Below are 278,959 nucleotides of genomic sequence, written 5' to 3'. Positions count from 1 at the left end.
GGTCTAGAATGGAAATATGTAATTTTACTCCTATAATGTAAACAATGAAAAGCATTTAAATAATATAATAGTTCATTATTTTTCATCCACATCTCTTACCTGATATTCCATTCTCTTTATGTTAGGAACATCCATGTTGTGGGTAGAAGGGCAAATATCTTCATATTTTTTTCCGGAGAAGATGTCAATGCCAACCAGATGCACCTGCAAAGTACATGGTCACAACAATGGTCTATTATTCAAACCAAATGCATATTTGCATATTTGCAGTTGTATATTTTTTGGGTAAATATTAATGTACCTTAGCGTGGCCGTGCTTTCCAGTTTTGGAGGTGGACATCTCAACAATCTTGCATGCTCTCCCTTTCAGCACTACAAAGCCATTCTTGCGCAGAGCAGAACACTGCATGGGATAAGTGGCAGATGCCCCAGCATCCCCTGTATTAAAGTCCAGGTCTCCATCTGCCATGGCTACTGGAGATAATAAAACAGTGACAGAAGTTTTCATTTCAGTTTTGCAGTTGAACTGAGAGGGTTATCAGTGTAACATGCAGTTACAGTTACTGTAGCCCACAAGAGTAAAAGGCAAGGGGAGAAATGTGTTTATAGACCGTGCCTACCATGATGACAGCTTTGTTAGAGAAAGTAGTCGACCGAAAATGTCCGATGGGGAAATCTGCGCAAACTAAATAGCCTTCTGATTAGAATAAATACATAAAAATGCACATGCGCAGCAGCGGGGAGCGCACGACCAGAGAGCGCGTTTGGGTATCCATGCGCACTCTCTGTATCGAGAGGCCTCCCAATAAGAAACAGCAAAGGCTCATCAAAATAATGTAGCTCTCGTTCATCGTTTCGTAACATTCTTCATTTTTGTTGACAACCAATCTTATAACTTTACCCGCGCAGTGAAAGTTTAAGTCGTCATAGGACACACTGTTAGCCTGTTTCTTTTGCCCGCTAGTTAACAGTAATGACTAAGCTAATACTCGTGATGGCTATGGCTTGTTGCAGCAACCAGGCCATAGATTAGGCTATATGAAACTTTAAATGTATTCTATCCTTAGCTCAGGTCTTTACATTGGATACGCTTGACATAGTTTCACATATAGCCAACGTCAGTTCAACGCGCACTGCTGCAAATTGACCTGTCTCTTTTCACCTCTTATCTTGTCTTTTAAGTTGTTTTAATGGGCTATAGCAGCATATATCCAAAACATTTATTAATGGGCGCTATTTAGGCGCTCTGGGCAGACGTGCGTCTCCGCTCAGGCGCACTACACGCCCATGGCCCATTTGATAAGGAACTTACCCTAATGATAAGGATCTCCTTTAATGGTTGGCTGCTTGACAGCTTCAGTCCTGGGTCGTTCTCTCTGAGTCCTTGTATCGGAGTTAAGAGGACGCTAATTCGGGCTTTTGTAGGGGAATGCCTCTTTTATTCTGTCCGCTTTTCCTTACGCTTGTATCATTTCTGTGTCCCGTCGCCTTCCCCTGCGGTGAGACCCGCTTCGCAGTTCACGTCTTGTGCAGAGGCACCACTTTCAGTGTCAGCCACAGGGCCGAAAAGGGCCTGGTCCACTCACCGCTATGTTATGTATGTTCCGTCTATAGCCCACTCCACCTTTTCTGTCTCCCTCCACAGCTCCTGCATGTGCCGCTGTCAGGTCACAGTATAGACTGAAGGCACTTCCCAGCGTTACTGTCACAATAAAACCTGGCCTTAAAACACAAGTCGGTGCTTTGCCTGTTTCAGACAGGCTCCTTTAAAAAATCCTCTACCTGCTTTTTACAGGAGCCTATAAGGGTGCGAGGCTATAGCCGGTATATCATTACGATGCCCACAGGCTCATATCTCTTTAAGATGCAATATTTGACACGGTAATTGCCGGTGTTTCTTGTCTATTCTATGTTGAAGGCTGTTTTTGATGTGTTCCGGTTGTTCTTTGGCTAAATAACTCTGATTATTATTATTTTTTTATCTTCCCAGTTCGTGAAAGAAACCTCAGCACCTGGGTAAATCTGCGCATGCGTAATTCTTCATTCTTGCGCAGTATCTTCCTATTCATAAAAAAAAGTGTGTGAACTTGTGTGCGTGGCCCTAAAGTTTCCGTTGGCTATAATGAATGCATAGGCTAATAAAATATGAAGCCTTTCAGCATTTTATCGCAGTTTGAACCCGACCCCATATTTATTGAAGCCTGCCCTGAATAATAATCTGCCCTGAATAATAATCTGCATGCTTATTTTAGGTGTGCAGTGGATTTATGTTCACGCTGCACATTATTTTATCTTTTGTTCATTTAGGAATCTGGGCTTTTCTGGCCAGACGTGGTCAAACTTATAATTATTCTTAAAGCCAACTATAGCCTATTTGCATGAACTGGATATTTGACTTTATTGTGTTGATTTCGTGCGTTTCCGGTGCAGTGGGCAGTAAATTTGAACCTGGCAGTTCTTAGAGTTGCAGGGTTAAATATAGCTGTGTGGTAGCAAAGGTAGACTGGAGTCATATGACCTGTGTTTCAGTTTAAAGCAAAGTGGCCTCATAAAATGCATTTCTTAGTGAATCAAGTTTTATATCGAGCTTTGATCAGAAAGGTGGGCCTATATTGAATCATTGATACAGACAAATTAACAAACAATTGTCTGGTCTTGTGTTCCCAATTAGAATTTTGCAAAAGAAGTTGGAATCGATTTTCTTTTACAATGTGATTTTGACCTTAAAAAAATAACTGCCTCCTAAACCCTCAGATTTCCACCAGCCAGTCGTTCTATGTTGGAAACTTCAATCACAACTTCACACAGACAATAGTGGAGCAACATTGGTTAACAATGTCTACTGGGTTATTGTCCTGATGGGCAATGGAAGAACTGCTTTGCAATTTGCTGAATTCTGTGAATTTCAAATCTAGCTGTACCCAGAAGAAGTACAGACAAAATGTGACAGCTCCCTTCTAGACATGATAAAGCAGGATGTATGCATTGACTTTAGGAAAAATTAAATAAAAAGGCTAGATGTAAATATATAGGATTGGTGCCAAATCGCTACCATAAAAGAAAGAAAGAAAGAACTTCAGTGACAATGTGTGACACTGTTGAAAGGTTTTGCTTTTACCTTGAGTTCAGCTGATTAAAGAGAATAAAGAATAAAAGAGCTGGTTAACTTGGAATGAAATGAATATGCAAACACTTTATGGACAAATGTCTTCTTTTTTTACCCCAAAACAAAACCAAACATTTATCAATGAAGCTTACATAAAGTCTTTAACATTGGTCAACACCCAAAATGCCTCCCATCTGGTTTCTATGGGCAAACTCAGCTGTGTGGTAAATGCTGGATCCCACTTTAGATTTTATGTACAGGTATAGGTTTATATGAGGTGTGTCTGTATTGAGATGCAAGCAATGTGTTTGTAATTGTGCAGATGAAGTTTGACCTGGTGACTCATGCCGAGGACATACGATTATGATGAGATGACACTGTAATGACTCCACATTATAAGACTGAATTTAACTTTAGGATATATTTATCTAAATGCAAAAAGGGCTCATACTTCCATGTAAATGCTGTGGTTTGTTTGTATATAGTTAACAAGCCGACACCTTTAATAAGGCTGAGGTTTTCTGTCATGTAGGTCATTGTTGTAGATTCTCCTGGTGTAGGCCTAGTGCTTGACCCTCTCACTGCTTCTCTCCGTAGTACCTGACTGTGCTTCACCTGTCGTTTTTTCCCCCTCCCAATTGCGCAGGACGCACAGCCAATCGGCACCGGCTTCTGGGCTCGTGCAGCCAAAAGGGCGGGCCTTCCTTGCGGCACCCGAAGGGGATACTGGGATAAAAACTTACCCACTCGCGCTGAAAACTTTCGGGAAGAGTCAGAGGGAGGGTTAAACGAGAGTGAGAGTGCAGTGGCTTAGTTGAACAGCGAGCATGACCGACGCCGAGGCGCAGAGTCCTCCAGCGGCACCGGTGGATGATGAGCCACAGCCGGAGAGAAAAGTCATAGGTGGGTGGTGCAGGTGGACACGCGGGATAGAGTCAGCCTGTGAACACTAAGTGACGGCGTGTCCACAAAACCCATGTCTGCTGTCACGGTCGTACTTGTTACCATATTCATTTATTTTTGCGCTGATGTTTAGTTTTGCGATGAAACACCTGTTCTGTGCCACTTGAAGACTTTTTTTTTTTTTTTTGCTTTGTATCATCTGTTGCGAGCGTCAGGACGTGGTCACAGGTGGAAATGATTGGAGTTCATGGTAGATTTGTCAATTAAACTTGGCGTGATTTATTTAAAGGCCCCCATTTTTTGGTCAATGTTTCATTAGAGCTCTACTGACAATCACTGACTTTTTACTGAGTGGTTTTATTGCTCAGATCAGTACCTCTCACTGCTGACCTGGTTTCAAAGTGTTATGTTAATGATTGACATATTGAGCTTTCTTTCCGTGTTGTAAAATAGAAAAGCTATTCTCTAACATGGATAAGTGAACATCTTTTGTTAATCTGAGTCAATGTATGTGATGTGGAGTGCTCTACACTCTTATTTTTACTTTTCCCCCTTTCACTCTTAGCATCATTGGTCCAAGGCACAGTTAAATGGTTCAATGTGCGAAATGGATATGGATTTATAAACCGGTAAAAATACTATTTTATACTTTATGACTTTGTCAGGCTTGATGTCATGACATGCCTTATTTCTATTGTAGGAATGATACCAAAGAGGATGTATTTGTTCATCAGGTTCGTTCAACATTAACTGACTTGACTTGTTTCACTTTCATTTCTCAACTAAAGATTACCTTTCTCTCCAGACGGCAATAAAGAAGAATAATCCTAGAAAATTCCTCCGCAGTGTGGGCGATGGAGAGATTGTAGAGTTTGATGTTATAGAAGCTGCAAAGGTGGGGACTAAGCTTTAATCTGTTTTGATGCATTTTCGTCTAACATTTGACTTTGTTCTGTGGCAGGGTTCAGAAGCAGCCAATGTGACTGGTCCAGGCGGTGTACCTGTGAAAGGCAGTCGCTATGCACCAAACAAAAGGCGCTTCCGGCGACGGTTCTTCCCCCGCAGCCCTCGTCCCGGTGATCAGCCCCAGGCTGATGGGACAGAGGGTGAGGGCACAGTAGAGGAAGATGCTAGGCCTCCGCCTCGTCGCCAAAGACCACGCAGACCAAGGCCACAGGATGTAAGCAACGTCGAGAGGTTTTATTGGGAATGATTTTAATGTTGTCTTCTTAGTGAAATGAAAACTGAACATGTGTGTGTGTGTCAGGGCGAATCTGGGGAGCAAGATGGAGTAGCTGAAGATGATCAGCAGAGACCACCCAGACGAAGGTTCTGGCGGCCATATCGGAGGTGTGCGCTAGCACGCCATTTTGCTTTCAAATGTCACAAAGGCCTGCTATTTTGAGACGTTATTTCCCTTTCTTCCCAGGCCATTCCGACCACGTCAGCCTGCGGATCAGGCCGCGGACCAGCCCGCTTCAGACCAGGGTGCGCCTCAGGACAGTCTGGCGCAGGAACCCAAAGGGGAGGAGTCAAAAGAGTCAATAGAAGCAGAGGTTCCACAGACCAACGGCGAGGCAGCGGACGGTCAGAAACCACGACGCCAGTCCAGACGCCGTAGACAGAGAAACTCTGAGTCCTCTACATCCAAAGTAGGCTCTGACCTTTGTGACGGACACTTGCTGTTAGCCAACATTGGCAGTGACATATGTACTCTGATCTTTGCATTAGAATGATACAGAGAAATCTGCTTCTGAACCTGAAACGCCGCCACAGACCTCAAAACCATCTGACCTTAATGCAGGATCACAGTCACCAAAGACCTCTCCCAAAACCACTAAATCGCCTACAGTAAGGAGCGCTTTCTGTTTTTTAACACCTCTTTTAGCCGTCTGTCTTGAGTTGTCAACATGTCTTTTCTCACAGCAGACTACTACCACCACAGAGTGACCATCAGAGGAGTCGCGCGGCCCTTGACAGAAGGTGAGGTGGCTCTGGTCGGGCTGGGCCATATTCACGAGTCGAGGATTACTGACATTGTAGTGCTGTGTTGCATTTGACAGTCATAGCGGGGTTTGTTTGGCTGTATTGGGCGGTTAATGTATTACTCTCTCATGTATATATATATTTGCTCTTTTGTAGGTCCGTGGGTTGGAGATCGATCAAATGTATTTATGAAACCCTGCACTGCTCTCCCCTCCCTGCGCTCTCCCCCCTCCTCCAATTCAGTGCCCCGCTGTCGTCACACTATAGCCCCACTCCACTCTGGTCTAGACACGGACTACAGCAGGTGCGAAGTGGGTGCATATTAAGGGCAAAACAATCATTTTATTTTAAAATTTCTGCCTGGTAGCTCAGTTGTTTGAACCACCTTAAACTTTCTTTAATTGACGAGATGGAAACCTAGTTGGGGAGCCCTGCCTTGATTTTCATTTAACTGCTTTAATTTGGTTGAAGCGGGGATAAGCCAAGCAGGTGTGCGGTTGGTGGTGCATTATCAAGTCAATTTAGTTCTGTTGTCACCTCAAATGGTATGTCCCAATCCTCAGTTTGAGGGGGGGATTAATGAAAACATTTTGTTTTAAGTTTGACTTGTGTGCTTTTTCTTTGGAGGGGATTATGTGCAATGCTTAAGTATAATAAATCATGTTTAGCAATCTTGCATCATAGTTCTGTTCTGTTCAAATTTAAATAGAATATTTTATTTTTTTTATAAATTAAACACATAGTTTGTAATCACAAAATTGGGAATATTTTAAAGGTTGAGCATACATTGTCAACACTCCAAACAGCAATTTTAAAAAGGATTTGCAACCATGCATATATATACAAATTACACTAAAACTGTTGTGCAATAAATTCACAGAAGTCTGTTAAAATGAAAATACCAACTAAACTAATGAGAACTATTGAAATATTTATGTCCCACAAATCATGGCTTTTAAAAATCCACTGTTCCCATCGTTGTACATATCTTGTGAATCATTGGTATATGCCTCTGTGTTTAACCTAAAGGTGTTGTAGATAAAGTGCAGGAATCAAAACCACCTTGGAATATCTGATAGATACCTCAGCAGTTAACAGCACATGCCCCTGTTGTATAGTTTGTTTTGAGCACTGCTTTGGCATTACAACTTCTACAACCTACAGTTACAAAATGCAATCATAAGACAGTCTCGATCTTTCCTCTGCGGTCTTCAGTGGTGGCTGGTGTCTCCCAAATAATCTAGCTCAGTGCTGTCCTTCTCCATTTCCCCATCAGTGTCCAAGTCCATGTCCAGTCCGATGTCCAGACTGATTCTTCTGTTGGATGAGTGGAAGTTTGATGCGATTTGGTCAAAGGTCTTGCCCCTTGTTTCAGGCACACGGAAAAATGTGAAGATGAGGAAGAAAAGAAGAAGCACTGCAAAAATAAGAAAAACGTAGGGCCCTGCAGCATTCTGCAAAAGGCAAAGAATACAGTTTTATAAAGTCATTGCCACAAAACCCTAATCGATTCCTTTGAACGATGGTAAGTGTACTCACTGCCACATATTGGAATCCCATGCCAATGATAAAGTTTGCTGTCCAGTTGGAGCAGCCCGCTACGGCCATGGCAGCCGGCCTGGGACCCTGCGAGAAGAGCTCTGCCACAAAGAACCAGGGGATTGGGCCTGGACCCACCTCAAAGAATGCCACAAAACCAAAGATGGCCAGCATACAGATGTAGCTCATCCAGGGAACATTTTCCTGTAGGGTACAACACAAAAATTTAACCTACACCATATAAATTATACTTAAAAGGCACACTGTGTACAATTTTGGATCCTACTGTTTGATTCTACATGCTCTAAATAACCAGCTCGACACAGAAAATGCTCTTTTTGCAGTGGGTAATCAGACAATGGATTAGGATGAGAACCTAAACTAAAATGTCTCATTTGGCTCCCTTTAGTCAACATCTCCATGGAGACGAGCTGGAGACGTCCGCTCCCAGTAAAGTTAGTCAGGTCTGAGGAGAGGTGAGCATTTGTTTGTTCATTTATTAGGTATTTTTCAACAATAAACACATCTGTAATGAGATGAATGCTTGTATTTTATTCTTTTTACTAAGTGAAATGTTACACGATGTGACTTTAAGGCTACATGAAGGATTCTTACCAGTAAAGCTAGAGCTATGGTCATCACAATGGCGCAGATGCACATGCCGGCCAACCCTAGCATGTGCAATGTTCTGCGGCCCATCCGCTCAACCAGGAAGAGCTGTGGGTTCAACAAACATTAGAAAAAATATTACTTGGTCCTTTTTGTCCATGTTTTTTTCCCTGTCCAACTATCCCTGTGTCCAGATTGTTACTGACTTTGCACAAACAGTACAAGTGATGCAAGGACCCTCCATTTCCTTGACTTGGCAACGGCATAAGGTATATTTAATCATGCTAATCAATGTTGATGGATTTTAAATAACTTGACCTACCAAACCAAACTTGCTTGCCAACTTGCCAAGCTGACGAAAATGCTGCTATCTCGTTTGCTCTGTGATAGCTGTGTTAAACAGTAACGGAATCGCACTTTGATACACATTCTATCTTTACTCTTACCAGTAAAAATAGATAATAATGTATGTCTTTCCTCAAACGTGTCTCAGGTAAATCTGTGCTTGTTCTGGTTACTGACCGAGACCACTGTGAAGGCACAGTTGACCACGCCCGCTCCTATTGTAGCGTAGACCGGACTCTGGACTCCTGCCTTGATGAAGATACTGGTGGAGTAGTAGAATATCTGGGCACAAAGGTTTCCATTAGACAGATCTTAAAACACTTATTACACTTAACACTCAGGACATACTGTGGCAGGAAGTATTCGTATCCCTGTATTTACTTCAATGATATGAGGAGGTCTGGTATTACAGCCTTTATAAGAAATCTGCCTTCTGCATTGAGAACTATATGGAAAGGATCTGCAGTGGATGTATAGGGACTGATTACTATCGCACAGTTTTATTTTATTTTTCAAACTTCTATTTAGTGGCATTTATATGTACTTATAATCATTGCTCAAGAAGATAAAAGTAAAAACACGGCCCCAAAGAATACATGTGAAGAAACCAGTGAGTCGGTGTTTAAGATGCTACCTGTTAGCATTTAGCTTCAACAGCTCAGCTCTCACCTCTCCAAGAGAAATCCCTGAACCACACTCCAAACCTTGGCTACAACATGTGACAGGTCAGAGCTGAGCTGTTACTGTAGTATTTCCTGAGTGTTCATAGATGTGAGCCACACATGTGTTGAAGCCATTGACAGTTGATCGAATCAACTGTCAATGGTTGACAGTTGCTAACCAGTAGCCTGCTAACCAGTAGCATGCTAGCATCTTGAGCAGCACTGACTCAGACTGAGACTCTGTTGACATGACAAACTGTATAAATCACAGTGAAAGGTTTTCTGTTTCCTCATTGATGTGTTAATTTAGTCTGAATAGTGAAGCAGATCTTTAGTAAATCCAGCTGTAGCTCAACAGACAGCGCTGCTACTTGTGCCACATTTGCAGGTTATATCACATAAATATGCGTCTCTGGGGTTGTGTTTTAACTGTTATCTTCTTGAGCAATGATTATGAGTACATAAAAATGCCACTGTCGATCAGTTGTCTTTCATTTTCATCCTGAGTAGAGATATTGTTACAGGTTGTTGTACTGCATAATGCTACTTCGGTTTTCAAAATGGCTGCCGGAACTGTGTGTGATGTCATTGTGATGTATATGATTTTTTTTTGTACCAGACTTGATCTAAACCTTTCTGAAGCAGCCGTATGTTGACAAATCTGTATAAACTGGACTGACTTACAGCGTTGACTCCCGACAGTTGCTGTGAGAGCTGCAGCATGATGGCGATGATCATCGGCTGCCGGTATGAGGGAGATCGAAACAGCTCCGGAATGGACACCTTTCTCTCCATGTCCATCCTGCGCTTCTCTTCCTTCATCTCAGCCAACATGTCCCCCACCTCCTGCCTCCCCGTCAACCTTCTCAGGCCTACACAAAAAGCAACATTAGTAAGGTAATACACAGGCAGCAACATTTTACTTACAAGATTATGATTTAGTAAAGCTTACCACTCTTAGCATGGTGTTCCTGAGAGCGCACAATGTAGAGGAATCTTGGGCTCTCAGGACAAAAAGGCAGCAGAGACATTTGTAGCACAGTTGGCACAACAGTTAGACCCAGTAGGACCGGCCACAAGTCAGCACTCCCCAATAACGATTCCAGACCTAGGACCTGTGCATTAAAGAGTTTCCATTGAAAGGAAACATGTATAATCTGCATCCAAAAGTGACATGAAAATAGGGGATGAAGTCATACCTGTGCTATTAGTATACCCGTGACTATAGCCAGCTGGTGTAAAGTGCCCAGTGCCCCTCGCAAACTTGTGGGAGCGATCTCACCAACGTACATAGGCGTCAACCCAGAAGACAATCCTACAGACAAACAGATCTGTTTGTGAATGATGGTAAAAAATTAGGTCTTATTCTAAAGTAAACAGAACTCACCACAAAAGGCACCAATGATAAAACGGCCCATTATCATCATTTCAAAGGAACGACACAATTTAGACAGCCCCATCAGACTTCCACCAATAAATGCAAATAAGTTGTTTATGAGCATGGCTTTCCTCCTGAAAAACAAACACAAAGCCATAAGTGTTGATTGTGTCAGTCTGAGGTCTACAATCGTTGTGTGGACATTTGACCACTAGATGGCCTCATCATGTAACCTGGGTATGACTGTTAAGCAGACTCAAAGGGAGAAAAGATGTCCATGCCTTTGTATAATTATAGCTTGAAATCACGAGTTGTGTCATGTTCTATTCAGTAACATACAATTGTACGACATGTGGCATTGGACATATGTCGGGGTCACGGTGTCACCCTGTCCTCAATCTCCCTCGCACACGTCCTGACCTAGTGCTCCACGTAGATCCACTTTCACGCAGTGGCGAATGTCCAGGACGAGACCATACTCTGGTTACTGTGAGTAAGGGGTCGTCAAGGAACAGCCCATTAAGACTTTCATGAGTCAAGAGAGATGATTGTGTAAAACACAGCCCGAGACTTAACTTGAACTAAAATAGCACAAAATCTGGGACCCATTACTTAAACATTAAACAATTGTGAATAAACCAAACCATTACAAGTAAGTCATGTCTTTCCCTATTACGTTCATTTCTATATTACATTTACAAGTATGTAAAATGTATGGCTATAAAAGATACATTTAAATATTTCCAATCAGTGGTCAATCAGTGGTTCTCAACTGCTGGGTTGCGCCCAAAATTGATCACAAAAACATTCTCAGCTAGATTAAATAATTGGGCGTGCCAGTGCCTCCCAGTAGGCATCCTTTGACTCTCAACATGATTTTGAGAAGTATTCAATTTCTGCAATTCCTTTCAAAAAGTCCTGACCCCCGTACATTTATGATGTGTAACACTGTTATTTGTACTGTATCTGTACTTGTACCAGAGTTATTAACACAGTCTGGGTTTTTACCTGCCCAGCCACTCGGAAACAAAGCCCACACAGAATGAGGAAAGCATTCCCCCGATGGAGAAGATGGCGACAGACAGGGACCACAGAGAGGTGAGTGTCCCTGTGGGGATCGGCTCTCCATAACGATGTATCCATGTGGCATTATAATCTGCCTCTATGATCTGGACAGAATATACACATAATGATACAATTTGTATGTCTGTAATGTACAGTGTTGTTACATCCTACAGTGAGAACCATAAACTTACATACACAATATAAAAAGACACATTTGCATTTTTTTCTCAGTGAGAGAGTTTTCTACACGTTTTTTATATTATTTTTTACAAAGCCAAAAGTATACATACATTTCATTAATATTTGGTAGTATTGCCTTTAAACTGTATAACTTGGGTCAAACGTTTTGGATTCCTTCCACAAGCTTCTCACAATGGTTAGCAGGAGTTTTAGTCCATTCCCCCAAATAGAACTGTTGTCACTGAGCCAAATTTGTAGGCCATGTTGCGTGCACATGCCTGTTCAGCTCTGCCCATAAATTTACAGCTGGATCCAGGTCAGCACTTTGTGACGACCACTTCAAAACATAGACATTGTTATCCTTAAGCCACTTTGTACCCAGTTTGGCAGCATGCTTTGGGAATTGTCAATTTGGAAGACCCATCTGTGCCCAAGCTTTAACTTCCTGGCTGATGTTGCTCCAATATTTCCACATAGTGTTCTTTCTTCATGATGTTCATGATCTATCTTGTTGAGTGCACCAGTCCCTCCCACAGCAAAACAACCCCACAGCATGATGCTGCCACCCCTGTATTTCACAGTTGGGATGGTGTTCTCAGGCTTGCAAGATTCCCCCTTTTTCCTCCAAACATGACGATGGCCGAACAATTACATTTTTTGTCCGTCAGACCACAGGATATGTCTCTCCAAAAATTTAAGTCTCTATCCTTTTTTTTATTTGCAAAATATGGTACAGTAGGAGAAGAGTTTTATTTCTATAGCGCCTTTAACAGACATGGTCACAAAGTGCTTTACATTAGACAATTTACATTCACTCTACACTCGATGGTGGTAAGCTATGTATGTAGCTACAATTTCCCCTTGGGGTGACTGACTTCTGTCAGCGCTGTCGTGACTGCACACATCTGCACCAACGGTCCCTCTGACCAGCATCATTCATTCACGCACACATCATTCATCCTGGCCTATTGTACATGTTTTTATTGGTAGGGGAAACCCGAGTACCCAGAGGAAACCTACGCAGACATGAGGAGAACATGCAAACTCCACACAAGAAAGGCTCCGTCCAGGTGGGAATCGAACCCGGGACCTTCTTGCTGTGAAGCGAGACCGTGCCGCCAGTACTTGTTTCACTGTGGATAATGACAAACTCTAACCAGTTTCATTAGCATCTTCACCAGGTCTTTTGCATTTGTTCTTGGGTTGATATTCACATTTCAGGCCACAGCACGTTCATCTCTGCAACACAGAGCCTTCTTTCTGATCTGTATGATGGCTGGACATTTCCATCTTTTTTATACTTGCGTATTATTGTTTGAACCAATGAACGTGGCACTTTCAGTTATCTTGAAATTGCACCCAAGGATGAACCAGACTTGTGTCCAAGGACATCTGGGCTTTCCCAAATTGTTTAAAGGTATAGTTATCTTAACTTCTGACTTTGTAGAAAGCAACAAAAAAATCTAACTCTCATTCTCCTGGCATTTAGCGAATAGAAATAATTTAGAAAATTCTAATTGACCTAAAAATAGGAAAGGTTAATTCTGGTTTCATGAAAAAAAAATGCATAGTGTATGTAAACATCTGGTTCTCACTGTATCTGCCAAATGTATGAATGAATGAATGAATGAATGAATGAATGAATGAATGAAGGTAGGTTTATTTTGGATACGAACATGGGACAAATTATATACAGTATATTCTTTGCAAATAAGCAGTAACTTAAAAGCTGTAGGTTTATGCCTGCCCTAGTTACAGCACAAAATCTACCCATCAAAGATGAAACAAAAATCAAGACACTTTAGCCACTCTACCTGACATTTACCACCTCTAATATACTGTACATATCATTGTTTTGCAATGTTTGATAAATGTTTGCTTGTTTTTGTGTAGATCAGCCATTCCCAAAGTTCAGCATGTCATTCAAACTTCATTTAATGTTAATTAAGATTAGATAAATATGTATATATAGTGGGACAAGTAAAGGTTTGCTTATCTTATCTTAATATTCAATACAACACCAAAGTAAAGGCAACCTCCCGTTACCTCCTGTGTTGTAATGTGTCTAGCAATGTCCACTATGAGTGTCGAGACATGCCATGTTACCCGCAGACGCCTGAATGCCTCAAGGCCAGTCAACTGAAGCTCACCTGACGTTGATGTGACCAAAACAAATATTCACCCTAAACATTTACCAGAGGTGTCATAAAAGTATGTCATTCACTCAGACGTCTTTTTGTAGATTTGTATAAGTTTCTTTTCATTTGCAGTATTTCACTTGCAGGTGGTTTAAGTTATTTCACCCAGAACAGCCAAAACTTTCTGTAAATGTATGTAATATTGCAATTGCAAACTTAAAGAAAAAAGTGCTTTCTGTGAGTGGGCCAAGAACTATGTCCTTTTTCAGCTGGATGCACTTCCAAATAAAGTGCTTTCTAACTGTCCAGGCTTGAACATGCCAACTGCTTCAGTGTTGACTAACTATGCAAGTTTATTTTCTAAACACAGCCACACGCAGAATGTGATGTCAAATCCAGGAATCACTGTGGGGATGGGGTAAATGTCATTGTGAAGTGTAAGCAATGTGACACGAGCAGGATTTGTGTTCATGAGGACTGAACTGTGATGCAGTAGCACATTATACCTTCTGGGGGGCGTTGATGACTCCAATGTTGTATCCAAACTCCAGAGATCCCAGGACAGCCGTGAAGACTGACAGAGCAAGAGTTCCAGTCACTGTCTGAGCACATAAGACAATTTATTTTGTGGTTTAACACCATTGCACTTCATTGTATGACCTAAATATAACTCGCATATAATTCCGCAGACCACTCATCCATATAACACTGTCCGTCTGAACTTTAACTTCCCTCGACTTTCCTGTCAGGCCCTGGCACCTGTCTCTACGATGACGGACAAAGTGACCTCTGGGAGATTAGGTCCTTTCTCCTGGCATCATATAGACCCATTACATAACATTAGTCGCCAGGCAATAGTATAGTCAGACTGCTGTGCATGCTATAATTGTAATATTGACAGAAATGTAGCACTATCAATGTTTATTTCATGTGAATTGGTTTGACTGTGTGGAAACAGACTATTAAATGTGGCTGTTTTTCCCATTTGTCTATTGTCCTGTAATTTACATTTTAATCACTCCTTAGTAACAATGTAAATGAATCTAGTACTTGTAGTGTCTGCCTTCAAAATTACACATTGCATTAATCTGTTAAATATAATATATTCACCCATATTACTATAATAGCATAACAGTGCAATGGCTTGTTTCCATTTTTTTTAATTTTTCAAATTTCCACAATCTATCGTTGCAGGTATAACCTGAAATGACATTTGGAGGACAAACATTGTTTATGTTGGAGCAAATGGAACCAGTCAAACAACTGTAGGCTGTAAAAAGCTGACCTAGCTTTGATATTTAGTTGGTCAAGGTCAGTGGAGAGCTCCAAGGCCATTATTGTGCGTGACAAAATGCTGAGATAAATACAAATGTAGATGTTGCTCGGGACAACCAAGTATTTGGCCTAATCGTGGAAATGTGTAATGCGTAAATGCATAAACTTGTCTATTTGATTGCCCATATGTTGTCATAATCCGTAAACAAATAGATGAAAAACAAAAACTAAGTTCACAGTTTTCTTAAATCACAATTACCTCCCCTCCGAGTTGCTGAAAGCCGGCCGGCATGACGTTACAGCGGCTTCCTTCAGCCACAGACAGAGACGCACTCCACCAAAAGTAGTCCCGGTTAACGCGATGCGGATTTCACCATCCAAAAAACAACTGTGAAAATGTCCCGTGTGTCTTTTCTCTTACAAAGTGTCGGTGCCTGTTTAAAGTTTGAGTTGTACGTCCAGCTGATAGAGCGCAACACCCCCACGTGCGTAAAGGACAGGTTTGTAGAGGGGGTAGAGGGTGACAGAGTGGGCTGATCTTAAGATCAGGTTACAGAGGTATAGGCCTCAGTGTATGCATACAGTACAGCTGAGCAGAGTTGTCAAGAAAAAATAAATAAATGCATGTTCAATTTTGAAGATTAAAATTCAGATGGAAACTTTGAGAGTATCAAGCGTGATCAACTTTATACAATCCCATCTAACACTGAATAAGCATATATATATATATATATATATATATATATATATATATGTATATATATATATATATATATGATATACTGAATGATACCATGGTCCTCAATTGAACCCTAAACAGGCCCTGTATGACTCACCATTTCTCATGTGCTGCTTTTGTGTGTCCCCCACCAGCCCCTCTTCTATATTAGATCACATACCACTGGGGTCACAATGCTGACTTCCTCATTGCACACAACAAAGCCTGTCTTCCAGAGGCAACAGGTGTGTTCCATATCTGGAACATAGCACCTTGGTTAGCAGTGTAAAGTGGGTTTGGCTTTTGCCGTTCATTTGGGACGTCTGAGATCTAGGGGCTGCGTTGGAGGCGTCAAAGGTACAAAAATAGCCAGTGGAAAAATACATACTTGTGATCCATGATGAATATATTTGATTATCATTCCCTCCCCTCAGAGACACACCCCCAGCTTTCACCCCATCGCATATCCGTATGCCTTTTGGGACAGGGGCAAAGAACGGGACAGGGGGAACTTGACACCCATAATTTTTAAGCCAAGGCCCCACAGCCAAGTCATGTGTGAGCGTAGGACTAAATGGAGACGAAACCTTATGCCATTAGAACAGTGGTGAGTAGCCCCGCCAACATATTTTCAAAGGTTCATGTTTAAAAAGAAAAAGAAAAAGTTATATAAACGATGTCAGGAGTTGAATGTTATCAATGAACGTCACGATTCCTAAATAGAAATAGTTATGGTGTTGTAAACGCTAGCAGCTTATATCAAATTCATTTTGGACCATATTCAAAGTTATCTTTCTCTTCACAGTTTGGCCATCTTTACACATAGCCTAAATGCCTAATTTTGATGTGAAAACATTAAATGAAATAATACTTAATAAGCCTACTCATCTTAGTCATTATTGTGTTGTCTTATTTCTCACTAACTGTTATAAAATACAGATTTAGCAGTGCTGGTATAGCCTTGGAAGAAACAAATAAACACAGGCTTTATTAGACTATAATATATTATTAATTAGTTTTGGATTCTTAATTAGTTTTTAGCTTTTCCTATTGCTGTTCACAAATGTAAAAGACATAATATAGACAACATAAGTCTTTTTTGTAGTGTGCTCTGCCCCACATAATGGCCAAAATTTTACAGTGTTTTGATGCAGGACTAAAACACAGTATCAGGTTGTGGTTGTTGCCTGTCACATGCATGATGTCCTTGACCACTCCCATAACGACCCAGACCACTTTACCCTTAAGGCACTTGAAGCACAAACGTAGGGGCTGCTCCTCCCACAATGAACCGGTCTCAAGTGAACTGAACTGGGCCGCTCCTATGGAAAGGGGGCGCTGTGTTATTGGGGCAGGCCAGGTGCTGAACTGGGTGACCCACACTATAAAAGAATTAAAGTTAAAGGTTAAATTATAGCCAACAGTGGAAATGAACAGTAGTCAAAGTGTCCGATGGTTAAAGTGCATGGTAAAACAGAAAAGAAAAGAAATTTGGTGGACCCTGGGTAAAAGGGTTTGACATGGGCCCCCATCCCCCCCATTTCCAAGGCCCACTCATGTACCCCTAATCATTTAGGAAACTTGATATTTGCAGGCCATGTTGTCTACCCAGCTCTTCAATGATTACGATATACTTAGTCCTAAATCTCTACATAACCACACTGCACATAGGAACTTTAAATGGATTATGCTGACGGCAATAAAACCATAATCTGTAGACCTAATGTCAGTATCAGGCATTTTATCCATATTTGACTGACATATTTTTATTTTATGGAGGTGGGTGATGGCGAGGGGCTGTTGGCGCAGATTAGCCGCCTCACTTCTGTCAGTCTTCCCCAGGGCAGCTGTGGCTACCCCCCAAAAGTATAGAGTGAATGAAAAATTACGGCAGGGCTTTGACAAACTTGTGACACAGGCCTGTAAAACGCAATACAAGTGTAGGCCAGTATTGTTATTGTTATTAGACCTATTGCTATTTTTTTATTATATTGTATTGTGTTTTTCCTTCTTCTATTTAATATTGTCCATCATTTTATATGTTGCCTAACATACACCAATGTTTGATGGTGCAATGAAACGCAACATTTACTTACTTACTTACTTACTTACTTACTTACTTACTTACTTACTTACTTACTTACTTACTTACTGTCCTCCACTCTTCTTCTTTTTAAATGATTATTATTAACGTTCATACACATAAGTACAATATCAAAGAGAGAAATAGTGCCAGGGTATACAACGTTACAACAACAACACCCAAACAAAAAGTGGGACATACATTTTTACCTGCCATGATATGTTTAATTTAATTAATAATAGGAATATAGGTTAATGTCTGCAAGAAAAGCATTTAAGGTTTTTTGTTTTTGTTTTTTGTCAGCCCATTTCACTTTGTAAGTGATACTTTCCTATTAAAATCTCTATCTCTATCCATGTTTTTTTTTCTTTTCTTTTTTTTTTTAGTAGATCCTCTTTCCAGTAATGATTCTGATGATGAGTTTCGTCAGTGGTGCTTTAAATGTCTGTAGTATTCAGCATGCATCACGTATGTGTTTATGTTTTCCTGTTCGTTGAGGGTAGTTTGTCTCAGAGTAAAACGCCCCTGCGTGTGGTTTAGTGTTAGATCAGCAGTTTTCTTCATGTTATTCAAAATGACATCAAACGCTGCAAAGCAAAAACACGAATCTCCTCCCCATTCCCTCTATCAAGCGTTGCTATCAAGGTACAGTAAATTCCCTGTGTTTTGAGTGCATCGCTCGTGCGCCGCGCTGACAGAGGACAGAGCGTGTGTTTTGATTGGCTGGCTGAGATTGTTAAAGCGCTGCACTTCCCCCTTTATTTGTGGGAATCCCCAAACAGCGTGGTCGGCCCGCGCCTCCAAATATTTTGGTTTTGGAAGGACAGACCGATTTTTCCTTGATTTTCACCACATCCGCAGCAGTGTTAGGTACAGAGACATGACCGATTGTTAATGACTAGCACATGACTCATTTAGTCGAGCGGTAACTTCGGATCATTCATTTTGCGCTTGCGGAAAAGTTTTCGCGATGTGTTTGCGTGAAAACGTCGAGTGATCGTTTTGTCGTCTGGCCGCTGTCTTAACTGAGATGTTATTCGAGAAATATTGCTTCCTAATGCGTAGGTTTGGATAAATGTCTTGTTAAATCGGCAATAAATGTAAGTAGTTTAAAATCGAATCGATGGCAACTTTAAATTGAATGAAACTCGTGATAGCGCTAGTTTAGGCCCGAAAGAAAATGGACGGCAGATGTTAGCATCACAATAGCATTAGCAAGAGGAGATATTTGGGGTGTTTACTATTATTTTTGCATAATCGTTTACGGTTTATGTTGCTGAGGTTTTTGTGTAATGTGGTGTTACTTCTAATGCCAAAAATAAAAATCAGTATTTGATGTTCGAGTAAATTGGCCTATTTACTACACTTCCGGTTTCTTTAGTTCATTCAAAGTGCGATTCTATGGTCGGATTGCTCGATTTGAAGGACTTTAGAATGATCGTATGTTTTTAAAAACCACTTAAGCATCTAAAGGCAAATCGCTGTTGTCCACGTGGTTAAAATGGAAAATGAAGGCTTGTTTGAAAGTTTTCTTGAAGATGTACAGGTGCTCGTCGTATGATTAGAATATCATGAAAAAGTGCATTCACTTCTGTTATTCAACTTAAAATGTGAAACTAATATATGATGGACTCATTATATGCAAAGTAAGATGTGAAGCCTTTATTTGTTGCCTTGATTATTATGGCTCACAGCTTGTTTAAAAAAAATACAAGAAAATCTCAGAAAGTAAAATTAGGCCATAATCATCAAATTTATAATAAAGGCTTGACATGTGTCGCTTTGCATGTGATGAATCCATGTCATATATTAATTTCACATTTTAAGTTGAACAGCAGAAGTAAATGCACCTTTTCATGATATTCTAATTATATGACGAGCACCTGTATATGGTTTATATATTTCCTGATGTCATTATGAAATAAAAATGGTCCAAAGTTGAACTTTTTTCTTCAGCTCAAATGATTTAAGAATTGCACTTCAGTAGGAAAAAACAGAATTATCTGACGTTCATCGATCCAAAATGTATGAGCTCTATTTTGCTATTATTTAATTGAACAGGGCGAACTCTACTTTAAAAAGTTGCTAATACATTTTCATTTCATTTGCACTTATTTGCAGATTTCAAGCAATGGATGAACTCCCTCGGAGTCAAGACTCTTTTGAGGTCCTCTGGGCGAATATGTAAGTAAAGCTTTTTTATTTTTTATCTTTTTTACAAATCAAAGCATCTTGGATTACGGAAATTAATTGGCTTGTTTTTTCTGTTCTTTTAGAAACACGCCCTCAATCTCCACCATTACCCCAGACCAAGACCCAAACGCATGGACCACGGTGGTAGGGCTCCTTTTCCTGAAAAGATACATCTTACACTAATATAAACAATACTGTTATGATAATTGTCTGATTCATATTAAGTCTTTACAGGATCTCGGTGACTTCACAGAGAGGTTCGATGAAAACATTTTTAATATGGACGTAGAGCCCCCCCAAAACGTGCCTCCCTCTGGCTCTACTGTCCCAGAGACCGGCGACTATCCAGGGGAATATGAGTTTACTCTTCGGTTCCAGAAATCCGGGACCGCAAAGAGTGTAACATCTACGGTTAGTAAAAAGTCTATTTGAGGGAATTTGACTAGAAAAAAAAAACCCTCCCCCTTCACGTGAGCCTAATCGGCTGTAGATGAGCATGACTTTGCAGACAGAGAATTTTAGCTTGAACATTTACGTTGTTTGTACAGACAGGGTAGTTTTCAAACTATTTAATGGAGGCAAATCTGCCAACAAGAGTGTGTTTAGAATTAATTACACAAGTCTTAAAAATGTAGCTGTAATGTTTTCCACATGTGGCAAAAATATTTTTAGCAACTTGTACATGAAGAAAGGATATTTCTTACCTTTTTTAAAACCGCATTCATTCATCCCTTGGAATCTTCACATTCATTCGTGGAGTTTTCATTGTGCCGATTTGCTAAATTTGCAGATCTGTAGTTGGTCGCTACTTTTGAAGAGCCAATGGCAACAGAACTTCCCCTGTGACTCAGCCCGCAGCCCAGCTGCTGTTGGTCACTGTAGCTGAGGTTAGGGTGGTCTGCATTGAGTGCCCGCCTTCCGTGTCCTGGGCTGTGCAGAGCGGAGTGTGGTTGTAGAGCATTGCCCCGACATGACGGGACATGTTCCTACTGACTAACTCCAGCACCAAAATGGTTAAAACCAGTTAAAGGAAGGTAAACCAGCCATTAAATGTACTCATTAGTAGAGTGCGGTGTTGTTTTTGTGTCTGTTACCATTTTATTCTTTTATATTTAGTTGCTGACATGGTATCAATTTAACTTTTTTTTCTATGGGTACATTTGAACCATTTTCCTTTGTTGCATTGCTAAAAATATGTTTCCTGTCCTTTTTCTTTGTCAGTATTCGGAGGCATTAAACAAGCTTTACTGCCAGTTGTCAAAAACGAGCCCTGTGGAGGTGTTGGTCACTAAGGAGCCCCCTCAGGACTCCGTGTTGAGGGCGACCGCCGTTTACAAAAAGACTGAGCACGTCGCCGAAGTGGTGCGGAGATGTCCTCATCACCAGAATGAAGATCGTAAGAAACTGGCCTACACTTAATGATTTTTTCTCATTATGGTGGCTAAATATTTTTTTGATTATGATCTCCAGCTGCCGAATATAAGACTCACCTGATTAGGATGGAGGGGAGCCAGCTCGTCCAGTATTACGAAGACCCTCGGACAAAACGTCACAGTGTGACTGTGCCGTACGAGCCACCGCAGGTATAACCCTCTTGTACTTTTATAGCAGCCAATTACTGTGGTGCTGGTGGGTTTTCTTAAAACTGAAAGGTCTGCCTCTTTGTAATTCAGTTGGGCGCTGAGAGGACGACAATTCTGCTCAGCTTCATGTGCAACAGTAGCTGCATGGGGGGCATGAACCGACGGCCCATACTAACCATCCTGACCCTCGAGACTCCTTGGTAAGTTTTCTTATGCTATGACAGTTTTGATTCTCCTTACCAAGTGTTTTGTTGTAGTCTTTTTTTAAAATGTTTTTTGCAATATTACTTTTTTAGTGGTGAGGTCCTGGGTCGGCGGAGCTTTGAGGTTCGTGTCTGCGCATGTCCCGGGAGAGACCGCAAAACTGAGGAGGAGAACCGCAAGAAGTCCCAGAGTGACTCGAAAGAAACTAAAAAGCGAAGTAAGTCAGAAGTGTCATTAATAAGGGTTTTGTTATTCCTCATGTTCTCTGCCAATTTAAAGTTGCATATTGATAATTATTTTTACTTTGTTCAGAGAGTACCCCTGCTGTGCCCCTGCCCTCTCTTAAACGGACAAAATCTGGCTCCAGTGAGGACGAGGAAGTGTTTGTTTTGCAAGTGAGTAAACGACTTCGGACTTCACTGTCTGTATCGTCATTCTTTCTGAGTACTTAATTTCATTTTTATATCCAAGGTCCGGGGTCGTGAGCGCTTTGAGATGCTGAGAAAAATAAACGATGGTTTGGAGCTTCTGGATAAGTAAGACGGCTGTTACTCATTGCAACATTACCAGTGTATTAGAGGCAGGTCGTGCTCAGTCACATTTATTGAAGTATGTGTACTTGAGTGGCTTTATCAAGTAACTGATTTATTTGGAGATATATCATTAATGACTTTTTCTGCTTCAGTATTATTGCTTTGAGTAAGTAAAACATTTGGTTGCTTTATTCTTAGAGTAAATCTGCATTTAATGGAAGCTCCCTTTTTCACATGTGAAAATAAATGTTCTTATTTTTTTAGTTCATTCATTTTTATTTGTATAGTGTATTCAACAGAAACGATACCATTGCAACATTATTTTATGTTTATCTGCACTTTTACATCAACAAATCAGATGCTCAGTTACTTGGTGCTCAAGTAGTATTTTCATCAAGTACTTTTTTGCTTTTACTTGTAAGCCTTTGAATCAATACTTTTCTTCTTCTTCTAGGGCAAAATAATTTTAACACTTGGCTTATTTAAGTAACTTGGCTACTCTACCCAGCTCTGCACAGTATACCAGATGATGTAAACAATTGCAAATCATTCGGTGTCATTTCATCGTGGTTTCCACTAGATGGCACCAAGTGTACATGCATTTACTCTAGTGTTTTCTGAATATTTAAAAGTTCCCGTGTTTCTGGTTTCTTTCCACAGTAAACAAAAGAAGCCCAAAGCGACGATCCCTGTGCCTCCCAGTGGGAAGAGGTTGCTGAAAGGCGAGAGGAGCGACAGCGACTAGAGCTTTCGAACAATTATGCTGCAATTATTAACAGCCACTGCCTGCAGTTGCGACACTGATGACCCCTATTATGAAAGGCCAGTGTTACCTAGTTTCAAGGTGCTGACTGCTTTATGAAAAAGTTGATCAAGTCCAAAACTTTGACCACCGTGATTACATCATTTCAAAGATTTTTTTTTTTTTTAGGAACAGTTTTTTAAATAAAAATAAACGATGTTCCGGTTAGAGCGATGATGTTTTGAATTATGTAGCGCGAGGCGTCGCGATGGGTTGGCTGGGACACCCCAAAAGTATTAGAGTCAAATTGTCCTGCACTCATCTTCTTTCTTACAGTAAGCTGCCACGTATAATTTAAAGGCATTCCTTTTTTTATTTTAGATTTTATCCGGGGAGTTAGTTTTGTATAAGAGCTTTATTTCTATATTTTTTTCTTTTGTCTCATGGATGTTTTGTATTGACTATGATTTTACTACTGGTGCTGTATGGTAAAATAAAGTTTAAATGTCATTTACATTACATTTTCCTGGTTTTTGTATTAGTTCTAATAAGCTTGACTACAGTTCTCGGCGTGTTTTCTGAAAATGTTTGTGCTGTTAATTATATTTTATGTCATATGTTAGTATTAATATCTAGATTGCAGATTTTGGGTGGGTACGTTTAAAAACTGGTGATTAAATTAAAGTAGGTAATGAAGGTAATGGGATCACTTGGACAAGAAATACATTTTATTGAGCTAGCTGCCCTTAAATTTTAAGCCTGTAAGAATATATAGAGACATGGTGTATTGTACATATTTGCTGTTTTTTTGGTCTCCTCAGTTCAAAAAGAGGAATGTCAGCGGTTGAACTTTACCCGATAGCTTTGAGAGATGAGGGGAAATAGTGTTGGAACGCAGATAATGAATTTTATGCTTTAATTTATTCAGCTCTCTGTCGTACAGGAGTTGTCCATCTTCATTGAAGGTTCTTCAGTCATCTTCTGTACTCTTGAAGCGTCAAACGTTTCGCCTCTCATCCAAAAAGCTTCGTCAGCGTACTAAGGTTCAGCCCGCAGCCTAGATAAAGACCACAGGGAGGCGTTTTGCTTGGCTCAGTCCCTCTCTATTTACAGCTACTCTCACCTGTAGGTAAACATCTTTGTAGTTTTAGAGTCTTTGTAGTTCTAAGCCCTAACGACCCACCTGACACCCGAGTTTCAGTCTGAATGGTCCTCATCTCAGCTGATCACTGCTAATTACCTGCCTATTGATCTGTCCTGGGCTGAGTTTCAGCCTCTTTTTCCCTCTTCGCAAAAATTGCTTATTTTACTCATTCAAATCAACGTTTTTCTTTAGATAAAATCTTGACCTCTCTGTCCTCAAAGGAGTCGAGGTGAACAGCGGACTGAGGGCAGCTTGTGCTTTCCCTGCGGTGTTGAAAAAGCCTCCTCTGTGACACTTGTTTAGTTTCTCCAATAATGTTCTTTGCATTCTTCCTCTTTGCAACCAATAGAATAAACCACATGACTTTGTTTGTGGCTTGGGATTTTGTCTTTGCTGATTGCTTCAATTACTTAGCTGATTTATTCAATTATTATTAAAAATTATAATTGTACATATCTGTTTCTATTTTTGTTTTTATGACTGTTGCTTCAAACCCAACACCGAGTCCTTTGTTTTTCTCTTTGCCTTCAGAACTTTGCATGTTGGACTGACAAACATGCAAAGCGAGTCTATGAATGTGTCATTTATCATTTATTTACTCTTGTTTCCGCGATGTGCTGTCTGTCTATGTGTATATGATGCAGCGCTGACAGATCATTTCATTTAGGCTGGAGAATGAGGGAGAGGTAGGATAGCATAGGCTTTGAAAAAGATTTGTCTGCACAGAGCACCCAACATGGCAAGATTATCTACCCTGGATTTCTGTGTTTTGGCTGTATGGAGTAAGTTGAATTTTTTTTAGTTTGCACATTGTGTTTCTAATCTTAAGATAACTGCTCTTTCCTTTCAGGTTTGGTGTTGTCATGCAGCACAGCAGAAAGAGAGTACTTTCCTCAAAACGCTACAAAATCGTGGGTTGAGGCGAGGAAACTCTGCCAGGTACAACCACTTTAATGATTATTGTCAGTACTGAACCCAAAATATTAACTCAAGCAAGAGTTACTTTTGAATTATTGTCTCATGCAAGTACAAAGGAAAGAGTGAAAAACATATTTGGTATAGTTAAACTATTACTTTGGTTCAAGGTTTCTACAGGAAGTCAAATTTAATGCCTTTTAATACCACAAATGCAAAAAAATAAATAAATCTTGGCACATTTCATTATGCAAGATTTGTAAACATTGTCCTCAAACATTCACCGGAAAATGTTTTTGGTATGTTTTTGACAAATAGTAAAAAGTGTTGAGCAATGTCATTGATGTGGGTTGTGTCTCTAAGGAAAAATTATATTTGGCATAATTCATTTAATGATTTTAAATGCTTTTTAATGCCCCATGGAAAACCTGCTGGTTATAGAATATCCCATTGAAGCGCTCACTCTTCCCCTGCATTTACTACTCGAGTACTGTTTCAGGGTCTGAAATATATGTTAGTAATGACATGATCCATCAGCCCAAACAAAAATATGTAAATATAAAAAATAAAAAAAATCCAGAGAATGTGCCATTGTTAGACTACAGTATAAAATCTTAAGCCGAGTTGCTTGAACCTCATGATGTGTTCATTTAGAAATATCAGGATTTTCACATTATTTTATGCATTATATGTTGGATTTCATCTATAGGGCTGATCTCCTTTTCAGTGCATATGTTTGGGGACTAATTTTAATGATGATGACTTTTATTATAGCTTTTTTGCCTTTATTAATTAACTATTTGTATTACCTTGTCACTGTTTGTACGGCCACTTACAAAAGCTGAGTTTTACTTGATTTGTTAGCAACAACCTGATCAATTTCAGATCACCATATCCCCAAATTTTAGAACATAACCTTTTGAAATGCTGAAGTTTTGCCATTGATTCATTGTTTTATTGAATTTACTTTTTCAGCTCTGCTTTAAGGAGCTTGTGACCTTAACTCCATCGAACATCCAGGACATTGCGATGGACCTGACCAGAGAACACTGGATCGGCCTGCGCAAGAGACCGTTGAACGCCTCTGACAACTCCAATCTCTACCCCTACAACGACACCACCACATTCTGGTCTCGCTGGGCCAACGAGGATCCGCTCGCCTTTCAAAACTGGTACCCGGGATACCCAGTTTTCAAATCCCCCTATCCCAGAAAGGACTGCTGCAGCTGCTCGTGCACATGCCCTGCGAAGCCAACCACTGGCCCTACGACTCCCTATCCTGCCACCACCGGTATTTCAGACATGCGAAAATTCGCATTTGGAAATAGCACCACTAACAGCACTAGCCAGTGGTCGACTCCCTCAGTCACAAACAGTAGCGGAGGGGCAACCGTTTCAATTCTAAACTCCACCACTAACAGCACTAGCCAGTGGTCGACTCCCTCAGTCACAAACAGTAGCGGAGGGGCAACCGTTTCAATTCTAAACTCCACCACTAACAGCACTAGCCAGTGGTCGAATCACTCTGCCTTAAGCAGAAGGGCCACCACATTCAGCACAGCAGCACCACTGTTTGAGTCTGAGTGTGTAAAAAAGCCAATGCTGTTCAAAGACGTGCATGACCCTGATGAGAACTACATTGAAGACCCCTGCGTGGCCATGCTGAGCTTTGGGACCTGGGTCGAAAAAGAATGCTCAGAGCTCCTGCCCTTTATTTGCTATGAAGGTAATAAAAGTATGAGGTTGAGGGCGGGAGACAGGAAATATCCAAATTGAAAATCTACATGCAGTATATTGAACACTATTCTTTAGAAACTGGATCTTCCAGTCCTTTCAAACAACTACAGTGGGACGAAAAAGTGAGTACATTATTTGGAATTTCTCATATTTCTGCCTAAATTGGTCATAAAATGTGGTCTGATCTTCATCAAAATCGTAAGAATGATTAAACAGTGTCTGCTTAAACTAATACCACCCAAACAGTTACATTTTATCATATTTTTATTGGTCAGAACATGTAAACATTCACAGGACAGCGCGGAATAAGTAAGTACACCGCCTGAATCTCACTGATCTCCAGCTATTTAATACAAGGGTTCACTTACTTATTCCTCACCAGTTGCACCAGTTGAGATTAGACGCTCACAACGATCTGGATGAATCTTGGACCATTCCTCTATACAAAACTGCTGCAGTTCAGTGAGATTCAGGCGGTGTACTTACTTATTCCACGCTGTCCTGCGAATGTTTACCAATAAAAATATGAGAAAATGGAAATGCTTGGGTGGTGTTAGTTGAAGCAGACACTGTTTATGATTTTGATGATTTTGATGAAGATCAGACCACATTTTAAGAGCAATTTAAGCAGAAATGTGAGAGTGTGGCAGTTTTTCTTCCCACTGTGTGTATTGGCCCAGTAATTACAGAGACATTGATTCATAAACCAGGTCAAAACATTTGCATTTTCGCAGTTAAAAGTCAAACTCTAACACAGCATCCTGACCCGTCCTCCTCTTCAAAAATAAACCAAACCGTTTATTGTCAGAAATACGCATAATTCACTGCAACACAAATGTTCTCTGTCCTGAATTACAGATAGGTTTAATGGCACAGTAAACGTGACGGACATAACGTCTACCAGTGCCAGTATCTCATGGGAAAAGGGTCCAGGTGACATAGATCATTACCGTGTGGTGGTCAATGAATCGGTTTATGAAGAGAATCACACTGGATCTAGCTTGACCTATGCTATCAGCAACCTGACCGCAGGGACTCGCTACACGGTCCAAGTGTTTCCCGTGAAGTGTAGACGAAAACTCAACCCAGAGACCGAGACGTTCTACACAGGTACAGTGACAGTCTACTTAGGCCATAATAGGCTTTTCACTTTGTCATGTCGCAACTGTGTGTGTTTCTCTTTAAAGGTGCACTATGCAACCTTTTAGGTGAAAAGAAAAAAAAAATCTTAATATTTGCGTGCATTTGACCTTTTAATGACGCGGTGGTGTTATGGGTGCAGCAGGGACCTTTGTTTTCCCTCACAGTGGCCTCTATGACACTCCAGGATCAATTGTTTTTAGGGGTTCATACCAGAAACACGCCAGAAACCCAAAAACATTTCATTCTAGAGCATCATAAAGGCCACTGTGAGGGAAAGCAAAGCCACTGAGTCACTAAACGGTTAACTACACGCAAATATCAAGGCTTTTTTTTTTTTCACATAAAAAGTTACATAGTGCACCTTTAAAGTTCAATCTCATATTATCTTTCTCACAGTTCCCAACAAAGTAACAGCCCTCAAGATAATAAACCAAACCGAACAGTGTGTGTTCCTGACCTGGACCAGACCAGTCGGTGAAGTGGACTTGTATGTTGTTCAAACAAGGGAGGGCAAAGCTCCCATTGAAATCAGAACTGAAGAGGCGGAGGTTTGCCAGTTGATGCCCGGAAGTCTGCACACCTTCAGCGTCCGTGCCAGAGTTAATGACCGGTCCCAACAAAGCGAAGAATCCACCGTCCGGGCTTACACCAGTGAGAGGAACAGAACTGTCCATGCACTTGACGGCATAGTCACAGTCATTTTTGTGTAATTATTGTTGTTTGATTTTCTCGCCAGAGCCCGCGCAAGTGTCCACCCTGAACATATCAAACATTGAACATTCCTCTCTGGAACTTTCCTGGGATAAACCACATGGCGACGCCACAGGTTATCGCGTCGAAATTTCTTGGGAAGGGTAAGTGTCTTCCGTGGTGTTTTTCACATTATTTCCTTCAAATATATGTTGCACACAATTTCAGAAAAAATCGAATGTCATACACAAACGAGACTGTGGAGGATGGAGGAGAAAACAAACTGTCTGTCAAGGATCTGCCCAGTGGGACCAGCATCACCGTGAGCATCTCAGCACTGGCCAACTACACACTGGTTGGAAAAAGCTTGACCGTGCACCAAGTCACAAGTGAGTGAGGCCAGCAAGTAGTAAAGATCCCATATTATGTACTTTTCAGGCTTTGAAATATCACTGTGTATGTTTGTACTGAAAACATACACAAGAATGAGTCTGCTGTAGCTGCTTGGACAGAAGAGCCCCATAACATGATGACCTCAACAGTTGGAGGGCATGTGTTTTGAGCTCTATTGAGTGTATTTTAACGGACGCCAAAAATGTCTGATTAACGTTGCATCTTCCCTTTAAACCAAAGAATGGCTTGTTATTAATCTGTCATTAAAACTTTGTCCTACAGAACCAGAGGCCATTACAAACCTAACGCTGACATCAACAAATGACACAGTCACTGCTGTGTGGGACTTTGCCAGAGGGTCTCCTCGCTTCACTGTGAGGCTTGAGCTTGAAGGGGTTGTGAAACAAACCTTCACAAAAATCAACACAACCACTGTGACGTTTAACAGCGTGAAGTCTTCAGCCAACTACACTGTCAAAGTCTCTAGCGTCACTGGAGAGATGGAAAGCAAACCATTCAACAAGTCTATCTTCACCCGTGAGTATCTGTCGATTCATGGATTTCAGTCAGTCACTCTTCCCTGTTGTTTTTGACCTCATTTGTTGGACTTTTGATTACAGAGATAAGATAAGTTTAAAGGCAATAGAAGCAGCTCTCTTTTCAGCACTGGAGAAATGTCATTGATCCTTAGTAGGATCAATGACATTTGTACCTGCACAGTCAAACACCAATACCTCAAATGGATGGACATTAAATTCAGACATACTACACACTTTTCCTCTTCTTTACAACATGTATTATCTCTGTATGGGCTTTTAAGAACATTATAAGGCCACATTCTGCGCCTGTTTTGTCTATGCTTCTTTAAACACTATTTCTTTTAAATGTATTTATCTATGTTGTCTTTTATGTTTTTCAGTACCAAACCCTCCACGTAATCCCGAGCTCAGTGGTCGTAGTAAAAAACACCTCACCTTCACTTGGACGCGCCCCATAAACACAAACAAGGCTGAATATTTGGTGACTCTGAATTCGAGCTTCTGGAACCATAGTTGTGAAGTGACTGTGGAAGTTGAAACGCACACTTTTAACAACTTGAAGTCAGGCACCAATTACACATTTAAGGTGAAGACGATGGCCGACGGTCAAGAGAGTGGCGCTGTAGGACTGATTGCTGACACAGGTGAGAGATGCTGAACGAGGGACAGCGGGTTCTGTCTTTTTTCTGTTTTATGTTACTTTACTTTTTTTTACTACTACTACTAGATTATTTCTTTAGTATTAGGCATGTACGGTTGTTATGTGTCACTTGATTGGAGGAACTGATGAACATTTACAAAATACAAATGAGTAAGACAGAAGAGACCTTACACAATATGACTTGTGTTGAATCAGATAAAAACATGCAAATGAGCTGAACTTTATGGCTGTGTTACTAAGCAAACATTTCCTTGACAACATGCAAAATCAAAGTTTTATATGGACTGACGAGGAAACGCAGGGACTGGGAATTTACACCTGAAAATGACTTCCTTATTCATGGATGTATTTCTGACCTTCCTCTTTAGAGTCAGCCGAAAAGGAAATCATCCTGTCCATGGTTTGCTCCTCCCAAACTTCTCTGCACTGTGAAGACAAGGACACGAGGCGCAATGCATTTGAGAAGGTACTGTCCTCTAGGCTATGACTTTAAATTTACGCCTATTACCTCTCACTTTCATTGTGTCGCTTTGTGTTTTGCTGCAGTTGCATTCCCACTTCGACAGGTTGCTCGGGCACCATGTTTTCTGGAAACTTGAACAACGTGAACTGGAAGATAATCTTTGATATTCTTTTACACTTAAAGCCAAATTGAAATATGTAACGTGTGTGCTTTGCCTATATTACTCATGCTGTGCCATTACTTGCCTTCCATTTATCATATTCACATGTTTTCTAACAGCAATCTTTATATGAGATTTACATTTAAATATTATATAAGACAATCATGCATTTTTTTTTAGGTCTCAATAAAAGGTGATTTCCAAAGTTGTTGTTTTTTTTCGCCTGGTTTTACTGAGAGCTCAAAGATAAAGATAGTTCAGATCGTTCATGATGAAATGGTTTAGCAGAGAAACAATAGCTCATCGTTGTTCATTTTAAGCTGTCCATTGATAAAATGTCATTGTAGTGGCATGGTTGCACTATCACCCACTATTTCTCTGTATGCCTCCTTATAATACTTCAGCCAGGAGAGAATAAAAAGCTAAATATAAATATTATATTCTGAATATATTGATTTAGAGAAAGACTCGGTATATCACCCATTTTCACCTTTATTTTAAATATTACAATATTCACACACTACAATTAGACGCACAAATAATATCACAAGTTTGAAGCATAGTTCATACAGTTAAATACAATTTCAGGTAATACTCTGGGCCTGAGGAAGCAACTGCGCTGCTCAACATTTCAGGCTACTTTCATGTTAAATATTAACAATATGTAGAGAGGTTTAGGTAGGCTGTAAAGTACAAAAGTGCATCAATGTATTTAGAATCTAAGCGGATATCAGGAACTTTCAATTTACACTCGATTCTCAAGGTCACTCTCGATTCTCACGTTTTAGATCAAGAATATCTGATCAGTAAACTAAATTCAGCACAGAGGTTTTTTTCTCACATTATATTGAGTGTTCATTATAAACTCCATCCATTGATTTTTAAAAGAGTGAACTGTCCCAAAGTCATTATAGATGTAGACTACTTTATTTTTTTCACAGTCTTACAGCTTTTTTTGAACGGATCTGTGGACTCGAACTCAAAGCCTGTCCCACGATCCAGTGAAAGAGCCCGTTTTACTGAGGCTTTGGGGCACAATTCTCATGACCGTGTATCCATCCATCGGCGCAAGCAGCGGGTACAGCTTCCCCCCGAAGCTCCCGTTATTGAAGGTGTAGATGTGCGATTTGGTCTCTGCGTTGTAGAAGGAGATCTGCCCCTCGTTGTAGTCTAAGTAAATCCCAACTCGCCGCGGGATGAGCCTGACTGGCAGCTCGGTCTCCGGTTTGGTGCAGGCGTAGAACTGCTTAGCACTGCGCCACAGCACCCAGTAGCCCTCTTTGGGACTCATGGAGAAGCGCCCTTGTCTCTTGGAGGTGGCGGTAGTCAGACCCACCCGCCACGCGCCCTTTCTGCCCGTGTCCACCTCCCAGTAATGCCGTCCGTAGCTGTAGCCCTCCCAGGCCAGGACGCAGGGAAGGGTCTCGAAGCGCTGGGAGTTGTAGGAGACGTCAGACATAGACTGACCCTCTTGGACTGTGCGCTGGTCGTCTGACAGCTGCAGCCAGGGATTGTGGGTAAGAGGGTCCAAAACCACATCGGCTGGAAGGGCAGAGGTGATGATTAGTTTATTCCTACACATTTTTTTAATGTTTTGACAAATATCTTACTGGGTCTTACCTGCTGCACTGCAAATCCAGCTCCACACTGCAAACATATACACATTTATTAGCAAAAAAAAGAAAAAGCTAATGGAATATCACTGATGGGTAAAGGAAAAGACATACCTGAGTTGGGAATGTATCTCGGTATCCCTGCTTCCCAGGTCTTTTGCTTTGCCTGTAGCCACAGCTGAGGGATCATCTTCTGAAACCAGCAGAGAGCAAGTTGTAGTACAAGTAGAAGTATTCAAAAGGGCTATTAAACATGACACTGCACTTGATGTTAAAAGTGAAAGCTACAGCAGATTTACAACTGAACTTTGCGCCGATAAACCACACATTTTGCATCCGCCTATGAGGTGCCATGAGTAAGCACATACACAGACACAAGTCATATAAGATTACTGGGCAAGGTTCACTTTGATGATCTTTATTGGGTCAAATGATGAATCAGAAGAAAGGTTATGCTTTTGCTATGGATTTCAGACACGCATTTCCATATTGCTCACCACATTGTCTTCTCTGAGCAAGGACCATGTGATAAACTCCATCAGGGGCAGCATGTTTCCCAAACGTTTCTTTTTGAGGCCTAAAAGACGAAGAACTCGGCCCAGCTCCTCATGCGGCACGCCACAACTCTGCAAAAAACAAGCCGAGACAAAGAAAACTTAAGATGCTGAACTGTGTTGCTCGCTGGCCTGGTGGTAAGGCTGAAAGCAGCAGAACATGTCTGACATATATGTTGTGCTTGTTACCTCTGTTGCCTCTTGGAGATCCTTTGCCCAGGCCATGATCCTCGTCTGAGCCTCCTCTTTAGGGTCAGCCTCCTTATCTTTCTCCTCCAGACCTTCACATGGTTTTGAGTTCTCTTTAAGAAGCTTGAGGATAAAAAAAAAACGTTCAGAAATTGCACCTATGTATTCACTTGATGTGTGCATGAACACTTACATCATCCACGTGGCGAAGCTCGTCTGCCCACTCCAGGATCATCTTCCTGCTCTCCCCCAGACTTCTCTCCGTTCGTGGGGAGGATGGCTCATCTGTTTTACTCATCGCACCCTGCACAGCCATAAAGTCAACTCTTATTAATTTCCCACTTATTTGAGATACTTCACTGCAGCAGACATGTGTCATGCTGAGGGCTCTAAACGTAACGCTGCGCCGTAAGTGTGTGAAAGGTTATGAGCAGTAAAATGGCAATAAAATCATATCAGATTCGCCCTGTCACGCACACCGTATATTTCCCCTGACAACACTTATCTAAATCGAGTGAGAGGTTATTAAGAGTTGTAGAATCAGCTCCTCAGGCCAATATCCCACCGAATAGGCCTAAGAGTCTGGTTTTTGGGCCTTTTTAATAAATTGTCAGAGGATTATATCTTGATATAGGTCTAAACTGAAGAGAAAATACAGGAGAAGAACAAGGAGTTCAATTGATTTGGCTCTGAATTAAACTAGTGACTGAAATGAGCACTTTAATAGAGAAATGGACATCTAGTGAAGCATAGAGCTATCAAAATCATGCCATAAAATCAGGCTACAATATTTTGGTGAAAGGTCATGTGTCAAGCCAAGCAAATGTAATCAAATATTACCTTGCAGACTTGGTCCACCTGCTCCTTCCAGTGCTCGATGAAGAGCACACACTCCTGGAGACTACGCAGGTCCCGCAGACCCTGCTGTCGCTGTGACACAACCACAAGGACATGATTTCACTCAACTATTTTAAACAGACCTCGGTCATATTGATGACAGGCTGTACTTTACCTGTGTAGACCTGGAGGATGTGCTGAGTTTAGACGGTCCGCTGGGGGCAGAGCTGTGAGCGGGAGCACTGTCCTCGTGAAGAGTCCACCGGACGGCGCCGATGGAGCTGTGTGCCGTGGCCCCATCCTCCCCCTTAAGCTGAGCCTGGAGGCCTGTGCAGGAAACATGATCAATCACAGCTCATGGAGGTGCAACACAGGAGTAAGTCACCACTAAACAACAGATTTTAGATATGGGATGATAGAAACAAAACACCTACGTTTGCCAGGTTTCAAAATGCCCTTTAGTGCCATGTCCAAATTTTAGCTAAAAAAAAGAAAAAGAAAAAGAAGTCTTTATAAATACATCATAGTCGTCAAAACAGCCAAACTGTGCTGCACCAATAAAATCTCTCTCTCAGCAAAAGCGAAATTAGACACATAAAAATGGTCAAACACCTCAGTTTCAGCAGCTTTCAACAAGATGGCAGGTACTATGTGACACAGCCTATAGGCCAGGGGTTCTCAAACTTCTCCCTTTGAATAACCAACCACCAAAGAATGACGTCTCTGAAAACTACCAGAATGAAACCACAGCAGGACTAAAGGGCTTATTATGGCCTTAGGAATTAATTAATCACAATTATGTAGGGGTTGTATTTATTATTTAGAGGTATATTTTAGATGCTTCTTTGTATTTTCCTACATCTAAACGTATTTGAAGTGGAGATGCGAGACCTGTGTGATCATTTCAAACACTTAATGGTAAAATAAAGACATATAATAATAAAGTAATAAAATAATATAATAAAGACAATAGCAGTTGGATTTAATTAATTGTTTTTGGCTTCACGCAGCGTTCGTCCCATCTTGGAGGAAAAAGGAAACTGAAAAGGTGTCTGTGCCGCTAAAGTAACGTGTGATTAATTTCTATTGATATCTATAATCACACTTAACCCTATGTAATTAACTAATCGTAATTAATCGCCCTACAGGCAACATTAAATTTAATCAAAATCAAACAAAGGCAAAGCATGCGGGACCCCATAGTGGTATCCTCCATACCACAGTTTGAGAGACACTTATAAACATGTTGTTCAATTACAGCCTTATTTTACAATGCAGGCCAAATATAATAATAATATAATAACATTGGAAAACAATGACTGTTAAACAAAACTAGACAACCATGAAAAATCAATTACAATATATAAACATATAAGCACAAGATGTGAACAAGTAGTTAAAATGTGTTTACAAATGATCATGTTATAAATCAAGACTCAATTAACAGCAGCCTAGTTTCAGTGTCTTTGGGTCGTACCTGATGTTGGAGCAGGAGGTGCAGCTCTGGTGGCCCTTCAGAACTGACAGCAGCTTGAGCCTCTCGAAGCCTTTTGTTCATCTCCCTCTCTCTCTCTCTCTGTGAACTCTGGACTCTTTTATGACGGATCTATCTGAGCTGAGCTGAAGCGTCTTGGGCAGCCACTGGCACGTTCACAGTGAGGGAAGAGGTGGAGGATAAATCCCTAGTTTCCTGAAGTTACACAACGGCTTTTACTGTAAAGCGTAACTGCAGGAGTTCACCTGGAATCTTATATAAACAACGGGCTTTCTTTACCACACACTGAAAATACAAGAAACATTGATTTAATAGTTTAAATATCACTTTATATTAATTAAAGTAAGTAGCCTAAATGAATCCCAAATAGATAAAAATGAATTGAAATGTCTACTAGGTGTTTTACCTGGGGGTCACTGCACTTGCATGAACTTGAGATGAGTCAGGCAAAGCATTCATTATATAATAGTGTGGACACGACTTCACCGTTTGCAGAGCCTTTTGTCATTTTTATAACACTTGTGTAAAACATAGCAATAAAGCCCCAAGTCAGTGTATTTGTGAATAATTCAAAGCGTATTTCATAAATAAGAAGGAACAGCTCTGACATAGTCCGGCAAAAGGAAGCACAAAACACAAGTTGATCCAGTTTCTATGACGTTTATTTGAAACTGATACTATTCCACTGAAGTAATAAAAAAATTCAAACCATTTACTCTCTATGTCTCATTGATTAAAGCTCAGAGGAAACTCATATTACAAAAGTGGCATTGAATCCCAGTCTAGACCAAAAGCAGCCACAGTAACGTACAAATATTTACATACAAGTATAAAAAAAATGAAATGTATTTTAGTTTGTAATTTCCTTCTCCAGTTTGTAACGTCTCACAGCCCCTTAGTTCCAGCTTTTGAAAAACTGCTTGAATATAATTGTCTCCTTTCCTTGTGGCAGCATCTCGACCTATAAAGAAAAACAAAACATTAACTGTTATTGCTTTTTGTGTGCACCCAGCTTCCCAGCTCTATAAAACACATTATGACATCTATGATTGCGGTAAAGTCAACAGAATGCAATACAGAAGCTTAAATTCTTCTCCGTAATATTATGCAACGGTGTCATGCAAAAAACAAATACACATCTTAAATAATAAAACTATACTGTTTGAAAATTGCCATTACGGACATTAATCTATAATAAAATGGGGATAAACAGCGGGGTAGGAAAACGCACCTGTGTTTTCATCCGTGGATAATCCATCTGTTTGATGAAGTTGTCAGCGATTTGTAGAGCAGAACTCTTCTCCTCCGCATTTGCACCCTTGCCTGCGAGCCAAGTTTCAAACAGTAAAACATCGGGTCATTAATCGCATCAGCGCTGCCATCTCATATGCACGTGCTGTGTAGTTTTACCTTTCCAAACAAAGATTTTTCCATTGGCGCCGTTGTCCAGGATGAAGCAGTCGTCCCGCACCAGCAGCTCCTTGGCGAATGGGCTCTTCTCCGACACTTTGGTTGTCGTCATTGATCCCGTTGCATCTGACACCTATGAACAAAAGGCATACAGGGTTTTTTTTGTACAAAATTCAGATCATTTTGAAGTAGAGCTGCCACAATTTTGGATAAAGAATTGCATTATTATTCGGCAGACTTAGTTCACAGTGAAACATCTAAGAGTTTCCCAAGCCGGGTATGGTGACATCTTTATGTAAGCACTGATACTTGGAATTTTCTCAGATTAAAAAGAAGGTAAACTCAATACTTAAATGTATAAATAAAGTATTATAGCTTTAATGAACACTAATTGACTTTTTACAAATTTTTAAATAAACCCCTTTTTAAAATAAACTCTCGAGTTTGGAGACACTCAAGAAATAAATCCTGTCCATGGGTTTTTTGAGGCAAATTTCTTTAGGAACCACTGACTTAGAAAATTGCAGTCTTTCATATTCCTTCATATATTATAGAGACTTAAAGGGACTATACAGAGTTTAAAAATGTTAAAACTAAGTATTTTCCTCCCCTACATGTTCCAGCAATGTCCTAATGTGTAGAATGAGCTCAGAACTATCCACCACAACTGCCTCTAAAATCCTGCACTGTCACTCAAAAGGATATTCGAGTCCGAAGTGCTTCATGATTCCATTAGTGCGCCTCCGACCTGGTGCAGGGAAAGCTGCAATTGTGGTTTTCTGGCCAGAGACACCAGGGGGAGGTGAAAGACCCCCCAATTATCCCATGAACACTTGTATTACCCCCAGAGGAAGTACGGAAAGGATTTATTAAAGAGACTAGATTCAAGTTGGCCATTTTAGACTCACTACTGCCACCTCAGGTCTTACGCGTAACTGCAGTCTCTATATTAAGCTCGTGCATGACGGCACTTCGGACCCGAAGTAACAACTTTTTGAGTGACAGTGCAGGATTTTAGAGGCAGTTGTGGTGAACAGGTCAGGGCTCGATCTACACATTAGGACATGGCTGGAACATGTAGGGGAGGAAAATACTTAGTTTTAACATTTTTAAACTCTGTATAGTCCCTTTAAGGTAAACAAGTTATTTAGTTCTTCTTTGAATTTTATTGTGATTAATTGTGCAGCGTTATTTCTGAGGTTATGCATGGGCTGGTGTTGAGCTTTGTTGGTTTTGTTGATAAGATTTTTGATGATATTCTATGGAGGGATTTTTTTGAATACGGCTTTGATTTGTTTTGCTATTTTAATAAGAGTAAAAGATTTTTAAAAAAAATTATGTATATTCTATAACAGCTCAAGTCAAGATAAGCTTGTAACAATAGAGATCGATTCCTTGTGAAAGGTGCTGGCACCTTGTAGAGAGAGGCAGAGTTGGAGGAGGCGTCTGCTTTGCTGTCCTCCTCGGGTGTGCTCTCTGCCAGCGGTGGCACCTTCCCCAGCACCTACGAAACAAAGCAACACGCTTCAGTAAACACGACTGCGCGACCGCAACATAGACATCTCGCTTTGGGGGGTGTTTTATTTCTACCTGGAGCATCTCCTCTGGCTCCTCCCCTTCCTCGCTGTCCACAATTTTGGCTTTGCCGTGTCGATCTGTGTCACGGATGAGCGACGCAATTTCACGCACTTTCTGCTTTTCGAAGATGTTGGCCTGTGAGCCGATCCAGGAGATAATGGTCTGGGGGCACATCATATACGTCACCATTTTTTATAAATACATAGACACAATATCCAAAATGCAATGTACATTTACACTAAACTATCTGTATCTTAGACTCCATCCTCACAACATGAAGGCCATGAGTTTGTGACCTTCATGTTCTTCTGATGCTCAAAAATATTTCTACACGGACAGAAATCCAACTGAACTATTTGATCGTCATGACCTAACTCACGACTGTTTACTTCTCTGTACTCACACATATTTAAACACATTATGAAGGCACTACCTAACATCCTCCTAACACTTCTTTTTTCATAACATCTCAGTCAATGTTGGTTCAGTTTTTTAAATTTAAACCATGTCACTCTCATCCACCCTGTCACTATCTGCCCTCTTCCTCTTCAGCCACAACCAGAGGCTATCTTCTCAATATTCTCACTATGTATCACACAATCCTGTGATATTTTTGAACATTATGAGAAGTAGCACCTCATTCATTCATTTGCTCACTTCTGCTATGAATGTACAATAAATGCATGCAGCTATCCCTTGACATCATAAAGGTTTAAACTGGACATTGTGTGTACTGACATCTCCCAGGTCGAGGATGAAGCAGTCCCCCTTGTTGAAGCTGTTCCAGGACAGCTCCACTTCTGTGGCACGAACGTTGCGTTTCCCTTTGATCTGGTACAACCTGCGCACCGGCCCGGAGCCCTGGGTCCTCCTGAAGCCTGACTCCACGCCCCCCTCCTGTGAAACAAACACACGCAGGGTTAATAAAGGTTTCTCCTCTTGGCGCTTCATTCACCCAGTTTTAAATGCACTTTGGCACCAGGGTGGTGTAAAGTAATAAAGGGATAATATCATTGATTGAAGATCAGATTAGTGTGTTTATTAACTATGGACATCATAACTGAGCATAAAGGACTGATGAGACGCTGACCTGTGGTAGAGCTGGGCGATACGGCAAAACCCTCAATCATATTATTTTCTTCTAATTATATGATTTTTTTGTTAAAAATATGTGGCTTTAACTTATCATGATGCACATTTCAAACTAAACACTAACTTAAACAACAAATGAATGCTTTCTACTACAGCACAATTTAACACAAAAATGTTTCTATTATGTTCCTGTAAGTCCAAACTTAAAAAATGAGCCGCCATAAAAGACCTGTCCATTAAAAACCAACATGGCCAGAGATTAAATCCACTGAACTGCACTGTGCTTACCTTGTAGCTGACTCCTCGGGGAAACAGTTTCATGAACTCTGGGGACTCATAGCCCTGGATCTGCCTGTGCTGCACCGGGTCTCCTCCCAGATAATTGTCCAGCTGAGTGGCCAGCATGGCACAGGCCACCTGCTCGTCCCGGGACGACTTCTCACCTGTAAGGGTTCACAAAATCAGGAGTGTCCCTAGGCAATAATAACATTTGTTTAAATAACGCATGTACTACAAATAGAGTAACAGCACTGACCATGGCAATTCTTGGGTTTTCTATCATCTTGTTTTACCATACAATATCGCAAATTACTTTTTAATTTTTCATTTAGCCATATTCATCAGAGCTTTGTACCTCCTAGTGTTAGTGTGTCCATAAATTAATTTCTGGCACCAGTAGTTAAAGTGTGAACAATTGATCTGACCGATGGTGTTTTAATATGAATAAAGAGGGCAGTGAGGGGCAGCGAGGTCAATGTATCAGTCACAGACCACACAAAGACACAGACAAAAGTGAAGGGGTTTGGAAAGGCATAAACCAGTGGTTCAATGGGACATGCACTTGGCCAAAACCACCCCTCTACAAGCTGTGACAATCAGTTTAGTGTTACCTAAGCACCGGATAGGCTACATGCTGGAAACAACAGGCCTATTTGAGTACTGTAACAGGGTTCATGCATGTTTGATGGCTGCCGCATCCCTTGGGAGATCTGCACCACTGTCATCGGGCCGTCATCCCTCTCCCTGGAGCTAAGGGTCAGCTTTGTGTCTCATGTGTCATCTGTGTTAATGTGACTCTCATTACAGCTCAGCTGAGGACTGAGGCCACGCAATAAAGACCACTGAGCCATGAACTTTTATCTACAGTCTATGAACATTTTAAGTTTCTAAAGATTAATATGTGATTAAAAGAAAGCATAAATTATTCAGTTTTCTTCCTTAGACAGGACAGTTCAGAGTGAAAGGGTGTGCTGAGAAACAAACATATTATTCATATATCATTATATTCCTTAAGTAGCATTTGAGGTGACCGTTCCCCTTCAACCTTTCATTCAGGACATTTTGTCCATCTGTCTCAACCGCAAAGCCCTCAGACTCACGGGTGATCCCACACACCCATCACATAGACCCCTCCACCCTCCTTAAGGACACGTCAACTTGACCTTGAATGCTACAAGAAACTTTTTTGAAAATATTGAGCAGAAAGTGTATGAGTTTGAGAGTGTTCAGCTTTGTTTCTTTGTTTCTTTTTAGCACTGAAATCATGTACACAGTGCTCAATGACTTAATTCTCAAAGCCAGATGCCCTTCCCACACAACTCTCTTCATTCATGTGTGTGTGGAACCAGCTTAAAGAGGTTGATTTGCTGGTAGCAGTGGGAGTACTGCTGACCAAAAGTGGTTTGGTAAAATGTTCTTGCTCTCATGAACAATATTTTATAAGCCATGTGCCGATCTTACCAATCCACATGTGCAGGTCGGCCCCTTCATCGCCACGGTTTTGCAGCACCAGATACGAGTCTCCGTTAAAAAAAGCTCCGATCTCTGTGGGGTCCAGCAGCACGGCCTTCATCTTCTCCACCCGCCACACCCAAAGGCCCGGCGTCCGGACCTCAGGACCAAACTGACCCGGGACAGCCTGGAATGGCAGCATTCTGCACAGAGACGAACATAGGTTTATGTTACTCAAATACCACAGAAAGGGATGAATAAGGAAGTGTGAGTAAAGTGAGTTTGTTTGTGAAAACCGTGAATAATATGTGGTGGCAAATTTAGGAAGCAAGTCGGGGTTGTCACAATAAGCAGACAATAAAAATAACTATTTCGCAGTATTTGTGCAACTCAATCTATAAAACATCAACATGAAAATGTATTAATTACAAATAAAATACTTGTAGTTGTCATGTGCATGGGTAAAAAGAGCTGTTTTCAGCCTGGATTTGAACATTGTCAGTACAACATAGACAGTAGTCTAACCTGCTGGAGACAAACATATGGATAAGTCTCTCTAAGTCTGGTTTTGACACTATTCCTCTGATCATAGCAATGTTTTTCAGATGGTAAAAAGCTGCTGATGTTATTGCTTTTATGTGGCTGTTCAGGTCTGAGTCCATGATTACTCCTAGATTTCTAACCTGATTTTTTGGTTTTCGAGAGAGAGACTCAAGGGGACGGATAACACTTCCTCTTTGTGTCTTGTAGGCCAAAAACAATGATCTCAGCTGATCTGTTCGATGCAGTGACAGAGTGTATCTACAGGCCCATGTTCACCTGCCGTCAGTGACACATAGATCTGAGTGTCATCTGCATACTTGTGGTAGGACATATTATTGACGTTTATTAGCCACCAATGGAGGCATGTACAAGTTGAATAAGAGGGATCCCAAGATTGACCCCTGGGGGACTCCACAGCAGATTCAAAGGTAAATGGTACTTTACAAAGCTTTGCGTAATGCATAATTATGTCTTTAAATCACTATCTGTTTGTGGCTATGGGGTTGAGCATCAATACGACAAGCCTTGACACAAAATGCCGTTCAGTGTTGCAGGGTTGGATCACTTTTACGTAACAGGAAACCAAAATGTAAACGATTCCAGGAGTTATTACAAAAAAAGGAGTGGCCGTGTATGCAAACTGTATCACACTGCAAATATAGAAGCCTAAAAAGAGCACCAAGTCTTTATTCACAGGAGGAAAATGTAAAACTTATTGTTTTACTGTGTGTGACCAAGTTTTCAAGAAGGCACTGAGGGCAACACTGGACAGTTTATGTAAAGGTTTATGTCCTATCATAGAGATCTACTGTCCTGATTACAGATTTAGATAATAGACAGGGTTATCTTTGCGATACCTCCATAGGCGCCAGTATGTAACCGCACCCAATGAACGAATGCTGGATAAACAGCCCCACATTACCATGATTAGCTGCTCAAGTGCTACTTACCCCAAAGTACCCAAAAGTTCTGTAAAAAAAAAAAAAGTCAGTAAATATAGATAACTGTCAGCCCTTCAGTGAATGTGGCTCCTCTTGTACTTTTCCTGAAAGGTTTTCCTGTTCGAAAACTTTATGAGTGTTGTTATCTGATAAGCTTGGAATCTATCTAAATCACTCATCAATGTTTGTTTGCTAGGAAGATGGGCAATGAGGAAAAGTATTTATAGTAGCGCTGCAAGTCATCTATCAAATCTCAAAGGCCACAGTTATTTAGGCAAAACAATATCCTTGGTAAACAACAAAATAACCTGTCCTGGTTTAGTTCTTATCTAGACTAGACCCAATTTTGTCTTGGTTCAGCCCTCCCATTCACACGAAACGTACCAATTAAATCTACTGCTGCTCTTTAATAAGAAAGAGATAAGAAATGAGTATTTATGGCACAAAAGACCTGTTTGGAATCAAACAGTTGCAGATGAATCTATACGTATGGCCATTGAAAATGCTTATATATGAAAGCTTACAACATGCCTTTTCTTGCTAAGCACATTGTGGAAGAGGAGGTATCAAAGGAAGGACCAATAAGGTTAGAGTTACAATGCTTGGACAGGCAGGGTAAGAGTAAGTAAAGAGTAGCTGAAAAAGCTCTGGTCCACTTAACTGCAATATCTCGTCTGGTGCCTGCGGTAAACTCCATTCTGACTCCATTCTGCGTGCCCTCTGATCTGTTTTGACGTTTGTGTTGTCGTGAGCGTGTAGGGACCACAGAAAGGACCACAGAAAGGCTCACCTGGCCTGGTTAGCTTATATGCGGCAGGTAACAGGAGCTGGTGTGATGAAAGCCAACCTGCGGCCCGTGGATAGGAGGAAGGCAGGCATCGGGGGGTGGGTAGAGTCAGGTTCCTGGTTCCTGGCTAAAGCTAAACACCAGGCTGATAATTAGGAGGAGAGCGAGCCGCTGGCACATCCATCTTTCCACTGACTTGCACTGACTAGCTCCAACTTTGGCCCATACTTGTTTAAAACATTATTTGACTATCCCCTTTACACGGTAATGTACAATATTTTGCCAAAACTAACAAACGGAAAACCTCATTATTGAAAATAGGGAGTGATTGTTATTGTGTTGCAACCTTGTATTACTAAACACTTAAATTATTCATGCAGTAAAGGCCTTGTACTTTTGTTGTAGTGGAATGAAATTAGTTCTGAGCTCCTTGAATATTTGTGGACAGTTTAAACTTGAATTATGAAGCGGTTTTAACAATCGTGAACAAGCAGGCTGGTCAATGCTCGTTTTTACTCCCTAAAAGTTCCTGGACAAATCAGAATAAAAGAAATCGACGGAATTCTGCAATAAAGTGGCGCGGAGAGACATTCACACTGATGAGGGCCAGCACACGACCCAACATGTTGCAGCCTGATTATGACAAACATATCTGCCATACATAAGAAAAATCCACATGAAACAAAAACTGGCACAAATTTCCTTGTCTTCTCTGTCTACACACATTAACTAAGGTCCAATCATTTTCTCATAAAAGTGGTGATCAGTTATAAGGATGACGTTTGGCAGGTTTGTGAATCCAATCTCAACTCAATAATGATCAGGTACAACATTAGTCAATTTTCCTTTTGGAGATTTCTTTCCAAAAGGTTGTATTGGCCCCTGACACCATCATGAACATCACAGTTGTATTTATGTTTTTGTCCCCTTTTGAGCGAGTCTGTGCTGAGAGCTTCTTGAATCATGATGTCATGTTTAGATATGGAGGTGCTCAGTGATGCCACATATTTTCAAAAGGCTCTATAGTGAGTCACGTGATCAGTGGAGCTCCAGACCTCCACAGGAAATGACATTCACTTTTTTCATACACTATACTATCCTTAAAGGGGCTAGATGCAAGTTGGTCATTCTTACACTCACTACTGCCACCTCAGGTCTTACACATAACTGCAGGTTCTATATTAAGCTCGTGCATGACAGCACTCAGAGGCAGTTGTGGTGAATAGGTCTGGGCTCATTCTACACATGGACATTGCTGAAACATGTAGGGAGAGGAAAATACTTATTTTTAACATTTTCAAACTCCGTATAGTCCCTTTAAGGTTAGGATTAGGGTTAGTTTAGATTAGTTTAAGAGAGCGTTGTCCTGCAGAGGTGACGTCCTTTCCTGTGGAAAAGTGGAGCTCCACTGCTCACGTGCCCCCCCCATCCGCTGTGTTCAAACCTTTCTCAGTATTTTGGGTTGTGCTTGTTGTGAAAGGTTTCAGAAATACAGAAGTGAGTATTTTTACCTAAATTACAACACTGACTTTTTTCATTTACATACCCTACATTTTTATATTACAACTCTTTGTATACATCTGCTGAATAAATAAATCATTATCTTACTACTTTCACACCTGTAAACACCCCTTAAAAGAAATATTTTTGTGCAGACGGACCTACAGCACATGAGGCTGACTCAGTGCCTCCGCCCTGAGATTAAGGAAGTCTCATCTTCTTACTAAACAGTAATTTAGGATGCTTAGGAGGGTTGCAGAGACAGATTATACATTTCATAAAATAAACAATAAGAATAAGGATCAATTACATTATTCTGAGTTTTCTATGTTCAAACCGGAGCTAGAGTTGCATAAATGACAACCTCCATTGTGCTGCTGCCGCATTCTTTCACTGAATTCAAGAGGAATGTGGCAAAAAAAACAATAAAAGATAGAATGGCAGCATGGCTTTGAGCAGAACTTTTAGGCTGAACTAAGGATAAAAGAAGGCAAAGTTTTAGTCTTACTTGGTAGGTCGCAGTAGACGAAAGTGGCAGCGGTGAGCAGCTGAGAGGAGAGCAACTCTTGCAGGAAGCAACTTGTTGTACTGTGGGCGAAATCTGCCTTTTTCACAGACACCACCACACGACTGTTTCCTGCCCCTGTCTGGGTTTGGCCCTCCCCTCTGAGTCACAACACAAAATGGAAAAAATGAAGAAATGTGACTGAATCAGCTGACTATTTCTTTAGAGTTTAGACATTGACATGGGAATAGTAGGACACTAGCCAGGTTCATTGTGTTTTGGCTCTACTAAATCACACAGCAATCAAAACAAATGTATGTTTAGGTAAATACCTACATACACACTTCATAAATAAAGTAGTCTATTAAGTTAAGAATTGTGATAAATATGCCAATAGTTAGTAGGATTGCTCATTAGATAACCTTTTTGGTGTGTGCAAAATACACTGATTACACAATGTTATAACCTACAATAAATGCACTAATGGTGATGATGCCACACAGTGTTGAGGATCGTCAGGGCAACCGTCCATAAACACAGTCATCGCTGCGGCTTCCCCCAGTCACACCTGCCTATGTAAACCTGCAATAATGCTTTCAGAGAAACCTGTGATTCATCTTTTCCACAGATTAGGGTTTTGTGCTGCTTGCACAAGCCGTGATGCATTGTGGGTATGTTGACTCTGCTAATACAGAGCTGTCTCAACACGTAGAAAGATATAGGTTAAATGTAGGCTATGTTTTACATTTCTGTAGCCTATTTAAACAAGAAAGAAAGAAAGAAAAAGATTTGTCCAAGAACATGGGGTCGGTCTGTGACAGCATAATAGTACATTTAAATAAGAAACCCTTTGATATAACACTAACTAAAAACCCCAATCCAAACAATGGTGATTTCCCACTACCCATTGGGCAGACTACTTCTATATTGGTTTTGAGCCTTGACGGGGAAATATAAGTCTTCATGAACGATAAAAAATGTAAACTAAGATAAAGTAAACACAACAAAGTAATGATCATGCAATATTCTAAGATATGCAATTTAATTTTGGTTGCTGGCTGATAAGTGGAGAGTAAAACTTGTCAGCCACAATGATCAGTGAGCAAAAATGTCAAGCCCTGCCCGTTACCCATTTAGGTTTACCTCTTCCTCATCTCACCACTTATTCTTCTGAGCGAAGTCTAAAGTCTTCTGTCTCTGTGGAAGTCTCTTGTGTGTGAAGTCTGTGCAGCTGCTGCATCGAGGAGGGCCGCCCAGGGCAGCACAGCCCGATATGGGAGAGGTGTGGTGTAGATGCTTTTTGATGTGAAAGAGCCCCCTAGAGGACACTGTGCGTCATTCCCACAGGTGCCTACAGGTGCTTTTGCTCAGAGCTGCAAATAGTAATACAGAAACAGACGGATACTTTTTAGTGTAATGCTTAACATGCCCAGGATAGACTTGTTAAGATGTAAATGCGTTGTTAAAGCATAGATTTATCGGATCCAAACTAATATATTCAAATTTGATGACCTTGACACGGACCACAGTTCAAGAACCACTATGGGATCCTACTGTATTTATGTCAGGGAATGTTAAGACTGCTACAGCGTGGAATTAGTCTGGATTTTAGAATACATCCACAGACAAACAGCGACATCTTGTGGGTAAAGTCCACATCCACAATAGTAAAACAAAAAACAAAAAAACACCCAAAGTAGAACAAATATGTAGTAAAAGTTTTTATTAATTTTCCAAGTCCAAAAACGAACAGAACAAAGACACAGAATGAGAATGAGCTGATTTCTATACAGTGGCAATTAAGTTAAACCTTCGCTTTTGCCTCGACATATCAAGTCTCACTTGAACCCTGTCTCGCCTCACACACGCAAACATTCACTCTGCCAGGAGTCCTGATGTCCCAAACTCACTAAACCGCGCACAGTAGCCGTGGGTGCGACTGGGGGAGACTATGGAAAGCATCAGCCCGCCATATTTATTAAGTGCAGTGACCGAACCAAGCTGTCAATTTAAGGCAGTCTAACTCAAATTAAAAGGCTATTAAGAATCGGGTGCTACAGGACTCCCAGAAACATCAGAAACAATCACCCACCCCAAGATTGCCCTGGCCACAGGTACAAACATTTGTAGAAAAAAAACAAAAACACTGATTTCAGAAATTAGGACCTCTTGTGGATGAAGGGGAAGAGAATCGGCTAATACTTCATAAATATAAAATAAACATGTCAGCTTTTTCAGCAGCTCAGCATTCCCCCAGAATCAGCCACCCACATCCAAGAAGTTCACACTAATGTAGTGAGTATTTCTATACAGAGGCCTCAGAGACAATGTTTTATGATAGACACCTATAAACCTCTAGCTGTGATGGGCTTTAGCATCCTGTAAATGGAAGGTGAAATGAAATTGGAAAAGTAGTAAAGAATCGATAATGTGGTCCTCTGCCCCTGCATCCACGTACAAGAACACAAGTCTCTTGCCAACAGCTTTACAAGTCACCAAAAGCAAACAAGAAAAAACAAATTCTTATTTTTGCTCTATTTGTATGCACACAGAATAGTATTTTTTCTTAAATAAACTGAATTTCCCAAATAAAACAAAACATAATAAATGTTTACTATCAGAAATGGGGTAACAATTATAAAGCACAAGGATTTTTAAAAATATCAACCTAAAGCTTGATTAAAATGTATTAACATTTGCTACTCATGCAAACAGCAACAGAAGCAGCAACGTTGTAATAAATCCTCGAGCCCCATTTCATCTAAATTCAAAATCAAAGACAGAACGATCATTCTGACATTTTTATATAAACGTTTTAAATCCCGAAGGAAGAAATATCTGGAAAATGGTTTTGTTTTTGCTTTTGATGCAAGACAAGAGGATGCTGGTAGATGTTTTGTGACATCTTTTAGGTTTTTTCAGTGGTGCGAAGGAGGAAGAGTAATGCCTACATACATGTATGTAGTTTGCATGGTCAGTAAATGCAAATCAGTCTCTCTCCAGTTACTCCTAAATTTGTTATTTTGTTCATCACTGAATTTGAAGTATAAGACGGTCATTTTCCAAAGCAACAGCATACCTTTGATACACTCACGCCCTGATCTTCAATCATTTTGCTTTTGCACTGAACATTATTTACTTGTAAATGGTGGATTTTGGCAACAAACTGCATTGCATGAGAACAGGAGAGAAACTGACTGCAGTAAACCATAAAGTTACAGAGGGACATTTTCAGCCTGAAAGTCTTGCATCTTCCTCTGCATTTCATACCCTCCAGGGTCTGTTGTTTAGAACTTCAACACCCCACGTGAAAATTGAAAAAAACTAGTTTCAAAAGGCAGCCTTTCTCCTTCAGGCATAGCAGTTCAAGTCTTTTACATAATAGTTTTGACTACATTTTCTTCAGACTGGACTCATCTTCCCGCAGCAGGCTGGCAGTCGCTGTCCGCCTGTTGTGACCGCGAGGAGGAAGGGGTCCAATCACCCGCCCGCGTTCCTGCGCCGCTCAGTTGTTCTCCTCATCGCTGTCGTCGGGACTGATGGCCGGGCTGTAGGTGGGCGACGTGGGGCTGTACCCGGGGGAGGTGGGGCTGTAGGTGGAGCCTTTTGGACTAGTGGGCGAGTAGGTGGGGGAAGTGGGGGAATATTTCGGGGAGGTCGGGGAGTAGGTGGGGGACGTGGGGGAGTATTTGGGGCTCGTCGGGGTGTAGGTGGGAGAAGTGGGCGAGTAGGTGGGCGAGGTAGGGCTGTATTTGGGGGTCGTCGGCGAATACGTGGGAGAGGTCGGGGAGTACTTGGGTGATGTGGGGGAGTACTTTGGCGACGTGGGGGAGTACTTCGGGGAGGTGGGGGTGTACTCTGGAGAGCTGGGGCTGTACGACGGCGACGTAGGGGTGTATTTGGGCGACGTGGGCGAGTAGGACGGGGAGCTCGGGCTGTACGAGGGGGAGCTGGGCGTGTAGGTCGGCGACTGGGGCGTGTAGCGCGGGCTGGAGGGCGAGTAGGAGGGAGAGGTGGGGGAGTAACTGGGGGAAGTGGGTGAGTAGTTCGGGCTCGTCGGGGTGTAGTTCGGAGACGTGGGGGAATACGATGGGGAGGTGGGGGAGTAGGAGGGCGACGTGGGCGAGTAACTGGGGGAGGTGGGCGTGTAGTTGGGGGACGTGGGGCTGTAGCTGGGGCTGGTGGGGGAATAAGACGGGGAGGTGGGCGAGTAGGAGGGCGACGTCGGAGAGTAAGACGGCGACGTGGGGGAGTAGGATGGGGAGGTGGGGGAGTAACTGGGAGAGGTGGGGCTGTAACTGGGAGAGGTGGGGCTGTAACTGGGTGACGTGGGGGAGTAGGAGGGGCTGGTGGGGGAGTAAGATGGGGACGTGGGCGAGTAGGACGGCGACGTGGGGGAGTAGGATGGAGAGGTCGGCGAGTAGGATGGGGATGTGGGAGAGTACGAGGGAGAGGTGGGGGAGTAACTGGGAGAAGTAGGGGAGTAGGAAGGGGATGTGGGACTGTAGTTGGGGCTGGTGGGGGAGTAAGAGGGGGAGGTGGGGGAGTAAGATGGGGACGTCGGAGAATAGCCTGGGCTCTGAGGAGTATATCCGCCTGGAGAACGGGGCTCGTAGGCGGGAGACGTGGGAGAGTAATTGGGTGACATGGCACCTCCTGGAAAAGACAGATTTGTTTAAAACATATTTACGTAGAAACATTAGTTGTGGTTGTTCATGTAACTTGAGCCTAACCTGGTGAAGGGATGTATGGACTTGCAGGGCCTGGTGATCCTGGGGAACCAGGAGTGGGCGACCAGGCCGGGGAATAACCAGGAGAGAATCCACTTGCATCAGACGCTGCACTGGGTGAGAAGCCGGCGGCTCCAGGAGTCATGCCGCTGCCTGTAACAGCACAAAGGGGACAGTGCTGAGTGGATGAAGCTGATCACAGGATTAGCGCCAAGCTGAAGATCAACTTACCAACACTGGGAGACCAGGCACCATAGGCTGGAGTGGCTACTGTGTTCCAGGGGGTCATGGCAGGTGACATGCCGCTCATCGGACTAGGCACTGAGCCAAAGAACATTCCAGTGGCTGCAAATAGGACTGCCGTTAGTACACATATACACGTGCATCCGCATGTTCTAAAGCACACAATACAAGTTCAAATATTGTACACACATATGATCAAGTGTACATTGTTTTACTTACGTCCAGCCACACTGATGCCAGGGATATTTGTGGGGATTTCCATGCCATATTTGCACTTCTCAGCATCCAACAGCAGGTCGAAGCAGCCAGTTCCCGCAGGAGCGAGCTGTCCAAGCATGATGTTCTCAGACACACCCTTCATAGGATCACTTTCACCGTGAGATGAGGCCTCCATCAAAACATCCACCTGAACAGCAAAGCAGAAGACCGGCGTTACATCAATGTCAAAATGTGTGATTTGTGGTAGTCATTTAAAACATGACGTATTTGACTCACAGTCTCCTCAAAGGAACACTTCATGAGGGGCCCCGTGTCCTGTCGGTTGATGCCGTGACGTGTGATAGCCATTAAATGTCCTCTGCACGTCATGGTGTCACAGAGCAAAGCCAAATGGCGGTAGTTGACGTATGAACCGTCAAAAGAGATGACGTGGTACAACTCCCTTTCCAGGGCCTTTCGCACAGCCTCAATTCCCAAGACCTAAAAGAATCACAATAATCATTTCATTATCTAAACCGTTTTGGTTCATTATCTAAAAATAACGTTGACATATTTCACGTTCATACCGTGAAGATCTCCACGATGTCGTTGGAAGTTGTCCTGACAGGATCCACGTCTTTCTCACTGAGAACTCTCATCAGACTGACACCGTCTGTCTCCAAGATCCACTCCTGCAGGGCCTTGAACTCTCCATCCTCGGTGATGATAATCTTCTTCTTGTTGTCCGTTTGAGGCAGATGCATGTACACCTTGCTGATCTGTTCAATGCCCTGAAGAGTCATGTCCGTCAGCATGTTGGACTCGATGCATCGCAGAAACACATCATCATCCATTTTATCCACCACCTCTTCATCCTACAATGACAAATATTGGGTTACATTCAGTATTGATTACAGCGTTTCCTTTCCAACTTTTTAATTGTTTTTTACCTCTTGGAATTTGTTCTCATCACTGTTCATGATTCTGATTCGCAGCACCAACTTTTCAGCATTGTCATCATTAAAGATACAATTCAGGTCATCTCCAAAACCTTTTTGGGAAACAATCATTAATCAATCTTCGCCAATACAAGTAATTATTGGTTTCTGTGCAGAGACCCACCTGCATTAATCTTCTCTGCAATCTGCTCCATAGTTAGCTTGCGGTCAGTCATGTGTTTACGATCAAGCTCAATGCGCAGCAGCCAAGGGGAAATACGAGTAACATCAAAGTCGGGCATTTCATAGTACACATTCACCCACTCCTGGTCCTCTGCCACCACAGTGTTCTGAGGGTTGGGGTCGTAGTAGATGGCGGTGTTTGCCGTCACCTGGAAAATAGCAACTTTTAGCTTCAAAATCGAAGCGCGTTATAACAATAAGGGGCTTACTGTTATAAGACAGAACTTACCTTTCTGAGGGTTGTGTGTTCTAGACGACAGAGAATGTCCTTGGCTCGCTCAGCGTCTCGCGCAGCCTGCCCCAGTAGGAACACGGTCAGAGACGGGGTCTTGGGCCTCTTGGAGATGTTGATCAATTCTTTCAGACGTGGTACACCCAGCGTTACGTTCTTGGCTGACACACCGGCATAATGGAAAGTGTTGAGTGTCATCTGAGTGGCTGGCTCTCCCAGCGACTGAGCAGCAAGAGCACCCACCATCTCACCGGGATGAGCCTGAAAATGGAGTTTAAATCATCGTAGTGTAATAGTAGCGGAGGAAACTTCATACAACCAAGATTACAGCGTTGCCATCTTACAATTGATTGATTGAACTTGGTCTCGATCTCTCCTAGCAGCCAGTCATACGCCTCGGTGGAAAGGCGAAACTCTTCTGTCATGCGTTTGGAGCAGAGTGTAGACCGCAGGTGGATGTTGAAAAGCAAAGTGGCATTTTCTTGAGCCTGTCTGCTCAGCGGGTCTTCGCCATTTACAATAACGAGCTTCTTGCTAAGATCCTTAAGCCCTGAGAACATAAAAAAAGGATTTCCATTAAGTAAAATCATTAATAACAAAGGTGAGACAGTACAAAGCAGTATCTCACCGTCAACAACTCTCAAAGGGTGGAGGTCTGTTGGGGTTCGAGCGTTGATACGGAAGATTTTCTGGGCATTCCAGATCATTCTGGCTAAATTGCATGGAAGAACAACCTGTGCAAATAATTGAAAATCAAAAACATTGGCTATACTCATCAAGTTGTTGGTCAACACAATTGGGAAGATAATGATACAAACCTTGCTGTCACCAGTAGGAAAAATGGCTCTGAGGACGTCTCTGTCTTCCCTCATTTTTTCAAATTCCCTTTCCAAGGCACTTTGCACGTGGGCATTGGTCAACACGTCTTTCACGACATCCTCCTGTAGTGTGCGCCTCAGTGCCCGTTCATTGGTACAATCGAATTTAAACCTTTATACACACAGAACACAGTTAAGTAAAATACGTAGTAGCAGTTTCTTGATGATTTGTGTGTATAGAAATTTACTTCTTTTCAAAGGCTTTGTGTGAAGGCTTGACTGTTGCCAGGTTCTGAAACTCAACGTTCTCTCCAGCCAAGCCGTCTTCACCGTAACGCAGCTGCACCACTTGGTTGATGGAGTTTCGGACTGTGCCGTCATACTTCACCATGACAGACTCCATAGATTTGATCAGACGACGCTGGATGTAGCCTGTTTAAAATAATCACATCTTTAAAATATCTTCTTTTGGCAATAATTTGTTTTAACACAAGTATCTGGACTCACCGGTCTCAGCTGTTTTGACAGCTGTATCAATGAGACCCTCTCTTCCTCCCATGGCGTGGAAGAAAAACTCTGTTGGTGTGAGGCCGGCCAGGTACGAGTTCTCCACAAAGCCTCTGCTCTCAGGACCGTAATCATCCTTGATAAAGTGTGGCAGTGTTCGGTGTTTGAAACCAAAGGGGATTCGTTTACCCTCAACGTTCTGTTGTCCTACCACAGCAATAACCTGGAGAAGAAGGAATTGTGTTCATCTGGAGGGAAACAAATGGTACCAAACTTCTAGTGCACTGGGCATTTACCTGTGAAATGTTGATTTTGGAGCCTTTTGAACCTGCGACCACCATAGACTTGAAGTTGTTATACTCAGACAAAGACTTCTGGGCAGAAGATCCTGTTTTGTCACGAGCATCGTTGAGAATACGATTCACCTGATTCTCAAAAGTCTGCCTCAGAGTGTTACCAGGAGTCGGCTCCAATTCGTTATTGTGGGCTTTCTCAATAACCTGGAAAAAGAAACTTAAATTTTAAACTCTGGATGTAAATATTAACCAGCAAATGTGCAACGTGTTAAATTTACCTCTATCACATCTTGTTTAGCTTTCTTGATTGTATTCTGAATGTCAAGGTATGTCTTTGCATCAGCAATGGAGTCACCAATACCAATTGAATGACCTGGAGGGAAACATAAAATCAATATTATTAGTAGTAGTAGTGGTAGCAGGAGTTTGCAGAAACACTAACAGCAAATCATTTCCCATGGCTACCCTTACCCTCAATAAGAAGCCAGTTGTTGACCACTGTCTGAATGTTGGAGTAGAAGAGTCTAGTGATATCGTGGCCCATTTCCAGATAGGAGATGTGGACGAGGGATCCAGCTGAAGTTCCCAGGGATTTCTTACACAGAATGCCCATGATCAACTCGCCATTTTCCACGATAACCTACGAGACAGATTCATTATAAACTCACCTATATTAAGTTTCAGTTCAAAAAATGAAATATTTGAGTCAAATACCTTGGTGTCACCCGGCGAGATGTGCTTATATGGCCCGCTGTCTTCTTCATCTGGATGTGTGCTATGTGTGCGGATGACATTGATGTGTCCAGGAATGATAAGACTGAAGATCTGCTTGCCTGTCCACAAAGGACGGGGTTTAAGAATGGCCGGTTGAGGCATTTTCCCGTCCCATGTGGATAAGAACATGAGAAGATTCATCACTTCACCCTGATGAAAGAAATACCAGAAATGAACATCATGTTGGTTTTCGTGAGGAAATGAGACACACGGTTCACTCCTTACCCTCTCTAAAAAGACGTCTCTCTTTGTGAATTTGCGCACTGCTGTGAGAGTGTCCTGCACAATACCCATGACTGGTCTGTTGGACTGAGGCGTCACAATCATACGTGGCACCATGGCGAGCTCCTGAATCTCCGCTCTTGTCTCAAGCGACTGAGGCAAGTGCAAGTTCATCTCATCACCATCAAAGTCAGCATTGTACGGGGTTGTGACACTAGAGGAAGTAAAATTATTATATTGCCCCTTTACAACAAGTTACGCAATGAGGGCTTTCATTTAGTACCTGAGGTTGAGTCGAAAAGTGGACCAGGGCAGAATTCGTACTCTGTGCCCCATCATAGACATTTTATGCAGTGTAGGCTGACGGTTAAAGATGACAATGTCACCATCGCACATGTGTCTTTCAACCTGTTGAAAAAGAAAAATGAGGTAAGACATGATTGTACTTTAATCCACAATCAAACGGCTTCCACGGAATTATTTATTACCTTGTAGCCAATCTGCAGATGAAGGTCACTTGGTTTTGGGTGAAACCGCAGGTCAATTCTATCTCCATTGTCTCGAATGATGTATTTGGCTCCTGGATACTGGCTGTTCCCTCTTCGCACCAGCTCTTGTAATCTTTTGAAGGCATGAGAATAAGTGAGCATGAAAAAGTATATTGACCCAATTGCATTATGACAACTGCTGCCTTACCTGTCGATGTTGAAAGGAGTGACAATTTCAGGGAAGGTCATATTGGCTGCAATGGACCTTGGGACACCGACTTGGTCAATTTGCAGGTTGGGATCAGGTGTAATGACAGTTCTCGCGGAGAAGTCCACACGCTTGCCCATGAGATTTCCTCGAACTCTTCCTTCCTTTCCCTTTAAACGCTGCTTAAGTGATTTTAGAGGGCGACCGGATTTTTGCATTGCCTAAAATAAAATGCAGGAGGCAAGCCATTACTTTCAATTTTTCCAATTTTTTCTTTCTTCCATTGAGTTTGATACACATGTGCACATACCCTGGGCAGTCCTGGAAGTTCATTGTCCACCATTGTAGCAACATGAAACTGAAGGAGTTTTACGTCCTCAGCAATGACGTGAGCTGCAGCGCCACTCTGCTCGTTTCTTCTGAGCTGGTTATTAATTTTGACTATGTCAGCCAATTTATGGGTCAAATCATCCTATTAAACAGATTGACATTTAAGTATTAGGTGTAATAGCAATCGTAACAGAAATGAAAATTGGAAATATAAAAAATCTCAAAGGTTCTCTACCTGGTTCCGCGCAGATCCCTGCATGACCACAGCCGGCCGCACAGCCAGAGGAGGCACAGGCAACACTGTTACAATCATCCATTCCGGACGAGCAAACTTGGGGTCCATGCCTAAGATGACATCCTCTTCATCTGAAATGCGCTTGAAAATCTCATGCACTCGCTCTGGACTAAGAAGGATTTTCTTTTCCTGTGAATCTTCATTGACATGCTTCCACTCCGCATACAGCTCCAGACCGGAACGCCTGATGCGTGGCTGATACCGCCCACAGCCTCCATGGCCCTATTAAAAAAATTAAAACGTCAGATAAAATCTCACAATGGATGAGCTTAAGTCACACTTGAGTACAGCATTTACCTTTTCCTTAGTTATGTCCTCCTCAGTCTCCTGCTGCTCCATCCCAAACTTGTTGTCCATTTCCTCTCCTCCTTCACAAATATTTTTGCCTTTGCAGAGCTCATAAACGTGTGTCAGTCGTTTTCTGGGTTGGCCTTTAGACTTGATGAGAATGTCTTTGATCTTGGGATTGTTCTGGTGAAGTGACACAAGACAGATCAGTACAAAGCCTGACAAATGTTAACTTGCCCGAAAATAGAGGGAAAACTTACGGAATCCACCAGCAGCTTTGAGCAAAAGAAACAAACACAGCGTAGGACCTTCATTATCTTTGTGACGAAGCCAACATGGAAAACTGGCTTGGCTAGCTCTATGTGTCCAAAGTGGCCAGGACATTCTGTCATGTTGCCTGCAAAATAAATAATAATGTGCAGTTTTCTCAAAGCAGAACAAAAACCCATAAGCAGAAACTGTACCGCACCTGCACAAGTCTGACATCTCCCACTCCGTTCAATAACACCTTGCCTGGGGTCCATAAGGCCACCAAGTTTCGGGCGCCCTCCTTCTGTTGTTTCGGGGTATTTAATTCCCCCTTCTGTAACTGACATCCGTTTCTAGAAAGACGTAAAAATGCCTCGTCAAATCACGCGCACATCTCTAATAACCATTACTGAGCCGAGCTATACAGCAAAAAGGCCATTTAAGTATCAAAAACACGTACACCAAACTTAACTGTTTCAATTGTTTATTTATTGGCTACAGCATACACCACCTACGTAAATACGACCCGACTCCTTGATTTTATTTCGGATAAGTGAATAACTTGAGCACAAGTAAAGGTAACCTGCATTAGACCGTAGATCGATATGCATGTTCAATTTATACTCCCAGTTATTGTACGGCATAAAAAAAAGGGAGTTTAATTCATGGGTTAGCGAGATTTGTATTCTTGTTGTGCTTAAAGTTTACAAACTCCTAGCCTCATGCTAGTTTCCCACATTAGAAACCGCTAGCACGCTAGGCTAGGCTAACACAGTTTGCATAATAAACAAACAAAGTAAAAGTACGTTTAGCCTCTATAGAACTAAAATGTACAACGTAATGTGTGATCAGCAAAATAATTAAAGAAAATCCCATTGATCCCATAAAAACCTACAAGCTCATCGGGGCTGATGATGCCGAATTGAACCCTCTTGATCGTGCGCAATGGGCATGCGCTGTCGCCGGAGGGCGGTCCGTGCATCCTGTCTATTCAAAGAGACGCGTCGTTCGTCGGCACGCCGCTTTGTGAGCAGAAACAGCCTCTGAATTGTTGCCACGACTCTGATCAGGCCGCCAACGGTGACCGGAAAGTCTCCGGAAGCGATATCCCGGGACCCTTTGACTTTGTGATCTATTTAATTTTCTTTACTCCTAAGTTAAACGGCCACCGACCGTTCTCCTCCCCTTTCCTGATCTACACCGTGGAGCGCTCTAAGCGCTTCTGAGAGCTGAACTGGCCAACGCTTATTTATATAGAGTGAGTGGCTGCAACGGGGTGACACAGCCGTGAAACCAGGGGCTGCCTCCTCGGAAGGTGGGACATGTTGCTCTGTAGTAAAACGCTCATTGGCCATTCAGGACCACAACATGAATAAATAATTTTATCAAACGTATGACCAATCCATAGGCACGTTTGGCATATGTGCCCAGTGAGAGTAGAAGGCGGGCTTTAGCTAAACTTAAACCGATTTGTATTGGCTTCCACAAATACAGGAGGCTGTGCTATCTATATTTGCATATATAAAATGAATATTCATTAAAGGTTGTCGGGATTGGCCGCTTTTCTCATCAATATTGAGTGAAAAACAGTGCGCAGCCAATGCCTACACAGATCAGCGCTCATTTTGAATAATTTTAACAAAATCCGCCCAGTTTCCGACAATTGCCGATGTTTACCGAGGCGATTTTCTTCCCTCTGAGCAAAAATAAAAAAAATCTCTGTTCTGCCCTTCGTCTCGCGCTACATCAGCCTGGGCTCTAAGAAAAGAGGCTCAGGACTGAGGCCTATCACGTTCTCAGACAAAACATCAAATGTTTGTTAAAATATACGTAAGGATGAGCTAAAAACACTTCTTAGTGGAATATCTTTGTAGCCTTTTGCGATATACGTCGAGGTCTTGAGACAGCAGTTTTTGTATTTTTGCATCCCTGGGATTTTGTCGCAAGCCTCGGACTCGCCTGCAACCTTCGCCCGGACAATGAAGCGGAGTTTCCCTACGCGCCAATAGGAAAGTCCCGAGAAAGCCTGATGTCAAGATATTGCGTATAATTTTATACTTTCCTTTTGGCTTCTTTTCAGATGTGTTATTTATATGATTTGCTTGATGTCGTATATTTACGAATATCCATATTTTAAACGTTTTTTTTATTAACAAGTTGTACATTTTAAGGCCACGTTGGTTTAGCTTGTTAACAGTTAGCTAACGACAACTTCCTAAATCGACATTGTAACTGCCGCTAACTTAAAAAAGGATCTATTTACCCTGTAGTCATTTTTGTACTCAATTCTCAAAGGTTATAGTTATTTTTGTTAGCATGAAATATTTACGTTTTATGTTTTTACTATATAATGATATGGTAACTTCACAATTTCTTTATCTTTTGCGATTGATATTTAACATTGGTTTACAAGGATTTTGTTCGTTGAAAAGACAACGTGTGTTTAACGTTTGATTATAAACGAGTCTCTTCTCAAAACGTATGGCGTTCATGATGTTAGCCCAAAGCTAATGTGCCAATATCTCAAGCTAATACGCTTGCACACGCATGCAGTTAGTTTTATCATCACTGACTTATAGCGTTAGGTTTTATTATGAACTAAATGGGGTTAGTGCCGTGTTATTTAATCACTCATTGGTTTACGGCTACTCTAAAAGCTGTTCGAGCCATCACAACTGTTTGGTAAGCTTTCAACATGGCGGCGTATGGCGATGTGCTTCTTGTTGTAGACAAGAAAGATGGAGTCTGGTAATATTCCTGCCAGGTTTTCCCTTTCTAGTCCCTTGACTACTACTTTGTAATTTACATTGTAATGTAACTTGAACTGGGCCAATGCGTTTATTCAACTGTTATGAGCCCATGGTTGGGGCTAGTAGTAATCGACCGAAGTTAATGCAGCTGTAAGCTTTGAGACTGTTTGAGATACCCATGCCATTGACCAAAATTCAGCCATTTCAAATAATCCTATTGGTATGATTTAAGGCGTTTAGCTCGTTTGATGTATAAACCATTTAGGCTTCAGGAAATTTGATTGGCGTAAACAAAGGCGTTTAATTTCTGTCTCACGTCCTCCCTTACTAATGGCCACCTTAGTCCTTTTGCCCAAGGACTTAAAATAAATGAGAGTGTGAATGGGTGAGTGGATCCTTGCTGTACAGCGCTTTGAGTGCCTAATGTAGGTGGAAAAGCGCTATATAAGTTGAGACCATTTACCATTTACCATTAAAAATGTTATATAAATCTATCCCATTGCCCTCGCTGGATACTATGCAATATTTAGTTACCACAGTAGAAACATTCACATTATGTGTAGTATATGTTATAGGATCCTTCTCTTGTACTATTGCGTTTATTTGATCCACAGTTGATGTTCTGAAGTCTGGACATGTTGCCTTTTGTGTATGTGAGTTGTACAACATTGCACGACTTATAGTTTGTATGATAATATAATTTGTCTGTGGCTGAAAACCATTTATAAAAAGCATTTTCCACAAATAAAGTACAACTATAATTGTACATTGTGTGTCGTTTCTTTTTTTGAGTTGTGTAGAGTTGAAAGTTGTAAAAAACGTCAGTCTGAAAGTTTTATGTGGATATTTTGCAGTTTTTCTTAAGCAGTAATCTCAACTTTCGGTCATTGTAACCAAGCACAGAAGAAAATCCTTAATCAGACAAATACGAGTTTCTTAAAATGTCGTTAATGCAAGGTTTGCCACGGAAAGATGACATGACCCATGATTCTACACAGTACCCATTATGGATAGATGGCGCCCTCTTCTGGTTATGTTGATAATTCTCTGAAAACATTGCGCAACTGCCCAGCGAATGTGCGGAAGTCCAGCATGACAGGCCAGCACGCTGCTGCTCCCGGAGTCAGGCCTATGGTCAGTCCAGAGGCCGCAGTTTTGGAGCCAGTAAGTATTTGCCAGTAAATATGAAAAATATGCTTTGTGTCTTTTGCCCACATTGCACTCATGCAACTCAATTAATATGGAAACTAGTCACCGAGGTAACCAAACTATTATGCTACATAGAGCTAACTCAGATGTCGAAAGAAAATGGCATTGCTCAGACCACATTTGTCCTGTTAATAACTAGTTATTTTGTGTACTAGGGGGAGCTCTTGTCTGGTGATGTCAGGGCATGACGTTGACTGTTGTTGTGTGCTGCACACAGGCGCATGGTGGGAGCTGCACACGGAACGGCTCAGAAAGAAGAGAGAAGTATACGGTACACACACACTACCCGTGTACTTATTCAAATGACATAAAACACTGATTTTACATTCACATGGGATATGTAGCTCTCTCTAGATAAGAGTTGGAGAATAGCCTATACTTTCGCCCACTTGCATTCTGAACTTGGAATACGTTCACATTGATTTCCAATATATATCCAGTTGCTAGAAAACAGGTAGACTACCACTGTTGGAATGCCTGTTCTGAACTTTTCCCCCACTAAGTAGGAACATAAAAAAGCACTTTGAAAATGGACCAGGATCACAGCAGATCACAGCTCATCACATGACGCATGGTGCACATGTGCATTTTTGGATGAAGCTGAAATTTAATCATTGAGTGCTCCAATGCGTTCCTTTGATTATAGGAATGTAACTGTAATCTGTTATCTCAAATGAAAAGTAACTACTGGAATACAGTTACTCAAAAGGAGTATTCTAAATACATGTTCCGTTACCTCCTTACCAATGGTAAAGTATGAGGATCTTATGAAATAGCATAGTACAGCTTAATAGTTATTTTAGCATCCGTTTTCTGCCTCAATTAACCAAGTTGCTTTGTAATAAAATGTGCATGAGGCCGAAGCATGCGGTCTATGAAAGCATAGTGGAAAAGCCGTCCCATTTCTTTCAGCCAGAGAATGTCCTGTTCTTCATGTTCTCTAAGGCGCATTGTGTACTTTCATACACAAGTTGCCTTGTGTACGAAATGCAATAAACGTAAAATAAACATGCCTTGCCTTGCTTATGTGTTTGTATTGGCAAACATCTGTTTCTGCATAGCTCTTTGCTCATTCACACCCATTTGTAGTCTGTAAATTCTGTCTTTCATTGTTTTGCCCAAAGCAGCGGACACTGGGCACATGTCAAACAGACATTTTCCGTCACTCAACATTTCATCTGTAGGTCCAAAAGAAATTATCAATGTGCTCTATGAATTACTCTTAATGTCACTTCTTGTTAAAAAACACTAACACATTGGGACAACAGTCACTCATCAAAAGGTCGGCGGTTCGAATCCAGCTCCAACCAGTTGTGTCCTTGTGTAAAACACTTCACCCACCTTGCCTATGTATGAATGTGGGGTTTGGGTGAGTGAGTGGTGACCGTAGATCTGTTGGCGCATATTGGCTGCTGTGCTTCCATCAGTCCCCATACCCCCCTGTGACTACACGTAGCTCGCCACCACCAAGTGTGAAGTGAATGAAAAATGGTCCACGGGGGGAGTCCTTTGTGACCATGTGAAAAGCGCTACACAGAATAAATGTCCTTCTCCGTCCTTCTTGTAAGAGCTAATCTGTGGTCTTGAGAGCATCGTGGTTCTGGCCTGGGCAGCACTGCCACACTGAGCTCACTTCCTGCTTTGGAACCCACTGTTGCAGCTACTCTTACCTAAATGTTTGCATATTACGTTAGGCCTTTGTTCAGCCCCTTTTTGCCAAGTTTATCCAATGCTTACGCCGTTTCCCAACCCAGTCCTTTATTTCTGTCGTGCTTTCTTTTTGACCAGTTTCCATTTGACCTTCTGCCTGACTGATGCTGCAGTTGATTTTGGTGTGTTTTGTGGTTTTGCTGTTCACTATTAGGAGACATTGTTTGCTTTGTCTATTTGACCTAAATATCTGCATGCTATTTAAAGTGGCAGGCTAAAAAGAGGACATGCTTACAGCGCTTTAAACTACAGCTCGAAGCAGGAAGCACTGACGACCCGAAAGGCAGCAGCACACAACCTACATGCAGCCACTTCCTCCTCCCCACAGCCGAGAGGCTCCAACAAAACAAGCCCCATGCTTATCACAGAATTATGCACCCTCCCCTGTTCGGGCCGTCCTGCTGAATGGCGCACATACACAGCAGGCTTTTCACCCCTCCGCCATGTCCTATCTCGCGTTCCCCTATTCTTTTATGCCCACACCCCCCCACACACACACTGTCTCCCTTTGCCAGTACAGCATGCCTGAGTAGCTGCCTGGAGATGAAGGAGCTAATTAATTTGATTTAGCCCTTCTCTCCAGTTCTCTGGCAGTGGAAAAACCAGCCGCCTGTCCTCTGCTTTGCCCCCACCTCTACACCATATCAAGCACCCCTCCCACAAGATTTTCCACCTATCCTTTCCAGTCTGTTTTGGCAGAATGCACTCTCTAAAATCCCCATATCTACCATTGCTCTATAATACGGCCAGTGCATCGTATAGACATCCTCGCTTTAAGTTTTATGTCGCTCGTCTCTTTCCTCTACTTCCTTTTGCATAGCTTTTATCTCCTATATGTGCCGTGGGACTGTATGTGTGACTCAGCAAAGCTCCTCTGCCGCTCAAACAAACATGCCTGTTATGGTCCAGTGCGCCAGTTTCATATCAGCCGTGTCCAGAGCAGCAGACCTGTCAAATGCCGCATGGTTAAACCCACCTCGACCATGTGATACTTTGTTTAATTTATCCAGTGTGAGAGGCAAAAAGGTCCATAATAGTGGTTGAGTCACACTCATCCTTGTGCAAGTGATGGTTACAGCAACAGACTGGACAAAATAGGAATAGGAATTAGCAAAAATACAGTTAAAGCCCCACCCCTTTTTTAGCATTTCATAACAAGACTATTACAACTCACGTGTTTTAATAGCCCCTTGATGTTTGTTGTAAGAAACAAAAAATGGAAGAAACAGGGAGATTAAAAGCCTAGAATAATTATGCTTAAAATAGTTATCCTTATTTTCTCTTTTAAGTTAATCGTTGAATTATATTTATTATAATAAAATGTATGCTTATCTAAGATTTCTTGAAACAGCAAAAAAGCGTAGGTAGTGTACTAGTGTTCAAGTATTAATATCAGTTTTTATGATGCTTTTGGGGTATTTCTACAGGGGTGCACCTAAATTACTTCCTGGTGCAACTAAGTTAAACACTTTGGTGCATCTGGAGCCCTGCTTAACTACTTCACACATTTAAAATGTAATAGTAATTTGTGGCTATATGTGTCTATTCAAACTATGTAGTTTTGGGCAACACTCTCTAAAAATAAGCTCAAGACATGTCTGTGCATGCTCATCTTTCCTAAGAGGTGTCACTGTATTGACTGGGCCCTTTAAGATAGCACTGTAAAGTCTATCTCTGAATGTAAACATTTGTCATGCTTATCTATACTTGTGCTTTCAGAAATGCCTGTGCTTTGGTTTCGTTTTACCACTCTGTCCTCACATTTCAGCGCGCAGGCCGCAGAAACAGGAACTGCTGCGTCGTCGCTGAGCAGCCGCCGCTTCCTCTTTAAGAAACCACTGACATTTGACCTCCGCCACTCCCCGCTTTGATGTGCGGCCAAGTCAGCTGGAGAGCAGGTTAGTCAGCCCTCCAGAGATCACTGGGGTGTTTACAGACACAGAGGCATAACTTCGAGTGTGTTCACCAGCCGTTACTTTACCGCCGAGGCATTCGTCACGTTGTTTTGAAACGTTATACTTTTACTTCAATGTCTTATTTTGACAATATACAATGTGAATATATGATAAATAATGAATCGTCATCTATTGAACTGGGAACTTTCCTGCTTTACTTGGAGTACAAATGGCATTCAACTGGCGTGGCTACAGGAATCACCTTTAATCATTCACGACAAGCTGTGACCCAAATAAGAATATTAACATCCAACTCATAATAAAAGCTTTTCGTAGTTTGACCCCATTAAAATACATAAAATTGCATAAATTCTTCATAGAGTTCTGTTAATTGATCATTAAGCTATAAAAACTATTAAACCGCCATTGTTTAAATCCAGTAAAAATGGTCCCACAACCCACATTTAGGTCCTGAGTCCCCAGTTGGGAACCACTGGTCTAAGTTATTGTATGTGACTGTTGCATGTACTGCCATACAAAGCATTTGCAACATATAAAATGCATCACATAGACAAAGTTCTTTGCAGGACAACCACAACGTGTGAAGCTGTCAACCGCACGGTACAAGTGCACCAGTCACATGCATGCAGAGTCTGTTTGTGTTTATTAGGCTCTTGATACCTCCATCTACTAAGTTTTCCATAACTAAAGCTAAAATGTATGATTTTATTACAAATTCTAGTACATTCGGTTCTGTTTGTTACATTCAAGTTCATTTGTAGTATTTTACACCACATTTGATCAAATTGTTCATAGTTTTGCCTTTACTCGACTTCACCCGTTCACTCTCTCACACCAGCACGCCTCAAAAACACGCCGGGCTGCATGAGAGTGGAGCACAAGGAGGAGAAGGAATCGCAGGGGGAAAAAAAAAAAAGTTTGGCCAACTCCGAGAACCACCAGAGGGGTCACAGGAGCAGCGCCCAATCCCAGACCGGTTCCCATGGAGACAAGTGTGGCAGCGCACAATGAGGGTGAGAGAGACGTGAATGAGGGAGAAGGCCAGGACGGGGGGCGGGAAGCTGGCGTCAAGGTTCAGTTGGTGGGTCTAACGGGTGGAGGAGGAAGAAGGGGGGGCAGGCTCTGTGCTCAAAGGGACAGTGGGACTTATGAGGGTGTAGTAAACCTGCGTTACAACCTCCAACTAGGGCTGCGCGATATATGGGTATTATGGGTAATATCAACTAAGTCAGTCTTTTACTTTTTTTTGTAATACGTTGTAATTATTAGCATTCTGTGTCTATTAGATTTAGTTCAACTCAAATTTTTACTTGAAGTGGACTGAAATGTGTTTTGTTTTTGTGTTTTGTTCAGTGTAGAAACTGAATTTTGGGGGGAAAAGACATTTGTGTGCTGTGCATCTTATTATAAAGTATTTATAATATGAACCAGCAGTTTAGTGGTTGTTGTTTACATTCGCTTTAAGTTTCATCCCTGTGAAAAATTAGGAGTTAGGAATGAGCATAGACCACAGCTCACAGTTTTGTACTTAACACACTATTGTTGTAACGCCAAAACATCAGGTAGTTATTATAACATTGTGCCTGTATAATGGTCTAGATAAACGCAATGAGGTACAGGATGGCAAATGCTGTAAAATGGTTATTATTATGGTTATATTATGCTTGTTATATTTCAGAGCATCACTTCCAATTTTGTAGAGTTGTATCCGTTTTGTTGCCTGAACTATTGTCGTGTCATGTGTAGTGTCGTTGTTGCTGTATTGTTTCGCTGTGATAGTGAAAGTGTAGCACTACCTTTTTTACCTGGAAGGAAACCCTATATGGTGCTTTGGACCAAAGTGTCGCATACCTAAGAGGGTGTACTAGACTCTCGAGCCATTACAAAAAGTGTCCGGTGAAGCATTTTTGCAACTTGAGCCAGTCTTCGGCACAGAATATCTCAGCCTTGGCATCATCTGAATCATTCCTGCTGCCAGGCCCCTTACTTTGCTGAAGTGCACTATTCAACCCAGTCAAAGTCCCCTGTAATTTTTTCCTCAGCTGCACTTGCTCCGCTCTGTTCTCAGCCGCCATTTGACTCCAGCTGTTTACCACTTTGTCTTACTTTCCTGCACTCGTCCCAGCTCACTTGTTACTCATGTCTGTGTGTCCCCCCCCCCCGTCCATCCCCTCACACAGACTTTGAGAGTTGGCGTTCTTGTTCCTGTTTGTTTTCAGCCATTTTGGGGACTTGCAGTGCTGGTAACAAACTGCTTAAATGGCGTCCTCTTGCCTGCCTGCCTGTCGGCTCTCCCACACTCTCCCTCCCTCTCCCTATCACTGGGCTTTGTGTATATAAAGTACTGTGTGTATGTGTCCAGAGAGAGGGAACAACACTTCCAAATAAAAGGAAGATTGGATTCAGCAGCAGAGGGGTTGGAGAGAGAGGGGGGGGGGGTAAAAAAGAAAGAAAAAAAAAATGCCAAGAATCGTGTGTCAGAGGCAGAAAGTAGAGAGTGTGAGAGAGCAAGCAAGTTGGAGTGTGAGAAACGCTCCTGCCCTCTGTCTTCACACACTGCTGGCTGCATGTGTGTGCCTGTGTATGTGTGCACCCGCCTCTCCTTGTGCTCTCTCTCTCTCCCCGACACACTCGGACGTGCGCATACACAGAGCGCGAGGGGGAGAGAGGGAGTGTGAGGGGAGCGAACACATCGCAGCAGAGATGCAGCAGGAGGTTTTCAGAGGTACGTTCTCGCGTATGCTTGCCTTCCTGAGAGAGACAGACAGACAGAATAAGAGGAGTAGGGGCAGCTTTCCTTAGTTTCCCTGCTTGTTTTTTTTTTTTTTTTTCTCTCCTCGCTGCTGTGGCGCTGTTTGCTGTGCGGGCCCGTGTTATAGAGTGCGTATGCTTGGGGTTTGTTGGTGGGTGTGCGTTTTTATGCCCTGCGTGTTTGTGGAAGGCCTTTCTGTGCGTGTTTATGCCGACGCTGGATGTGCCGTGACTCTGCGCGTGTGCCAATAACAGGCCTCTTCTGCCTCATCCTCCCCTCTGTCGCACCACGCAGTTCTTTTTCAGAAGCGATGACTCGTTTAAAGATTGTAATGAAACTTTTGATTCATCGAAAGCCCTTGCGCCTGTGTGATTCACCGCAATGATTGATCAGTCACGTTAGAACAAAAATCAAACTAATTACTAGCCTTTGTTGTTAGTGGGCCATCTCCCGTACCCACGTCCATCAACTCACAAACAGCAGTCCCTCGATTGTCGGCAGAAAGTTGTAGATCATAGTTAACATCTCACAGAGTGTTTTCACGCTGAAGGGCTGCTCCACGTCCCCTCCATCTTTACCAGCGTGCTCTTTTGCTGCTGCTGGTCTCTTGTACAGCGGCAGAGGGCATATTGATGTCACCAACTCCTTGTTCCTGCCCAAAGCCTTACTTTTTTTCTTTCCAAAACAACAGAGCATCTGCTGCCAGCTACTCCACATTCCTGGTCGCCATGGATGCCATGCCGGGCCGCTGCGTTTAATGTATGGAAAATATGATCCATGGGTGCCAAAGGGGTCATAGGTCAGACAATAGGAAGCGTAGGTTCTCGCCTCGGGTCATAACAAGGTGAGCAGTTAAGAGCATTAGTTTAGTGTAGAGAAAGGAATACTATGGCATGTTTTTGTCGTTTTTTCCCCTAACTTAGACAAACTACATCACGGATTACGAGAGCAGTCAGGCTGACAACAGGGCAAAACTCTGTGCAGATTTTCACAGTCATAACTATAAAGTAATTTAGAGATATTAACCCCAAAAGGTCAATACTAGTGTTGTATTATTCTCCCCAAATATTTCCATTTGTGCTTTTCTCCCATGACATTTTTTCAGCAAGCCAAATTATGGGAAATATGTGCTGGGCAGGGAAGTAACAGACCGTGGAGAGTGTGGCGTTTTAGACATGGCAGGTTCTCGGGAGTGTGCAGTGGCGTGCGAAAACACCATGATACGAGCGTTTACATGTGAGGAGAGGGGAGTCCTGGGTAGTCACGCTGAAAGACAAGGGTTGTATTAATCCTGAAAACTTTTGTAATCTCATCCCGGTGAAGAACTTGTGAATTTGTGAGGAATGAGTTTGGACTAGCTAACGATTTAAAATGTAAGCTCTTCCTCCTTCATTTTTTGTAAACAGTGGAAAAAAAATCAGGTACAGAGTCTTTAAGTTCCTCACTCCTACAGTACCACGACCCTGTCCACCAAACCGAGGATGTGTCCAAGCTCTGCATTTTTTCCCTGCTCCCTCTCGCCCATCTGTCTGGCTCTCCTACGCCCCTCTGGCCGGGGGGTGGTGGAGAGTTCACTGGCTTTTTCTTACTAACGATGCCCACCCCACACACACACACACACACACACACACACGCACTCACACACACACACACACACACGCACACACACACACACACACACACACACACCCACGCACAAATGCACTCTCGTGGTACGGACCAACTGCTGTTGCCGTTGTTGTGGCCCCTCTGGCTGCCCCTCTCTGGGCCTAGACCCAACACCTTCCATTTCCCGTCATGCCTCTCGCAACTGGCTCAGCGGGTGTCAGACAATGACCCCCCCACCCCCCCACCCCAATGTTCAGCTCACAGACGCTCCCCAGTATCAAGAACTCCATCCACAATGTATTTGAAATAAATTACCATGGTCATATCGCAGTATTAATAAGTATTACATTTAAAGATGATACAAAATTATGATTATTAAACATTTAATTTGTAATAACTTAAAAAGGAAACTTTTTTTTAAAATTGTTAAACTTTTAAAACCCATACAACAGATAATGTGAGAAAAGCACAATCTTCTATAAATGTCTTGAATATTTCAAATATTTCAAAAATATTATTGTCATATTTTACTTAAACTTTTCACACAGTACTTTCCATTGAGTTTAAACAACTCATCATCAGTTTGTTTTTTGTTTTTTTATTTTCAAATTATGACCAAAACAAAAAGTAAATTAAGGACAATCATGGCAAAACGTTTTTTGATTTATTTTAGGTTGTGTCAATGTGATATATTGTGGCTTATTGGGATAATGATATTGTGTAGCTTAAAATTGCAAAGACGCTAATTTGGCGATATATTGTGTAGGCCAATAGCATGTAATATTCAACACATTTTCAGTGAGTGTCAGTCAGGAAAACAAACTGGCCTAAAGCGTGGAAACGCACTCCTAATTGTTATTTGTCAGACGGCACCAGCACCAGCCTCAGTGACAAACAAACAGATTGCTCAAACGGCTGGTTCAAGGCCTCGTGCTGCTGCGCCAGCCAACTCTGTGTTGTACAAGGCAACTTTAGCTGTGATGTTGCTACTAATGATCAAAATACTGTATTAGTCATGCAAAAAAAAAGATATATATATATATCCTTTATTCAACCAGGAAAGCTTAGGAATCTCATTTCTCAAGGCAGTCCTGGCCCCAGAGGAAAATCTATTGTACATGTTTTAGTGGGAGGGGAAACTGGAGTTCCCGGAAGAAACCCACGCACGTGGAGGACATGCAAACTCCCAATACTGAGAAAACTCCTAATACTGAAATGAAGTCTTGTTTATACAAATTTGGTACGCTTGAGTCTTTAGCACTTTTAGACCCTGTGCTTGTGTTCGCCGTATATCCTGATTCACAGAGCAGTAGAACCACGGCTGCTGCTGCATATGTTTTACCCTTTGCTTTGGGATTTAGCTACCTACCACTATAGTCAGTTTGACTGTGCAGATTTCAGTGTATTCTGTTTTAGCAGCCTATTGCGCTTGGCCATAGACCAAAGCATTTATTAAAAGAGGCATAATGTTTCTGAGGAGATCAACATAACCTGCTTGGACTCATAATTTTTATTCGTGTGCACTGCAGTGCACCTGTATGGGTAACTTTTTCAAAACTTGCTTCTAATTAGTCTCAAGAATGGTCTGTATAGATTTTTTTCCTCATTGAGAATTTAGGGTTTTTAAATCTTTACTTCAGCGTACCTTGTTAAATAAGCAAATAGGAACTTAAGTTGTTTGTTTTTATTGGAATACATTGTTTTTATCCAGAGAAAATGTCAAACATTTAACTTGTGCATTATAATAAGTGTTTTCCACAGGCAGTTCACGGCTCAAGCACATTTACATAGCCTTTAATGTTGTTAATGGCCATCACATTTAGACAATGTGTCGTGCTGCCTCTGTAGCGTGTGTGCGTCACTGGGAGATAAAGAACAACACTGAGGGGGCGTCATACGCACTTCCCCGTCCACAGCACAGGCATCAGCTGAGATGGTGAAATTTTTAGCCTTAGTGCTGTCTATCAGTGTGTCCGCCCACTTGTAGCAGAGTGTGGCTCTCTGTAAGGGATTTCCTGCAAATATTTCGCTCAGCAAATGCAACTGACAATGGCTTCATTTCAGAGCAATAGAACAGCACAAGGCTCCAACAGGATTGGTTGTATTCAGTCAGAGATAGATCTCTAGCTCTTTCAGTTTCCACCTGGACATTATGTTCAACGACGTCTTGCAGTTCCAGTTGCCTTTAGGCTTTGAATGTGATTTACAAGTAAAATGACTTCCTGGCTCAATGGTCAGGGCACCACAAAGAGAACATAAGCATTAAATATGACTTTTTCTGGGCTCCTATGTGTCTGACACCCTCATAGTCTTCCTCACTTACACACTTTCTATTTCGCTCGTTCACTATCTATCACTCTCTTCCTCACCCTTTTCCTCCCTCCTCTTCTCTCTGCAATAACAGTGCTGACCTAGTTTCTGCCTGTTCAGGGCCGCCTGTGGAATTTTACAGCGGCCTGCCTTCCTGGCTGCGTTGCTGCTTGAAAACGTAGGCAGAAAAGCATGACTGAGGATTTTTCTTTTCATCGCATCATTATGGCCTTTTACTGTGTCTACTTTATGGCAGAACCCAACAGAAGTATCAGACAAAATATCTTTCTAAACCAGCTCTGTGCTCCCGGCTTCTTTGCCTTCACAGATACATGGTCAGTCATGGCTGTCAGGTACATGCCAGTGCCAGTAATGGCTAATAAGACATGCACAAATGACAAGCTCCTCAGAGTCCGATTATTTCAACAGTATTGACACCATAGGTGGGAAAGAAATCTTGATTATGTTGACATGATTTTTAATTAGCAATAAAGAATGTTATGGATGAGGGAGAGATAGATCTCTGGAATGTCATTCTGGAGACTTGGCTGTGGCACTGAAATCTAAACCAGCTCTGCCGCAGATTCATTCCTCCCCCTTCCCTCCCCCTTCTCTCTCCTTCTCTCTCCTCCTCTCTCACCATTCCTGACTGCAAGAGCCGCAAGAGTTCAGCCTTCTTGAGGGCATTCAGTTCATTTGCTCCCTATGTTCCATGATTGTCACTACAGGAAAAACCCTTATTGCATTTTTTCTTAACTGTTGATTTATCTGTATTCTTGTCTTTCAGATTATGACGGCTGGTCATGGTGTCCAGTGAGAAGGTGTTGGACCCCATCCATGTGGGCCTTCTTCAGTCTTATGTAAGCCACCACCTCCTAGCTGCCGGCCTAAAGCCCCTCTGCAACATACGACACTGTGAAACAGAGGACGCTGCGTGCCACAAGAGCCGGCAGTTGACTCTGTTGTCTCCCCTGAAGCAGTCCCCTGTGAGTTTGAATACCGGTCGGCCTACTCAAGCCTTAAAGCTCCATCCAATCAAAAATACAATCTGTTACCAGGAAGAGGAACAAGGAGGTGCCACTCTGTCAGAGATGAAGGCTAAAAGACATGGCGGTCGGGGAGAGGTTGTCATGGAGGACAGATTGGAGGACGTACCTGATGGACCTAAAAATGCAAAAATTACTCTCAGCTTCCCACTTAGTGCTGCTCCTGTCCCCCTTTCTTTGACATCTCCCAACCACTGTCGTAGTTCGTCCTCTTCCTCTTCTCCTTCTCCACAACGGCGCCGCCAAACCTCTAAATGTTCAGACGAGGGGGCGCTATGGAAACTGGATTCTACTACAGACGTAAAGCACAGGCCTTTTAAGCCTCCCAGGCCTGACAGCTCTCCGTCCTCCTCTCCTTCCTCCTCTTCTTCTCCAATGACTGTTCACACACTCAAATCCCCGCCTCCACTCAAGTGCTCTAAAGTCAGCCCAGACACTCAGTTTCATAGATCACCTCCAAGATCTTCCAGTGGGGCTTTGGAGGGCTGTTATGGAGGGGATGTATGGGATGAGAGACACAAGCTGGCCAATGGGGCAGCCTCTCAGACAGCTCAGATCCTCTTCAGTTTGGGCTCAGCTTATAACAGGCCCGGGGACACGGAGAGGAGAGAGAAAGTAACAAGACGACCAGCTGGCAAACTAGGCAGCCCTCATGGACCAAGTCTTCACCCACCACCCTTGCATCTCCCTCCTCCTATACCACCACCTCCCCCCACTGAGGGTCTCATTGCACCATCCCACCCGTCCTCCTATTCTCCCTCAGAAAGTCTAAAGCCCGAGCTCATATGCGGCGTGTGCCACCGGCTCTTCAGCTCCGCCGCTTCTCTCACGGTCCACATGCGGCTACACCGCGGCAGCCGCAGCCTCAGCTGTCGCTACTGTGGCAAAGGGTTCATCCACAGCAAGAGGCTGCACTCCCACGAGGCCTCCTGCCGAGTACCAGAGCTGCCCTCCAATCTGGGACCTCCATCCCTTACCATGCAGCCCAAAGAGGAGCCACTGGAGGAGGGCGAGGTGAGAGTGGAAGGCGGAGTGATTGTTGGCCCCGTGGACATCACTAAGGCGCGATCAGGAAAGAAAGCACAGAGCCTCCTGGCTCAAATCCAAAGCGATGATGCAGCAGCTGCAGAGCTACTGGCGGGTGATGAGCACCATTTTGTAAAGGTTGTAGATGGCAATGTCATCTACTTCTGCTCTGTCTGCGAGCGCTCCTACATGACCCTGTCCAGCCTCAAACGCCACTCCAATGTACATTCATGGCGGCGCAAATACCCGTGTCATTACTGTGATAAGGTCTTTGCCTTAGCCGAGTACCGCACTAAACATGAGGTGTGGCACACAGGGGAGAGACGCTACCAGTGCATTTTCTGTTGGGACGCCTTTGCTACATACTACAATCTGAAAACACACCAGAAAACCATACACGGGATTAACCCAAGCCTCATCTCCAGTGAAAAGACAGCTAATGGAGGCTATAAGCAGAAGGCAAATGCCCTGAAGCTTTACCGTCTTCTCCCTATGCGCTCCCAAAAGAGACCATATAAGACCTACAGTGACAGTTTGCATAATGGGCTGCTACTGCCACCGGCTGATGCAGCCTCTCTTCCTGTGCCTGGCCTGGACTGTGCTCTGGGCCCTGGAGATCTGCAGAGTCTCATGAGTGGGACCCATCCTCACACTGTTAAGCCTGACCCAGATGACTTCCCCAACAGCTTCTGTGTTACTGTGCCCGCGGAGCTACCACAGCTCCCCGAGACAGACACAAGAAAACATGACGCAGAGGCAACAGAGACAGAGCAGGGTAGGGCTAGTGGGAGCTTTAAACTGTCTAACAGCAGTAAAACCAAAATGTCTAAGTCAGGTAGATGCCCAGACACAGTCATGCCTTCTGTGATAACATATGGTCATACAAAACCCTCTGTTATAGTGCATGGGGCATCTGTGTCCTCCTCTGTTATCGTGCACAGCAATCAGGTTACATCTGGAAATGACAAAACAAACAGCTCAGCCCCTTTAAGTAGCAGCCAGGCATTACACAAAAGTGGCCCCAAGTCGATGAAAAAGCAAAGAGACAATTTAGAACACCACAGAAAAAGATCCAGAGACAGTTCAGACGTGACTGACGATGGCTCAAAAGGCAAACGAGACACAGACACAGGGACAAAATCGTTACACAAATCACGGAAGTCACACAGTAAGAGTGAAATTTGCACCACAGACCAGCAGCCCCCAACCATAGACTCACAGGGCAAAGACGCAGGGCCACTTTGCCAGATAACCGTACGCATTGGAGAGGAGGCTATAGTGAAGCGCAGCATTTCCGAGACAGATCTGAGGAGAGACAAAAGCCTCTCACCCCCAAAAAACAAACGCAGCGAGACACTATCTGGGAAAGAAGTCAAAGATTCCCGTCACTCACACTCCCACCATCACCACAAACACCGCAGGGCCAGCGTAGACACACAGGACGATAGGACGGCAGAGGGAAATCACAATGAAGGGGAGGCGATAAAGCAGTACAGCCCAGATGCAGTCCGGGAGTACTATTTCCGTCAAGAGGTGCGCGAGCAGCCAGACAGTGATCACGACATGGAGGACGATTTATGGAGGCCGTACTACTCTTACAAGCCTAAAAGAAAGGCACAGGCACATCTGCAGAGAGTGAAGACTTGGCAAAGAAAACTTAAATTTAAGCGCTCTTTGCGGCTCAAACGGAGGGCAGACAGACTCAAGAATCTCGCAGATAAAGATTCAGAAAAATCGAAGTATGTGGAAGAGGAGGAAGCAAGTGACGGGGCGGATATAATATCAAAAAGTGACACAGGAAGGGCGAAAAAGAAAAGGCGTGATAGTTTAGTTTCAAAGGACAAACACATGCGTAAAGAAAGTAAGTTAGTTGAGGAAGTCCATTCTAAAACACCTCCCCCTCCTCTAAGCCCTCCCAAGTCCCCTCAGTCTACCTCAGCTGCCCCCACAGCAATCAAAAGGCGACCCTGGACTAATGACAATGCGGCAGAGTGCGGTACGTGTGGCCGCTGGTTTTCAAGCGCCAGGAAGAGAGACAAACACGAGCTGAGCCATCTGCTGGAGTTTGTCTGCCTCTTCTGTAGGGCCACTTTTCCCTCCACGGAAAAGCTGGAAGACCACCAGAAAGCCCAGCATCCCAAGCCTGCAGAGTCCCCCTCCCAGTTAGCAGCCCCTAAAGTAGCACTTACTGATCCAACTGAGGGAGCCAGGCTAAAACAAGCGCCAGCTATCACAAAATATGATGAGGATAAAAGCTCTGGCACAGTAGATATTATTTCCAGTCGGAGTCGGCTTAGTAGGAGGGCGTTATCTCGACACACTTGCCCACAGTGTCACAAAGTGTGCAAGACATCGTCAGCTTTAAACAGGCATATCCGGCGCCATGACTTGAGTAGTTCCCCAGAGAGAGAGGACAAAGAAGAGAAAGATGCAGAGCCAAAAATACAAGTTGTTAGCAGGGAATTACAGAGTGAGAATGAGCAGGTACCATTAGCCCCCACTGTTTCGGTGATCAACTATTCACCCACAGAGTTACATAGTACAAATGAGCATGCATTTGAGAATGATTTGAGCAAACAGCCAAGAGAGCATCAAATTATTGAGGACAGTGTAATTACAGAGCCCACACTCTCACAACGAGAACCTACCCCTCAATATGACCCTAAATTAGACAACCCCATTAACCTTACACCCAGCAAACTTGAGCTACCCGCTGTTACGCAAAGTGTCCTGATCATGAATGGACCGGAATGCCTAGATTACCGCACGCCGAGTAAGAAAAACTTAGACATACACAGCCATGTACAAAGTCCCACCAACACCAGAATCACCACTGCTGCTCCGCCGCCTGTTTCCATGGCAACGGCTCCCCGCTCGGAGGCAGGGTACAGGCAACGGGATGGGGTCATTATAGGCAGAGACAGACAGAATGGGAGTGGGAGGTATCTGCACTCAAGTTTTGAGGAGCCACCTTTGGCGCACGATCTCAGAGTCCAGCCCCAGGCCAGGTGTCACTCGCCCGATGAAGCACAAGACCTGACTATGTCGTCCTTACGCGCCAAAGAAAGAGAGGAGCTGCAAAAAGAAAAGGAGAGAGAGAAGCAGAGAGTGCAGCAGATGAGGAAGCAAGTTCTGGATAACCACAATGCTTTACTGGCGCCTAAAGAAGAGCCTATAAGCCCTGTGCCGTCCCCGCTACACATGCCCACTCCTGCCACAGTGAATGGCAACTCTGCACACAGACACACGCCCAAGTCTCCCTGCCGACCTCCCTCCGCTGTGGGACAACCAGCTGAGCGCACCCGACAGGCCCACAGCACACGTGAGCTTGAGCGGGCCTCTCAGCCAGATGGGGCCGCTGTGACTGCTGAGCGCCCCTCTGCCCATGCTCTGCCCCTCCCCAGGGCTTCGCAAGCCCCATCTGAGACTGACACTTCCTTAGACCGCCAACAGGTGGAGGACTATACTGCCCAGGAGTATCCTCTACCACTCACGGTACAGGACAGCTACCGTACCCATAAGCAGCAGAGTGATACCCTGCTCATGTCCTCCTATCCTGCTGGGACACTTCCCTTTGGTTCTTTGGGGAAAGTGGTGGTTCCTAATGGAGGAGACTTGAGCAAACTGCCCTTCTACCCAGATCCCTACCCGCTGCTGTATGGACCCCAGCTCCTGGCCTACCCCTACAACCTGGCTGCTCTTCCTGTTGCTCTCAACATGGTGGCTCCGGGTGGAGACAAAGTAGAACCACTGCCTTTCCTCCCCGCCATCTTTAACTACGCCACTGGGCCCTATATGAGTGCAGCACCACACCCCCTTGTGGCCAACACTAGTCTCTACAGCAACGGCAGCAGCGGAGGCAAGAAACAACGGGACAGCAACAGCAAACCTTAGGACAAGCGCTGGACAGTCATAGGCTGTTTGGGAGGGAAATGGCAGGGGAGTGTACTCACTGCAGCGGGACCCACCCCCCTCCTCTCTTGTATTCAGTAGACATCTGAACGAGGCACTTATTCAAGAATGGGATGAGAAGGAGCAAAGAAGCACTGAAGAAAACTTTTCTCCTGCTCGGTCTTCTCCCAATTTCTCCTGTCATTCTGTAGTGTGTCATAGTCCTAGAGCTTGATCAATCTTCTTCCCTCGTCGTATTATCTATATTATACCAATATGAACAGGGTGTGTGTGGTGTGAACTATTAGTTCCCTTTATAGTCACCACATAACGAGGATAAGCTCTTCTGGGGAGGCATGCGTGGGCACAAATAGACAAAACAGAAATCAAAGTGAGGCTTTAAAGCAATGACAACATTTGTAAGTTGTATATGGACAAGTACAAGCGGATCTTTGCATACAAAGGTGGGGCAGGTCTTTGTGTATGAAAGTGTGCCTTGCTGTAAATGAAGGGGAATTTACGTGAATGGCTTCATCATTCCATGTGGTTTGAAGGCTCATACAAGTTCCTCCTTCAGTCAGAGCAGCTTCTGTGAATGCACAGTGCATCTAAATGTTAGCCGTGTCCACATCTGAAAGGCTGTGGCTGAGTGCATATGACAATGACTGATCATCTGCACTTCTGATGTCTCAGTGGAACTGGACAGATGAGAGCATCTTTTTGAGAGCATTTAGTTTGTCATGTGCACCAAATAGTTAAAGTTCTCACTTAAATGAGACAATTGTAGCTGCTTTAGATATGTAGCTGGTCACTGGGTTAGAAATACGGCTGACCATTGCACTTCCTTTTCTATCATCTCATTTCTATCACTTAAAATTATATTTACCAGTCAGCCTTCATTTTGTGAGTAGCTTTTAGTTTGCTGAAACAGCAAACACTTTCCCTTAATGATGACAAGAAAGAAGGAGAAAAAAGGATTCAGGGTATTGAGGTATTTCTGGAAAGGAATTGACGAATAAGGGCACAAAACTGTTGGAGATAATACGTTTGGGACAAACCGCTCTCATGACGGGAGACTAGGATGAGGCGGAGCTCTGCAGCCAAAGTGGTGACCGAAACTGCCCAATGTCCTACTGTCGTGGGCCTTTTTGTTTCATGTTTTGTTTGTATTTTTTCTGTCAAACTGTTTTTTTTTTGCCCTCTGACCCGGTGGAAAGAGGATGTACCTAAAATGATGAATGTAAATCTTGTCATGAGGTTAATGAAGTACAGCTGCATTAATGCTAGAGTCAGTCTTTTATTTGATACAATAACCAGTTAAAGCTGTATAATATCTGGTATGCCTATAACAGTAGTCCTAGAAACTTGGCTTCTGTATCCACAACGCATGAGCACCACTTGCTTCCTAAACATCTATATCTTCACCAAGGTTGACATTGTACGCTTTTGTTTCACATATTTTATAGCTTCATATCTAAGTTTATTTACCGTTATTTCATAAGTGTACTGACTGACGCGTGACGGTACTGCTGGGATGGCTTTGGGATTGAAAATGAATTAAGCACAGAGTGACTGACTGCAAGGGTGCACAAAGGCCCCCTTGGGAATGGTTCAAAGCTTATTGTGTCTAAGTGTTAAAATTGGCATTTGATTCAGAAAACCAAAACAAATCTAAGCAGCATATCCCTCAAGTAAATGGTCCACCTGTGTTGTTCAGTTTGGGCGTTAGTTTCAATGTATAAAGCCTTGCTGTCTAATACAATATCTCAAGCCATTCCTGTAGATGCACATGCTGTATTTTTGGACCATTTCTTATGCCAGTTTGTCTCGGTTATCATACAGACCAAAAGCATGCAAAATGATGTATTGTAGTGACTGGATTGAAATCTGGTGGTCATATAAACTATTTACTGTATGTTTTAGTTGAGATGAATGTGCCTCTGCTTTGATATTTAATTAACTATCTATAGTGAGACGTGGATCTGCCAGATTTCAACTGTTAAGGTGCCTTGATGTGGCATAAGAAATTTGATCTGTAAATTAACGTTTTCTTGATAATGGAAATTATAATATGGAGATAGATTTTATGGCTTTGCTCTGAAGCTGTAGACGTAGGGGTGTGGCTAAAAAGTTTTGGTATTGTGTACATGTCTAGGGTAATACAGTGCCATATAGAGCTCACAGAGTATGTTAATGTTATTTTTAAAGATGTTTAATGTTGCCTGATGATGACTTTGTCTTTAGATTTGATACGAAGGCTTGTAGCCACAGCTCCCCAACGTCTGTAGTCTCCTTTTCTGACATACTCGTTATCTATCTCCCTCCTCGTTTCTGTCTACTGTTTCAACTTGCTGCAATCAAACAAAATAAAGTATTAACCTGATGACCAAGCAAGAAGAGCCTCTGTTTGAAATGGGATCACAAAATGTTATGTAGGCCTACTACTGTGACATATTCTGTAATAGAGAGATCTGTAGTCGTTGAGTAGGCAGAATATGCAAATAATGTGTTTTATTAGTGACATCTAGTATTTTTTCCTTTTTAAGTCCTTAAAAGTACAATTCTGGCTTTGAATAGACCAGTGTGATTAATTTGTCTTGGCCACACAAAAAATGCGGCTTGTGGTATGTATGAGGACAAACACACATTTTACTCCTTTATGTGACCATGACATTACATCAGATCTCAGTCTTTACTACTGAAGGGCTGCATTAATATTAATTGGATGTAAGGACTTAGTTGGGGACAGGTGCTGGAATTGTGCAAGTCAAAGTCATTGTGATTTCCAAACTGGCTGTGATCCTTATTCTGTTCTCTGATTTTCAAAGAGAAGATTCAGAATTCATTTAGCATTTTTGGAGGAGTCCGTTGCAAACATAAAACAAATACAAGGACATTAACACATAGCAAAAAATAACATTAGAGAAATAGAACAAAACACCCACAGTGACTGGTCACATTCATGTCAGTATATACATAAGCAACAACAACATAAGCAACTTTTACATGCTCTGAAATGTTTTTGTAATTGTGAATTAATTAACATTAGACTTGTCACCAAAATCAATATTTGACTTGAACATGCTTACCTCATATTATGGCGTTCACATAAAAAGATAATGTTTATGAAATACTTACTAAAAAATTGAACATACCTTATATCTTCAAGTGTCTTGAGTTTCTTTGGGGGGGATTGCTATTTATAAAAGTTAAAATCTATATTTTGTGCTCGACTTCAATAGTTAGACCAAAGGCTAACTTCAAACAGGCCACGCAGGCGGTCAATCAAGGTTTCTATGGAGTGAGTAAACACAAGTGCTGTGACCTTAGTTCACTCACCCATCCTGATGTTGTTTTCAGCCAAGTAAATGATCGAGGCTACATACATGAGTGTCAGTAGGCCTAAATGTAGCATATACAGTACATATAATATATATGTAGCCTACCTAATGGATACTACTCAGATATGGCATTTTAAAATGTGTTGCACTAATCCAGTACACAGTGGTCATCTTGCTTCTCCACCCACACATTATAAACACTGCTGCAATCAAATATCAAAAGCATGTGTCAATCCAGTGATCGATAATATGCACTGACCATGCACTCTGTACTCCAGGACAGTGTAACGAGTCACATGCAGGGCTGCCTTACATTTAGCAGCAAAGCAACCGAGAGCTAAGCTCTGATTCTAGGAGTCAAACTAGGTGTGGAAGGACAGGCACAAGCATGTCATGGACTTTGAAGGGAATGCTGCTTACTGTGGGGCTCTCTATATTGGGAGCAGAGGGACAAGGGAATGGACGGGATAAGGTATGTTGAAATTTGACAAAGAAAGTGACGAGGTGCATGTTTTAAATCTCTAAAATATAAAACAACATCCGTGCAAAAAGCCTCCCTATATAAGCTGTAAACTTTGTGAGATGCAAAAGTGATGGACAGACATTTTTAACCATGTCAAATCTGTTACAGAAAGAAGTCTCAGGAGCAGACGTTTTCTACCTGGGCCAAGACAGGGACGATTGGAGACCATTGGTACAAACCGCAGTAAACATGAGTGAGCTCAGGAGGTATGTTTATATCCGCATAGTTTAAGTTTGATGACTACATGGAGAAAAAGAAGACAGTCACTATTACTACAAAGACACTGCTCAAATACAATATTGTGACTAAATAAAATGGTTTCTTTCAGTATTAAGTCAACGTTTCAGCTGCGTACATTTGACCCAGAAGGGTCTGTTTTCTATGGAGACACCAAGAGTGGTGCAGACTGGTGTGTTCTGGGCTTAAAAGATGGGTTTCCGTTGATGCAGATCCATAGAGAAGGCATGCTGATGAGTGTGACAGGTGGCCCCAAACTCAATGATGGCAAATGGCATACTGTGAGTTAATGGAGCAACTCAGCCAAGACTGGACTCAACATTTGAGTTTTGTTTCTGACTTCTTCTTTTGTTCCCTTTACTAAGCTGGAATTAAGAAACCAAGACAAGTTTGTGGTTTTAATAGTGGATGGGACACAACCACTGATAGCCGGTTTACAGCCCCAAAAGGAAGCAGAGATCTTCGGTGGTGCACTTCGGCTGGCCCTTGGTGGGATTCTAATTAACCCAGGAAAATTGCTTGTCCCGGTACATAGTTTAAAACACAGTGACCTGTATTATAATCCATTATTCTTAGTGGCATTTGTCTTGTTGCAGTTCAAGCCACAGTTGGATGGCTGTTTACGGGAGGGAAGCTGGCTGAATCTGAGTGTGCCCTGGAGGACAGAAGAAGATGAGATGTGGCAATGCCTTGAAAACATTAAACCAGGCAGCTACTTTCCTGGCAAAGGCTTTGTTGTTTTTAACACCTCAGGTGAGTGCGTACTATTGCTTTGGACTTTTATAGGTATTATCCTTCAAAAAACTAGGTACTGAAATATGTACATTTTCTAATTTTTTATGGTATGTTTTCCCAGTTTTTTCCACACAAGCTGAAGAAGAAATGAACATTGAATTTTGGGGGGATTTTAATGAGATGGATGGGACCATCTGTAGCTTCAAAAACCCAGGGCAAGAGCCATTCTTGTCTTTAGTGGCTGATAAAAGTACAAAGGTATGTTTTGTGTACATGTTTTATCAGGGCAGTATACTGCATCGTGAAACTATTAATGAATGATAATTAATGAATTCTTTTTTACAACATAGGAGATCGCTCTCTCCTTTGGTGTTGGTAAAGTCTACTTAAAACAAGCTTTCAGGAGGCTGAAGCTAAACTTAAAGAGTGAAGAACTGTCGGTGTGTCTGGATGGATCAGCAACTGAGAGGCTTTCAATGAGCTCCCCTGGATATTCAAACATGTGGACAGAAGGTTCCCTGACCATTGGAGGCCTCCTGGGTGAGATTTTTGTTAAAAAAAAAAACAATTCATGGATGAGCAAATAAGTCACATATTCTTTTGTGTTTAAAGGTGAAGATGGTGCTGTAACACAGTTCTTGACTGGCTGTCTCGAAAAGATAGAGATTCAAGGGAAGAATTTGGATATGAATTTAGCTGTCAAGGAGATGTCAGTCTACTCCTACAGTTGTCCTGCTTAGCTATGTCTATTTTAGTTGGGGATTTCAACATCAAAGTTGTTTAATTTTTCATTCCTTTTTCTTTTATTGTTTTTGGATAAATCCCTGTGGATTTATCCAATTAAACATTTTATTTTACCCACTTTGCTTCAAGTACGTTTTTGTTAAACGAAACGAAACAACGCATTGGGCAGTCTTTGGTGCCCTCTAGTGGATAAAAGAGTAGAAGGTCATTTCATTTCCCGTTATTTTTCTGTGACAATGTAGGCCTATGTATGTTTGTGTGCAGTTGTCGTTTTTTATACAGCCTATATAATTTGTAATTCACAATATTGTTCCTCTATGTCCAGAGGGAATTGTAACAAACAGTAAGTACACTAGTGTGTACGTTCTTACGCGTTTATGACAAGAGACGACTTGTGCGATCATGTAAATATGTTTTCCATGGTGCTCTGGCCAGTGTGTCTGTCTCTGGAACATAGTTGGTGTGTGTCCCCCCCCCCCCCCCCCATAATAAAACTATTATAGATCTGTGGTGCTGTGCACATATGTGTAGGCTGTCTGTATATACAGTCTACGGTCTGTAAAAGTGCAGTGCACATATGTGTAGGCTGTCTGTACATGTGCAGTGCTGTATGTAGATGTGCAGTGCACATATGCGCAGGCTGTCTGTACATGTGCAGTGCTGTATGTTGATGTGCAGTGCACATATGTGCAGGCTGTACATGTGCAGTGCTGTATGTAAATTGCATAAACCTGCCGGATGACTACTCTACTGTCGTAAACACAAAGTGTCGTGAAACTGGCCGTCCACTGAAGATGGCGGCGGAGCTGCATCCGCGGAGCGGAAAGCTGATCGGCCTGTCCAACTCGAACCGAACCGCCCGGCGCAACAAGCCAGTCCAGGAGTTCAACCATGGCCTGGTGCTCAGCAAGGAGCCCCTGAGGGACCGCGATGTCTTCACTGTCCGCATTGACAAAAAGGTAAACAAGGCAGAGGCCGCGACAACTGTCGCTGTCCGAGCAGAGATGAGGGCAGCGGGAGCAGGGCTACTGGGCCGGGCAGGGGTTTGCCCATCTGTCTGTTCAAGGGGGACATAGACTTCTGTAGCTGATCATAGAAGTCCTAAGTACTGGCATGTTGGACACACGTCTTGAGAGACTGAGGGTAGTGCTGGTGTAGAGAGAGGTCATTATTGACACAAATACAAAGCTCGTAAAATGATTTAAGGTTAGCAGATGATAACAGTGCTCTGGTGCCGCTTGTTAGCCGCTAATGAGCCGCCCCTTCAGTATGAGGCCCGATGACCCCACCTCTGTGGTCTTATCATGGCTTTCTGTATTTACTAGCCCCGGAGTTGTTCAGTGAATCGGTGCCTCCCAGTCTGCAGTGGATCATTATAGATTTTAGATTGTCACTGGTGAAGAGTAACACGAAAGGACCACTCCAGCCTCTCTCGACTGTTCAATGTGTAATATAATATTGCTGGTACCAATAAACCTAATGCACATATACATTTTAAATATTGTCTTATGTTGATTGTGTGTGTGGTAACCTTCACCTGCAATGCTATTGTTATTCCCTTGGGAACTAATACTATTTTTAGTTATTACTTTTGCTATTATATATTATATGTGTGCGTGTGTTGTTTGTCGAGGGAGAATAGGAATGAACCACACAAACTTCAAACATGACATGCATACACAGAAGCCTTTGCAAAAGCATATTAGGGAAGCTGCTAAAAAAATCAATACGATTCCATCAAAGAGTATAGTAAAGATAATCACCAAGCAGGTCAGCCTAGGAAATGGATGCAAGAGAGTGCAAGTGAATAAAAACATTTATTAGAAATTAGCCTGACATAAAAGCCTGATGTAAGATTCACAGGACTGGTTCAATGACGTGGGAAAGATGCAGAGGTCCAGTCATTGGAGCAAGAGAGGGGAAAGAGATGCCTGTCTGCTCATCCGAGTCAGTACTAGCTCATATTGAACCAGTCAGCCTAAAGTCTTCTATGTAGATAAATTCTCTGATATTGTGATTTCTGTGTTGTCTTAAATTTTGAGAACAGACTTTGGTTTAGATCAGTGGTTCCTAAATCTATTTGAAAATATTCTAATAGAATATATTCTGAATTAAAAACAATAATAATGTAGCAAATCGATGACGCGTCACATTATTGTAAAGTTATGAAGAGTTCAGTATTTCGAGGAAGAAATTGATATGGTTTGTTATGTGATATCCGTTCAATGTCATCCAGAGGCAAGGTTTTCTGTAAGAAGCTGTGGCATAAAAATGTGGCATTGTTTGGTAAATGAATATGAAAATGTACTGTGTTGGGTCAAGAATGTACAGTGAAGCAGCTTTATAAACATCCCTTAAACAATATCATAACCTCTACGCCTCACTATCAAAAATTGAAACTAGCTAGAATACTGTGGTTTTGTCTTGTGCATTCAGTCCTGTTTTTAGTATCAAAGAGCTTTCTGAAGAGGAGTAAAAATAACCCGATCTTTCACGAGACGAGGCAAATGTGTGTAGTTTATAACCCACACGTGACAGAGAAGATCAATACCAGCTACATACAATCTTCTCTTTGTAATTCTAATCTCTTTAAAGTTGCTTTATGATTGTCAGTTTTCTTTACCCCGTGTGTTGTGTTGTAATTGTTATTTTTGTTTGATAAAACATGTTTTTTGTTATCTTTGATAGGTGAACTCATGGAGTGGTTCTATTGAAATTGGTGTGACAGCTCTGGACCCAGCTGCGCTGGACTTTCCAAGCAGTGCCACAGGACTGAAGGGCGGCTCATGGATCGTGTCTGGCTGCTCAGTGGTACGGGACGGGCGCTTGGTTTTGGAGGAATATGGACGGGACCTGGATCAGTTAGCTGAGGGTGACCGCGTGGGCATCCAGCGCAGCTCTCGGGGAGAACTCCACCTCTGGGTGAACGGGCAGGACTGTGGCGCAGCAGCCAGTGGACTACCGCCCAAATTGTGGGCTGTGGTGGACTTGTATGGAAAGTGCACCCAAGTGACTGTGGTGAGCTGTGAGCCACCCCCGGCCTGCGCCGATAGGGAGTCTGAGGAGCTGGACGAGGAGGATGGGGAGGAGGAAGAGGAGGTGGTTGTGTGTGGTACTCGAGAAGACCCTGGGATAACGGCACTGATGAATGTGGCAGCAATGAATGGATTAATGCATGGAGATGAAGGTATAAATACTTGCAGTTGTAGAAGTGTGTCTTCTATGTTACATTTTAACATTTTTACTGCTTTTGTTTTGTATTTAGTGCCTGAGCTTAGCTGCAGTCACAGCAGACCAGACAAGTTTCCTAACAACCTTGAGCCAGAAACAGGTGAGGTCTTGAATTTGTCTTGCACTGTAAAGCTGTGCTTGTGTGATTTATTTTACTTTAAGACTTGCAAGACTTTTGAGTCTTGCAAGTTGCAGTTTGTAGTTCATCGTGAGCAGCGGTGAAGCTGAAATTTGGCCTGACTTAAAAATTGTCAGCCCTGCTTAGACCATTCGTTGGATTCATCTGGGTCAATATAACCTTTTGTGCAGGTCGATAATGTAGATATTAGCTCTGTAATATCCGCTTTAGTTTCAATGCTTCCTGTTCCTGTTTGTCTTTCAGTTTTAACGGAACACCAGCTTTTTGACGTGTTCAACAATGCCATAGTATCTTTTTACCGCTCAGAGGATGAGGGCGGTGGGGAGGATGGCGGCGGTGGAGGAGGTGTTGATGGGGGAAATGGCCGAGCAGGACACACAGGTAGTGAGTTGTCCTCCCGAAACGACCGAGGGAGCAGCAGCGGGGGAACCACAGCCAACAGTGACAGTGGCTCCACAGGAGGTGGAGTAGGGGGAGACGGAGGGAGCACTAATAACAGTCCTGCTGGGAATGGAGGGCCAGGACCTGGCGCTCTGACAGGGGGCATGACCACCAATGATGCACTGCTGTTCCACGAAAAGTGTGGTACTCTGATCAAACTGAGCAACAACAACAAAACAGCAGAGCGGAGGAGGCCACTGGATGAGTTCAACAATGGGGTTGTTATGACCAACCGGCCACTCAGACACAACGAGATGTTTGAGGTTTGTATTTTTAACTTATTAGAATTATTTCTTGTCATAGCACACAATGTAATCTATAATGTGTGAGTAGATACGTATTGATAAACTGGTGGACAAATGGTCAGGATCAATAGAGATTGGAGTGACCACACACAACCCAAATAATCTGGACTATCCTGCTACTATGACTAATCTACGCTCAGGTAATGTATCAGGACTGACATTTAAGTTAGGCAAGACTTTGTGTTATAATCAAAGTTTATTTTTATCAGGAACAATCATGATGAGTGGCTGTGGGATACTAACAAATGGGAAAGGAACACGTAGGGAATATTGTGAATTTAGCCTCGATGAACTTCAGGTTGGTGACAACTTTCTCAGAAGAAGCCTTAAAGCTCTGTCATTTCTTTCTAACTAAAACAATATGAACTGATAATCATTTTTCATGTCATTAGGAAGGAGATCATATTGGCTTAATGCGGAAGGCCAGTGGAGCACTGCATTTTTATATCAATGGCATAGATCAAGGTAAGATAAACACTCTCATTTTAAGCGAGACATTTGAACACAGATGTGAGGAGTGAAATGTGGCTGTGGGATATTTGTCTCAGGGGTTGCAGCGGCTCAAACGCCGGGTGTGGTCTATGGTGTGGTGGACCTCTATGGTATGGCTGTCAAAGTCACCATTGTCCACAACCACAACCACAGTGACCGCCTGCGTCGCAACAATGCCATTATGAGAGCTTTATCACCCGATGTGGGCCGACCAAGACCTGCCCTGTCCCTCACTCCAGACGCTGAAGCACCTGACCGCTTGCTGTTTCACCCAAACTGTGGCCAAAAAGCTGCTATCATTGGTGACGGCAGGACAGCTTTAAGACCATAGTGAGTCCTCTGCCATGTCTGCAGGTCTTGCATGTTAATGGTCTGGTTCTCCCCTGAAATCTAACGTGTTTGCAATACGTTGGGGTTTTAGTGCAATTGATGACTTCAACCATGGTGTGGTACTAAGCAACAGGCCGCTGCGATCCAATGAGGTTTTTCAAGTACGTATTGATAAGATGGTCGACAAGTGGGCAGGATCAATTGAAATTGGAGTCACAACACACAATCCCGCCTACCTTCAGCTGCCCTCCACCATGACTAATTTACGTTCAGGTAAGTTATCAATTGCATCTTAAAATAAAGTTGAATCTTAATTCTTATATAAGTGCAAAATAATGTTTTATTTGTGCTACTTTCTTCAGGGACATGGATGATGACAGGGAATGGAGTGATGCACAATGGAACAACCATTTTGGATGAGTATGGGCACAACTTGGACAGGCTAAAAGTGAGCAATTTGTGTCCATTATTATGTATAACATCAGCGGAACTATATTATAATGTGTCCTTTTATGCTCAATTCTCTCAGGCAGGTGATACAGTCGGTGTAGTGCGTAAAGAAGATGGCAGCCTTCACTTCTTTGTAAATGGAGTGCCTCAAGGCCCAGCAGCCTGGAATGTACCCCCTAGTGTGTATGCTGTGGTCGACCTGTATGGTCAGGCAGCTCAGGCCACTATTATGGATGACATGGGTGAGGAAGTGGTTTTGTCATCTATTGAAAGACACGGTCGGTTATATTTATATATTATATTAAAGCTTGTTGCCTTCTCTCCCTCAGTTGACCTCCCTCCTCTCCCAGAGGACTGCTCAGAAGGACCCACAGCCTTGTCTCCTGGAAGCCCCTGCTCCATCGCTGGAGCCATCACCACCAGTGACCTGCGTTTCCACATGCTTCATGGAAATAATGCTGTAATCACCAACGGGGGGCGCACTGCTCTCCGTCAGAACAGTCGAAGCGAGTTTAATGACGCTATTGTCATTTCCAACAGGTAATGCGCTGACAACATGCTTATAGATGTATTGACTCAAAATCTGACGTTATTAATATTTTTTGCAGGTGCCTTCGCGATGGAGAGCTTTTTGAAATTGTTATTCAAAAGATGGTGGACCGCTGGTCGGGATCAATCGAAGCTGGTACATAAAGGACTGTGTGACATAAGTGTCATATTTATTTTAGACAACATTAATGATTTCCTCTGTTTACTGTTTGTGTTTACAGGAGTGACCGCTATCAGGCCTGAGGAGCTGGAGTTTCCAAACACAATGACTGATATTGATTATGATACTTGGATGCTAAGGTACAGAAACATTGAATGAACTGAGACTAGGTTATACGGTATTTTAAGTAGTTTTTTTGTATTAAACTGTGTTGATTACAGTGGGACTGCCATTATGCAAGATGGTAACACAATGCGCAACAACTATGGATGTGATCTGGACTCCCTCACCTCAGCGTCTCGTATTGGGATGATGCGCACAGCCACTGGAGACCTTCACTATTACATTAATGGAGTGGATCAGGGAGTTGCCTGTACTGGTCTTCCATCAGGTGAACACAAAACCCAACAGAAAACAAAATGAGCCTTTCATACCCTAATGTAGTATTGAAACATTGTGTTTTTCTTCCCTCAGAGGTGTTTGCAGTGATTGACTTGTATGGTCAGTGTGTTCAGGTGTCTATTACCAGCTCCTCAGGTCCACTGGATAATAGTCTGTGTACAAGTAATGTCACAGAGAACAGCTTCCCCATTCACTACCCAGGTCAGCTCTGAATAGCCAATACTACTTCTTACAACAAAGAGACGAAGCCTTCTGTGTTTAACCTCATTATTGTTTTTAGCAGCAGGTGTTGCTCACCGGTTTCACAGCAAACATGGTAAAAATGTAGTGCTGCTCGGTGAAGGTTGGCAAGCCATTAGAGTTGGAGGCTATTCACATGCAATTGTGTTCAGTGCAAAGGAACTAAAGAACGATGAACTCTTTGAGGTAGGGTTTGACAAAAGTAGAAGAATATGTTGTAGTAATTACTATGTATAAAATCTCTGATGCAACACTTTATTTCCTGGTGTTTTCTCAGGTGAGGATCGATGTTGTGGACGAGCAGTGGAGTGGTTCACTGCACATAGGACTGACCACTCTGGCGCCTCCAGAGCTGCCCTCCTGCCCCATGTCTGGCCTCTCCCCCTCACTCCCACAACTTCGGACCAAAGTCACCTGGCTCCTGAGTGGCAATGAAGTCCGACGCAATGGAGTCTTACTGCGGCAGAACTATGGCTGTTCACTGGACCGACTAATTGTAAGCTGCTCTTCTTTTTGTGTCGTCTATTAATGATAACATACAAAGTACAACATACATTTATTTATTGATCTAAAAACACAATGGGTTTTAATTCGTTTTTGAACCACAGCTACACATTTACAGCCTTGTGTTTGTTTTTCAGGTTGGAAACCGTGTTGGAGTGAAGAGGTGCAGTGATGACACAATGCATATTTTCATTGATGGAGAGGACATGGGCCCAGCTGCCACTGCAGTAGCTAAGGTAAGATCATTAGCACACGCAGTTCAGTGGTGGTTGTCCTAATGAAGATACTGTATTTATGCATTTATGTCTTTATGGCTCGTGCAGAATGTATATGCAGTGTTGGACCTGTATGGGAAGATCACTGCTGCGTGCATCGTCAGTTCGTCTCTCTCAGAGGACGTGGAGAGCGTGAAGGCACCCTCTCTGACGTCGGACAGCTGCAGTGAAGGGGAAGAGGACAGCAGTCCTGTGAGAGAGGTCTGAACAAATATAATTTCAGTACAATTGTTGAATGGACATTTTCTAGACATGGTTGGTTTGTTGTAGGTGGAGTGTGAGCCTGGACCATTGGTGCCCACTGTCATGACCTTTTTAGAAAATCATGGCAAAAACATCCAACTGTCCAACCAGAGCCTGTCTGCCTCCAGAGTGTCCAGCTACAACCAGGGCCTCCTCGTCACTGCGCAGCCTCTGTCACGGCAGCAGCTCTTCCAGGTAACTCTGAATGTAGCTGCCCTTCTCAGATATATCAGAGCTTTAAGATTTCACAAACTACTCCTTCAAATAAAATAGCAATAATATGTCAGACAAATTCCAACATGACAGCGTGACTTAGCAGCCTTTATTATGCAAACACTTTTAATGATGCAAACATAGAAACAGAAAATACATTAAGCTGTGTTGTCCATACATGTTTGTTGAGTAAAACTGTTCTGAGGTGGGGTGGTGCCCTTCACATAGTGTTATTACCCCCACATACCCCCTTTTGATTTAAACTGTACCCTATGCCGGTGAGGCGGAAATACCTTTAGGTGTTTTACCTTCATGTTCAGCACATAAAATAAACATGTTAATGTCCTTATTTTAAAAGATGATAGAATGATGTGCAATATAAATATAAAGGTTTATCTTATCTTATCTTAATATAAGTCCATTTAAGCCTGTGCTTGAACTATACAGCTCTTAGTCACAATATGTTTTCCCTACTAGTTTCAGATTGATCGCCTGAACCCATCGTGGACATCTTCACTTTCATTAGGGGTCATAGGCCACGCCCCTGACCGGCTGAACTTCCCCTCCACTGCCTGCTGTTTAAAACGCTCCACATGGCTTTTGCAGAGAGACTCTGTCTTCCACAACTCATTAAAGGTGCAGAATTTGTTTCATGTAAAACAGTTTACATTTTTGGGGTAGATCAACATCACACAACTTTTCTTAAATGCTTGTCTAACCACCATCCACAGATCTGTGAGAACTACGGTCCTAACCTGGACACCTGCCCGGAGGGGACGGTGTTGGGCCTGTTAGTGGATGCTAACAGTTGTCTCCACCTTTATGTCAATGGTATGGACCAAGGAGTGGCCGCTCAGGACATACCTTCACCCTGTTACCCTATCATTGACCTCTACGGCCAGTGTGAACAGGTCAGTGACAGTTTAGGCTCTACTTTCAGAGAGTTGCCCTCTCTAATGCAAATCCATCCATATAGGTCACCATAGTAACAAACAATGTGCCGGCTGTTGCTGGAGAAAGCACTGAGCCTCGTTGCCAAGGGGATATGGAAAAGGCTGACATGGTTGATGGTAAAAGAACTGACTTTTTATACATATATAACTGTGTAATATCTGTGTTTTTATAATACTTTTTACTTGATGACTTGATGACTAGGAATCAAAGAGAGTGTGTGCTGGACACCACCTCCAGAGGTCAACCCCAATAAGACGTGTGAATACCAGGCACTGTGCTCTCGCTTCAAGGAGCTGCTCACTCTCCCAGGTGAATGACTGACTTTGTCCTGAATTTTGACTAATACCCACATTAACATCTTTGTCTTTCAGATGGGTACTTCAGTGAAGACGCCAAGTACAATCTCTGCTACTGTGAGTCGTGTCACAAGCTTCGAGGGGATGAGGCGTATTACAAGAGAGGAGAGCCTCCGCGGGACTATGCCCTGCCCTTTGGGTGGTGCCGCTTTGCCCTCAGGTAACAAGACTACCATTTATTGATAACAGTTTTTCTACAGCAAATCCTAGTCATGAATTAGTTTTCAACACTTTGCTGTGCCTGTGCCATGTGTTCAGGATAAAGGCAAACTGTGAGGTTTCAAATGCCATGAAAAAGTGGCATATTGCATACCATGGCACCAGTGTTGGAGCTTTACGGCGAACACTGGATCATAACCAGCTGCTGTCTGGTAAGTCGCAGAATGTCTTGTTCAAACAAATATCATCAGAAAGAGTAAAACATTAACAGGAAATAACTTGTTGCAGGAGCATCATCTGTGTTCTCAGTGTCCCCTGTTAAAACAGAGGGCCCTAATGACTACAGTGAAGCAGACGAGTATAGCGCCCCGGGCAGAGAAGTCCCCAGAGTGCACCTCTCTCCCACAATGCGTTACTCCGGCTTAGAAACCTTTGCTCCCAAAGTGCAGTAAGTGTCACCTGCAAATATAAATTCAAAAGTGATATGATGTCGTAGTGTAACTCGCTGTCCTCTGTTGCAGATTTCAAGATCCTCGCTCTCACCGCTGCCACCAGGCGCAGGTGGGCTTCCAGGTCTGTGTGCGTCCCGGGTCCTACAAAGCGGGGCCCCAGACGGTGAGCCAGAGCGAGTCCCTTGACCCACGCTTCAGCAGCTCAGAGATCGAGTGGATCACTAAAGAGCAAGGCGGGACGATGCTCTATGGACTGCTCGTACGAGTCGAATGAACACAACAACCAAGAGGGGACATTTTGGAAACGGAACAACCAAATCCAAGCCCAGCCTTTTGAGCCAGAGACATCGTGCTGAGGAACAAGCATTCGTTTTTTCTTACTTTTGGCTGTTTACTCTCGGACTCTTGCACAGGCGGGGGCTCTGGCGGTTTCAAGACACTGCCTGCACTTTATGTTAATGAACATTTGTGGGCAATTTTTTTAAAACGTAAACTCATCGACACAACACGTTTGTTATTTCGCTACATTTTTATTTTTTTTATTTTTTTCATTTCACTGGTCACGGATTTTGGCACTTAATTACAACTTCTCACTTCCAGACAGTGTTACTACTTTCAATCCCCATTTAGAAGCTTTCCCTGCCAACGTGCACACAAACACCGTCTGATCTATAGAAAAAAACTGACCTAATACAATCTAGGAGGGTTTACAATTTGAGGAGAATTGTTTACAGTGGAATACTTTGAAGACCTCCTGTTTTGTGTGTTTTCTGGCTACTAAAGGGTACAACTGGAGAAAGAAAATGCACCTTTTGGGAAAGCGAACATAGGTCTAAGTTTCAGACTAGGCTACAAATATCACCTTTAAATGTATTTACAAATAAATGTTCTAAAAGAGGTTTTTTTCAAAGGCATCTAACCAGGTTTTTCAAAAATCAGTTATCAAGCTATCGCCGCCATCTGCTGTTTACAAGTGAATGTTATTTAATTAGGGCTGTTTTTTTCCCTCCCCCTGAGCATTGGTTTACATTTGTCAAAGGTTTATTTCTTCGCATCTTCGCATTGACTGATTGTAAAAGGTTTTCAAAGTGCATTTCCCCCACACTTTTGTTGCCAATTTATAAATATACTTCTAATGTATAAACATTTTTAACAGCACAGTATTGATTAGCTGTGATCTAAATGATAAATCTTTGGGGTTTGACAGAGAAAAACTTTCATTCAAAAAAAAAAAGAAAAATGTGAAGACTATATGGGTCATTTCTGCCCAGTGCTGCTTTGTATAATTTAATTTGTATTGTTTTCTGTATGTTGTGTTGTACAGGCTGTTACATAAATCATATCTTCCTGATTTATATAAAAAAAATAAACCGTATGCAAAGAAGGACATTTATGCTGAAGAGGCGAACAGAACAGACAAGTGGTGTTTCTTTGTTTTGAGGTTTTATTTAAGAAAAACTGGTCACTGACATGTTATTGCAGCGTTGCATACTCGACTCACTCACACCGTTTCCAAAATGCTGTCGACACAATAAGGCCAATAGTTTCGTTTTCACACAACTATTTCTGTCCTGACGTTTGGAAAAAAACAAAACAAAAACAAAAAACAAGCGCACAAATGTAGCAGCTTTCAACTTTAACTATGGAAAATGAGATGTATTGAACAATCCTGTTGCATAGCAGTCTCTGTTGTCAGGTTGGTTCGAATTATAAAGGTTTTTAGGTTATTTCAGCAGTGTCAATTTTGATTATGTTTTAGCTAAGATTTGATTCATGGACTGCTTCTCCCACACGGACAAAGCATCTGTTCCTCGGGCATTAAATATAAATTATATGGGGCTCTTTCAAACTGTCATTGAAGGTTTAGACAGTGTTTCTGTGAGGCATTAAAAAGTCAATTCCAGCAGGCATTAAATATATATGTGGAAAATAATGACCTTGCTTCATTTTATTATTCATGAGCTCATCAAAATTCACAAGTGATAGGCCAAACTTATTCAATTATATTTGTTGAAAGTTTCAGCAAACTTTGTCAGCTTCCAATTGACGTGTCCAATATTCAAAAGTCCTTTCATTCCCTCTAGAGAACTTTCAAATGCATAGATGTGTTGCATTTGTGCCATTAAAACATATCCGAGTGCTGCTACCTGCATAAACCCTGTAACAAGTCAGCGAAAATGACTTTGATTAAATCTGTCAAAGTATTTCAATCACCTAAATGAACACTGCAGGGGTTTATATGTTCATAACTGCTTTGAATTAAAGCAAAAGTTGCTTTAAAGATTTTATTTGTTAGCCGCATAATTGACTCTGTGCATAACTTGAAATCATAACAACGCCGCCCAAGAAGTGGCTTCCTGTATCGATCCAGCACGCCAAAATAAAAGCACCATTTTATTCAATAGTTCAGCAGTTCATTAGTTTAACTTTCTTTCTGCCTAACGATTAACAGACAAAACACTTAAAATGCGTGTATTTAATTATATTCTTGTAATGTTGCAAGTACCTGCTGAACTAATCAATGAGACGAGCTGTGTGCTTTTATTTTGGTGTGCTGGATCGAAACAGGAAGTCACTTATTGGGCGGCGTTGTTATGATTTGTAGTTATGCACAGAGTCAATTTTACTAAGTAGCAGCAAATAGAGGACATACAAATATAGCTATTGATCTTATCCTATTTCCGGCAGCAGAGTGTCTACTGCAAAAGTAATCATGAGCTAAGAAAACAGCATCGAAGAGAGAGACGGACCAAATGTAAAAGTTTGGTTCAGCTTCATTCACAGATATACATACAGTAGTAACGCACACATACGCTCAGTCTTCCAGGTATGCCAGGAACCAACATAACCCCCACACAAGTTTAAAAAAATAGCGAAAAGTTCTTTGTACACTTGCACATTAACCACATGTTCCTCGGACCCTGATGTACTGCATTCACTCTCAACTTAAGCGTCAAGCTACAGTGAGTGCTTTTATCAAAATGCATGATCACAGTTAAGTTCAAATAAAAATATCTCCTTTTGGGAATAAATAAATAGTGCAGACACAGAACGAACTTCAGTCAAAAACGATTTCAAGACAAATCCCAAATCTTTTTCAGTGCGCAAATAAGAAACAAACAAAAAACTTGAAAAAAGTGGTTTGCTGTAGAGCTGCACAATATAGCGGCAAATTATGTTACTTATTAGTATCACAACATTATGGGACGCAATATCCATATATAAACGTATTGCAAGAAACTACAAAATATTGTGCAATCGCAGAGGTCTTCCCCATTTCAGGGAGATTGACCATGTTTTGTTCGTGTTCAGTTTTAGCTTTTATTTTCTAATTTACTTGTTTTGGTCCTAATTTTGTCATGACACAATTTTCTGATAAATCTAAATGCTTAAGATTTTAGTTTAAATTGTGTAAATGTGTTTAAATGGCTTGGTATAAATATCACAGTAATATCGTCATCATGAAAGACAGTTATCAAATATCACAATTTGTTTCTCATATCGTGCAGCCCTGGTTTGCAGAATCCAGCTTGGTCCTAAATAAATACAACTGTAAGAGGAAATTTCCTGTGGACACACAAACACACAAACAAAAGTGCTTTGTCTGCTGATGTAGTTCGTGAAAAAGAAAATACATGTAAAAGCATTGTACACTGTAAAACAGGAAATACCGACTTAAAATTAAATCAATGAATAAAAATGTTATAAAATAAACTCCCATTGTCCAAGAACAAATTCCTTGGACCCTCCTTCACATTTTACTGATATAAAAGTTTCAAGAGCAGTAGGGCGGGACATTATTGGCAGTCAGCAGAATTAGACAGCTTTAGAAAGGTCGCCAATGCAGTGCAACTGAGTCAGAGCTTAACAGCAAAACAGCACAAAGTGAGAGTTCCCAAAGTCCTCCTCATCTCACTGAAAAACCAAACTGCACGTACAAAGTCGCATGGAAAAAACATGAAGGAGAAGATCTCCCGGAAAAGTCTTTGCGGCTGGTTTTTTAGAGGTTGGTAAATGAGGGACGACGTACAAACGGACAAAAAGGAGGTCGCTAACGAGGAAGAAGGAAGGAAGGCGAGCAGCATTCGAGTTTTCGAATAAACAAGACAGGTTTGTTGATGATTTCAGAACTTCTTCGGACCCCAGGCTGAGGTTTGCTTCGGGGCAACGCCAGTGCCGAACGTGGGGAAGTCCTCTGCACTGCTCATGTCGGGAGCCTGCGAAAGATTTACAAAGCTAGTTATGGACAGTGGTAAGTGTGTGGAAGATGCCTTGAAGAAACCGCAAGGGTCTTAGTCATGGCGGGGCAATGGCGTGCTCAGATCAGGCACGTATGAGGCTGAGCTTTGGGCTGAGAAAAGCCAGTGGTACAGTATGCATATTTTATACTCACTCCTAGTCGAATATGATTAAAAAAAAAGGAAATTATAATGTACTTTGTTTTTACATGTTCAAATAAATTATAATCATAAGTAAAATCTATGACAAAAAAACAAATCAGTCTTTGTGCTGTCAAACCTTGTTCCCTGCTGCGTTCCATGGGGCGTCCCGGACCACGAAGCCCTTTGCCGGACCGCCATCATCCCCTCCCCCTGCTCCTCCTGGGCCTCCCCCATATCGGGACGGGGGTTTCATGTAAGCTGCCAACGTCTCGGTTTCAGTCACACTCAGCATCTGCAAGGACAAATTAAATGTTTTTTTTTTTGTTTCCTGTCCCATCATCCGTAGGCAAAAGTAACTGGGCACTCACATATTCCTCCTCCAGATTGAGCAGGTGGTCAATGGCGTTGTCCACAGTCTCAGGAAGTCCCGTCACTGTCACTTTGTCCGGTTCATCCGAGCCAGGCTGAGGAAACCGAATATCCACCTGAGCAAAAACAGAGAAAAACAAGAGTCGAGATGTGTCCCAAAGCAGATTTGAAATACAAAAGCCCAGTGCCAGTGTGTAACCTGACCTTAAACTCCTCCATGAGCTTGCGGATGGCTTTGCCGCGCGCCCCGATGATGCGCGCGTGGGTCCGGGGGTCGAGGTGCACGTCTTGACTCACCATGTCCTGGAGCTCGGAGACCAGCTGCTGGATGGCCTGCCGAGCCTCCTCTACGTTACGCTCGTAGCCTGAGATCACAATCAGGTCCTGAAGAAAACAGAGGAAGATAGTTTTAGATCTTTAGAGTAAACAGCGAGTGGTTATTAATAGAATAGTTGTAATTGATCATTTTCAGACCTGCTGCTCGTCCCCTTTGTCTGGAAACTGGATGCTGACGTCATGGTCTTTTCTTATCTGAGAAATGACTGCTCCTTTGCGACCGATGATCTTTGGATGAAACTTTGGATCGACTGACATAGTGACCTTGAAACTGCGCAAGGCCTACAGGAAGACAGACAGCCAACAGTTGTTGAAAAGCCAATATTTATGTGACAGAAAATACTGTATAATCAGAGGCTTCATTTAACTGTCCGTACCCTGTCCTCCTGTTCGGCTTGTAGTTCTTTGACTCTTTCCAGTAATCCAACTTTAGCTCGCTCCACATTAGCTGCCAGACCGGTCACCTTGATCACATCAAGCTGCCTTTCGGGCTGTGGCACCCAGATGTTCACCTGCACATTAGAAGTGACAATCATAATCCTAGGTTTTAGTATCAATTAATCTACTTAGTTTAGTTTTTTAGTGAACAAACCTCATATTCCTCCATCATTTTTCTGATGCCACTTCCCTTTTGACCAATTATATAGCGATGCAGATCATAGGACACCTGGACGTCCTCCGTGATAGGAACCAAAGCCTGAAAGAAAATTAAAATAGTAACAAAACCCCCGTCTTGAATGTTTCGCAGTTAGCTAAAGTGGTACAGGCCATACCAACAAAGCCACTTTAGCGACTTCACACTTCTCTGCCCGTCCAGAGATGGTGATGATGTCACACTTTCGGGGGATGAACTCAGCCTCAGGACTGATGTCACCATTTTCTTGAAGTAAAGCATCCTGGCCTAAAAGCAGACAACACATATATATATATATATATATAAATATATATATATATATATATATAAATAAGTCAGAAAAATGGTAACACAAGTACAAGTAATTTAAGCCGTTCGAGAGTGTTGACAGACCTGCAGTGCTTTCTTCTCTCTCAGGGAACTTTATTTGGACCTCGTGCTCCCTGGTGATGTTCTGAATCCGGCTGCCCTTGGGGCCCATGATGGCTCTGTGGTAGCGCTGAGGGATTGCCACTTCTACACTCACCTGGGACTCCTGTTATCCAAACAAGTTGTTGATCAGAAACATACTGTGTAATTTTGTTGATAGATGTTAGACTTGTTATTACCAGGTCCTCAATAATCTCCTGAATGCGTCTCTTTGCAGCGTCCACACAGTCTTTTGCCCCTTTAAGGGTGACTTTCTGACTATTGGATCCTGTGCGAGGAAAGCTCACAGCTACGCCTCCGTACTCCTCTGCCAGCTCCCTCAGAACCTGCCCCCTCCGGCACACAAAGTGTCTGTGGTGTCGAATGTCCACGTCCATGGTGTCTTCCACAACATCGTCCTACACAACAGAGGAGGAGCCTGTAAGGTTTTGATTGTCTATTCTATTCTAACCACAGTGAAAACATTTACCAGATTTTTGAGCAAACACTCCAGCTCTTTCTGTGCATGACGAACAGCTTCCTCTTTGCCCACAATGGTGATCAGCTCCTGCTCTGCATCATCTGCTGAGGGAAAGATGATACGCGCCCCTGTCTTGTCTCGTACTCTGCGAATATTGACCCCTCCTCGACCAATAAGGAACTTGTGGTACTCTGGCTTTGCCTGAAGCTCAGCAGTGAAGTTGTTCACTTGCTGTGGATCAGAAAGGAAAAAGGGAAAATTGATTAATTATTTTTAGGCATACAATGGGAATTACTTGATATCAGCAAAAGTATTCAGTGTATTTATCTTTACTTTCTCCTCAGCCAGTTGCAGCAGCTGTCTCTTGGCCTTTTCCACCTCACCAGCTGGTCCCCGGATGGTGACCTTGTCTGAGCCCGAGCCTTCTGATGGGAAATGAATATGAACGCCCCCGCAGTCCTCCATGATGGAGCGCACCAGGCAGCCTTTGGAGCCAATCAGAGAATTGTGCAACTTGGCTGGAATAGTGACTTCTGTCTCCTTAATGTTGGCCTGGAAAAGAAAAGCACAGGTTAAAATAATGTTTGACAGTTTTCAAAGCCCTAATACCTAGCATAGGATCTAAATATAATTCCTCTCACCAGCTCTCTTTGTATTGCCAAGATGCGCTCCCGGGCAGCCTCACAGTTGCTTTTCTTCCCTGTGATTACTATCATCTCCGAGTTACTATTTTCTGTCGGAAGGTCAATCTTTGTGTTGGTTTCCTCACGAATCTGCCGAGGAAGATTTGCATATTTGAAAGGATTCCGTAATTGATGTTTCAATCAGTAGCTCAAGAAACAAACATATGTTACCTTTTTTATGTTAGCGCCGCCTTTGCCAATGATATTTTTGTGAAACTGCTTGAAGATGGGAACAGAGAGCGAGAAGCTGTTTTCGATCTGCAAAAAGCACAGAGTTAAAACATTGACAGTGGCTGCACAACTGAGGCCAATCTGTGGCTGTGGGTTATACCAAGTCTGCAATAATTTTCTGGAGAAACTTGGCACATTTCTCCACCTCATTCTTCGGTCCTCTCAACTGGACAATATCACTCTTCTGCGATGGGTCAGGGAAATTAATAATGACCTGAAACATTTGGAAAGAAATATGAATGTTATGTTATAAATGTCTATGAAGTAAAACATGCTACACAGTATTTTACCTCAGGGAACTTGTCTCGAACCTCCTTGATCTTTTCCCCTTTCTGGCCGATGATTGTTCGATGGTATTTCTGGTCTACAATCATGTCTTTGGTTCTTTCGTTTTCCTGAAAAATGAAGAAATGCTTTTATAAGTAACCTTTCGTGCAAACGGTTTGTGACGTATGTGCTCCTCATCTCTCACCATTCTTTGAACCATCTCGATGAGTTCCCTTCGTGCCATCTGGACTCCTTTGGGGTCTCCCTCAATCCGAACCAGACCACTTCGCTCCGAGTCCTGGGGGATTCTGACAGACACTTTGTACTGCTCTTTGATCCTGTTAACTAAAGTGGCAAGAATTATGGAATTTAGAAATCCTGTCCAATAACAGTTTAATACTAATAACTGGGGACATTTCCTCAGATTACATAGAACACTCTACTCACTGTTCACTCCATTCTTCCCAATAAGATGTCTGTGAAAACGCTGATCAATGAAGACTTCAGTGTAGTCCATTCTCACCAACTAAAAACATAAAAAGCATGACACGTGAGGTTTACTAGCATTATTCATGGTGAACAGTATTGTGTGTACCGACCAAGTCCTTAATGATCTCTTGTATTTGAGCCTGCGCCTGCTCCACCTCCTCTGTGGGTCCCTCCAGACTGATGCGCTCCTCTCCGTCTGTGAACTCGATGTGCACCTACACACAAATCAATGCCAAGCTATAACAGATTTGAAAGGAAAACAAAAGTGCTATCGATGCGGTGTTTACAATTGCAGTGGGAGGGAAATGTATGTGAACGCTTTGGAATTTCTCACATTTCTGCCTAACTTGGTCACTAGATATGGTCTGATCTTCATCTCAATCATAACAATGAATAAACAGTGTTGGCTTAAACTAATACCACTCAAACATTTACATTTGATCATACTTTTAATGGCCATAACATGGAAACATTCACATGACAGGGAAAAATGAATTCACAAGTTTATCATTTACGCCACTGTTTCATTTTACATGCATTTTCTATATACTTCTAAAACAATTATTATCTTACCCGCGGCAGCTGCTGTGTGATTCGCCCAATGTTCTGTCCTTTCTTGCCAATGATGAAGCGGTGGAGCCAGGCAGGAGCAGTCACCTCCACCACCATCACACTCTTTGCCTGCACACAAACACATGGTACAAAATATGCATGAAATTTAATCTATAGTTTCTCACAAAACAGTACCCTGCCATCTTGTTAACAGCAAAACAACCAACTACAGCAAATGACTGATCGTATTTTTGTGACAAATCAACTAAAATATAATGAACAAATCATTTATTTTCATCACTTTACCTTTGCATACACCTGTGTCAGAGCAGGGCCCAACTTGTCAGGTTCCCCTCGCAAAATGATGGTTTCAGAAGCCGAGTCCAGCGGCGGCATCTCTACCGACACCCCCGTGGTTTCCAGTATCTCCTGCAGCGTGTTGCCTTTCGGTCCGATGATGTATTTGTGCTGCGACTTCTTCACTTCCACCGAGATCGTCGTGGTCTTCCTCTTCTGTGAATGAGATTACAGAGCGATTTAGACAGAGAGGAACAGGAAGTCATTGACTGGGTGATTGAGGAGCTTGTTGAGCGATGGATGCAAGTGCAACAGGAGGCGGCAAATGACAGGAACGGCAGGAAACAGACCACACGAGGAAGATAAGGTTTAAAAGAGGAAAAGGGTAAACACAAAAAGGTGAGTCAAGACTCAGGGAAGTAATAAAGCAAGACCACAAGTAAACAGGAATTGAAGGAAAAACACTTGACCTAAATATACATGCTGCAAATAAAAGTGAATTTTTCCTTTTTGTTCTTAACACAAATCGAAATGCTCTCTCAACATGATGAATTCTCTCAATCAATACATTGCTTTTGGCCAAATTGCACAACTTTTTGCACTTAACATGTACATCAAAGCAACATCCCTTGGAATCTGCATAAACAGGTCAGACTGAATGTGCACATCTGTCACCATGTGTCAGTGTGAAAGCACCTTGTCTTCGTAAATGGCCCGGATACGGCTGAGCGCCAGTGCCACAGCTTCCTTCTCTCCTGTGATGACAATCTCATCTTTGGGCAGGCTCGGCGGCGGGATGCTGATGCGCGCCCCCGTCTCCTGGCTCAACTCCTGCACCATGCGGTTGTGGGCACCGGCGATGAACGGGTGGAAGGCCTTTTCCAAAGGTAAACGCTCCACAGCACGCTTGTCCTGGTGAAGTGGAAAACAGAAAAGAAAATTTAAATATTAATAGGCTAATAAAATGCACATTTCGACTTTGCACAAACCTGTTCAGCAGAAATGAGAAGAATCTCGTGGCGAGCTTTCTCAATTCCCTCCTTCGTTCCAGTGATGCGAATATTAGCACTGGGATCATCAGGTCGAGGAATTGCAATCTTAGTGGCGGTCTTCAGTTCCAGCTCCTGCAGTTTCTCTCCATTTTTACCGATGACAAAGCGATGGTGCTCCTTCGGGATGGCGACAGTAGCAGATGCCTAGAATATTAGACAGATGTTATTACTGTTCTATGTATTAAACTCGTAATAATTTATGGTTATGGTTTTGAGCATACTTGTGTTTGCAGACGAGCAACTATTTCTTTCCGAGCTTTCATGACAGAATCCAGTTTTCCAGTAACCATGATGGACAGGCCTTGGTCTTTAGCCAGGGACAGTTCGATGTGAGCTCCAGTTCGCTGCATGATGTCTAAGCAAACCTTTGCCTCCTCTCCCTCCCCAAACTGGCTGTTGTCCTTGTATCGACGCTCCTCCAGGGGGACATGGAAGACCTAGACACAGACAGAAAGAGGGTTCATGTCCTGTTTGTGCACATCCTTTATTTGACATCAGATGGTTCACAGGAAAAGGGGAAAGAAGGGAATGACAAAGAAAATTCAAGCTAGTTTGTCGCATGCACTCTACATGGTTCAGTCATCAAGGCCGATTGCTAAAAATAGACTGAAGCTTTATCTTTACAATAAATAAACCTCAGCTTGGTGATGCAAAATGATTACCTGAGTGATTACAGAGGCTTTGATGGGTCTGATCTTGCCGCCCCATGCTGATGGAGGTTCTCCAGTTTTTTCCCCTGGTGTGCCTTTGTCTGGGAGAGGAGGGAAGGCCTCAAGGTAGGTTGGGATATAGGCTTCATCCTCTGGGACGCAGCCTGCACAAGAGACACATTGGGGATAATGACAACATTCAAAGGAACAGCACCATCCTTATGCTTTGACAGACAATTACACAATGATTGCTAGAAACAATATGAATAATCCAAATTACCTGAAATCCCCTGATCCTTGAGGCCACTGCGGTGCTCCGCAAAGCTCTCCGGGGTCAACACTGCCACTGAGCTCATGGTTTAAGACTTGTTCCGCTGTTCCACTATGACAAAAACACAACTGTAATCTAAGATTGTAGGTATTTAACTCCATTTAGTATTAACATGAATTTTGAAGAATTTCTGTATATTAAAAAGATAACTACATTGCTTGAACTGAGATATCCCTGTAACAACTTTAAAATCACAAACACGAAGTGGGATTGTGTCTCTCAAGATTAAAAGGCAGAAAGAAAATCATAATGATAAAGCTGTGATTATAGATCAATCAAACAATATAATATCAATGAATATGCATAACAAAGGCTCAAAGCTTACCTGCAAAAGGTCAATTGCCAGAGAGTCCGTCCAGTTTGCGTTTACCGTAAGCGCTTCAGTCTGATTGTGTTTTTCAGCTCCTAGGTGCACAGTATGAAAAACACAAGGCTAATAATATCCAATAACACCTGTTACTAACTAGCACTAAGCAGCAACCTTATTTATCCCACATGCATCACAGCTTGTTCATGATGCAGATCAGAGAACCACAACTTGCAACAATGATTCATATGGCACTCAATAGACTTGAGAGGTTAAGACATTTTTGTAGCATAATTCATGAATTGGTGAAAAGAGTTTAGGCAAAATCCTTACATCACTCAAGAATAATGTCACCATGGGACAACATTTTACTTGAATTAATTCTTTACATTGCTGATATTGTTACATTTGGAACATTAATCCATCCATTCCAATGTAAAACGTTTATTTGAACTATTTATTGCGGTGTAATAAGCTAGGTCTTGGCTGCAATTACTCAAAAATAAATGTAACCCTATGTAGAAAGGATACCAGAAACACAAAGCCATCTATACGACTTGCTCAACAGACATAAAAACAGCACAAATAATTAGGTGTAAATGTACCAAATGAATGGAAAGATGATGAAGTGTGCTTTGTGCAGTGCGCTAGCAAACGACTCCGCCAAACGTCCCTGGTTTGGCCGAATCCCATTCATGGCACTAGCTTGAAGATGCACTGCATGGATGGTGGAGTTAGCCACGGGGCTAAATTCACCTCTGTGTCGTTTCAGGTGTAAACTCTACAGTGATATGTATGTAAACCGGTTTGCTAAGCTAACACATGCAGCTCCGCTCCGACCTCAGCGCAGGATGATTAGGCACAAGGACTTTCTGATAATCGGCTAAAAAACAAGCCAGGCGGAAAGATAACCAGCCTCAGCTCAGCATGCTAGCTAAGGATGCTAGCCCTTCTACAGAGGATGATCGGACCGGCATTTTAAATTTACACTGTACCTAACCACTTTAATTGAAAATGTAACACATTGACCAGAGGAAAATCGATAAATATATATTCCCTACCTTACAGAGAGAAATCCAGCAGAGGGTGTGTGTTTGACAGGTGATGGTGTAAACACAGATGTGATTGGTTCAGCAGTATTTCCTCTACTCGCGGAAGGACACGAGCGTGTGATGCGACTCATCAAGGATAAAAGAAATGCCGCAGTATCTTTACGCAGAAGGAGCATCCACGTTAAATAGAGCCACACAAGCTTCGTTGTCTATCAAAACAAACACTGACACGCGTTACATATGCATATTAATCACCCCATCCGTTAACAGGTACGCTATAGATACATTTACCAATTTCCGTGTGAGATATTTAATTTGCAGTTGTGCAGGGTCTCACGTTTGTCGACCGGACCGGGTCTACTTCTCATTCATGATGATGCTCGCTATGAGCTCTGTGGGAGGAGAGGACTACACTTTGCAAAAAAAATGCCATTATAGACAAAATAATAATATGTGCTCTAGATTGGCTGAAGACCATACACATTGTCACAATATAGGAAAGAGAAAAGACCGTATTCTTGTCTTTCCAAAACAGGGCGCTAGGTGGAACCAGGGAACAGTGGCAGAGGGGCAGCTCACAAAGTTAGTTTTATATTATTATTATTATTATTATATTAGTTGTATATAATTCTATGGTTTTATAGTATTTATATCATGGAGGAATATCCCTGTAGACGTGCGCTTGTTAAATGAAATATGCATAATTTGTACAAAAAAAAAAAAAAAAAACTTATTAGTGACTTATTAGTCAAACAAAAGCAATAAACTATGACTTTATGATTTTATTAATTTCCTCGATTAAGTCTCATAGAGATACTGTAACCACTACCACACACTACAGAGCACTAAGCGAAAAGTTTGCATCTGACTGCAATTTACCACTTGGTCTTTCAAAATAAAATGTCATGAACGCATGGATTTTTTCAACTTTGTCTTTTCAATGAACTGTTCTATAGAAAACACAGCATCTACAAACACAAACAGTCGGTCCCTGTGTGTGTTTTATTTTACCTTTGAATGTTTTATTTTCAATCTGCGACGTGGGGACTTTTATTGTATGTGCACTTGCAGGATGCGCCATGCTGCAGTCCGCGCTTTGGCTTTGGCTGAGGGCCAGAGGCTCCGCCGAGGACCCACTCCTGCCCACTCCTGGCCCGCACAGACACCGCCGCGGTAACAAAGAAGACAACAAGGGGGATGATGGGTGCCCGCACGAGTCTTCTGTCAAAACAGCATTAACACCCTGGACTAGTGACTCTCATTCGTCTGAAAGATTGTAGCCCGCTCTTTGTTTTTCTTATTTTACGAAGGCGTTTACCTCCTCGTAGCTGAAGTTAGAAGTTACAAGGAGCCAATTGCTCTCTTGTGATTTGAAGAAGACAGCGTTTACTTAAAGCTAACTGGGTCGATCTGCTAAAACTACAGACTCGATATTTGGAAATGTCTGGCTAAAACAGGTGAGTTTTGAGTTCTCTTTATTAATATTTCGTGCGTCATGTGCGTATGGGTTGGACCTTTGGCACCTGTTCCCTTGAGGGAAGTAGCCTACCAGAATTGTTTGCCGACTGTACAGTCATTAGAATACATTATGGAAAGGTTTATTGGTAATCGTGGATGTCAATTAAACAAAACAAATAAACATAAATATTCACAATTTTATTAAGAAAATTAAGTTTTCAATCATTAGGGTTATTGTTGTCTATGTAGTTTGATTTATTGTCACTGTACAGGAAAAAACAATTGGGCCTCAGAGGAAGGGTGTATAATCTCTTTCAATACATTTATTGCCCTACCTTATCTCTTGTACTACATTTACTACATTTGATAAAAGTCTATTTGAAATGTACCTACTAAAATATTGGTGTTTCATACAGTGAACTGACTGACTATATTCTATATAGTGTCTTCCTTGCACATTCATTGAATATTTGTAGCATAACAGCTGTCTCACACCCATTTAATCTATGCCAGGCTGCTCCTAGTCTTAGACCATGTCAAACCAGACTGAAATTAATACTGTGCAGCCTTCTCTGTGTTTGTGTGTTTTCCTTTTTGCGACACACCTTTCCGTCCCCTCTTCCTGGCCACCGTGGAGCTTCCACTCTCATCACATGTGCGTGGTTGGATCCTGGCCAACCACAGTGTGCTACAGCCTCTTCCCATTCACCCATTAGGATGCAATCAAACGGCATAACACACAGATAGTACACGAGTGTTGTGTTAACAGGCCTAATCGATTTAGAGACACTTCTGGCATGTGCGTTGAACAAACAGCGAATCAACCTACTGACCCAGGCTGACAGTGAAGTCTCGTAGACCTGGGACACTCTTAATTCTACTGAACTATTATACTAACCAGGTCAATGCAGGCTAAGGAGACAAAGAGGTCGGGGGGTGTGCTGAAGGAATCATGGGGGGGGGAATGTATCCTCAAGTGTATTTAGTCTGGAGTGGCATGGAGACATAATAGCCATGTTGTCCATAAGTGCTTTTGTGAGAACACACCCACATTTGACTGGTTTTTATGTCACCCCATGGAGAATGAGAATGGCCTGGGGGCAGAAGTAACACTGTACATCATTGACACTTACACTCTGTCAAAGCCACTCCAAACAATGTTATCCTGTGGCGGTGGCAGAGAGACAGAGACTTTTCATTCACTATAGGGCTGCATTAGCTATATGAAGGATAAGAAAATTGCAATATTTTATAATGTATTGAATGTTACGATATTGATGTTATTGCAGTATTTCTCCATTTCAGCTTAGGATGTTCCAATGAATTTAATGGAAGACCTCAGTGACTGTGTGAGTGTTGATATGTTGTGCTGCCTTGGTTCACTCTCCTCTTATCTGTCATGAAACGTTGCATAACACTCCCCTTATTAAACCCCAAACTGACGGTACATTGCGCATACTTAAAACTGGTCTAACAGGCTGGTGCTCCTTCTTTAGTTCCAAACAGCCAGTGCCTTCTGGGTTGTATTGACTTTGGAGAGAGCTACGCTGAAAGAGACGTCACTTATCCATACTGGCCGCTGGCTGCTGGCGATGCCTTTGTCCGGCTGTATTAGGCACTATGCACTGATTACATTATTTAAAAAGGTCCCGGATCTGGCGCTGTTGTTGACTTCCCAAAATGAAAGTGCATCAAATCTTGCCTCTGACCTTGTGGACTTCCTGTAGAAAGTATTACTCAGTTTCATAGGGACTGAGTTTTATTGAGGGAAAGTTCTGGTCATTTTTTTATGGCTGTGGGTGATTGATCATATGCATTATTATGTAAAAAGTCTTCATTCGGGCTTGGATGGATGAGTTATCTTTCTGATGGCAATGAATGGAATTTACAAACACATTTCCGAAATAGCTCAACTATGATTGAGAGCAAAGGAATGGATCAGCAGTTGTTGTCACATGGTCTGAATGTTAATGCCACTTTAATATAAATCAGTGTGTTTTTTTACCCATTGAAAAGAAATCTACTAGATTTTCATATGAAACGGCCACATCATTAAAAGATGTCTTAAAACTGACATTGCAGTTTAAATGCCTAATGATTAGGTTTTATTGATCGTAAAACTCACCTGTTTACAAGAAGTCATGCTGTGTTTCTCGGACGCCCTTCATCTAAATTTCATGTCACTACGTGCTTCAGGAACTGAGATTTCTTCTCTGTGTGACTCACGGTGTGACTAACCTGCAGATAGTTTGGCGTTACATCAGCTGCCACACACTTCTTTAAAAACGTAGATGAGGAATCTGCAGCATGAACATTTGGCCTGTCTGTTACAGCAGTGAGGTTCAACTGATGCCAGCTAGGCTCCATTTACACACCATGTGGAGATGGAGCTTTAATTTGACTTCTTGTGTCTGTCTAGCAGAGGTAATTTGACTTGGAAATGTGCTTGTTTGGGAGATAGAATGAGGGCAGCCTGAAGTGTCTGCGTTTATAGATTTGCTTACCGTTCTATACATAGGTTTTGTGTAAGGTAATATGCCAAAAATCAAAACACGGAGCTTTGGCCATTATTTTGAATTAGCACTCAGGAGCTTGACTGGAGAGTTTACAGCCTACAGGCCATTGGAACTCCTCATTTGAAAGCTACAAAATTGATCTGAACGGATCTTTTTCCTTTTGCTGCGTCGCCATCACTTTTTTGACTTTTTCTACCTTCACTCTTCTGTCACTCTTTTTGTCACTTTTTCATTGCTTTTTTGTCAGAAAAGAAATGCTCCTTTGTGGCGTTTTTGTCACTTTTTTGTCTCGTTTGTGTCGCTGTGTGGACGCTTTTTTTTATTTTTTGATACCTGGATAATATTAATAATAATAACTAAAGCTGAGAGAATCCTTGTGATTGGTTCAACCCCGAGACTAGCTGGATGGAGTGGTAGGAATGGTAGGAATGTGGTTCAGTGGTTCTCAAATTGTGGCACATATATAACTGGTAGTTCTGTGGGTCTGCAATTTTAGACTTCATTCATTTAAATTAGATATTTAATTTATACTTTAGTCATGCATTTACCTAAAGTGTTTTTCTGGTTTAGATGTGATTTAGTCAAATTTTGACCCTGTTTAGCCCTGGTTCGATCTTAATCTAGGCCTGCTGGTACTTGCACAATGCATGAATAGTAATGGAGAGCTTGGTTTTGTTGATCTGATCAGTAAGTTACTGAATTAAATAAATGTTTGATGTGTCAGTTTTACATGGTGTTTATGTTTTCAGCAGGTAACCTTCAATTATAGCGCACGCACATAATGTCTAGAGGCAGAGCATTAACAGGCCCAACCTGAATGTCACAGAATCAGTTTTTCCCAGACTTTGTCGCCGTCTATATCTATCCTGCTGAAACACAGTCTCCTAATGTAGTAAATATTTACTACATTGACATAAAACATTTAGGAGCAGCGTACAGATTGACTTTGCGGGGAAATTCCTTGTAATAAATGCAATATGAAACCAAAACATATCGAGTTTATAATGCTTGTTAGTTTTTGTCTTGTAGCGTAGGCAGTGAGATTGCGGGAATGCTATTGTTGGAAGGAAAGGGCAAAGTCTTCTGAGGACTTACGTTATACAGCTCAGGGTTTAAGCTGATGATTAAGCTCACTTTGGAACACATAGTATTTTCTCCAATGTTGTAAATATTTATTACATACAGGAAAGTTCTGGCTAAAATGGGTGCTATATTTTAGCCTAATTTTCTTCTTTTTTTTCTTGTCAGGTAACAATGATGTTTCTAAAGTGACTCAAGCCTCCACAGCCTGGCCTCTGCGGTCAGTGCGGCGCGTGAAAGTATTGTAACACCAAAGAAGACGCCATGTCAGCTGTCGATGCGTACCGGCGGTCCCCCTCCCCTCGTCCTGAGGTACTCCCAGAGATGCAGCCCTCGGACGCCTCTCCGCTGGGGGAGCGGGGGAGCCCCGCGAGGCGCTCCGGTGGGATGGTGCAAAGTATGGTGACTAAGTTCAGCAAAAAGGAGCAAGACACAAGTGCAGTGGGCGCCAAAAGCACAAACGGTAACGCTGAACCCATTTACCGGCGGATTTCAAGACCGCCTACCATAAAGCCAAAACCAGGGCGGCTTAGTCTTCCCCTTCGGCCTCCTCCGCTGCCCGTGAAGAGGAGCAAATTTTTGAAAAAGCAGGAAAGCGTGGGGGAAAATGAGGTTGACAGTGCTGCTATGGATAGAGACCGATCAGGTACAGTGTCCTTTTACTGACAGAATTCATTTCCTTTCAGTATTCATATGAGTAATAACTTGTTCCATTACATGCAGTAATTGGCCGTGTGTGCGGAGTGTCTGTGTGTGTTCAGGGTGGTGGTGGACTTGAGCAGGTGTGGTGCAGCTGACTAATAAAATGACCGTTAACTGGTTTTGTGCCAGTCTTTAGCTCGTTCAGTGCTGGAGTGTAAACTAATGATGTTTAGGTCTCTGTGAATCTGTAGGTCTTTTCTATGTTTACTTTTATCCATGTGTTTGTTAGGAACTATTTTGGTCTTGATTTCGCCACAGTTCAGACCTGGTTTAGTCTTTGTATTTACCTGGATTAGATGTGATGGCGCTCGGAAAGCCAAATATGTTTTAAGGTGATTTTTTTGATCAATTTGAAAGCCACTTGACACTTCTAGTGTTGTTGTCTGATCAGAAATCCTCGTCAATTCACACACAAAAAAGTATAGTTAGATGCAGGCTGTGCTGATGCTGTCGATTCAGGGATTAGATCTGATCCTGATAGATTTTTCCATTATTTACATCCATTATTTCACCGTCTGTTCCTTGGTCATTTATTATTTTTGTAAGTATTTACTTTACATAACTTCCACTTCCACTATTTAGCCTTGAAAAGACAGCATTTATAGCTGTGCAGTGCTGTATTTGTGCGAGGATGTTGTGCTGATTGTGCAGTTCTGTGTGTCCAGTTTATAGACAGACAGGTGGGGAAAGGCTTTTAGTGCTGCTGTGAAAAAGTGGTCAGTAAAAGGCATGACGGTGCATATCCTAAGTCCTAATGTACAGAATCTGAAATGTCTCTACGCTGCTTTGATGTTTTCATAAATGCTGTGCATTTCTTTGTGCTGCAGAGCCGGATGGTAAAGAGGTGGAGGCACAGCGGATGAGTAGAGGAGAGGCCGACTCCGAGCGCAGTCTGGACACCCCCCTTAGTCCCTGCTGTGATCCCTGCTGCACCTGCGTGTGCCACCTGCAGCGACCCGGCATGATGCTCATATGGGTCCCTGTGGACTCTGGCAAAGAGGAGGAACAAGACGATGAAGAAGACGAAATAGAGGAGGTGGAGTCTGATTTGGACAGGACAGAAGACACAGAGGAAGAGGGAGTGGAGGAGGAGGCTCTGGGGAGCGACTCTGAAGATGAAGTGGATGGACTTCCAGATGAACCGGACAAAGCCAGGTTCCAGCACAGTCTGAATGTACTTATTAGTGAGGGTCACAGGAGGCGCTCTGACCCTGGGCCTCATGCAGTTTTAAGCACTTTGTCAGAGCTTCGCTCTCAATCTCCTCCAGTTCCTCCAAAACGCACTCATTCTCCTTCAGTCATCCAGAAAAACAGTCTGGCTGAAGAGGAGGACATTTATGAGCTCAATCTTCCTGAGCCCACAACTAGAAAGAGCACAGCCGAGTGCAAAGAACTGGATATCCCTTTGATAACAGTCAGGAAAGCATATAGGTCCAAACTGTCATACAGCACCTCAGATCCAACGTCCGAGTTTCATACTGACTTTCTCCCAAGCCTGGAGGACATCCCCCCTGCTATTCCGCCCCGGATGCCCATTACATCGGAAAGTCAGAGCCTCTCACGACTGCTCCGGGGTGGGTACCAACAGAACACAGTGGAAGAGTCGCAGTCATTTCTGCTCCCATCCAGAGGCACAAGCCCACAGAGGCTCACCACACCCCCTAAAAGCCCCCTTGTCCCTCACAGAGCCGCACCACCACCACCCCCAAAGGCAGACCCCCGCAGACTGAGCACTGCCTCTGTGCAGTCCCTGCCTCTGAAAAAAGGTTTCTATATTTTATAGTACAATGTTACTGTTCATGGACAAAATACTTGCCATTATAGTTAGATATTAAATGTGTAAAAATTATGTAATTTTCATTGTTTTATAGAAGAACAAAATGAGAAACTTGAAGAAGAAAGTGAGAACCACGTGGACATACCGTAAGTCTTAGTCATGGTGCACATATTATTAAAATGATGATCTTTTGGTGATATATTTATTTTGTCTCAGGCGTCCAATCAGAACTGTTTCACTTAGAAAGGGGGCTTCCTTGGACAGATTACAAGAGTTCAAACAAAAAGAGGGTAAGAATTACCAATCGATTCACTAGCTTTTCATGGCCCATTTCAGTCAAGAGCACTTCCCCCTTTCTCCATGTCGTATAGCATGTTTATTTGTTTCACTCCTCTTTCTGTGATTAAATTGATTAAATGCTGTCTTTACAGAGCCCTTGTACCAGACATATCGAGAGAGTGTCATCACTAAAGAGATCAAGCGGCAGACAGTTTGTCGTAACATCAGCAAAGTCAGTGCTGACTTCTCTTCGGAGGGAGGTCTTCGTCGATCAGCTGTTAATGCCAGGTCCAGCCCAGTGCCCACAGCAGCACAGAGCACCCTGTGGCAGGATTTGACAGCCGTACGGGACAGTGGAGCCCTGGAGGATCTCAGCCCAGAACAGTGTAAATACCAGGAGGTGAGGGATGATGAAACTAAGGTGTAAGGGAAACAAAGCGCTATCCACCATCACCAGCCCAAACTGATTATCTTTTCTGACTGATAGAGCATGTTTGAGGTCTTGACATCGGAGACCTCCTACCTGCGGTCGTTACTTGTGCTGACGGAACACTTTTTGGAAAGCAGGGATTTGGAAGAGACTCTGATTATCAGAGACAGGAAAGTTCTTTTCTCCAACATACTCAGGATACGAGAGGTCAGCGAGAGGTAGGAGAAACAACTAAATATCAGTTTCGTTTATATTGTCTCTCTATTACATTTAGCTGGAGTACATCTTCCTATTGGTTAACGTTCTGTTGTCGTTCCACTGAACAGGTTCCTGAAAGACCTGGAGGATCGCATTTTTGAGAAAATTGTCTTCTCCGATATTTGCGACATCATTCACTACCATGCCCAGCACAACTTCCCTGCCTATGTTGACTATGTTCGCAACCAGATCTTCCAAGAGAAGACCTACACCAGTCTTTTGTAAACACTTCACACTTTTCTGAGTCATTGTTCATAGCTGTGCCATTCAACGAAAATGTAATAGAACTATTTGTGTGTGTTTACAGAAAGAACAATGTACACTTTGCTGCAGTTATTTCCCGTCTCCAGGAGTCCCCTCAGTGCCAGCGCCTACCTTTTATGTCCTTCCTTTTGCTGCCCTTTCAGAGAATCACTCGACTGAAAATGCTCATTGAGGTAAGTGATGCAACACATAGTTCAATAACCGTAATTTTTATAGGACGGCGACATTCTGGCCTTTTGTTTCATTTTGCAAACAATTCCAGTGTGTTTAAACTTTTGTAATTATATACTGTTTAATTCTACACATGTGGGAAAATGGGACAAAACAAAAGTGGACATAACTCAGTCAATAAGCTTTCGCTGCATCTTACCTGAGTTGAGGAATTTGCTGCATTCATCTTTTGGGCAGTTGTTGCACATCCTCATTCCACTCGATTTTTCCACAAACATTTTCTATGCAGCATTTTCCACTAGGGCGGTTCGATGATTGATGCCATCTTATTTGCACAAACAGCTCGCAATAACACACCTTTGCGTCAATGCGTGACACTTGTGTATTGTTGCTGTCGGATTTCAAAATAGAAATTGTTGTTTTTTTGTTTCAGAACATTCTGAAAAGAACAAAGGAGAAAACCAAAGAAGAAGAGACGGCATCAAAAGCTTTGGCTTCTCTGTCAAGGGTAAATGATCTCAATTAGTTCATGCTCCGACGTAAGGCACTTAAACGTGGCATAAATAAATCCCGTTTTGTTATATTGATTATCGTTGATTTTATATTTTATCTATGGCTTTAAAGCAGTACTAAGTAACTTGTTTACCTTAATAAATCCTTTTCGTAGTCCCTCTGGGGGTAATACAAGTGTTGATGGGATGATTGGGGGGGTCTTTCATCTCCCCCTGGTGTCTCTGGCCAGAAAACCACCCTTGCAACTTTCCTGCCTCCGGGTCAGAGGCACAATACACACTAATAGAATCATGAAGAAGAAGCTAACAGGCTAACGGGGAAAGCTAACTGCGGGCTTGCGCCAATTAAACAGTATTTACAGCCAAATTTTTGTGAAAATAATTATCTCCATTGTGTAATTGGATGTACAATATCCCTCTCTCCCTTTGTCTTTTCTGTCAGCGTAGTATTTACTCTCACGGACAATTAATGAGTAAAAAACCTTAACATGCTACGACACCTGCAGTGGCGCTTATGGCTTCTAGGGGCATGAGTTACTTAGTTCTGCTTTAAATGGCTTTTATAACAATGATTCGTGAGATAGAAAAACCCTATCCTTAACTACAAATGAATGCTTTCCACTGCAGCGCTATTTAACACAGAAAGCTCCCCTTTTGTTCCTCTCAAGTCAAAACTAATGAATGAACGAATGAATTAGTCGTGAAACAATTAACAATAAACAATTTTCCTTTCTCTCCTATTCTCTGACAGATAATTGACGAGTGCAACACAGAAGTTGGAAAGATGAAGCAAACTGAGGAGCTAATCCACATTTCACAAACTCTGGAATTTGAGAAGCTTAAGGTCAGATTAGTGTTGATGTTTGCAAATAGATTCTGTCATTTACTCTTCTAGTAACGCTGCGTTGTGTCACACCCAGGCTGTCCCGATAATCTCGCCCACGCGGCGCCTGGAGAAGAAGGGAGACCTCCAGGAGATGTCCAGAGGAGCAACCCTCTTCAACATGAGGGCAAAGTTCACTCCTGTCTACCTGTTCCTCTTCAACGATATCCTCTTAATCACCGTAAAGAAAAGGTCAGCTCGGCCAACATAAAAATACTTCCCCAAAATTAAGAATCAGATGTAGAAGTCCCGCTGGTTACATTTTTGCGCTTCTCTTTTTTTTTTAGTTCTGAGCGCTTCGTGGTCTCAGATTACGCACATCGCTCCTTGGTGCAGGTGCAGCCTTTAGATGAGACTAGCAGCAACACTGGCATCTATGAGAACTGCTTCAACCTCATTCTCCTGGAAAATCATCAGAAGCGCTTGATGGAGCGGCTGTTGAAAGCTCCCACGCGGTTAGTTAGTTATAGATTTAGGTTAAAGTTGAAAATGAACCCCCCCAAAAAATGTAACAATGGATGTGATTGTTCTTCACCAGCTCCGATATGGAAAGGTGGATGGCAGCGTTCCCCAGCCCCACCAAACCAGACGAAGTGGACAATGAAGTCATCTATGAAGACTGGGGTGAGAGAGTGTTTGATTATGTAGCGGTCTTATACTAAAATGCAAAAGTCTACATAGTTAGCTGGTTAAAAATACATTATTGAATCCCATAGTAACTTAAATGTTCAAACCATGTACAGAATAGTTATGGAGTTTTTGATCTGTGGTATTTCTTGATGATACATAAAGGTAAACCTTATAATACAATACAGGGCGGTATGAATATTTCCTGTGTTAAGAAATAGTTTCACTTTGCATTGGTTGGTAATTATCCTTGTCTTGTGTGCGTCAGATTGCCCACAGGTGCAGTGTATAGAGCAGTACATAGCCCAGCAGGCTGACGAAATCTCCCTGGAGCCCACGGAGATCATCAATGTTCTTAAAAAAGGCAGCGAAGGTAAGAAAGCCTTTGGATTTCTCACTAAAGGAAAAGGTAGTAATCCGGTATGGAGTTAGTATTATGACCACCTGACTTAGTGATGGTCCTAATGACATTACATATGACAGTTATGGTTAATATGCAAATATGCAATATAGCCTTAAAATGAATTACTGGATAAGGATAGCACTGGTTGTACTACTCGGGGTGATTTGCAATTTAGATATGCTTTGTTTGCTTTAGTGCATTAAATATTTGCCTTTTCTTGGTCTAGACTGGTTTACAGACAGTCAAGGTCATGATTTAGTTCATGTTTAGATCTCGTCAGTCAATACTTACTTGCCTCAAGCATGTTCTAGTCTTAATTGATACATTTGCTCACAGACCATAATCATGGAAAATAGGCTTGTTAAAGACTATATTTAAATGTACCAATTAAAGGTAATCTATGCTGTTTCTGCCAGGGGTCATATTGTTGTACTGTATTGCTTGGATGTAACATTTTAATAAGTTCCAATAATATACTCCCCCTGGCTTGCTTACGCTCCAATTCTTATTAAATCCACAATCCATTCCCTTGACCGTAGCAGTTTTTTAATTTACCTTAGCAGTTTTTTAATTTGTTTGGACTTTCTTGCATGGACAAAACAGAAACATCCCCTTGTTTTTTCTCTTGTCCCTTTCCCTATCCCCGGACCCCTTTCTCTGTCCTCCATTGCCCTATTCCCAGGCATGTACCAGGGGATTCGCCTCTCCGACGGCCAGAAGGGCTGGTTCCCTGCGGATAACGTCATAGAGATCACCAACGAGCACGTGAGGAGGCGCAACCTACGGGAGCGCTATCGGGTCATGGCGGCAGCAAGCAACTTCACAAACCCCAGAAGCCGAACTGTGAATTAACAATCAAGCAACTGAAGCGGTGTTCACTTTTTAAAGACACGTGACAGACTTTCACCAGAGTTTCTTACAGGAGGAACCGAAAGCCAAAACGAGGAGGCAATCATGAAATTAGTCTGAGTGCAATTTGGTGAGCGAAGAGCAGATCATCAACTCCATTGCAAGACAAGAAAAAGGATCTTGTCATTATAGTTCATTTTTAGTATTCATTGAAGTTGCCAAAACATTATTGTAAATTGTAAAGTAATTGTTACCTCTTTTAGCCTATCTGACCGTTGAGCAAAACCTTGTTCTGAATATTATGTCAGAGTAAAATGCAGAGGACCCATGCATGTAACATCTGTTTCAAACACTAAGATGCATGTTAAACTCAGGATCATGTTGCCAGATTCAGTAGCTCCCTAGATTTTTAGTTATTGTGAAACACTAGCTCCCCCTGCAGTTTGATAGTATTTTATTTTGTAAATGTTGTAAATAACTTCCAAAGTAGTGTTTTTAATAAAAATGCAGTACTTTTTTTTTTCTTAATTGTGGCACAAACTTGAAATCTTTATTCAACACTCACATGCAGTTTGACAGGTTTTCATATGACATTCTTGGAGGTCAAAACAAATAAAGTCTGGGCTTTGTTTTTTGCACATTCCCATCAGATCTGATTTGGAAATACAAGCGAGCTGTGTTGAGTTGAATAAACCTCTCTGAAATGTGTCTTGTGTTAGCCAAGCTTGCTTCCTGCAAAATAAGTACTTTATTCCATTATTGTATTTTTCTCGAGCGCCTAAGAACACTTATGGGGTGATTATGAGTTATGTTTTACAGTGAGCCACCATGGTTACTGCCCTCCAAGTAATGTAAATGAAAATGACCATAAAAACAGTGGAACAAAGGAAAGAAAACTTCAACATAGGTGCATATTTTAACTTGCAATAAAAAAAAGTTACATGTGCAATAAAAAAAAAGTGCAATGTGCATGTTCAACTCTGCGCAAGTCCTAGATTTAAGAGGCCACACAATGCATCTTCCTCAGACTTGGACAAAACTCTTTCTTTGCCACACCAGTTTCCATCGTCTCCACCTTTTCCCCCGAACTGAGTTAAAAGCGTACTCGCCACATCTAGTTCTGCATCAGACCAATGTTTTCCAAGCACTCTCCCTGTAGCCTCTCTTGAATGTGGCAAATTGCCGAGCCGTGCATTTATCAGATCTGCACACTGGGGAAGTGTGTGACTGTGTTTGTGACTGTGTTTATTGTCCACTTGTGGCTCTTGCGTGGGTGACTTCCCTTCCCCGTGATGAAGTTTGAGCAGGTTGGTGATGGCCTGGTCTTCCTCTTGTGTCATCTGGATCACCACCCACATTCGGTTTATGGGAGGGGGTAACGGGGCACTCGTTTCCCAGGAGGAGCTACCCAGATTTCTGGTGAGGTGCTGCTCGGTCCTGAAAGGGTCTGGGCGATGCGTTGGGGCCAGACAGGCAGACATGATTGGAGGAGGAGTGTTGAGCTGGAAGCAGTCAAAATCCTAAAACACAAAACCAGTATAAAGAGGGGATTGCAAGAGGTAAAGATTTTGACTAAAGTGCATTTGTTTTGTTTGTAGGCAACTCCTTTTAAAATGTTTATGCTTACTTTTAGCTCATGTACATGGTTGGGTATTCTGGTCCCACAGATCATGGTTGGATCAGTGTAGAAGAACTCTTGTGGGATCATGGGGTGGACTGTGAAAACAAATATACAAATATTACTTTATATTAATTATTTTTTCAAAGCCTTTAAATGTAATATCTTGCCTTTTTGGATGTCCCCACAGCACTGCCTCACCCCTGGGTTTGTGTACAGTGACATAAAAGAGGGGTGGAAAAGGGTCCTGTTGGAGAAAGGAGCATGGACTTTCTGCTTTTTTTGCTGCAAACAATACACTTTTAGATTGTAGATAGTTTTCATTATTTTTACTGCCTTACTACTTACACACTCTGTAGTTTCCATGGCTGTTGTCGTCGCTTCAGGTAAAAAAACAAATGTTCAGCATGAGGCGCATGTAAATAAAATCACGCTGCACCTGCTCCCGCTTCCTTCTCCTTTAGGACAAACAGCGCCCCCTTCAGGAGATGTGAAGAGGTCCAAAACTAACACGGTAAAGTACCGATCATTTAAAAGTATTTACATTTTAAATGTCGGCATTAACATAGCTAAATTCAGTGAGCGTTTTAAAACCAGTCAAAACAACAAGTAGCAGCAATGTAGATGCAAAGTAATAAGAGATAACACTTAGCAAACTGCACGAGCTAATAAGCTAGCCTAGAGCCACGCCGGTTTTTTAAAATTTATTATTATTCAAATGCCCTTACATTTTCCGTGTGAATTTATTTTTATAGTCAGTATTTATTTATTTTATTTATTTTTGGATAGTGCATATTAATCAACATATGTACAGTGTAAATATAGATATTTATAGCAAACGTGCTAATTATTGGAAACATTTATTTTGGTATACAAGTCAACATCATCAAATGACACAAAAAACATTGATATACAAGTCAAGATCAAATTATAAAAATTTTAAATTACTATTTCTTCCTTTAATTCTATTTAAAATACCCTTCTGTGCATTTTTATTCCATCCAAACCTGGGAGGAAAAAATAAAAAAGGGTTAGAATTGAATCATTGCGCATTTAAAGCCACACTGCGTAACATCCAAAGTTATTAAACCATTTGGAAGATCGCCCAATGTGTTAAAGGCCATTTGTTTGACCATGTGTAGGCAAAGCAGCAGCGTCGCCATGGAGACGAGCTGGTGACGTCCCACTCCCAGCAACATTACGAGTCAGGTCTGAGGAGAGCCCAGCGTTTGTGGAAATTATGCAGTGTGGCTTTAAAAAAAAGGGAATTGTACAGCATATTTACGTTTTCCCATGGAGCCGTTGTGGAGCGCTAAACCCTACTTTAATATATCGGGCTGAGGAATGCAGTTCAGGCCGTTGCGGTAAAGCCTCAGATTTGGTGATACTTTGCTGACCTAAGAAAATTACACTGCGGTTACCAATCACGTTATATTCTTTGATTTTGATCACACTTCACCTTGTAAATCAGACTGTGCAGTGTGGATGATGCGTCCGACTCCAGCAGTGTCCGACTCAAAGCTCATTGCAGAGAAGAGTCGATGGAGGCTGGTTACGGGATACGTGCACTGCAGTAACACTCTGTAAAAAGGTATGTCAGCTTTAAATGTTATGGTTAAGTAACAGTGGCAAATGGTTCAAAAGCAATGAACGCACCTGTCTGAAACTTCAACGGCCTCGTTACTGTACAGGATCTCGTTTTCATACATGACTGTGCCCACCCCAAGCTACAGAGAAAGAAAAAGTTTACTAACCTCCTGTATTCCCTTTTTGAAAATAAAAAAATTCAAGTATATGACAATCGCAGGCCACTACCATTCCTTGAGCTCAGTCATAGTTTGTAAGCTGTAAGGTTATGTACAATATTGTATTTGTTACCTTGACATTCGAGCCACAATCATTCATAGGAAACGAAAACAGCGCCCTTGTAGCGTCTGCTTTGACGGGCCCACAGGTTTTCTGCAGCAGGGTCATTTTGGAAGGAACTCCTCCTCTCGCAGCAGCCAGTGACAAGTCGACAATTGCGGTCATTGTCATCCTTGTTGTGCACTCTGCGTAAATGCATGCACTTTTAATTCCAAGTCATCCATTATAAATGAGAACAAATATAAGAATTACCTATAAATTCATTTGCAATGAATGGACACGTTTTCACGGTTGAACTCTGAACTTCAGGCTTTTCCAGATTTTGCGCATGGATCTCAAAAGTGCCAAAGAAGCCTTGCAAGCTAAAATTCTGTTTAAAGAAAAATGAAAACGCAACCCTTGTGAACAAATTCTCTTCCCTTATTGATCATCAAGAACATCCCAAAAATTCTAAATAGAAAAAGTGGGTCTTGCCTTCTTTTCAAATCCAGTGGAGTGTAGAGGTGCGTCTAGCTGGAGCGACTCGCTGTTATTGCTCATGATCAATCCTTGCTTTGCAGCCAGCGCGGACGTCAGTGGTTCGGAGTTCACAGTGATTTCCCACATGTAGTCGGACGGCTTGTATTCAAGTTTAAAGCTAATGCCGCTTTCGGAACAGGAGGCTTCAAATTGTGGAGGAGCTGTCAGTGAGAATATTTCAGTTCAATAGTTAGAAAATATATTTCAGTTCAATCATGGAAATCAGTATAAATCGGTTATTTTGTCTCCATTTCTAACACTTACAAAGATCAGGTAAAATGGCCACATAAGATGCAGAGTGGTTGTACAGCTGGTTCTCAGGTGTGACCATCAGTGCGTAGTTTATGTCAAGCTTGAACTGAATGTCTTCTTTAGAGAACTGAAACGGAGTTGTAGGTTATTTGACAGGTTTTGTAAGGATGGCGCTTGTTATGAGACGTTTATGAACCACCGCAGTCATTACCTTTTGCTGAATGACCAGCGAATTGTGAAATGGCACCGTCAAAGTGTAGCCGCTCGTGTCGTTTGAATGAACAACCCTTACCACCGAGAAGGTGCTGTCATTTCGAAAAGGTGCTTTAAACTGAAAACCATTAAGCTCGACAGTAATGAGCTGAACATCTTGGGGAATATTGCCAAGATATGTTGTGAAATGTTGCTCCTCCAGAACAGTTCCTGTAGAGAGTCCATTTTAGAAAGTGCATTCTGATCCTGTAAAAAAAAAATGTAAACTTCTTCAGTAAACTGACTTACGGTTTTCATCCAAAAGGGTCTGCTTCAGAAGAGGAGTGCGCATTGTCCTCTGAGTGCGAATTCGAGTTTCTATATTATCCTCGTCTATTGAGATTTGCTCCATGTAGAAATCGTAGATAAAGAATTCGAACAGGCCTCCAGCTACAACACTCTGAGGACAAAATGTACATGCAAACACTGTATTCCCAGATTTAGTTTACCACAATTATAATGAAACATCACCTTCCTGTAGCCACCCTCTGCGTCATAAGGGATGCTGAATTCTGTTGTGCTGTTGTATTCCTCCATCAAGTAGCCCTTCTCCCTTGCTTCAGTTGGCTGCAAGAGTTTGCCACCGAGTCCAAAGCTGTAGTTTGTCCTGTGGAAACCCGGGTACAGCAGAACCGGAGTCTCCCACGACATGTACCCTTCCTCCTCATACGTGGGTTCATCTGTTTAATAATTAAAAGATTTGTTTGTTTATCCACCATTATGTTGGAGAAGTAACAAAATAAATGCAATACTGACAGACTGAGCATGCAGCGACAAGATCAACCAGGAGAACAAGCCAGCTCTGTCGGGAGAAGAGAGTTGCGTGGACCACCTCCACCGGGACACCATCCAGCTACAGAAACATTCAGTTCAAATGTAACCTGGGCCTTAATGTATTTGTTAGAAGAGCGCTTTTAAAATCACCTCTGATGTGAATGAGTGGGGTCGTCCATAAGGCGTCCGAAATACAAGCCTGCCGCCCGTCAGGTCAAACACGTAACCTTGACTGCGAGCTTCTTTGAGTGACGTGGACGGCAGTTGTTCCCCGTCTTTCTGAAACGTCACCTGCCAGTCTGCAGAAGAGGGACTGTGGGCCTGCAAATTGCCACATCAGAGCGATCATGCAACAAAGTAAGGTTAGTGTGTTAAAATGAGAGAATAACGCACAAGTTTTAGGTTGTCCCAGTCGTTCTTCTTTGTTGAAGGTGGGCAGGTGATTTCACTTCTCACAGAAACCTGTACAGTAAAAGTAAATGAGGATGTAGAAATAAGGAAAAATTCTGCAAGTGTGCAAAGTCATACTTCCATGTAGTTGACCTCGCACGTGACTTCTCTCAGCGACCAAGGGAGAGATGGAGAACATGTCCTGTTCAGAGTGTGTGTGACTGACATCCCTTTCCCCCTGGGGTGTACTATTAAATTAAAGCCAAGTTGAAACCCATCGTCCACCTAAGAAATGCCAAAACATTACAGCTTTTCTAATTGAGATACAACAAATAACCTGATTTTTGGGGGAAACAGTGTAAGAATTGAGCATTACTTTGTTGGTGTGACAGCTGAAGTAAGACGCCCGTAGCTGAACATTATGCTTTACATGAAGAACTCTGATGCTGTACCCGCACTTTGCAGCATGTTCCGCAGTTATTGGGTGGACACCATTTTCATCTAGAACACAAGACACATTTTAAGTCAAAAACTAACAGTCATTTGATGCAACCAATAATGACCGACCGACAGCCTCAAAATGGAGATCCTTTCCAATGAAGAGTTGATCAACACTGATCATGAAGTAACGTTCATGGCAGATTAGGCTGACTCCTACAGGACAAACACACCAGAATCATAAATACATGAACATGAAGAAGGTGAACTAAAGTTGAATTACCTCTAGGAGTCGAGGTAGATGTCACAGTAGCATAAAACATAAGGGTGGATACCAGACTGAAAGTTTAAAACATAAGTACATATTTTACAACTTTTACCATATAAATGTTTACAGGCTTTATTTACCTAAAGTAGGAAAGAAAAGCCATCTCCACCGATGTAGGAGCACTGTCTAAAACTAGCCTTAAAGCCAGCAAACTACAGCTGCCTTCCAACACAAGCCTCTGCTCTTGGGTTCCACCTGTAACATCCTGGCTCTTCAGTATTTTCTACATATCTGTGGTGGACTCCTCCCCACACTTCACTGATTTGGCCTAATTGCTCATGGGCTACACATGTGGCAGAGGGAGATGCAGCTGGAGAGTGCTTAATCAGAGCACTGACTAGAAATACAGAGGGTGACAAACTGCACACCAGTTTTTGGCCAGTGAACCAGCCACTCTTGGCTTGTGTTCTGCAGATGTAATTTGCTAGAAGCACCAATAGCTTTAGACACTGCCAGCACATCCAGGGCGATGGATTTTGGTTACTGGACAAGGTAGATGATTTTGTTGAATGTTTACCAAATATAGATTTATATTATATGTATTTATATATAAAGTTTTCTTTTTTTTTTCATATATTATAGCTTGATAAGGCTTCTGCTTTTGTGCAAAGCTGCACAGTCTGCATTTATTCCAGATGGTAAGAGTTAAAACCGTGTGCTTGAAGTGAATAGTTCCACTTTGTTCAATGTGCTGTAGACACATTCACAAAACAAACTGTCGAGCATAGCCTTGAAAATGGTCAGTATTTGGGCTTAATGTTGATCTGCTTTTGGATGCAGGAGTTTATCGCACAGAGTGTCGTGATCGGTACTTCATGATAGCTGTGAATCTCTCCTTTGCTGGACAGGAGCCTTATTTCGAAGCTGTGGGTAAGTCTATGAGCACTGCATCGTCATGTAAACCCTGAAAACTATTGAATGTGTTTGCTTTGATATTTATTCATATTTGACCTGTTTGTAGATGAGACCGGCGTGTTTCCCATCACTGAGCAGTATGCAGCACAGTGTGGTTACACTGCCGGTATCCTCATTGTACCAGGCATCGTGGAGCTGCGAGCCTCCTACTTCAGCTGTCACACCGCAAACCAAGTAAAGACATCCACTATTTGCGTCTCGCCATTGTATCTATGATCTATGATGTCCTGTTTTTCAGAACGACCAAATATTCACATTCAACTTTAACCTGATCGTATCACATAATGAAGAAAGGGTCTCCTATGCGTTAAACGAGACGTGTTCACCCTCTCTGCCTTGGTCTCCCAGAGAGGTCACTTGTGAGGTCAATTACCTAGAGGTAGGCTCATGTACTGTAGTATACTTTTAATATTATGTCAGTAAGGAATGTTTAACCAAAAATACTACTCTCTCTGAAGGTGTCAGTGAAAAGTGATGTGTTTTGTCCACTATCGCCAAAGCTGGATATTTGGGACTCTTCAATGCAAATGGTAGTGCTAATCTACTCCTACGCCTCTCAAACAAAGCAGAAAGTGTTAATGTTTTTGTTCTAGGTTCATGGTTCTGCCACTCCCGGCTGGCAGGTCGTTTTGGTAAAGGAGGGCAAAGGGATGAAGCCTTTGAACCTCAGTGAAGCCCGTTTGAATGGCTACACTTTAACAGTGACAGCGAACAGGCTGGTGGCCAGAGCTGCTTATGGGCAGCTGCATTCATCCCGTTCTGAGGTCATTATAACAAACATTCTACGACACATTTGTTTCGGCTTGTTACATGCTGAAGCTGTGTCTCTTTGCAGATCGATGGCATCTCTCTGGAGGTGGTGCATGTTATCATGTTCTCTAGGCAGGAATGGCGTGTGCTTCTTGTTGACCTGGTTGCTCCCTGCACAATTTGTAAGTATAATGTTTCCTATTTTATTGTCACATTAGTTTGATACTGATGCGTTTATACAATACACAGATGAAGCGCCGTATGACGGAAGCGGTTACATAACGTGGGAGACTCCATTGACGCTCTACACTGGTCTTCACACAACCAACTTTAGCTTTGGACTCGATGGAGAACTTTGGGAGCCACATGTAGCCCGAGATATGGGGTATAGTGTGACAAGTGACGGCACAATCAAAGTTGGCATTCCCTATGATGCGGACCGAGCGTACAGGAAGGTATGAGAGTTACAGAATCTTTGGGATTTGTTGTTTTTGACGAAAGTGCTTTACAGAGTGTTGTGACCGACGACTTGTACGACCTCTACACATGCCACTTTTATATGGAGCAAATGGCAACAAGCGATGGAGGCGCAGAGACGCGAACGCGTACTTTTAAAACACTGTCTTCTCTGTTGCGAAGACTGATTTTAACAGAAAACCGTAAGTACTCCAAACTACTAAGAAGTAGTTGAATGCATGTAATTATGAAATGTTCTATTTTTAGGGACTGTCCCGCACAAGGAAATGTTTACAGTGTACCTCGGCAATGTTCCCGGTGATATGGAGTTGGTTGGAATACAGCTGAACGAAGAAACCTTTGAAGCGCCATTTGTGAACTCGAGCTCCTATGCTCTGGACTTGACTTTGTTGCCGAATCACACTTATGGCTACACGCTGACAGTCCCCTTTGACGACCCATTAGTCATCAAACGGGTACTTTGTGCGCTGTACTACCTGTATGTCGGACTGCACATTGCAATAGTGATACTGCGTTGTCCAATATCTCAAAGATGATTTTGCAGTTGATTGTGCAGGCCAACAGTGCATATTTTTGGTGTGCATCTTACGGCTTTTGTTTACCATTTGTTTTGTGTAGTTCTCAGCAGAACATGGCGCGGAGGTGCATGAATTGAACATCGTATACTCTGTGATGATCAAACCTAAGAGAGGGCCTTTTTCCTATCACACCACAATTACTGCACGAATGGGTGTCCGTAAGTCCAATGTTATTATGAAGGGTTTTTTTAAGTAAAGCCTAAGCTCAAATGTGATTCTTGAAACAGCTCCGCCGCAGTTTGACGCGTCCTGTTCAGAGAGTGGCATCACCTTTAAACTGGACCATGAGCCATCTAACTTCCTGTGGGAGTTCACTGTGGGCTCAGAGCCACTGACGCCTGAGCTGGCTGAACAGCAAGGATACATCCTGAGCAATAACAGCCAGACGCTCCAGCTAGAAGTGCCTCTATTCACCTATGGCTACCAATATGAGGTTTTAATTGTTGTGCTTTAGCAATACTAGTATTCGATGTGACTTATTTAAATGCTCTCATACTTCCTGCAGCATATTACTTTGGAAGGCTTCTTGGGCACTTTCGAGACTCATGTGCGGAACCGACATACCTCTGAAGTGCTGAGCTCATCTGTGAAGACCTGTCCATTCACTGCTAAAGAAATGATTGGTAAGAAAAAGGGACATTTGTGCTGCATGGTGGCCCAGGGGTTTGATGCACATGCTGAACAATGAGCGCTGTGCTGGCTTACGTTTGAGATGGATTCATAGACTGCGGACCCGTTGAGAGTTCCCAAACTTTACCTCACTTTCATCATGCTCAGTGTCTTAAGTTTGTAGGTCATAAAATTGTAAAAAAAAAAAAATCAATGCAGTCCAATATGACTAACTTTTTATCTCTCTAGTGTGTTCAAAAGATGGAAGAATGACCGTAGTGGCGGATTTCTCAGAGGTTGCAGCTTATGAAGGGGCCATAGTCGAAACCAGCCTTTTAGATGAGTACTGTTCTCCTATAGACGCTGATAACTCCAAGGCACTATTCTCTTTTCCACTGAACAGCTGTGGCACGAGAGTGATGGTACGTTGGCTTACCTTTGTTGACGTTATGTACAAATTATTTTTGAAATTTCTTTCCAGTTCAACAAGTGGAGTGTGACTTACCAAAATGCTATTCTCTATAGCATAAACTCCAGCACTCCTCTTGGCAGGTGCGCCTGATTTTTCAGTTTTCAGTCCCCATGTCAACTGTTAAACGCTATGATCATCTTTTTTTGTTTTGACAGCTTTCTTGTTCAGTGCACGTATCCTCTAACTGCACTCAGTCAACTTTTCTCAAAGTTTGAATTTGATTCTGAAACGGCTGGTGTTGGACAACTTGTGCACCCTTTAAAATCAGTCTTAGGTCAGTGCAGCGCCGGTCGTTTTACATTTAAATGCCTTACTTGCAATAATTGTACTCTTTTGGCTCTAGCTCAGCAAAGTTCAGCCGCGTTTCCCACCACAAAGCCCACCATGAAACCCACTAAGAAGCACAGAAGAAAGCCCTCCATGAAGCCCAAGGCCACCCGTACAAACAAAGCGCGAACTGGAAAACAACAGACTTATTGGCGCAGAAAAGTGTTAAATCCTTCAAAAGACATTTAACGTTGAGGTCAGTATTTAAACGCATTGTAAATCAGAATCAAGCGTTCCTAATTGCATTTCCCTCCACAGTGAATCCAAATCCAACGACAATATGATTGTTTTTATAGCAATAATAAACTACATGACTCATGGTATCACATTTGAGTCTTTTTGTTTTGGAGCATTTTTAGGTGTCCGATGTATTGATGCAGTATAAATCGGGATCTCTTGAGTTGGTTGGTGCAGGGAGATGTTTTCCAACCTCCACAAATAAACTTTCCTCAGCTTACCTAGAGGAATGAATGCCCTTAAGGAGGTTTTAAGATTTAGAAGAAATGACTGCCCTTAACTCATTCAAAGACTAAAAAACTGCTTCCGCTTTTCAAAATGATAGGATATTTTAGTTTTGAGTCAAATTTGGTACACCTGGTTTACAATGGGTTGACTATGAGAGATTTGCACTGCCCCGTGGTGGTAGGAAAGTGGTACTACTTTTCATATGGGATGCAATTGAATATCTGTTAAAAGCTATATGGCAACAAATGTTACCTCCAGTATAGTCACTCTGTAAAAAAAAAAAAAAGTTGACTGCATGATGATACTTGCTGGGATTTAGCAGGTTAATTTAAAGGTTGTCTCTGAATAATCTATAGGATTAGCTTTGTGTGGTGAAACGCTTAATTGAATGTGACACACTTTAAATATCAAGCAGCATCTTGGTGTTCAGACCCTCCCTTTTGTTCAGGATAACCCAGCTGGATACCGGAGGTCACCACATAAAAATCCACTTGGAAAATGTTACACGTCAAATGATCTCATTAGTTAATGATAAGCAAGAGTCCTGTGGTGTGGAAAGGCGTGCTCAAAAGGTCAGCATTACTAAGAGCACTTTATTGTGGTGAATTGAAGGGAAAAAAACATTAAAGACTGGTACTGGTTGCTAATATTCCAAGTTTGTGACTTTTGTTCGTTCTGACATGACCTTGATTGCTCATTTTCTCTAAAGGCCAGTGCTGTGTAGCTTAGTTTCCATTCAAGTCACTTTCTGTCTAATTAACTCTTGCAAACTTGCCTCACACAGTGCCACCACCTACAACCTTTTAAAGTTCTTTTTTTTTTTTAATTATTATTATTGGTGGTCCATTCACTTTAAACGTCCATTTAACTAAAATTAAAGGAGTACTTGGTTTACACCACTTCTCAACCAATCACGTTCATTGTTTGCCTTGACGAAGTGAGTGCATGGAGGTGGAAGAAGCCTATTTATCCCCACCACTCAGCGCCTCAGTTTATTCCTGCTGCAGTTTGATGCAGAGATGCTTCAGGGGCGAGCACAGGTGCTTTTGGCGCTTCTGGCTTTTGCACTGAAGGTCGACAGTGCTCCACATGGAGAGCTACTGAGAGGAGAGCTCATCAGAGACGATGTAAGCCACTTTTAATGTGTCAGCACTCTTGGCTTTTAACTATTTTCACTCATTCTCATTTATTTCACTTTGAATTGTATGTACTTTAAAATGAATCCAGCCTTTATCATTCCATTTTCATTTAATGTTTTCTGTGTAGGATCTTGCTCGCCTGATCCTCGTGCAGTTTCTGTCTGAGCTGATGGAGATGAATGAAGGAGATGTGGACCCCAGGCTGGAGGAGCAGTTGGGCATCAGAGAAACAGTGATGAGGCGACAGCTGCCCTTGACTCAGAGGGAGCGCCCGGCTGGCTGTCGCAACTTTTTCTGGAAGACTTTCACATCGTGTTAGTTTTTTTATTTTTTATTTACTAATTATTGGCAGCTATATTTAATGTAAAAATGGATACTGAGGGAAAAATCTGAAATAAAGGAAGCACATTGTATTTTTGCAGTCTTTTTTGATTTATTATCACTACAAACAGCACTCTGAATCACTCGCAAAATTACCCAGTTCACAGCTTGTATATAGACGGTATTTAAAACATGACAGCAATGGATAAAGATAACACGATTTGGCAGTGTAAAAATCCAAGAGACTACTTTATTTACACTTTTTTTTGGAGATAAATACTTTAGATAAGAGTATAACGCACTGAAAAATTTGAATGGTTTGTCCATGAGGTAAAACCTAGACATGACATGTGTAGCCCTTAAGTAGAAAATGGGACGGAAAGATGAGATGTAATAAATACTGTTCTTTTCGTGACATTCTGTCAACAGTGCAAGAACAAAAAGGATCAACATCAAATGGATGTGCGTTCATTAACGTAGGATAGTTTGGTGCTATACAGTTAGTGTATGGATAAAATTACATTTCACATTATCAATATAGTCTTTCTTCCAAAATGGCACATTAAAGATGCAAGCTTCACTCCACAGGATGTTAACACCCTGTATTCCCCGTAACACAAAGACATGAAAGCGTAACTTCATTGCACCATCACCTTAAGTCGTAACAGTCAAGTATCAGCCGAGATCCATTGTCAAAACCAATAGCACACATTCTGCAGACTGAAAAAGTAGATTAAAAAAATAGGATCCAGTTAAACTTAAAACAATTCCTGTAGACTAGATCCTTTGAATCTTGGAAAGAGTATTTCTTGATGTAGTCACTACACATTCCTTGTGTCTACATTACACAATCTAGGCTCACTGCAAAACGTCACCGCATACTAACAGACTACATATGTACAATCACAGTTGCTTTAAACGTTTTTGAGGCAGTTTTGAATTGTAAATGGGTCACTGAGGTTATTTTTATTATCTAATATTTCATACATTCCTAAATATTGAATTGTTTTCCAAGTGAAAATGTCCTTGAGTGAGGCAGTATCGATGTGGGCTAGTGGACCCCAAACTGCCTGCAATTTAGGCCACAGTCGTAACAATAAGATCTGGTGACGCTTGTGTACCGTAAAAACAGTTCAATCAGTAACAAAGTGTCATACAATATAGAGGTGAAAATGCAGCTTTGAACCAATAGGGGGAGCTAAAGTGACATGTTAAACATACTGTAGTGCACATGCAGCAGAGGAAGGGGTCAAATGAATACAGGATTTGTGCTCTTCTCAATTCTGGCACAATATTTCGCACTGGAGTAAATAGGGCCCTCTTAGTTAGCAGTCAGTGGAGATTTTGGCTGAGAGGTCCTGGATACGCCGTGCACTGCAGTTTTTACACAAGATGTGGCCGTCCAGTGGGTAGCAGCCCCGCCCCTCTCCCTCTGATGACAGCAAGAGGCCGCATTCCTAAGAAAAATAATAAAAAACAGTTCAGAGGGCTGCAGAGGGCTAAAACAACAATACTGTGTGAGAGGAGCTGAAGAACGGTGAAGTCTCCATAAGAGTCATCTGAAATGATGATGTTTAGGCTAACGAGACGTACCTCACAGATGTAACAGTTGACATGAAAGCTGCGATCCAGCGCTACAATCCTGACCGTCTCCTCTTGACCTGGCTCGGGCATTATAGGCTCACTACACACAGAGCAGCGAGGTGCGTACTTCCTGCCAGGAAAAACAAAAACAAAGATCCCAGTGATTTGTCTGTTGCGCTGTTCTTATTACTCGTCTCCATGCAGGAGCTTTACCGGTGGAAGTCCTCTATGCAGTGAATCTGAGAGGTGGCATCCACAGTGAAGGGCACGCCGTCCAAGCAGCAGTTGCACACCACACACGAGAAGCAGCGCGGATGGTAGGCCTTGCCCATCGCACGCAGGATCCGGTCGAGGATCGGCTTGGCGCACTTCGAGCATTTTTCGAGTGTGCTCTATGAAAACACAAACCACAGACGTCAGAGTCAACATGTATAAAAAACTACGGATGTAACGAAAACCAAATCTAATCACGATATTATATATTTATAGCGTTATACTGTATAGCATTGGTGTTATATATAGCATTTCGAGCATTCCTCTGGATACTCACAATGTAACAGCTCTCACAGTAACTTTTCTTGTCCAGGGCGTAGAAGGGCTGTCCTCGGAGGCGAGCGTGACATGTGATGCAGGTGAAGCACTCCACGTGAAACACTTGCTCCATGGCGATGCAGCCGCTGCCATCTCCAACTACGTTATCTCCACATCGAGCGCAGCGGCCTGAAGTTACAAAGGTTTGTGCATTTTGAATTGAAGTATTCATACTTGTGCATTCCTATGTTATTGTAGAAGCCTGATACAAAAAATACTCTGTACCATCAAGGGAAGTTACCACAGGCATTTGTAAATGTTCAAAATCACTGGGAGCAAGGGAATGAGTCACCTTTTCAATTTTTTGCATTTAAATCAGTGTAAAATTTACACTAATAGAGAAGTATTTGCATATTTGAAGCGATATTGTGTAACATCTCAGACCAGAAAACCATTAAATAGAAGTATTTATTTGTGCTTAAATATGTGGAAAATGTAATCAAAAACAAATGTGTGGCAATAGTGGTCAGGTTTTCACAGACCAAACTGGTAACTTCGCTGAGAGTGGGACACAAGCATTCATGCTTGACAGCAAGACGGTCCCGGATTAGATCCCCAGTAGGTTTCCTCCGGTTTCCCCTACCGCTAAAAACATGTACAACAGGTCAGGATGAATGATGTGTGTGAATGAATGATGTGGTCAGAGGGACCAATGGTGCAGATATGTGCAATCGTGCTTCTGTCAGTCTACTCCACGGGATAATGTACTGTACATACGTAGCTTACCACCACAGTGTGTAGAGTAACGGAAGTACTTTGGGTGACTTGTGTCATGTGAAAAGCTGGAATGTTCCGCAGTGTGGCTTTAAGAATCAGACCGATCTTTAAAAGGTCTGAAAAGATGTGGCAGATATTTACCAAAGTAGTCCTCTGCAGGTGGGTGGTTCATATCGTACACCAGCTTCTTTGTAAGTCGATCCAGCTCATCTTCTGGCCTCGTTATTGCCGCCGGCTGCTGAACACGTAGGTTCATTACTCAGGATTGTGAAATGGCTATGATAATAAAATATGTATCGTATTGTACCTTGTTGTTCTGATATGCCCCACTTTGTCCTGGTCCCGCTTGACTGCTGTCCATTCCTCTTTTGGACATGGACACCTGATTGGCTCTTCCCACCCCGTACCCCGTCTCGGCGTGCATGTCCTGAGCTTGCGAGTTGGGGTGCGGAGGATACCAGCCCGGCCCGGCCTGTGCTTGTGGCGGCGGGCGGGACACGGGCTGACGCGGCGGAGGAGGGGTGTACGCCTGCTCCGCCTGTCTGCCCGTCTGCGAGTACGTAACGGGCTGAGCGGTTTTCACCTGGACGCTGAAACGAGGTCCCGTAGGAGTGGTCGCAGTGGTGTAGGAGGCCGGGACGGGCTGGGGGTAAGGTTTTGGGGTGGACGAGGACTGGTGGACGTAGTAGTCTTGCTGGTGCGGGGCGGGGTAATGAGAGGAGGGCGCGGGATGGTACTGAGTCTGGGGTTGAGGGGGGTAGCCCATGGAGGGACGGCCCAGGGGAGGGGGTCCGGCGTGGTGCTTGTAGTGATCAGCTGGGACGTACTTGCTGTAAGGCACATTGTCATAGAGCTGCAAAGACAAAGTGGTTTGTAACTGGAGCATGAAAGCAGTAACTGGAGACGCCTTACCTGTGTGCTTGTGTCGTGCGGGTGGCTGTCCAGATCAGCGAGCATATTCGTGAGAGAATCAATATCTGCGTCAATGTTAGAGTGATAATGTGATTTCTCTGGACTTCGGTGCTGAAAAGAAAATGATACAAAATGTTAGCATATGATAATTTAACATTATATTTTAGTTAAAAACAACAAACCATTAGGTCGTAGCTGTCCATGTGCGGGCTCCAAGTGCGATCATCTTTCGGACCATGAGGAGGGGGGTAATGATCGCTGGACGGGTGATGGATTGGCCCACCTTGTTTGAGCAATTAACAAATATATCATTGTTGTATCAGTGTCAGTGTAAGAGAAACATCACATTGATTAGTCGTGTGACATAACTCACCTGTAGGTCCAGTTGCCATGTACCTTGTGGCTACATTTCCACCACCTCCATTCTGATCATACTGGCTGTACTTTGGACGATAATCAGCGGCGGCCTTTTTACTGGGTGCACTGCGGTACATCGCTGATGTGGCCGAGTGGGACATTTGGGGAACGACTCGATCTGGACTGTCCACAGTCCTCGGTGGAAGCCAAGTAGGTCCAGACATAGCAGATGCCTGATAAACAAATGGGGAATATTTTTCACAAAACAGTATGGTAACATCTGGCAGTAGTGCGTGCTTGTGTGAACAGGTAGCCATTGGAAACGAGGGATGCTTCAGATGTTTCCAATGGCAACAGTGACACAGAGGAACAATAAGCTGCGGAGCAGGAAGAGAGTGGCCGGCAGGACTGGGGCTTTCCAGCTGCACTGGTTCAAGTGTGAGTGAGTTCAGGGCAAGTATTAAAATGGTTCCATACTTGAGCAGCTGTGAACGCGATGCTCGCGCCACAATGCTCATTGTCTCATTGTTTACACATCATTACCAACGGTGAGAAGACAAAACCAAGGAAATATTATGTAATGATATGGGTCTGTGTAGCACCTGGTTCAAAACAATATATTAAGTTTGCTCTGAGGAGTAAACAACGCTGCAGCTCACAGCTGAGCTGGCAGTGCAGACTACAATACTGGCTTTTTGATTAAAAAGTTGAGTCAATATATTTTTTATTTTTATTTTAACAAGCACGGGGGAAGACCTTCAGCAAATTGTCAGAGCCAGAACAGAGACAGAAGTGTTCTGTCATGTGCAGCGGCCTTAACCACTACAGTAGACTGTCAGTTTCACAAAAAAGTTCAAGTTCACAGAGATTTAAGTGATTTTTAAGTTTGAATACAATACAACAATTACTCTGAGTCTGACCACTCCCAGATGGATTAGAACAAACAGACAGATGCAAATTGCTATCTCTGAGTGTAGAAATTATTAAATCACTCAGACAGATTTTGTATGTGGCTTCAGTTAATCCTATTGTAAGAAGATTACCAGAGAGCAGACATTTGTGTCGTCACAGACCTATGTACGTTTTTCTATTGTCCCGTTTCACTGAAATTGTACTTAAATAAAGGGTTAACAGTTTCAAGGTGAAACGAGTTGACAGATATATTTTACATAGAGGACACGTGTGGCCTTGTTTAAGCCCCTCAGAGCTGAATTTGGATAAATAGACACCTAAATCCAAGCATAGCGTCATGATATTAATCTCACTTTGTTGTAAGCCACTGGCAGATTTACCTTGTGCCTGAACAAACAAAAAATATCCACTTCACAACATATAGCAGAATGTAATGATAATAAAATAAAATGAAAATGTTCAGGATCAGCATGACTTTCAGTGCTGATGATATGAGGCAGGTTGCTTGCATTGGGTATGTTTAAAAATAAATGGCAATGTCTGCACAATAGTTATATCATGCAGGGAATTAGCTATACAAAACACGGGTGAAATAACTTAAAAACCCATGTATATCTAATTACTTTAGGGCAAAAATATCCCCTTTTGAACAAGAATGACCTACATGCAGTACATTGATGCATAATAATCAACCATTGTTCCCTTGTGTTTTAATAGTAATTGCAGTCTAATGTTTTTATGTGTTTAAGCCATTTGGGTGCAACAGCATCTGTTAAAGCCATGACAGCTGTGAAATGTTGAGTTAGCTTAGTACAACAACGCCATTCAAGGCATTTCCACATTGTAATTGAACAATCCGGAAGACATGCTTCGATGATCAAAACGTCAACATGTCTGAACAGCTGATGGGGGTGCAGTGGATCGCCAGCATGTCCCACATACAGTACCTTACATACGGTGCGACGCCGCTCCTCCTCTTTCCGATCCCATCTGCAAACCGAGAACAATGCAAAGTGATCACAAAAAGCCAAACTATTCCACACACGAGTCACTGGTGTCTGCCCTGTACTACTTCCTGCCAGCAGCACATTACACTCACAGCTCATCCAGCGCATGCAGCAACAATGCACTTTCTACTTCTCTGTTTGCCCGCGACATGACAGTCAGTTCATGCGGTGTGTTTTGAAGAGGGCTCGTAGGCAGAGGTGCACTTTAATACCAGGCCTGTTTACTTCTGTGCTGTGCTATTTTGAACTCAAAGCCCGTGCCCTGCCTAGTCTGGGCTAAACTTCCCCATAACAACCGATCGAAGCAGGAAACCGTGACGTAAACGGCTCTTACCTCTTTTAAAAAAACGACACAACTCTCCGTGTAGTGCAAGGGAGATGAGTGAAAGTGAACCCACGTAGCCTGGCGTAGCTTTAGCCTCGTTTACCCACTTTTGTCCCGCACAGAGGCCTTCCCCGCGCGTGACGTAGCGCTCCAGCAGTGCGAGTGGGACGTGCGCGTGCATGTAGCGCGGTGGGGGGCCGCGCGTGCGTGTGGCCTCTTCAGCAAAACAGTCGCACTTGTTTTAATGCATGCGCAACATTAATACAGGGGATACACCGTTATATTTTGAAAAGAAAACATTTTTATTTTTTTATGCAAGATTTGATCAGAGACAAACAAATGGAAAACATTGGCTGTAAAATAATTGGGGGAAAAATATACATGTAGGTCCTTTTTTTTCTATTGGTATTTTCAAAGAAGAAATGATGGGGTAAACAGACCCAGGGGCCACTGCTCCATAAGAAACAATGACAAACTACAGAACATTTTAATGTGCAGTTCTATAGTTTTTGCCTTGTTTATTGGTGGTTCTGGGTTTAATAATAATAAAATAATGCATCGGTTTTATACAGCGCTTTTCTGGACACTCAAAGACGCTTTACATTGCACTATTCATTCACTCCATGCAAGGTGGTGGTAAGCTACTATTGTAGCCACACCTGCCCTGGGGTAGACTGACGGAAGCGAGGCAACCAGTCTGCGCCATCGGCCCCTCCGACCACCACCAACACTCACTCACTACATTCGCTAGGCTTCCTGGTGTTCCCAAACGGTCTCCCATCCAAGTACCGACCAGGCCCTTCCCTGCTTAGCTTCCAAGGTCTGACGGGATTGGGCAGAGCAAAGGCGGTATGGCCACAAAGGTTTAGTGTAGACAAGCAAATTAAAATGAGATATTACATTAAATTATTTTGTTTTTGTTTTTTTCTACAGATCTACAGATGGAGTATATGAAAAGAAAAAATATTTATTATAATATTTATATTTTTTGGAATAAAATTGCTAATGGAAAACACAAAAATCTAAAAATATAAGACTTTATGATGTTAAGTGTCAATTTCACCTTTAAAGTGATAGTCTGGAAGTCTAAATGTTTTAAATATGTTATCAAATGTGCAAAATCGACCACCTGGTTTTGCATTTTGATGTAAAGTAAAAATAAATTATTTTTTGTGAAGTCCCTCCTTCCCAGATTTCTGCAGCTAATCAGAGTCTAGTATCCTCCCGCATCGACCAATGAGACGAGCTTTCCCTGTGAACCAGCCTGTCAGGTCCAATCAGGAGGGGAGGGGCAGGGGCTTGATCGTTTACTTTAAAGTTCTGTTCCTGCTCTCCTCATTTTGCAAACTAAGAAGGTCTTTCTGGTCCAAGAGGGGAGGAGTTTACAGTCACAGTTCACCCTATGTCTCCTCACTTTGGGAACTAACAGACTATCACTTTAAATCTGGTGGTTCAACTTCTCCCGCTCCTGGGGTAAAATGAGCCACAAGACCAACATCTTTAAAACCATCTTTTCCAGACGATTTTCGAAGATACAAACAACTAGAAAACATTCTAAAATGCATGTAAATAGTAAAATTCTGTATTTATTTTATACTGTTTATACACAACAACCACCAAAGCAAAAAGTGTCTCATCTTACCCCACTCCTACCTATCAATTTTGGGGCAGATGTTTGTCACCGCAGCTGCAGCACTAAAACACTCTCTGGAATTTGAATTGTAGATCCAAAGACTGTTGAAGTACAGTATTAGGCCGCTTTTCAATGATCAGAAAACATTTTATGAAGTTACCCTCACTGCAGGATTTCTGCGGGACATTCTAAGGCATAGTGAATTGTGCCAAAATGAAGGCCTTAAAAGAAATTGACTTGTTGTATCCAAAATGTTGCAGAACCCATAGCATACTGTATCATGAAAGTCCACGATTGTTTTCCTGAAAGACCTTGTGCAGGTCAAAGGCCCGCTGTAGTATTTTGCGGTTCATTAAAAGTGGGTCAACTGTCTCCTTTGTTCTCCACCCTCATGTGATTATTCTTCCACCCATCATGTTCTCTCCACCAGCACCGCTGTGGAAGTGCACTCCCCAAGGCACTTCTTCACAGGAAGGCTTTTATAAGTGCTTAATTTGTTTTGATTTCTGTATGTCTTGTTGCCAAAAAGTACATAAGCGGCGTTTCTCTCTGGGATATCCCCTCTTCCTGTCCCTACTTCGCTAAGTTTACCTTATATGTCCATGTGCTCTCAATCACAGGAAGTTACAGTTCAGGCTGATCTGTTATTGTCTCACAAACCATCAACACTTTGGCACCAGCTCTGGGATTTGCAGGCCAAACACAACCTCATACGAGCATGTCAGGTGAACGAGGTTGGTCAGTTCAGGAACCATAGAACAGGGGAATCCATTATGACAAGTAATCATCGTCTTTGCTGGATCACAATGTCCAACCTATTTGCTTTTTAGCAGTAAAAGATGTTTGTTATGACTAGCTGGGCAGGAGGGTGTCGGTGGTCGCTGACAGATGAGGCAAAATGCAGGAAGTCTCTATGAGCTGCTCTGCCCAGCCTTTACCAACGGGACAGACCCAATGGCTTCCGCCCATTGGTGTGCCCGTTTAGTAATGTTGTCACTTTTCCTCGGCCGCCCCCCCCCTTCATCCGCTCTCCTCACAATGCCTGGAAGTAGACCAGACCTACATCACGCTCTCTGTTTTTCACTACTTGTTTTCATTTCATGCTTTTATATTTTGCTTATCAATGGGACCAATTGAAAAAGTAGGAATACTTCATTCATTTCGATCAATTCTTTTTTCTTTAATTCCAACTAATGAATTAAATGATTAAATAAATCAGGTGTTACGTCCAGCCCTTTATTTTGTGTGTATCTCAGAAAGAAGCAGCTAGGAACATATTGGTAAAAATCATTGCTTGCATACCATAGTTACATCACACAGAAAACACTAATTTGATAATAATTTGCTTCTACACTTTGTTTCCTGTGTCGTGTCAATGAAAATTCCCCTCTCCTTCTTCCAAATACTTTGATGTGAAGGAAGTTCAGTCAGTATTTCACTCGTCCCCAGTGAACTTGTGTGAAAATGAGGTAACTGTTTTTGAGTCCATAATGACCTTTGGCCTTTGCTTCACTCCACCCCTCTTCCCTCTCCATGCATTTTACCTCTGTCTCCTGCCCTCTTTATTATTGACGGATGTCCTGTGCAGGCGTTTTATCCCTGTGCTGCAGGATGCATTGAAAACTGTGTGTTTGTGTTTCGTGGTGTGTGTGTGTGTGTGTGTGTGTGTGTGTGTGTGTGTGCGTGTGCGTGTGCGTGTGCGTGTGTGTGTGTGTGTGTGTGTGTAGTTCCAGCACATCTGTCGTCTGCATTTCCCCTGTTTTCAGCACATTAATAGGTGTCTTCATACGGCCTTCCATTTGCTCCTGCTTCCTTCCTTGCTGTCCTCATAGCATGTCTCCTCTGCTCTCTGCAAGCTGCTAAGAGCTTCAGCGTGTTTCCTTTTTCACAAGCCTGATGAAAACGTGCTAACATGCTCATTTATTTAATTTGATTTATTCATTTGTGTATTTTGTCAGGACAGTGCCTGTTAATGAACCCACATGGGACACATGCATGTAAACACACCATGCCGGAGTGTAACCATGGGCTAATTTGTATCTGTTGTCTCCCAGTCGCACTCTCATTCACCCTGGCCTTTTGTACGTATATTTAGTGACAGGGGGAAACCGGAGTGCTTGGAGGAAGTCTACACAGACACAGGGAGAACATGCAAATTCCTCACAGAAAGGCCTCGTCCAGCCAGGGCTCGAACCCAGGACCTTCTAGTTGTGAGGCATGAGTGCTAGCCGCTGTGTCACTGTGCTGCCCGTGCGCTCATAGAGGAACAATACAATTTCACTTCAGTAACTGAGTCTGAGGGATGTCAAAGCACAAAGACGTGTTATTATATTTGTGTATATTTGTTTGGGTTTCCATGTTTTGGTGTCTTTTGGTCTGCTGTGTGGTGTAGTTTTGGACGTGTTGCACCTCGTCAACAAACATGGACCAGAAGATGTTCAAAATGTTTGAATGAATGAAAATGCAATAAACATTGTCTATTGTCTGCCACAGTGGGTCACTTCTTGAGCTTCCGCTCAGGCTGTGGCTTTTGTCATGGAGAAGTGTGCAAGGAAAACCCAACTCTGCTTTGGCCCCTGAGGACCCGGCATGCTCCACACACCCCTAGAGTCCTAATATATATTTTTTCAACAAGTCCCAGAAACACACTCTGCCTTCCTGCCTTTAGTTTGTTGGTCGCGATGGGGGTTTAGAAAAACTAATAGGCCACTAAAAATACCTGGAACCCGGAGCCCTCTGCAGGTCTTTCCTCTGCTCTTCCTCAGTGCGCGCGTGGGCCATTGAGGAAAAAGGAAACTAGGCGCTCCGAGTTTACAGGGGCTTCCTGTACCACATTATAAAGAGCTCCTGCACTATCTGCACCACAGACCTCACTCACAGCAGACTCAAGCCAGTCAGCTCTGCTGTAGTGGACAAAACCAAAGGTTTGAAGTCCGTTTGGTGACCACAACATCTCGTCCCTGCTGGTCAGGGTAAGTGATCTTTTACAATTTCTATTTTATTTACACTTAAGCTTGTTTTTTGCATTTACAATGTACAAACACAGTTTATTTGTTGATTTAACATATTTTTAAAGAAAAGTTTGATTGTAGAAAATGCCTTTCGAATACATCATTGTGCTCTTTGTATGTGTGCACAGGTACGAGTAGGGAGCTGGTCTCACCTAAAAGTGTCTGGGACACTACATCTATTTATTTCATAGTAAACACAGGTACATCGTCAGAAATACTGCTTCATTCTCCTTACTACCTGAAGCCCAGCATATAATGTGACCTTTATTTCTCAGAGACAGGTGGATATGGACATAGTGGAAGGATACAGGGCTGAGGGGTATGTGAAGGAATTCACACGCCACTCCACTGACGTGCTATTGAACCTGAACGAGCTGCGTCACCGCAACATTTTGACAGATGCCACTCTGGTGGTGGGCAGTCACCATCTGCAGGCGCACTGTGCTGTGCTAGTGGCCTGCAGGTAAGAGCCAAAAATCAACAAAACCATTGATTTCTCTTAAGAATAGAGACCCTATCTAATTTTTCCTTTCTTGCTCTGCAGTGGCTTTTTCTACTCACTGTACTCCAGCCGTACATTTATTCCCAGTGGCAGCAAAGAGCAGCTCCTCTCAGTGGTTCTGCCCAGTACTTTGGACCCCTCCAGTGTTTCCCTGTTGCTGGACTTCATGTACACCTCACGGCTCCCACTGACCCCGAGCATTGCCCCTGGTGTTCTTGCTGTCGCCACCTATCTGCAAATGGACCACGTGGCAGAAACCTGCCGAGAGTTCATGCAGCTGCATCGGTGAGCACTGAAGGTCCAGACACACATTCTGCAAAAGTTTAGAATTTCACTCATGTAAGAACTTGTCTATTTATCTTTTTGCAGGGAAAACATGAGCAGCAGGTACCCACAACTGGAGCTGGCCTCCCGGGTGTTTGTGGCCTCTGCTGCCTCCCGAGAAGGATTCTTGCCCCATATGGGACAGCAGCTGAAGCTTCCAGTAACAGGACAGGACAGGTAACTGGTGTAACTAATTTCAGCAACGTTTGAGCCCTGGTGGTTTTGTCCCATTGTCTTCAGATAGGATTAGATCATTAAGGAATTTCCTTTGTTTTTACTCAGGGGCCCAGTGGAGGGTGGGGACTCCCTTAAACCTGGGGTTTTCCCAACTGGCCGGTCTGAGACAAATGAGTTAAATGTTGATGCAGACACAGTCGCATCGCCGGACAGCCCTGCACGCTCCAACTGCCAACCCAACTCTCCTGCTGAGTCCAACACCTGCAGCAAGAACCTGGTGGTGGGTTACAAACATAACTCCATATTTTTGTTCTAAGTTTGCCATAATTTATAACATGTTTTGATTTTTGTAGAGCGATTCAAGGACACTTGATCCAAAAGCCTGCAACTGGAAAAAGTACAAATACATCATCCTCAATCCTCTTTTTACTGATACTACTGTAAAAGAAGAGGAACCGTGCCAAACTCAGAGCCCAAATGTTGAGGACAGAGCTGGCCCAACACTGCAAACCCCTGTGGAGGCGTGGCCTGGAGAAGTGCCTGGCCAGATTAATAGGTAACTTAGAACAGAGCCTTGTAATGAGTCAGCCAAATGGAAATAGACTTTTCATGCAAATGATTTCTATCAGACAGGGGCGGGCCTCCTGCTACGAGGGTTCTGGTCAAGCCCCTCCCCTCGGACCACCAACCTCTGTGAACAAACCAACTGTGCTGACCTCTCACACAGATGAAGCAGGTACCTACAATCTATTTCCCAAACCATTATACACATCTACAAACGCTCATTTTTGCTGTTTCTTTAGGCGTCCCGAACCAGCCACTGATCAAAAGAGAAACATACTTTGTCCCGTATTGCTACTCTGGAGTAACTAAGACCACATGCTCAGGTTAGAACCATAAAACATAAACAGATTTTTAGAGTGAATGTGATTTACTTACATTCCTTTTTTGCAGGTGACAAGCCGTATCGCTGTAATGTGTGTGGAGCCCAGTTTAACCGTCCAGCCAACCTGAAGACTCACACTCGCATCCACTCAGGAGAAAAGCCCTACCGCTGTGACACCTGCGGGGCGCGCTTTGTCCAGGTACAGCAATCACTTTTGACTTAATAGCTTAATCTGTATGGGATATACTGATAGTTTTGGGCAGAAATATGAAAGGGAAACCCACAGAAGTGTGGAACTTCAATCTTTAGACTTTACAGATGTCATTCAAAAAACTAGGTCAAAACATTTGCATTTTGACAGCTTATCTAGTTTTTAGGCTGACTTTTGTGTTATGTCATGACCAGGTTGCTCACCTCAGGGCCCATGTCCTGATTCACACGGGCGAGAAACCGTACCCCTGTCACACCTGCGGCACTCGCTTCCGTCACCTGCAAACGCTCAAGAGTCACCTGAGGATTCACACGGGAGAAAAACCATATACAGTGAGTGTTCATCTCATATGCAGCACTTTAATTTGCATATTCCAAAATGTAGCCAGCCATCTGACATACTGCTTTCATTTTTTCTCAGTGCGAGAAGTGTGATCTTCATTTCCGCCACAAGAGCCAGCTCCGTCTCCATCTGCGTCAAAAACACGGGGCCATCACCAACACCAAGATCCGCTACAAGATCTTGACCGAGCCCTGCCAACCTCTTCTGCAGGCCTGCTGAAGATGTGAATGACAGCTCTTGAAAGGAAATTAAGATATTGGTTTAACAGAAGTATTTATAGTTGCAGGCGAGCGCTTGAAATTGGCCCCGTTCAGTTTCATATTTTTGGATATTGGAAAATGTGTGTAATGAAGGATAGAGAAAGTGTATGGAGGGTCTGTGAAGTGTTACGATGAAAGTTTAAGGAGCAAGAAAGTGAGTGAAACTTTAGAAAGAGAGCTTGTGAAAGTGTTCCAATCGGAAAAGAAGGAGTGGTGCGTTCATGTTTGTTTGTTTATTTAACTGAGATTCTATCTTTAGGCCTGGGGCTTATACTGTATACTGTATAATGGTAATATTAGTGTTTGCAGTCCACTCAGGCAGAGGACGAGGTTTGCTTATACTTTTGTATATGCCTCTATACAAAGACTATACTAAAAGCTTGGAGGAGTGCATCTGTTTATTGATTTGCAGGACAAAAATGTTTCTTACAAATTAAAGTGACAACTTTTTCTAAAAAGCCTGGCCTGAGTCATGTGTTATAGCTTCACGTTGCAGTATCCTATGAATGAGTGTTAAAACTGTGTAAGTGCACTCTCTTTCCTTTCCTGGACTTCCTTCCGCTCATCAACACGCTTATTTTATGAATCATATTTCTTAAGTCTGGGGGGTTGTTTTTCTCTTGAGTGTGGGAACAATGAAACATGTGGCACCTGCTTCCTCCACTTAGGTGGCACAGACGGCTCCTGCGTGCACGTGTGAGGGGGTCTGTCATCCCCTCTTCCTGCTCCCTGGTGGGCTGTAACGTGTCAAGTGTATTGTTCATGTGCAGTGGACAAATATTGGAAACTTGACGGGATTTTCCAGTCATTATCCCCCACATACAGTAGATGAAAGGAGCCTGGACTTTGTTTGTACATTGTTTCTCCCATACTCTCATGTGAAATATTGCATATTAATACACAGTACACATTATACACAGCTCTATAAATCACATTGACTTTTGTCTCCATCTAGTGTTATTGTTGAAAGTTACAGAAAATTCCTGTTCACGTTTAACATGCTATTTATAAATTCTCTATGCATTTTCATTTATTATATAAGTTTTTTTTTTTTTGTCTTTTAGTTGTGGTCATAAGACCAGCTGTTGCAAGTCAGGTAAACTGCGCATGCGCAAAGTGGCGCGTTATGGTCATGGGTATGGTAATCTCTGAACTTTCCCCCTGCGCAGTAACTTACGAGACTCGTGCCTTGTCGCCCTTTTTCCACCACACACATGTGCACTTCTTCCATTACTATCCTTCCCCAACCGACCAGACAAGGTAAGTAGACAACAGTTATTAAGATTTGGTTGTGCGGATGTTTTTTACGCACAGAAATAACTTCAAATGGGGAGGGGGTTCTTCTCCCATATCTTAACAAGCCATATTATTTATTATATGTTAGTTCTACTGCCTGAAACTCTTTTCTATTAGCAAATTTAACTAGTGTAACTTGTTTTCTTAGTGTGTGTTGTTTTTTGCAGTTTCTGTAATTTTCTGGACTGGCTCTACTTGTTGCGCAGGCACAGAATGTAGCTCATTGATTAGTGCTTTTCTCTGTGCCAGCCGTGTCACCTGCGCGGCTCTTTTTTGCCGCTGATGTCTGTGATGTTGAGTGTTTTTTGATAATCCAGGAAAGCTGTAGTCATTTGCAGGTAAAGTCCTATTGCTCCTTTCTCCGTATTTTCACTATTAAATTAACTTTTAGACTTTTCTTCTTCTCCTTTTTAAACTGAAAAACTAAAATTGATAGAGTGTGGCCAACACTCAACGTTATCACGACATGACATTCCCCATATGTCTTGATAACGCTGACTGGGCTGTTAATATGCATGCAATTTTGTGTATACAGTATTAACTTTTTACTAATAGTTTAACTTGTCTGTAAAACTAGGCGGAACTTCTCTTTTTCTTTTCAGCTATGACACAGATGAAAGTTAAAGAGGCTCCAGGCGAGGGCCCCGATGGCGGCTGGGGCTGGGTCCTGGTGGCCGCCTTCTTCGCCTGTAACAGTCTGATTTATGGCCTGATGCGTGTTTTTGGGATCTTTTTTGTGGAGTTTGTCCAGTATTTTGAGGAAAGTGCTCAGGCAATTTCATGGATCTCTTCTATTGGAGTGGCAACTCAGCAGTTTTTCAGTGAGCCAATAAAGTGCGCTAAACATATAAGAAAGTTGTCATCAACATTGACATTTGTGTTTATTTTTGAGGCCCATTGGGGGCAGCACTGGGGAATGCCTATGGGGCACGAGTGGTGGTGATGGCTGGGGGCTTACTGGCTGGACTCGGCCTAATACTTGCCTCACAGGCCACACGTTTATTCCACCTCTACCTCTCAATGGGTGTTATGTCAGGTAAGCATTTTGTTGTGAAATGCGTGTTTTATATAATTTATGTAATGTGTGTCTGTTTTGTTGCATAGGTCTTGGCTGGGGCCTTATCTTCTCTCCCATGATGGCCACTGTGATGGCTCATTTCACCCGTCGACGCACTTTGGCACTTGGTGTATCGCTGTCCAGCATTGGTCTTTCTGCCTTTGCTTTCAACCCACTTTTCCAAATGCTGAAAGAGATGTACACCTGGCGCGGAGCCCTGCTCATCTCAGGGGCGCTTAGCTTCAACATAATTCCCTGTGGGGCACTTATTCGGCCAAAGAAACCTTCACTGGCTGCAGAAAGGGTTGGCATCTCTTTTCTTTCTGTAAAATTTCATGCCCACATTTCAATTTATTCTTTTTTCCCCAGACAGATTCTGAGAGCAAGGCATCACAATCTTTGCTGCAAAGAGTGTCTTCCCACTTGGAGCTGTCTGTTCTGTGTGAGCGGCCATATATTACTTATGTTATAGCCGCCAGTCTTTTCAATGCGGGATACTTTGTGCCTTACTTCCATCTGGTCGCTCACAGTCGTCATGTGGGCTTCTCCGAGTACCAGGCGGCGTTCGTGCTGTCCGCTGCTGGAGCCACAGACATTTTGGGGCGCATCTTCTCCGGCTGGTTCTCTGATCTGGGACACTTCAGACTGATCCACCTGCTGGCCGTGTGGACTGCGCTCACAGGGCTGTCCATCCTGCTGCTGCCGGTGAGCAGCCTGACGGCCTCGTACCCCGCTCTGATGGTGGTCAGCGCAGTGTATGGCTTCTGCTCCGGGGCACTCACGTCACTGGTGTTCGCTGTGCTGCCTCAGATTGTGGGAGTGTCCCGTGTGATGGGGGCGCTAGGCCTGTTTCAGATGATTGAGAGTGGTGCTGGACTCATCGGGACACCCCTGTCAGGTAGGGGCACAGTTACACAAAATAAGCAAATTGTTTGTTCTTATGAGTTGCTTCCTTGTAGAGTTCACAGCACCGTGCTTTGTCACACCGGTTAGATGACCTAGGGTCAATGCAAGTTACTTAACACTCAGTCAAACATTGCCAAAGCAGTACATGTCAAGGCCATTCTTTTACTGATTCCCATACTACAGTGCCTCTCAAAAGTATTCATACACCTTGAACTTTTGCACATTTTGTCATGTTTACAACCCTAAACATAAAGATTTTATTTTGATTTTTTTTACTGAACGTTCACACACAAGTAACTGACAACTGTGAAGTGAAAGCGAAATGATACATGATTCTGTTATTTTTCAAAAAATAGAAAAGTGAAAAGTGGGGCGTGCATAAGTATTCATACAGCATGAATGAATACTTTGTGGAACCCCTTTTGCTGTAATAACAGCAGCAAGTCTTTTGGGGTTTGACTCTACAAGATTTGCACATGTAGAGACTGACATTTTAGCCCATTCCTCTTTACAAAACAACTCAAGCTCTGTCACATTAGAAGGAGAGCGTTTGTGAACAGCAGTTTTCAGATTATTCCACAGATTTTTAATAGGATTTTGGTCAGGACTTTGACTGGGCCATTCTAACACATTAATATGTTTTTATTGAACAATTCCATTGAAGATTTAGCTTTGTGCTCCGGGTCATTGTCCTGCTGGAAGGTGAATCTCCGCCTCAGTTCTCTTGCTGACTCCAGCAGGTTTTCCTCCAAAATGTCTCTGTATTTGGCTCCATCCATCTTCACAACTATTCTTACAGTCTCCCCAGTCCCCGCTGAGGAAAAGCAGCCCCACAGCATGATCCCCCCCGTATATTTGACACTGGGGATGGTGCACTCAGGACAATGAGCATATATCGTATAACGTTTTGCATTTGGGCCAAAAAGTTAAATTTTTGTCTCATCTGACCAAAGCTCCTTCTTCCACATGGAGCTGTGTCCTCCATATGACTTCTAGCAAACTTCAAACGGGATTTCTTATGGCCTCCTTTCAATAATGGCCTTCTTCTTCCACTCGTCCATGAAGGCCAGATTTGTGTAGAGTACGACTTACAGTTGTCCCATGTACAGATTCCCCCAGCTCAGCGGCAGGACTTCACAGCTCCTCCAGAGTTATCTTGGGGCACTTGGTTGTATTTCTTATCAGTGCTCTCCTTGTTCAGTTTGTTAGTTCAGTTTGTTGTTGTACGTGAACAGCCGTGTCTTGGTAAGTTGGCAGTGGTGCTTTACTCTTTCCATTTCCGAATTATGGATTGAACAGTGCTCCGGGAGATGTTTCAATCTTGGGAAATCTTTGTATAACTTAACGCTGCTTTAAACTTCTCCACAGCTTTATCCCTGACCTCTCTGGTGCTCCTTGACCTTCATAATGTTGTTTAGTGACCAATACACTCTGACCACAGCTCTGAGGGCCTAAAAGAACAGCTGAAATTATACTGAGAGTAGATTACACACAGGTGGCCTCTATTTAATGGTTAGGCCATTTCTGGAGTCATTAGGAATGTTTTAAAGGCAATTTAATGCACTCAGAAAATGCTGTATGAATACTTATGCACGCCCCACTTTTCACTTTTCTATTTTTTGAAAAATAACAGAATCATGTATCATTTTGCTTTCACTTCACAGCTGTCTGTTACTTGTGTGTGAACGTTCAGTAAAAAAATCAAAATAAAATCTTTATGTTTAGGGTTGTAAAAATGACAAAATGTGCAAAAGCTCAAGGTGTATGAATACTTTCGAGAGGCACTGTATTTGCTCAGTCATTTTCACCCTCACTATAACATTTGAATTGTTTGTTCATACACACTTTCTGTCCACAGGGTTCCTCAGGGACATCACTGGGAACTACGTAGCTTCCTTTATGATGGCAGGCAGTTGCCTCATTCTGGGCAGCTTAACTCTGGGCACTTTGCCTCACTTTTTCTCATGCACAGACCCACCACCTCCACAAAGGAAATCTTTGGAGCAATAAGTAAACGTTGGTTCAGAGCACGACTAATCAGAGACTGATTGATAAAAATGGAATCACTTGATTTGCAATGTAAAACAAACCCTCTGTATCCATGTGTTTGTGTCCAATCTGAGAGGTGTTTCATATAAAAAGACATGTTGCTTATTCTTTAATATTCTGCTAAAAAAAGAAAGAATATATTTTCATAAACATACGAATAATAATTTAAGGCACACTGCGTAACATTTTGGACGATACTGTTGCCTACAAACATGCTCCTAATGACCAGCTCGACACAGAAAATGCTACGTTTGCAGTGGGTAATTAAATAATGGATTTGTATTTAAATCTCAAATTCTACTGACATACATCACCATGGAGACGAGCTGGAGACGTACCCACTAGGGCAGGGGTGTCCAAACTTTTTTCATGGGGGGCCGCATATTGAAGCGTACACGGGGTGAAGGGCCGTAGATCGGTAGTTAGTGCCGCAAAACCTTCGACTAGCAGAGGTTTAAATTGTGCCCCATACCTCTATTTAAGCCTAAAATAGAGGTAGCTCAGTCTCACAGTAAAATGTTAGCTGTTCGGTTAGAATTGTATAGAATTATTACATTTCAGATAAAAAGGTCCATCTCTGGTGATGTGTACCGATACAGCAAGAGGCCGAGGGCCACCATAAATTGGTCTGAGGGCCGCACTTTGGACACCCCTGCACTAGGGTGTCCCAAAAATATTTTTGGGGGAAAATGCCAGTGCAGTCCCCCTAAAAAGTTTCACTATGACACCATGAAACTACTTAAAAAATGTCAGCTCATTTAGATATTTAGAGGTCCCTAAGGTCATTGAAGTTTTACCATTATATAGGTGACACTGCAGGCGTTTTTCAAAACAGTCTTGTATTATTGTTATTGCTAATTTAACATGTTTATGTTCACAGCAATATTTTGCAAAGCTCTTAGTACTTTTCTCTGCTCACAAGCCTCACAATAAACCCAATACGGTTGCACTTTAGAAAGTCTTTCCTGTGTTTCTCAACTATTTGTCAAACAAACTGTACGATCAAACTGATCAGTACGTTAGAGTTACAATGACTTATGTCAAAGAGACTGTCTATCTTCAAACTATCTTCTTTCTGATTCTCTTGGTCTTTGTCATTACTCCTTGAGCGATGCTTCACTAACTGACCATGATGACAGTAGAGGTCTTTGATCTTTTTGATAATGTCCGGCTTGTGTCACACCGGTCTGCCCGACTTGATCCAGAAAGGAATCATCAGGTCTTACACTTTCAGACAGTGTCAGTTTCATTTTGCGATGCTAGTGGACAAAGTTTTTCATAACATCTGGACCGTATGGAAGGCGAGCTCCGTTTATTGTTTCGCCTGGATGACCGATCAACCATCACCTGGAACTCGAAGTACAGATAACCAAGATAGAGATAACAGAAAACTTACCTGTACTTCGAGTTCCAGGTGATGCTTAATTGTTTTGGCCATGTTGCTGCAAAGAAACATAAATGTTAGACACATTGTACTGTGCACAGTGAGCAAACTTGTTTACTGTTCAGGATAAATTTGTCTGGTTTTCAAGCTAGTTGAAGGCCTAAACCGTAAACCCTAGCAAAAAGCTATTTCTAAATAATAATAATAATAATTATTTTTAACTTCTTAACCCCCACCTGAACCAAGCACATTTTCTCTAGTTTGGCTTTACCCACATCTTAAAGCTTCTTGAAAGACAAGCGTCAAAACAGCGAAGCAAAGCAACAAAAGGGCAACAAAAAAGTGACAAAGAAGCAACAAAAGAGCAACAAAAACGTGCTGGAAAAGCAACACAATAAAAAAGCACAAAAAATGCAAAAGTAAAAAAGCAATGAAGAAAGGCCCCACTCGGTCAGCGGGTGAGCACAACAGACTTCAAACTTTCCAGTCTTGGACTTAATATTTTGAAGGATTTTTCAGAGGGATTTTTTAATATCTAATTCCAAGCCTGATTTATTCAGCTTTGAACCCCCAAAAATCAGGCGGAATTTGACTTTTTATAGATCTTTTCAATTGTGATTAGTTAATTGAAACAGTAACAGTAGATCCAAAATCCCCTCTGAAAAAATCTTAGTTACTAATATGTCAATAAAATAAAACCATACATTTTAGTCTGGCTCAATCATTATTTAGATTTTGTTGCCCAAAAATCGGCAATTGTTGGCCATGTTGGCCAACAATTGTGACCTGCCGCAGTGTCACCTATATGTCATAATGGTAAAACTTCAATGACCTTGGGGGACCTCTAAATGTTGCCCAAATGAGCTAAAATGTGGTGTGTGGTTTCATGGAGTCATAGTGAAACTTTATGGGGGGGACTGCATTGCAACTTCACTGTATAGCCTGGGACACCCTGGTACCCACTCACGGTAAAGTCACAGTCATGTCTTAGGAGAGGTGAGCAGCTGTCAGCAAAAGCACATGTTTGTTTGTGCATTTATGTTTATTGATGTTTATGATATTTTTCAAAGAAAATATCTGTCATAAAATAAATACTTGTTTTTCAATTTTATTTATTGGGTGAAATTGTACGCGGTGTGCCTTTAAAGAGGGGGTATTATGCTTTTTTCAATCACATAGCACCAGTCTATATCACACTACAATGATGACCAAACCTTCTGTTGGTCTGTAAATGCAGTAAATTAGAATAACTGCCTTGTATAAAATTACTCTCTCAAAATGGCTGTAGCGAATGTCTTGAAATAGGCCTCTGTCTCTTTAAGAACCTCTGACCCTTTCCGACACTTCCCCCCCACACGCTGTCTGTGGCATCAGTGGGGAGGGGGTTCTGCTGAGGGGCAGTGGTTGGTTACTCAGCTGGTGACGAAAGGTCGGAGGCCATCAGAGTTTTTACAGATTACTCAAAAATACGTGAACTTGCCTAGGCAACACTTTTTTAATGAGGGAATGACATAATAACATGATATAAAGCTTGAAAAAGTCGATTTTGCATAATACCCCCCTTTAATATACGCTGGTTGCAGACGGCTGTTTTGTACATGTTTGGAGTTTGTACTTAGGTAAACCATAAATCACATTGGTCATTTTGTACAACAGAGACAGTTTGATGTGGCATTCTTCAATGGTGAAGAATGTTATAAATAAATGAGATGTATTTGCAATGCATTGGCAGTCAGTAAAAGAATAAATGCACTTTTACAGGATTCAGAGATGTTTACTTCTCTGTTAAATAGTTTAATAGAAAACATCTAGTATTCTTCACATAAACTTTTATTTAAATGTTTGGTGATGATAATAGTAGAACCCATGTTTATTGATTGTACACTGTTACAGTGCCCTCTGCTGGGTACTGTAGCTTTTGATTTTAAGTCGCATGTAAATGCATGTAAATCAGTGTAATGTTTATTTTCCTTGTAACAGCACCTCATACAAAGTATAAATGCCAAAAAACATATGTACACAGCTTTTACAAATAATTCAGGGAGCAATAAAAAAAAAAATACTTTTTGTCTTAAGAAATACAAAACTTTCAGAATTGACTTTGCTATAAGATGTATTAGGTTTATGCAGGAAATGCGTGAGCCATGGTTTTGCCCTCTACACTGAGACAACTCATGTCAAAGCCAGTGCAGTGTTTCCAATTGGAAACAATAGCTCTGCACTGACGCGCCTGCACAAAGAATTCACTGTTTGTTACACTCTGCCTTTTCTGAAGTCAACACCAGCTGAGCTATGACTGGACAAGTGTCTCTGAGCCTATGAAAGTGCAGTTACTCTGCTACACTTAAGGTCAGGTAAAATAATACGATGTTAGAATCTGGGGTCAGCGCTGCGTCTTTTCAGCTTCTCTGGGTTGTTTGAGGCCATGTGCGAAAAGTCCCTGAAGATGTCCTGGTACGTGTCATCACCTGAAAAAGACGAGCAAAATTATTGCTCCTTGACTTAGTTTTAAAGCAGTAAACAACATTTAACATATAAAGCCCAAAACGTGTTTCATTTTTCCAAAGCGCATTTGGGTTGAAGCCCTGAAGCGAAAAGCATGCAGTTCATAAGGCGCGTGCACTTTACCTCTTAGTGGCAGTAGGTGGCAGTGCAGAGGCCGTTTGGACATCTCAGGCAGAGGGCACAAAGACACAATGATAACACAAAGCACAACAACAAACACTGGCCAGCAGCTTTTGTCTTTAAGCACAAAAAGCATGACATTTGGATCACTTTATGAGGGAGCCTAAGAACTCACAAAAGACTTTGCAGTGCGCGGAAAACACCAAAACAATACAACACAAACATACCCTGGTAGCCTTAAGCTTCAGGGCAACAACACATCAGTTTGGCTGATAAACAATATATCAGATACCAGTACCAGTCGCTATTCACAGAATAGAACTGTAGGTTGTCCATTAAAATGTAGCTTACAACCCACATTGAACTTACAGCATAAATGTGGAATAATCCCTATATCCATGAGGATGTGCGGGTTTTAAAGTGCTGTGTTTATCCAAAGTGCAAAGGTCCTGTTTGTTGTGCTTCTTTGGAAAAAAGCGGTGTATTGTTAAAATAATCCTAATCATTTTGTCCCCCATGTGCCCAGCCGCTTATATGGTTCTTAAGAGCTTGAAGGTTCTTCCTTGTGTTTCCCAGACCACCTCCTGACCCACTCAGGACCCCCCCGGATCCTGTCCCTGTGGATTGACCTGTGTGTCCAAACGCTTCGTCCATCTCGCGCATCTCCTTGTTCATTTTGGCAATCCGCAGCCTGAAAAACAAGGACAGAAAAGCTGCCGTTAAGAATAGACTTTAAAGTAATGGAGAAATCACTACCTTTCATGAAATGTACTCACAGCGTGACGATGTCGGCGTTGGCATTGTCCACAGCGATGGTTATGGGGTCTTTCTGGTTTTTGTCTTTTGCATTGTAGTCTGCACCACGCTTCAAGAAAAGACAAACCAACCTGAGGGAAGAAACATCACTTAAATCACACACAAAAATAACACAGAGCTTCTTAAACATACATATAACTAAAACCAAATGTGTTGAGTTTGCTGCTTCCTATTGTGCAGTCACTTGCGTAACTGCAGATGCATTTCTTGTTACCAAAGGTGGAAGAAGTACTGAAATTTACTCAAGTAAAAGTATAAAAGTATGCATTGTAAAATGTACTTTATAAGTAAAAAGTAAAAGTATTGAAGAGTTTAATGTGCAGGATTTGTTTAATAATTTGAATGAAACCAGGTCTAAATGAGTAAACCACTAACTCAGGGCAAAAACAGGAACTAAACCAGGTCTAAACCTGGACTAAACCAGGTCATCATAAAGAGGTCACTTTGAAAATAGAATACTTTTACTTTTAACCCAGTTTAAAAATGCAGTGGAGTTGAAAGTACAGATACAGGCTCTAAAATGTAGTGAAGTAAAAGTAAAAAATATTCATCATAAAATTTACTCAAGTAAAGTAAAAGCACCTATAATTTGTACTTTTTACTTACTTACTTTCCACCACTTCTTGTTACACATCATACTATGCTTGGGACTGGTATAGCATTTACAGTCTTGACTCTATTTTTAATCCTGAAGTTTTTTTCTACTTTGTCAAAGTATTAGTATTAACACTCGAATGGGACAGACCCTGTGTGTCCTAAGATGGTCCCGTGATGAAGAGGCCCTCTTCCATTGCTGTCTGCCTGGTTCACATTGGCTCCATTTTGCAGGAGAAACTCACATGCTGCTAGTGCATTCTAAAAAAAAAAGACATAAAAATATATATATATTTGCTAAATCAAATCATTTCGGATGAATAGCTCTTACAGCAGAAACAGCCTGTATTAGAGGCGTGCCGCTCTCCTCCGCAGTGTTCACCCAGTTGACATTTGCTCCGTGCGCCAAAGCGTCGGCCATCACGGGAAAGTTCTGCAGCGCTGCGGCCCGGTACAGGAGCGCCCCGGGGTGAAGAGCGCTCAGATCCTCCTCTTCATCCTCCGCATCTGCTCATAAATGATGCCTAATAGGTCTCATTTGACATAAACGCTTAAACATGCTGATCTTGGAACGCTGTCTTTCGTTTCCTTACCTTTCTGAAAGACTATGTTGTTCTTTTGGAGGTCACTGGCGGTTATCCCTGGATACAATAAGAGACGTATGTTGCGTGAGGAAAAGTTACTGCTCGATCCACAAACATAAACTGATGAAGACCCTAAGGCTTATCCATCAGTGCGTGTCAGTCACTAGTTTTCCATTTGCAGTTCTTCGCTCCATGTGTGCTTGTTTACCTGTGAGCCGGGGCAGGGTGGCTCGGTGGTTGGGCTTGGGTTTGAGCGGGGGTTTTGGTCCCGATCGGTCTGCTGTGGTAGCTCGGTTCCTCCTGGCGCTGGAGCGTCTCAGGAGGGTGTTCCTTCCTGTCTCCGGCAGCTTATGGATGAACTTCTTCTCGACGTACTTAGACTTGATCCAGGACTCTTTGTCTCCTCTGAGCAGCGACAACGACAGAAAAATGCAGCATGTATTAGCGCAGATCAAGAGCCAGCTTTCATTAATCATTATTGCTTTCTATTCTATTCTTTCTATTCTTCTTAAATGCATTACAAGTTAAGGTGAGGTTAAAGGGATATTTCAGGATTTTGACATAGGGCCTCATTTCCTAGTTATCCACAGTGTTGTTGATTTCTGGAGATAAATATATATTTTTTATTCATGCAGTCCTTATATTTGAAGTTTAGTGGTGCTAGGCTAGTGCTAGGCTAGTGCTAGGCTAGTGCATGTCTATGGTAACTAGTAGCCTGCATTAAAAACCTCTTCAAAATCATGGGCCAGTCCTCCAAACGTTGCCATATCTGAATTGTATAAAAGCTCCTTTGTGAATTCCACATGTAGTAATGCCGGCTGCAACAAACTACTGTAGATCCGGTAACCTAGCACTAGCCTAGCACAACTCTTCAAATATTCACTGCATGAATAAAAAATGAGAAAATATCCCTTTAAGATGGTTCTCAACAGGTGTAAGACCTGCCTTCAACATATCATGACGCTCCAAATATGCCATTAGTACTTTTGTCCTTTTTTGTATATTTAACACAAAGACCATCAACCCACTGAAACATGACTTGGATTAGATAGAATAAATATCTTTGTCTGAAATGGATATATTTTGGAAGCAACTGCTAACTAGTATTAGCATCTGATCTTAGTCAAATTGATTGATCCTTTTGTGCTATTTATAAGTCGGCTCCTTAACAGTTAATGGAGACATATTCGTACCTAGGGCTTGAAGACTGTGGCTTCTTGATGGTAATTTCATCAATCCGTGCTTCATAGATCCGGTTGATTACTGTGTTACCTAATTCACACATCAACTACAGAAAGGAAGAACATTATATTGGGTTACTGATTCTTCCTGATGCAAATACATGATCGATGTCACTGATACAGAGATAAAGCGTTATTACCTTGATAAGCTCAGGTTCCCAGGAGTCAAGTGTGAGAGAACGGACTTTAGAGAAATGGACCCCGAGGCTCCTGGGAGAAGAAAATTATATTCTATAAGTTCCAAAGACCTTCAATTATTTAAATTTCTTTAGTCTTTCATTTCTATTGGTGACGCATAATAATGTAAGAATACTTTGTACTGTACCTGTGTATCCCTGAGCACACGATACACAGCGTGATGCCCAGATTGATGGAGGCCCACTCGGGACCGGCCTCTCCGCAGTCACAGCACTGCCTGTTCCCCGGGATGGCCTGCACCTCCTCCAACGCCTTGCAGCCGCTGTCCTCCTGCTCTGTCCCGCTGCCCCTGCCCTCGCTGCCCAAACTGCTCATCGACACCGAACTGCAGCGCTGTCTCTGAGCATGCAAACGTAAACAAATGAGACGCGGGCTGTCATGTTAGTGGATGTAAATGAGTTCAATGAAGGTAACTGTTGTTGTCAGTATCCACCTATTTTACGCTAGCTTTATTTGAAATCATTTACGCTTGAAATGGCCCGTTTGAGTCATGTGGGGTGAAGCTGTGGGTGATATTTTAGCACTTTGCATGTGAATTGCGACTGAAGGACTCACGGGGCTGTGCGTGTCCTCTCGTCTCTCCTGAAAGGCCGAGGCGATGCTATTTTGGACAGCGCTGATCCAGGCCTGCTGCTGCCGCTCCGAATCAGCCTGCAACAAGCAGCTCCTACGCAAAAACACACACAAACACACCAGTCAATGTTTCACCTCTCGCCATAAACAGCGCACGCATTTCCTTCAATGCACCAGATCTGATAAAGTCACTGCACAATATTTCTGTCTATGTGTTTGACGTGTACAAAACACCACGCACTTTGACGGGGAGACCACTTCAAAGCAGAAGCGCCTCTCATTTTCGGCGCTGGGTTTCACTGTGCAGAGTCTCAGGTCTTCAACCACGACTGTAGGCTGCTCCTGAAAAATAATAAAAGCAAAAGTAGTGATATGGTTGGCATTTAAATTTACAGCACAGTAATAGAATGGTACATGGATTGAAATTGCATTTTGCAGCCCTGCTTCCAAGTTACTGCTCGAAAAAGAAGCTGGCATAGGAATAGTGGAAGGAACAGTGAAAATATAGTAATATAGGCCTAATGACAGACTGAGAAGGAAATAATGAAGTTAATTGAGGATACCTTGAATTTCTTCTGATACACCAGCTGATTCTTCTGAATAGAAAACCAGCGCCTAAAGTTTAACACAAAACGGTTAATCTTTAGCGTTGCAGATTTAGCAAACAGCTGCTGCGTGTGGAGCTAAACTGGGTCAGCGTTACCTGCTCCAGGTCTTGAAGGCGTTGCTGGCTCTCTTATAGAGGTAGCCCTCCATTGCTATGCCATTAGCTGCATCTGCATTGAAATCCATTATGGAGTCGTCATAGGACACATCCTGCAGATTATTTCAAATGTTGAACTAGTCCTTCAACAAAGACATCAGTGATCGAATGAGTTTAATGAGAAAATCACCTTTTTCTTGATCGCAGCGTGCCTTTGTTCCATGTCCCTCTTTTCTCTGGCAGAATTCAGGACAAACTGTGTGTACTGCACAGAACAGAAACTCAAATCATGAGCAACACTATTAGAAATACACACTACAAAGTTAAAATAGTGCAAATTCTCAATCATTAAGGTGGTCTAAGTCTATTCAACTGCCAGTGCCCAGTAGTTTTCACTTAGACGATAGAAATCTATAATAGTGCAAGTAGTAATTAACAAATTTGCAACATTAAAGTGATGGACATTGTTCTTGTGAGTAATCTGAGCTTCAGCAAATCAACTACATGTCAAGACCTTTAAAGAGCTTGAATAATTACATTTAGGAACTTTCGCACCTCAAGACACATACATTTCATGAAAAATTGTAATATTTCTAAAATCATGACCAGATATTATCCTCAACCTGATAATATTGTATTAGAAATTAGAGCAGAAGCAAAGCCACCTACAGTGATCAATTAACCTCATTATAAACAATTTCATTTACTTATAAAGTCCCATTCCCAAAAAGGGAAATGTCTATTCCAAAACAGAGCTTAGAATGTCTTATTTTGACTCCATTTGTCTCATCTCTGAACTGTCTATTAGTTTTAAGAGCATCTTAATTGATGTTTTCATTCAGGATGTTGTAATGTTGAGTTATCAAATCCTCCACATACATGGATTGATTTTGTCACAGTAACAGTCTGCTTTACTCACTGCATTATTCATTAGACACTGCATTATTCAGCAGGTTGGGCGTCAGCTAAGATCCTAGTAATGACCTGCCCAGGAAACAAGACTGGGAAGTTTTAAAACTAAATTCATTTCCTGTCTCTATTCTCAACTGTGACCCAGAGAAACTGCTCAGCTCATCTTGAAGTACCCCCCATTCATATTTATAGGAAAACCTGTGCCCCATTGTGTGTCTATTGAGCGTATTTTTTGCTTACGAGCACAAGCACAAGACAGTGGAGGCACACACTCGCTGACACACTGAGACTGTCAGTCATGTGAAATATTTCCTGTTGTTGCAAACGTTTTCCTGCCACAGATGACAGCGTGATGTCATCTGCTCTGCTCCTCTGCCAGAAAGAAATACGGGGCACTTTCTCCTGATCTATTCAATGTTACAACTTGCGCAATCTTGTTTTTAGCAATGCAGCTTGGTACGGTTACGTGTTTGTTTGATCTTATCTCGATTTCAATTGCTGTTTGTTTTATCTTTCTTTACTTTAAAGGGGCATTTGAAAGGGGGTGAATATGTAAAGGCAAACTCACAACACAAAGGCCAAGAAAGCTCCCTGCATGTGTTACCACTAAGCCATCGTGCAGCACAAGAAATGAATTCACATTGCAGCCAAAAGTAGTTCATCGAAGCGGCTAAAAGATTGATGTCGCAACCATTTGACAAACCAGCGTTACCTCGTCGGAGAGTTTCTGCCGATACTCATCCAGCTCGGAGAGAGACTGGTGGCCGTACTGGAAGAACTGGGCCTGCGCGTCCATTAAAGACAGCATCTAACAAAACACACAAAATACAGTAGGAACATTTAATTGCAAAACCAGTGATTTGGGCTCTGCCAGCATGAACTTACTGCCATGAGGATTTCTGTCTTCCTCTTGGCCTCTATGACGTTTATCTGAAATGGAATAAAGCAGCGGTTTCAAGAGAGTGGACAGCGAGGCATTCGAGAACCACAACCACAAAACTGAAGGCAGGCCCTGGGGCAGAGCTGTTATCATTGCAAACACCACAGGCCATAAATAATTTCTGAAGTCCAGCTATATATTCTCATATAGCAAAAGTATGTTCAATGCTCAGTTTATGAGGCCACTTTGGTCTTTTTTGGGGGTGAGCAAAAGCCTGTGTACCTCTCAGTCAGATGTCAGACCACGTTGATTCTGATTGAAACATTGCGGTTCCTTGCGATATCACAGTTACATTCCGACACCAAATATCATCAAAGATCATTTGTAGATAGAGCATCCTGAGACTAAACTATCGGGATTGTAGTGATTGTAGTTTTGTGGGTCACCCTCTCTCCCTCACCTCCAGGACATAGTCAAGAGCCTCTGATCGAAACATTCGGCGAGCGTTGAGCAAAGCGTTGCTCGCCTCCTCCACTTCGTGCTGCTTCCCTCGAGGAGCCTGCGCATTCTTCGCTTGCGCCCCCTCCAGGCACTCGCTGCGGCGTTCGAACTCTTTACGCACGTCCTTGAAATGCCGAACATCTCTGTGAAACACACCAAAAGAAAGTCATGGTAAAAATAATCTATATTTCGCTGCAGCAACACTGCATTACACATTAATTACAACACAGAGGTTCAGTAACTTACTCCTTTACAAAGGTCTGAAGCTTGGATTTGACCGACTTCTGTGTGGTATCGATCACTTCCTAAAACAGATAAAGAGAAGAAGAGTCAAAAACCACATTATGACAAGCTGCTGGTGATGAGCATCTTGTCCGCCATATTGAAAAAGGTGACAGGACTCAAAAAGGCCACGGCAGGACTGATAAACAGAAAGAAACTGAACGGCTCTCACCCCGTAGGCGTCGACAATGTCAGACAGCCTCTTGGAAAATGTATCCAGACATTCCTGCAAAGAAGATAAGAAGATTCAAACAGCAAGACAGGTGTACAGTATTTTAATGGAGCTACTGTGCTTAGATTTACGATAGAATAGAAAAACACAACAACAAAATACTATGAAATAAAAATACGCTATATATGGATTACTACATGTCCATGCATTGTGGAGTTTGGGGGTGATATTACGGCAAAAAATAAATCAAGATTTTTCTTTCCTCATACTGATTAATTTTCAATTCAATTTTCTTCACATCAAAAACAAATGAAAAATGTATGAGATGGTTTATGGTATTGAAAACTGTCTTCAAAAGGTCTTTTGTTATAGATGCCTGGTAGGTCCTGGGACAACACAAAAGCGAATTCCTTGGTAGCCCCCAAATACATGACTCAAAATGACTGGTTTCTTTAATGGGATGCATTAACACATATTTTTCCCCAGTTCTGCGCTGTTCAGGATGAGGAGTAATGCACCATCGGTACTGCGCCGGTATTGTTGTAAACTGTGTACTGGAAGCCCCATAAGTTTGAAAGGCATCCAGCTCTAATGGTTAAGATAGACAACCTCAGCTTAAAGGTGCATTATGCAACTTCTTATGTGGAAAAAAAAGTTTATGTATGTGTGTATTTGACATTGTAGTGACCCAGCGGCTGTATAAGTGGTCAGCATGGCACTTTCACTTTTGATCACAGTTGCCTCTACCACAATTGTTTTGTAGGTTTTCTGGTCCGTGGTGAAAACCTTCCAAACAATTGATCCTGGAGCGTCTTAAAAAACACTGTGATGGAAAGTAAAGGTGCCATGATGACCACTCATACAGCCGCTGGGTCACTACAAGGTCAATTACGTACAAATATCAACTCTTTTTTTCACATAAAAAGTCAACAAATGTATCACTGCTGATACTGCCACACACTTAACTGTAGATCACAAAGCACCACGCTGATATTTGAGACTGAACATATATTTAATAATGACTTGATTAAGATCCAGCTAACCCCTCTGCCTTGGATGGGAATAATCCGTGCGACGATGACAGAAAGCCGAGTCACAGATAAGGTATAAATAGCTGGAGGCAGATATGTGGTTCGCTGACCTCCATGAGACTGTCCCGTGAGCAGTTCGGTCCCAGCTCACGCAGCCCGTTGATGAAGCTCTTGCTGCTCTGACAGTACACCTTCCCCGCCTCCAGCATGGCATGGCACTGCTTTACCAACTGCAACAGCACACAATCAAAAACATATGATTCAGCCTTATTATGTGAACAATGGGCTAGTGTTTGAAACGTTATTCTACTGCCTTTTGGGGGTAAGGTCATAAATATGCAAAGTGTTTTAACAACTATTCAAAAAAAATCACTTTATTGACCAGATATGGATAAACATGTACAAGCCAAACATTGACTTACTTACTAAAAACATCTTTTACATCACGTTTACAAGCGGATCTATAATGCCACACACTGCCAATTGATACATCAGTGAGCCCACACAGCAGTGACTTTGGGTTGCCAGATCCAACCCCTATTTCCAGAGGGAGATAACCTAAATATCTGGCAGGCTAAGTCAGCTCTCGCTTATACCTGTAATGCCATTTTAAAGCAGTGAGTGTGCACGCTTCATACTTTAAGCCACTCGTCTCGTTTAGTCAACAAAAAGTATAAGTCGTGACTTGCATGTGAAGATGTAGTGTTTCCCTGGGACGTCTAAATGTCTCTGATCTGTTAATCCTCCACAGTCTGACAGAGGGTGTGGATGTCTCAAACTCGCCTTCAAACATAAAACGAGATGTGTTTTCTGTTTTTACGATCTGTGGCTGTTCGCCGGAAGAGAACAAACCAGACAGCAACCTCTGAAGAATTTTGTGACACTGGGTTTGCACACGTCTGTGACTGTAGACGTACAGTAAAGGGTTTGTTTATGCCAGATTCTCTTTCAGTGAATGGGATACACTCAGTTTGATCCTTCAGAGCCTTAAATGTTCTTTATTTAAATAGTTGTCACCATAAGAGAATCATGAAGTGCTTTACTTTTTCCCAAATGCAGTATTCTAAATCTTATTCTTGTGCTGCATAGTATAGTAATTTTCTTGTTTAACTAGTCATGCCAGAGGGGCAGACGCATAAAGAAAATTAAATTTGCCCCTAGGCCCTAAACCCAGTTCGTCCAGTTCGTAGTAAATCTGCCTCTCACTGTCACTACGTCCTGACAGGAAATGCGAGTGAGAGATTATTTGTTCGCTCTATTTAAGGAAGAGAAACATGACTTGAATATTTTTTAACAATCATAAGTAGTAGTAGTTCTCTTTGCAGACAACCGTAAACATATTTCTATTGTAGATCATACAATGCCAGTGTCTGTAATAGGGAAGCACCACCTTGTAGCTACTTCCTACTCACGGTCAAGTGTAAAATTCCAACAACCAAAAAACAAAAAATTAAACAACATTTCCATCCCGTACCCACTCAGAAGGTACATGTGAGGCACTGGTTCCAGCCGGGGCAGTGTGTGTGTGTTAATGGGGGCTCGGGTAGGTGGGCACTCTCACCTTTTCTAAGCGAGTTTCCAGGTCACTCACGTCATTTTGGACCACTTCGATTTCAGCTCTGCAAAGGGCATACAAGGTGTTAGTGCCTGCATAGAAACTGATACAACTGTCATATTCTACAAAAATATTGGTATGATGTTAATAATGCCATAAAGCACATTTTTCACACTAACATTCCCCTTGACTTTAAAACTGGGTTATAAGACCCAAGCAATGCAAACATTAAACAGGTATCTCTGGAACATTCTCTTGGCTGCAGCTAAAAAAGCTGTTACAAAAAAGTGGAGAGAACAGAGAGAACCAAGATTGGGACCATATAATTGGGACCACATAATGATGGGCATATACAAAATGGAAAAGATAACTTTCACAGTGAACCTAAAGATGGATCTATTTGTTAAACACTGGGATAAGTGGGAAAAATATGCTAAACAATATATGCCTGAAATTACATAAACTATCATCTGCTTTTAGTTGACCAGAGTGCTACAGACTGATATGAAAGCCTTTGTTCTCATTTTATTTTTTATCTTTATTTTATTTTATTCTTGAATTAACCCCATCCGGATAGTGATATGCTACTTCTGCTTACTCTCTGGGTGTTCAGTGGTTACATTTTGTTTTTGCTCTGTGCTTTTCTCTTTATTTTATTTATTTATTTATTTTAAAGGGGATGGAGACAAAACAGATAATGTCCTTGAATATATTTTCCATTATGTTAAAAAAAAAATATGATTGTAGATTCACTATTTGGCAAACCTGTAATGTATCGTCTCATATCTCTTAATAAAAACATAATTGAAAAAAATAAAAACTGATACAGGAAATGATTGATGCAACAAAAAAGACAAGGTATCAACATTTCTCATCTGTTTTCATTTTCTATGTGCACATGTCATGCTTTTTACGAGTTTGCACTGTTGTAACACATTGATCTGGTATTTTACCCATCTACCCAGGCTTCACTGCCATGTGTCAGTCAGATGGAAAACCCCAGTGATTCATGATATATTGTGGCTTCTTTGTGATATGGATATTGCGTCACCCAACATGGCAATGAGAATATTTTGGCAAAATGTGCAGCCCTAATTCACACTTGCAAATGATTCTACGCTGATGATCCAAGGCCAGTGAGGGCTATAATAAGACTTCACTACAAAGTTATTGTTACACACCTCATCATCAGCTTAAGTGTGAACGCCATTACACGTCTGGAACTCTGACCTCGCCAGGGTTCATTTCAATGCACCTCTTATGAGTCCTGAAACTTTAATCTGTTGCGTGTACGAGATGTTTATCACGAGTGGATGCTCATTGCTGATTTGTTTGAGTCGGGTTGACGTGGATATTGTTTCCACTCTCTCACATCTTGTACCAGCAGCAGCAGTTTGAGTTTGTGGTTTCCGCAGCCTTCCACCAACAGTACAGAGAGAGAGAGAGACTACGGAGACAAGGAGGGGGACAGAGGGGCCGAACAAGGGGCCTACACAGACAGTAGCTGCGTGAGATGTTTAGGGTCATGTCCTTTTGCGATCAGGCGAGATCAGCACACAAGCAAACGAAAAGATTAAAAAAGCTACTGGGTTAATGGACAAACTTACTTCATCCTTTTTTTCATTAGAGGTTTCGTAAGCACCTTTAGCACTGGGATTTCTCATTTTTGGGGACTTGTTGGCACTGGCAACATCCCACCCGTTTTGTGTTTGCTATGATTGTGGCAAAGGTTTTCCAAATGTAATTATAACCTTGTCCAGATGACTTGAGAGCTAATGCATTGTTACAAAAAGCACATCTTTGTTTAGATGAAATCGTCCCTGTAATAATCATTTCCCTGGAGCCAAGGCCATATTTGTTCTGGGTGTGTTATTGGTCAATACCTGCTCTTCCCCCACCCCTTTGTCAAAATACAAAAAAATATATAACTTTATTTGATGAATACTGAGTAGTTTTTGATATAATGGGAAAATGGGTAGTGTGTTTTGGTGTGTGTTTTGGATTAGTTCTGGCCTTGCTTGTACAAACGTTAACTGTCAGTGTTGCATTTCACTCTTACTGCCTGCATACTCTTGAGCTGGGTCGCGGTTTCCCCACAGAAACGCTTACTTCCTGCCTCCTCTGCCGATCACCTCTGCATATCTCGCCTCACTTCCTGTTCCCCTCGTATCCTAGCAACAGGAGGCAGTGCAATCTTGTCCCAAACTGTCTGTCAGCGGAGGACGTTTATCTATTAATGCGTCGTCTTTTAGGATAGGGCTCCTTCCTCGCATTCTTGACAGGGGCAACTCATCACAGCAGCGGCAGCAAGTCACATTTTCCACCTCTTTCTCAGACGCGTAAAGCATGAGGCTTCTTCTCAGGGTGAAAATATGCCAAGTCGGCCGGAGCAGAAAGAAGGCACTGGCTGACGACTGTACTATGCAGGCACACCCAGCCAAACCTAACTCCAACACTCTCGAGAGCCTCTTGCAAAACCTATCATAGCAACACTTCCCCTTTGATTACTACAGATGCAGAATGTGTGGATACAAACACACTGAAGGGCTGACACAATGACAGCTCCATTTGAAGCAATAAACCTCAAAGAGTGATGATAGTAAAACAGCCTGTTGATCAACTAAGTGGTTTTGGTCAATGCTTCAGAAGTGTATGTTTGTTTTATGTAGGCATTTGATTATTTATTGCACATTTCATTAATCAAATATTCACAGTTTCATGATCATGGTGAAGTGACAGCTTATAACCGTTATCTCTTCAGCCCCTCGCTCGGCCAAGGCTTGATAAGTCACATTTTAGATACATTTTCTTTGGTGCTGAACATTTAGGAAAGATTCTGCAAACTTTTAGGTTGATAAAGTAGGGTATAAGGGCAAAATTTAAATATTGTTTGTTGAAATAGGATAATAAGACAAGCCTTTTTGACGCATAAGTCGCTCTTTGCTGCTTATGTCTCATAAAAGTACCTCATCACGTGAAAAGATTGGAGACTCCTGTCCTGGCTCACAATATGTAGTTAATACAAGTGCTGTGTCTTTCAGGTCGTGTGTGTGCTCAGATACAGAAGTGTGTTTGGCCAAAACATATGATGCGATTAATTTTGTTTTTGATTATTGACGGCCCTAGTTTTATGGCAAATTCATCCCAATGCACAGCCCCACTCCAATTATCATGTGCCACAAAGTGTGCAGTGATTTGTATTGATTGCAGTCTTGATCTTTATCCAGCCAAAAACAACAAACCCTTATGTAACTCCTAAGGCTGAATTTTGTTATGGTTTCATTGAGCTTTTGTATGTAGTAATCAACATACAATAGGATTTGGCATTGTTTATTTCACACACAACATTCAGTTTGTGTGTGATATTTCAGCCAAGGTTGAAAAATGTGGGTGACGATGAGCCTTTGGAGTCAACAAAATTGCACCTCTTTTATAATGCAGTTAGTAATGGCCCAAGCCTTCTATGTACACTTTTTTTTTTTGAAACATGTAAGTTAAACTGCAACAGAAGGGAAGAAAAACATAACCCTTACAGTGCATAGCTTTTTTTTTTTTGCGTGATGAGATTGTGTTTGTTTTTTTAATCGCAGGTGCAACACTTACCTAAAGCGTGGAGAGTCTTTCAAACACTCCTCAAAGTCCAGCTTCACGGTCATCTTTTAGCTGTAAAGGTCGCGCACTATTCTGAATCTTAACACTGTTGAATTAAGCTGTTATAACTCTCCACTGTGGCACTGTGTCATTCTTTCCACAAGAAGACTATAATTTGAATTCCGCCGGTCCAAAGTTGATCCAAAGTTGGCCTCTTTTACGCGCGTCTTCATCCACTGGTATCCAGATCTTCAAAAAAAAAAACTGCTATCAGTCCGTATCAGTCCAAACAGTAGGTACCTGCCGCTTCATCCGCATTATTTTCCCTTTGCGCAGATAATAGCCAGATAAACTTTCACGTGACTTTGATCGTAGCCGGGGTTTTAAGGAAGTTTAAAGGCGTCCTCTGAGGAAACTGATGTTCGACTTTTCCCCAAAAAGCAGAGCGCACTTCGTCCCCGGGATGTCTCCTCGCAGGGTGCCGACTGAAGAAGTGTTTCTGTTCTGTCTCACACGCAAAAAAAAGAAGGTCCAACCCCCTAAAAGTTGCATCTCTATTTCCGGGTTGCTCTCTCGTGGTACTTTGCGCTTTGCGGTTGGAAATCAGTTTTTGAAGTCGGGCTTTCTTATCAGAACTTTGACTAAAGCATGACTAAAATCCATACCCAGAAAAACACATTTTATCAACCGTGCCATTTCTTTTCATCTGACATCATAGTGATACTCCGGGCTGTCTCGTTTTGGGTCATTAATTCCGTTTCAGTGAAGGCAAAGCTGAACTGGGTGTGTATTCTTGTCTGACAACCTTAGTTTTGTTGCTGGTGAGGTGACAAAAACACAAGGGCCCGTGTGTAAAACAACCCTCATGCCCATTTACTGGCCTCAAAAGGCAAAACAAAGCCCTTTCAGCGCGTTGGGCAACTTTAAGTGAGAGATCCGCACTTTGTCATCATCACACAAACACTCACAGGCTGCGGTTCAGCGACATGTGTAATTACTGCGGCTCAACTGGCTTTGGAGGGAGGGAGGCTACTGTGCTGCTGCTGCTGCTGTACAGTGAGAACCTGAAATAGTTTAAAAGCCGAACAAATATAGATCCTTTAAAAAACTGACCGGTTTCTCTTGGAACTGTAAATTAAAATTGACAAGTTTTTAGCCTTCTTAGAGTAGTCTAAAAAAACAACAACTTTGGGTTTGATCCGAATAATTAAAGCTATTATGTTTCACTTTACTTAGACATAATCATTATTTGTGTATGGGGGGCTTTAGGCCAATCTGTCACCTCCTGGTGGTCGTTTGCTGACACTGCCTGGTTTATCATTAAATCCGTCTATAATCTCCGTGTTTTGATGACACAGTAAAGCGGACGTAAAACCAACAGTGATTGACCTACTATGTAGCATGCTGCGTGCAACATTGACCTAAATGTGATACCCCTTACACTGACTTATGTGCACTCCTGGAGCACTGGACTAATATGTTAATGCATCTTCCTTTGTGTGATTGATACATTTTCATAACTGTCACAGAGGGGTGCATGTCGTTGATTGTTGATCCGAAATTGCATGGATTAAACAGTCTACAAATGTTCTATGTGCCAATTTAGGAAATACTGCTCGGCAAGACTTGTGTGAATAATTTGACGGGGGCTTGATAAGCAGCACGTGACCTTTCAAAAAAACAAAACTTTAGTCCACAGTTGAGATGCCAAAAACTTGGCCCTGAGCCAGTTGGGCTTTGGCGCGCCAGAATCACAGACCGGTGCCAAATACGCGCTTACGTAAGAACGCACGCAACTAAACTTGGACGATAGATGAATTATGAAAGTGATCTGAAAAATCAAAGCAATGTGTTAAACTTGGATGCTTGACAGGTTCGTATTTGTGTTTGACAGGAGATCCCCTTCGCATCTGTCCAGATGTCAAGCTACATGTTCATAAGCCACAAATTCCAGCGCAAAATGCAGGAGAACAGCTTCCCTCCGCGCGGAATGTCCAGTGAGAGAATCATTTTGCTGAATAAAGATACACTTTTATACTATGTTAAAACACATTAGAATATAATCTTATGCCTTTTAGAACGATAAACCTTGTTAATTAACGGTAATAGTGTTGTGCTTTTGATAATGTGTTGTGCTTTTACTCTGAACATCAGTCGTTGTATTTCCGGGCATCACCTTGTGCGTCTTGACGCGCCGCTTCTCCTCAGTGTGTAGTCTCTTGTCGGTAGAGAAGCTGCAGAAACGTGTCTCCACAATGCGGGCGTGAAGAAGTGCAGCCTGTAGTAAACGGGGAGAGGAGGGGACACCGGGGCGGACGGGACAGCTGCGCGGGGTTCACGCACACACGCACGCACGGACGGACGGACGCGCGGAGGGAAGCTGTCAAAAAAATGTCGAACCGCAAGCACCGGGACAACCAGGAGATTTGCTCGCGTAAGGTCCGCGAGCTGGCCCAGTCTGGAGTAAACAAACACTGCTTCGAGTGCAACCAGCCCGGGGTCACTTACACGGACGTCACGGTGGGCAGCTTCGTTTGCACGTCGTGCTCTGGAATGCTGTAAGTAAACGAGCCCCTGTATCCCTTTTCCTTTGACATGTATTTTATGATACCGCATCAGTGGAGGCAAACGTGTGGGCAACGGAGTTAAAAGTATCAGGCCTGAGATTGCACCATGCACCACCCTTTGACAGCTTTTTACAGAGAGCTCTGGTGAAGCTGCGTGTATTAATTTACGCATTCTCCTCTTCCATTTTCTCTGTCTTCTTCCCCTGTAGCGTCATAAGCGACAGACCGCTCTTTGGTCAATTTCCAGCTCTGTTACATATCGCCATGGTGCAGGTTTGACACTACCTTTCCCCATCTCTCTCTCTCTCTCTCTCTCTCTGTCTCTCTCTAGGCTGTACTCTCCGATGTACGCGTGCGTATGTGTCCATCTCTCACATTATGTTCTGCATGTCCAAGCTCCGGGAAGACACCAAACTGCGTCTTATTGCTCAATCCCTACACAGAAAACCTCTGTCGCTGTATGTCTTCTGCATGAAGGAAATTTCAGGTTGCAGCCACTCTGTCACAATGGGGTGGATTATTCTGTTGTGGCACCTTGCACAACAAGTCTGACCTTAATATCAGACAGCCACATGTCAGATGCCCTCTCCACCCCCCCTCTCCAGCTCCTTTTGTGTTTCTTGTGTCTAAATTTCACTGCTCATCTTGTTTCTGTGTCCCAGGAGAGGCCTCAACCCTCCCCACAGAGTCAAGTCTATCTCCATGACAACCTTTTCGCAACAGGAAGTGGAATTCCTCCAAAACCATGGCAATGAGGTAAGAGACGTAACTTTGAAGTAGTTGAAAATCGCACCGCTTTGGGGTTTCGGACGTGAAGCTTGACGTGAGCGCTGTGTACAGGCAAGAAACTGTCAATACGAAGCACAAGATTAGACATTGGTGTTGATGGGATGGGTCAAGGAAACCTATATTTGTCCCTTCATATAACAACGCAACAACAAAACTGTTATAAAGACATTATATTTTCCTGTTGATCATACTTTACTTTCACACTTATAACATGATAATGGAATGGATAGGAATTTACAGCCTTTATACTGGATTAGGGTGAGGATGAATCACATTACCATGAAACTGACAGACATGTGTCCTCTTTCTATGTATCTACCATGTGTTATAACACATTTGGGTACAATGGCTATTCTGTCTTATGGTAGCTAGTGCTGTAAAGTAAATTGCTACAGGCTGACTTATACATTTGGGTTTTTTATGCGCCCCAAGATGGAATACATCTGAAAATTGCTGTAGTAAGTAAATTGTAAATGCAATCCATAGATTGATACACTGTAAATTCCAACTCATAGCGCTTACTTGGAATAAACTAAACTTGCTGCGTAGCACTTAAACCCAATGTTAAGCAATGGTTGCTAGTGATGCTAGTAGGATTAAGGAGGCTTTCACAGTTTACAAGTTCTGATTACTAGATATGCTACTACTGGCAACTGGGAATTCCTAGTACTGATTACTTTTGTTGCTTAAATATGGTCTTAACCTGTTCTATTATTCTTAGTAATGGTTGCTGGAATGTACTTGTTATTCCCATTATGTTTTACAAATTAAGCACAAGATATAAATGTTGTAAAAAAGCAAAACAATGTATAGTTCTAAAATCCATTTATTTAACATTGAACAGTGTAAAAAGACTTGTTTTGCACCGTGTCGTTACAGTGTACTGTAAAGACACAACAAGACTGTCTTTCTCACAGCCAAACCAAACCACAATCTGTTTCCCTCTGTGCAAGAGTGTGTAGGTTGAAATCCTTCCTGAGCTTATATCACAGCTGAGACGAATGCTTGCTATTGGCATGTTGTGTAAAAAAGAGCAGAGTATTTCCTCCTCCTCCTCCATCCTCCTCTTCGTCCCACCACAACCATTATCATCATCCTCATCATGATCATCTACAGCTTCAGAGTGCTGCTCCGGCCTGTCATGATTCATTTATTGGCTGTAACGCGCAGCTCCCTGACTCTTAAGCCAGAGATGAATCACATATGAGAGAAGCTGTTTGAGTACATATTTGCACGGGCTATCATTGTAATTATAGGTGAGGTGCTGGTGGAGAAAAGTAGTTTGACCCAACTGTTTAAACGCCACGGCTTCTTACACAATCTATGTATTGTTTACGTGTGCTGGAGATTTCTGAGAGTAGTAACAGTCAGCAAGTTATATTCTTTGCTATAGCTGAGTTGATCTGTATTATTTACTGGGAATATAATGATGTCTGAATTTCAATAATAATGATAAACTACAATATTATCTTCTGCAGACGATCTGTACCACCATATGCACACCGGCCTTAACCACTGGACTAGATCAACTTTACACTTACTTTACATCTAGTTTATTTAAAGAGCTGCTGCTACAAAGCTACACGTTCCTGTACGTGTGTTGCACTAAATATGGGCCCTCTCATGTTCACTAGCCGACTTATGACATGTTTCATTTATTTATCTATTTGTTGATGGCCTTGCTGTGCCCCGGGTCATATTGCAACATCACAGTCTGACGGATATTGTTACATTCCTACTGTTATCGACTATAATGTGCACCAATTCAATCTTTTACGCCACTTGTTTTTCGTTGTTGTCCAGGTTGGGAGGAGGACGTGGCTGTGCGTTTTTGACCCAAAGACAGACGGCTGCTCCGACATGAAGGACTCGCAAAAGTTTAAGGAATTTCTTCAAGACAAATATGAAAAGAAAAAATGGTGAGTATTTGCTTCTGTTCCTTTCCGCCACATTATGATGTAACTATTAGACATTAAACAAGAGGTTCCAGTCTTTCAGTAGTGAATTACAACTTGCAGAATCAAAGCTGCTTTGTGGATAGAAAAGCTGTGGCCTTATTTGGGCTGTGTGTAAAACAATGTCATCACACAGCTGGGCCTTTAGATCAGAGCGCTGAGCCAAATGCTTTACAAGCTTAAAATGATTTGGTTTGACCTTGGATCATTTTGGGGTGATATAGTTAATTAGGTCTATTTAACTATTGTTATTTTTGTGCATGTAATGTTGAGTGAGTTCAGAAATGTGTTCTTTCAGGCACTTTTCTAAATGTAAAAATCGTCGGGATGTAGAAGGTCCCTGGAGTCCAGGAGTCCCATCCATGCCACCCTCCCATGGTCCTTTAGCTGGGCAAGGTCCCACCCACAATGCCAGAGCGCCGCGACCACTGGTAAGTTAAAGGACTAGGCCACTGTTTTTACATTACTGAGATATGTTCTTACCTGAGCTTAGATGAGTTGATAGGTACCTGTCTGGTCTTTGTGCGTGCGCTCAGTCACGCAAAAAGACCAAAGATGTTGTTAGCATTTAGCCTCTCCCAGCTTATTCCTATGGAGCCAAACGGGGGTGAAGTTAGAAGCGACCAAGCTCTTCCATGTTCTCCCTATTTAAATACGGTTGTGTGAGTAGTTACACGATCCAAGTATAGTGACACAAGATTAAACACGTCGATTTTTTAAGCGGATAAAAATGGGAACTATATTGTGAGGCGTAATAACACCTTAGGAGCACTTCGACGTCCGCGCAGTAATATCTTCACTCCTAAAGAATTCTGAAGTGTAACTACTCACGTAAAAGTATTTAAATAGGGAAAACGTGGAAGAGCTTGGTCGCTTCTAACTTCATGCCCTTTGGGTCCATAGAGGAGAGGAGGAGAGGCTAAATGCTAACAACATCTTTAGCCTTTTTGCATGACTGAGAGCACGCACAAAGACCAGAGTCTTAGCTCAGGTAAGAACATGTCTCAGTATGGAAAAACGGTGGCCTGTTCCTTTAAAGTTTCTCTTTTGTATTTTTTTTTTTGGGGGGGGGGGGATTTTTTCACAAAAAGGGGAAATCATTTTTGGTGCACCTGAGAAGTAGGGAGCAAAAAAAAAAAAAAAAGTTCAGAAGAAACGAGAAGTGAGAGTAATAGAAGTTGAAAACAGACCCAAGTTCCCCTCTTCACAGCGGGGGAGCGACAGAGCAAGCGAGTGGGTTGGTCAGGGCCAGGTAGCCCACTTCAAAGTGCAGGGTTATCAATTATTGAAAGAGCATGAAAGAGACTCTACCATCTGCCTCGGTGCCCTCCTCCTGCTGTCTGCCGTCTACCTGTGTCTTCCCATTCATCTCGCTGCAGTCCCAGGCCCAGCTGCCCTCGTGGGACCGGGGCCCTGCCATCTCTCCGGCTGACATGCGGACAGACGCCTTCACCGCCCGGCCGCTGCGATCACAGAGCTTCAGAGACCCCCCTCTCAAAGGTTGGGTTGCGCTCCCTCTTTTCAGGGGGAAGTGAGATTTCTGTGAGTCTGGTCTCACTTTTGGTTTATTTGTCCCTTTTAGACGCCCCTTTATGCGGGATTGAGAGACAGCGTCCCGGCTCGCTGACGTCAGCGCATGGAGGTCAAAGTCACGCCCCCTCTTTTCCCGCTCTCCCACGGCCTTCAGGTGAGTCACCAAAACACGTCCCGAGATCCAGAGATACACATTTCTGCCATTAATTTACTTTGGTTTCATTTATTAATCTGTCTGTCACTCACCTTTATTGTATTCACATAACTGATGTTTTAATGAAGGGAGGTTTAGTAGCATCTAAGTCCCAGACATAGGGCCGTACATTTTTTTCCCAATTTTTTCTGGACTCGTGACTCGATTCGAACTTGTGACTTCTGAGAGGCAGTTACTTGTTACTCGACTCCATGTTAGAAGAAGTCGGACTTGGACTCAAACTATTTGCCCATACACTGTATACAGACACAAACAAAGTCAGATATTAACAAGGCCGTTCATTATGTAACACCAGTGACACTTTCTCCCCTCTTTCCTCCCCATTCTATCCATTTTTGTTTCCGTTTTCCCCCCCCAAACCCATAGCGAGTAGCTCCTTCAAAAACCACTTCACTTTAGGTAAGACTTGGCTCTAACCAACGCATTTGACTGTGTGCTTAGATCAATACGCTCTCTCTGTGCTCTCTTCATTCATTATGGATGGCCAGTGTATGAGCTGCATTGTTCATAACTTGCTCGCATGTGGATTCAACCGCAAAATAGAAATTGATATAAATTTACCAAAGATGACGTCAAAGCCTAGATCTTAAGACACGGGAGGGTCAAGGAAAGTTACACTCGGTGTTCCCGCAGAGAAAGGAGACCGAGTTAACCTCTATTTTTAGGCCCTAGCTGCTACCCCCAAGCGCTGCTGAGAGATTTTGCACCTTGCTGTCGTCAAAGCATTTCAACTTGGTGTAGCCGTGCTGTATTCCCACCACAGACGTAAATATCCCATTCAACAAACAGGGAAGTTGTGTAGGTCATCTCAATGGACAATCAGAGAGGGTTCATTTTTAGCTTTTAGGCTCATTTTTAGCCCTTACATTTTAGTGTTCTGCTACTACTTGCATGTAAATGTGTGCTAGTCTAGAGCTATATTTCTCCCCAAATGGTTTTAATTTGATGATACAAAATTGACCTTGTAACCTTGTAACCTTTGTACAACCTGAGCCCCACTGAGCAGGGTGAGCAATCACATTCCAGGGGTCGCCTGTGCTCCTTAGGACCACACTTGTTCCTGGGATGTTGAATGTGTTCATAGTGGAGCTCTTTAATTGGAAAAGAAGCATCTGAATTCAAATTGTTTAATTGGAAGCTTGGATACTAATCATGATTATTCAGTTATTAGAGATTTAGTCCTAAGTATTGTCATAATTAATGTTTTTTAATAAAAACAAAACAAAAACAAAAACTGTTAAAAATATAATATTTCATTTGCATAAACATGATAACACAATCTGCACCAAATGAACATGGGCGAGGACAACATTCTCTAAGCATGCGCACACCAGCCGCTCTGTTGCATGCTTCACGCTGTATATCTGTATCTGGTCTGGCCTGGATTCTTGCACCGCTTGTCAGCTGACTCTTTGCAACACTTTTTGTCTTGTTTATTGACTTTGGCTGGAGCTAACAGCTGCGCAAGTTCATGCTTTAAAAAAGTTTGCTTTTCCAAAGTAAACTCTTGTAATTGTGTTGATCAAAGCTTGATAGAAAAGTTTCTTTTCTGCTTTTGTGATTTTAGATCAACCATGCGTGCTGTACAAATGTTGTTTGGCATTGTGTTTATAGACAGTGGTTGCATCATTTCTGGTGTGCATCTTGTGTAACATTATGATCTGAAATGACTCAATTTACTCGTTGCATTTTGGCCATACATTTACCCATTCTCAAACAAAATGTTTATTTTTAATCAGGGATTGATTTTTTTATTTTTTTATTTTTTTTTACCTCACTGGCCTTTGTGTCTAGTCTTTGTCAAAAGTGATTTGCAATTTCTGCCATTATGAAGTTAATGTGCATAATTGTAACAGAATGGGGACTTTTTTGCTTGTTATGTTAAATCAGTTTTATGTCTGGGCAGGGATACTTAAAAAAGATAACACGGTTTACCTTTCTGCCTTTTCTTGTACTTAGTGAGAACTGATGTAGCAGAATGGCCTAGTCCCATACACTCTAACAAAAACCCATAGTTAATGATGCCCCCAAAGAAAACGCAGAAGAGGAATTAGCATGTGATAGTTCACATTTGAAGAGCTCATTTGGAAAAACAATTAAGTGCCATTGAAAATAATCCAGACATGCTTCTAATTTCCTCTTTGTGTTGAAATGGTTTTAACCAGAGCTATGCCATAAAATATTAGGCCATTTGTTCACATCCGCACACCTTTACTTTGACAAGTGTCACCTGTTTTTGCAAATGAACTCTTCATTTGTTGAAATAAAAATACTGAGTTTTGTCGTGTAAGATATTTCGGCAGATTTGAAGGTTGAGTTTGAACTTTTACACTGCCAAAGGGCAAGATCATCTCTTCTTTGAAGAGCTAGAAGTGTATTTGCATATTTATTAAATTTCACTTTGTTGCGTCACTCACTTTCGTCCCTGTCCTCCTCCTCTCAGGTCGTACAGTATCGGCATCAGGGATCACTGGGCCCTTTAGGGCCTTCCCTAAGTCTCTGAGTGTGGACTTTGGGGGCCTGGCCAACTCTCAAATACAGCCCCTGCCTCACTCCCTGTCCCAGCCACAGTCACAGTCACAGTCACAGCAGCAGCAGCAGCAGCAACAGCAACAGCAGCAGCAGCAGCAACAGCAACAGCAGCAGCAGCAGCAGCAGCAGGCGGGCAGTGGTGGGCAGACCACACCCCCCCACAGCACCTCCAACAATCAGGACAAGTACGCCGCTGTCTCTCACCTGGACAGTGTCTTCTCTGACACAACAGCACCCACACAGCCAGGTATGAAACATCAATGTTCCTTTAAACCAGGTATGGAGTCAAAGCGAAAAATATACAAATTGTTTATATTTTCATCATTCAGTCAAAGAAGAACAATGTAATGAGCATATTTTATGTGAAGTAAACATTACTCCAGCCACAAGAGTCTCATTCTCAGGCTAGACTAATAAAGTTGGTGAAATCCGACTTGATGCAGCAACAGGGCAACTTCCATGACTCACTGCAACTTCACTCAAGAGTGAGAGGTTTGAGTCTTGGCCTTGGCCTTGCTCCATGGCATAAACATATCAGTTTTAGTTTTTTTACAAATTCTATATTGTAAAACTTTGTACCTGCCCAGACACCAGTTTGTACAAAAGACAGGCAAACAGTGCCGGCACAAGAGTACGTGTGACACTGATTGTCACGGCCAGCTAAATAGGTTGCATAACATCCTTACTGCAAATGCCAAGGCTTCCACAGCTGAATTCAGTCCATTGTGTTCGCTCCTGGACATGCATGGTCTGACTCAAAGAACATGCTAGATTTGTTTACTCCGACCTGGTAGTATTTTGGCCGTAACCAACTGCTTTCATGCATACCTCTCATGTGAGTAGCCCTTGGCCGCACTGCTTTTCCCCCTTCACCCTGGCTGGCTGAATTAAAGAGTTTATTGATTTCCTGCCCTGGCTCACGTTGATTCATATCAGGAGCAACACAGAGCTGGTATTTTTTATTTAGCCAGTTAGTAACACTTGTGAAAAACAACAACAACAACAATAACACAAGATCAGCTGTGTTTCCCCCCTCTTTAGAGTGCACTCTTTAAACATTATTATTGCATTTGGCCACTAAAACTTTAATTATATGTGTATTAAATGCGTGTTCACAGCTCCCTCTGCTGGTGGACCTCCGCAGTACAGCAGCCTCTTTGGCAACAGGCTCTCCTCCAGCTCCACTCCTGCCAGGTACACGATTCACCGCTGTCAGATCGTCTTTTGTTGAACATGATTGGTTTCTAAAGTAAAGGTCACATTCTGAATTGACTGTTTTTTTTTCCGTTGTTGTTTTTTTCCCTTCTCCCCCAGCTCTCCCGGGGTCGATACCGTCTCCGGCCCCCAAACTTTCACAAGTGAGTCCGGTGCACGCACGCATTGATCTCACAGCTAAAGTTTATAATGGGTCGGCTCGTCTTGAACACAGCCCGGCTCCTTTAATTAACATCTCGGTGGCTAAGAGCTGCAGCCGTTTGAATAGGCAGGAATGTGAATGATGTGCCCCTCTCTCTCTCTCTCTCTCTCTCCCTGTGTGTGTCTCAGATTTCCCAAACCCATTCAACTCGGGCTCCTCTTCCCAGCCGCCCGCCGCCCTCTCCCCCAGTAACCCCTTCAGCAGCGCCTCCGGAGGTGAGACCCAAAGAGCCTGTGTAACTGCTCGGCTTTCATTCTGCAACTGCTTGACATGGGAAAGGCGGCTTTGGTTACATCAGTGTGTATAAAGCAAGTGTTCATAAATTATTGGAATAAAAGTCGGTGTAGGCGATAAGAGTAGGTTTGTTATTTAAGAAGAGGTTTGTGTAGATCTACTTTTTTGAGTTGTTAAAAGATTATAACATATTATAATTTAATGTCTCATGAACAGTATTTTTCATTCATTCATTCCTTTTATTCCTCTGTATGTACCAGCCACATACAGTTCACAATTTCAATGTTTTATACATTTTCACGATCAGAAAGGAGCAGATGGAAGCATAATATTCTTCCATCTGCCATTCTTGTAGATAAATTAAAATCATGTAAAGCAAATCAGCAACCAGAAAAGCTGATATTCATCGTACAATACATTTGATGTGACCCTTAAAGCTCTCTAGAAAGGTCTTATGCACACATTCTTGCAATTTTATTATAGGCGATATAGAGCTTATGCCGATGTTGTCACAGCATAGCAACAGCATGACAACAGAGGCTAAATGAGTGTCAACATTGAGTTGAAAAAGTGTTATTTGATTGACACTGAAATTTTCACTATTATAACTCACATATTTAGAGGCTTATCCCACAAATCAATGTTCCCGACAAATGGGGCTACCGATACGGAAAACGTTTCCAACTGTACATTTGCTCGCTTCACCGTCTCCAGCTTGTGTTAATTTGTGCTTGATTCATCTCAGTACAGGTCTCGCAAAGGTCACTGTGTTGATGATGGACGTTTTTGTGTGGGGGTTTTTTGTCTCTAGGTGACTCCAGTGCATTCGTCACTTCACCCACTTCAGTGTTCCCTCCATCTGTGTCCTTCCCAGCTCCCACCTCACACGACGCGTTCCACGAGACCGCCAGCAACCAGGAGACCAACGGTATGCATTTGATCACTCACAGATTACGGGTTTAGTGCGTTTGCAGGTCTTTTGTGCCACTGCTGATTTAAAACTGCCCATAGTGGATGATCGTGAGAGTGACAGGCCTCATGTAATAGACTTTTTCAATAAGAGCTGCACACGACTTCATAATATGTTCATATTATAGCAGGTATCCTATGCAAACAACACACTTCCTGTCTCCATCATTCTTGTATTATAGTTAAGCAGTTAATACTTCAGTCTTTTCTCAAATGTTCATCCAATCCTCATTTTGAAGCATAAATTGTAAATCCAAGCACAATCTCAATACTCGATGAAAATGTGATATTTTTCCTCAAATCTCGCAGCTCTCGTATCAATACCCGCAGAGTCGTTCATGACCAGCGGGGGCAGGTCATGTATGTTGCATGTAATTGGTCGTTTCGATTCTGGCTCACGCTCGGGCTCCTGTGACAGATACTGTATGTGCACTGGCTGCAGATCAAGCACACCTCACGCACCTCATTATCCCAGCCGTGTACAGTGACGCTCAGGGCATACCAATACCTATATAGGAGCCGCGGCTTTTCCTGCTCCAAACGTCCAAGTTTCAAGTTTGTAATTTCACCCATGTGTCCTCACTTGACCGGCGTTTCTTTTTATCTTTTGCTCTCTCTAAATTTGGGGATTTTTATTTTTTAGGTTTTGCCTCTTTTCCTGCTCCTGACGCTCAGCCCAAAGTTCCACGGTCAATATCGGTGAATCCGTTCACAGTAAGTAAACCTTTTATTACAATCAATAGCTCTTCCGTACCCAATTTTCCCTTTTTCAAGCTGATTTTTTTTTCTTCTGAAGTATGTGGAATAAAAAGACTGCTGTGAGCAACTCTTTGAACAATGGAGATGTCTGAAAATGAAACTAAGAGAGTTAGGAATGAGCTTTGGACCACAGACATTTTAACCAGCTCCCTTTGTTCAGTTTGAAACGGGGAAAATTGGGCACTCTAAAGGAACAGGCCCCCGTTCTTCCATACTGAAATATGTTCTTACCTGAGCTTAGACGAGTTGATGCGTACCTGTCTGGTCTTTGTGCGTGCGCTCAGTCACGCCAAAAGACCGAAGATGTTGTTAGCATTTAGCCTCTCGTAGCATATTCCTATAGACCCAAATGAGGGTGAAGTTAGAAGCGACCAAGCTCTTCCACGTTTCCCCTATTTAAATACGGTTACGCGAGTAGCTACAGCAGGGGTCACCAACCTTATTTCAGCTGAGGGCTACTTTAAGAGCATTAAGTTGTTCAAGGGCTACCAGTGAAAAACAAATCCTAAAGACTTAAACGTACACTGTTCACTTATAGGATATTGACCCCATATTATATTAAAATAGCTTTATTTTAAACTCATACTGAGTCAAAAGAACCGAAATAACTGTAATTTTAAGAATTAGATTCAAGAAAATGAAGTGTTTTACACTTTAGAAATAGTCCCAAGGGCTACTGGACATGCCCCAAAGGGCCCCTGGGTGCCCGCGGGCACCACGTTGGTGACCCCTGAGCTACAGGATCCAAGTACAGATATACAAAATGAAACGGATTAAAAGGGGTACTACATTGTGAGGCGTAATAATACCTTAGGAGCACTTCGAGGTCCGCGCAGTTATATCTTCACTCCCAAAGAATTACTCACGTAACCGTATTTAAATAGAGAAAACATGGAAGAGCTTGGTCGCTTCTAAATTGGGTCCATAGAGGAGAGGAGGAGAGGCTAAATGCTAACAACATCATTGGTCGTTTTGCATGAATGAGCGCACGCACAAAGACCAGACAGGTACGCATCAACTCGTCGAAGCTCAGGTAAGAACATGTCTCAGTATGGAAGAATGGTGGCCTGTTCCTTTAACATGGTGTTTGGATCATATCTCAAACCTTTTGCATAATTTATTTAAGCTTAGAACATGAATGCAGCTCTGTTATTAAGATGATAGTTGCATAAAAGTAATAAACAATCTCTGGCAATGTGTGCCAAGTCAGCTCAGAGCACAACTGAAAAATATTTATTGAAGCAATGCTAATTTGTTAATCTGCCCAGAGGTATTTGACACAAAGTCTCTTGGAAATGCAGTGAAGTGAAGTGAAGTTCCCCCGAATTATTCTCTCTCCTTTTTGTTGCTTTCAGGGGAATGTTTACTCCAGTCGGACGTCAAAAAACCCTTTCATCTGACGCCTCCTTCTCGCCCCTCTCTCTTTTCACCCAACATCGGTCTCTGGGAAGCTGAACCCGAGAAGTCGCTGCCATTTCAAAAAGCCTCTGGAGTATTTTTGACCTCCTACTTGTCCCCGTCCATGTTTACCTATGTGTTTGTTTGTCGAGGAGAGAATGCAAAGAAAATGTGCTTGTGAGCGCGTGTGCGTAGGAGAGTGACCGCTTGTTGTGTGTCATGTCAAAGGTGTTGTGTGCCAGTAGATGCCACCTCAGGGCTCGATATGACGCCTATAACTTTTGAAGAAAATAATGTCCACTCATTATTACACACGTGTCACTGCTGCTGCTGCTGCTACTCCGCTTTCATCTCCTGCTTAAAAAAAAGAAAAGTGCAAAAAAACCCGCCAGCCCCACCAGTAATACGTCTCCGGCTTCGAAATAAATGTCTCCTAGAGGAAAGCCAGTTGGTAACTCACCAGCTGAAATGTTTACGACGTAATGAGAGACACTGAAAGTTTTCTAGCTTTAACAGCCTAAAGATGCATGAGAAAGATGGAGGCAGACCTTTCTGTCAAAATTATGTTTGCATTGGTCATTCTGTTTTAGTTCCTTTGACGGACTGTGGTTTTACTCTCAGGCTGCATGCGCTTAGAGGGCTATAAGGAGATGCTACTGAATGTAAAAGCAAATTAATCTAGATGTGTAACTCATCTCCAGTCATGTACCGGACCAAATGTTTGCTCCTGTTTTAACACTGAACATTGTTTTTCCTTAATTTGCCAAAAGACTCATGTAACAACGTCTTTGTATCCAATGTTCATAAAATCAGTTGCTTCTTAAAACTTCTCTTCTCATTTTGATCGCACTACAGTTTTCATAATGGGGCTGTGATATATTTTCGAACAGCAGAGGGCGCTTGGCATTCAGTTTTCTCTGACCTCGTGGAGGTTACTTTTGGATGCATATTGCATAACAACATTCATACTGCATAAGTGTACCAAGATGGAGATCCTCTGTTGCCATCCTTGTGGCTATTTATAGATGTATGTTACACACCAAAATAGAAAAATACTAACATTATTCTACACTGTTTTGTTTTTATTGAATTGTCTTGATCATCCATCAGCGGTCACGGTGACACTGGCCAGTGCCCAGCCAGACAGATTAAAATGATCAGAGTCAAGGGCCAAGAAGGACAGGCCTGGACATGTTTAGTGTCAATTCCTGTGGATTTACGCACTGTTTACGCGTTATTTGTCAGCCATGATTTGTCAGCCAATGGTGATACATTATGTTGAAACATTATAATAAGACTGCATCATTTCATGCAGATGTGGTCATTTTTGAATCTTTGCACACATGTCGATCTGTGCACGTGTGGTGCATGATGTGTTAAACAGACCTTTTGCACATAGTAGCTCAGACATACATGTGTACACAGAACGAGTGGACAGAGGGGAATTTTTTTGGCAATAAATAGAACAGGATGGGCTCAGTGGAGCGTCAACACTGAAATATTACACACTCATAGTGATGCTGCGTTCACGAGCCGAGAAATTGTAGGAAGTCTTCTACACCGCTTCAAACCGCCAAGGGCCAAACAAACTTACACATCCGTAAATGCGGCCCTTAAGTATTTACATCATCCGTCGCGCAGCTACCGGTCGCATTTATCGACTCAGGGAAGGTTTCAGAATATTGTGTGGGTTTTATTTAATTCAAGGGAGATCCGAAACACAAGCGCGCGAAAACCCGGAGCTCTGCGCTCGCAGCATTGGCGCGTCCCGTGAACGCCTCGTGTTCCTGAGTACTAGAGCAGAGTGAGTGACAGTCCCGCTCCTCACTACGGCAGCACGAGCCGAGCCAAACAAGGCGCCGGGGGTGGACGGGCAGCGGACAGCGTGCAGCGGAATGCACCGACCTTTGTGATCCGCGATGCACTAAACGAGTCAAAGCGCTCAGGACAGAGTGTGTGTGCTGTGGGAAGGACGGGAGCAGCGCGTCGACCCCGAGGCGCATGTGCTCACCCGAGTGCCCCTTTTAAAAACTTGTGCTGCTGCTGCTGCTGCTCCGCCTGTGGGGCTTGAGAGGAGCGCTCGCTAATCGACTGCAAACAGACTGGTATTAGCTGGAGCTGCAGGAGCTGGACCACCGGGACAGGAGCGACCCCCGAAAGCCCGACCTCTGCCTCCCCTCTCTCACTCACTCCATGCCTGCGTTAATGTGGGGCAGCGGGAGGGGAGCGGCACCGTCAGCCCAAACTTGCAGAAACACTACAGACTGAAAGAAAGCTGCAGAGGAGGAGGGGGGGAAGTTGTTTTTATTTGTTATTTGCGGAAAGCTGTCATGGAGAACCAGGCGCTCGAACCTCATGGCTGCGAGGACGTGAGGAAGAGCGGCTACCTCCGAAAGCAGAAGTCCATGCACCGGCGGTACTTCGTGCTGAGGAGCGCGTCCGAGCGCGGCCCGGCCCGACTCGAGTACTACGAGAGCGAGAAGAAATTCCGAAGCAAGGCCCCCGTCCCGAAGAAAGCCCTGCCGCTGGAGACCTGCTTCAACATCAACAAGAGGGCCGACTCCAAGAACAAGCACATGATCGTCCTGTACACGCGCGCCGAGAGTTTTGCCGTGGCGGCGGAGAGCGAGGCGGACCAGGACGAGTGGTACCAGTCCATGGTGGATCTGCAGTGCAAAAGTGAGTAGAAACTAGTTTTTAAAAGTAACACAGTGAAGACAGTGTCAGGGGGGCTGCTGCGTGCGCGTGTGAGTGTGAGAGTGAAGGGGAAACGTGGCAGAGGCGCACTGCAGATCAGGATACTACATCAGTGTTCATGATCATTCAAGCCCATTATCAGATGACATGGAGTAAACCTTTTTATGCACGGTTTGCTAGGGTTCAATTCTGGCCATGTGCACTCACTCCCTATTCTTATTGTGACCCCCTTTTAAACTGTACTCTGTCACTTATGTGTCAGACCTGATATTTACTGTCAATCTTCCCAGACAAACAACTGTTTTCCGCGTCTGGACCCAACAAGGAGCATTATTGTTTTCCACTGCCAACTTTTTTTTTCTCTGTCCAAACACACCCTTCGTTCTTGTTTACTAACCATTTTTCCTGCTGACCTTGCAATATTACATGTCATGCAGCATTGATCCTAGGCATGACTCAACAGTGCAAGATTGCCACATCTACTCTACTTTGGCAACTGTTTTGACACTGAGAACCCAAAGCATGCAAAGTCTTCAACTTTTGGATGCACGCTCTTTTAGTTAAACTTTGCCCCGTCCACTACCTGCTAAAATGTCTGAAATGGTGCCTATTCGGGCCGCTGAGTAAACACCGCTGTCGGCACAGGGTTGGCGACCACAGCAGAGATCACCTGTCCAGCCGAGAGACCAGACGGGCCACCTCTCGTGGGAACGGGTGACTCAGTCTGAACAAGCACAGAGATAAGGCCGGTCCAAGGTGCCTGCTGCCACACATGACCCGCTGCCCCGTGTTACATAAAGTCGCTGATAGCGAACGAGGCGGGGACTGTACGGCCAGGCTCACATCGAACACCTGTGGAAAAGCAGGTCACGCAGATACACGGTCAATACTGGACTTTGGAAGGAGTGGTGTTTCTGGGATGTGGGCAGTAGTTGCAGTTTTTCATGCTGTGTGAAGAGGATAAAGCAAAAAATCCAGAAATTGAAATGTATCGGCCATGCTATTTACTTTCCTCAGCTAAATCTACCTCCATGTATGTACTTAAGTTTGTTCGAAAACACTTCTTTTGCCTTCCTTTTCACTTCTTTTTGTTGGCGTGACTTTACTGTACATCAGAATCCTGTGTGTTCAACAAGTTCACGACCCAACTTTGACACTCAGTTGGCTTCTGCTGCCTGCTGTGACATCATCTGCATACCTAGTTTATTCTGATTCATGGTTATCCAAATGTACAGCGCCCACTGATCACAAAATCGCGTTGTTAGTCGATCACTGGGCAGCAGGATGAGCGCATCTCAGGACTGGAGTTTGAATTGGACATAGCCCTCGCTTCTTGTTAAAGTTCAAAGTTGTTTCCAGTGGATGCGTTATAGGATTCAAAGCGCAGCCCTTTAAATTTAATAACATGTCAACATCTCCGCCTCCCCCGCCGCTCGCACACACAACTCCCTCTGTGTGTTTTTTTGTGTGTACTGCCCACTTTTCCCAAGCGTTCGACGACTTTCCGAGAGACAGTGAAGTAAATGGACAGATGTTGGAACAGAGATGCAAGGCGGCCTGGGGAGCTCTAAGCAGTCCCCCCCCCCTCCTCTTCCCACCACCCCAAAGTTTTAAGAAAAGTGTCCCTGAGTGAGGCAAAGCCGGGATTAAATGCACAATGATCTCACAACACTCAGCGGGTGGAGAATAAGCAGAGCCCACTCGATTTCGCCATGACTGTTTTTGAAATTACAAGTCGGTTGTGTCGCGCCGTCGGCTCCCCTGTGCTCCTCTTTTGTTGTTTCCGAGTGTTGGGTTTCCAGTGTAAATCTCTCTGTACGACAGCGACAGAAGGGCTGCGGCCGGCTGCTGTGTAAACTTGCACGCTGGCAGGCCCTTTCTTGTGGTGTGCTGTGCAGCTTATGGACTTTTGCATGTGGGCGCAAATGAGGCCACAGACTGTCATATATGCCTCGGCGGGCTGCGAGGTTCCCGATGTATGGTGCGTTTGTTGGTATTGCACTATCAGCAAGTGTAACGCAATGTACTGCTGCACCTGTCTCATTGTACAGTGTACAGTTGTGGGCATACTGGCTTGACAATGCAAATGTCTGTGACTATAGGGTTGTCAAAAGCGATACCCACAGATGAAACTAGTTATTGATACTTTGCTGTCTCCGTTAGATTGTTCATGCCACGTGAATGGCTTGTGACTCTTATGGTCTTGCATTGCCCTTGAAATCAAATTGCTTTATGGACAAATAGTAACTAAGTAAGTAGTTTATAAAGTGCTTTTCGCAGATAAAAATCACAATCACAGCTTTCTTTAAATTACAAAGTCTTGAAGTGCTTTTTTAAATTTGCCCACACAGTTGACTTGACAAAATGGGACTCTTCTGGTTGCACATGTCAAAAGTCTGGCGGCAGCATTTTGTATAATCTATAGTTCGTTTAGAGTCTCGTCTTGTTGAGACAAGAGGCAACAGAATTGCAATAATCAATGACGAGACAAGACGTGACGAGATGAAAGTGACCACAATTTCCTCACTTACTTAAGAGGCTGTTTCTGAGACGAGCCCGACGCACCAAGTTCATGATCAGGAGGGTCTTTGCATCAGAGGCGATGATCAAGAGCTTCTGTTTTGTTCAAATTCATCAAATAAAGGTGATGATTTATTAAATGATAATGTCCTATATTCAGACGTATAGTATTTAGAGTAAAGCTTTGCAGATCATTTGTAGTGACCCGAGAAGGGAAAAGCTGAAGAGGTTGATACAGTCATTAAAATAATGTAAGTATCTCAACTGACATGTTATGAAGGCCATTTATAAACTGATAGTGTGCACTCCCTGAAACATTTGGAAATACTTGGCCTACTGCTGCACAATGTCTAAATACATGCCCCTCTATTAGAAGTGTTAGGATTCATCGCTGTAACAAGCATCGCCCGGTATGTGGGCTGGTGCAGTTTATACACGATCCCCAATCCGCTCCAGTCCCATTAGTACAGTCCGCTGTTTGTCCCTCACTTGTCCCAGCGCAAGTATTCACAGCTCGTAGACCAGAGGGAGACACGGGATGCTGCGCTGTGCCTCTCGCATACTTTCCAACTCGCCACACCTTCAACTCGATACCTGTGTAGCCGTAGGGTTGCGTAAATCCCGCCGGTAGCCGTAGGGGGGGGGGTGTCGGAAAGCAGCTTGAGGCGTTCTATAATTACAGGGCTTTGGGTTGGCGCAGCGTGGGGTCAGCAGCTTCACAGAACAATGTACAGTGGGATACGGTAGAGAAAATAATCTGGACTACCTTATATGATGGGCCTTCAATGCTGCTTACTGTGTCAGGGTTTAGGGATCGTCTCCTGAAGTGGGGAGAACTCGCATCCTTTGCATTGTTATTCTGTTGTTCGTGGGAAAGCAAGTGCAATTTCAAGCTTGAGGGCACCTTTCTGACCGAGCGTGATTATTAAGATTAGATCAAGTGTATAACAGTTTATCAAGACTCAGCCTTAGCCAGAGGTTGAGGTGGGGCCACGGGGTATTGTTCGCAATCCAACACCCTGGGAATTGTTGACCTCAATAAAACAATGTGTCTTGAGTCCAACTTGGAGCTAATGCGAGGAATGGACACACCCTTAAGTCCGCATGCAACATTCAGGGCATGTGTGATAGCGGCCGCCTGTTTTATTGTTGTCTGAGCGTTGACTCGCTTTAAGGACAGGTATTATCTATATGTCAACAGTGTCTGACCTGTTGTGATTGTGTAGCTTCTATCTTTTTGATGTCATTGTGGACTGTATACACTGGTCACAGCATGTAAACCTGTCCTATTATCTTTAATCTGAGGTATTTGTTAGACTAAGTAATCATAAGCAAGTGATTTATAGCTGTGTAATTACTAAACATATCTAAACATGAAAGCGGCATTCTCTTTTATCGTGTCGCTGATTGTAATTTCCTTCGTAGATTTATATGGAATATGCGTTGTGTTTTTTTACTAGGATTTGTTGATATCTAGTTTGTATCCTATAGGCCAGTGTAACGGCTCATTTGAAAGCTAAGACCTATGAAACTGATCTAAACTGATCTTTTTCCTTGCATTGATGCCGTGTTGTCATCGTCACTCTTTCACTTTCTTCTGTTGCTTTTTTATGGAATTTTTGTTACTTTTTTGTTACACTTTCACATCACTGTTTTATCCATTTTTTTGCTCTTGTGTCACTTGCTCTTTTGTGGCTCTTTGTCAGTTTTTGTTGTACTTTCATTGCTTTTTGTTTCGTTTTAGTTATTTTTCTTTGCTCTTTTGTGGCTTTTTTGGTCACTTTTGATGCTTTGTTTGCATTTACATCCTTGTTTTCTTCTCGTTTTTGTCGCTAGAAGCTTTTAGTTTTGGGTAAAGCCAAACTGGACAAAATGTGCTCGGTTCAGGTGGGGGTTAAGAGGTGAAGAAGATGATATTAATACATTATAATATCCATAAAGGCCTATATCAGCAAAATAAACCTACATTTAAACCTGACTGTTTTAGTGAATAAGAATTCCCCCTCCAAATATAGGCAATTTCTGTGAAATGAAATGTTAAAGGGGCTAGAAGATGCAAGTTAGCCATTTATACTCACTACTGTCACCTCAGGTCATGCGTGTAGCTGCACCTTCTATATTAAGCTAGTGCATGACGGCACATCAGACCTGAAGTGACACCTTTTTGAGTGACAGTGCAGGATTTTAGAGGCAGTTGTGGTGAACAGGTCTGGGCTCATTCTACACATTAGGACATTGTTGGAACATGTAGGCTAGAGGGAGGAAAATACATAATTTTAACAGTTTTAAACTCTGAATAGTCCCTTTACCCACAGCAAACGTTTCAAAGGGGCATCTTTGTTCCTCAGTGTGGTGATCAAAGTTTCTCAGTCTAGAAAATCAATCGAATGAAAAATGTGTGTTGTGTTTTCTGTAAAATGCATTTGAAACCCTCATAACACGACATTAAATGATACAGGGAAATCAGTTTTAATTTATGTTGAATAAATGATTGTTTCCGCTGCAGCCAAAGTTGTAAATGTTCTATGCTCGCCACAAACCGATTATCACTTAAAACTTTCCCTATCAGTGTTGAAGAGCCTATAAATCAGCTTGGATGCGACATCTGTTTGGGAATAATGACAGAGTTTGTTGAGTTTTTGTTTCCGTGGAACCCATTTTATCTTACTAAAAAGCGAATGTACCCCATAATTACTGCTGCACATACATCCTCTTACTGAATACGTCCGCTCTTGGTAAATATCCTATTCTGGATCTGGATGTGACCGTTTGCCCTGTCGAGTGGACCGATTAAACTCTAAGCCGCACTTAAGCGCTGCTCGTCTCCCCAATTAGCGGGTAATTAGTGTCTCGCGGTCCAGTGCCTGAGGCTGACGGAGAGACCGAGCGGGTGCATGAAAGTCCTGCACCCTTTTTATGATTTTATTGGTTTTAGCCTTAATCCCCACTGCTTAGTCGCACAAACAGCTCAACACAATGTACTCGTAATCACTGAGTGTGCAGCCAATTGTCACGAGGCCAATTAGTCCCTATGTTGTATATTGTTGCAGAATGAAAGCAATTAATGGTAAGACGTTGGTGAAATACTCCATTTTAAGTTTGCTGGCCATTAGTTTCACCACCAGAGCTTATAATGCTAATATCTTATCAATCAGCCACTACTCAGTGACTGTTTAAAGACTAAAGTTTAGCTTCTTGGATTGAAAAGCAGTGTCTTCTATTAAAAATGAAGCACACCATTTTCTTACTTTACTTTAGGTAATACTAAAGCTGCACTATGTAACTTTTAGTGACTTGGTGGCTTTATGGATGCAGCATGGCACCTTTGCTTTCCCTCACAGTGGCCTCGAGGATTCTCTGGAATTGTCTGTATTTGGGTTTCTGGCAAATTTTTGGTACGAACCCCTTAATACAATTGATCCTGGAGCGTCATAAAGGCCACTGTGAGGGAAAGCAAAGGTGCCAAGCTGCACCCATAACGCCACAGAGTCACTAAAAGGTCAAATACGGACAATATTAAGATTTTTTTATTCACTTAAAAAGTTACATAGTGCACCTTTAACCTAAAAGAGTACAATATGTAAGACCCAGTTCCTATTAAGATTCGGGCAGTAAAATGAACTGCAGTTAACTCTATACTGCAGTTTGCGTTATTGCTCTTGAATAAAAAGAACAAAAGTGGATGATGAAAAGACAAATGCATTAAATCTAATACTGTATCAAAAGATCTAACCCAGGCCTGCATCTTGTGTAGCTTTATATTCATTCCCACTTCCCAGATCCAGACTTTCCTGTTTACAGTAAAGCACGGCAGGTATGAGAGTTACCATTGGCCACTTGTCAATTAAAGAGCCTGCATTTGATTGACAGTTGGCTACAGCCAGCGGCAACACAATCCATTTAGCGGATGAGTACACATATGTTGGACGTGACCGAGTGGTCGGCCCCGAGATGCAGAGGAACCATTTACAGCCCGGCGCTATTGATCGCTGCCAGTTTGATCTTTAGCCATTACTGCTCTGCTCGCGGAGTCAGGAAGTTCAACGTTGGGGATTTATAAGCTTGTTGGGACTGCATTTAGACACGAGTGCAAACCTGTGGAATCCTCCTCATGAGAGATGCAAGACAACAACCTTACAGGGTCAGGATGGACCTCGTGTCCAGCTGTTGGTATACCTCAGAGAAATTCAATTGTGCAGTGGGAAACCAATGTTAACACGAATCATGTGTGGTAACGTGTACGTGCTAATTCAATTGGAGAGATTAATTTCATGGGGGGAAATTGATTGTAGCGTTGCATCACAGTTGTTATCTGTTTATGTTGCTTACAAAAGAGTAAAACATTGAAAAAAGAAAGCACAAATTCATCCACTTTAATACCTAATTTTCTTTTTTGCCATTGATTTAAAACTCAGCTTCATTTTTGCATTGGAAAAAAGAAAAGGCACATTTAATTGCATCATTACTATGCAAAGTACAGTGTTAAACATGGGAAAGCTGCCTTGTTTCAGCAGAACCGTGTGTTCCTGCCAGATGACTGACAGGGACACTGTGTTTTAAAACTCACCGACGAACTCCAGCTTCACGGCTGCTTTAAAACGGACTGTCAGAGATTTTTGGGGTCAGGCAGCAATCGGCCAACCTCGGGAGCATCAGCAGTAATTTCATGCGCTTTTGTCTTCTTGCGGGTAACTGGAACCACATGTGAAATGGACCCGAGGCGGATACTGGTCCCGGGGAAGCTTTGTGTCCCCCCCCCCCCCCCCCCCCCCCCTGTGTGGGCCCAGATGCGGCTCCGCAGATGTCGGGCGATGGATAAGGCGATAGGAAGTCGAGGAGTTGGAGAAGACTAAACGGGCACACATGGCAGCCAGAGATTAGGGAGCTATCAGGTTCATCCGCGGACACAGCTGCCTGCTATCTGCCCTTTACTGCTAACCTGGAATGGCACACGGGGGGTGGCACCCACACAGTAGCGGAGATAGTGTCGGAAAAAGTGTTTTAAGCCTCCGATTCACGGTGTAATATTAATGATGTTACAGCTGCAACACAGCGTGCGGCGCAGTGAGGTCAAAAACTTGAAACGGAACCTGGTGGGAGCTTTAGTGCCAGAGCGGCTTTTCCCGATTTGCGGTCTGCATTTGCACCTAAGGAGTGAGATTTTGTTCTAAATCTTGCTGCATTATCTCTGGCTTTTTGCAATACATTGTGAGCATGAGCTTGGCCTTAACGTTTCTGCTCACTGACCACCGTGGCCAGTCTTCTTCAAATATAACTACGCACCTAATGCTTTCACTACAGCAATAATCCATGTGGTTTTGACAGTTTTGGTTATATGTAGATGAACATAAAATACAACAAAAATGCAGCTAGTGTTAATGCCTGGCATCATCAGCATCTTATTGGCAAATATGCAGCTAAACACACCAGCTCAACACTTAAGCATTTTCTTTTTATCTTTGCCAGAGGCACTGTCCGCTAACAATGCCCCCCTGCTTTCTTGCTGTGTTAAAGCTATTATCGCTTTAGACCTCCACAGGAGACCTACTTTCTGAGGATTTGCGTGATAACCATAACAATAATCAGACTGCCACTGAGCGAATAGCTGTCAATATCACAGCAAGCATCTAAGAGCCCGGGGATAAACATTTTGTCCTGCTCTATACCTCTCTTAAACCTTCATAAGGGAAAAGAGATAAACAATATTACAGGGTGCCTCCTTTGCAAATTTAAGTCTTTAAAAATCTTGGCTGAGAAAACTGGGTTAGATTATGGCCTTCTTAATATGCAGTTTATGATCTCAAACTTGCCTGAGACTGCAGTGTTGGCCCCAGAGGTTGCCACTCTTTGAGCCCCGTGTAATTCTGCCCTGTGTGGTCGTGTGGAGGGTAAACACGCAGCAGGAGCCAAAGAACGAACTAGTGTAAGTTGTTTTCTGTTTACCAAGAGAGGGGAGATGCTGTAGTGTAACTCTCGGATGAAAAAAAACTGAAGCAACCTTGCATGAACTTGTAGACCAGGCACGCAAGCGGTCGCCAAGGTGAGGGGAAGGTGGACTGAAAAAGAGTTGTGCTCACGATGCCCTTATTCAACCAGCAGGTCTCTGTACCTCCAGGTGTGTTGCTTCTTTCAAGTGCATCTGACTTCCTCTCCTCATGTCCTCACCTGCTACGGGTGTGTTGTTCTGTCATGCCGTCCTATAGGGGTCCCAGGAAGGTCATTGTTTCATAACCTCTTTTCCTTGGGTCAGTGTGGGAAATTATATATTGTCTATACATGTGATGATAATCCCAAAAAAGACTTTAACCAATTCATCAATAGTTATTAATTAATATAGTTATGATTTAATAGTGATTTTCAGCCCATTGAAAACTGCCCTTTATCCAGTTTGGGGTCCCAAGCCCCATTTGAGAACCGCTGCACTAAAGAAAAGCCAGTGGCGATCTATAATTTATACCAGTCTGTGTGGGATCAACCCAAGCTTTATGTAACCACAAAAGAAGCCTGCCATGTTCAATAGGACAAGACGATGTGCGCCCACTGGACTCAGGGACAACCCCTAGAGCTTATCCTGAGAGGCACCAGGGGGTTTTTAAGGGCACAAAGTTAGTTTAGGTTAAAAGAACATACTGTACGCTCGACAAAATGCAGCCTCTTTGCAGCTTTTTGGCCCTTCTTGAAAGATCAAAGGGAGCTGTTGAGAATAGGAATATAGTAGACAAAACTCGTTTGCCTCCCATTACAACAAGGGAAGAAATGGCTTGCTCATTCAAATACAGCATTTAATAAAAACATATTATACTATCATTGCATTAAGTTAGTTCCTTTCAGTTCTTTGCAGATGCAGGCAGCAGTTCACCTAACGTAGAAAAGAATAGCACAAACTGAGCGACATTCACGTTGAGTTGAATTGAGTTGGCAGAGAAGTCTATCCTAAAGCTTCAAACTTAGAATTGAAATAGTCTAATTCATCTTTACAAGCGCTTCAGCTCCAGTTTTGACCCTCGCTGTTGCCCTGCATGTAATGGCCTTCATATCTCCACAATCTCATTCCCTCAGTCTTCACCAAAATTCCCCAAACCTTCCCTTCCTGTTGTAAATCTAAATCGAGCTGGCAAACAGAACTCCTTGCACAGAAACAAGCAGCACACAAAATTCACTGTGCATGGCCTTGAATGAGTCATCTAATATAAGGAGGAGTGCCTTCACACACAGCCACTAAGCCACAGCCTCCATGGCTCGCTACAAAATGGCTATTCTAAGTCTCTTTCAAGTCTTTCAAGTCTGCAGTTTTTCTAGGGGGGGGAGGGAAACTAAAGTTTGTCTTTTGCAATCACAAGTAACTGTTTTTGAAAAGAGGATCTTGGTACGTACTTGTTATAACGGAAGCTTGGCTAGTATGGAGACCAATGTGCATGCCGAGGCTTATTGTCCACATATGGTTGTCAATGAGGGATTACAGAAGCGACCGACCATGGGAAAAGAGGAGCATACTCATGCAAACGTGCTTTTGTGTGATGCGACTGCTCTGCAATGCTCCTATAGCGGAGCACCAAGGCTCTGATCCTTCTCCAAAAAACGCTCCCAGGGCAGGTGCTTTTATAAAGGACATGCTGTTCCCACGGTGGGCTCTGGAAGAGTCTCAAATGCTGTCATTAAGATAAATGATCTGCGTTTTAGTTTGATATTTGTCTTGTTCAAACATATCCACATGGGAAACCTAGAAAGTCTAGAATCATTAAGATAAAATGTAGAGTTTCACACTCCATGACATGCTCTTAAATATATCTAGGGCAATTCCTCAGATAATATCCATGGGTCATATTTCATGACTAATCCTTGGCTGGTTGTCAATACAAAGCAAGTGAGGTAAATATTTAAGATAATCTCAGACAGTTAGCACTGCAGCTTGAAATTATTAGAGTAATTTTGGACCTAATAGGCACATTATTGTTATCTGATGTTTGATAATTGTGTCTTTAAACTGCTTTAAACTGAAAACAGGTGGCCAAATGCTATCAAGTCTGTCACTTTTCCTCAAGGGCTAGTATAGCACGATCAGATTAACAAAGAGGCTTGTGTTGTGTTCAGTAATTACTAATGTCTACCTAATACAGTGACTGAATGGAGCGCTTGTGTTCCCCTAAAACGGTTTTACTAGCCACTAACTCTGTCTATTGTGGGCAGACAAAGACTCCAGAGGTGTCTCTTATTGAGTGCTTGCTCTTTACTTTCCAGCCACTCAGGTTCAGCAGAATATTCGCTTCATTGACAGAGTCCAAGCTTTTCCACAGGGGTGGTTTTTGACAGTCATCACTTTGTAAGGAGCATCAGCTGTCAACAGTTTAATTTTTCAGGTCATGTTGGAAGTGTATATGTAGGTGACGAATGAGGCCTCAGGTATGAAGCCTGCAGCAGGCACTTGTGTCAAGCTGCTGCATGTGCACTCGGAGTTCAGATCTGCTCAGAAATCTTTAAAAATCCTGTATCAGCAAAACCTGCCCAATAATGGCTTCTACCTTCAACAAATGTAAATAGGGGTGCTTTCTACAGGTGTTCACTTAAGTCCAGTATTGTGAAGGTCACAACATTGCTGCTGCAGCAGTTTAGTTTCAAACAACATGCTCATGTGTGAAGAATCATCTCTAAACCCGATTCCTGCTTTTTGTTATTGCAGGTAAAAATCCAACTGACAACGGAGCAGAAGGAGGCGACTATGGTTTGCCCACTCCGGGACCTGCTTTTAAAGAGGTCTGGCAGGTGAAGGTGTGGCCCAAAGGCTTAGGTCAAGCCAAGAACTTGGTGGGAATCTACCGTCTCTGCCTTACTGACAAGACCGTCAACTTTGTCAAACTGAACTCTGACGCTGCGGCTGTCGTCCTACAACTGATGAATGTCCGACGATGCGGCCACTCAGAAAACTTCTTCTTCGTGGAGGTTGGACGGTCGGCTGTGACGGGCCCTGGAGAGTTCTGGATGCAGGTAATTTTATAAATAGGACTCCCTCATATTCACTCACCAGATCTCAGGCTATACTTAGTAGCTCCTGATAAACAGTGAATATAGAGTCATGAATTTGAAACATTTCACTGCACATTTGTTGCTTTTTAGGTGGATGATTCAGTCGTGGCCCAAAACATGCATGAAACTCTATTAGAGGCCATGAAGGCGCTGAGTGAGGAGTTTCGGCAACGGAGCAAGTCGCAGTCCAGCTCTGGCCCAGGAGGCGGAGCCACAGCCTCTAATCCCATCAGTGTCCCCTCCCGCCGCCACCACCCAAACCCTCCTCCCAGCCAGGTGGGCTTCACCCGTCGGCCCCGAACTGAACCTCCGGGGGGAGCTAATGGAGGGGGTGCTGGCGTAGGCAGCGCCAACGCCTCTCCCACTCCGAGACACAGTTTCCCAAGATCCCGCACTGCCAGTGACGGCGGAAAGACTGAGGAGAATGCAGTGGGTACCACCCCTCTACAAGGACCAAACTCCAGCCCTTCCATCAACAGGTCCTGCTCCACCACCCCGATCCTCAGGTCAAAGTCCACCCGTTCAGTCCCGACCTCAGCTGCTAAGACTCCCCTGGGACTGATGCGCTCAATTTCCACCCCAGCTCCGTCTGCAACCCCAAGCCTGTCCTCTAGCTCAGGCCACGGCCCAGAGTTTAGCGGAGTCCCATCTTCCGCTCCTGGCCCGGGGTGTGGCTCATACAGCCGTGTGCCCTCTCATCGAGCGTCAGTCTCAGGCTCCCCCAGTGACTATTGCTCCTCTGATGAGTACGGCTCCAGTCCGGGCGACCATACACTTCTGCCTTCCCCAAGTCTCCCTGGGAGCTCTGTGGGAAGTGTGGGCAGCCAGTCTCTATGCGATGAGGAGGCCAATTACATTCTGATGGGACAGCGAGGCAGTGAGGCTGGCAGCGCTAATCCAAGTAATTTAACTAACAGCCCCAAGCCAACGCCGGGAACACCAGGCAGCAGCTCCCAGTCTCAGACCAGGAGAGTTTTGCGCCGTTCTTCAAGTCGTGAATGTGAAGCGGAGCGCAGGTTGCTCAGTAAGCGGGCGTCCCTGCCTCCTATGGCTCTAGAGAGGCTGGTACCGAGACAGCGCAGGGCAGAGGAGCCAACAGACGAAGAATCGGCTGACTACGCCATCATGTCGCGGAGTACGAGCCGGGAATCTTTTACGACAACATCCTCTTCCACACAGAGACAGTCCGTTGCAGCTGGGAGTGGATACTTGGATGTGGCTAGTGAGTTGAAATCTGAAGGAGGAGGAGGCGGGAGCGTTGATGTTGCCGTGGACAATGGATATATGTCCATGTTGCCTGGTGTTACCCAGCCCCAAGCTTTAACTTCCCAGTCTATGGCTGTGTCTGTCCCTGAATCGGACTCTAAACCTGCGGATGACTACATGGCCATGACGCCAAACAACAGTGTGTCTCCCCCACAGCAAATCAGACCTCCCAACTCTGATGGCTACATGATCATGTCTCCCAACAGCAGCTGCTCTCCCGACCAGCGAGGGGGTCTGTCGGGCGGCGCCTGGATGACCAGCGGCAGTGCGGACAGCAGGGCAGGTAGCGACTATATGAACATGTCCCCTATCAGTGCGCGCTCTATCAACGGCAGCCCCCCACCCCCAGATCACAGCGCTCATTTGGAAAACAGTTCTCATCAACAAACGCCCAAGATGGTGTATTCCTATTACTCTCTGCCACGCTCCTACAAACACAACCCCTCTGGACATTTCGATGACGGGCTGGGGCGGGGCAGGCGGGCCAGTGGGAGCAGGGGAATGGGGCGGGCGGTGGCGGGGCGTCAGGAGCAAGCGGCAACTGGTAATTCAGCCAGCGGTCGTCACCTGTCGCTCTCGTCGTCATCCTACTCCTCCAGCTCAGCCAGCAATGAAAGTCTGGGGGACGGTGACGACAGGCCACCCCTCGGAGCCAGTAGTAAAGCCCCAGGTTCTCAACCCAAAAATGGAACCAAGCCACAGCAGAAACAGATGTCAAATGGGCTGCCAAAGCGAGGCGGTAAGACTAGACCTGTTAGCCTGTTTGTCGACGTTTCCAAGGCTAACACTCTTCCACGAGTGCGAGAGAATCCCCTTCCCCCTGAGCCCAAGAGTCCTGGGGAGTACGTCAGCATTGAGTTTAAGGGAGAGCGGAGTAGCCAGCCTCGAATCGGAGGAGGTCGTGGGAGGGGTCTCAGACATGGCTTATCCCTGCCTCATGGTTCGAGTACTCAACAAACCCAGAACAGACCCATCTCTTGCCTGGGCAACTTTGCGCCTCTCTCCCGAAGCCCATCCGCCCCCATCTCCCCGCTGCCTGTTTCGGAGTACGTTAACATGGACTTGGGCCCGTCTCCTTCTCCCTCGCCTCATTCACACGTCCCTCTAGTTTTCCCCACTTTCCACAGTCCGCCAACACCGCCAACGCTGGCCCATGCACCCAAAACAAGCAAAGAGGTCACGGTCAGTTTGCGTGAAGAGCAAGCGGCAGTGCCCGAGGCTACACGTCGCAAAAGCAGAGAAAAAGTTTCAATTACCGAGCTGGAATCCCCGACGTCCTGCAGCGACTACACAGAAATGGCCTTCAGTTTGAACAGCGCCACCGCATCCAGCGTCTCTCCCCAGGCTCCCTCCCCAAACCGGACTGACCCTTCTGTCGCCGGCCTATCCCATAATCTGGACTTCCCTCTCGCCAAAGGACCCAACCCAGACCACGGCGCCAAAGTCATCAGGGCAGACCCCCAAGGACGACGAAGGCACTGCTCGGAAACGTTTTTGGCTCCCCCGCCCCTCCCGAACCCCGCATCCACGTCCTCCTCCTCCGCTGCCACGCTATTGCCGGAGCATGCTCAGGCTGTCGCTCGTCGGCTCGGCTTCGACACCCTGCTCTGGGGCAACGGTGCGGTGACTGACCCGCCCTCCCAGCCTCTCCCCGCCAACAACCAGGCTTCACCCTCGGAGCAAGGCCTTAATTACATAGACTTGGACTTGGTGAGCAAAGAGGGTCCCCCGTTGGGCTTGGACGGGCCCTCCGGTAACCAGGCCTCCTCCCGCCTCTTCTCCCTGCTCACGGGAGGCTCCGGCGGCGGGGGAGTCGGCACAGCGGTCGGGGGCAACAACAACTCCAGTCTTAACACGTACGCGAGCATCGACTTCTACAAATCTGAAGAGCTGCGGACACAAGGCGGGAGCAAGGAGGGAACAGGTATGAGACGCTTCAACAATGCACATATTATCATCCCTTAAAACAATGCATCTCTGCTCTCTCTCTGTCCTCCTCCTGTCTGTCTCGATTTTGATTCAGTAGGATAAATCCAATCACATGTGTAATGAAGCATCACTGGGCGCCAGATTAAAATAACACTACTCTAATTCACTTAACTACTCGCTGTAAGCCGTAACAGATATGGATCAGCACACAAATCAATATAAACTTTATTGTGTGGTTTCATATCATCTCAATTTGAAAAGAAACAGCACAGACCCATGAATGATTTTTCCCTTGGTTTCATTGTTTTTTTTAGATTTATGCAAGTATTGAAACATTATGTATTAATAGCATTGCAAAACTTCTCCACTTGAAGTCAATAATGCATTTAGTGATCTATTAACATGCCGGCCCAGTTAAGCTAATTGTACATTCGACTTTCCAATAGCACTAACACTAAAGGGGAATGAATGGCTTTCAATTGAAGCATTCAGCCTGAAGTTTGTGAACTGTTGAACTCTTTTTATTGACCCTTCAGTCATTGATGATTGACTCTTTACTTGGAAGGCAAATCAGTGCGACCATACAACTCTGTTACAGATTAAAATGTCGACTACACAGAGGTCACCGAGTGGATGAAGTGCTGTTTGTTTGTATCCAAAGTCAGGTGTGGTAATGATGGGGCACAGAAGTACCACTTAGCCATGATAGTTTAAATTGCTGTAGCTCGCAGGCCATCATTGTATGTGTTTAGTCACATGAGTTGTGTATTTTCCACTAGGGCTGCATCATTAGTCGCAATTGAACTGAAAGACTGAACTTCGAAAAAAAGAAAAATTCTATCTCGCTAAGGATTTGTCATGTATAAATCATGCTAACCCTGTTCAGAAATGCATATGATTCTTGCATTGATTTAGCTGTTCAGTCTTCCGAGAAAGTGCCCAGATACACACAGAACATAATCATCACATAAATCACAAACCTGATCGCAGTTCATTGTTTTTTTTTTCCAGAATTGTGCAGCCCGGGTATTTACTTTATTGGATGATTCGATGTTCTTGCTACAGAACAATTCTCTTTATTCACGGCCTCCAGAATAACATCTTTCTCGCCAATTCCAGTGTTGGCTTTAATTTGGCTCGATAATGACTCGGCTCCTGCAGATTTTGCCGATAAAGCAGCCATTAAACAAAGAAGGATTTACACGCAACAGTAAAGTCCTTAGTAGTTCTACTTAACCTTCCACTGCGGGGCTCCCGCTGAATGCCTCCTGCCAAGCCCAGTTGTTTATGTAGCTTGCTAGTCCGCACATGATTTGTACTTTTGGTTTTGCTAAAGCTGAGAACTCCAGGGCTTTGCGGTAAAGTTGACTCCACACTTGGGGTTAATAAAGAATTTAAGGCATTAGCGAAAATTCATCACGGGATGTTGCGGTGAGAGAGGCACCGCTCAGCTCAACAGTTGGTTTTGTAAGCTCCTCACGTCTGCGTTCATACATTGTCGTCTCGGTTTTATTGCGCAAATTATAGCTGTGTTGGTTGAAGCATGCAGCGTTGACTGGTTGTATTTCGAAGAGAACTGCTCGGGGCTTCCTCAGTGGGACCATATGCGCTGGCCGTACGTCAGAGCACTGGCGGGGTGGGGGGAATGTTACACGTTGGCTGTGAATGTTTGAGATAGAGGCCAGCGCTCTCCATTGCCTGCGTACAGTGTTCCCCCTCCTTTCATCACTCTATTCTGCCTCCCCCCCTTTCCTCCTTCAATAAATGATCCTTTTGTTCGCGTGTTGTGCCGTGGTGGGCTGACAGGCCTCAGCAGGGCCCGGTCCATAGACTCCTCAAATTCACTCTGTAATTTTGCGCCTCCTGCCTGTCCCCCTCTCTGCTCTTTAGACGCTATCTCTGGGTTTGAATCCACTCCACTCCATTGTTGTGCTGCGTCTTCTATTCTCACTCACATCTTTGTCCTAGTGTGACATCAAAACTGGCAGATTTTTGAAATTCCTTCCCTCCCTCCTGCTCGCTGCGTGCTCCATTGTTCAACTGGTTTTCATCTTTTGGCGCCTTCTCTTTTGTCACCAAATTGTTAAAGAAAGGGACTCGTCGCTGGAATGGTTTAGCTCAAAAAGAATGTGAAATTGAGTGGAAATCTTTTTTAAGTGCAGGGTAACCCAACTTTTAAAGCCCCAGTTTTCTGTCATTACAGGGTTTTTCCTCCAACAAGCAGGGACTTGTGCAGGAACTTGTGCAGGAACTGTGTGTCTCAGAAGGAGTGCTTGGTTTTGGCACAGCCTGTTGAGAGCTAAAAAAGAACATCAGTAGTGGGCTGTGTGCCAATCCTGTCGGACGCCCCTTATGCAATGTGCTATGGTTGAAATGATTTCATTCAATTTAGGTGAGCAAATTTATCTGGGGCATTTTTCAATTAAGTAAGTCAGCAGTAACTTTTTGACCCTCGCGCGATTCAGATGTCTGACATTTGGAAAACACAAAGTTCAGCCAATGAAGCAAGACCTTCTCCTTAGGGCTGCACAGTCGATCACAGTCCAAGCAAAATCTCAGTTTGAATCATTGCAATTAATCATCTACTTTTGCAATCTACAAATACAAAATATTATGTTCCATTTTCTGATCTGAAATGCAGTCACATTTCAGACTTGATATGGATTGATAAGTTAAAGATAAGATAAGATAAGATAAACTGCAGATTTAATAGTAATTGCAACACTTTTTTTCTCAAATAATGTTGGCCTACTTCCCAAAAGGAATCCCGCGACCTTCCCCAGAGCAATATGGCTTTGCAGCATCTCACAGGCAAAATGTTTTCATCTAAATGAAATCATGCACCACTCCCACGGTCCCTGCAGGACAGCCATGCGAGGGAATCTTATTATGTGCACTCCCCCTTGCCCCGTACCAACTTATTTTATTTCTTCACCATCTGGAGGAGGGTGTTTGCCAGCCTCAAAATAACCCGTGGCTCTTTCAAAACACTTCCCTGAGAGACACACTTCAGGGAAAAATAGCATAGATGATTTTTTAATTTACCGCGTTTTATGAGCTATTCATGCTCTTGTGTAATGCTTTTGTAATAGCTCATCTCTAGTGACACAAATGAATCAATTGCTTTCTAAAGTGCACTGTTATAACTGGAATGTCAGGTATAAGCTTAACAATAATGACTCAAAACAAGTCATTCAAATGGCGCGCGACATTCTTGCCTCCATCACGAGTGTCACACCACGTATTTGTACCTTCAACAAAAGCGGAACGCTGATTTGAGATAATGGCATCTTTGTGCGAAACGGTGTGACAAACGGGGCCAGCAGTAGGCCAGACTTAACAGCACTAGTGTTATGTAAAGCACAACCACGTGGATGGGACATGACCCCAGCCTCTGTGTGTTTGTGTGTCAGAGCAAATGTGCTGGAGGCAGACACAGCTCCAGTTCACAGCAGCGAGCTCACAAGCCAACAGCGGCTGGGTGACTGGAATAAGATAATAAAAACCTATACTCAATCGTCATCTGACCCCTGCGACAATCGGCTATTTGGGCAATGTCTTTATTTCGTGATTAATATCCTTTTTAATTCAGCTCTAGATGTAAATAAAGATATCTTTCCACTCTCATTCCTCCCATTGGTCAGTCCAGTCATATTTACACTATTTAAAGGAACAGGCCACTTCTGTTCCATACTGAGATATGTTCTTACTTGAGCATAGACGAGTTGATGCAAACCTGTCTTGTCTTTACGCGTGTGCTCAGTCACGCAAAAAGACCGAACATGTTAGCATTTAGCCTCTCCTCTTCTCCTCTATGGGGCCAAACCGGGCTTGAGTAAGAAGCAACCAAGCTCTTCCCCTATTTAAATAGTAGATAATAGAGTAGTTGCACGAAGTCTAGTCACACAAAAGCAAACATGCCGATTTTCTAAGCAAATAAAAAGGGGTTCTATATTGTATGGCGTAATAAAACCTTCGGAGTACTTCGACGTCCGCGCAGTGTGCAAAGTGTAGTTCTGTCGATTAAAATGTTTTAGTTGATGAGATCTTTAATCTCAATCAGCCAAATAGACTTTACAAATGATGTTCAAACTGCACAGCTTCAGGAAACTTATAACAGACCCAGATTTGTTGAAATGTTGAATTTGACTGGTTTGGGAAGCAGGAAATTTAATGAAATTCTAGACAAAATATTGGTCAACAAAATAACCACTTGACGGGCTCCACAATTATGGAAATGCATAATTCAGAGTCATGCGAAAATCTTTAAGTTAATTTACGAATCCAGTATCTATAAAATCCTTTTTTCTATGTCGTTTGATGGGGATTAGGTGACCTATGGTTGGATTAGTCAGATATGTGGGAGATTAACAGTTGATTTAATAGAAGCTTGCAAAAAGATTAATTCATTGGCTATTAACCTCTAATTAATCTCTCTGATTCGGTTTGCTGCGGTGTAGGACTCTCTGCATACACACAGATATAGAAAAGCAGCGATCACGCCTCGTCATGTTGGAATTTGAAAGACATTTTCCACACTATAACCTAATTGATTATGCAACCAATTTACCCCATAGGAGGATGGGTGGATGGGGGGCCAGACGGGTTTACAAAATGAGAGCAGCGGTCCATGGGCTCTGATCAAGGCCGTGTAATTGCCTATAGTCGTTTGGTCTGAGCGGTGGTGTGCACGTAGCAGCATTTCTCCAGTGTTTGGGTTAAGTGGAGTGTTGAAGGCTGCGTTTAGCACTGGAAAGCTGAGGAGTTCTTTCCCACTGAATCCAAAAACAGACTTTGATGAGGTCATCCCCACTGCAGCGGGACAGGCTCATCCCGGACCTCCCCTTCTGCCCAATTAGGTGGATCCCACGGCTGGCGCAGTAATCCGCACTGAATACAAAACACGCGCGGCTCTCTGGCTGGTATGCTTTGTGACGGGGGAGGTCCAGCTGCTGTGCGGGACGGGACAGTTACCTCACAGAGCCGTGTCTTTGTATGAGTGAAGTCTTTAGTATACAGTCAACTAATGTGTGTCAATTTCCTAAAAATAAAAAATGCTCTTTATGCTAATCCTTGCCCCAATTTTTACAGGCAAAAGCTTGTTTTTTTTGCATGTGAATTGCTGCGCTGGGGGATATGTCAAAACATTTCCCTCACGCTGATGCTCTATTTAGCTGGTACTTCTGTTTATTAGAGGGCCCAAGCCAATCATTGATATTTTTATGGCCAGAGTTGTTCCACAGCCTTTCTGCTATATGTATTCATTATATAAAGTCTTGATCTTGTTGGAAAATGAGACGTTAGAGTGAAAACCATCTCAGTGGAATATGCAGACCTCGCTGATTCTTTATGGAAACACTAAGGAGCGTTGGTGCACTCCATATAAACTATACATACAGTAAACGCACACCTGGGAAAGGCCGTTTTTAAGTTGTGTGTTTAAAGTCCAAACGTCTCACTTTCCACTGAAGGGCGTGTCACTCTGTCATTTCAGGTTAAAAGGCCTGTTTATAGGCCCAGCGCTGCAGGTGCGCACAAGATGTAAAGATAACCCACAGACTCAAGTCGGTTGCTGTTTGTGAGGCTAAACTTAGAGCTGTAGCGAACTGCAAGTTTACAATCCACAGTAGGGAATTCATCTTCATGATTTATAGTGTACAGCATGTTTCTAAAAGTTTCTATAAATCTAGTAAGACAGAACATAATTGTATCTGCACACCCTGCTTTTAGGAAACCCCAAGAAAAAGAACATTTCTGCTTATACTCAAGCTGCTATCAAAGCAAGTATGGCTCCTGGACAGACCGGATTCTCAACTTGGACTAGGGCTGCACAATATGCAATGACAAAACTGAAAATGCAGTATTCATACCTTTTGTGTTTTATTGTGATAACAATATAATTATGATATTTTACAAAACAATTTCTACATGGTAAGTCCCAAATTAAAGCAGTGCTAACTGATGCCCCTAGAGGCCATAAGCGTCACATGAGAGTAAATACTACGCTGACAGAAAAGACAAAGGGAGAGAAGGATGTTGTACATCCAATTACACAATGGAGATCACTTTTTTCACTCAAACTTGGCTGTAAATACTGTTTAAGTGGTGCTAGCCCGCAGTTAGCTTTGCCCGTTAGCCTGTTAGCTTCTTCGTGATTCCATTAGTGTGTATTGGGGCCTTCGACCCGGAGGCAGCAGAGTTGCAATTGTGGTTTTCTGGCCAGAGACACCAGGGGGAGATGAAAGACCTTCCAATCATCCCATTAACACTTGTATTAACCCCAGAGGGACTACGGAAAGGATTTATTAAGGTAAACAAGTTACTTAGTACTGCTTTAAACAAAAATCGCATAAACCAATTTTTATAGGGCTGACTCCGACACATTTGTTCTCTTCAGTACTCTTAATTCAGCGGCTAGGTAGGTGTGGCGTGTTATTTTAAGCCTCTGATGGGAAAAAAATGGAAACGGTACCATCTTTGCCTTCTCTTACAATGATTTGTTTACAGTATGACAGTGATGAATGACAGCAGCTCTACATGTAGCGTAAAATCAATCAGGCCGATCCTTAGGAGATCAGTGCTTCCTGACAGAAAAGAGCCGCTCTTTAAGTCTGTTTTACGATCAGTACTCAAAGCTAAGGAACCAATGAATTGCCTGCAGTCGTATTGCACTGAATGAACGTATATTACTACTGTTGCGATCTTACTGTATTGACCACTTACATAAGCTTCATTAAAAAAGTACTTAGTGCATTGATAGCCCACATTTCACCCAAGGCTGTCTCTGCAAGACCAATACTTTATGGATGCACAGGAAATCTTGCGTGTCGTGCGTCATTCTGACAAAAGCCTGTTCGCATCTATAACTTGAATATTCCTTATCATAAGTAAGTGGAAAGTTACACAACTTCTAAATCTTTTGCATTACTGCCAAAGCCCTGTTCATTTCATTAAAGCACTGCATTACGTGGGATAGGCTAATGTAGGGCTGTCTTTGCTGCTATAGTTTATCAGAAAAGCACAATTGACATCAAGTGTTAAGAGAAGAATGAGCATGAAATACAAAAAAAGTCTGTTTTTTACTTTGCAGTGACTACGTGCACTAAATGCTGCATATTGTGCTCGAGCTGGCAACCACAAACGTCCTTTTCTTTCATCTAAATCCCACTTCTTTTCAAACTATTTTCTTAAGTCATGCTTTCATCCAAACCGGATACCTTCAATAACGTTGGGTATTTTACCTTTTATGACTAAGCGTGCGTCATACATTATTTGCGTTGCTGTGGTGACGAGCTACGATGCCTTATTCGTGCAGTGCATCCGTTGCATGCTCTCACTCCCCCGCTGCCTCCTTCTGCGCGTCTCGCACATTATCACCCGTCTGTTGTTCATTCATCTTCCCAGAACCTTGACCGCGTTTCACTTTCTTTGTTTTATTTTTTTTCCCCCCCCGTCACCACCACATCGCGTAGTTTGGTTCAGTGACGTGGAGAGGAGACACAGGCGGTCAAGGCCAAGTGTAGGGACTTGAGTAGTTTTTTTTTTGCCTTGAAGACTTAGATCAGCAGATAGGACGATGTGTGCTGGTGCCCGCGTGCGGTTGTGATTAATTCCGGTAATTCCAGACGCGGACAAAGGCTGAGGTCTAATTTCCGGAAACTTGGTTGTAACAGATAACTTCCACCTCAAGGCTGAACTTGGAGGTAGCACTTGCACTACTATGTCATACCGAAACAATTAAGAATATTCACAGACAGATATATTGATGGCTAGATATACAAAAATGCAACAAAAAAAGCATCTAAAACGTGTTGAAAGCATGCCCCAGCCTGTCAGGAGCAGTAGGAACCCATCTCCAGATCTTGAGCTAGGTTTATGGTCACAAGTACAGTGCTGGAGGCCTATTCTACATGTTTTACACTGAAGGCCCACACGGTCTGGGACTCTCCTTTTTGTGCCATAGTGAAGAATAGATTCAAAAGAGTCGGATAGCCTCGATGTGTGGACAGGGTTTTAGGGTCATGAAAGCTTTGGCAGACACATGAGCGCAAGTGTATTTATGTGAATTAAAAATAGATTAGGTACAAGTGTTGTCTGGTCAGTGTTGAATTCAAAGGTAAACTTGTTTGATGTATCTTCCGTACTGGAAAAACAGTCACCGTGTGCCTAGAGCTTGTCCTAGCCGTACAGTAAACAGTGGGATATCCTCGTCGAAATTGAACCTCCACTGTTTGTTTGCTCGAGGGCACTCCCACAGCAGCGCGAGCAGTGGCCCTTTCGCTCTCTTCCTGTGGGCTTTCTGATCAGCTGCCAGGCCCAACAAATGCTAATTAGGTAGTAAAACCTCGGCTAATGGCTCAGTACTCTGGTCATGTTTTGACTGACTTGCCTTATTCACACGCAGTTGGCTCGCGGACGCGCACATGGGACGGCGGAGGGAATGAATCGCGCTGGCAGCTCGGTCCGTCAAAGAGGCGCCTCCGGACAAAACGAAATGCGTGTGTTTTGGAAGAGGCGGCTGAACCTGTCGTTGTAAGTGACAGGGCTGCAATCGATTACAGCACCTGCTTTCAACACTGGTCTCTCGACTTACATAATAGTCGGGGATGTTTCTAAAACTCTGCAAACATCATGGTCAGGTGTAGGACATTCTGTAGTAGAAATGTTACTCATGGAGGAGACGTAGCTAATGCCTCTGGGCTCTGTATCTTCTTGATAATCCTGTTAAGTGTCATTGCTAAGGCTGTACAAATAATCACAAATCGTTATTAGACTTCTGGAAAAACTGGTTCTGTTTTGCATATGATTAATGTATTAGTCGAGCTGTTCTCGTCGGTCTTTCATCAATCGCAAACCTAATTACAAAACCCTGCCTAAGTTTGAGCACATTCCTCCTAAGCCGTCCACGCTCATCTTCTTGTCGCGCCGCTATGAATAGGGGAGATCCCAGTTGGCCCGTCCAGTCACCTTTTTGCGGAAATGAGGATCAGCCCAAAGCAGCTCAGCTAATGGCCGAAGTAACCCTCCCTGACCTGGCGCCATGACTTACCTCACAGACTACTACCACTCACACGACCTCCTGTCCCTTTTTGTCAATACCGTTCTCATTGAAGTGGGGCACAAAAGCGCTTTCGCCTCTCCAAGTCTCTCCTCCAGCTTCCCTCCTCTTCCTGCCTTTTCTCTCATTCAGTGGGCTTTTTGTTTAGCCTTTTTTCACACTTGATGTCTCTTCTCTTTTTTTGTTTTCTTTTTTTTTGTTTACTAATCACAACGCACAGATAAAAGAACTTCGGGGCAGCCGTGTCTTTGAGCGATCGAACGCTTTTAAGTTGCCACTGAAGCCATCTGTCAAAAAAAACAGATGGGTGACAGGATTCATAGTTTAGTGCGATCCAAAGAGAGATTGTTTTAACTGACATGTTTGCTTTCAGAGGCTGTGGCTGTTTTTTCTGAGATAAGCCGTCAAGTTAAGGTGAGGCTCCAGTTGAAAATGCTTTAAGGCAATATGGCAACCGGCTTATAGTACCTACAGTATATTGCGTAACACAGAATATGCTTCGAGGAAATGTGTAACTTAATACGAACGCCGTGATTGATTTAGTGCTGTAGGAGATTTTTTAAGATTTAAAGGTAAAGGAGTTTGAGCAAGATTGAAAATATTCTTTTGTAGGTTGGCACTTCATTCATGAATCTGCGAATCCTTGTGAGGAGAAGTCGGCCCCAGAGCAAACAAGCAAGATTCATGGCGCTCATTTCTTTTTTCTTCTTTATTTTTTTTTACATTAGCTGCGAACAAAGCCACCCCTTATCCACGCGCATATGCAACACTTCCTCCTCGTATCTGATGAGGGCAATAGTATGTGAAGCAGTTGTGACCTTATCGACGTGTTTGTGCTTCAGCGGTGAATGTACATGGGCCCTTGTGTGAGTATCTGGCAGCGGGCCAGCCTCTCTGGATGGGGCAGGAGCCGGGCCACAGAGCGCTGATTGTGCTGCTCTGTGGTATGGGATGTATGCCGGGCCCAGGGAGCTCCGAGAGGAACGGCGCAGCCACCCACAGGCCCCACTGGGGTGAGCGAGTGCACGGAGGAGGAGGGCCCGCTTCCCCTCCGTTCACACACTTCTTATTTGTCTGATTTTTTTTTTTTTCTTCTTCCCTCCCACTGTACACCCACACTGTTCACTCCCAGGACCACTTCTCTTCAGCGTTTTTAGGGGGTAAAGTTACCCCTTCAGTTTTTCAAAGCCCCAAAGTGATTGTTCTCTCAGCATATGTGCAAAAAGTCCACGCACCTTTTTATTAATGTTATTATTACTATTCATTCTTTTGATTCACATAAATTTAAATGGTATTACTCCCAATAGATACAGACGGCATCTCTGGAATCGCCCATATATGGTCATTTTTAAAACAGTTAAGGGGGAAAACTATTTGGAGAAAAAATGTAAACTTTAAATGACTGAAAAATGACTTTAACAAATTATGAATATATTATTCTACTAAATAAAGATACAAAGGCATGGAGAGGAGAAAAGTGGTTCAACATTCCATAAATACATGAATGATGGAGAACGCTAACAAGGTGCTTCTTGTAAGTAATGCTTGCGCTAGCTACGACCGGCCTTTTTTAACTTCTACTGAACAATCTCCTGTCAATAAACATCCATATGAACCTGATTTAGACTTGACTCTATTTGTATGTGATAGATATGTGTATATTTTGTGAGAAAATGGCTAAAAAGAATGAAAAATTGTGTCTCCCCAAAATATTTTCCCCTTTGTCGAGGCCACGCCCCCTTCTATGATGAGACGCCGTCTTTCGGCAGTATTGTAGTTTGTATTTACCCTGTTTTAATGTGTGTAACAGTTATCTCCTGTAATTACTGAATAGTTAAAAAATAATGAATGGGAAGATAAAATAGTAAATACGTTTTCTTCACGGCTGATCTTCTGGTTTGCATTTTTTACTGGTAAATAGTCTGCAGTCATTAGTAAAGAAATGCTCTTTATTTATAATTCACTTTACATTTGAACTTCAATTTTAAATCAGAAACAGTGTGGCGGTTTGATCTCTTCGCCCGACAGTTCGCTCTCCACTTGCTCTGCTGCTTATTTCCTAACTGGGTTTGTCGGTAAAGAGCTTAGAGCCGGTGGGCACTGAGCGTCCTAAGCTGATTAGCGTCTACTAACGAGCCTCTTCTCACTGTGTATGCGGCGCCCCGGCCTGTTACTGTTTGTTTATGTTACTGGCTTTCGGTGCATTAATCACAGCGCAGTGTACACGCTATACATGGATCAGGTGAAGGGGGGGGTTAAGCAGCTCGAGGTCCAGGTTGAACCGGGGGTCAGGTTGAGTGCTGAGACGTGGGTCAGGGTCCACTGGAGAGTGTCAAGTATTCCACAGCAGATCTGTATCCCACACAGTCAGACCTTGATCTGACCGGGCTGTAAGAATTGGGTCCAATTAAGCCATCTCAGATCAGATGACTGTTGAGTAGCTACTTACTGTCCCACCGGGGGGATTGTGGACACTTGATTATGGAGCAAAGAGGGACAGTCACACGGAGCTAAAACTCCTTTCACTGAACTGCGATCAGCAACAGAAAAGAATTGGTGATGGTTTTTAACATCAATCAATTTGGATGTCTAAAAGGTTTAAATTGAAATTGTCTCCTTGCATCATTTTATTTTTTGGGGTGAAAATGTCCCCCCCCCCAAAAAACACTTCCTAGAGATGATTTGGACAAAATGTTACTTTTGCTTTAACTAACCTTCTCGTAGACTGAGGACAGAACCAGCAATACCTGAATATGCAGCAAAATCCTCAATTTGGCCTGAAAATTACTGGGGAAATTTGGCTAGGAGGAGGAAGATTTGCAGATTCAATATTAGTGGGAAGTTGTGGTACTTTTGCTCAAATATCTATCCTGATTTCAAGGTAAGGTCTTGAAAAATGTAAATACTGTGCTGTTATCAAATGTTAAGCAACAAGTTCTTATGTAAAAGTCAACATTAATGCACTTTTATCATAAGGAATCCTACTGTTTGCTGACCCTGGTGTCACTGACCTCCAGCTTTTCATAATTATATAACAGAGGTTAAAGGGTTGTTCTTTGATTTTTGATTTTTGAAAGTAGCATTTTTTTCAAAGTAGCATCAGTCCACAGGCAACAGTTAAAATGATCACACTACCAAGAGCTTTTAAGAACTTTCCCCTGAATTACAACTATTGGTGTTTCAAATGAGCCTCTATGAAGATCATGAGGCAGTTGGGGCCATCTTTCAACTACAGACGTGTTACATAACACCCACTGCCCAAGGGAAACCTATAGCCTAAACACACATGGCCCATATATTTTAGTTACCTAACCTTGTCAAGGCAACAACTTTAGCCAACTTGGCCAATACAAATACAATCTGCCCTCTTAACCGGTGCTTTTTCTTGATTTGCGGAGAAATGGTGAGGTACACACAGGCTCCCATGTGGCCTTATGTAACTACATCGAATCATGACCATGTTTGCTCAGCGCTGCCATTATTGGCCTGAAAACGGTCATTAGCCTTTAGACTGCAGCCTCACCTCGACGTCACCCCGCGTCAGCAACATAACCAGCGCTAAACGGCAAAGCTAACAGCTTCCTGCGCTTTGGAGAATTTCCTTTATTAAATCGCATTCGGGAACAGGATGTGTGGAAATAGTGTTCCCGTTTAAGTACAATTGATGTTTTTCTTTAGAGATTTTAATGATTGCGGCCCCATCTAGTTCTGCAGTACTGCTATAACCTAAGAAAACATTTATTTTATATGCAGACATTTATTTTTCCACAAACTATAGGTATCCTGCAACAGTAATTACTAATGATTTCATCGAGGCTTGTTACTCATGGCAATCAGGCTGAATCAAGTTTTTGTCATTCAGACATGGATTGGGATTCACGTCGTTGATCTTTGTAGGAAATACAAATGGATGTGTTTTTTGTGAGTGTGTGCGTGTGTGTATGTGCGACTTCCCTGTTGAAATGTGATGGATCGTTTTTTCTGCACATTGGTCTGGCTCAGCTAAAGGGTGCCCGGGACATTTAGCAGCATCAGCAACAGGGATTACATTGTGCCCTGATCAGCTGAGAGTCAGATGCTGTCGGACGATGGGGGTGAAACCAAATGTGAACATCATTACAGATTAAAGTCCTTCATTTTATGTGGCTTGTTTTAATGAGCATTCCAAAAATCAGCCGTAGTCGAGCCAGTGTGCCGGGGTTTGTTGTTCTGCCACGGAAGCGGCATGTTCTTTTTTAAGTGCCAACTCTAAATGATGCGGAAACCACAGCCTCTCCAACAGAATCGGGCTTAATGCAACATTTGGCAGCTAATTGTGTGTTAATGATGTGCATAAGCTTGTACCTATAGAGGTGTCAACAAGAACGTTTTATGGCACATATGCTTTTATCGGGACTTTTTTTTACACGTGGCAATGGTTCAGCTTTGGTACTTTTCTCTAGCCTGTTGGCATGATCTTTGAAAAAGTAACTTTTTGATAAAATTCCAGAATTCTCCTTGTTCTTTGCCACACTGGAGAACATTACATTTGATATGTTTCTGTGTCCAGTGGTGGTCAAAGTACTGATTCCATTACTTGAGTACAGATATTACAGGTCAAACTTTACCCCAATACAAGGTTGTTCAGTCAAATTATTACTGTAGTATTTGCTGTTGTAAATACTTACGTATTCAAAGTAGAAAGTCCAATCAGTTTAAATAATACGCTACGAATTATAATTTTTTTATTTCGGAGCCTTTGTGGAACTGTAGAGGAGTAGACAAATGCAGTGGGGTTAAAGTATGGTAGTACATTTTCAAAATTGTGGCTTTAAGAAGGGAATGATTATTATTATAACACAATTAATTGGAGTGTCATTGTTAAGACCATGTTTGGGAACATACGATAGGCTATTTGCTGCTTGCTGCACTGAACCTGCTGTATGTTCTTGTTATTACATCGCTCTCTCACTATAGTCCATCTCAGACATCCACAATTACAACCTCTACTTCGATTAACACAATGTTCCCGTAGCAGCCTGTGAAGAGAGGAAATGAAAGATGCCCAACAGCCTTGTTTACCCATTACTCCAACCTGGTGAAGAACAAACATCAGATTTGATATCGAGGGAGAGGCTGTGGTGGAGTGGACAAGCAACATGTGGCATAGAGACCCACGGCAGAGAGCTGGTTTAACGACGTGACTTGTATTCAGGAGCAGTGGCCGAGCAGCTAATATGAACGTGACAAGATTTATATTGAACATGTCTTTTTTTTTTTCCTTTTCGTAAACATCATCTGCATGTGTAGCCACAGCGTGATCCTATTGCATTCGACTCCTCATGAATGTGAATAAGAATGGCTCCTCCGCTCGTACAAACATCACATGGAACATACAGGATGCGTCATCGGGCTGCTGGTTTCAGGGATCTGATTGGCGCTCGTGCCACAGAGAAAGTCACTGCAGTGAAACATGTGTTGGTTAATCAACGCGGACGGCAGTGTGCTGAGGTCTAGTAATGTGTAAGAAACCAACGCCGTCGCCTCACTGAGGATGAACCTGTTGGTAAACATCTTGTTGGGCTGACTCACCAGCGAGACCAGTGTGCCCTGTTATTGAGCCATGATTGCACAATGGAGATAATTTTTTTCACTTGGCTGTAAATACTGTTTAAGTAATGCTAGCCCGCATTAAGCTTTGCCCGTTAGCCTGTTGGCTTCTTCTTCGTGAGTCTATTAGTATGTATTGGTGGTTCCGACCTGTATGCGGCGAAGTTGCAATTGTGGTTTTCTGGCCAGAGACCCCTGGGGAGATGAAAGACCCCCCATTCCTCCCATTAACATTTGTATTACCCCCAGAGGGACTACGAAGAGGATTTATTAAGGTAAACGTTACTTAGTACTGCTTTAAAGTCTGATGAGGATTTTGTATTTTTTTGTCCATTTAATATTGAAATCGGAAGATGTGCTCGTATGAATTCTAGTGGCAAAATATTTTAAGATTTGAGTTGGTATGAATATGCAAATTAATCATTAAAGCACCAACCCAGAAATTCACTGCCCTAGATTTCTTCCTAAGAGATGGGTGGGCGATATGACAAATATCCCCACTCATGTTTACTACACTATATCTTCCTCCTCTGAGAGTTCACACTCCATTGTGAATGGCTGAAACCCACCTGTCATTCAACTCAAAGCATGACAAAGGCTGGCCATCTGGAAGGGTGGGTGGTGAAAAGTACAATATGTGGCATGCGTCTGTTGTGCAAGCCATTTTGTCCAATTTCTTAAATTAGTCGTCAGCTTCTAGGGTTGATTCATTCATTTGTGGAAGTATTCTGCGCACACACTCTTAAATAAATTGTCTTTACAAAGTGTTATTTTGAACAGCACATTTGTTTCCTTTGCAATATCTCATTCTAATGGCATGCTCAACTTCTTGCTCACTTCAGCTCCCACTTCTCTCAGTCAATATTTCATCTGCAGCTCGCTATAAAAGGCTTAACATGAGGAGTGAAGCGGTCCAGACCAAAAGTAGACGGTGTGCTGACAAAGAATGGGGGAAAGTGGGCAGAAAGTACCCAGCGTCGGGGTCAAGGATTCTTCCCTGATATTTTTCCTCCTCCTTTGGCGACAAAGCGAAGGTGAAAAAAGCGTCGCTAGGAGCCTCCAGAAGGTTTGTAGATAAATATTTGTGGTGCGCGTTGGGCCAAGTCTCTCCCCTGTCTGCCCACACAGAGTCGGTCTTCGCACACACTCGCAGCAACCAACGTCTGAGGAATCCTTTGCTATCAATCTCACTATTTGCGCATCCATACCATACCATACGACCCCCTCTGCATGCACTGCGGCTTAGTTATGCAAGTGATATTTAGCAAGTTAATATGATGGGGCAACCTCCAGCTAGTGAGGGGCGAAGGCGTTTCTATTAATAATTACACAGTTCATCTTCGGACTGGGGGGGGCACACCGTGAACCCAGCTCTGGCGGACGTTTCCACACATGGGACAGATTTCCAAATGTAAACGGCACCGTGTCGAACCCTGTCCCCGGCCGGACTTTAGAGTTTGTTCAGAGTGGACCTGTCATTTACTTGTCTGTCAAATAATGAAAGCATACGATGTGCTTACACAACATTTTTGGTTTGAGCTTGTATGCATATGCAAATGAGCCGTTACAGCGCCAACCCCAGAAACTCACTGCCCTAGTTCTGCTCTGATGAAATGTCCCTGTGACTGTTGTTATCTGGAGTATGAAGATCAGAGACAAGTGTCACACAGTTGGCTAACTCTTGGTGCAACAGCGTCTTGTGTTACATCGGTGTGCTCACGTCTGAGAGAGCCCGATCCACTTCTAGCCCTTCTCCTCTCCATATATCACCTCAGTCTCTGCGGAGGTCCTCGCTTTGGCAGGACGCGGCAGAATGGGTCAAGCGACAGGAGCGGTCAGTGGTCACAAACAATGACGGAGGCTGAATGAATGAGAAAGCATTGGCCAAAACTCTTTGGTCCCGTTGTCTTAAACTGTTTGTAGTCTGCCCAGGGACAGGACGTCCCATGTCACATTTCAGTACAGTAGCCAGTTTCTGTTACACAAGAGCGCCCATGTTTAGGAGCTCCATTTACAACCACTTAAATAGATACAGAAAGCAATAAAGTAGTTGAACATTTTCCTGAAGTGCCTATTGTTCTATGTAATGTTATACTTGACCCATTAAGTACAACTGCAGTCCCTTGAAGGCCACAATGCATTTAAGATCACGATTAACTGCACATTATTTTTTCATTGAAACATTTAGTATTTAGTTTGCTCAATATGTCTGTTTCTGCCCTCACAAACGCTTTTCTCAGTCACACATGTTCTTTAATTTATAAAACCTCTTCATTTCGCCTCTTCAAATTAGATTTCTCCATGTTCAGACAACAAGGCATTTTGTCTGGTTATCTATAGACCAATTACTGAAGGCAATTTTCTCTCTCGCTGTTCGAAAGCATGACCATAATTTACCTGCCTCTTCCTAATTGTCCCCAAGCCTTAGTTCCAGGCTGTGTTTACCACCTGTTGACTGCCAGGTATGTAAAGGCTGTTGTGGCTGCATCTTGTCATGATAGTAAAAGGCCATGCGTATGACGTAACAACTCGGATGTGCTGTGGGAAGCTGCAAATGCATTTTTCCCCCTCTGTTTTCCCAAACTCAGCACTGTGCCCCATCTCTTCCTGTCCCATTCCATTCCCCATCACTCCCACTCGGTAATTCCCAGCGCAGCTTTGCAGAATAATACTCTCCTTGAGCCTCTTTAGTTTCATTTGACAGTCATTTAAAAATGACACAAAAGCCGCCACATTAATAACCTTTTAGTGCGTGATGTGAAAACGGCTTTGTCTCCACCTCTCTCCCTTGATATTTCATAACGCCCCGTCACTCGCTTGTTTGCACATGTGGGTGTTTTTCATCTGTAAGTGTGCCTCTTCAGCGCGCCGGCGGCTCAGATTGTATATATTGCCTAGATAAAACGCGGGCACCATGCTGTTTCATCTGCTGCAGCTTTGATTGACAGCCGCGAGGTTAAAAGTGGGACAGAGCTTGTGTGAAAGAGCAGTATGCATTCAGAGCAACTATGTGCCGCACCCCGCCTTTTCCAATCCCGAGTCACTGCACTGGCAGAGAGTGCAGAGTAATGTATGGAAATGTACTGCTCGGCATTAAGAAAAGTGGCCTTGTGTGTTCTTCACATGAGCTTAAGCCAGAGAGAGATGGTTGTTTTAGTTGTATTAAAGGATTTGCTTTGATTCCGAGAACAAGAACAAGCGCTCAATAAGAAGAAAAGAAAATGCTATTTGGCAAGATCTTCATTTCAGTGACAGGTTTTTTTTTTTTTTTTTTTGATACATTGAAGTACATTCCTACACTTCCCTTGCCCTAGTCTCTTCAAAAGCGGTCATAATTTTACAGTTTCCAAAAATAACCGAGAGCCTGTTTAAAAATATATTAAAGAGTGGCCTCATTGTATTCAGCAGCGAGAGAATTGCACTTCTCCAGACAATAGAAGTTGGAAGTACAGCGTTTGCAGAAAATCTTTTATTTAGTCCACTGTTTCATATCATTCAGTTTGTAGGAGTTGGCGTTACATGTATGATTTTTTTTGCAACCTAATCAACGAAAAGTGTTCCATTTATTCAGGTGAAGATCCATAATGCTGGTTATAGGTATTTATATATAGGTGCATAGGAATGATTTCCATGTTCTCTATTATTGCATGGTTTGAGGGGACATTGCTAGTGGTACTGATTGTAGTTTTACATCACTGAAGAGGCATTTTTTTGAAGAAAAGTGAAAAGAACTTTTTATTAAAGCAGTAACTCATGCCCCCAGAGGCCATAGGCACCACGGCAGGTGTCGTAGCATGTTGCGTTTTTTTTTACTCATTAATTGTCCGTGAGAGTAAATACTACACTGACACTGAGAGGGATATTGTACATTGTGCCACAACTCAATTACACAATGGAGATCATTTTCTTCTCTCAAACTTGGCTGTTAATACTGGTAAAGTTAGCTTTGCTCGTTAGCCTGTTAGCTTCTTCTTTGTGATTCCATTAGTATGTATTGTACCTCCGACCCGGTGCAGGGAAAGTTGCAAGGGTGGTTTTCTGGACAGAGACACCAGGGGGAGATGAAAGACCCCCCATTCATCCCCAGCTTGTATTACCCCCAGAGGGACTATGAAAAGGGTTTATTAAGGTAAACAAGTAACTTATCTCTTCTTTAAGTAACAGAGGAAGAGGAACTCACTCATGACCTTCATGTACAGTATGGTTGTAAGTGATAAATTTACCGCTTATGATAATCGTCCAAGCTGTATTTTACATTTTTCAGGAAAATAGAAAAAAACACTTGGAATCCTCATATAGAGGGTAAAATATGTTTTTTGCTTTTCACAAGTTTTCTGATGGCATAGCACGTGATATCTAAAGAGGCGGTAGTGTTTGGAGGACAGAATAAAACAAAAATCTTATTTTGTCCAAAGCATGACTTCACATCCTGTGTACATTCTCAATGAGGAAGTGAAATAGTTTACATCACACAAATGTTGAACCAAGGAAAAGTTTGTTTGTTTGGGGGTGTTAATCCGTTCTTGTGAATTGAATGAGTTGTTTAACCTGTCACGCACTCGGTCAAGGTGTGTGATGTTACTCTTTTTGTCCCTTGGGTCACAACTTGAGTCTAAACATGAGCAATTGTTTCATTTCCCATTAATCTGGTGCATGATTGCCAGATTATTCTAAACAAACTACCCTGAAGCATGAAAGCCATTGTTCACCACCAATAGCTTTTTCAGTTGACACATTTATTTTGCTGATGATGAATTGTTGCCGCTCTCACTACAGCTGCTGCATCCACATAAAAGCGGCTGCCCTCCTTCCTCGTTTCCTTTTGAAGCTCACGAGAGGCAAGTGTTTGAAACCCACGGACTCATTCGGAGACTTGAACCCTTTTCGTCATCTCCATCTGCGCCATATTCACAACTCGCAAAACATAATCCCGCGAAATTACATGCATGCTATGTGGTCATTTGACGGCACTTCATCTTTATGACCAACAGACTTCCTGGCGTCGATGGGGGAAATAAAATGAGGTGACACAGGAGCTACCGTGGTGGTTAGGGTTGGCAACCCTTGTATATACAGCTGTCGTGAAGCTGAATGCCAGCTCATGTTGCGCCATTGCACCTAATACCCATCTATTAGCACTGAATGGACGCTTAAATGGCATTAGGTATAATAACAGTGTTGACGTATGGCCAAATGACGACTATCATGAAAAGAGGGGGACATTTACAGGTAATAATGCCTTAATAATCTATAGGAATCGATGGTAACACATTTTTAGACAAAAAGAGCCCACATTTTGACTGTTGAGAATTGAGTGACCCGAGAACTGGACCTTTGACCTTTTTTTTCTTCACCATTATCTCCATTTACAGTAATGTTTTTTTCTTCTTTGAGCAAAGAGGAAAGTTCTTACAAGTGCCCTCCATGACTCACATTGCTGCAAACCACCTCTGTACCTTTCACAGACCAGACAGCGCTGAAATGACAGTGCCGCACAGTAGATTTACAGACTGGCAACACGGCGGCTTTTAATTTTCCACAGCTCTCTTATTGAGACATCACAATAGACACAGACCCAGACTCTCCTAATTACAACTCACTCTCTACGCGGAGGAACACGGCCTCGTCTAACCTCTCCCTCTTGATTGAAACAGCCTGGGAGCGAAACGGCGCTCTCCCGCAGCCACCATCATCGCTGCATCGATTAGCTCCCAGTCGCAGTGAGACGGATGGGTAAACCACAGAGGGAGGATGCATTGGGGAAAAATAAGAAGTTCAGATCTGATTAAGTGGCCTGGGGAGTAAACATTTCCTCTGTTGTAAAAATGTTAGGAAGTGCGTTGCAGAAGAGTGATTCCCCTGTGTTTCTTCAGTCTGTTGTGGAAAGGTCACAATCATTATCATTTGGAGTAATCTTGCCTGATTTACATTGTCTCGTGTGAGGTTTTCCCGGCTGCAGACTGACTCTTGAGGTCAATGTTGATTGTTTATGTTGCTGTTTCGGAGTGGGAGCATCCTGAAAACGGGCCGCTTCTCGCAGCTTTGGGTTGTCACAGCTTGGTCGGCTGGCGGGCACCGTCTGTGCTGGGGCGGGCTAAATATAGCCCACTGCACCAGGAAGAAGACAGAAGCGGAGAGAGCTGAAGGAGGGGAGGGAGGGGACGTAAATATAGAGTGCCCCCGTACAATTAGAGAGTCGAGCAAAGCGGGGAAATTTTAGGGAAAGAGACGCTGTTCTGGAGCTCACGGTCTTCAGTGGATGTTCTGGCAGCAGCGACCAAAGTGCCTTTGCGATGAGTCATGACTCCTGACAAACTGTAACCCAGTTAAAAGAGCTGGAGACCAGCTCTAATTTAGTCATGATCTGGCCCTGAGTGCACTCTAATTACCTTCCAGTAAAATGCACACGTGCGTTCTGTTTAAGGTAGTTTAACATTTTCAGACGTTTTCAGAGCCACACACATTGCTGCTTTCTGAGGGATTATGGATGTAGTAAAAGCTGTCAAGATTTATTTGAAAATGCAGGGCTTAGCATATTTTGCTTGTGCCATGGCCACACATGGATAATAAGCTACACTATAGTGCTCAAATTACCCATCATAAACCATTACCCAGACTTTTAAGAGCATTTTAGAGCAATAAATGAATATATTTGATACAGAGACAAATGAAAAGGGATCTCACATGGATCTCGGAACATTAGCAATTGAGAGTGTTTAAAGAAAAAGAACAAAACCTTTTTAAATCATGCCAAACTCTAGGGTTTGCCTCCAAAATACTTTCTGTGGCTTTTGCACTCCTTTATACTCTATCAGGGACATTCTTCACATACCTGAGTGTTCGCAAATGTTGGGTGAAAACCGCCACATTTTATCTTGCCTCCTCGGTGGAGGCACATGACTTTAGCTTGCAGTGATATAGGCGTCTTCTCTCTACGTTTATCACTTTCCTCCTTCTGAATTTTAAAGCCTTTTTCAGAACGTTTATTTGTATCATGAATTCATGATATACTTAAATGGTCACAGCGTACCCAAGACGATAAGCCCTCACAGATATGTTACTATCACGTATGATAGTGCGCCTCCATGCCATAATATTTACTTCTTGGTCATATCTAAGTTATTGTTTACATTGATGCTAACCAAATCTTTTATTTTCTCTGCAGAGTGCTGATGTCATAGCGTCATGCTTGTGGAAACAATCTGGTACTACTCAAAGAGCTGTGGAGGCCCTGCCTGTTCCTGTCGGCCGCCCAATCACAAGAGAGTAGCTGCAAAAGGATACACCCCTCGAGCACTTTGACAGACTGATGGATTTTCTTCTTGTTGGTTGTGAAAACCAACACGTGTGTGTGTGCCAAATGACATTCAACCTAATATGTTGCTGCTCTCATTCCGTCAGTGAACGCCAAACACAGAATGGTACAAAAGATGTAAAGATCAGTGTTTTATTTCTGAAACAATAATTGTAAAGAGTACAATGGTGGAAGAATATAGTTGTATGTAAAATATATAGAATTATATATATATCAGCTCAAAAGTGCCTCGTTTCAGACCGTAGCTATTTTACAAACCCCCCCACTAGCCTTGACTTATGCTTTGGTTTCATGTAGAAAAATGTGCTGCTCAAAACATAAATTTACAATGGTACAAGCATTGCCTGTTGGCATTTTGTGTACAACACTTCATAGCAGCGAGCGTCTGTTCAATACGGCTTACTTTTTCTACTTTTTAGTTTCTTCTGTTTCTAGTCAAAATACAACGGAGCCATGCGCAATATATTTTTAAACAAAAGGCACTTATTCTCTTCATGGCAGCATGTGAATTCACTGTCCTGCTGACAGCAGCTCCGTGTGAGACCCCTGATACAGAGCCAAGCAATCCCATTAGCGCTATTAGCTCCAGACACTTGTGTCTCACTTAATCCTCTTCGTCTCAGGATGCTAAACAACATGCGGTACATACAGCCCAGGATAGACCCTATCAATAGCCATGTTAATGCTAGCTGTGCCGAGGCCAGCATTTGTACGTTTAAGCGTTAAGCACACTATCACAGCACATGTAAGGGCTCAGCAGAACCAATTCATTTACAAAAACAGCACTATCATTTTTTTTTTTAAGCTATTTTCAAGGTATTTCAACTTGTTTCACCAAAAACTCAACATTTCTGAAAATTGGTCTTGTTTGCTGCCCCTTTCTCATGCTTGGCTCTTATTTTATTCTGCTCTTTGCAGCAGCACTTAAGTGCCTGTCTGTCGGTCTCTGCCCCTTCTTAGCAGCTAGCACTGTTAGGGCTGTCCAAGCAAAATATATTACCGTATGTCTATTTTTGTGTCTATTTTTGCTGTACAGATGTCATTACAAATGTGTTTGTCCATTGTGATCTTTGTAAAGTTTTGATTGACAGATTTGGCCCTTATTGGACGAGTTATGGCCAATATTTTTGTGTTTGAGGACTTCATCGCTGAGCTGTCTGCGCCAAATCACAACATTGAGACAAAAAAAAAGACTTAAGTGATTTGTTTTGTCCAACTGCAACCTCAAGAGGCAACATTCAGCTCTCAAATGTGGATGTACTTGCTTTGTTTTGTTTAAATAATGTTATCTTTTGTGATCCTGTGTTTTGTTTTTTCTCCATTTGGACTGAGGAGGGAAGAGCTGTGACATATCTCGCGGTCTGCTTCTGTGGCGTTGTGATAAAGGTCATTGTGAAGACTTGCGTATGCTTTAACCTTGAATTTTCATACGACTTTGAGGATTCAGTTGAAAAGAAAGAAAAAGCCACAGTGCAAACAAAAAGTACTATTTGCCTGTCTAGTTCCACGTAGTACTCATGTGCTTGTCTGGAACTTCCTGGTCACATGACTGGGACTAGTGTAAAACAAAGCAGCTTTATTCTGCGCTGCGCATTTGGCGAACCTAATTACTAATACAGACAGACGGGACAATTTCAAAACTATATACACGTTTTTGCAGACCAGCACATGATTCTTGGATATTTAAAAGAAAAAAATGTATAACAACTAAAGAAATGTGTCAGCCAATGAAATATTTTTAGTTATGAAACGTGTTCTAATTTGCAGCTTCATTGTAACATATCATTACTCAAGCTCAGGCAACTGTGGTGAAAAGTGGCTGTTTGAATTTCATCTTGGTGCATTCACAGACATTTATACAATACGCAGAGATGTGCTGCTCATGTTTTACTCATTTGTTCTCTTGAGGGACGGTACAGAATGGGAATGATGTACGATTTTGCCATTGATGTAGAGACAGTTCTGTTACTTGGAAAAAAAAATCTGACTAAAAGAACGCATTCAAAAACTAGTCATGTTTTTTTTCTTGTATTTCCTTTGTCAGTGATGCAATACGTGGCTTCATGTGACATAACTTTACAAAGGAGTGTAAGCTCTTTGTTATACAGGAGGTTTACGTTGTAGACAAAGGTTTATCTGCAGTGGAGATTTTTAGTGTTGACGTCTCACCTCACGGGGCTTTGTCAGCAACTAATAATCTTTTAGCAATGAGCTCTTCCCAAAGAGCTCATTGTTTAATATTGAGGAGGACAATTATATGGTAGAATTAGCCTGGTTTATGGTTAACTTAACTTAACAAAAAATAACACAAAGTACTTAGCCTTCTCTGTAGCAGTAACAATATATCGATTTTCCGATATATCGTGATATTTTGTGGGATGATACGATACCAATAGATACTTTTGATGACGGTATGCATATTAATGAGCGACGTCATGCATATTAATGAGTATGTTATTAATGAGTAAATGTTTTCTCAGTCAATAGAGGCCAACAGTGATAAAGAATTCAGTCAGGACAGCAGGGGGCAACACTAGTTTTAAGCACTTGGACCAAACACTGTCACGCAAATAAATTACTTTTAATGATAGTTTTCATATTCATATATAAGATTAATTTGGGGTTGATTTATTACTTTTTAAATAGGACTGTGTTTTCTTGTTTATTTAAATGAAAATGAAGCCACTGACAGCTCTATAGACCCATTTTCAGTGTGCAAGTCAGGGATCATTTATACACACAGAAAAAGGGGTACAAAGCACATGACAAGAAATGTAAATGATGAATCATATGTGGTATGTTAAAATTAAGGTGTTTTTTTTTAAATCAGGATGTATCGTAGGTTATTTTTGTGCAATGTATCGATTATCGCAGTATCGCTGTATCGTGAGATAATCGTGAGCCATGTATCGCATATCGTATTGAATCGTGAGGTACCCAGAGGTTCTCACCCCTACTTCTCTGTGAGCGGGAATAAACCCATTAGTTTTGTGTTAGATCTTTCACTGTAATACGGTAGTTATGAGGACTTTTCTCCATTTATTTTCTTTTGAATTCTTAAGTGGCCCTGTCATTATCGTGGACACATGGATGGAGTATGATTAAACACTGACAGAAAAGCACTCCTGAAGTTAGTCGAGGGGAAAATTTTACAAGCTGGGCCGCTGTGTGCCAACATCTGCACCGTATCCCACACACATACTGTACACAAGTCATCGCGCTTCACCCTTTTATGCTCTGACCACAACACAGATGTCACTCTAATGTGGAAAAAGCCCGACTGTCTGATAGTCACCTTCAAAGCCACTCTTCCCGTCACGTTTGTGCTGAGTGATAATCTCCTCTGCACCCTCTATTGGCCACTTTCCAACTTGGCTAATTACTACTGGTACTTTGACTAACTCTATTTACAGTCTGTCCCCTCCCTGGCTTGAAAAAAAAAAGGCCTCTGTAGTTAACATGTATGGGACGGAGATTGTATCTATAACGCTCGCCTGTTTTGCAGATGGCAGCGTGCAACCCAACACCAGTGGGATGTGATTGAAATGACTAGACATGAATCCGCCCACGTAGTATAGTTTGTGCTGCACCTGTATACTCCAAGCCCTCCCCACGGACACATACACACACTCCAGCTTTAAACTGGAAACCGAAGCCTGTCTGACCCCGCTATAGTGTTTACATGGCTCCTATTCCCTACCCTTGTCTAACATCTTTTACTTAGTAACAGTGAGTCAAGGCCTGTTCTTCAAACTGTTGTGCTATGATTGACGACTGCTATTTTTAACTGGAATGCTTTGTCATGGTCAGGAGTGGGTAGAGAGGCAGGATGCCATAGTTACTCGTCTGCTTGATTTTTTTTTGCTGCACATAATTCTTGTTCAGCCATGGTCGCAACACCACCACTGACGTCATTTATGACTGTAGTTGTTGGTGTTAAAGATGTGGCATGCATTTACATCTTGCAAAATTATAGATTCATTGATGCTTTAATAATACATTTAAAATAGGTGTTGTTCTGGCTTAGACATTACACACATATTACATGATTTTATCTGCTGGGCTACGTTATTAAACCTTTCCTTTCTCTCCCCATTATTACTCTTTGTACTATTTGTATTGAATTGTCCAAATGCTACTCACTATCAACAATAGCTGACACAGCATTTGAAATTCTACTAGGGTGAATGTTATTTGTCACTACCCTCTAGTTTTCAGTGACATACGTACATGTTACAGTGGGTAAAGTAAGTAAGTAAAAGTGCCCGCAACGAGACTGGAGTCGTCGCTGCACTGAAGGAAACCGGCGACATCCCACAGCTGTTTTCCGGTTGTCGTGGTGACCGCTCTGAGCGAAGCAAGGGGGGCCACGGAGAGGACAGTGGGTTCATGGGGTAGTAAGGATGTACGCCAGATTATTGTTACTGTAATATCAGCTGATGCAGTACTCCCATGGCATCAACCAAAATATATCACAATATTATATGTAAGGTTTTCAAACTATACATTTCTGTCCTTTAAGCCAAAAAAAGTATAATTTTAGTCCAGTTAATCTAAATCTCGTCTTGTTTTGTCAGATCATCCTTTTTTAATAGGTGATTTTTCTCATCTGCTGTCCCTACATGTGTGTGAGTGTGGCTTGCACTGGCCCTTTGACAGCTCCAAAGAATACATTTCGAGGTGTGTCCTTCAGAATTGAGATGGATACTTACAGTATTAGATGAAAAGCAGCACCTGCACAGTCTGTTTTCTTGCTGTTTTCAACTCTTTGAAGTTCTGGAGCAGGAGGAGAAACACGGTATCAAATGTCTTGTAAAACAATTTTTATACAAAGATTGTTAAGATGTTCAAGGCTTAAACTCTTGTAACCACACCTTTTAGTTCAAGGACAGCCAGTGTTTACAGAGAAAACAGATCTAGTACAACAGTTGAGGACCTCAGAAGCAGTTTTGTTTTGCTTCTATGCAGGTTTGTTGCATTTGATTTATCGTCCAATAACACTAGAGCTCCCTGTCAGTGTGATTGACTAAACTCTTCTCCAGAGTCAGTATAAACTCACAACTGCACAATATGAGAATATAACCTACAACACTTTTGGAAACAATGGTCTATGAGGTCATTTGAGTTGGTCAGATAAGCGCCATTGATGATGACCATAAAAGCCAAGTTGACATTATTAAAACTCCAGCTTATCCCAAGGTCAACATGCCCTGCATTTGCTCAGAGCGATGTGTGTCTTGGCCGCCCTATAGCAGTGAAAGTGCTGGTTTTATGATGTTTACATCTCTGATCCCTGGCCTTAGAGAGCACACTGTACATGAGCATGTTGGCAACAATACAGGAAGTCTTCCTTGCCTTTATGACTTCCTCCGTGGTGTACAATAGACCACAGGAAGATTGCTGATTGTAGGATGGAAATAGGTTTTCCCTGCTCCCTTAGCAGATGTGGGAAATGGGAATGTCGGGGCCTATTCCATTCTTCCTCTACGACTTCCTCCAATAATTCACGCTTTGCTGTGACTGAACAAAGTCATGGAGTGTTCTAGGCTTGGCCCCTATCCAAACAATTTGAGACATTTCACTGTTTTTCCCCCAATAAACCACGAAAGCACTACAACAGGTGTTTTACTGTAGGTCGCACTGGTCTAATTTGATTCCTGGATTAAGGTCTGAACTGGCTTCTCGTTCCATGTTGGTTCAGGGCAAATATACAGCAGACTTTGGGCTACAGCAGGGATCATGTGGTTCATCTAATGCCACAGCGACAGACTATATATTCTTTTAATGTATGCCCAACCAGGCTCTTTCCTCACACCATCCCACCTTTTCCAACAAATAGTTAATTTGTGGAGTTGTCAAAATTAGTCCTCAGTTGTGTGAAACCGTGTGTGGAGGTTGTTAAAGGCATGCCACATGGCGGGAGTCTGAGAACAAGAAGGGGAAGAAGAAGAAAGGGGGCGGGAGTCGGTGGGTGTTTTTAGGGGGAGTGGTTGGCCGCGGTGTTGGGGGGCCTCTATTTTCCTTGAGAGCTCCCTGAAAACCACAGACACATGGTACAGAATTCCCCTTTCTTCGCTGTAGGACCAAAAGGGAGGGAGGGGGCAGGGCCACACGCTTGGAACACCGCGCACATTTGGAGATATTACACATTTCACACACACACAAAAAAGAAGCAAAACAGGGAGTGTGCGTAACAGATGCGCTTTACCCTCACCAACACAAAGACGCGCGACGGAAAAACGGGGCACTTTGAGGAAAAACGTGCCCAAACACGACGCGCCATTCACTCGCCAGGCATCACTTTACCTCCAATAATAAGGGTCTTTTCAAGCCTTTTATTCCCACAGGTAGCAGCACCACTATAGTAGCCTGGACCATGTGTGACGCTAATCCAGCCTACAATGCGCTCAGCTGAATGGCACGTCCCGAGAATGTGCACCAAAGTACAAGCGCATATAGCCTATAGTTGGTCTTAAAAAAGGTGAACGTCTGGGGAAAGGTGAAGGGTGAGGGCGTGTGAATAAGCTGGTGATCCGGGTCCAGTTCGCACCCAGTGACCCTGAAACGCGACGCCCGGGGGGGAACATAAAGCACGTGATAGGCCACTCTGCGCGTTTGGGAATTCAAGGGGAACATTTTGTCTTTTTTTTTTGCAGGAAAGTTATCAGAATCCTGCAGCACCATGTGACATCTTGTACGTAAGGTCATGCACGTGTAGGGCGTTGGAAAATGCTCAAGAGGCGCCATCTAGCGGACAACCAGCCACAGGTCTGTGAGTGTTCTGGTGAGACTAGCAGAGTATCCTTTATGGCACTGTCCTAAATGCAAATGAGAATTTTTATCAACAAATTATAGCCTTTTTATTTTGCCACTGGCGAGTTCCCACTTGCACACTAAAGTCCAGGATAAAAAAAAATGTGCGTGAGCCATACGAACTTGGCTGCCTCTGTCTGGGAATTAGGACGCAAGAAATGGGAATACAATCAGTTTATAAAAAGCCTCAAGTGTGACCTTCCATCCGCTTTTGTACTTCACATAACTTTATGCAAATCGTTCAGATGTGGAGGAACGGGGCGACCCTCCTTGACCTTGTTGGGTTTTCTCATCCCATATCTCAAGATTTTTTTTTTAAACTTCCTTTTGCTCCCAGGGCCAATGGAGATCAGAGGTCACTACATACACATGACACATGACATAACAGTGGAGAAGAATGCTGTGGAGCAGATATGAATTATGGAGGACATGTATGGCTAAATACAGTACTAGGACTATGTGCCCAGTGGGATTTAGACACAGAGGTAAGAAACAATTTTACAATACCACCGACTTATACCGGAAATTTCAGAAAAAAGTATTAAATAAAGTATAAAGAATAAAAGAATTAAGTATCCATTAAAATTTTCCATTAGGATGGCTAATAATTTGGTAGATTATGCCTCATCTACACTCTTGATGAGAAATGGCTTTGTTACTTTTACTCTAGTCTAAAACATACTTGAGTATCCTAAAGGCAATACCCCCACCACCACTGTATGCAGGCCTATCAGTTACTTGAGTGGATCGTGCATTTTTGTATTAGGTTCGTGCATAAAAAACACACACTGAGGAAATCTCATAGCACAAAATAGGCTTTGGTAATAGCTTTTATACAATTAATTACAGGCTGAGATTGAGGGACTGGAAGGAGACGTTTCCAGTCGATGTGCGGAGATAATCCAGCTCCAACAAACTGTCGCCCTCAATATTTTCTTCCGAATCAGACAGCCACCCATGAGGGACGCGCTTGGCTTCACTTTCCCTTTCAGTCACGCTCGCATCAGATATCCCTAATTCAGTCTCCGCTTCTCCTTTTCGAAAATCGGATGTTTTCCCACCATCAGAACTCTCCTCAGTGCCATTCGCGTGACTTGAATTTACAGTCTTTTCCATCACACCAGTCCCTTCTAATTGAAATGGCTTTTCAAACTGGCTCTCATCTAGGACTGTTTTTGCAGGGGTGACACTACTAAAAGACGCACTTCCTATAACATCATCATAAGTGAGCGCTTCGTATCGCAAAACCTTGGCTACACCGTCTTCCCCCTGCGTGTTCCCCCGGGGCTGGACTCCAGTCAGGGAGACGGTGCCGTTTGCCGACTCAGCAAGTGGTTTATGCTCATTTTGTCCTGCATTGCCGAAAGCACCAGGTCTTTCAACGTTAACATCTTCTGCACTCTGAGGTCCATATTCTTGAACGGATGATGATTTCTGAGTCGTGGCATTGAAAAGTTCAGGGGTAGGCTGTCTGGAAAGCTCTTGGCTTGAAGGGCTGGTTGCGATCCTCTGCTGAAAACTGTACTTTTGCAGCCTAGATGGACGTACAAGTCTGTAAGTGCTTGATTCAAAATTGGCCTCTTTGGCATTAATTGAGGACTGGCTGTTTTTCTTCGAAGTCGACCAACTTAAAAGCCCTTTATTGAGATGGACGCGTTCCTTTAGTCTTCTATCATTCTCATTACTTGGAATGACTTGCCCACTTTCAGCATCTTGAGCATTTCTAACAGCACTGTCGGTGTTGTCATAAGGGATTAAAGGGCTGTTTTTGTGGGACCTAAAAATAACAGACGACGAATGATCGCCTCTATTAGCACTTTTCAAGTTCGCTCTCGTTTGTTGATCAAAACCGAGGCCTTTATAAGCATCGTGGTGAGAGTTTGGCGCGTTCACTCCTCTGGGTGCATCTGAAGTGTGGGAATGCCGGAGAAGAGATGACTGGACTCTTTTGTAGCTGGTTTTCTCATTGCCGTTTGGTGGGAACTCGCCATGGGAGAACTGTGTGATGGTTGATGTCAGTTTTTCCGGCTTGTTAACACTTGAGTCTTTGCTACTGCTCACTGATGCCACAATAAAGGACCCCTGATTTAAAAAAGAGGGATATTTTCTTGCATTTACAGCACCAGCCCCAGCGCTTATCTCTGGGTTGCCACTGCTATGCATCTTTGAATAGGCTTGCGAACTCCAATACCCACTGCTCCTCAATGGCATGGGATTCTCAGGGGATTTCCAGTCAATTTTGCCTTCACTTCTGCTTTCAGGCGGTGCTGACGAGCCGCTTCTGGGAATCTGGTCATTTTCATACGCTTTATGAACGTGTGAGGCGCTTCTTTGATGGAAGAGGTTCTCCGGTTGGGAAGATTTTCTCATGACTGGGAGGTGCCAGGGCTGGGAATTACCATTGTGAGAGGCAGCAAAGCCAGACGGTCTACTCTTTTGGCTCTGCGTTTGAAAGAAAGGGTTATGATTCATTCCTGATAGCTGTGAGTGTGAGTGAGAGGACGTGCCGCCTGCTTGCATCGCTCCGCCCAAGTGTGGACCTCTGCGAACGTGACTCATTGGCTGTTTGTTGCGCTGGGTGTTTGGACTGTAACCCGGGTGCCCGTTTCTGAGCAGATTTGGCTGATGATGAGGGACTGGTGGAGCATCTCGGTCCTGATCCCTCCAGCTCTCGGTCAGACGTCCTGCTCCAGAAGAAGACAGCAGACCGAGGCGCTTGTGTGACCTCCAGAATGGTTGCTCTCCACTGTCTAACGGGGCATCAGTGGGATACGCTTAAAAACAAATAATGCAAGCAAAGGAGACAGTGTTAAAACATGAACAACAGGTACACCAAAATCATTTCTACTGTTCAGTTACAACAAGGGCAACAAGGGCTGGCAAACAAATTAGCATTGGGGGTGCCGTTTGGGACAGTCATGCCTCGGAGTATGAACAAATGTTATTAAGTAGTGGAGACCGGGGCTACTTTTTTTGTTCTAGAGTTCGCTGCTCATCAACAGAAAATCCCACAAGAAATAGACCTCACTCTCTTTTTTCTATCATATTGCAATAACCGTCAAACACAACAAAATGCCCCACGTGCCCCATATGTGGGGCAAGTTGTCACAAGGCGCGGGGTTGATTGTCACTATTTTTTTTAATGGAGTTTTTGATGTTAACTTGAAATTTGATAAACTGATAAAAGGACAAAATATGTTTGAAAGCAGTCGCAATGCCAAGCCACATGTGTTCATAACACTCTTTTAAACCAACTGTTGATTTTTTTGCAAAATGCTTTATGAGGTGTAAAATGTACAAATTCACTAAAACGGCCTCTATAAAAGCTAATGTTAAAATAAAGTCATCAGAAAAACATTTTAGACACAAAAGAAAAAAAATGTCCCACCATGTTATAACCCATGTGACAAACGACCCCTCAGTTTTTGTGACAAATAGCCCTGAGTGTCCACTTTACCAACAATGTAAGCTAGCTAAGAAACCGATTAAGCATGTTAGCGCTAAAATGGCTCAAATTGAAGCTAGCATCTGTGTCTTTCAGATCAGTGTCTATTGTTTAAGGCACTACATAAAGAAAAGCTCTCACTACAAAATTAACCCAGACATTAAAGTTTGGGAAAAGGCATAAAAACAAGTCAAACGTGCCTTGTCCTCATGTCTTCAGTCCAAATGAGAGAATGATTATTGGAAGAGAAGAGGAATACACATATTATATATCAGTCCCAGCGGACAGCACTCTCTAGTGTGGCTATAAAAAGTAATGTGACAATTTACCCCGTGTGACAAATAGCCCCAGTCTCCTCTATCTGTTGTTTCAAGTGGTGGCACACACTGTAATAAGTGTTTCTTTGAATTGAAGCTGGCGCAACCGCCTCAATATTTTTGCTTCAAATCAAAGAAACACTTATTACAGCGTGTGCCACCAAGTAGCAGGTGTGGGCCCTTCCCCACGAATTGGAAACAAGCACCTGTAAATTCTTGTACTGCATTTCTGGTCTCATGTTTCTGCAGTCTCATTTCTACAATAGGCACATCAAAAATTCTATGAAATCCCCTACACTCTCTCAAATAATTTTACATTTAGAAAGAGAAAACAATACTTTTCTAGTTGTTGTTATTCAAGTTAAAAAGTAAAGAAATCAAAATCTCTTGTAAAATGGTTTACATGTAACTAGGAATGTACAATTCTGATATGGTTTAATTTGTAACGGGTCCAATGTCACAAATCTAATACACATACACATACACATACACATACACATACACATACACATACACATACACATACACATACACATACACATACACATACACATACACATACTTCATTATGCAAACGTTCTTTAAAAAGTCTTTATCTAGAAACTTTGAAGAGAGTCTTAAGGACGCATGCCCACTCCATCTGGGGGCCAAATCCGGCCCTCCAGCACAGAACCTCTTGCCCCCAAGATGATTTTGAGAAATATTATTATGCAAATAAGCAAGCAAATACCTGTTATAGTACCCTAAAAATGTGAGAAATAGTGTCAGTATTTTAAAAATGTCCTGGCAGAACATCCCACTTGGTCATTTCCTAATGTAAAACGGGGATTCTAGACCCAAAAGTGGGTCGCGAGTCTAAAGGGAACTTTTATTCAATATGTTCTATCTGCAACTACATGGGAACACTAACAGAGTTTGTTCAAATGTTTGTTTTGGGGTTGTTTTGATCATAATTTCAGTCTTGTTCAACAAAAACTTGTGTGGAAAATACAATCTTTTATATGATATATGACAAATTACAGTTTTGTTTGGGGCGCGGATTGTCATCGTGGGGTAATGTTGAGTCCTGAAGCCACTTAAGGACTACTGATGTAAAACATTGGTATTTGCAGACAAAAGTTCTTTACTTTCGGCTACAATGGTGAGGTTCGGCCCCTGGTGTTTTGGCAAAGATGAAAATCGGCCCTCCATGACACAAACTTGCCTACCCCTGATGTAAGGCTTCAAAGCTTACCCTTTGCTGCATGTAGATCCAGGATAAATGGCACTACAGCTGCCCAGGCAAAGAGCACTCTGCAATCAAAGGGAATGTTGTCACGGATGTAGGATGAGTTTATCTTAATATATACACATATTTGTGGCAATACCTTGAAAAGAGAAACATGTCTCCCAGGTGAGTTGTCAAAAGCCAAAACACAGCAGCGGACTGTCACAGAGCCACTCCACACGGCTGCTGATTAGTGATTGAGGATATGCTGTTCACCTGTCTACAAGCACTTCCTGTATGCAATGGACTATTATGTTTCTTCAGTTCAGTATCTTATGTGTTGTTAAAAAAAAAATGAAAACAACCAGTTATATTTTATCAAGCATTTATTTTTTTCTCTTAAATACATACACAAAAAATACATTAAAAATAATATTAACATCATAAAATAATAGGCTCATAAAAAGGTCATTTCATTCAGTAGTATGACTTTGGGCTAGCTTGGTGGGTCGTGTGTCCAGCACACCTATAAATGAATACACACAATCACATTGTTCAGGGGGTCAAGTGGTGGAGCATATCAGAACATGTAACAGGCCATCAAGGCGAGGCTCCTCATGTCATCGCTGGACAAGTCTGTAGAAAGAAGAAAAACATCAGAATTCATTCATTTATTTATTTATTTTCTATTTACTATATGCGCCTGAAAACAAAACGACGTAGGATATTATTTGTGTTTGGGATTAAATTGGGGGAATATTCAATCCAAAACATAAATAGTTTAGTTTATCTAGACCTGAACGTGAACAAGCTATTTAAAAGAACAAAACAAAAAACTTACCAGTCACGTTATTTTCCTCCCTCTGCGGCGCATTCTTTCCGCTGATCTTGTGCCACACTTTCTTCATAGTCCGCCGAAGCCTGCCTCTGCTGTTGCCCTCGGACAGGTCTCTGTCCTCGGCTGCGCTCTCAGACTCTGTTCCGTCCACGTCTGTGTCTTGACTGCCCTCTGGCTCCTCTGGCTCCTCCGGTTCCGCCTCCTCCGTCTCCAGCAGGACCCCGGTCACCAGCAGCTGTTCCATGGCGCTCTCGTCCACTCTCAGCTCCGCTCGGATCTTGTCCTCGGAGGAGATGGAGGTGACGTGTCGGCACAGCGGGCAGACTATTGCCCTGTCCGGACCGTGGTGCGCCTCGGTGAGCGCCAGAGTCCGGGACAGCGCCAGCAGACAGCTCTCACAAAACGTGTGTTTACACTGGAGCTCCCGGGGACACCGCCGGCCTGCGTTGTAGGTCAGGTAACAAATTGCGCACTCAAGTTCCGCACACATTTTCCTGTGGTCCGTGTGTCTGTGTCTTATCCAGACGTTTGAGTCTGCTGGGACTCCTGACACCTTTATACTTCATGAGGGAGCGGGGACGGATACGTGGGAGGAACTGACAATTTGCCAACTTGAAAACTTGAATCGTTCAGACGAAAAAAAGAGAAAAGCACGGGTGAGTCATTTGCTCATGAGTAGAAATACACGTAATACATGCTGGTCCTACAGCTGTGGGATATCCCAGCAGGAGTTCATAAACACTGGATGTGAATCAGAGCGCCTCAGTCCCAGACAATGAGTCCTTACAGTAACTCCTGATGGCAGCCCCCCCTCCTAAATTTACTCATAAAGGCTTTTATCTCTCACAAGCCTTCATCAGCACAGTCTACAAATAAATGTAAGTAAGTAATCTTTATTTATATAGCACCTTTCACAGGCAAAGGCCACAAAGTGCTTCACAACAGAGTAAAAGCAGAAATTACATACAATATAAAAAGGGGTCAAAACAACACAGAAATCATAGCAGCCCAAAAGTAGCTCATTAAAAGCTTGAACAAATAAATGTGTCTTAAGTTCGCTTTTGAAAGAATCAACAGAGTCAATAGAGCGCAAAGAGGGTGGAAGATCATTCCAGAGCCTGGGAGCAACAGCCTGGAAGGATCGGTCACCTCTAGTACGAAATCTCATACGTGGAACCTTTAGCAGATTCTGATCCACAGACCTCAGAGCCCGCGCAGGGGTGTAAGGCAGGACCAGAGCACTGATATAACTTACTTACTTACTTACTTACTTACTTACTTACAAATAAATGATCTTTTGAATGTAATAGTAGGCTACAAGTAGATGGGGTTATATACACTTGCCACTGAAATAAATAGATGTTAGGCCTATGCTTCTTGGAAATCACTGTAGCCAAACCAAATATGCCTACATGGCAATTACTGTAAGTGAAAAGAAATTGAGGCAATTGGATACTAGATAAAAATAGTTCCATTGTAATTGAAACTGTAACTTGTGTCCTCCATAAACTTGTCCCAACACAATCTACACCCTCTTTGGGCAGCGGTGTGTGACGTGCACTTCCTCCTCCCACTACTATCAGTTGCCTCAGCCCTCAGTCCTTTCATGGGGATTTCCGCTCAGCTCTGTGCCAACAATCACTAACCTCCAGTGTGTTGTACGTGTGCACCGGTGCTGCTGTTTGTGCTACAACCCACCGGTGTCCTATTTTCTTTCTCTCTTTTTTTTTTTTTTTTTTTTTTTTAAACTCTTTATGACTTTTCCCGATTTTTCCCTCAGGGTTGTAGTTACAGTAAGAGATTTTGGCTCATATCATAATCTAATTGAGCTTGTAATATTAAACTATTACCGTAAGGGAGGTATTGTTCCGTATATTGCTGGGTTTCAGGTGACATCACAGCGTTCTAAAGGCCTATAATGTTATATAGAGGTAGCATTATTTTGTTTCTGATTTTAATGATATTTTTTGTAATTCATACCTTATCTTTTTAGATATGGACTTGTGAAAGTGTAAAACTGGCTCCCCCCCCCCACACTAGGTACTGTGACATCACCACATTCTAGAACCTGAAAACAACCAATAGCACAATTTCCCGGTGAGTTAGAGAGACACCTGCCCAAAAGTATTTTTAGCTTTTACGTCAGTGCTTCTCAAACCTTTCACATTGAGTTCTTAAAAAAAGACTGATCTTCCAACCGTGACTAAAACAGCTCCATTGGAATATTCAGTCCATCTTAGGGCCATAAAGAGCCATACAAAATGAAACTGTTCCCAGAGCAATAACAGCTCAAGACAGTTTGCTGTGGCGTTTAATTACTTTAGGTTTCACTTGAAGACACGTTTCACTTCTAATGGAACAACTTGGTCACGCCTTGAACAAAACAACCATAGTGTGATCTTTAATTATTATGATGACCAACTAAAACACATTTTGTAACAACTAAGTTCTATATTTTTTGTTGCAGATTCAGGACAAACTGAGCAGCAAGTTTTAAGCTTCAAAGCAGTTTGTGGAGTTACACCTGCTTGGGCTTAAGGCTTTGTTGTCGAGTCTCAAATGACCAGCAAAATCTGGTGTTACCCGCCACCTTTGTGCTCCTTCCAAAACGTAAATTAATCCAGATAATGCAAGGCAAGAGCTTTCTCTGCCGTGTAATATTGTCATCTTGCTCAGCCAAAGGTGCGCTTTCAGATAATCCAACGGAAAATATTAGCGTTGGATGATCAGGCAAGTCCAGACAGGTCGTATTGTTTCCCAGTGTATTATTTAGAAGACATAACTCAAGCCATTTTCCCTTTGTTTACAGGAATAGTTCAGGAAGACTTACAGAACAAAAAAGAATTATCAATGAAAGGAAATGGCCCTCTCATTTGGTCAATCAATGAAAGAGAATCTGCCAGAGCTAATATACTGTTTTTGAACTAAATTGTATACATATTATTAGTTATATTTGTCCTTGGCCCATTACATAACGTCCTTGAAATGTTGCAAAATTATTATTATTGTATATATTATGCAATTAACAGCACTCCTACGACCTCACACACGTAAAACTGAAGATAAGATGAAATAAGAATGGTCCTACAGTCAGGAAATGGCTTTGCAGCTCTGACTCCTTTATCACTGTCGATGTGATGCAGGTTTTTAAAGAGGGGGTGTTATGCTGGGGAGGGTTGGGTCACATTTCTTAGCTTTACTGCCAAGGTGTTGCACACTCCAGAACCATATGTAGGGACCTCTATATCATTCTTCAAAGCCACACCGCGAATAATTTTACCCAATGAATAAAATTGAAATACAAGCATGACATATATTTTCATCATTGAAAAATACCAAACATTTATGAGACTCACCTCTCCTAAGATATGACTGTAAACTTTACTAGAAGTGGGTGCGTCTCCAGCTCGTCTCCATGGAGATGTGACAAAAGGCAGTAGAATTTGAGATTTAAACAGGTTAGTTTCTCATCCAAATCCATTCTTTCATTAACCACTGTAATGGCATTTTCTGCTTATTAGGAGCATGTTCTGTTTTGTCGGCAACAGCTTAGTCCAAAATGTTACGCAGTGTACCTTTAATATTCAACAAAAACTGAATTAATTTAACTTCAATTATTGCAATGATTTGGGTCAGTCCAATGGGAGCGTTGGGTCACTATTCTGAAGGGTTGGCACAGTGACATTGATCTATGACAATATGATAAGTTATAGAATTTTGTATTGTTTGTTTGATCACAGTTACAGTAATGAAACATGAAACAAGTCCTTCACATGGAAAACTATATTTTTTAAAACAAAAACCAGTAAAACGTAGTGTTCGTCAGTACTGAACTTGATTTAGTGAACTTGATAACCACGAAGATCTACTGGAAACTTAACAGATGGAGCCGATGTGTCAGTACCAGATAAAGAGGAACAGCATGAAAACAACAGTGTCTGGATTCATACGTTCATAAGGTCTTCCTTGTCTGGGTCAGAAAACAAAAGAGAAGATACACAATAACCCTCCTCCACTTCTTCATTCACTCCTCAGAGTCGGGGACTTCCCCAAAACATGTTTAACAGGCATCAAGAGATGAAAAGCTTGGGACATTAATGTCTTCTGTGTGGCCCAACGCTGCCCAGTCAGCCATTTGAGATGTTTTCTCTTACAGACAAAAATGATTAAGAGATAATAAGTTATTCAGTGTGAAACAAAAGCTGGTATGTTTTAGTTTTTTTGCTCTGGTTTACTCACCTTTCAGGCATCTGCCATCTAGCATCCATAAATTGTTTATGGACATCCAGGAAGTGACATCCCACTGAGTGACCCAACCCTCCCCATGACCCAACCCTCCCGCCTCTCCCCTATTTTTTTAATATTCTAAACATCTTTATCACTATCTTACACTTTGTTGGTTAGAAATACCACCATCCCAATAAGACCCTCCCACTCCCCTCCTCCTGCTCCCCTTAGCTGCGCAGCTGTTTCAACAAAGAGGAAAAAGAAAACGTCCGCTCGGCCTGTCTGGCTGTAGTGAATGCGAGGCGAGTGATTTTACTTTGCAATGAAAGAATTAAGCTTAGCAAGAGATCGAGAGGTGAGGGAGGCATTTCCTGGATACGTAGGACCTTTAGGGAGGAGCTTTTTGGCCACTGCAATGCTAAGAATAGCCTTTGGTGAAGATCCGCAGATTACTCAAATATGTATCATTAACTTAGAAAGAGAAAGCGATAGTACAGTCCATTTAAACTTCACACTCTCACATACTGACTAAGTGGATGTCTTATAAAACAGGCAGCGGTGACAGGAGCCTTGGTGCGTTTAATATGTCATTTTTTGTATTGCGTGTGCGTCCATGGTTACCTCCACATCACCAGGGGCTTAATTACCGCCATGTCTCGAAGGGTGACGGATGGCAAGGGAAATCAGGGAAGACGAGGCAGAAAACAAAACAAGACCATATCAGCCAGGTGAAGTAGGGAGGCGAATCTTTACCGACGTAAAGGATTGATGGAAAGCACCGGCGTCGGAGGTGTGCCCGGATCAAAGTTGGACCAAAGTAAGTGGATCTTCTCTGTGGTGTGTTGGAGCGCTGCCAGGTTTTTCCCCATTCAGCTGCTGGTCCACATAGATACTGCCGGGCTATTTTTATTAAAACACATCCCGGGTATGCATTTCAGGCGGTGGAACTCAAGAGGCTGTTTATTTGATTAACTATGATGCGTAGAGTGAACCAAAGCTGCTACGAAAAGCACAAAAAGTAAGGTCTTTAGAAATATAGGTTTACAGTATGTCCCACCGGTAGCATTTGTTTAACCTTGCGCTTACTTTAGTTGTTTAAAAAAAAAAAAGTCAATATTTAAGCTACACCAAACTGTATTGCCACATGAGCTTGTTCGGTATAATGCAAGAAAAGGCTGGCTTTTTACTTTTCACTTTTACAAAATATTACATTTCCTCAGGTCTCCTCAAACCTGTATAAGTACTTCAGTTTGTGTACTTGCCAACAGATACGGATACAATTACTACACAAAACTACCTTTACAACATTACATCTGGTTGTGCTCTCCAAAAAGCAAATGTAATATACTGTATCATCTTTTTCTGTTTAATGTTAACGGCAGAAAGCATTTTTATTCAATCTACTCACAACTATTATCATGTTATTTATGATTTACATATTAATTTGTTATTGTCGTCACTTGTTGCTTTGATTTACACCTTTTCTGCCTCATTACTGCTCTACTTCCTGCTCAGCGTGTAGTGTACCGTTTAGGTCAGCACACAGCAGACACAGACTCGGGGGGGGGGGCAGGACTGTAGATGTCTGAGTGGTAAAGCAAATGAACGCTATGACTCATGTGCTGTGGAATTTGTTCATAAAAACCAAGAAAAAACAAAGCAGTATCCCTCGGGTCAGGGCTAATCCCTGCGTTTAGTGAAAGGCCACATCACTTTTGGGAGGTTCTCACAGCAATTCTCACTTGTGTAAAGTTGTATTTCTTCTCATAGTAGATCCATCAAAATAAACACCATGGCTCCTCCTCCTGCACTGATGGGGAAAGCGGCTGTGGCTCCGCACCCTGGGGACCCTGCGCCCTCATCCCCGGTGGAGCACATGGACGTGGAGTGCCCCATCTGCTACCAGGAGTACAACCCATACAACAAGTGCCCGCGCATGCTGGAGTGCCTGCATGTCTTCTGCACAGAGTGTCTCCGGAGGATCCAGCTGTGCCCCTTTGAGCCCGGGGACCCCAACAGTGCACCCGCTATGCCCTGTCCACTGTGCCGCCACCTCACCCCCCTCGAGACAGGCGACGCCCAATCTCTCCCCTACAACTCCCTGATTCTGGCCCGCTTGAACCCTATGGCCTTCAGGCTGCCTGTTACAATGGCCTCCGGGTTATCCACAGTAACCCAAAGAGTGGTGTTGTCCTTTGAGGGTGACAACCGCGACGCCCGCTACATCATCCTGCCCACTGTGAGCCTCAGGGTGCAGCAGATGCACCCGGACAGACCGTACGGGGCAGCCCCTGGGCTGATGGGGGAGGAGGAGGTCATGCAGCAGAGCAGGAGGACTATGTTTTGGGTGCAGGTACTGGCAGCGGCCTTCTGGGTCATGTTTGTGGTAATCTGTGTGATTGCAGTGGTGTTCGGGCCACATGTGCTCAACAGAAAACTATAGGCTTATTACAGCTGTTAAAAATACTGACTGTCATAATAGAGAAAGCAGCTCCCTCTAGTGGATAAATTAGATTTATTTTTCTTTAATTTTGATTAGTTTGTTTGAACTTTGAACAGGGTCAATGCACATTAATCAACATTTATGTATTTCTTGCCAGGATAAATTATACGTTTCTTTAAAATCTATAATTCCTTGAAACATGTCTCTGTAATCCAATTGACACTAATTACAATTAAATGTTAGGAATTACAATTAAACCAAGGTTGGTACTTCAGTTTTTTTAATATGTTATTATATATGTATATGTATATGTTTTTTTGTATTGTATTGTATTGTAATGTATTCTTTGCTTCTAAGTCGAGAGAATAAATTGGAATACATTGGAACCTGAAGACGATTATATTTTTTTCGTAGGCTAATTATGAATCGTAATTATTGAAAGTGCAACAATGAAGTGCTTTATGAACCTAAATTGATGAGAAGGTGCAGAATGTGCAGAATTATTTTAGTATGTTTACATTTTCTTAATCTACTAGATCAGGCCTAGATCAAAATACATTCATTTAGTTAGAAAAGTTGGATTGGTTCATTGGAGTTTCAAAGCTAAAATAATCAGTATCTTCGATTGGGGTTCTTCTTATATTTGTTTATTGTTTATTTATTTTAGCAATGATCCTGTAATAACTTGATGTGATGAGTCAATAATATCTGTAAAAAGCATATAATATAATAAAATATATATAATAAAAACGTAATAAAAACGAGATGTAAAAACAGCGGTGTGCACGCGCGGGCACGTAAGGAGGGGGGTTGCGTATGGCGTCACACGCCGCGTTGGCTCAGAAAGTGGTGAAAAGTTTTCGGACCCCCTCCTCTATGTTTTTGTTGGGGGAAAAGTTGTCGGTAGTTCGGTCGTGTGAATGTAGCGTGTCCGTCGGTTTTCGCCCCGCGGTAAGGGGGTCCACGCTTTTTTTTTTAGTTGTTGAAACCGGTTTGTGGGTTTTAACGGAGTTTTCCTGAGGCTTTTTACGTGCTCTGGCTCGGACTGAAAATCTCAGTGGCCATCATCGCTTCACCTCTGCCGTCTCGTTAGCCACCTAGCCGCTAGCACTACCCAACAAAGTTAACGCTACCTCGCTCCTTTTCCCACAAGCGGCCGTGGAAATGGCGGAAACCAAAATTATTTATCATATCGACGAGGAGGAGACGCCGTACTTGGTGAAGATCCCGATTGCTGCCGAAAACATCACTTTGCTGGATTTTAAACAAGTCCTGAACAAGCCAAACTACAAATTCTTCTTCAAGTCTATGGACCAGGACTTTGGGTAAGCTGTAATGCCATTTCTTTTATTTTCCCCTACGAGAACCAAGACGCTGTGTGAAACAATGGCTCGAATCTGGTATAACAACGTTGCAACTAATGCAAGGCAGCGCTGTTTGTTCAAGTCAGGAGGCTGAGTAGCTCCTCACTGAAAGTACTAAACGCACAAGTTAAATGAATGCATGCTTGTTGTCATGCAACTCTGTCTTGTGACTGACCTGTGCGCATTCTGACCCATAGGAAATGGCTTATGTGCAAAACAGACATGAGAACAGAACCCTCCCGCAGCCCATCCCTTTTCTGCACATTATCCGCAGCAACACAGTGATGAGCAATAAGCAGATGTTTCTATAAATATTGAAGTATGTTGCCTGGGACGTTTCTGAAGGGACATCATCACAATGGGAGGCATTCCCTGTCCCCGCTGCTGCTTTTCCTCGGCCTAATCCTCACCCTCCCTCGCGCCTTCACTCCATCGTCTTGTGAAACCCTGGCCTTTCTCTCTCTTGGGAGTGAAGCCAGGGTTTTGTCTCTCCTCTTTTAACACTTTGGCCTGCCAGCCATCCTTTCAGGCCGGGCTTCCTCTCCCCCTTTCCCCCTCCAGTGCCCTCCTCTTCCCTATCAATTAATCTACTTCCCCCCTTCCTCAAGTCCCGTGCATTCTCCTGCAGAAGAGGCATGTTTGTGGTTTATTCCCCCAGTGAGACCCGCTGGGCTTCTGTTAAATGCATTCTAGTCCTGGGTGAGTGTCGAAGCTTGGGTGATTCGCCTCTTTGGATGGCACTGCGGAAGCCCGTGCCAAGATGGATACACTATCAACCCCAACTCAGGAACTCTGCTGTTTTTCCCCCCCCCTTTTGTGTTGGGCAGAGGTTGTCACTCAACATTCCAGGAACTACACCGTATATGAAGTACAGCTTAGCCTAAATAGATTAAAAAGGTTTGGCCAAGCTGTTTCGCAAGTGGGTGCAACCTTGGCTCAACTTATCTTAACCGTTTTGCTTGACAATTGACCACCTCAATGTGTCTGGCCCTGGGACTTCACCAATAAGCACTTAACAAACCAAAGCGGGGAGATAATGCTGTTGTTGTGTCTGCAGCAGCTTTTGTTTGCTAGAATGACACTCCCATTTACATGAGCGGAGGTCTGCATAGCATTAGGGGCACCTGGGGTTTCTCCGTGGAGGTGGATCTCGGCACATTTGCACCGCAACAACACAGTTAATCGTCACCACAGAGACGGATTAACTTCTGGAAATGCCAGTCAGACTTAATTTCCCACGAGGCCAATGCTTTTATACTGCGACTTATTTCAGACCTGGCCAATGATGATGACCCTACAGTGAGTGCACTACTTCAAAACACACTACTAGTTTTAAAGTGTTTTCCAAAGAGAAGAAAAAAAACACCTCACAAGAATAGAACAGAGCCTCTTTCTTGAAGTCAAATACAGGATCCTGGCATGACACGCTCATTTGAATATCCCCAGCCGTGTTCTGATGAAAACATTTCAAACATAGCTCTGGGTCAGCTGTCCAATCACAGGCAGGGGGGGGAAGCGTTTCCCCCCGCACGGCCCAGGAGAGTCGCTGTCTGTGTAATGTGTGTGTTTTCATTCGCCCCTGGTACTCGGCCAGCTGTCGGCCCGGCCTGTGTGTGTGGCGGAGGGGGAGACCCAAACCAGCGCTGGGAGCTTCAGCGGAGACCGGGGCCATTTGCTGGTGTCTGCTGCGAAGGAAGTGGAGAGGGAGGTGGCGGATAGTTAGCTCTGTGTCTGTTTCGGTGTCATCGCAGTGCTGGGAACATTTAACCATCAGAATAAATGGAGGAGGCTGTGGTGGCTCCCCCCATAGTTTTAATAAAGTTGGTATGACTGGTTCGTTGGTTGGATTTACAGTTCATGTTGCTTATTTGATTGTAGAATGAACTGAAGTTTCTCACTACTCTTTGAAAGCAGTGTGAAACTTGGATTAATTTGTTAAACCAAACGTTTTTCATTGCGTGCGGCAGTAGCTCTTAAAAGCCATTTCTTTCTCAGAGCGAGACCGCAACACTCCAGTCGTATGTAGCACTCGGCCACAAAAGCAGCTCTCGACAGCTGCTCAGGAGAAGCCCAGAGGAGCCAGGGCTCTCAGCCTGACGACGAGGAGGAGGTGAATGAAGCTGGAACAGGAAGTCCAAGTGTTTGAAGTGTCCTCTCTGTTACACTTGAGCTGTGGTCTGTCCAAGTAAAGCGCAGCCACAAAGAGAAGTGACAAATGGACGGCAGTGTTAGGCCTTCATATTAGGTTATGGTTAAGGTGCTTTATTTGTCATTATAGGACAACGGCCGCAGGAAGACCCGGCTCCAGATGTTGAGCCAGGCACATGTCAGTATCACCTGGCTGGAGGATTCACCTATTGTGCATGATTTCAGACTTCTTGCTGTGAGGCAAGAGCTCTAACCGCTCAGCCACTGTGCTGCTTGGGCCCAATAAGCGCAGAGACCACATGTTGCAGCTCCAACCTTAGTTTTATGGTGTTCTTTATCAAGTGGTCGAGGAGCCATTTCAGGGAGTCGTGGGCTTTTCCAAAAATTACTATTAAGACATTGGTTTGATATTTCTAATAGTTGGCTTTACAGTCAATGCTTGTCTCAACCAAACTTAGGATATAAACTAAAACAAGACTTAAAACTTGAAATTCATATTTCATTTTGTTAGTGATATGTTGAAAATGGGCACTAAACGTATACTTGTTGAGAACCACGGTTTTACTAGATACTTAACTCAATAAACTAAAATTTATTTTGCACACTATACTAATATTTATGTCCACGTTGTAATGGAGTAGGCTCTCATTCTTCTGTCCTCCTCATTTACATTAATGACACCATTCAAGAGAGAATCCATGATGGCAGGTCAGACTCCTCCTACAGAGCAGCAACAAGCCTCCTCAGTTCTCCAGGGCCAGTCAATCAAAGCCCAAAGAAAAAACTTTGAATATGCTTTCAACAAAAAACATGGAAAATATGATACTCTCCTCAGTTGTGGCGGGAGGTAACTATTAGAAACAAAAGTCTTTGAAGTCTGGATTTTCAGTTGTTTTTGACATGTCCCTATTGGATTCCATATTGTTGCAAAACTTCTAGACTCGCCTGTAGCTACTAGGGGGTGTTATCACAGCAATGTCGTCATCGTGCCATGAGGACCATAAAAAATATAACTATAACTTACACGTGGTCGAGCCATTTGCACATTTATTTTATTTATTCATTCATTTATCCGAGACACTGCAGTTAACATAGTTAGAATTCACGTTTGCAGCTGATGCTGAAAGAGCTTCTAGCAAGTGCTAATTCGCAGCTCATCTTCCTGGTTGGGCCTTTCTACATCTGAACTAACAGACCCTCCGACCACCACCAACCAACCAGTCAGCCAGAATGAGTCCAGGCAACCTAGTATTGCCAACCAGACCTATCGAAGTGGTATGGCTTCATGATGTCACTTGTCCTCACTGTCATATATTATCATTGTAAACAGTCAGATAAAGATGCATATAATACCTTTTTATATTCACAAATGAAAGTGTCCATGCCTTACCAAGTGTGATAAGTCAGTATTACATAATTGTAGAACTAGTAAGAGTTGGAGGGACCCACATACACTGGTTAATAGGCTGTGTACAAGTGCAAACACTGAGCTGCACTGCCTGGCTCTGGACAGAATTTGTGCCTTTGGCAATGGTCCGATCACCTCGGTAACGTCTAACACATGTAATGGATCGAAATGAAATGAGCAAATCTGTCGAAAGGTATTGGTTTAATCTATGTGACTGAAGCCTTACTTCAGATGCTGTGTTTTCATAATTTTTCATGGCGTGTGTCAATGTAAACCTTTTAGTTCCACTTGAGTGGGACGTGCTGTGGGCCGGTCACAGTTCTGATGAGGTCTGGTTTAGAGCGGTCTACCTCATCATCCCACACACAGCGAGTGCCTCATTGTCGTGTAAAAGCCTCCTTTATCTCACTCATTACGCTTTTTATCTCTCTTTCAGAGTGGTCAAAGAAGAGATCTCAGATGATGCTGCAAAGTTGCCATGTTTCAACGGCAGAGTGGTGTCATGGGTAAGCGTTTTTACTTTTAGGGGACATAAACCTAGACTTGCATTTAACTGCAGTCATTTTTCCACTTTCCTTTCTCAAATACGCAACTTGTGCATTGTTTCGACTTACCCATGGTTACATCATCTTGTATATCGACACTGTAGTAATCTGGAGGCGGAGTTTGCGCCGCTAAATGGTTTTTCAGACAAAGGACGAGGAAAGTTTCTCACTGTAGATTGAGTTGCATTGCGCTAATCGACACCGCAGCCTTCCCCATCAGTACTGTAGGCTTCTATGTACAGTTCACCTACTTCCAGTTTCTCCCAGAGGCTCTAGCAGCGCACACTCCGCCCCCCCCTGGTCGCATCTGAATAGAGACAAAACACAACGTGACTTGGCCCGGACAGGCAGGTTAGAGGGAGCGAGCATCTGTTAAGTGCATAAGAAGAAGAAAAGACATTTAAAACGAAAAAAAAAAAAAAAAAAGTTGGAACAAAGCGATCGCACCACGGGGACTGACATGTGAGCCGCACGCCAAGGCCGATCCCCGAAGACGCCGTTTTGGTGGTGGCCATTAGTGGGGTAAAAGGGGGATGACGGTGTAGCACGGACGTCTGTACAGGGAATAACTCCGGCTGTCGATGTATTGTGAATCCTGTCGGCGCGATAATAAAGAGAAAAGCAGTGGTCAGTCTCCTCCCTCTGCGTGTTCTTATGTTTTGAGTAACTCGATCCTGAATGGTGCGGAGCCTAATTGTCACTGCGTTTTATTGTGTGTGTGTGGGTGCATTTACGGGCACTTTTTCCGTATAATGAGGAAAGACAGGTTAAGTGTGGGATAGCGTTTCCCTTTGCCCCGAAGACGTCGATCTGAAAAGACTACAGTGTTTTGCGTGTCACAGTAATTGACATCTTAGAAGTATTCCTTACTCTAACCCAAACCTTCTCCTGCCTGCCCCGCTTCTCCCATTTCCCACCCCTCATTTTCAATCTATGTCAGCTGCTTTTTTTGTTGTTGATGTTTGTTTTTTGTGTTTTTTTTTGTAGTTGGTATCGTCAGATGCCCCAGCTGGAGACGCCCCGGTGGCTGTGGTCGCTCCCGTGGAAACCCCTCCACAGCCCTCGCCCCCTCCTCCACCGCTGCCCCCGCCCCCTGTCGAGAGAACAGGGGGCATTGGAGACTCCAGACCCCCCTCCTTTCAGTAAGCGAAGCACCCAAACTCTTTGACAGTCGAGTCACATTGTAGGTTTTCTCCAATAAAGTTTTCAGACTCGTACGTAGATATTTCCTGAACTATTTTTTTCCTATTACTTACCTCAACAAACATGTAAAACATTTTCATTCGAATCTTATTGAACTGACCCTCTGACACAGTGGGCTGTTTATTTTGTAAGTCTTAAAGCTTCAAGAAAGGGCTTAAAGAGGCTCACAGGAAGGTAAATGTGCAGCCAAGCCATAATTATATAAGAGCCCACACTACACACATTATCCGAGTGAAGCTTAGAGCCCGAAGTGTCCAAATACGTCTTGTTTTTTTTAAAGCTAACATCAGTGTTGTCTTTATCCTGACTAGCTCTACTGCTCGCGCTGAATGGGAGGAAACCAGTCTAGTAATCTGAGTCCCAGGCAAACTCGCATTTATCATTTTAAGCACTTAACATCTTTCGTTCCGTAAGAAATATGTCGTCTGGGGTTTGGTTCAGGAGTCACCCGGAGTTCACACACATCTGAGCGGCACAGGATTTTTACGACCTGGACATTTTCCTTTCAGAAGCACATCCTAATGACTTTTACATGTACTTTCCAATTAGGCATAATTCCACTAATCCCATGAAATATCTGTCGGCAGTCACGGGAAGATTTTTTCCATGCAGTGCAGTTGGAAATGGGACGTTTTCCTGATTTTCATTTTCTTTGTTGCTCCTACAAATCACTGAAAATAACCATTGTGAATGTAGCTCGAGATGATGATTTAAATATTCTAATTGTAAACAGAATCATGATTATTTCTTTTTGCAACTTTCAGCCCAAATGCGACCGGCAGTGTGGAGACATTGGACGACCAGACTGAAACCGAGTCTGTAGTCTCATTTCGCAGAGAGAGACCGCGACACAGAGAGGGCATGGATCAACACGGTCAGTGCAAGCGCTGGTGAAAACACTCGCACATGACTTGGCTTGTTCCCAACTGCAAAACAAACGCGTGCATCTGGAGATTGTGAAAAGAACCCAAGCAATATCTGCGATCCCCCTCCGAAAATGTAAACAGACTTGAGCAAACATGTAACTATCGTCCCCTGGCTTGTTTCCGTAGGGCCACGGATGAACGGGCAGACTCGAATGGAGCGCCACCTCGCGGGTTACGAGAGCTCCAGCACGATGATGAGCAGCGAGCTGGAAACCACGAGCTTCTGCGACTCGGAGGACGACGATACTATGAGCAGGTAAAGCGAAGGGAAGGTCAAAGTGAATGTGGAAGCTAAAAATGAAAGGTAACAAATGCTTTGGTCATTTTCACACAGGTTTAGCAGCGCCACCGAGCAAAGCACAGCCTCGAGGCTTCTGAAACGACATCGGCGACGCAGGAAACAGCGCCCTCCGCGTTTAGAAAGGGTTTGTATCTGTTTTTTTGCAACTCTATAAATTATGAATGTAACCTTAATAATATAGTGGTGAAACACATTTGTTTTTATTAGGCCTCCTCCTTCAGCAGTGTGACGGACTCTACAATGTCTTTGAACATTATCACTGTCACCTTAAATATGGGTATGTATAGCTCCAAGTATCTGCAACAGTTTACTTTTATAGTTACATCACTGATTATTGCGTTTTCCCAAATGCAGAAAAGTACAACTTCCTTGGGATCAGCATCGTCGGTCAGAGCAATGAAAGGGGAGACGGGGGCATCTATATTGGCTCCATCATGAAGGGAGGAGCTGTGGCGGCAGACGGACGCATCGAACCTGGAGACATGTTACTACAAGTACGATCAGATAGTACTTCAGTGTGTGCGTCTGAGTATCTGTGCATTATTGTCTCTAACCCTCCCCTGCTCTCAGGTCAATGATATAAACTTTGAGAACATGAGCAACGACGACGCTGTGCGTGTGCTGAGGGAGATTGTTCACAAACCAGGGTGAGCGTTTATTCCATGTTGACCTGAGTGACTTGAGCTGAGCCATTATCTTGTACTTCATGCTTTACTCTTGTCTTGAACACACAGGCCCATTATTCTCACCGTGGCCAAGTGCTGGGATCCCTCCCCTCAGGGCTACTTCACTCTGCCGCGCAGTAAGTACAAATGATTTATATTCTTGTCGACGGTGATGCCAGGCTCTATAAAATGCTCTCTCCCAATGTGCAGATGAACCAATCCGCCCCATTGATCCAGCGGCGTGGGTCACTCACTCTGTGGCTATGACCGGAGCCTACCCTCCGTACCCAGGCAGCTCCTCCCTCAGCACCATCACCTCGTCCTCCTCCGTCACAGAGACAGAGCGTAAGATCAATCCTAAAGCGGCTTCTACACTGCACCATCTTCGCTGTAATATGTATAACCACAGCACATACAAAACAATATGAAATAAGCAACCAAAGTTATGTTGCAAACCGCAAGTTACATTTTTCCTTCACTTATTAATGTTTTTTTCCCCCTCAGGTTTCGATGACTTTAATTTATCACTCCATTCTGACATGGCGTCAGTTGCCAAAGCCATGGCCTCTCCAGAGTCCGGTTTGGAGGTCAGGGATCGAATGTGGCTGAAAATCACTATCCCGAATGCTTTTCTTGGTAAGACACATTTGTAGGAACAGGTCAACAACATGTCAACATTAGCCACGTGATCATTCTTGTGGCTCAGTTTTACAGGGCAGCTATTATGTTTTGTGCTCTAAATTAAAACAGTGTGACTTGTAGCAATGAAAAGAACGTCTAGTGCTCACGAAGCAGCCTGTTTAGACTGAAAACATCTGTTAAATTGAAGTCACCTGTGTCTGAATCATGAAGAGTAATTAAGCTACATATTTCACCACTGGTCCATTCAGTGTGGAGCGTATATATCGTAGAGGTCATTGCTGTACAGATCTTCAGTAAAGTGCTTGTCTGTTTTACAGGGTCAGATGTTGTGGAATGGCTTTTCCATCACATTGAAGGATTTACGGATCGCCGTGAAGCCAGGAAATATGCGAGCAACCTCCTGAAGGCGGGCTTCATTCGACACACGGTCAACAAGATTACCTTCTCTGAACAATGTTACTACGTCTTTGGAGACTTGAGTGACTGCGAGAACTGTAAGTATTTGAACACTTCAGCAGTCTATATTGACTGTACGAAGTTTGTCCAGGACAAACTTTACAGAACTAAATAGTGCCAGCACGGTGTTAACTTTTTTGGTCCTTAACTGTTCAGTTTGCTCGTTAAACAGGACTGATGTAACCGTGTAATGTCTTTTTTTATTGGCGCAGATATGGCAAATCTGTCCCTAAATGACAACGATGGCTCGAGTGGAGCCTCAGATCAGGACACCTTGGCTCCTCTGCCTCTCCCTGGCGCCTCCCCCTGGCCCATGATGCACACCTTCCCCTACCAGCCATACCCCACACACCCGTTCTCCAGCCAGCCCCCGCCCTACCACGAGCTCACCAGCTACAGCTATGCCCCCGGCAGCACCGGCAGCCAGCACAGCGAAGGTAAATGTCGCCAGTCACCACCATGACCTTTGCAAAAGTTAATTAGGCTTCTTCCCATTCTTTTTTTTCTGTGTAACTATAAACCTATTAAAAGATGTGATTTTGTAACGTGTGGTTTTATTTTATTATTGTTGACCTGAAAAGCATCCACGTGTATCCACTGTATTATATATCTGAAGTCTTTTTATCTTGTGTACACAGGCAGTCGCAGCAGTGGGTCAAACAGGAGTGAGGGGGATCGGCGGCGCGGCAGTAAAGGTCCTGGCAGCACCATAGGAGGAGAGAAGTCTCCCTCTGGTGGCATCGCTGATGGCTGTGGAGACTCGCGGTCCGGAAGTGGCAGTGAATCCGAATACTCGACGCGCAGCAGTATAAGGCGAGGCCACGGCTCTGCTGCTCCCAGTGAACATAGTCACACCTCCCAGCGCTCCTCACACCACCACCGCATGCCCCAAGCGCCTCACATGTCCCCGTACCCGCCTGGCATCTTACCCTACAACCCCATGATGGTCATGATGGTACCCCAGCACCCCCATCCGGCCATGACAACTGCACATGCTCTTCCTCACGCACAGCAGCTGGCCACAGCCTCCATGCACCCGGCCCTACCCCCTCCACCATCTTCCACTCCAGGAGGTCCTCCCGGGGCACCACCCACACGTGACCTGGGCTCTGTGCCCCCAGAACTCACCGCGTCCCGCCAGTCCTTCCACTTGGCAATGGGCAACCCCAGCGAGTTCTTTGTGGATGTCATGTAGTGTTTCTGTCTTGTGTAAAATGGCTGTTCATGTGAAGTGAGTGTACGGTTCTCCTGTACGTTAGAGTTCAGGACGAAGAGCTGAGCTGACAAGAGTCCTCTACATTTCGGGCACTTGTTTAAAAAAAGTAAAGAATTGGATTGAAACAGGGTTAAAACAAGTTAAATTGTAATTAATTACTACAGAATGTGTTTTTACCAACAGGTAAAGTTCAGAATGCTTTTATCACTTGCTAGGTGTAACTTACGAGGTTCAGTCTGGACTTTCAAGCACCTGTTTCATGCTGCTCAGCACTGTTTGTTTTATATTGGTCCTTGTTGCAAAATGGCCCTAAAGCTCACAGACAATTGCTTCGGGCGACAGTGTACACTTTGTACTTGAAAGGATATAATCCTGGACATACACATACTACACATTCTGGCATCTGTTGGCAGCGAACATGTAAATTGAGTTGAGTGCCTTCCTTTTACAATTTAGGATTTTTACACTATTGGTACATATGCATCATGTTTGGTAATGAACTTTAATGTATATATCAATTTCTATATAAAATAAAATCTCTAATGTGAAAAGAAATATAGGTCCAAAAAGCTCTAGCGGTCAAATATGGTTTTGGAGGAGTACCATGTCAGAAATGAACTGTTTCGGCTAAACGGTACATGTGACCCCAAAATGGTACTTCTTCAATGCAAACACAAGTTCCTGATCCACATGACTGTTACTGACTTATTATTCACCCAGTACATTTTGTATGAGTGTGTAAATCATGTATAACCGAACATTTAAGGTGCTAAATGAAGAGTCATCATTTCGAAAAGAATGACATTGTCTGTTACATTGTGTGATTTCATAAGGACACCTTTGCTTGTGTAGTTGACAATAAATTTGATACAAACACACCGTCTTTGTCTTTACATCTGTAAAGAGTAAATGTGCTCTCGTCTACATCGTTTAGTGACACAATCCACATCAGTGGTGTCACAGATTTGTTTCTTTTTCTTTTTTTTTAAGTTATGAAAGCCTTGAGGTTTTAGAACTACACTTCCCATGAAGCACTGCGGTAATGTGTGGCATCCGGAAAGCTCCCACTGAAGTAAAAAATAGAGGGCTACTGGGTCACTGGACAATTATCCGACACCAGCGAAGTTCTAGCACACGGGATCGAACAAGTAAGATATTACCAGACCTAGATGTTAGCGAACAGAAGACCTGTTATTGTAAATCATTAGTATAGCTTTATAACCGACGGTAACGCTAATGGTGAGCGCTAACGTTACAAAACAATGTTACTAGCTTTAGCTAGTTAGCCACTTCTGATCGGGCGTATTAATGTTGTATTAATGTTGTATTAATGTTGTATTAATGAACATTGTTAGCCTATTTACCGTCTGTCTTTAAGGAACATTAAAACCATGCTGCTTCGTAATGTTAGCAAGTCATCTGCGTTGTGCAGCGCTGTCCTCAGAAACCCTTCAATTTTGTCTGGGTACGTCCGATTTATACTACAGTACAGATGATATTGAATCAATATTTCATGTTTTATTCATGTTAATGTTTGTGATTGTCTCCCTGCAGTCAGGTTCAGGCCGGTGCTGTGATCGCAGCCAAGAATGCACGTTATGTAAGCCAGTCAGCGCAGGTAATTCATCCGAAATGTATTAGATTAGCGATTTGGTTTTGATTTTGTTGTTGTTGTTAGTTTAATATTCGTTCAAGCTACATAAGTTATTATTGTGTAGTGTACTAATACGGTGCCACGCTAGGTAACCCGAATGACATAACCCCTCCCTCATAGTTAAAGTGGAGGAAAGTTCACTGGTCACATGGCGCTGCTGTAAAGGTGACACACAAGTGTCTGAGGGTGTTGTTGTCCTCTGTCTATCTCATCAACACATGATTACAAACTTTTAAATACATTCAGAGATTAAATATTTGCACAATTAGCCTGACCTGCCAGATTACACGCCTTTTCCTATTATTTACAAAGACGTTCCTGCTTTTGAACAAACAAAAAGAGGTGCATTAGTGATACACATACCTTTGCTTATGAAAACTATCTTCACATGGTCTTTTTGTTAAATATGCTGTTTTCCAAATAGATCAGAGTCTGTAGGTTCACTCATGAGGGTTTAAATCATGGCTCAAGAAACGTACAGCTCAAGTTATATAGAAAATATCTGTTTATACTATATGTGTGGTAACCTCTGCAAACTTGTCCATGCTTCTGTTCTGCGTTTAGGCGGTGTTGGAGAAGCCAGCTGCGGTGGGAGTTGATAGCGCCACAAAAGCAGAATCAAAGACTGCACCTGCTGTATGTTTATTTCAATCCACTAATCTGTTTCCCTTTAAAATAATTATCTTTAATAACAAACAGAAATCACTGGATGTGCCCAATTTGGCATCTACTTTATGCAGTGACATGTTAGTAATAAATGATCGGGGCATTAATTAAAAAGGCCTTTAGAAAGTAAAGTGGACATGTCGTTGTAAAGCAGGAACCTTCAACAGAAGAAATGTTCTATTTGGGTTGAAACAGTTTACACAGTACTGATGTTTCTGCAGATGTGCAGAACCTTAGCACCCTGTTTAAACAAACATTTCTTTCACAATAGAAGGGTTGACATTTTTCCATTTTGTATCGACTAACAGGATCTATCTTTCCTACAGGAATCAAAGTCATTTGCTGTAAATATTTTCAAAGGACAAATTGCTACTCCTCAAGTGTTTCCTTATCCTTCAGGTATTCATTTTTACTTTGTATTAACATGGTTCAATGAATTTCCAATAAATAACTTTTATCTTTTGTGTCTTAGCTTTGAATGCAGAGCAGGAAGAGTTTCTCCGTGAACTTGTTGGACCTTGCGCCAAATTCTTTGAAGTAAGCGCTTTAATTTGAGTCAGTTAAAAGTCACACTCCTTCAACACTGTTATACTTAGAGTTTCTGACCTTTCAGGAAGTGAATGACCCGGCAAAGAACGATGCTCTGGAGAAGGTGGAGGATCACACCATGCAGGGCCTCAAAGAGATGGGCGCCTTTGGGCTGCAGGTGCCGGCTGACCTTGGTGGCGTTGGCCTCACCAACACACAGGTTTGTCCACTTTGCTTCAATTATAATGTTAAAGTATCGTAATATTATTGTGTTTGCTGACCAATACGTGTACAGTATGCCAGACTGGTGGAGATTGTCGGCAGCCATGATCTGGGGGTTGGCATCACACTGGGTGCTCATCAGTCCATTGGCTTCAAAGGAATTCTACTGTTTGGAAACCCAGCACAGAAGGAAAAGTACCTGCCAAGACTGGCCACAGGTAGAGGACAAAAATGAATGTTTTCCCAGATTTCAGTTGGTCATGGTTGTTTGCCACTGGAGTAAATCATGTAAGGTGTTGCTACTGTTTTTCTAGTCAATTAAAAAAAAAAATCATTTTTTTTTGTCATTTTAGGTGAAGACATAGCTGCCTTCTGCTTGACAGAGCCGGCCAGTGGCTCAGACGCTGCTTCTATAAAAACAGTGGCCGTACAGTCTCCCTGTGGAACTTACTTCACATTAAGTGGTGGGAAGATCTGGATCAGGTGAGAACATGGCTGCTGTACTCATTTATACCACAAGGAGGCGACATTCTGCAACAAATGCATTTGAACATGGCGCCTTCGTCTTTCCCTTTTGGCAGCAATGGAGGCCTGGCTGAAATTTTTACTGTGTTTGCCAAGACACCCATGAAAGACCCAAAGACTGGCGAGATGAAGGATAAAATCACGGCCTTCGTTGTGGAAAGGAGCTTTGGCGGAGTGACACAGTGAGTAAAATAAATCAGTCAGATTCAGTCCACCATTTCTGCTATCATTGTTTTAATTTTGTATCTCTCAGTGGCCCCCCAGAGAAGAAGATGGGCATCAAGGCATCCAACACTGCAGAGGTGTACTTTGACAATGTCCGCGTCCCGGCCGAGTGCGTGCTCGGAGAGGTGGGCGGCGGTTTCAAAGTGGCCATGAACATCCTGAACAATGGGCGCTTCGGCATGGCCGCTGCCCTGTCTGGCACCATGAAGGGTGTTATCACAAAAGCTGTACGTAACCACATTTTCTTCTACTGCTACTGTCATTTATTACACTGCATGTTAGATGTTGGGGAATTTCCGTATCAACCACAGCTCACGCCTCACACGTACAGCCTGTTACTTATAGATTGCACCAGATTAGGTCTGACAAAGGGACACAATACATGACCAAAATAATGTTATGGAAATACAGGAACAAAGATCTTTCCAGAGCAGTCTTTACATTTACATTTTTTTTTTCTTATTGTGAAGTCCTGGTAACAAAAACATTATGAAACTGAGCTTGAAGCGCCTTCTCTTAAATGTGCTCAGAGTTTGGGAATAATGATACAACACTAAACCAATAAAGGCATGCAGTAAACAGGCTTGTTTTGTTATCATTACAAGCCCATTTGCAGAAAGAGGTTGCACATCCAAGAAATGTAAATGTACCTGCGTTTCCCGACAGCTGTAAAATAACAAATGATATCCAGGCATGGGTGTGTCCACACTTTTATTGCTTAGTTATTCTAGTGTGGCACCAGAGCCGTCTATATTAATGTTGAAAGACTACATTTCACTTTTATTCTTTAGATTCCTAGGTTATGACTAAGTAAAATTGAATTGAATTAGTCATTGAATTGTGGGGTGGCACCTGGAGGTCCTGGGGTGGCCGGTGCTACCCTTGACTACCCCCTAGACACACCCCGATCATTCTGATAATGTCTAGATGTGTCGTTTTGAAACCTATTCAGTTGAAATATTAGTCGCTCACTGAATCCTGCTTTCATGTCACTGTGTTTGGATCTGTTTTTTTCCCCCAAATATAATTCCTATAATGCCTCTTCTTTTGAAATCAGGTGGACCATGCAACCAACAGAACCCAGTTTGGAAACAAGATTCACTCATATGGGACCATCCAGGAGAAGATGGCTCGTATGTCTATGCTGCATTATGTCACCGAGGTAATAATCCCATGCCTTTTTAGGATTTATCCAACTATACTTAACTTTTAATGTAGCACGAAGAGTTGACGGTTCTGTTCTGTTTCCAATCACTGCTGTTTCTTTTTGACATCCACAGTCTATGGCTTACATGATCAGCGGCAACATGGACAGCGGCGCAACAGAGTTTCAGATCGAAGCCGCGATCAGCAAGATCTTTGCCTCTGTAAGAAGCGACTTCACACTTAAAGAGTTGTGACGTTAAGCTGATGAGTTTGACATTGCGTTGTGTTCATTTACAGGAAGCGGCTTGGACAGTGACCGATGAGTGCATTCAGGTTATGGGCGGAATGGGATTCATGAAGGTCAGTGCTCGCTGCTTTCTACAATCCAAAAACAGACAACACAGCGCTTCAGCTTTAGAGGTTGATGATGAGGGTGTTCATCTTTAGCTTATTATTAAAAAAAAAAGAAGATTATTAAGGATGCCCTCCCACTTGTCCATCCGAAGCGATCGCACAAAGCAAAGCAAACTTGCATTATTTCATACCGCTGGGATTATTTTCCCTTCATATTTCACGTGCCGTGGCTCATGCTTTTGCCTCACATAAAAACAAACAGCGCTGTGTGATGATGTCATCTGGCTGCACTACTCAGTTTACTTGTGCAGGTGTGAGGGCTGGCCAGCAGGGGGCGGGTGTGAAGCCAAGACCTTTCCTCAATCGAGGCATACTTGAAATCATTTTTACTTTTATGACTGTTCAGAAAACAGAAAATATTCAGCATAGTCTTTTGATTGATAAATAAATAAAATAAAGATAGGCAACCAATAATCGTTTGAATAATCGTGATTTCAATTGTGATTAAAATCATTTCTGGTAAACTGGTAAAAAGCTCTAATAAAGTCACTACAAACTGTTACTGTAATGGATGGGATTTATCAGTAGAAACACGTGAGTAAGAAGGTAGTGTGTGTTTATTGTAATTCTTCCCCTCATTGGTCTTTACTGTTTGCATTCTGTGGTTTGAGAAACAAATATTAATTACTGTCAGTTCCTGGTGGCTTCAGGTACTCTGTAAATACTGTGGCTAATTTGAACTGGCATGCTGTTCATGTGATTGCATTGCATCTTCAGTTCCATGTAATTAGGTTGGTTAGTTCCCATCTTAAGTCTGTTACAGTGTTATTCAGTCATGTGCCGCAACCACAAAAAGGAAGCTCTTTGCAGTGGGGGACGAAAAAGGTCTGCTGAAAAAAGAAATGTGTTGAAAACAAGGCGGCAAACACAAGACTTACAGTTATAATTCCCGCAGCAGCTATTGTCTTCTATAGAAAGACCCGAGAGTAAAGATGACTCAGTTTCATTGCCTGTTTGAAAAAGACGAGCACAGGCAAAATTGAGCAGCATTGAAATTACTTCCTTTTCCGCATCAAATGCTTCAGAGCATTTTCAAACCTCTGCATATTCTATTTGTGAATACACTGGTTGCAATAAAGAAGTAAAAAAAAAAAATCAGAAGGAAAACTACCATTTCATTAAGGCACAAGTATTTTGTGCAGCGTTCAGTTCTGGCTATGTGTTTTGGAACTTTCACACCAGTTTGGGGTCAGTGGAAATTTCCGTTTGTTGCCTCATAAGCCTTGAGTGTAGCTTTTAAGAATAAAAAAATAAAAGAACCTTTCGATGGCTTAAGTAGAATAACAGAATATAGAGTTTAGGCCTATCCCACAATGTATGTCCTGAATATCTTGCTGACCCTTTTCATTCCTCTGATAAGTTGATTGTTTTCCTTTTTTTTAATGTTTGAAAGGCGCCCTTAAATCAAGTGCCATTAGTATTTTTAACGCTGATGTTTTGCAGGACTGTGGTGTCGAGAGAGTGATGAGAGATTTGAGGATTTTCCGCATCTTTGAGGGAACCAATGACATTCTCAGGCTTTTCGTGGCCCTCAATGGCTTCCAGGTAAACAACACTTCCTTTTGTCCCACAAACAAGTGAGCTGTGAAAACGCAAGTTCCTTCCTTCTAGCCACACCACATTTCATGCAACATCTGTAACTGTTTACTTTGCATCATGTCTCCTTACTGGACACGATATTGACAGAAGTATCTGGGGTTTCCCCAGAGGATTGGCTTACTCAAATCGTGACCGAAAAGGGAATATATCATTAACGCTTTCTCACCTTTTATTGCAGAATGCAGGAAACCAGCTCAAGGCTCTACAAAAAGCCCTGAAGAGCCCAGTTGCTAATGCCGGCCTGTTTGCCGGAGAGATCACCAAGAGAGTCAAAAGGTTGATCAATGATTAAAGAATTGTTTTATTAAGTGGAGAAATTAAGAAACGAGAGTTAACGAAGAACCTGATGTTTATTTAGATCATTTTAAGCACACAGAAAGTACTGGTACAGCTTTGCCTAAAAAAACATGTGACTCTAAACATTATTTTTCTGTCTTATAGAAAGGCCGGATTGGGCACCGGTCTGTCTCTTCAGGGAAGTATCCACCCTGAGCTGGCCCGCAGCGGGGACCTGGTACGAGTTCCAATTTCTTGATGGAAATGTAACCTTTTGTGGCAGTCATGAATATTTCTAATCTCAGCCCTCATCCTGATCGCCTTTTCTTTGTTTTACTCTCAAGACTGTAAAAGCCATTGAACAATTTGGCGCTGTAGTGGAAGAGCTGCTGATCAAACATGGCAAAAAGATCATTGGTGAGTTGAGACACTGTTTAAAAGGTCATCTTTGTCAGCCCTGTAACCCCATTTCTTTTTCCAGATGAGCAGTTTGTTCTGAAGCGGGTGGCTGACTGTGCCATCGACATCTACGCCATGATCGTGGTTCTCTCAAGGTATTGTTCAGAACAGAAAAGACAGCTTCACACACCCACACACACTTTCCTTGATACCGGTCATTTTCTTTGTCATTGGAAGGTGCAAAATCTTATCTCAATGCAATGATCACATCGCATATCTTGCATTGTATGTCATCATGGTTTCAGGCCAAACAAACCGTTTTAAACCCTCTTAGATCATTACATAACCAGGCCCTGAAAATCCTCGGCGGTACCACCACTGTGATGAAAAATACAGTATACTAAGCTTCGACAATCTGATCAGGTACTCCGATATCCGCCTGGTACATAAAATCCTTAATGATGCTGCCTCAGCCCCTTTAAAAACATGTACAGCTGCACTCTCAGCTAATAAGCAGAGCATTACGGTCTGTATCCAGGGGTGACTGCAATGTTCCTAAAAGAAAGTCTGCCTTCTCTCAATCAGGCTTTTCCTATAAAGTCACAGCTTCTCGCGGGCAGTTTTGTAACTTGCCAATATTGCACCTTGTAACTTGCACTTTGTATTTGTATATTGCACTTATAGTTGTAAATTGCCTGTGATATGTAATTCTTAATTTTGTTATGTAATTTTACTTGTGTAGGACTACAGAAGGAAATTAGCATAGTGCTAAATCTGGTCTGTGTAACTGCACACTGTCCTTTCAGTAAACTGAACTAAAAGTACATTTTCACTCTAAACGAGCCTCCTACACTGTGCTTCCTCTGCAGGGCGTCTCGCTCTCTGAGTCAGGGACAGGCCTCCGCTCAACATGAGAAGATGCTGTGTGAGACCTGGTGCATTGAGGTGAGGACTTTGGTCAAAAAGTGATACAAAGCAAAACATTACCGCTGCTCACTGTAGCCTCTACCACATGTACCTGACGTGTGGGAGGTATTGTGAAAGCTAGAAATGAGCTGCATTCCCAACTACCCGTGATAATGGGAGCCCTGATTGTGAGTGCCTTTTCTTCTTTTCTTTCAGGCCCATGAGCGAGTCATGAGGGAGATCAAGAACCTGCGCTCCGCTGAGTCCCGGCAGGTGTTCAAGAACCTGAAGGCCGTGTCTGCTGCCATGGTGGACAACGGAGGAGTGGTGTCCCCTCACCCACTGGGCTTCTAAAAACACCACAGCCATTATCAGTCGGCCAAGTACTTTTTATGCATTTGTTTTTGGCTTCTCGCATATTATAACCCACAAAACGGGAAGTCCAGTTCTAAAAACATCCTATTTTTAATGTGTGACTCAAATTTGCTGTCAACTTTTAGTGGTGTTTGATTTACATAGGTTATTAAGGGATGAATTGATAAATCTTGTCTAATCTTAGTTCTCAAGATTACTGCTCCAATTAAGACTTGATTCAGGGCAGTGGATGAGGAACATATCAATGCCATTATTTCAGCGTAGTTTCAGTGTTGGATGTATCTACGAAACGCCTTGTCAGTGTCACAAAACCAGGACTGAAAGCCTTTCAAAACTCAAGTACTGTTATAAATCCCTCAGACTATATGAACTTTTCTGTAGTGACACACTGCTCTCCTGCTGCCCTGATGGTAGTTGTAGATTCACGTACCGCCAACGTATTGTAAATAAGGAATGAACACAATAATGAAGCTTTAGTGGTTTTATTCTATGTTGGAAAGTCCACAGAACATTGGTCCAGAGTACTGTGTTTGTTTTATTTATATTTGACGTCTGAAATAAAGATGCATCGTTGCCTTGCCGCTGAATACAAACATGACTTGTAAATGTAGCTGTTAATAAGTACAATTCAAATGACTTCTTTTTGTAACATTTTAAACATGCTATTAAACACTATTGCTCTGAAAAGTATTGAAGCCGTCCACTTCCTAGATCTGCTGTTTTTTAGAGAAATGTGCACATTTGGTTTCACTTCTGCGACTGCATTTCCAAACTCAAATGCTCGGCTGGAATGACTAAGTGACTCGTCCAACAGATGCAGAGAATGTGCTGCTGTACAAGAGCAGACTGAAAGCCCTTTATGTGAGTTACCACAGAGGTGCGGAGATTCAGATCTGAGGCATTTGGTCTGATATGAGAACATCCCCGGTTTATATTTTAATCAGCCACCATGAAAAGTACATTCCTTATTGAGAAAGTTCCTTATTAAGAAATAATTTAATAAAAATAAAATGTTTAGCATTTCACAACTTCACAGTATGCATAGAGTCATTTACTATTAAAACACAGCTTTGTTTCTGGACCAGCCAGAATTTAAACAAGAGTCTGAAATGTCCCATTGTCTCCTTAGTGTCTTAACACTGTCCTACTGTCCCAGCTCCACGTCTTCAGCATCACGTCAGGGGTTCCTGTAGCATTGGATCACTTTGGTCCTGTTCCTTCAAGTGAGGGCTCTCCTGAGTCTCCAGAGAGAGAATGGTCTGTACTGTTAGAGTCCGCTCTCTGTGAAGAGGAATAATAAATACAACATATTGTAAGAATCTATATTGACCGATATGTGAAACATTTTTGTACGTTAGGTGTTTTAGACATACCTTGCTCTTTGGTGACTTGGGGTCCAGTTGGCCTGCACAGTCCATCCCAGAGCTCTCTTCAGGTGTCCTGTGCAACAGGGAAACCTGTGACTGAGTTCCTCCTTCAGTTCCTCTTTGCGCAAACCATAAATGACTGGAGCAACACACTGCGCCAGATTAAAGAAGGTGAAGATTATCACTGCTGACAGTTCTTTGGTGCCTGGTCCAATAAGCGTCTTTCTGTGAAGTATCGTGAGGATCAAGCTCACAAAGTTAGGGAGGATGTACACAGCCAGCTGCGTGCCATGGAGGGCTATCGTTCTGCAGCCGGTCCTGTTGCGCTTGTTTAGCACCCCCAGACGCCGGGTCTCCACCAGGATGCGCACATAGCTGTAGAGGATAAGTACTGTGCACGCGGAAAGGAAGATCATTTTGTACTGCTGGCCTTTACGCAGCTGTTCTTGGTCGCACAGTCGGCCTGAGCTCACGGTGTGCGAGGATGGTCCCAACAACAGGCTGAGAGGAAAGATCAGAGCTATAATCCACGTGCATGCGCCCAAAACCCACGGCCACCGGGAAGAGGCGCGCGCTGTGTAGCGCATGGGATGGCACACGGCACAGTAGCGGTCGAGTGCCATGGCCGTGAGCGTCAGCAGGATGTTGGACCCGCTACTGATGAGAACAGTCACCATCACCCCGCACGCGGCGCGTGTGGACTGGCCGCCCATGTGCAGCTGTAAGTAGAAGATACAACTTGTCCCCAAGTAGAGCAGCGCTGACACAAGCAGGTGAAAGACCAGCACAAAGCGGGTGTGACTCCTAAGTTTCTCCACGCGGACGATGGTCGAGTTGATGATGATGTTGAAGAAAAGCAGCACTGAAAAAGACACCGCTGACACGTAGAAACGCACACACGTGTAGTCTCTGGCCTCCGCATCACCACTGCTGTTGTTGAACATCTCAAGTGGGGTTGGAGAGGATTTCTCGAGCATAAACATGATATCCACAGCAGATTTGTGGGGTTAGGCCGCCTCTTGGGTTCATCTTCCTCCTCGTAAGCTTTCATCAGACTGAGCCAACTCTGAGCGAGCCGCTTCCTTTCACTTGACACGTCATGTGACAAACGACAGTTAAATAAACAAGGCACATTGGGCGCACTCGTCTTCTTGATCCTAAAGCTATTTAATCAGATCATTAAGTCTCGCTCGCCCGGTAAGGCCGAGCCATGGCCAGAGAGTAGATAAGGGGACTGTGTACTTCATTTTAAATGTATTAGGCTATAACATCATTATACGGTCATGCATTTCAAATTAGGCCTACACCAAAAAAAAAAAAAAAAAAAAGTTGGGCGAGACTCATAGATATTGCCCAAGCAAGCCTATTGATTAAAAAAAACAAACACACATTTTTTAATAATAACGGTTTATTAAGACATCGCCTTAATAAACCAGACTGTAGAGTAGCGCCCCCATACGGCATATTACTGTATTGTAGCCAATCGCCACACGAGGGCGCAGGTGTATCATTCATTTCCCTTTCCTCGGCGTTGGCAGTTTGCACAGTAAACCAAATGTATTTTTTTAGAAAGGTCTTGCTGATTTTCTCACACATTTTGTAATCGCATTTTTGGACTTGCACATTTAATTGACAATTTAATAATAACAAATGGCAAGCAGGAGTTTCGAAAAGGACGGGTCATGAAAAGGGGAGAGGGTTTATTTCCCTGTTCCTTCTTTTGCAAAATGACGATATTCTGGATATGAGTCATGTGTTGTGTGAACCCTGATAGAGCTGCATCCCCACCTCCTCTTTATGCGCGTGTTGTGGGCGTGTCCTGTGGGTGTGGCGTCACAGGTATCTGCTCTGGGAAACGCTCTCCACTTAACTGCAGCACATGATTTTTCCCTTTCAAACTGTGACATTTTTAACTCATTTCTAGCTCTCACAATCCCTCCTGCACATCGGAATTGTTCGAGAAAATTAATTAGAGGCATGTTTCACGCCCAGAGCCGGTTCTTCCTGTACGCAAACTACGCAAGGTGCGTAGGGCCCCCGCAGCCGCAAGGGCCCCGCATCTCAGTCAAACAACGGTGTTTTTTCACTGATTAATCAACACGTTGTTAGGGGGACAGGCTCTTCCAGCGCGCACTCACTCTCCGCCTACTTTTGCCACATATAACACCAAAATGGAGCAGTCTGCTGAAGTGAATGAGCAGGAGAGACCGACCGCCTTCCCCCGTCACTTTCAAAGCGCGAGTGCTCGTCCGCTCGTGTCCCCGCTAGGCCGTCTGTCTCCCGGCGCTCGCTTCGACGACCTGCTCCTCCGCGACTGCACGTCACCCGTGTCCCGAGCGCTGCTCTCATGTTTTCTCTGCGTGGTCTCTGGGCTGCAATGGCCACACTCTCATTTAAACTCTCTTCTTGTTGTGTCTGGTGAGTATAGGGTATCAGGACAGTAGTTTGGCGAGTAGACGGGAGTAAAAAGCAGTTCTCCGTGGCCTTTTTGTGTAAAAGTGGAGTTGAATCCACAGGGTTCTCATGATCACAGTAACTTACAGTAACTCTGGTTCTCTGAATGTGCAGAGTCTATAACGAGTTGGACGACTCACAGACTAATTCTCAGTGGTCAGACAGAAATAACCGTCAGGTGCAGGTTTCAGTTAGTTTTAAATCAGCGGTTGCCAAATTGTGGGTCAGGGACCAGAGGTGAGAGAATGACACAATTTGCTATTTACCATTTTAAAAAGTTTATTTTATTTTTTATTTATTTGACAGGGACATGTACAGGAGCATTAATCAGCATGAAAAGATGCTTTGTACCAGACTTTAGCTCTTGGAGCTAATTTCCATCTGCAGTCCCCGAGACAGACAAATACAAAACACTACAAAAAGCATAAAAAATACAGTTCACAATATTTACAGACAGTATTTACATTTATATACAAATTTTAAAAAAAGTACATTTTATTAAAAGGAAAACGTGTTCCTCTATAGTCTATACCCACCCCTACCCTTGTCAGATGTCAAATTTAGTTGTTGCTGTTGTTGTTTTCTTTAATGCTGACATGTTTGATTTCCCAGAAAATGTTGTTTCACACCCAGGCAATATCGTTTTAAGTTTTTGCATAATTTTAGTGCAGTTGGAAGTTTGTTCCATTCAGAGATAGTTTTAAAAGAAAATGCTGATTGTCCTAATGCTGTTTTTCGTTTTGGTATGGTACATTGTGGGGGAAAGTGGGGGAAATAGACTAGTAGTCGTCCTAAATACCAGTCTAACAGTGGTTTAGTGGTTAGTGGTTCTCACACCCGGGGGCAGGGCCTCAATTGAGGTCTGTATGTTCCACTTCTGCCCTGCACTACTGCACAGTGGAACTGTTTTTGACCGTAAATGGATTTGCTCTTCGTCGAATAGCCATGGGACGCGCACTGTAGGGCCCCGTGTGGATTTTTGCTTAGGGCCCCAGAAGGGCCAGCACCGGCTCTGTTCACGCCTGTGTTCAAGCTTTGAGTGACGGCAAAGCGACAACCAGCCCTTTCGGATACGTCCCCCATTTCAACATTTCCCTTTGAACCTTTTATACTTTGTGATCAAATGTAATCTCTTAAAGTAGAACCTGGCTTATTCATTTGTATCCACACTGAACACTGGTTGTCTAGACAGAACAATGGGCGTCACACTCGCACTGAGGTGACTTATTCGACACAGAGGGCTGTAACTGTGGATTTTATGGTTATTAGCCCACCATAAACCGTGGTCGTGATACATTTCCACAATCAGAGACGGGCAGACAAAGAGAAAAGGTAAGAATGCTCTATTTAATGTCGTACAGGCCTCAATTACAACCGAATTATAAACTTTTAGACTAATCCTTTTTGATCTGTCCAGCGGGTTCACACATATTCTTTAAAAAGGTCACCACTTGGATGGAAATCTATTAAAATGTTACCTTGTTTTTGTGAGCTACATTTGAGCTCGTTCTAGCTAATTCACATTTGCTAATAATTTGAAAAATGTTGTAGGTCATGTGGATTATTTTGTGTAAAGAAGTTCAAGAAAAATAAAACCCACTTGTGATCATGATACAACAAAGTACTGCATGGTTAAACATTCACCATTTAATTGTGCAGCTTGCTTTCAGACTATGAGGAAGAAAACAAGATTATGGATCCATGGAGTAGAACCACGGAGGAATCTGATCGACATATATAAATGTATTCTGCTCTTTGTTTTCCCAGAAATGGCCGTTCAACAGCAGCCAGGTCATGTGACAGTGACCACAACTCTTGCTCACGGTCCTGGAGTGTGGAGCACAGGGGTGTGTGACTGCTTCACCGACATGGGGACCTGTAAGACACAGATATAAGACAGATATTACATAGAAAAGCATCTTTGTTTACCTAATGATGGCCTGGTGTTTTACCTGCCTTTAGGTTGTTGCAGCTACTGGTGCTTCCCCTGTCTCCAGTGTCAGACGGCCAGCAAATATGGCTGGTGCTGTGCCATGCCTCTGCTGGACTTCTGCTGTGTGGTCTCCTGTATCCTCCGCGGCAACATCAGACAACGCTACAACATCCCTGTAAGACTTAGAGATGCTCTGGTCAAGTCTACTCTCCTGTTGAGAGACGAGCTCATGCTGTCGATCCCTGTGTCAACATGAACTGGCATCGATACATAAAGACTGTGTTTAAACAACACTCAGTGATCAGGGACATTTCACTTCCACTGACCTCTGAAAGTTCTGCATTACAGCTTTAGTTGTTTTAGCGTAGCAGGTTATTTCCCTCTATTGTACAAGACAAATCGCTTGTAGCTGTGGTCATGGTGGTGGTGCCTGCAAAGCACTCAGTCTGATGATACATGTTTTCAATCACCCTGTGGCTGAAAACATGTTCCATTCACTGCCTTAACCTGGACTGTATTGCCAACTTCTTTTTAAATGAAAGGCACATTGAAAAGTACTTTGGGAATATCTTGTCTTATTTAAGTAGTGGATGAAAAATCTAGTTGCAATCAATGTTTATAAGGGCCATTTGACCACAAGTCAACCTTGAATCTAGTTGTAAATGTGTAGAGGGAGCGGTTCAGATCTTATTTCTTCAGTAAAATGCAACAAAGACAGAAGTTAATCATTGACCCAACCTACAGTTTTACCAATAAACTATGACTCAAACACACGAGGAGAAAACAAAACAACTGGACTCAACTGAACTCTACTAATACTACTATTGTCATTAACCTTATTTTAAGCAATCAAGTTACTTAAGTCTTTGTCTGTAGCGTTGTGTTTGCCAGACTTGACTAACCAAAAGCTTGTCTTTTGTCTCCGCAGGGCTCTCGCTTTGACGACTGCATTAAGTTAGGTTTGTGCTACACCTGTGTTTGGTGCCAAATGCACCGTGAGCTCAAGATCCGGGAAAACCAAGCAACAAGCGGCACTGTGTATTAGGGTGGTCCTTAATTATGCTTGAATGTTTATTTGTTTTTTGTTTTGTAAAGCTCCATCACCTAAATTTTGTTGGGATAGTCAGGAAAACTCTCATTTACTCCTGCCTCATTGACCTTGAGGTTTGCCATTATCGTTTACCCATACAGTTTGTTATCCAATTGAGGGGAAAACATTACAAGGAGAGTTTTCTCTACGATTGCAATGAAATCCAAGGATTGTGCTTAAATTTTCTAGATTTCAATTTTAAGGACCGCCCTTCTCGTGTGTGGCACCACTCACAGCTCTTTGGCACATTGAGTTGCCTTGTGTGTGAAATGCGCAGTATAAATAAAGCTGCCTTGCCTTGCATTTCACTTTGTTCAGATCGATGTGCTTTATAATTGTTTATTTTGATACAAATCTTGTTGCATATACTTATTGTGTAAAGTATGTACTAGTGGCATATTGGTTATAACTAATTAATAAACAAATAAATAAATACTACACTATGCCTATTGTCATCATTCACAACAGGACAGAAAGGTGAGGCATAATAATACCTTAGGAGGTATTGAGTGCTCTTAATGTATTATTACGCCTCACAATATACTACCACTTTTATCCGCTTACAAAATCGACATGTTTAATTTTGTGTAACTATACTTGGATCGTGCAACTACTCACGTAACCGTATTTAAATGTATTTAAAAACGTGGAAGAGCTCGGTCGCTTCGAACTTCACCCCCGTTTGGGTCCATGAGGAGAGGCTAAATGCTAACAACAGCTTCAGTCTTTTTGCGTGACTGAGGACACGCGTAAAGAACAGACAGTTACGCATCAACTCGTCTAAGCTCCGGTAAGAACATATCTCAGTGTGGAAAAACGGTGGCCTGTTCCTTTAATATCTGTTCTGCTGCACCTTTAAGCGGCTATGCATTAACACTCAATGCAGGTAGCACCAAATAAACAGTAAATGCAATGAACTCAAATACTGCTGCATATTATTTAAATAACTAGCACAGATAGGATCTAAATCGACATATAGAGGGCAGACAGAAACTGGACCTGACTCCTGAAAGATCACTCATCGACGCCCTGAATCAATTTACCAGAACCAAAGTGAGATTAATAACAAAAACACTAATTGTCTGAATCTGCAATTTCAGATTTAAAAGCGTTTTTAAGGTACATTATAACAAACAAGGTGTGTGTGGATCGGGAAGTTTGGGCATCTCTGCTGAGACTGCTGCCCCCGCGACCCGGCCCCGGATAAAGCGGAAGAAAATGGATGGAAATGGATGGATAACAAACAATAAAAAGTTGCTAAATCATAATTGATTTAATAAAAAAGGCTTAGTCTGTTGCGGCCCCCGACCAACACTGGGTTTGCATATTTGGCCCCCGGTCCACATGAGCTCGAGACCCTTAATCTTTATGAACTCAGCTCAATGGTGTGAATTGGTATTTCCCCAGCGGATTGGCTGACTCAGAAGTGAACTAAAGTGAAAATATCATTAACACTTTCTCATCTTTTATTGCAGAATGCAGGGAACGAGTTCAAGGCTCTGCAAAAAGCCCTGAAGAACCCAGTTGCTCATGGCAGTCTGTTTGCCGGAGAGATCAAGAGAGTCTAAACAAAATTGAAATACAAGCATTTGTTTGATGATGAGGTCATTTTAATAATCGAAAATGTACAAACAGAAAGACATAACATTACCATGACTGGGCACGTCTCCACCTCGTCTCCATGGTGTTGACCAAGGGCAGCAGAGTTTGAGATTTAAACAGGTTAGGTTCTCATCCGTATCCATTCTTTGATCCTGAACCTGTGCTCCACTGAGTCCCGGCAGGTGTTCAAGAACCTGAAGGCCGTGTCTGCTGCCATGGTGGACAACGGAGGAGTGGTGTCCCCTCACCCACTGGGCTTCTAAAAACACACACCGCCATTATCAGTCGGCCAAGTACTTTTCATTCATATCACATATTTTACGTCCTATTTTTAATGTGTGGCTCAAATTTGTGGTCAACTTTTATTGCTGTTTGATTTACATGGGGTAGTAAGGGAGGAATTGATACATCTGATCAAATCTTATTCCTCAAGATTACTGCTCCAGTTAATACTTGATAGTGGTGGAGGAGGAACAGATCAACGCCATTTTTTCAGCTTGGTTTCAATGCATTTTCAAAGTGAAATGCTTGGCTGGAATGAAGTGACTCGTCAAACAGATGCAGAGAATATGCAAACTGAAAGCCTTTCATGTGAGTGACCACAGAGGTGCAGAGATGCAGATGTGAGGCCTTTACCACAGCTCTGATATGAAAACCACTCCAGTTTACATGTTATTCACCGTGAAAAGTACATTCCTTTTTAAGAAACTTCCTTATTTAGAAATATTTTCAGAAAAATAAAATGTATACCATTTCATAAACTTCACAGTGCATGCAAAACACAGCTGAAGTACTCAATATTCTTGCAACAGTGCAGATACAAGACCAAGGATTTGTTGTCGCTTATTTATTGTGTTAATACTACTTTTCCAGCTCGTTTTTGTCGCCCCACTTTTTAGATTTAGGTACTGCTGTTTTTAGACTTGGGCAAAGGCCACACAGGAGAAAATGTGCTCGGTTCAGGTGGGGGTTAAGAGGTCAAGACATGGGAAATACGCGGTACGAGGTCACGTGCTTTATTTTTTCTCGGAGACAGGAAGGACGACTGGCCATAAAATATGAAGTGAAAGTAAAAAGTATTAATCATAAAATGTACTAAAGTAAAAGTATCAATAATTGGTACTTTTTACTGTCACTTTCCACCACTGCCTGTGAGAGTCTCGCTCGCCTATAGCTTTGTCCAGAGTTGATCAGGGAATTGTGATTTTAATTTTAAATGTATAAATGTATAAATGTATAAATGTATAAATAAATAAATAAATAAATAAATAAATAAATAAATAAATAAATAAATAAATAAATAAATAAATAAATAAATAAATAAATAAATAAATAAATAAACCAGCCTGTAGAGTAGCGCCCCCATACGTCTATTACTGTATTGTAGCCAATCGCCACACGAGGGCGCAGCTGTATCATTGATTGTCTTTCCTTGGCGATGGCAGGTTGCGCTGTGATTACCAAATGTATTTTTAGAAAGGTCTTGCTAATTTTCTCACATAATTTGTAATGGCATTTTTGGACTTGCACATTGCATTGAAAAGCTGAGAATAAAAATGACAGGCAGGAGTTTCTGGGGTCATAAAGACCTATTTCCCTGTTTTCCTTATGCAAAATGATGATATTCTGATCAGGATATGAGTCATGTGTCGTGCTCGTGCACCGAGGAGATCATTCGACAGAGAGGGCTGCACCTGTGACTTTATGGTTTTTACGAACCTCCAAGTTCCTACAAAACGTGGTCGTGGTAATTCACTTCTACAATCAGAAGCAGACAACGAAAGAGGGTAAGACTGCTCTATTTAATGTCGTTTAGGCCAAACTTACAACTAAATCATAAACTTTTAAATATTTACACTATTTTTGATCAGTCAAGTGGGTTCACAAATATTTTTTGGAAAACATTTTCTTTTTAAATTAGGAACTAATTAGGATGAATACATCTTTAAGATTTTTGCTATTTTGCCGTCTCCTTATGATAATGCGTAATAAGACGTAATAAGACGTAGCCTAAAAAGGGTTCACACCACTTATTTCAGTCAACTGGTTGTTTTTTGTTTGAGACATAAAATAAATGATGAGACAAACTTAAAACTGTCACGTCATATAGTGTCCGTGTACTTTTGCGTTCATTGTATTTTCGATTTTAAAAGCAATAGCCTATGTATATTCAAAAAATGCGTATCATGTACTGTTAGAATATGAAAAAAAGACTATTTTGTTTTTTATTTTGTCTGTATAAGACATTTACTTGAAAATAGACACTGTCAACAGAGAACATACAACAAATTAATTGAATTAATTGATTACGTTGACTCGTTTTCTGCGTCAATCTCAGTACCCGGAAATGAAACTGCTTTGATTAGGAGAACAGCTAATTTAACTTTAGTAGAACAGAGTCTCTTGGCTAAAAGATAAATTCCAAACGCTGTTGACCGGTGATCCGCGTCTGGCTTTCGCGTTGCTCACTTCGTGCGCTCGGGCCATGTGACGTGCCGTTTACGCACGGTTATTCCAGGAGATCATCTGATAAAATGTGCTCAGTGCGTTCTGTGAACATAGCGCGGCTCGTGTACCATCAATGCGCACTCAGACTCCGCGGTGCGAGGACAATACTAGACCGGCATAAACAGATGCGTAAAGATGGCCAAGTTACAAGTGCCCGCGCCGACCTATTGCTATCCAAAGCCAGCAGTGTTCGTTCTGTATAGGTTACCTGTTGTTCATTAAAGCCTAACTGCGCTGTCTAGCCTGCTGAAGCCATATCTGCCTCATGACCCAGCGACATATAGGCTGTTCGCAGATTGCTGAACTTACTGTAGGCCGAGGTTGTGCCCATAGTGATGATGATGCCACAGACTGGACAGCCAAAACGATCCCCTCTCCCCTTCTCCAGCAAAGAGAGAATCTACAATTTGTAAAACATGGACATTCACGAGGAGCACAATGTTTATGTTGCAGTGGCCTTCTGTTATGCGCAAACAGCCACCAGCCAATGCTTTGACACGCTTTATGCATCTGTGGCTGCCCGTCTGGAACCACGCGCAGCGCCACTTTTAATGCTCTAGACACCAGACACACTGGCCAGGTTTTAGGCGCGTTGATGACCCTGCTCTGAGTAAACGCATTGCCTTTGGGACGCGTTTTGACATATATTGCATTGAAGGTGAATTGGAGCGGCCACACTGAGCTGTGCGTAACGCGCGCCAGGGGCAACGTGTGTTTGGCCCCAGAGCCACAGCCTGTCAGGACTTTTGTCACAACTTAAAGACTTAGATGTAATAAACTTTTATTTTACTGTTTTCCTCAACGAGCAAGTTTCCCTTCCGGGTTTTTGAGCTGAAGTAGAAAAGGATTCAACTTAATAATAATAATAATAATAATTAAAAAAACAAGCTTTATTATTTTCTTTTTCTTTTTTGCACGCTCGATTTGGAAAAAAAATGTCGGATACAGTGCAGAATAATGATGTAAAAAAACACAATTCTTGATTTTGCACTAAAAATATAATGAACACAATTAAGTATACAGGACTGACATCTGAGTTATTTAAACCAGTTTTTAGAGAAAAGACACTTTAATTTTTGTCATTTAAAAATCTACTTTGATCTATTCTAGAAATAAAAGTCACTTGTGATGATAATAATACAAGAAGGTACTGTATGGTTGGACATTCTCTATTTAATTGTGGTGAATGCTTTCAGACTGTGATGAGGAAAATAAGATAATGGTGGCTGCACAAGTCTCCTCTTTTAACCCCTTAACACCCACCTTAACCAAGCACATTTTCTCCAGTTTTACCCAAATCTAAAAGCTCCTGGACTGGAGCTCACAGCTTATAGGCCAGTGTAACACCTAATTTGAAAGCTAAGATCAAAAAACTGATCGAAGCTTCTTCCTTGTTTTTGTTTTCACGTTTTGGTCATTTTTAGTTGCATTTTTAATCACGTTTTTGTCGCTTTTTGTTCACGTCTTGTCACGTTTTCATTGTTTTTTGTCACATTTTTGGTCACGTTTTGTGTGTGTGTGTGTAGTGTAACGTAACTGATCAAGCCACAAAAATGTGACCAAAACATTCAAATAAGCAACAAAGATGTGATGAAAACCCAACACAAAAACAACACTCACAACAAGGAAGATGTTTAGATGAGTTTTGTTTGTTTTAGCTTTCAAGTGAGGCTGTACGCTCCAGTCAGGAAGCTTTTAGATTTGGGTAAAGCCGAACGGAAGAAAATGCACTCGGTTAAGGCGGGATGAAATAATAGGGATGAAAGCACTGAACCAGGGAGGAATCTGATCTACATCAATGTAAATATTTTGTTTTTGTTTTTCAGAAATGGCCATTCAACAGCAGCCAGGTCACCTTGTGACAGTGACCACAACTCATGCTCACAGTCCTGGAGTGTGGAGCACAGGGGTGTGTGACTGCTGCTCTGACATGGAGACCTGTAAGACACAGATATAAGACAGATATTACATAGAAAAGCATCTTTGTTTACCTAATGATGGCCTGGTGTTTTACCTGCCCTTAGGTTGTTGTGGCTACTGGTGCTTCCCCTGTCTCCAGTGTCAGACAGCCAGCAAATATGGCTGGTGCTGTGCCATGCCTCTGCTGGACTTCTGCTGTGTGGTCTCCTGTATCCTCCGCGGCAACATCAGAGAACGTTACAACATCCCTGTAAGACTTAGAGATGCTCTGGTCAAGTCTACTCTCCTGTTGATAGACTAGCTCATGCTGTGGATCCCTGTGTCAACATGAACTGGCATCGATACATAAAGACTGTGTTTAAACAACACTCAGTGATCAGGGACATTTCACTTCCACTGACCTCTGAAAGTTCTGCATTACAGGTTTAGTTCTTTTAGTGTAGCAGGTTATTTCCCTCTACTGTACAAGACAAACAGAAATAACATGTAGCTGTGGTCATGGTGATAGTTTCTGCAGAACACTCAGTGTGAACTACACAGGAAATCAGAATCATAACGCCAATCACTCTGTTGATGAAAACATGTTCCATTCACTGCTTTAACTTGGACTGCATTCCTTTTTTATGAAATTAAAAGTATTTTAGCAATATCTTATCGAATTTAAATAGTGGATGGAAAATTCAGTTGCAATCAATGTTTATAAGGGCCATTTAAACACGTCAACCTTGAGTATAGTTGTAAATGTCAAGTGTAGAGGGAGCGGTTCAGATCTGCCCTCTTCAGTAAATTGCAACAAAGATAGAAGTTAATCATTGATCCAACCTACTGTTGGCTAATGCCATTTGCAACACACACTACTTACTGCTACTTCTTGATCTGAGACAGTTGTAATTAACAGTAAGCCTTCGTCTGTTTGGCAGATTTGACTAACCAAAAGCTTGTCTCTTGTCTCCCCAGGGCTCTGGCTGTGACGACTGCTGTAAGATTTGTTGGTGCTACGCCTGCGTTTGGTGCCAGATGAACCGCGAGCTGAAGATCCGGGAAAACCAACCAACGAGCAGCACTGTGTTTGTCACTCACAGCTAAACTGCAAGATTTTTCTCATGCATTTCACTTTCAGAGAGCTTTTACAATGTGTTTTATCATTGTATGTTTTTAGACATGTTTTATTGCATATACTTGCTGAGGATCTCCAACTCTTCGGTCTTTCTGTGAGAAAATGTCTGTAATACGATACACAGATTAGAGACACTGTTGTTCCTTACACCCAGAGAGTTGTGGAAAAATCCTCCTGACCTTGGCTTGCCACATTTTGCATAAAATTTTCCTAGTCTGACAGACGACCTCTGTAGAACTCGCCAAAGAAAAATAAAAAAAACCTTTTTAGTTTCCTTGTTGTTTTTGGAAAATGCATTTCAATATTGTTATATACATTATTTACATATCCAGTAAATTCCACATATTTGATCATACAGGTTTTGTGTCCATATTATTGTAGGCAAGAGATGAAGAACCTTTCAAGGCCAACAATGTGATAAAGATTAATAGGCTTCTAAATTAGTCTCGGAAAAAAGTCAATAACTGATGAGACATTAAATCACTTTGTAGATAAGTCCATATTGAAATCAATTATTTCAAGTATTATCAGTGCTTACAAACAAACTGTAGGAGCGCTCGCGGGATCCGACTGATGTGTGGGCGATATGGTGCTCCGCAGAATCCCGAGAAGGCAGAGGATAAATAAATACATTTATTTAAATAGCGTTTACATAAATTTCACTAGAATCTGATTTTGTGTGACTTGGATCTCATTTTCTCTTTCCCTGTGTTTTGATACATTCTATCAAGGGTCTTAAACTAGTTGCTCTATTTCCAAATAGCAAAGGCTGAAAAAACTCATGTATTAAGTCACATTTAAAGCCACACCACATGGAATTTTACCCAATGAACAAAATTGAAATACAAGCATTTGTGTTATGACAGATATTTTCATCATTGAAAAATACCTCATGAATGTACAAACAAACATGAGCCTTTATATAAAATGCAGAAAAAAAGCCAAGGCACTAAAAAATAATTAAAATGCCTTTATTAGGCATGTCTAAAATAGACTTAATGGGATGTTTCAAGATTTTGGACATAGGGCCTCATTCCCTTGTCATCCAGAGTGTTGTTGATTTCTGGGTATATTTTTTAATTCATGCAATCCTTATATTTGAAGAGTTTAGTGGTGCTAGGCTAGTGCTAGACCAGTGATTCTCAACCTTTTCGAGCCGCGACCCCCATTTTAAATATTGGTACTCAAATGATAGGTCACACCGTGAGAAATCGAAACATTTACATAATTCTTAAAAAACAAAGAAAAAAACAAATGGCTAAAATAAAATTCATCAAATTACAAACATATAATGGCACTCAATAAATGGCACACAACAATAAAATATTATAATATACGCTAATAAAAATATGCATATTTTATCTACATGATCTGGCGACCCCCTTGGGTGGTCCCGACCCCCAGGTTGAGAACCACTGTGCTAGACTATAGCGCATGTCTATGGTAACTATAGCCTGCATTAAAAACAGTCTGACCCAAGCACAGTGCACCAGAGGCAAATCACATATAACACCAGACGATCCATGTAAATGTCGTGTTGACTGAATCATTTTTGAAATATAACCATTTTGCATTTAAAAGAACTTATGTTGGAGCTGCATCAGCTTCCTGGTTGTGAGCTATGCAGCGGCGGAGTGATCTGCTCGGTCACCGGATCTACATTAGTTTGTTTACCTGCATTTCTACATGTGGAATTCACAAAGGACCTTCCTACAAATCAGATATGGCAACGTTTGGAGGACTTTTTTAGGTTTTTAATGCAGGCTACTAGTTACCATAGACATGCACTACCTTAGCACTAGCCTAGCACAACTAAACTCTTCAAATATAAGGACTGCATGAATAAAAAAAAGAAAATCTCCAGAAATCAACAACACTAGTAAATGAAGCCCTTTGTCTAAAACCAATTTTCATTATTTAAAAAATGTATATTTTCCATAACATGAAATATCCCTTTAAAGCCCAATGCCTTTCAGCCCAAGCTTTTCTCCATTTTGATGTGACTAAAGTCAGCAGAATTTGAGATTCAAACAGGTTAGGTTTTCATCCAAATCCATTCTTTGACTACCCACTGCAGTACTGATTTTTTATTTTTCTTAGAGAGCCATTTAACTGGGCAATGAACACACTGAAAACAATCTGCAATCATTTGCAAATGATCGCTGTTGTCAAAGTTGTCACCTTCGTCTTTCAACAAAAGTTAAACCGTTTTTAGATTTTAAAGGGACTATACAGAGTTTAAAAATGATAAAAGTATTTATTTTCCTAACCCTACATGTTCCAGCCATGTCCTAATGTGTAGTATGAGCCCCGACCTGTTCACCACAACTGCCTCTAAAATCCTGCACTGTCACTCAAAAAATGGTTACTTCGGGTCTGAAGTGCCGTCATGCACGAGCTTTAAATTACTTTGAGCAAGTCGTGCACACTTTTAACTCAACCCGCCAATGCACTTTATGCAGGCATAATTCAGAATGCACTTTATCGCTTACAGTTACAGTTAGTCCAGAATTCTGCGGTACAGCTTTTAACAGGAACCAACACATATGAGCACATCTCACCCGTTCTTGCAGCAATTCTGAAATCAACAGGAAGCCAGTGCAACTCTGGGTCAGATTTTAGTTTTTAAAGCTTTGAATGGACTGGCCCCGCAGTACATCAAGGACCTCATCCAAGTGTACAGGCCGTCGCGTGAGGGGACAGAGGGTTCTCTACCCCTCCATATACGAACGGACCCCCACAGTGGACCCTTTTTTATTCTCTGGCTTTTAACACCATGTGGGTGGTGTGGTCCTCTGCGTCTTTTATTATTATTATTATCATTATTATTATTTTTATTTTTTTTGTGTGGTTTTGTCAAAATGTTCAATGTTTTATTGTTTTTCCAATTTTTTTTTTTAATAGTAACTATTAATATTGTTTTTTAATGAGTTACTAATTCTGGTTTAATGATTTTATTTTATCGTGCAGCACTTTGGAATGTGGAAAACAAATCATAGCCATAGTAACCTTAGAGATAGATACAATAATTGTATTTATTTATTTATTCAAGTGGAACATATGCCACATATATACAGTGAGCACAGACATACTAAGCTGAGGAAAATGGGGAATCACAGCAGGGGAATTTTTCTTTTTTTTCAGTTGGGATTGAGAAATATCATTGCTGTTTTAGAAGTTATTGTACCAAATAAAAATTATGTGATTCCTAATCAATTGAAATAGCTGGTAGCTTTACGGAATGTTCCCTCTGTTGTGCACTTTGAACTCCCCAGACAGCTCTCTATTTATTGTGATCGTAAATGAATGGATACATTATAAAGATATGACTGATTAGATCCATGAGTTGCGACACAAACGGGGGTGGGGGGTGCAGTAACTCCTTCCTGTTTTGTCAAGGTTCGGGTCTTTCACTGGAAACAGAAAGTGCAGCTAGGCGTGGTGAAGCATCTTTATGTGGAACTACATGCAGACTTTTGCTTTCGTTTAATTTGAAGAGAAAAAAAAAACACTTGCAGTTGCATTTGAGGTCCTCGGTGAGCCTACAGGCCAGTGTAGCGCCACATTTGAAAGCTAAGACCTACAAAACTCATCTAAATGGATCTTTTTCCTCGCGTTGTTGTCACTTTTGTGTCATTGCTTTTTCATTGCGTTTTCGTCACCTTTTCATTGCCTTTTTGGCGCGTGTCAAAGCGATGAAGAAAGTTCACTCTGCTGAACAAGACACTATCCATATATAAAAACATAAATACAACAAAACCAGCATTCCAGGAATACAAAACATAAAAACCTCAGCTCTCCTTTAGGCTAATGTTCATGAGCCTCGCCACCTGAAACCAGACTTGTGAGTTTTGAAAGAAGAGGGAATGTGCGGGATGACTCTTTGCTGTGAGCCTTTTTCTCACAGTGTATGTGGTTTTAACTGTCCTTTTCAGAGGGGTGTGGTCATGTGACGTAGCACTGCCTAACCACACTGACAAACTTTCCGTTAAAACACTTTCAACCCTACATCAAAAGGTTCTTTCGACAAGCCATATTTTCGAGACATTACAGCTGATGTGAAGAGACCAGGAGAGAGTTTCACAAATATGAATGCCCAAAAAACTCCTCACAGTTTCAATGGGAGTGCTATTAACTTGGGCAGGCGTGTTTAGCTTGGTTACAAGGATTGATGGAATAAAAGTAAAAAATGCACTGTTATAATCAACAAATAGCATCCGGACAGACGTTGTTGACATCATTGTTTGGCTGTAGCTTCACTCACACTCAGAGGCCTCCAGCTCGTAGCCACCCCCCAAGGCGCAAAGCATTATGGGTCATGTGCAAGTAGAGAATTGCCAAAGAGGCTGGCTGCATCCGAAACCATCAAATTATAGCCTCTATGTCCTAATCCTAGCTTAATCCTTAACCTTTCATGGGGTCAACTGTTAGATCCCGATGCAGTTAGTGAACCTTTGCTTCAGCAGCATTTTCCCAGTGCGACCGTCCTTACCCAGGGCGGAAAACACAGGAAGTGACATCACCGACTGCTGTTTCTTTACTTCTTTACTACCTCTTTAAGGTTATTGGCGGACTGCAGGCCAAACAAAAGCGCATGCCGCCACCAACTGTATTGCGTGTGCAACAACATAGTGTCAAAATGAAGACATTGAAGGAGGAAAATAAAGAAAAATCCAAATAATCCATCACATTTCCCTTTGGCGTTAATTTATCTCAACAGATGTGTCATAAAGCTACATCACCCATATTGGACGACAAAAACAGTCACTGACTTTAATGACTTAATGACTTTAATGAACCACAATAATGATATGAAGCCACATAGACGATGATAAAAAGTGACATGCAGGGGAGGATCTAGAGGAAGCAGATGCCACCCCTAGTAGAGGTCTTGCCACCCCCTCATTGATGTCATGTAATGTCTCGCATCTGCTCTAGAAGCTGCTTGGGGGCTTACAGAGACTCACAATGTACTTTTTTGACTGGACAAAGAATTACAACAACTTTATAGCTAAATAACGATCCAGATGCAACTCCTGTGGCTCCCAAGATGATGTTTTTTTTTTTTTTTTTTTTTTTTCTTTTTACAAAAGTTTAAATCTGTGCTAGAAACCCCCTATTTATATTATGGACAATGCTACTATGTGTACATAATTTTGGGAGGCTCAGGCGGCATCTCAACGGAAAAATTGCCTTGCGATCAAGCAAAACTTGCGCAACATTGTAAAATGTGTTGCAAGCCCCGGTGACTTGTGAAAGTGCGGTGGTAACTTTAATATGTATTTTGTCACTATTATAAAGTTTGACTCATGCAGGGCTGGAAACCCCAAGGTCAAAGTGGGAAACACCTCCAAAGGTGGTAGGGAATGACTGAGCCAAACTCCTGTGGGACTTCCAGATGCGGACGGACAGAATGGTAACGGCGAACCAACCGGACATTGAGGTGGTGGACAAAGAACAGAGGAAAGTCGTTGTGGTCGACATAGCAATACCAAGAGACTTCTACATCAGGAAAAGTGACCCCCAGTGCTTAATTTGTAAATGAGTTTTTTCAGGAACACTTTTGGTCTGA

General features: G+C 42.6%; 26 protein-coding genes and 1 long non-coding RNA gene across 34 annotated transcripts in view; 16 read left to right on the top strand and 11 right to left on the bottom strand.

Moving 5' to 3' along the window:
• LOC306980358 (eukaryotic translation initiation factor 5A-1) overlaps window positions 1–1,770 on the bottom strand; it is a 4,095-nt gene extending 2,325 nt beyond the window's left edge. Inside the window, exons 1-3 of one of the 2 annotated variants that reach the window (XM_079579707.1) lie at window positions 1,313–1,770; window positions 302–471; window positions 100–204 (exon numbers count right to left, since the gene is read on the bottom strand). In XM_079579707.1, the coding sequence (XP_079435833.1) occupies window positions 100–204; window positions 302–469 (273 nt within the window). In that variant the 5' untranslated portion in view covers window positions 470–471; window positions 1,313–1,770. Of the gene's footprint in view, window positions 1–99; window positions 205–301; window positions 475–1,312 lie in introns of both variants that reach the window. The other variant, XM_079579706.1, reaches the window with a different exon arrangement.
• A 2,130-nt stretch (window positions 1,771–3,900) lies between these two features.
• Window positions 3,901–6,570, top strand: LOC306980357 (uncharacterized protein). The gene is made up of 10 exons (XM_079579705.1): window positions 3,901–4,009; window positions 4,575–4,638; window positions 4,710–4,743; window positions 4,815–4,904; window positions 4,971–5,189; window positions 5,277–5,359; window positions 5,439–5,661; window positions 5,741–5,860; window positions 5,936–5,992; window positions 6,152–6,570. The coding sequence occupies exons 1-9, from the start codon at window positions 3,934–3,936 to the stop codon at window positions 5,957–5,959; spliced, it is 933 nt and encodes a 310-aa protein (XP_079435831.1). The 5' UTR covers window positions 3,901–3,933; the 3' UTR covers window positions 5,960–5,992; window positions 6,152–6,570.
• Window positions 6,571–7,206: 636 nt separating this feature from the next.
• On the bottom strand, window positions 7,207–15,478 carry LOC306980340 (solute carrier family 2, facilitated glucose transporter member 4-like; the record flags this gene model as incomplete). Its single annotated transcript, XM_079579689.1, has 11 exons — window positions 7,207–7,449; window positions 7,535–7,765; window positions 8,114–8,251; window positions 8,666–8,770; window positions 9,835–10,022; window positions 10,103–10,265; window positions 10,350–10,465; window positions 10,538–10,662; window positions 11,537–11,697; window positions 14,418–14,513; window positions 15,446–15,478. The coding sequence occupies 11 exons, from the start codon at window positions 15,476–15,478 to the stop codon at window positions 7,207–7,209; spliced, it is 1,599 nt and encodes a 532-aa protein (XP_079435815.1).
• Window positions 15,479–18,742: 3,264 nt separating this feature from the next.
• On the top strand, window positions 18,743–23,245 carry tp53 (tumor protein p53; the record flags this gene model as incomplete). The annotated part of the gene is made up of 11 exons (XM_079580536.1): window positions 18,743–18,857; window positions 20,109–20,171; window positions 20,264–20,324; window positions 20,415–20,591; window positions 21,402–21,576; window positions 21,651–21,763; window positions 21,854–21,963; window positions 22,060–22,184; window positions 22,280–22,362; window positions 22,439–22,503; window positions 23,161–23,245. The coding sequence occupies exons 2-11, from the start codon at window positions 20,119–20,121 to the stop codon at window positions 23,243–23,245; spliced, it is 1,047 nt and encodes a 348-aa protein (XP_079436662.1). The 5' UTR covers window positions 18,743–18,857; window positions 20,109–20,118.
• Window positions 23,246–31,947: 8,702 nt separating this feature from the next.
• On the bottom strand, window positions 31,948–35,839 carry LOC306980464 (E3 ubiquitin-protein ligase TRIM21). Its single transcript, XM_079579851.1, has 10 exons — window positions 35,758–35,839; window positions 34,715–34,761; window positions 34,456–34,607; window positions 34,284–34,373; window positions 33,637–33,747; window positions 33,444–33,566; window positions 33,198–33,326; window positions 32,815–32,893; window positions 32,708–32,734; window positions 31,948–32,629 (listed from the first exon to the last, which is right to left on the bottom strand). The coding sequence occupies exons 2-10, from the start codon at window positions 34,746–34,748 to the stop codon at window positions 32,067–32,069; spliced, it is 1,308 nt and encodes a 435-aa protein (XP_079435977.1). The 5' UTR covers window positions 34,749–34,761; window positions 35,758–35,839; the 3' UTR covers window positions 31,948–32,066.
• A 604-nt stretch (window positions 35,840–36,443) lies between these two features.
• capgb (capping protein (actin filament), gelsolin-like b) lies at window positions 36,444–46,009 on the bottom strand. The gene is made up of 9 exons (XM_079580719.1): window positions 45,866–46,009; window positions 41,596–41,789; window positions 40,144–40,298; window positions 39,502–39,660; window positions 38,776–38,925; window positions 38,600–38,689; window positions 37,186–37,318; window positions 37,007–37,098; window positions 36,444–36,736 (listed from the first exon to the last, which is right to left on the bottom strand). Exons 2-9 carry the CDS (start codon window positions 41,786–41,788, stop codon window positions 36,671–36,673), a joined length of 1,038 nt encoding a protein of 345 aa, XP_079436845.1. The 5' UTR covers window position 41,789; window positions 45,866–46,009; the 3' UTR covers window positions 36,444–36,670.
• A 1,559-nt stretch (window positions 46,010–47,568) lies between these two features.
• polr2a (RNA polymerase II subunit A) lies at window positions 47,569–58,132 on the bottom strand. The gene is made up of 28 exons (XM_079579738.1): window positions 57,817–58,132; window positions 57,142–57,274; window positions 56,933–57,069; window positions 56,682–56,855; window positions 56,325–56,606; window positions 56,070–56,231; window positions 55,760–55,980; window positions 55,552–55,684; window positions 55,347–55,471; window positions 55,067–55,277; window positions 54,782–54,991; window positions 54,539–54,707; window positions 54,346–54,440; window positions 54,068–54,271; window positions 53,772–53,994; window positions 53,513–53,696; window positions 53,265–53,436; window positions 53,075–53,180; window positions 52,791–52,996; window positions 52,444–52,707; window positions 52,156–52,363; window positions 51,984–52,084; window positions 51,621–51,908; window positions 51,331–51,534; window positions 51,055–51,241; window positions 50,824–50,937; window positions 50,596–50,745; window positions 47,569–50,518 (listed from the first exon to the last, which is right to left on the bottom strand). The coding sequence occupies exons 1-28, from the start codon at window positions 57,901–57,903 to the stop codon at window positions 49,368–49,370; spliced, it is 5,901 nt and encodes a 1,966-aa protein (XP_079435864.1). The 5' UTR covers window positions 57,904–58,132; the 3' UTR covers window positions 47,569–49,367.
• A 2,911-nt stretch (window positions 58,133–61,043) lies between these two features.
• zbtb4 (zinc finger and BTB domain containing 4) lies at window positions 61,044–79,536 on the top strand. Of its 4 annotated transcripts, none has more exons than XM_079579680.1 (4): window positions 61,044–61,144; window positions 64,359–64,488; window positions 65,345–65,519; window positions 71,964–79,536. In XM_079579680.1, the coding sequence occupies exon 4, from the start codon at window positions 71,980–71,982 to the stop codon at window positions 77,140–77,142; it is 5,163 nt and encodes a 1,720-aa protein (XP_079435806.1). In that variant the 5' UTR covers window positions 61,044–61,144; window positions 64,359–64,488; window positions 65,345–65,519; window positions 71,964–71,979; the 3' UTR covers window positions 77,143–79,536. The 4 variants fall into 4 exon arrangements, with proteins under 4 accessions (XP_079435806.1, XP_079435807.1, XP_079435805.1 ...); XM_079579679.1 differs by having other exon boundaries at window positions 61,052–61,144; window positions 64,310–64,488; XM_079579681.1 differs by lacking the exon at window positions 65,345–65,519 and having other exon boundaries at window positions 61,051–61,144; window positions 64,310–64,488.
• Window positions 79,537–80,673: 1,137 nt separating this feature from the next.
• shbg (sex hormone-binding globulin) lies at window positions 80,674–82,724 on the top strand. The gene is made up of 8 exons (XM_079579690.1): window positions 80,674–80,952; window positions 81,112–81,209; window positions 81,332–81,521; window positions 81,606–81,767; window positions 81,837–81,993; window positions 82,097–82,233; window positions 82,326–82,515; window positions 82,588–82,724. The coding sequence occupies exons 1-8, from the start codon at window positions 80,869–80,871 to the stop codon at window positions 82,713–82,715; spliced, it is 1,146 nt and encodes a 381-aa protein (XP_079435816.1). The 5' UTR covers window positions 80,674–80,868; the 3' UTR covers window positions 82,716–82,724.
• A 750-nt stretch (window positions 82,725–83,474) lies between these two features.
• On the top strand, window positions 83,475–93,537 carry neurl4 (neuralized E3 ubiquitin protein ligase 4). 2 transcript variants are annotated; one of them, XM_079579683.1, is made up of 29 exons: window positions 83,475–83,678; window positions 85,408–85,906; window positions 85,985–86,050; window positions 86,333–86,793; window positions 86,864–86,975; window positions 87,045–87,133; window positions 87,228–87,300; window positions 87,384–87,657; window positions 87,749–87,930; window positions 88,020–88,105; window positions 88,187–88,349; window positions 88,437–88,647; window positions 88,716–88,792; window positions 88,878–88,956; window positions 89,038–89,207; window positions 89,291–89,419; window positions 89,502–89,644; window positions 89,736–89,954; window positions 90,100–90,198; window positions 90,286–90,438; window positions 90,508–90,675; window positions 91,171–91,329; window positions 91,425–91,604; window positions 91,670–91,763; window positions 91,849–91,956; window positions 92,019–92,163; window positions 92,262–92,374; window positions 92,451–92,610; window positions 92,684–93,537. In XM_079579683.1, exons 1-29 carry the CDS (start codon window positions 83,514–83,516, stop codon window positions 92,886–92,888), a joined length of 4,782 nt encoding a protein of 1,593 aa, XP_079435809.1. In that variant the 5' UTR covers window positions 83,475–83,513; the 3' UTR covers window positions 92,889–93,537. The 2 variants fall into 2 exon arrangements, with proteins under 2 accessions (XP_079435809.1, XP_079435808.1); XM_079579682.1 differs by having other exon boundaries at window positions 88,020–88,349.
• Window positions 93,538–95,957: 2,420 nt separating this feature from the next.
• Window positions 95,958–105,062, bottom strand: hdlbpb (high density lipoprotein binding protein b). Its single transcript, XM_079579684.1, has 28 exons — window positions 104,689–105,062; window positions 104,102–104,181; window positions 103,726–103,827; window positions 103,458–103,609; window positions 103,017–103,232; window positions 102,733–102,939; window positions 102,440–102,655; window positions 101,753–101,959; window positions 101,468–101,575; window positions 101,005–101,109; window positions 100,853–100,931; window positions 100,611–100,750; window positions 100,429–100,533; window positions 100,239–100,352; window positions 100,079–100,165; window positions 99,866–99,997; window positions 99,558–99,776; window positions 99,234–99,455; window positions 98,944–99,162; window positions 98,729–98,870; window positions 98,475–98,602; window positions 98,294–98,398; window positions 98,079–98,213; window positions 97,840–97,983; window positions 97,570–97,749; window positions 97,365–97,481; window positions 97,133–97,288; window positions 95,958–96,831 (listed from the first exon to the last, which is right to left on the bottom strand). Exons 3-28 carry the CDS (start codon window positions 103,799–103,801, stop codon window positions 96,739–96,741), a joined length of 3,804 nt encoding a protein of 1,267 aa, XP_079435810.1. The 5' UTR covers window positions 103,802–103,827; window positions 104,102–104,181; window positions 104,689–105,062; the 3' UTR covers window positions 95,958–96,738.
• Window positions 105,063–106,249: 1,187 nt separating this feature from the next.
• Window positions 106,250–117,872, top strand: arhgef15b (Rho guanine nucleotide exchange factor 15b). Its single transcript, XM_079579685.1, has 16 exons — window positions 106,250–106,592; window positions 110,358–110,835; window positions 111,719–112,657; window positions 112,763–112,814; window positions 112,885–112,958; window positions 113,100–113,347; window positions 113,435–113,595; window positions 113,704–113,856; window positions 113,943–114,072; window positions 114,504–114,578; window positions 115,334–115,426; window positions 115,503–115,657; window positions 115,753–115,920; window positions 116,004–116,089; window positions 116,361–116,465; window positions 117,178–117,872. The coding sequence occupies exons 2-16, from the start codon at window positions 110,454–110,456 to the stop codon at window positions 117,345–117,347; spliced, it is 2,991 nt and encodes a 996-aa protein (XP_079435811.1). The 5' UTR covers window positions 106,250–106,592; window positions 110,358–110,453; the 3' UTR covers window positions 117,348–117,872.
• A 2,681-nt stretch (window positions 117,873–120,553) lies between these two features.
• On the bottom strand, window positions 120,554–121,200 carry LOC306980342. Its single transcript, XR_013794013.1, has 3 exons — window positions 121,081–121,200; window positions 120,841–121,013; window positions 120,554–120,689 (listed from the first exon to the last, which is right to left on the bottom strand). It is a non-coding gene; the product is annotated as an uncharacterized lncRNA (long non-coding RNA).
• A 3,365-nt stretch (window positions 121,201–124,565) lies between these two features.
• zpax4 (zona pellucida protein AX 4) lies at window positions 124,566–129,832 on the top strand (the record flags this gene model as incomplete). Its single annotated transcript, XM_079580535.1, has 18 exons — window positions 124,566–124,651; window positions 124,743–124,870; window positions 124,935–125,075; window positions 125,155–125,226; window positions 125,290–125,460; window positions 125,532–125,628; window positions 125,696–125,901; window positions 125,958–126,105; window positions 126,170–126,378; window positions 126,542–126,659; window positions 126,729–126,934; window positions 127,007–127,124; window positions 127,360–127,532; window positions 127,592–127,662; window positions 127,738–127,856; window positions 127,926–128,021; window positions 129,392–129,501; window positions 129,641–129,832. Exons 1-18 carry the CDS (start codon window positions 124,597–124,599, stop codon window positions 129,830–129,832), a joined length of 2,430 nt encoding a protein of 809 aa, XP_079436661.1. The 5' UTR covers window positions 124,566–124,596.
• Window positions 129,833–129,990: 158 nt separating this feature from the next.
• trip6 (thyroid hormone receptor interactor 6) lies at window positions 129,991–135,897 on the bottom strand. Of its 2 annotated transcripts, none has more exons than XM_079579686.1 (10): window positions 135,855–135,897; window positions 134,012–134,228; window positions 133,821–133,921; window positions 133,639–133,749; window positions 133,034–133,579; window positions 132,868–132,964; window positions 131,969–132,138; window positions 131,632–131,810; window positions 131,428–131,548; window positions 129,991–131,291 (listed from the first exon to the last, which is right to left on the bottom strand). In XM_079579686.1, exons 2-10 carry the CDS (start codon window positions 134,217–134,219, stop codon window positions 131,160–131,162), a joined length of 1,665 nt encoding a protein of 554 aa, XP_079435812.1. In that variant the 5' UTR covers window positions 134,220–134,228; window positions 135,855–135,897; the 3' UTR covers window positions 129,991–131,159. The 2 variants fall into 2 exon arrangements, with proteins under 2 accessions (XP_079435812.1, XP_079435813.1); XM_079579687.1 differs by having other exon boundaries at window positions 132,868–132,961.
• A 4,811-nt stretch (window positions 135,898–140,708) lies between these two features.
• On the top strand, window positions 140,709–144,025 carry bcl6b (BCL6B transcription repressor). Its single transcript, XM_079579688.1, has 12 exons — window positions 140,709–140,844; window positions 141,012–141,083; window positions 141,161–141,346; window positions 141,428–141,670; window positions 141,755–141,886; window positions 141,992–142,166; window positions 142,240–142,442; window positions 142,516–142,622; window positions 142,690–142,773; window positions 142,841–142,971; window positions 143,178–143,315; window positions 143,404–144,025. The coding sequence occupies exons 3-12, from the start codon at window positions 141,171–141,173 to the stop codon at window positions 143,542–143,544; spliced, it is 1,530 nt and encodes a 509-aa protein (XP_079435814.1). The 5' UTR covers window positions 140,709–140,844; window positions 141,012–141,083; window positions 141,161–141,170; the 3' UTR covers window positions 143,545–144,025.
• A 726-nt stretch (window positions 144,026–144,751) lies between these two features.
• Window positions 144,752–148,979, top strand: slc16a13 (solute carrier family 16 member 13). Its single transcript, XM_079579767.1, has 7 exons — window positions 144,752–144,845; window positions 145,049–145,219; window positions 145,484–145,702; window positions 145,774–145,917; window positions 145,986–146,242; window positions 146,308–146,836; window positions 148,703–148,979. Exons 3-7 carry the CDS (start codon window positions 145,486–145,488, stop codon window positions 148,852–148,854), a joined length of 1,299 nt encoding a protein of 432 aa, XP_079435893.1. The 5' UTR covers window positions 144,752–144,845; window positions 145,049–145,219; window positions 145,484–145,485; the 3' UTR covers window positions 148,855–148,979.
• A 3,477-nt stretch (window positions 148,980–152,456) lies between these two features.
• On the bottom strand, window positions 152,457–167,065 carry acap1 (ArfGAP with coiled-coil, ankyrin repeat and PH domains 1). Its single transcript, XM_079579805.1, has 23 exons — window positions 166,548–167,065; window positions 162,951–163,008; window positions 161,500–161,619; window positions 160,359–160,412; window positions 160,151–160,209; window positions 159,864–160,047; window positions 159,409–159,453; window positions 159,236–159,331; window positions 157,802–157,876; window positions 157,612–157,724; window positions 157,472–157,523; window positions 157,150–157,250; window positions 156,891–157,002; window positions 156,463–156,674; window positions 156,278–156,347; window positions 156,090–156,184; window positions 155,105–155,301; window positions 154,906–154,953; window positions 154,644–154,819; window positions 154,464–154,573; window positions 153,679–153,789; window positions 153,532–153,593; window positions 152,457–152,745 (listed from the first exon to the last, which is right to left on the bottom strand). Exons 1-23 carry the CDS (start codon window positions 166,598–166,600, stop codon window positions 152,648–152,650), a joined length of 2,301 nt encoding a protein of 766 aa, XP_079435931.1. The 5' UTR covers window positions 166,601–167,065; the 3' UTR covers window positions 152,457–152,647.
• A 1,649-nt stretch (window positions 167,066–168,714) lies between these two features.
• Window positions 168,715–181,722, top strand: agfg2 (ArfGAP with FG repeats 2). Of its 2 annotated transcripts, XM_079579838.1 has the most exons (14): window positions 168,715–169,093; window positions 169,765–169,858; window positions 171,695–171,810; window positions 172,145–172,277; window positions 173,226–173,346; window positions 173,429–173,533; window positions 173,960–173,992; window positions 176,037–176,372; window positions 177,244–177,319; window positions 177,440–177,483; window positions 177,671–177,757; window positions 178,588–178,704; window positions 179,389–179,459; window positions 180,860–181,722. In XM_079579838.1, the coding sequence occupies exons 1-14, from the start codon at window positions 168,927–168,929 to the stop codon at window positions 180,902–180,904; spliced, it is 1,545 nt and encodes a 514-aa protein (XP_079435964.1). In that variant the 5' UTR covers window positions 168,715–168,926; the 3' UTR covers window positions 180,905–181,722. The 2 variants fall into 2 exon arrangements, with proteins under 2 accessions (XP_079435964.1, XP_079435965.1); XM_079579839.1 differs by lacking the exon at window positions 173,960–173,992.
• Window positions 181,723–182,563: 841 nt separating this feature from the next.
• Window positions 182,564–222,288, top strand: LOC306980356 (insulin receptor substrate 1-B). The gene is made up of 4 exons (XM_079579704.1): window positions 182,564–183,581; window positions 194,797–195,101; window positions 195,231–198,330; window positions 220,148–222,288. The coding sequence occupies exons 1-4, from the start codon at window positions 183,233–183,235 to the stop codon at window positions 220,153–220,155; spliced, it is 3,762 nt and encodes a 1,253-aa protein (XP_079435830.1). The 5' UTR covers window positions 182,564–183,232; the 3' UTR covers window positions 220,156–222,288.
• Window positions 222,289–232,595: 10,307 nt separating this feature from the next.
• LOC306981143 (uncharacterized protein) lies at window positions 232,596–233,457 on the bottom strand. Its single transcript, XM_079580698.1, has 2 exons — window positions 232,921–233,457; window positions 232,596–232,715 (listed from the first exon to the last, which is right to left on the bottom strand). The coding sequence occupies exons 1-2, from the start codon at window positions 233,405–233,407 to the stop codon at window positions 232,660–232,662; spliced, it is 543 nt and encodes a 180-aa protein (XP_079436824.1). The 5' UTR covers window positions 233,408–233,457; the 3' UTR covers window positions 232,596–232,659.
• A 5,492-nt stretch (window positions 233,458–238,949) lies between these two features.
• On the top strand, window positions 238,950–239,751 carry LOC306980895 (uncharacterized protein). Its single transcript, XM_079580435.1, has one exon. The coding sequence runs from the start codon at window positions 238,958–238,960 to the stop codon at window positions 239,585–239,587; it is 630 nt and encodes a 209-aa protein (XP_079436561.1). The 5' UTR covers window positions 238,950–238,957; the 3' UTR covers window positions 239,588–239,751.
• A 682-nt stretch (window positions 239,752–240,433) lies between these two features.
• On the top strand, window positions 240,434–251,291 carry dvl2 (dishevelled segment polarity protein 2). Its single transcript, XM_079579677.1, has 15 exons — window positions 240,434–240,912; window positions 244,944–245,013; window positions 246,040–246,194; window positions 247,020–247,129; window positions 247,308–247,437; window positions 247,516–247,606; window positions 247,690–247,759; window positions 247,837–247,976; window positions 248,053–248,129; window positions 248,217–248,284; window positions 248,358–248,492; window positions 248,652–248,783; window positions 249,107–249,283; window positions 249,458–249,682; window positions 249,884–251,291. The coding sequence occupies exons 1-15, from the start codon at window positions 240,752–240,754 to the stop codon at window positions 250,438–250,440; spliced, it is 2,298 nt and encodes a 765-aa protein (XP_079435803.1). The 5' UTR covers window positions 240,434–240,751; the 3' UTR covers window positions 250,441–251,291.
• Window positions 251,292–251,468: 177 nt separating this feature from the next.
• Window positions 251,469–259,467, top strand: acadvl (acyl-CoA dehydrogenase very long chain). Its single transcript, XM_079580745.1, has 21 exons — window positions 251,469–251,609; window positions 251,840–251,947; window positions 252,016–252,079; window positions 252,680–252,751; window positions 253,108–253,180; window positions 253,254–253,318; window positions 253,395–253,529; window positions 253,605–253,749; window positions 253,885–254,014; window positions 254,113–254,238; window positions 254,310–254,508; window positions 255,339–255,443; window positions 255,562–255,648; window positions 255,725–255,787; window positions 257,285–257,386; window positions 257,619–257,716; window positions 257,882–257,954; window positions 258,061–258,133; window positions 258,198–258,270; window positions 258,985–259,060; window positions 259,238–259,467. Exons 2-21 carry the CDS (start codon window positions 251,853–251,855, stop codon window positions 259,373–259,375), a joined length of 1,992 nt encoding a protein of 663 aa, XP_079436871.1. The 5' UTR covers window positions 251,469–251,609; window positions 251,840–251,852; the 3' UTR covers window positions 259,376–259,467.
• A 49-nt stretch (window positions 259,468–259,516) lies between these two features.
• Window positions 259,517–261,807, bottom strand: LOC306981186 (olfactory receptor 10H2). Its single transcript, XM_079580743.1, has 2 exons — window positions 260,770–261,807; window positions 259,517–260,677 (listed from the first exon to the last, which is right to left on the bottom strand). Exons 1-2 carry the CDS (start codon window positions 261,744–261,746, stop codon window positions 260,569–260,571), a joined length of 1,086 nt encoding a protein of 361 aa, XP_079436869.1. The 5' UTR covers window positions 261,747–261,807; the 3' UTR covers window positions 259,517–260,568.
• A 3,179-nt stretch (window positions 261,808–264,986) lies between these two features.
• LOC306980988 (placenta-specific gene 8 protein-like) lies at window positions 264,987–268,105 on the top strand (the record flags this gene model as incomplete). Its single annotated transcript, XM_079580534.1, has 6 exons — window positions 264,987–265,095; window positions 265,180–265,325; window positions 266,079–266,188; window positions 267,341–267,359; window positions 267,716–267,802; window positions 268,025–268,105. The coding sequence occupies 6 exons, from the start codon at window positions 264,987–264,989 to the stop codon at window positions 268,103–268,105; spliced, it is 552 nt and encodes a 183-aa protein (XP_079436660.1).
• Window positions 268,106–269,467: 1,362 nt separating this feature from the next.
• LOC306981187 (cornifelin homolog B-like) lies at window positions 269,468–273,481 on the top strand. Its single transcript, XM_079580744.1, has 4 exons — window positions 269,468–269,629; window positions 272,177–272,290; window positions 272,375–272,520; window positions 273,228–273,481. Exons 2-4 carry the CDS (start codon window positions 272,179–272,181, stop codon window positions 273,354–273,356), a joined length of 387 nt encoding a protein of 128 aa, XP_079436870.1. The 5' UTR covers window positions 269,468–269,629; window positions 272,177–272,178; the 3' UTR covers window positions 273,357–273,481.
• The last annotated feature ends 5,478 nt before the right edge of the window (window positions 273,482–278,959 follow it).

This window comes from Gobius niger (genome assembly GCF_951799975.1).
Source record: "Gobius niger genome assembly, chromosome: 21".
In the NCBI taxonomy this organism is placed as follows: Eukaryota; Metazoa; Chordata; class Actinopteri; order Gobiiformes; family Gobiidae; genus Gobius; species Gobius niger.
Note: the sequence above shows the minus strand (reverse complement) of the source record. Positions and strands in the feature narration are given on the sequence as shown.

Coding starts and splice junctions, on each gene's coding strand:
- LOC306980357 (XM_079579705.1), top strand. CDS start 3,934: ATGACCGACGCCGAGGCGCAGAGTCCTCCAGCGGCACCGGTGGATGAT. Junction 4,010..4,574: donor GCCGGAGAGAAAAGTCATAG/GTGGGTGGTGCA, acceptor TTTCACTCTTAG/CATCATTGGTCCAAGGCACA. Junction 4,639..4,709: donor GGATATGGATTTATAAACCG/GTAAAAATACTA, acceptor TTTCTATTGTAG/GAATGATACCAAAGAGGATG.
- LOC306980464 (XM_079579851.1), bottom strand. CDS start 34,748: ATGGCACTAAAGGGCATTTTGAAACCTGGCAAAC. Junction 33,567..33,636: donor AGCTTCGCCACGTGGATGAT/GTAAGTGTTCAT, acceptor TTTATCCTCAAG/CTTCTTAAAGAGAACTCAAA. Junction 32,894..33,197: donor TGCTCAGAGAAGACAATGTG/GTGAGCAATATG, acceptor TGCTGGTTTCAG/AAGATGATCCCTCAGCTGTG.
- capgb (XM_079580719.1), bottom strand. CDS start 41,788: ATGCTGCCATTCCAGGCTGTCCCGGGTCAGTTTGGTCCTGAGGTCCGG. Junction 39,661..40,143: donor CCCGAGGAGTCAGCTACAAG/GTAAGCACAGTG, acceptor TTTGTTTCACAG/GAGGGGGGCGTGGAGTCAGG. Junction 37,099..37,185: donor AAAAATCTTTGTTTGGAAAG/GTAAAACTACAC, acceptor CTTGGCTCGCAG/GCAAGGGTGCAAATGCGGAG.
- polr2a (XM_079579738.1), bottom strand. CDS start 57,903: ATGCACGGACCGCCCTCCGGCGACAGCGCATGCCCATTGCGCACGATC. Junction 56,232..56,324: donor AGGGATCTGCGCGGAACCAG/GTAGAGAACCTT, acceptor TCTGTTTAATAG/GATGATTTGACCCATAAATT. Junction 53,697..53,771: donor TGTCAAAACAGCTGAGACCG/GTGAGTCCAGAT, acceptor TATTTTAAACAG/GCTACATCCAGCGTCGTCTG.
- zbtb4 (XM_079579680.1), top strand. CDS start 71,980: ATGGTGTCCAGTGAGAAGGTGTTGGACCCCATCCATGTGGGCCTTCTT.
- shbg (XM_079579690.1), top strand. CDS start 80,869: ATGTCATGGACTTTGAAGGGAATGCTGCTTACTGTGGGGCTCTCTATA. Junction 80,953..81,111: donor AAGGGAATGGACGGGATAAG/GTATGTTGAAAT, acceptor AATCTGTTACAG/AAAGAAGTCTCAGGAGCAGA. Junction 82,234..82,325: donor TGGCTGATAAAAGTACAAAG/GTATGTTTTGTG, acceptor TTTACAACATAG/GAGATCGCTCTCTCCTTTGG.
- neurl4 (XM_079579682.1), top strand. CDS start 83,514: ATGGCGGCGGAGCTGCATCCGCGGAGCGGAAAGCTGATCGGCCTGTCC. Junction 83,679..85,407: donor CTGTCCGCATTGACAAAAAG/GTAAACAAGGCA, acceptor TATCTTTGATAG/GTGAACTCATGGAGTGGTTC. Junction 91,764..91,848: donor AAAGGCTGACATGGTTGATG/GTAAAAGAACTG, acceptor CTTGATGACTAG/GAATCAAAGAGAGTGTGTGC.
- hdlbpb (XM_079579684.1), bottom strand. CDS start 103,801: ATGAGCTCAGTGGCAGTGTTGACCCCGGAGAGCTTTGCGGAGCACCGC. Junction 100,751..100,852: donor TGGGAAGAATGGAGTGAACA/GTGAGTAGAGTG, acceptor TTGCCACTTTAG/TTAACAGGATCAAAGAGCAG. Junction 98,399..98,474: donor TCGCTAAAGTGGCTTTGTTG/GTATGGCCTGTA, acceptor ATTTTCTTTCAG/GCTTTGGTTCCTATCACGGA.
- arhgef15b (XM_079579685.1), top strand. CDS start 110,454: ATGTCAGCTGTCGATGCGTACCGGCGGTCCCCCTCCCCTCGTCCTGAG. Junction 113,857..113,942: donor AAGACCTACACCAGTCTTTT/GTAAACACTTCA, acceptor GTGTGTTTACAG/AAAGAACAATGTACACTTTG. Junction 115,658..115,752: donor TTAATCACCGTAAAGAAAAG/GTCAGCTCGGCC, acceptor TTTTTTTTTTAG/TTCTGAGCGCTTCGTGGTCT.
- trip6 (XM_079579686.1), bottom strand. CDS start 134,219: ATGTCTGGACCTACTTGGCTTCCACCGAGGACTGTGGACAGTCCAGAT. Junction 133,922..134,011: donor CATGGCAACTGGACCTACAG/GTGAGTTATGTC, acceptor TGCTCAAACAAG/GTGGGCCAATCCATCACCCG. Junction 133,580..133,638: donor CGCACGACACAAGCACACAG/GTAAGGCGTCTC, acceptor TTGTCTTTGCAG/CTCTATGACAATGTGCCTTA.
- bcl6b (XM_079579688.1), top strand. CDS start 141,171: ATGGACATAGTGGAAGGATACAGGGCTGAGGGGTATGTGAAGGAATTC. Junction 142,774..142,840: donor AACTAAGACCACATGCTCAG/GTTAGAACCATA, acceptor CCTTTTTTGCAG/GTGACAAGCCGTATCGCTGT. Junction 142,972..143,177: donor GCGGGGCGCGCTTTGTCCAG/GTACAGCAATCA, acceptor TGTCATGACCAG/GTTGCTCACCTCAGGGCCCA.
- slc16a13 (XM_079579767.1), top strand. CDS start 145,486: ATGACACAGATGAAAGTTAAAGAGGCTCCAGGCGAGGGCCCCGATGGC. Junction 145,703..145,773: donor GGCAACTCAGCAGTTTTTCA/GTGAGCCAATAA, acceptor TTTATTTTTGAG/GCCCATTGGGGGCAGCACTG. Junction 146,243..146,307: donor CTTCACTGGCTGCAGAAAGG/GTTGGCATCTCT, acceptor TTTTTTCCCCAG/ACAGATTCTGAGAGCAAGGC.
- acap1 (XM_079579805.1), bottom strand. CDS start 166,600: ATGACCGTGAAGCTGGACTTTGAGGAGTGTTTGAAAGACTCTCCACGC. Junction 160,210..160,358: donor ACATTGTCGACGCCTACGGG/GTGAGAGCCGTT, acceptor TATCTGTTTTAG/GAAGTGATCGATACCACACA. Junction 157,725..157,801: donor ACGCTGCGATCAAGAAAAAG/GTGATTTTCTCA, acceptor AATAATCTGCAG/GATGTGTCCTATGACGACTC.
- agfg2 (XM_079579838.1), top strand. CDS start 168,927: ATGTCGAACCGCAAGCACCGGGACAACCAGGAGATTTGCTCGCGTAAG. Junction 171,811..172,144: donor AAATATGAAAAGAAAAAATG/GTGAGTATTTGC, acceptor GTGTTCTTTCAG/GCACTTTTCTAAATGTAAAA. Junction 177,758..178,587: donor CTTCAGCAGCGCCTCCGGAG/GTGAGACCCAAA, acceptor TTTTGTCTCTAG/GTGACTCCAGTGCATTCGTC.
- LOC306980356 (XM_079579704.1), top strand. CDS start 183,233: ATGGAGAACCAGGCGCTCGAACCTCATGGCTGCGAGGACGTGAGGAAG. Junction 183,582..194,796: donor GGTGGATCTGCAGTGCAAAA/GTGAGTAGAAAC, acceptor TTGTTATTGCAG/GTAAAAATCCAACTGACAAC. Junction 195,102..195,230: donor CTGGAGAGTTCTGGATGCAG/GTAATTTTATAA, acceptor GTTGCTTTTTAG/GTGGATGATTCAGTCGTGGC.
- LOC306981143 (XM_079580698.1), bottom strand. CDS start 233,407: ATGTGTGCGGAACTTGAGTGCGCAATTTGTTACCTGACCTACAACGCA. Junction 232,716..232,920: donor GGAGGAAAATAACGTGACTG/GTAAGTTTTTTG, acceptor TTCTTTCTACAG/ACTTGTCCAGCGATGACATG.
- LOC306980895 (XM_079580435.1), top strand. CDS start 238,958: ATGGGGAAAGCGGCTGTGGCTCCGCACCCTGGGGACCCTGCGCCCTCA.
- dvl2 (XM_079579677.1), top strand. CDS start 240,752: ATGGCGGAAACCAAAATTATTTATCATATCGACGAGGAGGAGACGCCG. Junction 248,784..249,106: donor TATCCCGAATGCTTTTCTTG/GTAAGACACATT, acceptor TCTGTTTTACAG/GGTCAGATGTTGTGGAATGG. Junction 249,284..249,457: donor CTTGAGTGACTGCGAGAACT/GTAAGTATTTGA, acceptor TTATTGGCGCAG/ATATGGCAAATCTGTCCCTA.
- acadvl (XM_079580745.1), top strand. CDS start 251,853: ATGCTGCTTCGTAATGTTAGCAAGTCATCTGCGTTGTGCAGCGCTGTC. Junction 255,788..257,284: donor GCGGAATGGGATTCATGAAG/GTCAGTGCTCGC, acceptor GATGTTTTGCAG/GACTGTGGTGTCGAGAGAGT. Junction 258,271..258,984: donor ATGATCGTGGTTCTCTCAAG/GTATTGTTCAGA, acceptor CTTCCTCTGCAG/GGCGTCTCGCTCTCTGAGTC.
- LOC306981186 (XM_079580743.1), bottom strand. CDS start 261,746: ATGTTTATGCTCGAGAAATCCTCTCCAACCCCACTTGAGATGTTCAAC. Junction 260,678..260,769: donor CCAAGTCACCAAAGAGCAAG/GTATGTCTAAAA, acceptor TCCTCTTCACAG/AGAGCGGACTCTAACAGTAC.
- LOC306981187 (XM_079580744.1), top strand. CDS start 272,179: ATGGCCATTCAACAGCAGCCAGGTCACCTTGTGACAGTGACCACAACT. Junction 272,291..272,374: donor CTGCTCTGACATGGAGACCT/GTAAGACACAGA, acceptor ACCTGCCCTTAG/GTTGTTGTGGCTACTGGTGC. Junction 272,521..273,227: donor GAGAACGTTACAACATCCCT/GTAAGACTTAGA, acceptor TTGTCTCCCCAG/GGCTCTGGCTGTGACGACTG.